General features: G+C 42.9%; 7 protein-coding genes across 21 annotated transcripts in view; 6 read left to right on the top strand and 1 right to left on the bottom strand.

Moving 5' to 3' along the window:
• Positions 1-37250: 37250 nt before the first annotated feature.
• On the top strand, positions 37251-84582 carry atp2a3 (ATPase sarcoplasmic/endoplasmic reticulum Ca2+ transporting 3). Of its 2 annotated transcripts, XM_030437361.1 has the most exons (22): positions 37251-37817; positions 51152-51169; positions 51707-51789; positions 58598-58702; positions 59262-59400; positions 65083-65163; positions 65436-65521; positions 65848-66312; positions 72913-73001; positions 73979-74081; positions 75001-75132; positions 77686-77802; positions 78026-78244; positions 78952-79287; positions 80239-80459; positions 80558-80760; positions 81210-81295; positions 81599-81732; positions 82430-82547; positions 83802-83919; positions 84042-84075; positions 84209-84582. In XM_030437361.1, the coding sequence occupies exons 1-21, from the start codon at positions 37700-37702 to the stop codon at positions 84044-84046; spliced, it is 2976 nt and encodes a 991-aa protein (XP_030293221.1). In that variant the 5' UTR covers positions 37251-37699; the 3' UTR covers positions 84047-84075; positions 84209-84582. The 2 variants fall into 2 exon arrangements, with proteins under 2 accessions (XP_030293221.1, XP_030293220.1); XM_030437360.1 differs by lacking the exon at positions 84042-84075.
• Positions 84583-95997: 11415 nt separating this feature from the next.
• Positions 95998-168052, top strand: camkk1a (calcium/calmodulin-dependent protein kinase kinase 1, alpha a). 6 transcript variants are annotated; one of them, XM_030438747.1, is made up of 17 exons: positions 95999-96470; positions 120604-121052; positions 130987-131034; positions 133290-133343; positions 139045-139096; positions 141641-141774; positions 147013-147049; positions 147453-147474; positions 148970-149058; positions 151731-151930; positions 153855-153908; positions 154178-154251; positions 156687-156774; positions 158433-158561; positions 159210-159313; positions 161155-161202; positions 161531-168052. In XM_030438747.1, exons 2-17 carry the CDS (start codon positions 120726-120728, stop codon positions 161598-161600), a joined length of 1530 nt encoding a protein of 509 aa, XP_030294607.1. In that variant the 5' UTR covers positions 95999-96470; positions 120604-120725; the 3' UTR covers positions 161601-168052. The 6 variants fall into 6 exon arrangements, with proteins under 6 accessions (XP_030294611.1, XP_030294607.1, XP_030294610.1 ...); XM_030438750.1 differs by lacking the exon at positions 95999-96470 and adding an exon at positions 104431-104504; XM_030438748.1 differs by lacking the exon at positions 95999-96470 and adding an exon at positions 104734-104805.
• A 57-nt stretch (positions 168053-168109) lies between these two features.
• On the bottom strand, positions 168110-184160 carry p2rx1 (purinergic receptor P2X, ligand-gated ion channel, 1). 5 transcript variants are annotated; one of them, XM_030438756.1, is made up of 14 exons: positions 183835-184156; positions 179454-179598; positions 174658-174729; positions 174227-174296; positions 172978-173065; positions 172727-172807; positions 171410-171551; positions 171129-171274; positions 170694-170784; positions 170539-170604; positions 169417-169512; positions 168896-168985; positions 168697-168741; positions 168110-168608 (listed from the first exon to the last, which is right to left on the bottom strand). In XM_030438756.1, the coding sequence occupies exons 1-14, from the start codon at positions 183969-183971 to the stop codon at positions 168603-168605; spliced, it is 1275 nt and encodes a 424-aa protein (XP_030294616.1). In that variant the 5' UTR covers positions 183972-184156; the 3' UTR covers positions 168110-168602. The 5 variants fall into 5 exon arrangements, with proteins under 5 accessions (XP_030294616.1, XP_030294614.1, XP_030294615.1 ...); XM_030438754.1 differs by having other exon boundaries at positions 168697-168985; positions 183835-184160; XM_030438755.1 differs by having other exon boundaries at positions 168697-168985; positions 174239-174296; positions 183835-184160.
• A 5932-nt stretch (positions 184161-190092) lies between these two features.
• Positions 190093-200420, top strand: dhx33 (DEAH (Asp-Glu-Ala-His) box polypeptide 33). The gene is made up of 12 exons (XM_030438746.1): positions 190093-190472; positions 190772-190932; positions 191988-192215; positions 192394-192564; positions 192877-193062; positions 193301-193412; positions 194511-194670; positions 194798-194886; positions 194970-195097; positions 195204-195407; positions 195509-195595; positions 198310-200420. Exons 1-12 carry the CDS (start codon positions 190262-190264, stop codon positions 198616-198618), a joined length of 2046 nt encoding a protein of 681 aa, XP_030294606.1. The 5' UTR covers positions 190093-190261; the 3' UTR covers positions 198619-200420.
• Positions 200421-201550: 1130 nt separating this feature from the next.
• Positions 201551-205599, top strand: c1qbp (complement component 1, q subcomponent binding protein). Its single transcript, XM_030439051.1, has 6 exons — positions 201551-201948; positions 202763-202913; positions 203017-203107; positions 203235-203330; positions 203441-203566; positions 204781-205599. Exons 1-6 carry the CDS (start codon positions 201696-201698, stop codon positions 204928-204930), a joined length of 867 nt encoding a protein of 288 aa, XP_030294911.1. The 5' UTR covers positions 201551-201695; the 3' UTR covers positions 204931-205599.
• Positions 205600-207972: 2373 nt separating this feature from the next.
• On the top strand, positions 207973-236111 carry mlxipl (MLX interacting protein like). Of its 3 annotated transcripts, none has more exons than XM_030439108.1 (17): positions 207973-208387; positions 211102-211208; positions 211482-211564; positions 212317-212406; positions 213326-213367; positions 217111-217285; positions 219438-219518; positions 225316-225467; positions 226335-226947; positions 227065-227138; positions 228176-228443; positions 229483-229598; positions 229815-229937; positions 231623-231750; positions 233199-233322; positions 235365-235494; positions 235613-235776. In XM_030439108.1, exons 1-17 carry the CDS (start codon positions 208038-208040, stop codon positions 235774-235776), a joined length of 2820 nt encoding a protein of 939 aa, XP_030294968.1. In that variant the 5' UTR covers positions 207973-208037. The 3 variants fall into 3 exon arrangements, with proteins under 3 accessions (XP_030294968.1, XP_030294969.1, XP_030294967.1); XM_030439107.1 differs by having other exon boundaries at positions 208038-208387; positions 228173-228443; positions 235613-236111; XM_030439109.1 differs by lacking the exon at positions 213326-213367 and having other exon boundaries at positions 207975-208387; positions 228173-228443; positions 235613-236111.
• Positions 236112-237724: 1613 nt separating this feature from the next.
• Positions 237725-260865, top strand: part of srrm3 (serine/arginine repetitive matrix 3) — an 83848-nt gene continuing 60707 nt past the window's right edge. Inside the window, exon 1 of one of the 3 annotated variants that reach the window (XM_030439111.1) lies at positions 237725-237984. The gene's annotated coding sequence lies outside the window, so the exon portion shown is untranslated. The remainder of the gene's footprint in view (positions 237985-260865) is intronic. The other 2 variants (XM_030439110.1, XM_030439112.1) reach the window with 2 other exon arrangements.

Raw genomic sequence — 260865 nt, 5'->3', positions numbered from 1 at the left:
AACGTTTGGGATAATGTCCGTACATGACTAAACTAAACAAATAACAAAGGTGCAGAAATGTTACATAATTATCTTTAAACAAACAAGATTTATCGTGTTAGCTGGCGATCTTCAGGGATGCTAGTAGGTTGTGTTACCTTTGGACGCAGCCAGGCTAGCCCACCCCCACCTTGTTTCCAGCCTTCGTGCTAATCTCCTGGTTAATGCCTGGACATGTTTGTGGTATCAAATCTTCTCATCTAACTCTCAGCAAGACAGAACATTTGCATACTTTTCATGTTATTTTTTTCCTTCTCCTATTCTTTTCCCATTTCAAGAGAAAAGTGTGTTCTTGATTCACATTTTTTTCCGCAGTCCAGCCAAATGTTATTTAACCAGCCTCACTCCTACAGCATGTTGATTCTTTCTCAAGCTACAGCATAAACACGGCTCCAGAAGAAAACCGGTGACTCTTAAAAACCTCAAGTGGGCCGTCACTGGCTTCGCCTTTTGTTTTCCAAACAAATGTCAGTTTGTGTATTATGCTTCCTCCTTTTCTGGTGGAAAAAAAACCTCTCAAGGCTTGTAACGAGCGTAGCAGAGATCAAGCGAGAGATATCCTCGGGATGCGGTGCCATCGGCAGCACAGCCTCTCTTCACCGCTCATCTGTGAAGCGGGAGGCCGGATTGCTATGATGCCACATCTTGTAGGAGGCTGTCAGGCGCTAAGAGACAGCTGAAAAGTTGGTCGAGAATCATAAAACCTCCATTAGTCCCCGTTGTGTGACTCGGCGCTGCATAGCCGCCTGCCCACGCCAGGTGAACCTACCCACCTGCACACCTGGAGGACAACGCTGTCTCTCCATCATCTCTCTCTCACTCTGCTTCCACTCCTCTGTTCTTTGCTCGTGCTGCCCTTTCTATTTGTCTACGTCTCCTCTTCTTTCATCCCTCGTTTGTTTTTTCTGTCATTCCTCTTCGGCTCTTCTGCAACAAACAAGTCCGGCTCCAGAGAAAACAGTCACCTCACTGCTTGGATCCTATTACTTGTCTTCCACACATGTCTCCAGTTGTTAACAATCAAGAAGGATCTGTTCAGGTTATCAAATACGTACTTAAAGGTGCACTGTGTAGTTTACGGGAGACATTTTCATCTTTATCGACTGCCTAAGCAAACAAAATTAAAAAGACGTCTTTGTTTTCACGACTGAATAAACTGAATAAACTGACCTTAAAGGACAACACAATTTCATACTGTTTTAGATTTGTTTATATGTGGCGGACCCTGCCACCCTTCTGCCAGCTTCATTGTTCTGAGGACCTTGTTTTCCTCCAAGAACAGCTTGTTTATCCGGTTATGGGAAGTATAAATATTTCTGTTTGTATCATTAACTCATTTATATTGTAAATGTTATAATTCTGAGTTTCTCCAAAACTACACAGTGCACCTTTAATCGGTGAGAAATGTACTTATGGGGATGGCATTTTCTTTTTCTTTTTTTTACTTATTCCAGGGGAATATTGTGCATTTCACTCCACTGCATTTGTCTGACAGTTGAAGTAACTTTTTGGAAATAAGTTTTCATTCATAACATGTTCTGTGAAATTGAAATGTTCTGTGAAAAGGGCTCCCTCTTTTCAGGTCATTTTAGACTAGAATTGAATCCTTCAAGTTTTATTTTTCTTGTTGTTAAAATGTCAAATGCTCAATCCAAGAAGAAATGCTTAAACTGTGCCTTCAAACGAGTGTCAGGACTTCTGTTACGTTGTGATGTCACAACTACACAGTCGCCGCCCTGAGCCACGCCCTCAGCACAGCCTTGGTCGCAAAAATACTCATAGCGCTAATGTATAAACGCGGAGGTGCTTGGTCAGGCCTGTTAGAGTTGACCAATCAGAGCAGACTAGGCTATTCAGGTGGGAGGGCCTTAAAGAAGAGCTAAAAAAGAATGTTGAGTCGGAGGGTTAATAGAGGTGCTGCAGCGACGGACAGTATGAGGAATATAATGTGTTTTTTAACATAAGAGCGTGTAAAAAAAACTCTAGGAGGGATTCAAAATAGAAGTATGAACCTGAAAATGAGCATGATATGGGACCTTTATTATTATTATCTGTAGTCGTAGTCAATTGTTACTATTGATACTTTGAGTACATTTTGCTGATAAAACGTACTTATTCTTACTTTAACTGCAGGTCTTTTGCTTGTAAAAAAAAATGTTTTGTCTCTGTTTTACTACTCAAATAACGGAATACTTTCCCCACCACTGCTTGTACAGCAAGTGTGTCCACACAGACGCGGCACACATGCACACTGTGAATCCAAAACAGATGCTTTTGGGAAAATATTGGGTGTTCAGTTAGGGATCTGCATCCTGTGGGGATAAAAGCTTGTTCAACTGAGCCCAGGGGAAAGGCAGGGTAGTCCTTTTTTTTCCCCCCCACGCAACACACTCTGGGGTTTATTAAGATGATAGATAAGACAGAGAGACAGGGAGAGGAAGGGATGGTGGGTAATACGAAACAGAGAAGACAAAGGATTACACAGTAGAGGAACCCTCTGCTCTGTAGGGTCAGAGCCCATACTGCTTCGGGATTTAGACCCACACATGTGCCCGCGTATGTAAAACACTCCAACATTTTAACACGCTGAACAGATACTTCCTTCTAGTGGGGGACACAATGATGTAAAAGCCTCTTGTGGTGATGGGAGCAGCAGAACTCAGTTATGTGGCCCGAGCCATTTGATTATCATTGCACAGTAGATATAGTGCAAGCCCTGATTAAAGTAAATAAGCTGTGCACATCATCATGACCTCGCCCTGGTCTCTCAAGTGTAGGTTTTATAGAAATGCCCCACGCGTGCGCAAGTCAGAGCCCACGCCAGAGTGTGAAGTGTGTCACTCGCTGCCTGCATCGACTTATTTTAGCTGCTCGTGGTCTAAACGGAAAGGTCAGGCGCGTGTGCAGGTTTTAAACGCACGGAACCTACATATCCAGCTCACACATGTATCCAACTTGTACTCTGATATGGAGCCCGGATCCTCACAAAATGCAACGGCGTGCTGCAACTCGTGCCTCACTTGTTCCACATCCACTCACCCCGGATTCAGGTCACACGCCGATGCACAGCAATGTGCTGCAGCAGTCTACTTGTAACTCTATCATTAACTCACAGCCCTGCCGCACAATGCGATCATCCTAAGTGTTCACTGTACTAGAACTCGCTCGTCCCATGTGGATGCTCCGGTGGAGTCATGGCTGCGAAAGATGATATTTTAATTTGCTAATTTTTATAGAGCTCTCCTGGCTTGATATCCTTTCTCTCCGAATGACCTTGACAGACAAAGAAGCCTCAGCATGCATGAATAGTAGCTGGTTAATAGTTAATGGCCATCTCCATTATTACCTGAACCTGGAGCAGCAGAGCAGATATGCCAGCATGTTATTTTTTCCCTGCTTGGTTATATGCATGTGAAAGACAAACATGGTTTGCTTCTTTGCTAGGAAGGAAACATTTTTGGTTGCAGATGAAAACAGGAAAAGGCCTAAAATGAATGTTACTTTAATAGCTGAAAATTATTGGAAATTACAGTTTTAAGCGGGAAGGACTCTGGAAAACAAATCATTAACAAGCTTGGAGGAAAAGTAATGCTTTCCTTGGGAGTTCCCTTCTCCAGATCGTAATTTTTTGCTGCTGAGAGCGCAAGGAAGACAGAGGGAGAGAGAGAGAGAGAGAGAGAGAGAGAGAGAGAGAGAGAGAGAGCGAGAGAGAGAGAGAGAGAGAGAGAGAGAGCGAGAGTAATGGAGTAAATGTACTCTGACTGTAACAGGCAGCTTTCTGGCTATCTGTCAGAAGCAGCTGGTTTGTCACTGCATTTAAGAGTCGGGTGTCTCAGCCACCTGTGTGTGTGAGCCGGCACATAAACGGAAAAATGTTCCATTACACATGCTGTAATGGGGTCCAGAAATAAGTCGTGTAGATGGTTAACTTCCTTTGAATGATGCATCTTTACACTGAACTTCCTTTTACACGTCTTTCAAAACCAGATGTAATGTGCCTCTGTCAAATCGAATGGGCTCCAGCCTGTTTAGGGATAGAGGATTTATGCCTGACTGCAAATATGGCTTTGTGCCAAGAATTCTGCCTCTGAGACAACTTCACATCAATGGCTGTGCCCCATCCGAGGACTGATCATAAGATGAAACCACTGCAGTTGCTCATTACCATCTAAATTAGAGTCTTAGAAGCCTGAAGTTTAAATTAGAGCCTAATATGTTTCTATACCTCTCCGTACAAGACTCTTATCTCATCTTCGAGAGCTGGCTGAAGACACACAAAAGCACAGCAGAATCCCAGAGGACTGTCACCCACAGGTGTCATTAAACCTTCTATAAGAAGAACAGCCTTTAGGTTTGTTTTTATCATCTGAAATACTGTTTGGATTCTGACACAATATTCTTAACAGATATTTTATCCTTTCTCAATGATGACAGCCCTCTTATAAAAATCTTCTTAAATAACAGCCATAATGCACACACTAGCAGTGTGTGTGACACACGGAAACCAGCACCAGTCCCTATTATCTCATCCTCGTTTGCATCCAGTGTCCAGTCCTGCTCACCATCATTTGTTAGGCAAATAATATACATGCTTCAGTCGACCAACCTTCACCCAATGTCCTACAGACTGTTCACAGGTTCTACAACAGTAAATAATCGCTCTTGTCATTGGTGCACTGAATAACTTGTTTAACGGTTTCTATCTTCCTCACAAACAGACACATCTTCAAGTGTTTAAAAAGGTGAGTAATCGTCAGTGTCCCAGAAAGTTGTGTTAGGGAAGGTATTTTAAAGGATGGTCGACACTGATGCAGTAGTGTTGCACCGGTGTTGACCCCCCTGCCTGGCTTCTCTCAATACAGAGTAAGCCAACATCGGACTGCATCCTCTGGAGTTTAAGCTTGGCAAGTTCAGCCCAGGATTCCAGCTCCAGAGGACACGAGGACGCCGTACACTCAATTTGCAAATGGGACAGCAGCAGTCTTACTGACATCAGCAGCTCAGCTGAGCTGTAGTGATGATATTTTAACAAAACTGCACAACTGTCCAAAATGATCTGAAAGCTTCTTCAGACAAGAGAAACAAGACAGAGAAGCGTTCAGTCACGCTGAATGTGACATGCAGCTATCTTCACTCTATTGGATGTTTACATAAAGCATTACAGATACCACACTGCCTCAGTCAGTTAATATTCACATATCTGATATGTTGGTTTTTTTTCTGAAAAGTGTCACGATCTGTACATAAGGAACCAATAAAAACACAGACCTCCTTCTCAACCTCTGACAAATCAATTTGGCGACACAAAATATTAGATCTCAAGAGTGAGACCCACTGAAGTGATGCAGAGACATCGGAGCCAATGGCAATTTACTAAAGGGGCTTTCAGTGATATGACTACTCTTCTCAGGTTGATGATGGATGCTGACCAGCTGGTCATCCTGGGAGCTGATCGGCTTGCTGCTGACATGACTGATCCCCACGTTTTCAAACATGCAAATATTCAAATATCAGTTTTGTCAACCACATATTCCAAAACATCTAAATGGTTACTTGTATAGGGAACATATCAGATAATATCAAAGTATAGTGACACAATAACATTTGTGTGATAAAAATTAAAGCAGTTTAAGACAGTTATGAGCCAGCTCAAATTCTCCTGATTGGCAATGAATTCTTAACCCTCTACCCCAACTCCTTAGAACTCAGCTCCACAGGGGCTTTAATAAAATGGACAAAGCAAAAAAAACAACTAATTTTAACTATATGTCCGGTCATTTGAACTTTATCCTCCATACTTTATACCTCTGGGTAACAATTGTGGTCCTGGACACACTTTTCTGTGAACTACCACGGAGGCAATTTTGAGTAGTTTGGCCAGGACAGATATCATCAACACGATAGCGTCACAACTGTGAAACATGCAGTCTGGAAATTCTACAGGCGCGCAGCTGAGATCAAAATGAAGGCCGAGTTTGAGGATGGGTGTGGACCAACCCATGAGTACTGAATACTCATGTAACTAGAATTACAGTCAGTAGAGCGCATACCTCCACCGAGACCCAACAGTCCCCTATCATACTCACTCACGGATACCAGCCAGCGAAACACGGCATTTAATGAAAATGTCGCGAAAAACACCTATCTTGCAATGTTAAAGAAAGTGGGAAATAAATCCTCAATCCATCCTTTTCATCTAAATCCACACGGAAAGTTGCTGGGGTCTATTCGAGACCCATCCTTTGTCCAAGTTTCATGAAATTTCGTGAAGTAGTTTTCCCGCTGACAACCAGCAAAGGAACTGGGGTGAAACCATAACCTCCATGCAAGGTAATAATGTAGTAATGACTACTGAATAATCATGGGTCAGGACGTCAGCATGCTGACTGGCGTCGTGGCTGCTGTGATTCCTTCACAGTACGATCTCAATGAATCAGAACAGCACTGATGATAATAAGATTTCTCAAGAAGACGGGAGCACAAGTTCAGACAAGAATGCAAGTTGAAAAGGGGCATCATGTTTCTCAATTTCCGAGTTTGTGATGAAGGCTTTTTTTTTTTATTTTTTTTTTTCATTTGTAGCCAAGGCTGAGATGTCATCTTAACAGGACATTTCCTCAGACTTGTCAAAGCAGAACCCCAGAAGACACAATGCGGGCTGAGGATTCCTTGCTATGACTCAGAGGAGTCCCCTTTTGGCACGTTTTGACTGAAATCAAGGTTTTTACTTGATTGAATACAGATTTGCCTCTTTTGCCTAAAACGCATAAAGTGGATTATTCACTTAATTCAGAGACTTTTCAAACTCCTCCCTGATTTGGGCTGGAAACAGTTGAAATCATCTCCCCTCTCCGCCAGAGTTTTGTAGTGTACGCGTGAGTCTTTGAGAACACGAGGCTCACCACGCTGTGATCTGACGACTCTCTTTTCCTATTCCAGTTTTTGGCGTGCTCTCCGTCCCGTCTTGTGTCGCGTTGTACTGCGCCATACTGTACTGAGCTGGGCTTTGCATCTAGGCCATGTGGGCACACTGCCTTCTGCCGCATGTGTCTGAAACCGAGCTCTGTGCGGGGAAGAGAGCAGTATAATCAGGGCAGTGTTTTATTTAAAGACTGTAACGTGGGCAGCAGCAATTCTCCGGGGCTTCGATGCTTCACAGCACAGCTCTCTCATAGAGGTGATCAGACCTCCTACTAACTTTTAACACCTCAGCCCTTTTTTCTCCCCCAACTTCGAAATCTGGTGCAATCTGGAGCCGGACAGCCGCTTTCTCCGGAGCGCATGATGGTTCCTATAAAACGTTAGAAGCGATAGAGAGGAGGGATCGAGATTGGCGAGAGACAGAGACATTTCAAAACTAAGAGAGGTTGGACATCTGTTTTGCATACAAGACCATTTGTCACACGTGCTTGTGCGCTCAAAGGCCAATGACTTTGTGTGTTTCATTAGCACTGTAAACATGTGGGCGGACAAGTGTATGTCATGTGCCTGTGAAAACATGACGAGACGGTTTGTTTATCATGTGCGGCTGGCTCTTTCTTCTGTGAGCGTGACCCTCTATGAAGATGGCAGCTCCGTCAGTCACCAGGCTCTTTGTGTGCGATGGAGGCCTGGGCGAGAACAACAATAATAACAACAACTATTATGACAACTATTACAATATCGGGATTTGCACAACAGCTGCAGCTCCACAAAGTACAAAACGGCCGTGGAAGCTCGCCGAAGGAAGATAAATTATGTAACGGCGAATTGTTTCGTCTTTAGAAAAATCGTGTGTGTGTGTGGCCAAGAAAGGGATTTTTAACCCACTAGTCACACAGCTTCCGAAAGACCTGTAACTGAAGATTTCCGTCAAGGATGCAGATCCGGAGGCAAAACATAGCTCAGTATCGCTCCACCACTTCTGAAAAAAGGGCCAGACTAGGACTGAAAGAGCGGTGAACGCATCAGTCCTGAAGTGCCTGACAAAAACTTGAGTAGAGTTTATGGTATTCTTCTAAAACAGTTAACATTCATGGCTTTAAAACCAAGGATAATAGTTATTTATTCACTGTTTAACTCAGCTAATCTGCTTCATCGGGACTTGCGTGGGTGTGGTTTCATCAGATCTGGCTGACATTAAAAAGAGCTCTCTGCTGAGTTAGCATTACACTCACAAACAGTGACTGTAGCGAGAATCTTTCACATTTTTAGGGGGCCGCCTCCAGATTGTTTTTTGCAATCTACAACCACACAGCTGGATGCTACTGAATCCCACACAATGGTCCTTTAAAGGTACAATTTGTAAGATAAGGCCAAGAACTCGAAGGTAGCTCCAAAACTACAGGGGGCAGCATATCGCCAGAGTGACCGACAACCGCATGTCTTTGCTGGAGCTAGCTTCCCTCAGCTGATTGGTTTGGTTAGAGGTGGAGCTAAGGGGCCGTCGTTGACAGGACTTTGCCTGGTACACAACCTAGGATCACAGGGGGAGTCGGATCAACCAGGTTCAGACACGGCAGGACACTGGACTGGGACTGGACTCAGCCTCCGAGACCAGCAGATGTAAGCTTGAAGACAGACTAGGACTGCAGGGATGACAAGACATGGCAGGTGGGGACCCAAAAAAAGTGGTATTAGGAGACGGGACAGGCCAGGACCAGCTGGCTAGCATGCTAACTTCAGTAGACACTGCTGCAACACGGTACACGGTCTTGGCAGTTATGCCCTGATGAAGACATGGATCGATTTAGGGCATGAGAGCATTGAACTTTTTTTCTTTTCTGAAATTGAAACTGATATTATCCAAATTCTCAAGAATCAGTGAGTTAATTTTTTTTTAACTTAAAATTCTGGTCATATCTTACAAATTACACCTTTAAGTGACATCAATTGAGGCAATGTACCTTCATCAAGCAGCTCCCCCTTGACCAACTTACTTTCATATGCAGGCCTCCTCCCCAACTACTGGGTACTTGAGTTTCAAAGGTTTGACTGACAACGTAAAGTTGATGTCAGATTTTGTTTGAAATATTGCTAAATCCTGGTTGGTGCACAGAAATACATGACATCACTTGAGGACCAGTGAGCAGAGCACAAGAAAACAGAACGCTTAATGTAAAATAACGAAACCTTGTTTTAAGAAAATAGTGTGTTCATGCAGCGTAACATCCGCCAGAGTAAGACAGTGATTGAGACAATAGGTTTTCAGGGCCTTTACGGTGTCCGTGCAGTGTGTGTAGATCCTCACACATGAACGACACCTACGCAGATTGCACCCCTGCCTGCATGCCAGATTGGTGAAAGTGTTGAAAGACACTGCAGAGGCTCTGGCTTCCAAAGAATATTTGAAAAGTGTTTTCTCCTCATGGCGTTACATAAGTTGTCACCTAGGACCTCTCTTGAGTTGACAACACCAATATAACTCAAAATGTAAGGTGGCCCGTAAATTTATCAAACTTCCATGGTTTGTCTGTTCAGCAATTTTCGAGTGGAGCGAACCTGCCTTCGACACCAAACGACTGTCAGGTCCGCCGGTGTGTCATTTCTCCCCTGCTCAGACACCACTACTGCTTCCTGAGCTACTTCCCATCTAGAGGAATAAACCTGCTGGTGTTCTGCTCATTAATGCTGTCATCAGTGATGACGGGCCTCTCTTTGCCGGGCTGTCCTCCGCACTCCAGCACGTCTGCGCTAGGACTTTTTGGAGCCGAGTTTACCTGTTAGCTGAGTGAGAGTGTCTAACACATCTCCTCCCCCTCTGCTTTTCTGTGCTTCTTTTACTCTCTGCAATATCTGTTTTCATTCGGTGTATGTCTTGCCATCCCCAGATGTGGTGAAACAAAGCTCTGTGCTTGTGCTCCGGTTAGGTTTAGGCACAGAATCTACTTGGCTAGGGTTAGGATTAGATCCTGTTTTCTCTTCTCACGGCAGGAAATTGTTTAGTGTTTGTTGAAAATATCACGTAGTTTCACTCTTACAAACGTTGAAACGCCATTTGAAAAGTGGTAATTGTGTCAGTAGAGCTCCATAATAGGAACATTTACTATTCCATTGCAGAAGAGTGCCTGAAGGGGCCCGAGTCCTGCACGGTGGTTCTGACTGAAATGAGCTAAAAAAACACTACGGTAACAGACGGCTGACTGACACATTGACATTGACTTTTTTCTTTTTTTTTTTTAACTGTTCTGATAGTTTCCATCTGATAGCGCTCAGAACAGACAGAGACAGCCTGAGCAAGCTTCTCTTCCTTTTTTTCTCGGTTACCAGGGTGACAGGTGACAAGCTGTGACAGTTGCCTGCACTTATATGTGATTGGTCGCCTGAAAAAGAGCGACGGTGACGACCCCGGCATTTCTTTCTGATAAGTTGATGGATTTTCGAGGAGAAGTGCTCGGAGCAGCTGCACAGAAAACCAGGTGCATGATGATACATATACATGTCAACACTAAACTTGCTTACTATGGATGTGCTGTGTTCTACCTACCTGTTTGAATTCTACACCACATATATGTCACTACTGGTTTAATTGTTCTTAACAACCGTCAGCCTGTTTTTCCAGGCTGTAAACTGCACGCTGTGTTTTATTTTGTTGTGCACTCTCGTTTGTTCTTTTTGTTTTAACACCTTTTATTTTTACCTTGGCCAGGCAACTGCAGATGAAAAATAGACTTCGGACTAAGTCTGGTGTTGTCACTTACGACGCCGTGTGTTTTATTAATTTGCCTTGTCCCCTCTTTGATGAACTAAATGCAAAACTAAACCCTCGACCTCCTGATGTGAAAATCATTCCACGCACATGTCATGCGATGCAATATGACAAACGTGAACATATCAGATGATTGCCAGAAACGTAAAATAGGCCAAAAATGTTATTCTGGTGTGTGTTGCTTAAAATTGGCTGTCCAAATTTGCTATTGGAGGTGTATATTGGTTGTTCTAACCACCACACGCTGACATTATTGTATTGTGTGAACAAAAATTCACATAGAATGTAAATATCCTTGTTTTCTTGGGTTCCAATGATATTATTTTGCACCTGTTGATAAGAATGAATGTAACAATGATCCCATAACAATGAACTTTACTTAAATTACCAGACTCCTCTGCAGCCCTGTTTTATTTGTGAAATCCATCCTCTCTTGCACGAGGCTCCTCCGATAATTATAAGAGCTCTGAGCTCTGTGTGGTGCTGATGCGTCTGCACACCAAAACGCAACAGAAGTAAATGTGTGCTTCCCATTTTGATTGCCTGTTTGTGCTGGTGGACATGGTTTTAGTTATAGGGAAAGCATTAGCATGCCTATTAAGCCTTTATTTCCTTCCATGACGTCATAAGTGCCATTTCTCCTCACATTTGGTAAACTGAACCTTCCCTGAACTCGCTCTGTTTTGCACATTTCCCTCTCCGCTGCAGCGAAAACAGTCGTTCTGCTTTAAACCTCGCCTCGAAAAAAAGAAAAAAAGAGAAGAAGCTCTGTTCATACAAAAACAAATGCAAAACTGCTGGGCGCTTTAGTAAAATCACTGAAGTGACGAGGCCTTGCGTTTAGGAAACCAGATCATTGTCAAGGCTTATCACAGGAGACCTTTGCTGTGAGACTACATACTTGTGCATGAGTGTGTGTGTGTGTGTGTGTGTGTGTGTGTTTGTGTGGCTTTATCTCTGCATCAGAGCCTTAGGAACTTCACTTCTTCCAGCAAAGGCGACAGGAAATGTTCTGTCCTGACATCTTTGAGCATCACCATGCAGGATGACGGATGCGTAGTTTGATATTAGGCGGCTGCTTTCTCATTTTTATCAGCCAAAGTGGGGAAAAGTCCGTCTGTGCTCACCTTACATCTGAGTTTGACACCAGGACACAAAAAAGCAGGACCTTATGACATCACCAGCTTGCAAGCCAGTCATGGTTTAGTATCTAACTTACAGAGTAGAAACCTGAAATGCCACATACTCTGAGGATGGACTTTACAGTCTACAAGAACAAGACAGACAAGTCAAGCTGTATCCTTGTTCTGACCTTTATCTGTCAGCACTGTTGACACAAAGAGAACAACGTGTTTATTGAGTCTTTTTCATCTGCTGCTTAAAGGAGAACTTCGGTCGATTTCAACATGCAGCTTTATCGCTCAAACTACCCTTGACTAGCCAGTACCGAAAACGCGAACACTTTTGGTCCACCTCTTACAGAGCTCCTTGAACGGAGAGTTAGCAGTGACAGCTAACAGCATGGGGTCAGAACTTTACACTGTGATTTAAGTGTCTAAACATGCTCCAAATCTCACCCCAAAAGGTATGCAACATCAGCAGACACCTAAGAACATAGCACTGTAGCGTTTATGACTCACAATTAATAAAAAAGTGGTTAAAACAGTGTGTTTGTGCAAGCAGCCACATACCGTTTGTTGACATCCGTGTCGTAGACCAAACTAGTCGATCCATCGAGCATGCGCTTACTCCCTCACTGGCAGCGACAGAAACTTGAATTTTGCAGACAGAAACGTATTCAAGCATTTTCGTTTTTCTGTTCATAACGTACATGTTCATGTTACAGCCTGTCATGAGCCATTAGCCTTACAATAGCCTGTTATGAGTCTATTCGCTCTGCACCGAGAGCTAGCTTGTTTGCTCATGCTAATGGTTCTTGCAGGGAGCAGAGCAGAGAGTCCGTGATGATCCTAGCTGTTTCCGAAATAGTCACGATGGAGAGCTTGTCTGATGTCGAAGTGGAAGACATCGATGACGAACCTTTTGAATTCGACGGTAGTCCATATTTGTTCGTACCGGAGTATACAGATGAGAAGTTACTAGCACTAGAGAACGAGAGAGCGGAGAGAGAGGCGCAGAGAGCGGAACAGGCAGAGGCAGCTTCACGGCCAAGGACATCGGCGACCTGGTGGTGCTCTTGTGGATGTTGTGTCCAAATGGATACAGAAGAGGAAAGCCTACACAGTGCGCAGTGTGTCAACCGCACAGAGTTCATAGGGAGTTTGCACGTCTATTTGAAGGACGACCAGCCACAACGGTGATGTTTCGGGGTCGTAGAGAGGCAAACGGTGGAAGCTTATATTCTTATATTTCTTCATTCTATTGCCACAATTGGGCATTGCACAAACTCGTACCATTTTCAGTAACTAGCGCTGCTTCGATCATCACGGACTCTCTGCTCTGCTCTCTGTAAGAACCATTAGCATGAGCAGACAAGCTAGCTCTCGGTGCAGAGCGAATAGACACATAACAGGCTATTGTAAGGCTCATGGATCATGGCAGGCTGTAACATGAACATGTACATTATGAACAGAAAAACGAAAATGCTGGAATACGTTTCTGTCTGCTAAATTCAAGTTTCCGTCGCTGCCAGTGAGGGAGTAAGCGCACGCTCGATGGATCGACTAGTTTGGTCTATGACATGGATGTCAACAAACGGTATGTGGCTGCTTGCACAAACACACTGTTTTAACCACTTTTTTATTCATTGTGAGTCATAAACGCTACAGTGCTGTGTTCTTAGGTGTCTGCTGATGTTGCATACCTTTTGGGGTGAGATTTGGAGCATGTTAAGACGCTTAAAACACAGTGTAAAGTTCTGACCCCATGCTGTTAGCTGTCACTGCTAACTCTCCGTTCAAGGAGCTCTGTAAGAGGTGGACTAAAAGTGTTCGCGTTTTCGGTACTGGCTAGTCAAGGGTAGTTTGAGCGATAAAGCTGCATGTTGAAATCGACCGAAGTTCTCCTTTAAGTGATGAGATGTTGGCAGTGTGACCTTTGGCGGCCATCAAGTTTTGCTTGTCAAAATGGACACTAGTCTAGCTAGGGCTTCGATAAAGTGAACTGGTAGAATATGTTAATGCAAAAATAACGGATTACCTTTAACTGCCCAAATTAGCTGGAAAACAGAATGGGTCTGCATCATGTAGTCTTACAGTCCAAATCCAACAATATCAGTGGCTCAGGAGAGAAGTGATGGAACAAGGAGTGGTGTCCTGACTATGAAATCACTCTTTGGGGGTTGCAGGTTATAAGGCAGGCAGAAGCACCTGACTGGTCATATTAGGTGTCAGTCAGTTCGCAATCACATACATTAGTGTCGGTATATGCTTTCGAAAAACAAACAGAAAAGACTCTGGCTCAATGTAGCTCCAGTTTGACAAGCACCAATGGAAAAATACAGCACTGTACATGAAAGAGATTTATTCCTCTGCAGTGGCAAACACGACCGACAGTCTCCCCACACACACACACACACACACACACCTGAGAGCCTCTTTTACTGGAGTCGCTAGTTGAACTCCAACACACGTACCCACACAGTGACTCTGTCAAAGGGCCGTAAATGTGAGTGTCAGAGCTCCACTAGACTACCCATCTTTCCAGTGGAGAAACAAGTGTAACAGTAACTTCGCTAGACAGCCAGTTCTACCTCGACCCCTGACCCCCTGCATCACACACTAAGCAGCATCAAGGCCACACCTCCCACAGTCGTTGCTCCCTCACTCCTCTGTTGCATTTTTTTTATTTTTTTTTTTTAAATATGCTGGTAGAAAGTTTTTAGCAGAGCTGGATGCTGCACTTCTCTTTCAAGAGCAGAGTTGTAATGTGCACCACTAATATATGAGTGTAATTCATGTGTAACTGCTTAATACTGAGGCCCCCTTGAAGAGGAGGTCTGAATCTAGTTTTAGAAATATTACAGTTCATATCATGTGTACAGTCTGCAAATTCTTCAGGGGTGCTCAGTGAATCAAAATATTAGCAAATTAAAGGTGCAATATGTAAGAGTTGGCCCCCTGTCGAATTCATACCCTAAACAAACAGGGGGCGGCATATCACAAGAATAACTGCCCTGCTGGAAACACCAGCATAGACCAGCACCAAAACCAGCACCACATATGCTGGTCTTGCTGGTGACCAGTCACCAGCAAGACCAGCATATGTTGTGTTTTCAGGTGCTAACTGCTGCTAACTTTAGCTGCTGTAGGCTAGTTAGCTCAGTTAGCCATGCAGCTATAGTGGTCCGGATTGGGAGCCCAGAGAACCAGTTTGGTGTTTGTGTTTACCAACCTGCTCTGTTAACACAGGAGGTTCGGACCGGGGCGGGAGAGGGCTAGGTGGTTAGCATGCTAACTTGCAAACACAGACATCACAACATAAGAGCTGTTAAACACCTTCAACAGTATGAACAAGTGCAATATCCAAACCACAGAAGCCACTTTTTTTTCTTTTTTTTTTTTTCATAAAAGTCAAATATGTGACACAACAGCGTTCGCATGAAGTACTGTAGTGTTGCAGAGCTGTTCTGGCCTACAGATCTTGTTCTCCAGATGTAGGAAAACATGTCGATGGGTTATGTTTGGTACAGACCCAGATAAATGCCGCATCATCATTATTTTAATTTTTCCAGTGAAAATGACATTTGGCCTGCAAAAATGATCGTTCACACCAATAATGAATCATGTGAATTATATCATAATCAAAACACGTGTCTTGTGACTTTCCACTTCCTGTCTTTGTCTTTTTTCCACCCTTTTCTCTGCTCACCTGATAACAGAAAAAAAAATAAGCAGTGACTCTCCAAGTGTTTATTTGGGCAGTCTGTTGACCTCCTGGTGTCGGTTTGTCTGCGTTTGCACCTCGCGTGTTCTCTGCGTTCCAGCTTTTGTTCCCCGTCACATTCCGGTCTGTTCTTAGTTTTTTTACTCTACAGTAAGTGTTTTCTCGGATTCTCTCTCACAGGCCTTTTTGTTGCCAGCCTTTTTTGTCGCCTGCTTTTTCACAGCCTTCGTTTTAATTTTGGGATTCGAGCTTTGTGAATAAAGAGAGCAATATGATTTCTTTTACCCTATTGTGCAGCTCCTAATATTCTTAAACAGGTTTGCATTCAATCAAATTATATTCAAAATAACTTGGGGGAATCCAGCAGGGCAATGGAGGATGGGGGTGGGTCTGATTAAGGGGCCCACAGCTCACTTTTGCTCCAGTCCCTGTTAATGGGTTAATCTGGCCCTGAATGAGGTGGTTTCATTTGATTGTTTTTGTTGTTGTTTTTTTTTCATCTTCAAAGCTAGCTACTAAAAAAAATCCATCAGATAAATGTAGTGGAATAAACAGTACAGTGCTCTCTCTGAAGTGTAGTGGAGTAAAAGTGAGTACAGGCACTTCAAAATTAAGTACAGTACTTGAATCTATGCACTTCTCCTTAATAATTTCTTGTATAGAAGGGCGTAAACAGACCAGAGGAAGGAGGACATCTAGAAAGGAGGACATGAAACCAACAAGAAGGACTAGACGCAGTGTGTACAGTTCATACTGTACAGGCCACTGGGGACGAGCAGTCGGGGGGCAAGTGTAGCTGACCAAAATGTTTGGACAAATGAGTGGAGGATGTCATTGGATCTGATGGAAGATGACTGTGGTTGTAGATACAATTCGTGCGCGACAGAGAACGAGATAGAGAAGCAGGAGGTGAGCTGTGTGTGCTTGTGTGTGTTTCCGCGCGGCCCTCCTCCTCCTCTTCCTCCTCTTCCTCCTCCTCCTCTGAGCCCATCCGGAGTTTAGAAGCTCCAGCTCAGCTCACAGCTTGTTAAGCTGGACTGTCTGCTCATGTTGTCCCACCCACAGACAAGATGCAGCCTCTCACTGTTCGCAGAGCTAGTGCAGCACTCTGCCTGTGTGTGTTTGAACAGTTTGCACGCGCGCGCCGCACACACACACACACACGCAGATCACATGGGTGCCTCTGTGTGTTTGCTTATTTTTTCTCACATTCCATTTGTGAATTTCTTTACATAAGCGTCGACTGCATTCCCCCTCTTAGAGACTCTCTCTGGATGTGTTCTTCGCTGCATAAATCTCAAGTGATGCGTCATGGATGCCATTTGTGTCTGATAACAGTGAAATAAGCAGTGACTCTCCCAGGCTGGCTCCTCCAGGGAGTCGAACAGCGAGCGAGAGTCGGTACATGTGTGGTGTTTATTTGAGCAGCCGGTTCCTGGCCACTATGAGGGGAAAGTCATGGGGAAAGCTCAGTGCCTCAAATACAAACACTGGAATTATGCTGGCTTTCGTTCGGAGGAAGAACGACAGATAGAGAAATGAGGTGTCAGGTGGACTGCATGGGATCTCAGCAGCTGACCACCGAGACTATAAAAAGAATGAGACTCTCCAGAGGACCAGCACTCCCCGAGGAATCAACATCCGCCGGCCTAATCTCTGACCTCCATCACTAGCACTCCCCTCTTCCTCTTTTTTCCCTCTTCTCCATCTCCCCTACCTGCAGTCAGGAGACACGCAGATCTACACGCACGTGTCAGCGGGAGAGAGGGGAGCACGAGCGCGCCAGTTCTCGGGGACCGCGGAGGAACCCTCCATCGATATTAGGACATGACAAATGATCAAGGTTAATTATCTGTCTGAGTCTGACGGCATGACAGCTCATTAAAACGTTACAAGGCTGCGTAATCTGCCCTGTCCCCCTCTTCCTCTGTTAGAATTCAGCCTGCGTTGTGAGGCCTCTGACGAAGGGTGGGGGGGGGACATCCCACGGGGAGGATGAGCTGAGCATGACCAGACAGGCACGAATGAGAAGCAGAGGCAGGTACAATCTCACATTCATGACTGAGCATGTACCGCTGGCTCTCAAAACAAGGCGAGAGAGGGAGGCCTTATTTTTTTCACCACTGAGCTGATGAAAAAGAGGCACAAAAGCTTTTTTTTTGTTCTGGTTTGGAAGGAGTACCAAAAGCACTAAAAGATAATGACTTTTTGATTTACAGATGAATTATCCGGGCTAGTGTTGATGAAGTAAATGTCCTGGACATTCAGAACGGAGGAGCTCCGGAGTGTACTAGATCGGTGTGCACTGAGAAAAAAATGTGTGATGTATTGTGACAGTAACATAGGGGACATTACAAAGTGAGGAAAACTTTCTTTCTGCAGATGCTGCTGACAGCTAAATAAACACAGGCCAGGCATTGTAAACCTGAGAGCCCTAATGTGTATATTTACTCATTATTTATCTATTTCTTATTGTTACTTGCTGCTAGCTGCCGTCGCCCATGCCAACCTGCAGTACTGACAGAGTGGATGCTGTATGTGTTGTTGTTGTTTCTATGTGACTTGAGGCTGCAAACTGAATTGCCCTGCGGGGATAAATAAAGTTGTTTGACTGACTGATTGATTAAACTAGGACAGTAAAAGCTGAATTGTAAACGAAGTAAAATGCCATTTCGGAGAAGATGCAGCTTAACAGGGTCGAAAAAGAAACCATCCGCAGAAGCCGGTAACCATTTATTTAAATTAGTTTACAAAAGTACAAATAAGAAGTACTGAATGAGAAAAAGTTTGAGCGAAGCAGGAATAATACATCCAAGATGCTGCTGATGAAATGAGACCATAGCTTATTTGCGTCTAGACTGCGAGAAGCAGTTAGTTTGACTCTCAAAGTGATTCACTTTGGATATTAGCTCGGATACAAACCGTCTCCCGAAATGTATTCTGCATTCATTATCGGCTGCAGCAATAAACGGCCTACCGCTGGCTTGCATTCGCCCCGAAGCAGCGAGGTTTCCTCTCTGTCAATCATTTAGGGCGGCATCAAGGGTATTCATGGTGATTTTCTCTGAGTGGTTGTATCTATGACAAGCAGATAAACCATTCTCCAGCCCGAGTCGAGTGGAAACTGGGGTGCTTTCGATAAAAATGACACTTCGAGGCACACTTACATTATTAAAGAGAAATCCATTCATGTCACAGCCACAGTTACTTTGTATTTATTCATAAGGAGGCTCATGGTTGTCTCTTATGCTTCGGCCCTCTTATGTTTCATTACACTTTCAAACTCTGACTTTAATTTTCTTCCCCTCGTGAAAGTAATCACTTTTCACTGCTATATTAATGTTTTGTTAAAGGAACAGTCCACCCAATCATCAAAATCCAAGTCAAAGTCCTCACCTACTCATCCCCGTGGTGATGGAAAGTCGGGTGAAGTCAGGGTCAATCAACAAAACGTTTCTGGGGGGGCTTCACATCGAAACAGCTCTGCAGCATGAAACAAGTCCCCATCTGCTCCAGTAGTTTAGGAGAATGCTACAACGCTGTTTCGCTGTGACACTCCAAGAATGTTTTGTGGACTACAAAACGGCATGGTGGTGAGTAAATAGTAAATGTTCCTTTAAAATAACACACACACACACACACACGCACTCACTCACTCACTCACTCACTCACTCACTCTCTCTCACACACACACACACACACATTGTTCCCTGTTTGTCAAGGTATGTTAACACGAGAGCTGCCTGTTGCCTGTTTCATTTGCATGTTTGTCCTGCGTCCATGATGGAGGGCGGATTTTTGTTTATGTGGTTGTTTTCGATGCTGCATTTACATTTGGCACCATTTTACACCCGGCACTGGTTTCATAAAGCGCAGCTTGAGGTCCAGATATCTGCAGCCGATTGTTACACGCTAGGTTGTTGCACGACTATTGTAAAACATGTTGTGATCTCACGGTGTGTCCATTGTTTCCACTATGTTTCCGTCACAGTTGACGGTCTAAATCTGTCATTAGTTGGTATTTTTCTCTCACTGCTCTTTACATGAGGAACAAGCTCGCTTCACTTCTGCATTTCTCCAGAGTCGAGAAAATCGTGCCTGTTCACAGCAGAGCGGTCTGTGCCGTCCACACCAAGGCTATTTTCATCCGCATTATGTGAGTGGAGCGCACAACGTTTTTTTTGACAGCATGTTGGACCCTCCTGCCTTCAGAGTCTCACTCCTCCCCTTCCTGTTATTCTTTCCTTTACTGAAACACTCTCTGGCCGTGACTGACAGAACACACACACACACACACACACACCCACACACACACACACACACACACACACACACACACACACACACACATATACACACACCTCACAAGTGTCGTTAAAAGTATTGTGAATGTAGAGGCTGACAGTGTCACAAACCTGGGATGTAGATAGTTTCTTCGGGGGGACTATGAGACATGTTTACTTTACATACATAACATCATATGTATTTTCTTATCCAATCATCCCCCCTCTGCCAAGCAATATGTTTGTCTTATTTTTTTTCTTGTCTGTATTTAAAATGTCCATAATTAATATATTTTAATAATATAGATAAATTGACAACCAACCTGGTTATATTTAGTTTGATTGTGTTGAGTTTATCCTCTGCTCAGGCAGCAGGTCATCTTAGGTTAGCATCCACAATAGTACCCAGCACCCACACTTAACCAGTGACTGCTGACTTCAAACACTTAAAGTTTGCTGTTTCTGAACAATCCGGGCATAACAGGGGGACAGGTGGAGCCCACCCACAGAGAATTATCACCCAACTCTGCAGTTCCCCTCAGCTCTATGACGTGTTTTACTTTATGGCCCCTTTATGGTTTGAGTTCACTCTCTCCACTCTTGTAGTGTTTTTCGCTTGCAGCAGGCAGCTCCTTTCAACTTCAAGTCTGTGTACACCACTTCCTCTGCACCAAGTGGCAGACAGACTCCTTCAGGCGCTGGTAGAGACCAAAAACAGAGCCAAAAGGAGGGTGATTTTTGGTCTTGGATTCATCAGGAGGTCATAAAAACGACCTTGAATTCATTCTAGTGTTGTTCCGTGTTTGTTGGATTTGCAAATAGGCCACAGCTTGCTAACATGCATGCCGATGTAAAAAGGTTGTGTCAGTCATGCTTTCGCAATTTCTCTCCACTGTGTTCAAGCAGCTGAAAAAAAAAAAAATCGGTTATTGCAGATTTTAAGTTGACCTTCACTCAAAAATGTGTGCTCATAATGTGCCTGTTATTGCTTCACTCGGATGCTCTTCCTTCAGCAGAATGGTGTGTGTGCAGAGAGGGCTGTTTTGACCTTCATCTGATACGGTGTGTGCAAGAGTGAGCTTGTGGCATTATAACTAATACACTGAGAACAGACCCAGTGAGGTAGGAGACACCTGGTGTGCAGTAGGTAAACCTTTCAAATGCTCAATAGTTGTTGTATTTTTCCATTGAAGAGAAGCCAGCCCACTCAATTCAATTGGCGTACAAATAACACAGATTTTCAACTTATTTTGCATGTGGGTGGAGTGCCTCTTCTTCCCATCAACTTCTCTGAGAACAGATGCATCCAAAATGGCATTCATACAAAAATGTGCTATGACGTTGTGTAAAGAGCAAGAAGGTCCAAGCAGGGTGGAGGTCCGGGGTTGATGGACGGGTCACACAAACACAGGACTTTCACCCAGGAGACTGCTGTTCATGTCCTGTGTGAAACCAAAAGTCAACGTTGACTTGCGCACGTCCGTGAGTTCACTGACGTATTCAGATAGCTGCAACCGCTACGTGTTTAATTCCATGACGACTATGGATCAAAATTTGAAGGATCGGTGGGTCACCTGCGTGCAAAATTTGCGTGCAGATTGTTGAGACAGGGCTAGAGAAGTAGTAAATATGATTTTTAGGACTCTTTTAAATGGGTGATTGCTATCGGCCAAACATTGTTATCTACAGCTGAAACATGGAAAGTACAGCATATCATGAAAATCTCGTTAAAGGATAAGCTCCCCCCCAAAAATGAAAATTCAGTCCTTATCTACACACACTCACGAACATCATAGTCGACAAAACACTTCTGGGGCTTCACTGAGCTTGACTGAAGTGGAGGGGGAAGTATTAAGGCGCACCGTGTCTGAAGTGAGCTCAACCGAACATCCAGGGTGCAACTGATGTCTTTTGAAATCAGTTTGCAACCTCTGGGCTCGAGGGACTTGAATTGTGTCGGACGAGCTGTATGTAGCCATTTTATGTGATTTTTGTGTAGCTCCCCCGGCCAATCTAATTTCTATTCATCTATTTCCTTTGTTAAGGAGAATGCGGCTAATGACTACATTAAGATCTTTAGATGTCCTATTCCTTTAATATGAAGTGCTCACATAGAAACATTGTCGGTAAAGGATTACCAAAATCAGTGATCAAATTATATTTAATTAACTGGCCTTTCCATTGATCTGCAGAACTCACAATTTTGAACCACACAAATTCTCAAATTGCTCCTTTTTTGCTAACTTGCTTTCCTCCTATACATTTTGGCAGGATTTTACACAGCATTGTCTCCTCCGGAAAGCTGAAGCACAGAGTGTTAGTTAACGTCCTTTGTCAAACTGCTGAGGTTTCGAGGAAATTAAATGTTCACTTTCCCCTCCTCCTCGGGGGCACAGCGCTTCCTCTGTGTCTGGTATTTCGCAGAGGTCAACAGGGTAAGCTGACGGGAGAAACTCGTTCTTCATACAGTGTCGCACACATGTAACCAGACCCATAGGAGCTCAATTGTGTAATCTGGTGTTGCTGCTGTTCGGCTGGAGTGAAACCTGTCCCACAGCGGCAACTGCTCTGTGACGGGGAGGCAGGACTCACACAGAGGAAGTGTGTCTCTCTCGGCTCATTTGAATAAGGTCACACGTTTATTCTAAAAGGGGAAGTGTTGATATTCAAACTGAAGCGCTGCCATCCTTGCCCGTCTGTTCCATCTTAACAGATCATCTGTTTGGTCGCGTTGTAAGCCCGACTCATCTCTGACAACAACCTAACCCCCCCCCCCCCCCCCCCCCCCCCCCCGTACCCTCACTGGGGATAGACGTCCCCATATGAACGGCCGTGCACTTTGCACCCAGAGCTTTTACCGCTGCCGCCGCTCTGCCTCTTTACGTCGCCACGCGGTAGACTGATGAAAGGATGATGAACAGAAGAGGTGATGACAGAGGGGGAGCCATCTGTCCCTCATTAAAAACTATCGGAGAGAGGGGAGAGCCAGGTCATCACTGGATGCAGCAGTCCTCATACATGCAGCCACACACACACACACACACCCACACACACAAGGACATACACACATACGCACATACTGAGAGAAAAATCTCTCCTGGGATGCCGGATCAAGGCTGTCTCCCTTTCTGCCATGGCAACTTTCAGTGTGGAAAGACTAATAACAGCTGCCTCCTTCTTAGAAAGCTCCAACATGAGGCTGTGGGTGAAAAGGCTCCTGGTTCAGCCTTATAGGGATGTGTGATTTGCATTCTGCATTGACTACATGCACCACCATCACCTTATTTAAGCACCTGTATGTCAGTTTTGTATGTTCATATCCAAATGACAGCCTACATGCATTTACCTCGCCAGGCTTCTGGATGGGTAAGATCATACTTTTGTGTGAACCTACCTGCCGGGCTGCAAAACAAGGATGGCGGCTCCTCAAGATGTTACTCAAGCATAGCTGCTATAGCATTAGTTCTATCAGAGCTGGAGAGTAAAGTTCACTGAAAGAAGGGCAAAGGACAGCACTAGAGGGGAGTCTGATTTACCAACTGGCCTTGTATGCGGTAATACACCATCCACTTAATGCAGTGGGGGTGATCAAAAGGAGCACCTTCAGTCAAAGACTGATCATGCCAAGGTGCAAATCATAGCACAGCGGGAGGTCTTTTCTCCCTGCTGCAATGAAACTTTTAATGAGCACCTGTGACCCTTGTAGGGGCAGGTTGAATGTTCTGGTTCTTAACTTTATTTATGTATGTATGCACGTGTGTCTAATAATGGCTGCAGCAATTAATTAATTTCCTGTCAAGGATTAATAAAGTACTCAATCAATCAATCTAATACTCTAGTCCCGGTGATCTGATTGGTTGAAGTTCGCCCAGGATTAACTGTTATAGATAGGCAGTTTGTCTATCTAGTATTTTTTGAAAGTGATTTTTTCAAACAGTTTCTGTCGGCGCCTGTGCCTGAAAGGAGCTCAGCCAAGTAAAATCAGTAAATCTTTCTGTTAAGAGCTGATACTGTACGTGTTGTTTTTTATTATCAAAAACGACCCGACCCAATCCTCAGAATTACTGTATGCTAAGTGTGCTTCTGCAAAACAACAGAGTAGCTGAAACTTAAATTTTTGGGCTGGAGATGTCCCACAGTCTAGTTAAAAAGAACCCTGTTTTGTCGCCATTAACAAGACATGCAGATGGTCTGATTATGATTTTTTTTGTTGCCACTAGCATAGCTGGAAAAAACGTGAGGTTTTTTCACACTTACAAATGTTGAAAGGCAGGGTCACTGGCTTGGCAGCCTTGCTGCCTGTAACGTCCACTCCACCTCCAGACCTGAAAGTCAGGCATTACGCATGTAAAGTGAATGGAAAATTTCAATATGGTACGTAGCCTGTGACTTGTACACATTCGAACGTAGCTGTGGTTTGGAGAAACTTCTAACTGCTCACATTTGATCCCAGTGACTGGGCTGTGAATGCCAGTTGAAGCCAATACTGTTAATGGGCTTCCTCTTCTCTAAACTCTCCCCTCTCCTCTTTTGAGCCTCAATGTTAAATCAGGTGCAAGGTGTCACATGCAGGGACAGCAAAAGCCTTTTTCTTACCTGCAGGGACAACAGGTGTAACGTGGTGCCATTAATTTAATTTGCACTGTCCCTGTTAATACAAAAATCGTAATTCTTTTAACTCCCGTTCAAAGGTCAATATTGTCAGCAGCTCCCGGCACCCCCCTCATTCAGATTTTATGTTATTGCTTTGTGCATCACCTGCCTCTCTCTGTCTCCTGCCCTCCTTCCTCCCTCAGCCATGCCGTCCATTTCCCAGGTCACTGATTGGTAATTGGAGCTGTCTGACAGGAAGTGACAGCCTCTGTTGCTGTTGTGCTTTGTCCGTTGTGATGTGGAGTAGCGTGTTTACATGAAAACCTTTAATGGCCTAGTCTGTCCTCGGTGATGATCAGTGGGGAGATATGATAAGAAGCAGAAGTGACTTTTGAGAAACAATCATTATTCAGTGGGGCGGAATTATTAAAAGTGTCCATTTTTAAATATTCCAGATACAGACAGCCACCAAAGCACACAGGCCGACCTGTGAACGTAATTCATCACTGCTCCGTCTGGATATTTATACCAGCAGCTCTAATGTCATGTCAAAGCCCAAGGTTCTGAAACCCCTGCACTTGTTGACTGCATTTCGTGCTGGAGTTAATTGGTGTAGATGACCTGTCAAACTGGCGCTGAGGAGCACAGGAGGAGATGGAAGGAGCCTTCAGTTCATCATCACTGCTATTAATAGCATTAGCCGGCCGGAGCCAAAGACTTAACTAAAAGAGCAAATTCAGAATGCAAAATTCAATCCATCAACTGGACAGGGGAATAGCACCGGCATTTATTATTCAACGTTGTCTTTTCTCTGACAGAGGACAGTACAACATTTTTGTATTGTGAACCCCTGTCTCCAACAGCCCATTTGCCCCGCTTCTTAATCTATGCTAATGCCGATTTACAGACAAACTGATTGAAAAGGTTACTGGAGATTTTTATTTTCCCTAGTGCAGCACAAGCACAAATCTTTCTCTTTTAGATTGGTAATTACTGCTATAAAAATCAAGTGCATTTCAATGTTAATGTATTTGTTCGCACAAAGTCAAGATGGTGAGATTTTAATAAGCAACATCTCTGCGGTGTCCGATGAAACCGTAGATTCTACATACGAAAAACACAAGACAAAGATGTAAATTAGCGTGTTGTGTTGTGTCAATAAATGTTAGGATTTTGAGGGAGATATTTTCCTCTAATATGTCGAATATATCAATTTTTTCTTGCTCTGGATCATTCAAATTCATGCAGCATCGACATTAACAAACCAGACAAAGTCTCTGAGGGCTGCTTGTGATTGTGGCACAGGCTGCTTTGGAGACCACTGATTTGATTGTGGGCCGACTGGACTGTGGGTTGAGCTCTGAGGCAGAGATACAGGAATGATGACACAGTAATATACTGTGGACATCTCCGCCACTGCCACGTTCGATGCCACGCTATGTTGGACACTGAGACCATTAAATACGAGTTCTGTTATGTCATGAAATCAAAACACGTAACTATCGGTGTGTGCAATGTTGATCAGATTGGAGGTCCAGGCAAAAGATGGGTGAGTTTTAGATTCTTCATTTCAACGTCATGAATCAACTAGTCCCCGTTCATGTCTCGCTCAAACAAGAGTGGAAGGAATGAGAGTAGCAACAGTGCATTCGGTACAAAATGGCGTGCCATGTCGCTTGTGGCCAGAAACAATGGCTCGCGTTTCCAACAGTTAGGACACGTGTTTTCCCTTAAAAAACTAAAACATTACAACATTTTTAAATATCTACAATAGCAAGGAGTGCTTCATTGGGCACAAAAGAAGAATGTGCACATGTATGTTTTATAAATTGCACAGTAAACCTAAATCAACTGACTTTTGGCCGCTTAGGAGCAGCAGAAATAACCTTTGAACAAAACATTATCATGTCGTCACCTTTTAAAGGAGACCTATTATGCTGTCTTGTTTTTTCCCCTTCCTTCAGTGTTTTAAATATGTTCTTGTGCATGTAAAACTTTAAGTGGTCAAAGCTGCACCAACAGAAGCTCCACTCTCCTACCGAAAACACTGCTCCTGACCTCCCGTTAGTAGACCCGCCATTGATTCCGTGACTTTGTGACATCAGCACTACATCACCATGTCACACATCTGCATAATTTATGCCTAGCGGCTAGTTTGGCACTTCAGAATTAATTTAGCACAGCTGCTCTGTTGTTGTTAATGGTGCTGATGAATGACAGGATAGTGTGAGAAAACTGATGTGTTTTGTGAGCACTCAAGCATGTAAACCTATTGTCGTAGAAACCCAGAATAAAATTATGAAGCTGAAAATGAGCATAAGATGTCTTTGAATTTATATGGAAAACTTATTAACAAACAGCTGGACATGTATGCAGTCCTACATTAAATGTCTTTAAGCTCTGTTTGGTCTCCACCAACTCTAGGTTATCTGGCTCTTCAGCTGCTCAGTGCCTCATGTTCACCAGCTAGTCACCCAGTTGTACAGTGGGTTTTAGAGCATTTTCACTGAAAACAACTGCCTGTGGTAAAAAGTAGCCACCCAAAGCAGTTTCTGCTAGCAGAGAACACTAACCAACATGAGGCATGATGCTAACTGTTAGTCATAATCATCTGTTCAGCAGTGAGACATTTAGCAATTATGCAATATAAAAACAAATATGCCACAATGTCTTCAAGCACCAGGTGGGACAAACTGAAATCTGTTCTATTGATATTAATGATGTCATGAGCATAGTTTCCATCTTGTCCTTTCATTCTAAGATCTGATCTGCTTGTGTGTGTGTGTGTGTGTGTGTGTGTCGTTGCACTGGGCTGCTTATTAAACACACATCATCAGTGACTTGGTTAATTGCTTCATACGCAGCGTTTGATTCCAATACTGACAGGCTGATTGACAGGGTGAGCCTCGTCATTGCACGGTGACTCATCCTGCCCAAAATGATTGAGTAGATCATCACCAGTGTGCTTGGATGTGGGGATGATGATGATGAAGATGATGATGTGTGTGTGTGTGTATGTGTGTGTGTGTGTGTGTGTGTGTGTGTGTGTGTGGTTGTCTTGGAGCCTCGCTAGCCTATTCAGAATCGGAAAGTGTTGGCTTAGGGAAAAAAGGAAAATGAATAGTGACACGTGTAGAAAGCAGGCTGACAAAAGGTTGTGGAGTTTAATCACCAACAAATATCAACACGATTCAATAGAGTAGCTCTGATTAATTCAAATGGCTTATTTAAGCCCTGCTGAAGGAAGAAGGAACGGCACCACGCGGGACCAAAAAAACCCCAAAAATATGTGAAAAAGGGGAAATTTAATCTCAATCAAATCTGATTTATTGGTTTCAAACAACATTCACAAACAAGTCAGAGAGAGATGTTGTCCACATTACCCTTGCAGTGGCAGCTAAAGTGAGAATTCTTTTTTTTTTTTTTTAAAGTAACACATCCATCAGAAAGAAGTGGTTTAAGTCAATAAGCAATAACAATACACCTGTGTTATATTCAGTACAATCAGGGGTTTTGCTACGACAGCCTTACTTGGTCTTGCCTTGGTACGACCCTTGTGGTGGCTAATCTCAGCTAATGTATTACTCTACAATATCCATTACTACCCATGTAGCCACAGTGGCCACTGCTCATCAAAAAAATGTTTGGGCTTGCTGTAATAAGGATGCAAAACCTGGGAACTACCTCAATATCTTCACTGTAAATGTATTCTGATGCGTTTGAATGGTTTGACTTGCAAATAGAAAATGAGCCTGTTTCGATAAGCAAACTTTTGCTCTTCCATCATGCACATGTCAGACTGTGTAAAAAAATAATGTCTGACAATCTCTTTCAGATTAAAACACATCTTCAGTGCAGCTGTTAGTAGCAGGGGCACAATGGTGTGTTCATAATTTTGGAAAAATCCAGCCTGGATGAAGATGAAGAAAAGGGAAACACAATTTCTTAAAGTGTGTTATAAAACATATTTGGTTATTCAAAATACAATATTTACTCACTTGATGGCATGGAAAACATTCCCATTATCATCATTTCACATTTCAAGAACAAATGAATGCAGCAGAGCTATGCAAGCAAACAATGCAGAATCTTAGGCAAGGGACCAGATTTTACAGAAGAGAAAATCTTGGCTTGGACATCTACTATCCAGATATCAACAGCTTATACTAGAAGCCCTGATACATTGGTCGTTGCCCTTAGAAGCTAAATTATATCAGACCCTTTAATTCAAGTCTTCTTCCTTGTCAAAACCTGGTACCTACATTATCCATAATGCAACACTACCACTGACAGGTCAGAGATTAAGGTATGTTATGCCAATAGCGGCTAATGTAGCTTTGAGCCGCTAGCCTCAAATAGTGACAATTCGGCTACAGAGCTCTTGTAAGATCACTTCTTTCTAACACCATACCAACACATTTTTTATATTTTAAAATTTGTAGTCTTCAGACCCAAGCATAGTTGACCCAAGTGACATCACTTGAGGACATTTGTCAGGTATCTTTGAAAGTGCCTCTGGACTCACCCTGACGTTATACAACTTTTTTCACATGTGCAAATGTTCTCTCCCCAACACTTGCAGTCAGACTTTGATGTGTAAAATCTGTGAGGATGCCCTTTAAACAAACTAGAAAAATCATTATCTACCACAAAGTGGACTGTAATCCTCAACACAAAGTGCACTGACCAATACGCACCCACCCTGATAGGAAACCAACCTCAAAATAGAGCCTTAAGCTAATTGACTGGCACAAAAAATTGGAAAAACTGACACCCACGACAGATCATGGAAAAGTCTAGTGCTGTAGCTGTGAATTTCAGAACTTTTGAAAGACTGACATCTCTTCTAAAAAAAATATGCTAACGTAAGTAATGAGATAACCTGTCTGGATAAATCACGTCTAATTAAAGGTGTAAAATCACATCAAAACGCTTTCACATCAAAGCCATTGATGTCTCTGTGTGACATTAACAGGATTAAAGCAGCTCTCTGGCTGCACAAACTGCTTTTATTGGCTTGTATAGCACACTGATGGTCACAAGGTCAGATTTTGGTTCATGTCTTTGATTTCTTTTACAGCATGAAACAGGCGGTGGGTGCCGCTTGTTCAGCTTTCTGCAACAGCAGATGGTATTAGGAATGGGTGACTGCATAATCTTTCATCCAGATTGAATGAGAAAATTACACAGACATACCTGACCAATGCGGTTTCTGCAAAACACAGAAACAGCCTTGTTTAAGTTCACCAACAACCTGACTCTTTGACCCCATGTCCCATCAGCTCCTCATTGACCGCCTGGCCTATATTGGAGTTAGCAGAACTGTGTATCAGTGGGTTGCCTGCTTTCTTGGAGAACGGACACATAGGCCATGTTCACACAGTGGCCATTTTCCCATGAAGTCACGCTCTGGGTGGAAGGTTTGACTGCAGGGGATGAGGTTGTGCTGCTGTTTTCTAGCTTGCAAGTTGTATAAATGTAAGGAATCTGACAAATTGTTATCGTTTCACCACCAAAGATTATGGATAGTGACAATTTAGGGCAAAATTAGGCCGTATTCATCTTATCTTATTATCTTGTTAACTTCTGTTGGACAAGAGCTAACTTTAGCATTGAACCATTTCCTAGCTAACTTCAGCCTACTGCCTACTTGACACATTTACTTGAGACTGGAAGTGAAATATAATGGATGTAATCAAATAGTAAAGTTAGCTTTGAAGTGGCTGAATGCTAACATTAGCTAATGGGTAATCAAACATGTTATTTGACCTTAAAATGAGGCCCGATGTTCCTCCAAATGTTCACTTTCTTTCGATGTAAGGTGAGTGTCATGGAAGGTGCCTTTTTAATATTATGTATTATTATTGTTGTTGTTTTGTTATCATTATTTGCATATCTCTAATTATTTTGTATGTTTAGAAATGTACCTGTTGCCTCTTTAATGCTAGACCTGCTAGAATGCCAGTGCTGTTTCAAACATCATGGCTATTGAGTTGCTATTAAGACAGCATAGAAGCGGACAGTTCTCCCTTGACCTGAAACATTTCCCATCTCTTTCCGGCACTGAAGGCTACATGGTATCCTGCTGCTCCAGATTGTGAAATGATGACTTTCTCACAGATGTGCAGAGCCCCCAGACAGGGAAGAGGGGACGGAGGATGGATGAAAGAGGGGAGAGGTATATTAATGGTGAGGCGGCTGGGTGGGGCTGTCTTCCCACTTGGGCTGCTTTGTCAGGTACAGCTGCTCCACAGTTTTTTTCTTGTGTTTGTTTAGTTTTTTTCTTTTTGACTCGAAACACATCTCCTTGAATCAAAGTCAGTGGCAGCAGCAGCTGCCTCTCCCCAACACCACAGCCTCTTGTGCAAGCAGCAAATAGGTTTCAAATAGACAACAGTGAGGGGGGTTCAAACTAATCAAAATAATCTTGTCTCCATATTGAATGTAAAAACCTGAATTATGCTTTGTTTTAGATGGAGGCACATCATGTGCAAGGTGGAGGGAAATATCTTTCTTGTTTTTATGCTTGAGAGGCAACTGCTCATTTCCCTCATGCAAATGAAAGCTGCAAGCAAAAGGGGGGGAGGCAAATGCTATTGGAAGGCTGACAGTGCTGTGTGGAAAATGTTGTGTGACTGGCGCTGAGGCTAGCACAGTCCCCCAGTGTGTGCCACTGAGGGGAGAGAGGGAGTGAGCTGAAGAGGGGGTCAGGGGTGGGGATTTCCTTTTTCACGAGAGCTTTGGCACAGAAGGGGTTTCTCTCGAAAACTTATGTCACCTCCAGGGCTGTAGCTCACACACACACACACACACACACACACACACACACACACACACACACACACACACAAGGTAGAACTTCAAAAAGTCGATGCTGATGATGACTAACACTAATCTCACTGACTGCATGTGAGTGGGCAGAATAAGTTGGAGCCTGTGGCTGTCTGCTGGGGATCTGCGGATAGTGAGGTCTGGTTTTTAAAATAGAAGTCTTTTGGATCCGAATATTGACGCAGAGGCAAAGGCAGAACCTCTAAAGCAAGTGAGAGGGCATTTGTAGGCACTCACCATCCAAGAACTTCATGTAGCCAGCTACCATCCTCCAGACAGCAGCTCTGGAAATTATGTAAGCTCCAGATATAAATACACTTTTTTTGCAGTGCGAGAGAAGAGGCCAGCTGTGAGCAGGGGACAGAATTGGAGCACCTTGTTCTCTTTTATACTTTGTGCCCAACAAGGTCCCAGTCCAGTGCCTATGATCTCCAACAGAAGGCCCATTTCAGTGTCTGCATACTGTGGGGAGATCGTGCTGCAGTAACCTTACACTCAGGATAAAGCGATGGAAGGAAATCTGGAGCGCCGGTTTCCCTACTTGCATTTAGTTGGCTGATTCTTCCCAAGTCAGTGATGAATGGAGAAATTCATTAAACTTCTACCACTACATGAATAAACTGCTGATTCCCATCCCCCTCCAAAGGCCAGCTGTACATGGGGCTCAACAGTCAAAAGCTGTAAAGCATTTTAAACGAGAATGCTCCTTTAATAAACAATGCAAATTGAGGTCAAAGCAGTCAAGGCAGACAATACACACTGAGGTGTCATTCAAAAGCAATCCAACAGGGTGTGTTTGTTCACAAATGTGTGATGATTTCATTGGCTGGAAGTTTACTGTAGGTTACACCTACTGCACATGTCGCATGAGGACACCTTTACTGTTTTCCAGGAAGTGGCAGTTTTCCAGGAAGTTCATGTCTCAATGGGGTCTTGGGTAAATGATATGCAAAAATAATGTTTTTGTGCACACCGAGGGCAGAATCAAGCTTGTTTCTGATGCTCCAAGGCACCAATTAAGCCAGAACGCGAGCAACCAGGGTGCTACAAGTCAGAAGGGAAAAGCATTTTGATGTGTTGCTCCTGTAATTTCGTGGATCTCTGCTGGAAACAGGATGTTGGAATGGGCCAAAGTGAGTGTGCTGGGCTGTGATAAACAAAGAAAGTGAATTTGTGCTTAAATGATCTGTCAATTGTGGCTGCACAAAGAATGAATTACTTCAGTCATCAGGATATAATTATGGAAAAGGAACATTTACTGGGAGGTTAACGTGTCAAATATCCACTGGTACTATATTGCCACCGGTGTCATTTTGAAACTTAGGAAATCATTTCCTCGTCCTCCAGGAGGGCAAAATAAGTCATTTTTAAAAGGAACACATTCCATCCACTCGAGGAGATGCCACAAAATAAAAATGCTTTAAACAAATATGAGTTTGTAGGTTATTATTACACAGTAACACATAAGCACACTTGCCAAAATGTGTTGTTTTATCATCCATTTGAGTGCACTAAATTGGATTTTTATGCCACACATGAGGGTAATATTTCCTTCTTCAGAGAACTATATTTATAGATATAAAATATCAATATGCAGTTTTGAAGTATTGCATGTGCATTATGCTACATTATCAACTTGACCACATTCCAGAGGTAAAATATTCTACGTTATACTCCAATACATATATTGGACAGTAGTACTGAGAAGAATTTACATTAAAAACACATGAATAACTCATAAAATACAATGTGAAATACCTGGTTGAGCCTCCTTGTGATGTTTCAGATGTGAGCAGTTCCACCAAGGAAATTTTTTGTTGACGTTATGTCAAAGACGTCTATATACTGTGTTGTAGAGATGTCTACTGAAGTTAGCATGTTAAACAGCTAGCTCAACCCGTCCTTTGTACCGGCAAGAAGCTAAAGCCTGATAGCCCTAACTGTCTCTCGCTCCTCTGCTGCTGCACGCTTCACATTACCCTGCCTGACATGTTTTGTCCCCGAAGTCATAGTCCTGTACAGAGCTGCTGTAAATCACCTCCATACTGTACCCTCAGGTGGTGATTGGAGGAGCACAGCCCTTTACATTGGGAACTACCGGACTGAACCACCTCACAGTTAAAACCACCTTGAGCAGATGCAACATTAAAATGCTACTTATGCACTGATTCATTAATATTGATAATCAAAGGATGTAATGTGTGATATTATATGACTTGCAGTCAGTTAGTCACTCATCTGTAGTCTTACTCACTATAAGTAACTTATAGTGACTTTTGAATTCTAAACTTTAAATTGCATGTGTTGTAATGGCACCTTAACTTAAATAAAATATCTGAGTACTTCTTCCCCTATTGCATGATAGTTATTGACAGACCATGAATCAATCACATTCCAATACGTGGTCACTTTGTGGGTGTTGTGAGAAGTTATAACTGTACAATTTTCTATATTTTTCATTTATAATAGTGATTTTTGATATGTGAGTACATTTCCTACGGATAACAATAACTTCCTGGGCCTTGATGTATTATTTGGAGTGGAAAACATGTTCCATGTTTCAATTTGAAGTGAAAATCATCCTCCTGAGTGCAGACCCTGAGCTGGCAAACATCCTTTGCAGCAGTGGTATTCATCCTTGGTCCTGAGGACTCAGAGGTGTTTTTCTCAATACCAGGACAGCTAAGAATGGACTTGAGAAGGATGTTCTTGCCAAGTCTCCTTGAGACAACAGTCTGGCAGGACTGCAAGGACAGAGAACACAGCTGTCAGAGTTTGTAACATTCTGTTTAGCTGTTATTGTGCAGCTCTGAATGTCCAGCTCATTTCACCAGTGACAAGACCACACAAGCCTCATGCTGGATTGTATTTGTTGGACATTTATTTTGCTGTCTTACATAGCACATTCTACTGATTTAGTTTTAATTCTTTATGTATGCTAAAAATGTTTTAACTGTATTATCCTAAAATAGATAAAATACAACCAGTGAAATCTTGAGTTGATCTTAAGTGTTTTGATGCCTCTGTTCTGTTCGAAATTTTAAAGGAACAGTTCACTAAACTTTCAGGAACCACCCACTCACCTGCATGCCAACACAATGTCAGGGGAAGTTTTGTAGTCCAATAAAAATATATATATATCATGAGCTTGACAGCAAAACATCATTGTAGCATTCTCCTTTAAAAACTGAAGTAGATGGGGACTTGTTTTAAAGGTACACTATGTAGTTTTGGAGAAGAAATTCAAACTCAATGTCAAAGATTTTCAATATTCACAATATTATAGATCTCAGAATTTTGTCCTGCAAATGGGGAAATTTCTTCAATAATAATGCAAACTCAGACATATTTCCATAACTGAATAAAGAAGCTGTTCTCAGAAGAAAATACGCTCCTAAGACACTGTTTGAAGCCAGAAAGGTGGCAGGGTCCGCCAAAAACATTAAAAAGAATAAAATAAATTTAAACACAGAAAATGGCTGCTGCAATTCAAGTCACTAGAGCCCAGAACCCAAAGTGATTAGAAAATATGTTTTTCAGACCCTTTCGAAATTGAAAATATGGCATAAATTACTTTGACTGATTACATAATAACAGAGCTATTAGTTGAAGCTGACCACCTCTCCCCTCTTGAACATAAGACACTGGAAGAACTGAACAGTTACAAAGAAAGTTTATGAGGAATGTTCAGTGATATTTCTTTGCCACAGAGTTCGAGTCATTTTTTTCCTTGTGCTTTATAAGAGCAATTTCACAGTGGCAAACAGCCTGGGGGTGTGTCTGGAAATTGGTCGTTTTATATTTGTATGACTCGAGGTAGTGGAGTCTCAGAGCAAAACAAAATCTGGCCTAATTGACCAGATTAACCTCATCTTTGTGCATCTGGCCACAGAAAACAGAAAATGACGGCTGCTCCACTGCACTCGACAGGTTGTTCAATGCATGTATGTGTGCTCGAAGTAACACAAATTGATTGATTCAAATGGAGCTGATGGAAATGTATTTGGACTGAAACAGAGGGGTAAAAATAGATGTGACCCTGCCACCTTTCTGGCTTCAAACAGTGTTCTAGGAACCTATGAGGATAGCTTGTTTTCTGTAGTCATGGAAAAGATAAATATTTCTGAGTTTGTATTATTACCTCACTAATTTAGCAAATATTAAAACTCTAAGTTTGGATATCTTCTCCTAAACTATATTGCGCCCCTTTAAAAAACAAGTCCACATCTACTTCAGTTGTTCAGGAGAATGCTGTGACACTGTTTAACTGTGAGGCTCCAGAAATCGGAAACTTCACCTGACTTTCCTTCAGCACTAGAGCGAGTATGTACAATGACTGAGTGTTCTACATAGGCAACTGGACGCGTTTCAGTTTCTCGAAGATGTCTCACCTCTTATCCAAGAGGCCTCTTCAGTTCTAACTAGCTGGGGGGGGGGGTGTCCACGAGTGAGCTCTGAGTTTCAGAGTCCTTAGGACCACTTGTGGGCTATTCAGTCCTTCCAGAAAAACACAGAGTTTTTTTGTGATTGTTGCGGGCAGAAATCCTTGATTATGCGGCACGTTTTCTTAAAAAATGCGATGGAATATGCTGGATATTTATGCAATTTTATGCAATGAAATTGCGGGAACTTGCAAAAATTGTGGGAACTTGCAAAAATTGTGGGAACTTGCAAAAATTGTGGGAACTTGCAAAAATTGCGGGAACTTGCAAAAACTGCGGTTTGATGAAAAAGAGAAAAAAAAGTGATTCCCCCAACACCCTGTTCTCACTATGCTACTACCTTAATGTAAAGAGTCATTTTTTATTACTTCCTATGATAAGCAGCATACTACATCACAGAAAGTGCTGGGAATATTTAAGTTCTCATCTTGTTTTATTTCAGACCTTAATAAACACATGGCTCAAACTTACAAAACATTGATGAGTCAGACAAGTTCTGTAGCTTTACAAAAGGAATATGCTACAACTTCTGTAAATATAAATAAATAAAATATAAAAAAAATAAAATGTGTGCTTCCTGTTTTACAGAGGTAGCTATACAAAACAGAAATCTTACATACTACTAATATAGCCTACTTTAAGGCCAACTGTAAGGTTTTTGAAACTAGTATGATTTTTTTGTTGGCAAATGAGACTGATTTGCGGGCTTCATCATGGCTTCATAGCGGGGTTTGCAGCTTTTCGATGATGTTCACGTCGCGTATTACTTCACTTCATAACGTTCCCATGGCAACAGGGGAAAAATGGCTGCTCTTATGTTAAGTAAACAACATTTTTCATCTTTCTGCTGAGATATATGTGACTTTTTTGCAAGGAAAATGCGGGGATTATGAAATCATGCAAGCCCCGCATATTTTGCGCGGAAATCGGCAATTTATGCAGCGAAAGTGCAGCCCGCATAAATATGCGACTTGGGCTGATTATGCATTGAATTATGCCATCGCATAATCGCGTTTTTCTGGAGGGAGTGGCTATTGACTTAACCGACCTTCATGTGGGTCGGTAGGGCTAGGTGAGCCCAGGTGTGAATGGTAGCTGCATTGTGGGATGTGGTTGTATGAGAGGTACATCTTAACGACACTGAAACACGTCCACTTGCCTACGCCCAGCACACGACCTGTATGACTGAGAACCTTAATATGATAATGACGGAGTTTTCATTTTTGGGTAATGTAACAAGAAAAAAAAAGTGATGAAAATGCTTTCAAATTCATTAACATGCAACTAGTACTGCCGCTCTGCACCGGCTCCACATATGACACAGTGGTTTGGGTGCTGATGGGCGTGAAAACCCACCGCGTTAACTGTGTCCTTGAGCAAGGCACCGTGTCTCCCCCAGCTGCAGGGGCGCTGATGCGCGGCTGCCAGCGCTGAACTCGAGACGATTCCCCTATATGGAGCATTAGAAAATGACGTCACGCGGCAGCATTTAACCATAACCTGGCTGAGAGTTAACAACCTGCCGCACTACAGACAAGGAGGGACTGACTGGGGAGCGTGCGCGTCCTGTTTTGGAAGGGGAAGGTGCCCGAGGCGGCTGAACCCTCCGCTCAGGTGCGCGCAGCCAATGGGAGCGCAGGAGGGGAGTAGCTCAGCGGCGGAGAGGCGGTCCGCCCCGGCACACACGCAGCACACCTTCAGATGAAGATGAAGTAACAGCGGCAGTCGATCAACAGAGCTACAGCAGCGTGCGTACCGCGGACCCGGAGGTTTTTTTATTCTTCAGGGGGGAACAGGTGACAGAGCACGCCGAGCGACACTCCGCAGTCCTCAGCGTCCATCGGTGGAAATTACTGCTGGTTCAACTCCCCCTCCTCTCCCTCCCGCGCTCCCACCCCGATTGCCACAATAGATGTATCTCAACTACATGCATTTCGACCTGATCATCTGAGCCCCCCCACCCCCTTCGCTCCGGCAAGATGGAAAATGCGCACACTAAATCTGCGACCGAAGTTTTAGACAACTTCGGTGTGAACGAGAACACTGGGCTGACTCTGGAGCAAGTCAAAGTCCATCTGGAGAAATATGGACCGAACGGTGAGTAGTTTTTTTGTTTGTTTGTTTGTTTTGTCTCCTGCATGCATATGTTTCTGCATCTTTGAATTGTTGAGCTCAGACCCGCTGCGCATTTACAGCCCGCATCGATTCATGTGCCAGGAAATCCCGACCGCTGCCGTTATATGTGGGGTCGGTGCGAATCGTGCGCGTAAAAAACAACCATATTCCCTGTGGCGCACCGTCAGTGGAAACGTTGGGGAAGCGTTCATTCATGCACATGCCTTGTATTGGAGTAATTCACTGCGTATCAGACTAGTTAAAGTTGAGTCGCTGGACAAGTGGTGCAAATAAACCTTAATCAAACTCTGGATTGATTGGAATTATTCACCTACAGCCACAGTTGTTTTTTTTGTTTTGGTTTGGTTTGGGTTTTTTTTGTATGTATGTCCAGGTTGATTCATGTCAGCTCTCCTTTCAAACAAGTTCTCCAAAGAAAGCTTTGGAAAACAAACCCTGCAGCCCTCCCTCACTAACTATTGACACAGTAATGTACTGCGCGCGCGTGTGTGTCTGTCTGTGTGTGTGTGTGTGTGTGTGTCTCTCTCTCTCTCTGTGTGTGTGTGTGTGTGCGTGTGTGTGTGTGTGTGTGTGTGTGTGTGTGAAGGCAGACATCCCAGGGCTGACATGCAGGGATCAGGAAGTGCAGTGGAGAGCAGGCAGGCTCGGGCTGCTGGAGTGGAAGAAGGAGATGAGTTGTTGAAGATAATGAAACAGAAAATCTTGAACAACCTGTTTTCACTTTCAACAGTTGTTCCACACGTGGCCCGTCCATTCTGCAGTTCAAATGACGAGATAAAAACAGGGGAAGGAGATGTGCGGAGTCGTTTGAAATCCAACTTGTGGCCTTGATAAAGATCATTAACCTGTATTTCTTTTTATTTTGGAAACGTTGTCAGTGCGAGTCATGTATCAGTTGATGAAGCCTCCAGCGTTTCTTACACCCGGCTGGCGGTCTGGCGGGTGTTTTTCGTGCCCAGCTCAGACCCGACACCACCAACACCACCTCACCACACCTTTACCTCCTGGCCTGTCATTTGCATGTGTGGCCGAGCTGTGTGTGGAGCAGAGCGGCGCATTGTGCCAGTCGAACAGTAGCCCTTTTGTTGCAGCCAGCCAACTCTACCCGGGGGCCTGTGATGACTTCATGGAAAAAAAAAAAAAAAGCAACGTCTTGCCACAGATAGCATCTCTTTCGTTTTTAGCTGTCAACTTCCTGCCTTGTGCGAGAGCGCGTTGCAGATGAACGCCGGAGGGGAGGGGATACCCTTTTTCTTTTATTTCTTTTGGGGATGAATATTTAGGGAACATCCACTCCCGATGAGCCAGAAAAAAGGTGAAAAACGGCATTAAATTGGCTCGGGTCTGTTCACTATTTGAGTACATGTCACTGCAGAGTAATGTACGGCTGCTAAACGCCTCCTTCCCCTCTGCTCACAGACCGCAGACTCTGTAGTTGACTGTGAGGACTGCGCTCAGTTTGAGTCGGGCTGTGTGTCTGTTCCAGGGAGCGTCCGTTGTTTGCGGGTGGTGCGCTCAAACCCCACATCACGCACGACTCGTCACTCTCAGGGCGTAGTTATGCTGGATCTCATTATAGGCAGGATTATTAACCCCTAAATGAACAACATCTCCGTGTGCGCTCGCACCTTTAGTGGAGGCAAAAAAAAAAAAAAGGAGATGGAATTGACATGATCTGCTGTCAGTTCACAGCCAACACGCTGCTCCGAGTGTCCGCAGGAGTAGGAGGAGGAGGTGTTGACATGCGATGGGGAAGGGGAGGGAGGGAGGGGGTGACATGTTTGACTCAGACATCACACTCCTCCACAGGATGCGGGGAGGTTAACATGCTCTATCGGCCTCTGGATCGGTGGGGATGGGATGGATGAGGTTTCATCACAACATCTCAGACACGTTCTCTTAAGAGTCATGCTTCCTTAAGACTTGGAAGTTAAAAAAAAAATGTGGTCAAACTGCATTGAGGTCAGATGTTCTAGCCTAGTTTCACTCTTACAGCATCATCCATTCAATCTTAAAGCCGAGCGGACTCATTAATTCGTGTTTTAGCCGCAGAATGGTGAGAAAGTGTTTCGTGCTTTTGTCTCATCAGGAAGCGATCTCATTGATTTGACCTTGTTCTCGGGATTCTTGCATTTTCACAGTGCTTCTAGACACAGGAAAGCACTCCAAATGTTGCCTTTCATCGCTACACAGTAAGTAAAGGCAGGTGAATGGTGTCAGAGCTTTGGCACTTTCATGTGCTGCGACAGTAAAAAAAACAAAAAAAAACCCTGCTGAGCAGCCTCACAGTTTCTCATCCCTCTCTGAGATGTTGTAAAATGAGCTTAGCCGCCACATCTGGACAGTCTTTCACAGCTGAACTTGTATTCACACCTTTCGTTCACGGTCCCCAAGCAGCGCCTTTTTTATTTGCAAAATTTGCACACAGACACACACACACACACACACACACACACACACACACACACACACACTCACGAAATCCAGCTAATTTACTGCTGAGTATATCAAGCACCTCAATTGACAAGACAGTTTATCACTTTCATTGTGAAGTAGTCAGTTCTGATGTAGTAGAGAAAGTCGCAGGCCTCTCTCACTCTCTCTTACACACACACTCTCTCTCTCTCTCTCTTACACACACTCTTACACACACACTCCTTCTGTTACACACACTCTTTCTGTGTGTGTGTGTGTGTGTGTGTGTGTGTGTGTGTGTGTGTGTGTGTGTGTGTGTGTGTGTGTTCATGGGTGCACCAAGAATGTCTGTGCTGTTACAGCTTGCGCCGTGTTTGATGATCGTGTCCTGTGCACTCACAACCCCGGATTCAAAGGCGTGGTGTGGGTTCAGTTTCAGAAAGTGTCAGTTAAAGGGCATGTTGTCGTCACGAGCAACCATCTTTTTCCTCTGGGGGGGGTTCAAAGGAGCTGAAGCACAGGTGAAGGAGTGTCACAGGGGCTGCTAATTTATTGATTCCTCTTCCTTTCTTTTACATTTAAGTGGATTTTTGTGCCTTTTTTTTTAAATCTCACAATCAAAGCTCAAGTCCCTGACACTTCAAGGAATTTTAAAGTAGTTTTATATGAGAGGGAGGCATTATTAATAAAAGAAGGTTAAAGCGAGTCCTGCCTGTGTCTGTCGACACTCCCCTCCAGGAGAGTACAATTGCACAACACTTTCAGGTTAAACAACCTCGCAATACATGTCATTGCACCGTCATGATACAGCGTCCAAAGTGAGATACACATGTTGACATTCAATTTTCATTTCATTGATTTCATAACTAGACACGTGATGTTGTTTTCCTGAAGTGGAAATGCAATAAGTCTCCGGTATCTAAAAAGGTGTTCTGTTTTCTGTCACTGATGCAGTCAGCGCCTGCGTCTGACGCTGCTGCTCGGGGTTATTAGATGAGGCCTTCCTTGGTAAATGATGCAATCTCGGTGAACGTTCTGCCACGAAATAATAATTACAACTTCCTCTAAGTGGAACCTCACTCCGTGGTGTTTCTCTTCCTGTTCTGCAACTTGACATAAAAGCAGCCTGACTTACTCGCTCTTGCGTTTGAAATACGAGAGAGCAGCTTCCTCCTCCTCCTCCACCTCCACCTCCTCCTCCTCCTCCTCCACCTTCATACCGTCACTATCTAGACTGAAACGTTTGCAGTACACTCCTCAATCAGCGGTGGTCGGCTCCCACTTAACTGTCACATGTGCTTAAAAAAAAAAAACGGTCCGGCCGGGAGTTATATTGTGGTAGCAGCGTTGGAGTTGTGTGGGCTGAGGAAGGAGAGTTGAAGTTGTAGAAAAAGTCATTTGAAGTCCTTGGGGTGTTGAGTCACTTCCCTCTTCTAGTGGGCTCTGTGTGTGCCTGCCTGCCTGCCCAGCTGCCTTCAGAGGAGCTGTGATCCTGTTCTAGCTTGTCACTCAGGCGCCTTCTTCCCCCTCCCACCTCCGCATCTGTCACTCTACATCATGCCCTTATGGCGAAGGTGGCGTTGAGTCACCGGACTCTTAACGCACACTGTCACCGCCGTCTGCTCCACCACAGCGCGACCCCGGGTCCACTCAGGAGGCGTGTAGTTAAAGTGTTTGTGTTTCGGTGAGGGGGCCGTGTGTACACAGAACATATGTCTTACTATATATCTGCCTTCGGGCCATACCAGAAAGTGAACACTGAGGGGATCTAAACAAATAGAAAGGGATGAGTTGTGTGCTCAATGTAATAAGCTGCACGTAAAGTAAGTGTAAAATAAGTAAATAGTATAAAAGTCACGTGGTTGGATGTGATGGACTAACCTGTTTGGAAAACAAGCGAAGACGCCACAGTGTCAAAACAGACATGAAGAGACATGACATGTATCCTCTACTTTCCGTTCTACGTATGTTGTTGTATTTATTACTTTGTTTTTATAATCTTAAAGTAAAAAAAATTAAAGTTTGAGGTGCTTGTTGAAAATGTTTTCCAACCAGTCACACATTTTCAGATGCCATGGCAGCATCCCGCTTGGTGCATTGTTCATTTTCGAAAAAGATACACCATTTTTTTAACACCCCAAGATGAGTTTTATTATCATCAGTTCCTCCTCATGGTTTTAAGATAACACTAGAATATTTGATCAAGCCTGACAAAAAAAAAGTGAACTTACCACTTTAAAGTCCTTGAAATGGCTCCTACATCTTCACCTTCATTAAACATTTCAGAATAAATGAATGTGCAAGTATTTTACGCTGGAGGCTGGAGTTTTCACATCACACTTGTGTGAGTTCGCTTCCAAACTGTTTGTGATATTAGAAATCCCAATTGTAGGCCCCCGCCACTAAACACTTTTTTAAGAAGATTCTAAATGAGCACAGACAAAATTGACATTTTCATCAGGTTATTGTGAACACAGTGAACTGCCAGTGAGCACAGTGAAGCTCAAATAGAACTGTAGGAACAAGAAGAAAAATACAGTTTTGACTGGTGGGGGACTTTAAAATAATGAATGCCACATAACGTTACCTTTCAAAAAGTTGTGATAACATTACAGAGTAATTCGACTTTTTAGGACAACATGGCGAAGTTAAGATATCAAGCTTTCAAAGCTTTGGGGATAAGACTGGGCTTATCTATTTTTGTTTTTGGATGGAAAAAAATGTGTTAGTCTGTCTCTCAGTACTTTTTGAATTTCTCCATAATGTATGGCAGACTCAGCCCCAAGGGCATCGACTGAAGATGTAAAGCTTTAAAAACTGGTCTTAAACATGTACTTACTAACTTTTTTCAAGGTTTAATCATTTCAGAAAAAAAGGCACTTGTTCTTGGCAATGGCTTTTAAAAACAAGACATAAATGGTGTATTAAATCCAGTATAGGGGATACTAAAAGTGCAGCATTTTTTCTTTTTAAGTCGCACCATATTTCACAGTCACATAAACGTCTCCTGTCAGTGGGTGTATGTGTAAATTTCTTCTAACCGTTTCCAAAATAGTCCCACTTTTTGAAATGTGTACTATTTTCACAGCGGCCTCCATTACTGCAGGCGTCAGATCAGTAAAGTTGTACTGAACCGGGCATTTGATTGGATAAAAGTGTCGCTCTGGTTCCTAAACCTAGAATGAACCCTATAAATAGCATGGTGGTAACACAGATATTTCAGTCCGCTGTTAGGGGGATTGCTGACTATTTTTCACAGCGTTAGGCTTCTGCCATTGGCTACTAGGCGGCTGGGTGCCGTCCTCCTTGCTAGCCTGTTGGGATGTTCAAAAAATGGCTCCTCGCACAGCTGTGACCTTAAAGAGGAAGCTCCCAGCCCTGACAAGATATCGGCTCTGTTCTAATCACCTCATGCATGTCCTGCTCAGTTGACAGGCCCTCTTCCTCTTCCTCTGTAGCTCGTCATAATGCTAGTGGCAAATGTGGAGCAAAGGCGCTTATTTGCTGTGTTTGTCAAAAGCTTGAATCTACGCAGATGTTTTGATAATTTGCTCAGAATCATCTGAAGTGTCACTGCCACAGCACAGATAATCTACGCTGTTTAATTTCATAATCAGACCAACCTAAATGTGTCGATTTCAACATTAAGAAGTTAAGAACAGGCTGTTCAGTGAGACGTGGTTTGGTATTTCTTCAGTAGATGTCTTAGATACTCACTCAGGGTGAATATGAGAGTGACGTAGTGGTTTGATTTCAGCATGCCCTGTCCTGTGCAACATCCTGAGGAAAAATCCAGTCTCTTTTTCCCTGACCACAGCTTGATGACGCCAGAAGCAGCCCAGCCAATAGGCGGCCACTGCAGCCATTGAGCCGAATCTCGTGTCATTTTCTGTCCTAATTGGCTCAAAGAGATAAAATGTCCGCTTTGAAACTAATCCTCCTTTCTCTGATACGGCGGCCTCACAAAAGAACTCGTCTCAGCGCGGCTCCGACAGTTGATGGCATTTCCTCTCGCGTGCCCAGCGTGGAGACAATCACAGGCCGGTCAGTTGATCATACAAAGCAGCGGAAATTATATCAATTATAATGAGTGGGACACCTCATCATTGCTCTGCGCTGGTGTCCCTCTCAGTCTCCCGTCGGAATTAAACTATTAATTCACTTCTCTGTCCACTATACCAAAGTCAAAGTCGTTTCAGCTTGGGAGTCTGGATGCGTCAGCAGGTTTTAAACATTTACCTTATGCTTGCTGGGAAAAAGTTTCTGCAGATTGTCACTTATCCCGTTGCACTGAATTGAGAGAAATCTACTGCATCAGATGTTTCCCCCGCTCCGACACACCTGAATCAAATGAACGGGTCGTTGTCGGGCCTCAGCAGAGCTTGATGACGAGCTGATCATCTGAATCAGGTGTGTCAGGAACCATCTACAACATGCAGGGCAGGACCCCGAGGATTGAAGAACCCTGGTTTGACCGATTGCCATCCCCTTTGACCCTGTTGTAAATAAATTAGGAGTAACAATCTTTTGTGACATTGTATTAATATTTTCCAAATAAATCTAGTGGCAGCTTAATTATATCTCCTAATAACCACTAGCTTGTTGTGCTGTCAAAACAATTGTAGTAGTTTTAAAGTAACTATTTTAAAGCTCTAGTAGTCTTGCATACCTAAAAATCCACAGTACTAGTATTAGTACAGTTGGTATTAAAATGGCTCAGTAGGCTACCTGCAAACAACAGGTAACAGCTGCTAGCCTGTTAGTGTTGGTAGGCTACTGTTAGCAACTAGTTAAGGGACCAGGTAACTTTGACTAAGCCATTTTTAGCGTGTATATCACTAGCTTGTCTGTTGCGGATTTAACCAGGTTCAAAATTAACAGGTTTTGTTTGTTTGTTTGGAATGTCATTATTTGGTCAAAAACAATCAGCCTCAGTTATACTTCAAATATAGTGCTCATTAGCAAATGTTAGCATGCTAGTAACTAAACTAAAATGAAGATATCTTATTCTTAGTTTTTACATAGCTCTGTGTGAAAAAAAAGCTCTGGGTGCGTGTGTGATACCGCGATAATAAAATTATAGCAGTTGTCCACTCACCGTCCCCGCAGCTGCAGTTCAGCCACTTTAACAGCCAACTTCAACAGTTGTCCATCTCCCTCTTCTTCCGTCTCATCTTTGGGCCGTTTCCTTTTTTCTTTGCAAAGTAGATCACCGAAGACGTTTGTTTTTCACTAATCTCAGCTAGCTTGATTTAGGGTAAAAACGGTGCGCCAAGAGGAAGAGACGGATGTTGTTAAACGAGAATCCGTTTTTCAAAATTAAACAACTTTCCTAGTATGATCGTCAATATAACGGAAATAAAATAACGTATTTATTCTTTCTCTGCAGCCCTGTACCAAACGACCCACGGATCCGTACCGGTCCGTGGCCCGGTGGTTGGGGACCACTGGTGTAAAACATTTAGAGTGCACACATAATGTTAGTGGTTTATAGATTGAGCAAAAAATCTAACAAAACTTGCTACATAAGTGGAAGGCATTTGTTTCCATGCATTATTGGACTGTTTGTGTCTAAATATCAAAATAGAAAATAAGCTCTATTATTAATAATTAATTTATTATTGTTAGTGGTGGCGTTTCTATCCAACTGGAAAGAAATGCATTTCCGTACTCCTAACTATGATTCATAGGCATGAAACAAAACTGTGTTAAAGTGCAGCAGCTGTAATCCAGCCTGAGACGTTCCAGGGCCGGTAACGACTGAGGAGTAGCTGCATGTCAGGGCTCCATGTCCTTGTTTCATTACGCTGCAGAGGAGCGATTAGTGACTTGGTACCACTTCCCCCTCTGATCCTGTTCTGATCTTCAAGCTGCTGTCCAGAGGTCGGCGTGGGCTCTTAAAGATGGCTGTTGACACCCATCCACTTGACATGGTTTGAGTATGACTTCCCCAAAAGGGAAGCCCTCCATCGACAGTTATGTAAATGAAGGAAACATGGGCTGTCAGACTGCAGACGTCTCCCCTGCGTTTACCTGCCATGTCTTCCTAGTAGCAGAGATAATAGGTTTAGGGAGGAGAATGGGCTGCATTTATAATTCGCTTTTGATACGCTTAATGCGTTCAGACCATTTTTTTTTCCGGTGGGGGGAAAATACATTAGCAGAGTGAGCGGATATAGGAAGCTATGGTAGATGTCATTAGGGGTTGCCTCATCATGGTATTTATAGCCTGTCTTACATCCTCATGGTTGGTGGATGGAGGGAGATCCTGGAGCTGCAGCTACTTACTGAAGTCTGACTACTGCACACCCACTCCACTGCTGCTCGCACTTAACCAGCTGTCTGCTAAGCTGTTTACTCGGAGGTGTGTCTGCCTGCATGCTAACTATGTATTAGCAGCCTGCGGAGGCTCAAAAATGAGCCTGTTCCCATCAGAATGTGTGGGGTTTTCTGGTGATGCCTGCAGTCAGAGCGTGCTGTATCAAGGCCCCGCTGATTGCATAACAGTTATTCTCGGTCAGTTTTGACAGACACTTGCACATTATCTTGCGAAACGCTTGTTTTTCGGGGAGCCTTCGCAGGCCAGGTCACCATGGCAACAGCGGAAAACTTTCCCAGGTTTGTAGTTTGCACAAGAAGGACCTGAACTCCAGCTCGTTAATGCGGTTTAACCACGCTCGGATGTGGGGGTTTGCTGGGGGTCCCAATAACCCAGGAGGTAATTCGTTAATGGACTCAGCCAGACGAGACAGAGGAGCTTTGCAGTCGGAGCTCCTTTTTGTCAACAGACCTCATGATGCGGTGCAGATGGATGGCCACTTTCCTGCTTTCCTTCCTGACTCTCTGGACAGAGAAAAACCAGCTCCTCGCTGTTGTTGGCAACTGTCTCCAGGAAGTGTCTCCCCTCCGCGAGACGCTGCTCGCCTTTTTTTTTCTGCTGCGACGCGTAAACAAGCTCTTTTATTCATTGTCTGGGCCGGGAGGGAGAAGGCGTGGGGGGTGCTGTGGGGACATGGAGAGAGAGAGGGAGAAAAAGAAGTGAAGTCAGTATTCAGGAATGTGCCTGGGCAAGCCTAGGGTTGACACAGCCCAGATGACTGCGAGGGAATCCTTGGCAGAGGAAAGCCGGGGAACCCCGTTCAACACCTCCAGCCCTTTTTCCCTCCCCCCCCTCCCTCCTCTCTCCGTCTCTCTCTCTTTCCCCTCTCGTCTGTCTTTTCAGTCAGTCCATCTTTGTCTCGAGCTCCGGAGTCCCAGCCAGCCTGTCTGCCATAAAAACATTATACAACCAGGGAGGCACTGTAATGGGGAAACAGGCTTATGTCAGACTGGTGGAGCATGGAAAACAGCAGAACCCACTTCTCCACATTTCTGCAGTCTGCAGTGCAGCCAAAAGTCCCCCGTGAGTTCAACCGTGTTCAGCCTGAACTCTGAAAAACCCTCCAGACAGCAAGTTTGGAAAGATACTCTCTCAGTGACTCATCGGCTATTATTAAACAGGCTGGCGACGAGGGACGACCTCTGGCCAACGGTCAGCTGCATCAAGAAGGTTGTTTTCCAATAATTCACGCAAAAACCAATGAAACTCAGCAGAGCTTGTGCAGGTTTGACCGGAGGCGTTTTCAAATCAAAGTGCTGGGTTTTAACGGCTAGTTAGAAACTCTAGTGTTCTTTTTAAATTTTGTTTGCACGGCAGCAATCCATTTTTCTTCCTCTGGTTTTATTATAAACCAAATTAAGAAAGTTATCAAAATGCCTTTATTTCGTCCCTGTAGGAAAAGTTTGTGGAAGTGAAATAATTCCTCTTTCTGCCAGTGGCATGTGTAAAGTGAGTGGCTGCAGTGCCTTTTTTTTGGTTTTGGAACGAGGCTACAGGTTCACGTCATGGCCCCTTTGCTCTTTTCCAGCCCCACTCTGTCTCTCTCTCTCTCTCCGCAGGGTCATGTTTGGTACTCATGTAGCACAGTCTGGTCAAAACATGCGAAGGAACACGAGGTTTCCACTTGCTTAAAAGGAGAAAAGCCACTTTTCCAGAGAGGAATCATGTCAAAACCAAGACTTCAGTGGCCGCCAAGTGCACAAAATCGAGCAGAAAATTTGCCGATCAGACGTGCACCACGATCAGCCATTCCGTTCATCCGTTATGGATGCGGTTTGTTTTTATTGGACCTGTTCGGCTGTGGCTCCGCGTCCGGACTCGACGAAGACCTGACAGTGACTAAGCACGCCTGTGTCTCATTGTGGTGACACTGATCAACAGTACTTGTCAATTGAAATGTTTTTGGAATATGACTGATGTGTTTTCTACTCAGACCAGTGACTCATACGTGTGGTGGGTGTGATGTTCTGGTGATAAAATCCGAGTGGAGAAGATGATCACGTTGCCTCAAAATGCCCCCCAAAAATACAGCTTCTCTTTTGAGACGACAGATGGAAAAATGACAGGATGATGCAAAAGATAAAAAAGCAATGCGTTTTCACTCTCTGGTTCATTTTGTGGGAGCTTATCCACATACTGATGCAAAGGGAGGAGGGGAGTTGGTGCACTCCAACAGTTTGGAGAGTGAGGCTGCGGCAGGAATATCAATGACATCACCACAGTTCTGATTCAGAAAAAAGTGTTGCCTGGACAGGCTGACAAATGCTGCTGTTATTCTGAAATTGCTGTCAGACAGGGCTTCGACTGTTGATTTATTTTCATTGTTTAATCTTTCGTTTGTTTTCCAGCTAATTAAAATTAGGCGACCAACCCAGGGACAGAAGTGACACCGGAAAATTGCTTGTTTTTGTCTGAGCAACAATCCAAACTAACTCAACAGGGCATGGTGCTATTTCTCAGTATTTTGAAAACCGCTCAAAATGCATTTCATAAAGGCTGGCACACTAGCATTTTCATTTTTGACAACAGTTTTGATTGTTGAAGAAAAACCGGGGGAGCAGTGGGCAGTGTGTATGCACCTGGGGGGCTAACTCCAGATCTTAGCTAGTGCTTCTGGTGACTGGAGAAACAACCTAATGTACATGTTTTAATGGTGGGGAACCCAGGACCGTCTTGCTGTGAGTCCACAGTGCTGACCACTGGACCACCGGGATTTTTGAGATTTTTAGTAAATAATCACCAGTAATGTGAATGTAATGACTAGGTGGGTATTGGCAAGTATTAGAACAGGTGGAGCGGTCTGGTAAGGTCAGAAAGTCTCATTACTGTAATAAAGCCTAGCGATTTACTTTAAAGTTTAACTGAGTAATATGTGGCCCTGGAAGAGGCTGAAGCTGATACAATAACGTGGTAACGTAGTTGATCAAACGAAATATTGCTACGTATTATTTGATGATTGACTGACAGTTACAGTCATTTCTGGTGCTGCTCTGCTCATCTGTGGTGCCTCCACTGCCTCAGTCTGGTGGTAAGCTAGCAGGTGATTCTGCAGAGTTCCACAGAAGTCGACAAACGGCCTTATTTTTGTACTTCCCCACACTGCTTCTCAGATGTTTTGGATGTTTTAACTTTTTCGGACAGGTTAATACAGCTCGAATATGAACTTTTCACCCCACGTCCTAGTGAATGTCCAAATTTCAAATATAAAGTGACAACCCTGGTAAGTGCCTTTTTTAATGTTGGTGAAGAAGAAGACGAAGGGCAGCCATACAGACAACAAATCTCATTAGAGGTATACAATATTAACTCTTCCATCTTTGCTCACTGCATCTTCACCATTCTCGCCCTCAGGTGCATAAAACCAAAGATTAATCCATATCCATATTGCGCATCCCTAGTTTCTTGATAGAAAAAACCCAGAAAGTCAAAACTTCCAAGCTCTCAAATGTGATTATTTTCCGGTTTTCTTAGTTTTCTATGACTGTGTTTTTCAACCCTTGTCCTATTCTGGGTCCCCTGTCCTGCCTGTTTTCAATGTTTCCTGCTCCGACACAAATGATTTTAGATGACCAGCTCGTCCTCAAGCTCTGCAGAAGTCTGATTAAGAGCCATTCATTTGAATCTTGTCTGTTCGGGCAGTGAGTCATCCAAAACATTTAGTGCAGGGTGTCAACAGGACCAGGATTGAAGAACAAAATAAGCCATTTCAATACGTGAGCAAAGCCTTTGGGTTATTATATGAAGCATATGATTAATCCAGGAAATTGTGGACAGATGAATCAATAATAAAAATCATCTGCAAGATTTATTAAAATTTACAAGATTAAGTGTGAATATGCATATAGAATAGAATTTGTCTTACAGAGAAATATGATCGGACACAGCTGAGATATTCAGACATTCATTATGCAAAGCAGCGCTCTATCCACTTCATCCGAGATATATCCAGTCCCGCTTCGCAGGTGTCTTGAAACCATTTTTGGGCTGACAGACCATCAGTGATTTCATAACCTTTTATAGGAGCTGGAGATGAGCAGTCAGATTGGTATCTAAGGCCTCAGTCGGGTCTTATGAAGCCGTTTGTTATTACAAAATGTTTGAGAGGGTCATTATGCAGCTGAGTTGATACTGTTGGCCTGAAGCTGCACACGAGGCACTGAAGGTTGGAATTTAAAACATCTTGAGTCCAGAATCCATAAAGGATCATTTGTCTCAGTGGCATTTTGTAGCCTTGGATCGGTAGTTATTCAAGTCGGTAACAATTCCACAGCAGATAAAAGTCAGCTTGAAAACCTGCCTGCACCGAGCATGTTATCGTCACAGGGAACAGGAACGATTCCGCAGAGCGCTTTGTGCGTGTGCATGCGTCTAAGAGTCGGCCTAATTAATCAAATGTATTAACGGCTCTTTGTCTTTCTCCTCCAACACCCCCCCCTCTCTCCACTCTCTCCGGCCTCGCCAATGCGATTCCTTTACAACCGCCATGGTGTGACATCCACAGAGCTCCCAGCTGAAGAAGGTAAATATTGATTTTTCCAGGGAGCTGCGATCCTCCTCCTTTTTATTACCTGATTAAGTATCTCGAGCCAGGATTTTTTCTTTTATGTAGACCAAGGACTAAACTTTGGGAGTGTACACACACAACTGCAGCTTTCCATCAATGGACACGCAAGCATACCTCTCTGTAAATACAGGGATTGTCTGTCTTTTCAACTGCTTATAGGTGCTATGAAAATAATGTCAATAGATCTTAGATATCCTCTGTACCTTTATAAGGACACACTTTTCTTGAAACAGTGCATGACTCAGACATTAAAGGATAGATTCAGCCAAAAATGGCAATTTAGCCATTATCCACTTACCCTCACGCAGATGGAAAGTTGAACCCTGTTTTGCCGTGAAGCTCTTGAAATAGTTTGTGGACTAGGAAACCTCATCCATCTTTCCATCTGCATGGGGCTGAGTAGATGACAGATTTGTTTTGTTTTGGGTGAACTTGACTTTTTAATTGAGTGTGATGCACACAGATGTGTAACATGTTTTTTGTCTATTTCAGGGAAGTCCCTGTGGGAGCTGGTGGTGGAGCAGTTCGAAGACCTCATGGTCAGGATCCTGCTGATAGCTGCCTGTGTCTCCTTTGTAAGTATGACCAGTTCATTAAAAGGCCACTGTCCTTCATCTTATTTATTCTCAAATGAGTTTTTGAGACCCAAATTGGGCACAGACTAGGAAATTGCAACTCAGTAGACTGCTCCATTAGCTGTAGGCAGCTTTACACCCCTGTCAGAACATCCCTCAGCCTAGTTAGTGGTCCCTTTTCATGTGGAAACATGTGAATTGCAGGCTTTTCCATCCAGTGATGATATGGTTTCAGTGAAGCGAACAGACAGAGCACAGCTGAAAACAAAACTATCAATCAAAGCTGTCTCTGCTGCAGCGCCTCAATCTGTGACCCTGGTTGCAGTCCGAGGGTGGTGAAGGTCGAAGAGGGGTGGAGTGGGGGAATCCTGACTGCATAATAACTTTTTTCCATCTATTACAGCACGTCCCCGGTGTCTCGGGGTGGAATTGTTGCTATTTCTGAAAGTAGGAAAATTGCTCTAAAAATGTATATGACACAACATATCTTCTCTAACTGTTGTTGGTGAGAGGCTCTTGGAGCAGGCGTGGGTTGTAACTGCAGGATGTTGCAGTGTGTACTCTCACTTTTCCTCATGTAAATCAGTCTTTCTTTACTTTAAAAAAGGTTGTTTATAGTGGAACACGGCCCCTGTTCCACTGCCGCACAGACCCTTGTACTTTACAATGTCATCGCTGCATGGAGTTGTTTCAGCTCAGCAGCTCAAGTAAAGTTCCTCGTGACCTGATCTGACTTAAAATACACACAAATACAGTATATGACACTCCAGAACAGCTTCTCTTAATCACACACATTTTTAGAGCTTGTCTACTGATGAATTACATCGCTTTAGTCCTCTATAGCCTTTTCTATTTGCTTAGTGTTTTGTATGTCATCAGTATACTCAGGGAGTGGCTGAAGTAGAGTCAACTGGAGTGAAAGTTAGACCTCAGCCTGGGACTCATTTGGCTGTTATTTTGAATATATTCAAACTGAGATGATTAGACTGTCCCGCCTGCTTTGCATAACACCAGGGTGAAGCTTTTTATGAGACAAAACAGAGCAGGTCAGTCTACTTTAGAATGTTTCTATGGCAACAAATTCACAGCAAAAAGGTAACACTTTGTTATAGTCATGATTAATCTGCAAATGTACTGTTAGTTATAGTTAATGCACTGTTAACAAGCAATAACATGCTTTATAAAACATTTATTAAGTAATTGTAAAGGTCTATAAACAGCAGATGCAACTTTGTAATGACATCCAAATAATGTGTATAGATGAAATACAGTTTTTACTAAACATTAACAATGTTTAATAAACATTAGTTTTCACTTTACAATAAACTGCTTAATAAATTGTTTATTAAGCATTTCATAGTTTAACAGTGAAATAACTGTTAACAAATGTTTACATAACTGTAAATGTACCATATTTTAAAGAAGACGTATGCTAATTTTCAGGTTCATATGATTTTTTTTAGGTTACTACTAGAATAAGTTTACATACTTCAATATTCAAAAACACGAGTGTTGTCATACTGTCCTGTGCTGCAGCACCATATTCCCCCTCTGTCTGAAACACTCCAGTTTAGCCCCTGTCTCTTTAAGACCCTCCTCCCAAATACACAGTCTCCTCTGATTGGTCAGCTCACACACGCCTGACCCAGCACCACAACAACAGAGCAGCTGTGCTAAATCAATTCTTAAATGCCAAACTAGCTTCTAGGCATACATTATGCAGTTGTGTGACATGGTGACGTAGTGTGATGTCACAAAGTCACCGAAACAACGGCGGGACTGCTGATGAGACGGTTCAGGAGCAGGGTTTTCTGTGGGAGAGAGGAGCTTCTGTTGCTGGGGACCTTGACCTTTTTTAAATTTCAAGATCTTTTACATGCACGAGAGCATATAGAAAACACTGATGGAAAGGAAAAAAATGAAGATGCATAATATGTCTCCTTTAATCACAGTTGTTATATAAAATGTTACCTCAAAGAAATGGGGAAATGAATACAAAAACAATTTAGAGAGGTATATCCTGAGCTGTATCTCAGTTTATCAATCATTTTATGTCCTTTTTGATAATGATCTATTTTGCTGAAGTTACAAGCTGATAGTCAGCCAATGCGCTGGTCGGGTTTGAATAGAGCAGAGCCACACGGAATGCCACACTCGCCACTTGAAACAATCAGTGCACTTCCTCCGTTTGAGTCCAAGGAAGAGAGGGGGCTGATCTGTTATTCGGTTTTCACGTCACTGCATAAAGTTGAGCTAATGTTGAAGAGGTCAGTGGAGAACAGGAAGGATGTTGAAAAGTCAAGTGACAGTCGAATTGATCGATTGACTTTTTGTTTGCTGCACATAATGGGCGACCTTTTAGTATGCGATTTTCTGATTAATTCGATATGATTAAAACGGGTTTTTCCATTTTTGCCGAGCACTGTGTGATGTTCCAAAACTCTGGAGACGTACAGTGGGCCATCTGTCGGCGTGTGTCTCAGCCTTTAGTTATGCATGCGGGGTGTGAGGAGTGCAATGTTTAAAGCCGTAGGGAGAGGTATATTTTGGATGAAGCCTTGGTTCTAAAACCTAATGTTGAATCTGAGCTTAATTTGGCCTAAGATTGCCAAATGCAAGCGGTTAAATTTCCTCCAGATTGTCTCCATTTAAACTCCTATTCAGCGTGAAAGTGGGAGTTAGGCATTCAAACCCCTCTCTGAATGTGTGCTGATTGTGTAAAGTGTCTTCTGAATCGTCCTCACTGAGAGGACTGCCATTGTTGCCCTCCAATCTCAGCTCAGTCAGAGGGGAGATTTACTGTCCCAAATGATGTGGAATGATGAGCTATCGACCAGGCTCAGGCTGCTGTGACGTACACGCCGGTGCTCAATACTTTGTGGAGAATATACTCTTTTATCATTTGATAAGCCCCCGTCAGATCATGGAAAAGTAGTTCCACTTTATCTCTCCTTCTCTCTATGCTGCTGTTGTTGTGCAGTAGTTTCTGTTTCTATACCTGTCACTGATAAAATGATGAAAATGTACGGTAGATTTGAATTTGAGGTCACTTCTCTGTTGAAGCGTAGAGCTCTTTCTGATCTCCTGAAGATAGGGGTGTAACTATTCATTTTGACAACGATTCGATTCGTATCACGATTCGTGGCATTTAGAACGATATGATCCGATACGATTCAGTGACTTGAAATCGATTCAGTAACTTTTTGGCCAAAAATTCAACCAGTGTTACTGTGAAATAAATACTTGGATACTGGATAGTACAGGTGAAGTTTCCTATATCCCTGTTGTTTCTTGTAAGGGAATCAGTTTTAAATTAATTATGGATATAAACAAGTAAACAACAATTAAAGGCAAATGTATTAACCTTTTATTTGAATGAAGAGCAACCAGGAGGTTAACCTTTTCTGCTCTCATTTTCAATATAAAAAGAGTACATTAAGTGCAACCAACATTTCTTTAGGTTGAATCAACAGGAGGTGTACCTGCAACTTCTGCTGTAGTTTACAACATAAAAAGAGTACAATAGTAATACCAAAAACGGAGTGCAATCGACATTCTGCAGAGCTGACGTTACCTTGCGCTGTAAGGGGTGCCTGGACGGTCGGCGTTGTGTGAAATTCCATGGCGCCTAAGTAGGTGGTTGGAGAGATTAGTCGTGTTGCCGTGTTTTTTTACTTGGCTTTTAGATATTCTACAAACAGCGAGCAACTTAATTAGAACATCTCCGTCTTTGCAAAAGCCAAAGTGTTTCCACACACACTCGCCGTATCCTCTGCCATCCGCCATGCTGCGTTTTGTTGTTGTTGTTCGAAGATTCGTGCTGCTGCCGGCACGTGTCGATGACGTCACAGACGCAGACTGAATCAAGTAACGTTTAACATGTCTATTGTTAAAAGTGCTTAAAAAACACACATCCTTAAAGTTTGCCGTGCTTAAAGCCAATGTGCAATTTCCTAGTATTGATAGAATCGATTCTTTGCCATTTCAAACGATTTTTAATTGATATATGTCGATCGATGTAGCTGGATCATAGGAATATAAATCAATTCATCAATGTAGTAGATGAATCGTTACACCCCTACCTGAATATGTCCTTCAGTGCTTATTGTAACATTTAACATTGAGTAATTGCCATCTCTGACACTTTGCAAGAATGTTGATTTCAAGGTCACGATTTGATTCCATTGGATTTTCGATTTAAACATTTTTTTTCCTGCCCTGACAGCGATGCCATTGTTAGAAGACCGCATCTGGATGTGTAAAGATTATTTGTTTTATCCCCTGATGTTTATAATTTATTCTTTAAAAAGCTGTTTTACAAGGACAGCGTCACTTTATCCTGGTGGCTTTTTGCAGCAAATGTTTTCAGAATGGAAAAAAACTGCTGTAGGCTACCTGCCAGAAAGGACAGAACGTTCAGAGCTAGCTAGTGAGCATCGTGGAGCATTCAAATGTAACTAAAAGGAGAGTGAATATTGGACACCATGTGGCCAGAAAGATGACTCAAAATGAGTGCTAATGTTGCTCTGCTTGATATGTAGGAGACATTTCGCTAGCAAACTCACTACATCAACTTAAAAGATGAAAATATGTCAGAGTTGTGTTAACAGAGTGTTTTTGCTGCACACTGCTGGACAAGGTATAATTTCAGTCATGTGGTCAATTTTTGCCATATATGTCATGACATTATTGAGTTAATATCACCGCTAGTTTGACATTTCTCTACAGACGGCAGAATAGGTATCAACACCTGAGCAGAGCATATTGTACTAAACTTAAATGTGTTTTTATGAATAAAAGGGACCAACCAACTCTATGTTAACTCAAGCCCCATGTTCTGGTACACGGTCGGACGAAAAAGACACTGCACCATAGAAAGAAGCAGTTCTTGCTAAATCCCTATGTAAATGTTCATTTGTATTTGATTTTCCTACCATCCAAAGGCTTTGGTGTACTAAATCTAAGCCGTGCTACAAAAACACTCCCTGCAAAACTAGGCTTTGTAACAATGACTATGTTTAAAGTTAGCACAGTTCATCCAGTCTAATACAAATGATTTTATTTCCCCAAAGATCTCATTTCCTGCAGGGTTTAATTTATTTTCATTGCCCTGTCATTTCAGGCATCGTACTGCTGCCCGAGGCTACCAAACTCATGAGTTTTCTCATTGCCTTTGCCTTGTTTTTTTTTATTCCAACTGTTCTATTAGATTTATATTTTTACTTATGATATTTTTGTAAAAAATTACATTGATCATGTTTTTTTAAATGTAGTTTGATCCTCAGTTTTTAATTCAAAAACTAAAATGAATGACATAATATACTGAGGGACAGAGAAATGCTTCCATATTACACCAATGAGAACTCTTACAACCTGCAGTATATTGCTCTGGCAGTTATTTCCATTCTGAAATGTCTGAAGTTTACTGCAGAGGTACAGGCCTGAACCCTCTGGCCATTTACCAGCCTTTCTGTTTCAAGTGTCAGGGTTGTGAAAAGAGCGGGCCATGAGTGGATCTCTCCTGATTTCAGTTGCACTTAATCACCTGCTCCTGGCTGTGGAGGTCAGAGGTTTACTGCATAGAGCAGCCATTCATAACCAGAGGCACTTGTACCTCAGCGAAAACAGTACTTCTGCACCAGCCACGGAGTGTGTAGAGAGACTGTAGAGCAGCTTCCACTGAACTAATAATAGAATAAATCAGTTCCAATTAGAATAATCAGCTTAAACACCTGATAATAGACATGGCAATTAAGAGTTCATGAGAAATTTAGCATGTGAGCAGAACAGTCTAAAGAGTCAGACAAAGGTAGTGGATGAACAAAAAAATGGCTAAAATAGTGGATAAACCATTAAAATGGGTTAAAGTCATGGATAAAAAGTTGAACTTAGACTGTTAGATCAAAGTAGGTTAATGGATAAATGGTTGAAACAATAAGATAATAAAAAGATAACAAGTTGAAATTGATAGCTCGCTAAAGGTAGTAGATGAATGGTTGAAATATGTATTGCAAGCTAAAAGTAGGCTAAGCTAATTTATAAATGGTTAAAGTAATAAGCTAAAAGTAGCCAGAGTTGATGTATTAATGGTTGAAGCTTAAAGCAGTGAATAATGAGTTGAAATAATTGTTAGCTAATTGTTAGTATACTAACAGTTAAGATAACCAGCTAACAGTAAGCTAATGGATACTCTGTTGAAAGGCTAAGCTAAAAGGAAGTTGCCAAATGTTATGGATAAATGGTTGAAATGACTAGCTTAAAGTAGTATATAACAAGTTGAAATGGACAGCTAAAAGTAGTGGATGAATGGGTGAAATAATTACAGCTAGCTAATAGTAGCCTAAGCAAATTATTAATCCAATGGATAAAGATTCAAGTAATTTGCTAAAAGTAGCCTAAACTAATAGATTAATGGTTGAAGTAATAACTTCAGCTAAATTTAGTAAGGAAGTGAAGTAGCAACAAGTAGCTTTACGCACAAGTGGTTCAAATAATTATTAGCTAAAAGTAATTCAATGGACAAAATAATTAGCTAATAGTGAGAGAATGGATAAATGATTAAAAAATGTAGTGGAAAAAAGTAATGTGTAAATGATTGAAATACTGGGGGTACATCAGACAACAACAGCTCCTCTGTCCAGGTATCATTGAAGTTGGTTTTCCTTCTCTACAGTTTCCTGCAACAATATTTTTCCTCCCAAACATGAGCAACTGTTCCTGAAAACGTATATAATTAAGCTACAGTGGGACTTCGGGAGTTGCAGTATAAAATGTCTGCTAAGGTAACGTGTCCTGTGTGTTCATGTAGGTGTTGGCTCTGTTTGAGGAGGGAGAGGAAACAACCACCGCCTTTGTTGAGCCTGTTGTTATTCTTCTCATCCTCATCGCCAATGCTGTGATCGGGGTCTGGCAGGTGAGATACACTCTTCCTTCCGTGACTCTGTGTAAAGTGGATGTAGCTACACATGATTAATATTTTCTCTCCACGAGGTGATCGCATGATAAATTGGGCTAATGATGCCTGAGAAGACAGTAAAAAACATTTGAATCCTGTCCTCCAGCTGTTACAGGATAACATGGTTTCCCCTTTAGCATTTTGTTCGTCAACATGTGCTAACATCTGTATGTCCAAACAGCACGTTTTGGATAGGATGAGGCTGTCAACACTGGAGAGTTTGAGTCTTGCCAACAAAGCAGGGAGCTCATGCAAGAGGACCACTTGGTTCATTTGAGTTGAAGAGGAAGAAGGAATTTTTTATGCATGTGTCAATGCGACCATCAAGGCTTTGGGGAAAAAGGGCATGTTGTAATCCTCTGTTATGACACCGTGTACCAAGTGAATTACTCAAAACGCTGTTGATGTTTGTTCAAAAGAGATGAACTTAATTTATTGTAAAACGTTAATTTTTACAAATTTTTACAATTTACAATTTACAAATTGCTGTTGACTTTTCCACGTCTCACTAAAACAGGAGCGCAATGCTGAGAACGCCATTGAGGCTCTGAAGGAGTACGAACCAGAGATGGGGAAGGTGTACCGTATGAATCGCAAGGCTGTCCAGAGGATCAAAGCCAGAGACATCGTCCCAGGAGACATAGTGGAGGTGGCAGGTAAGCCGCGGCTGCACCCAGCCAGACTCTTACTGCCGCTCACCGAGGCTAATTTATGCTTTGTCGACTTCCAGAGGCCTCTCGCTGCTGTCACCTCGCTGCCTGTTTTGTGCTCTCAACATGCACAGAAACACACTCTCACACAGCCTTTTGCCACCCATTCATGAGTCTGGAAACACTATTGGAATATCTCAACCTAGATTGCATAAGAGTTTTTTCTCTGGATGTGCAGGTGCCAGGGCTGCTACCCAGTTGTGTCTGTTTGTGTGTGTGTGTGAGGTTCTGTGTAAGTGGCTGTGGTCACCCCTTGTATTTAAGGCCCAGTTTAATTTTCCACAGCTTTCCCCCCGTTTCCCTTTGCTTTCCATGCTCTCAGTCTCGCCACCTGGACGCTGCTGGATGTTTGTCAGCTCCTCACTCACACTCCCCCACGTTACATGCACATACACACAATTCCCCCGCTGTAAACTCGCCCATGTGTGGGCAGCCTCATCTAAAAATAGTCTTGTTGTCACTCTGGTTCTAGAACATCTGTGTATGCCAGAGTTAGTGTGTGAGGACAAACATGCAACACCGAGGAGATCGCTTCACCTTCAACGTGACCGGTTTCAAGGGTGTAATCTTCGGCTTTGGCTAGTGATTCGTCTCAGGCGACTCGGAGTGATGTGTGTGTGAGAGGAGGGAGAACTCGGGATGTGTGAGAGATCACACTGTACATTCATAATCACAGCAAAGAGACGCAAGGAGAGATGCATGCTGCGTTGGTTACAGTGAAGCCCTGGCGCTGTTTCAGCAAGGTTTCAAAAAATGGAAATGAAATTATCCATCCAAGGAAGGCTCAACGAGTGCGTCTCAGATCGGCCCCCTTCAAAAGTTTTACAGCGAGCCGACTTTACATCACTTGAGTGGAAAAATATTGAATACACCGTCTGTACATACAGTTGTGTGTGTGTGTGTGTGTGTGTGTGTGTGTGTGTGTCTGTGTGTGTGTGTGTGTGTGTGTAAGAGTTTGTGTGTGTGTGTGTGACAGGTACCACTTCCTTGGAATTTGGGCTTGTTACAGCCGGTGTCCTCGATCACACATGCTTGCGCACACAGACGGGCGCAGGCAAGCCCACACAGGTAGCGAGAACCAAAACGACTCTCTTTTTCAACCTGCCACCTACCCTCGCTACCATGGCCATCACTGTCAACACCAACAGTGTCACCATGACAACGATCTGTGCTCAGTTCGGCTCGTCTCTGTGTTGCTCAAGTTCACAAGGGCCGGGGGTTTTAACGACACCTGATGACAGTGCGGGGCAGAGGCAGATATGACTTGAAATGAACCATCTGCTGTTTGAATAAGGGATGTGATATTATTACACAGCCAGCCAGCAGCTGCTGATGGATCCATGGTTGTTGTCCCATTGTTGCCAAATAGGGGGCATGCAGCAACACTGAATACTTTTTATATTTATTGTTGTTTTTTTTATGTTTTTTAGAGTTTCTTTAAAAAACTGGCCACAGACAGTGAATGGAAATTGGATTTCATGGTCGGTGTTGCACAGTGTTTGATCATATGCCAGCAGTGGGGTCAGCAGTAAAGTTGCAGCTCAGAGTAGCAAGGATTCACATTTCACTTGCAGTGCGACAGGATAAGGATGGTTATAGCTAGACAAAAGATGATGGCGGAGGATTTGTTGTCAAAGCTACAAACTAAGCACCTATTTGGCAATATTTGTGACTTAAACCCGGTGCTAATAGGGACCCTGGTAACATTAATGATGGAAAAGGCGTGGGTCACTTCAGCGAGAGGTGAACTCTTCATCGAACAGCTCCCTGACATATTTTAAACTGATCAGCTGTCAGCTGTCTGTAGACTGTATTTTGAAGAATGACAGTGGTGCTTGAGTCATTTACAGATTACTTTTATTGTGAAGCAGGCTAGTCACAGGAAATGCAAACAAGTCTTTCATCAGAAAAATTATTTTAATCTTAAGCAGCAGCTGTGGGAAAATAAGGTTCACATAATCAGTAGACCAAAACAGGGAGCAGATTTTCTTGTAAAGAGCCCATTGTTATCGTTAACAGCATTACAGTGTTACATTTATATAAGGTTTCTGATGATAGAGATGTATGTCTGCCCCGTTTTGGTTGTGTGCACTCAATTTTTAACATGCTTCATAACCATAGTTATGAAGCATGTTAAAAAATGAGTATATATGGCACAGAAGGTGAGGATATTTGCTTTGCAGCCAGCAGAGATGGCTGGATCTAGACATACGTGTCAAACTCTCTGTTTAAGCCCAGCAAAAAGTTGAAGCTTGAATTTAAGCTTGTTTGAGGTACAGAGTGCATTAACTGTCAAAGTTTACTTTCAGAGCAGTGGTGTTATGCACCCTGCTGCATTTTTGTAAAATAAACACAGTATATACATGTATTGAGCGCTTCGTTTCGTCTGACACAATCTTGTTGCTAAGCAGTTTTAAACAAGGGTAAACAGCTGAGGTAGGTGCTGCATCACACACACTTCTCCCTTAGAATATGTGTGTCAGGGATCCTCAAGCACACACCCCTCTGACTAAAATGGGGGGGTATGGTGACAAAGAAAACAAGCAAATATGTTTCCTTCCTCTGATGATTTCCCAGGCTTTACTGTACTTCAGATTAGCCGGTGGTTGTTCCATGGGAGCTTGATTCTAGGGGGTAAAATAAACTGTATGGCCAGAAGTGTCCTTTGAGGAGAGAACAGAACATAAATATATTTACTTGAGTTTCCACCACCGCTGCCCGCCTGCCTTCTTGTAGGTACATTGCCAGTGATGCCAGCCACGGTTACGACATAGTTGTGATTTGCGCCTCAACTGGAACTTTCCTGGGTTTTTAAATGAAGTGACTGTGGCGGTCAGGTTTTCAGGGACTCCTAGAGGGTTTCCACAGGACCTGAAGTGATGGAAACCTGCCCCGTGCCATTCCCACTAACAAGTCACAGTTATCCTGCATGTGAATTAAGACCTCTTTGCCAGTATGTTATGCAACACATTTAGGTTTTGTTGGGAGTCCAGCTTTACCAAATGGAAGGAGAACTCTTGACTGCCCAAACCAGCTCTTTCTCATTTATTCTGATCAAATATCCAGTTTGTTCGTGAATGCACTGAGAATAACAGTCAGACAAATTTCTGATCTTTCTGATTTTCAAAAGCCTGAATATCTGAACTCGCCATGGCTGTACAGCATTTAAATTTCTCTTCTAGCAGATGGAGAGTGTCTGTGGGAGGCCGTGGCAGAAAGTGGAGGTTCGATAGGGGAGCAGGAGTCTGTGGGTAGGCGTTTGAAAAGTCTCTCTTTCCTGCCCTCGGCCAGTCCTGCTGCGGTGAACCTGTAGCCCCCAGCCGTCTCCCACACATACACATCACACACTTCTCTCCCCCTCCACCTCTCCCACTCCTGTTCTCTCACAACCCATGGGCGTCAGACATAGAAATATGGACAAGGAAGCACTGGCTATTCAGCTACACACAGTGCAGCATCTCTCTCGCTCTCTCTCTCTCTCTCGCTCTCTCTCTCTCTCTCTCCCCCCCCCCCAATCTGGAAAGAGATACACTCCCCCTCCAGTCTCTGAACATTGACCAAATGTCAAGAGAAGATGATGGAACTCCGAGAGAAATGGAGGGAGATCAAGAAACTGAACACTCAACTCATCAGCATGAAAACCACTTTGAAAAGTTTTCACTGTGAAGTGCGCCACAGTAGACAAACTGCCTGTTAAGAAAGACGTCCAACCTCATTCATGTCTGAGAGGCCTTGTTTTTGTTGCGATTTACCATTGAGAAGAACCGATGGCTGATGACTGGGAATTGGCATTAATGAGGCGCTCATTACAAAAAGTAATGATCTGTTCTCTTTTTTTTTTTTTTTTCCCCTTCTCTGTCATGCTGGAAATAAACTAGAGAAAAAGAATATTACATCTGTCTGGAGCGCTTGGAGCAATTTCCCCCTCCTGTTCTGAGATCATCGTCTTTGATCACATCAAACAGTCCATTTTTCACGAGCTAGCTCTGTCCTGCTATTATGAAAATATTTCCATTAAATGTTCATTTTCAAACTCTGACAAAGGGGAAGCAATAACCATTTTGTTTTGGGGCACTAGAATCTTCAGTGCTCTGGCCATGAGATACGATTTTAATATGCAGGCTTAATAAGCACTGTGGTGGATAAGATGAAACGCATTGTGTCGACTTAATGCACGCTTCATCTGTAGTTTATGTCTGACATATTGTAAGGAAGTGGTGTATTGGAGAGGAGGAGAGAGCAAAAGGGAAGGGGGGCTAATCAATCATTTTAAAACTGCAACTTTACTCCATCAAGGTTACATTGAGCCGTTGTTTACCTGCGGCCGCAGCCTGAGCTCGGGCTAAACCGGCCAATGCTTCTTTGCTCAAGGATTTATTGTTTGAACACAGACATTCAATGAGATGTTAACTGAGTGTTCACCTGCAGCTACACCTCTGAGCACAACTGGACCCTCCCGAAGGTTTAAACACAAGCCTAACCTTTCTGAGGGGAGACTTGTTAAAAGTATCCTTGTTTTCTTCATACTGCTGTTAGGTCCTAGAGGATGGAATTCTTATCGTTTTTCACAATGTCAGTAGCGTGGCTCTAGAGATTACAGTGTTTGGCTGTCAGTTGCTCAGCCTGTCCAAAACTAAACAGATATCCAAGGTTGTGATCTCATGACAGTTCCCTTAGTGCCACCAGCTTATTAAATTCAATAGCTTGACATCTATGTAATGGATAGACACTAGATTTCGTACAGACATTTGACTCCCAGAAGGCTTTGCAAGCGACTTTTACTCTGAGTATGATGTCTCAACAACTGTTGGATGGATTGCTTTGAAATTGGCTACAGATGCAGGAGAGTCAAACAGTCTGAGACGGGTCAAACCGCTATTTTGCACTTGTTTGTGTGTAAAGCTATTTTCTTTCATTACAAAAAATAATATCTGCATAACGTTTTGGTGGATTATGGTGGACCCCAAACACACCTCAAAGCTTCACATAAACTACTTGAAGACCATAGAGTCCCAACTGTCATGGATGTTCCTCCACAGTCACCTAACCTCAACCCAACTGAACATTTATGGGGTCATTTCAGGGCTGAGGAAGTCAAGCATCCTATGACATCACAGGAAGCTTTAGGGAGCCCTGTCAAATCATGCTGGGATAACACGAGTCATCAGGTCTGCACAAACCTGGCGAGTCCGTGCCAGCTTAAGTACATATTGGCATTAAACGCACAAGGAATACCAAATACTAAGATATTCTGAAAATATGTTCCAAACTTGTGGAGTCCATGCCAGCTGAAGAAATTCCTAAATTCATTAAGTTTGTTCAACTTTTCACTGATATTATCATTTGTAATTTAATTTTAAATACAATTACATTACATACAAATGGAAAATACTTTCTGCTTTGTGCTAATTATCACGGTCATCATGCTAACGAGCTAATCTAAATTTGTGACCTTGGTTCACACGATACCAGCTAACCACCAGCATGGTAGCATGCGGCACTGATGTTAGCATTTAGCTCAAAGAACCACGGTGCCTTAGCCTCACAGATCTGCTAGTATGACTGTAGACCCTTTACACTATTTTGGTGATTCCACCTTGTTGAGGTTTGTTTGTTTTGTTTTTTCAGTTGGTGACAAGGTACCTGCTGACATCAGAGTGACCTCTATCAAGTCCACCACCCTGCGAGTGGACCAGTCCATTCTCACAGGTACTTATCTTTCCCCATCGAACGCCAAACAATCCTGCCTCAAGGCTCTGCACCCTTGCACCTTTTATTGCATGAACTTAGAAGACCTACAATTCTACCATTTTAGCCTCTGTGATATTATCTGTCATAGCAGTTTCTCTGCCCTTTGAGGCTTTAAGTGTTACTTTGTCCTGCTCCGTCACTGTTGAAATATGTGATGGTTGATCCAATAGTCACCTGTCGCACTTAAAGATCTAATTCTCTGCAATTTTCTCTTACAATCTTTTCTTTAGGGGAGTCTGTGTCCATCATCAAGCACACTGACCCCGTCCCTGACCCCAGAGCTGTCAACCAAGACAAAAAGAACATGCTGTTTTCTGTAAGCAACAACACCCCGCAGCCCTCTGAGTCATATTTATCTTCTGCCTTCATATCAGGAAGTGATGATGCCTTTTATAGATAAAACTTTACAGCCCTGACTTTTAGTCACATAGTTGAACGTATTTACTGCAGTTCTCAGAGAGGTTATCACTGTTTATGATTCACTGCACGCTTCGATGGAAATTCTCTTTTCCCATGTTCACCGAAATCTGTTAACTGATCTGGAGATTAAATTATCAGCTTTCTCAAACATTGAATTTGATTGGATTTTTTTTTTGTTGCTTCATTTCCCCACACTCATTGCTGTCTCTCTTCTTCCCTCAGGGCACAAACATCGCTGCAGGTCGTGCCATAGGTGTTGTCATCGCTACCGGCGTTACCACAGAGATCGGTAAGATCCGAAATCAGATGGCATCCACAGAACAGGAGAAGACGCCGCTGCAGCAGAAGCTGGATGAGTTCGGCCAGCAGCTCTCCAAGGTCATCTCCCTGATCTGCGTGGCTGTGTGGGTCATCAACATCGGCCACTTTGGAGACCCCGTCCACGGCGGCTCTTGGATCAGAGGGGCCATCTATTACTTTAAGATTGCTGTGGCCCTGGCTGTGGCCGCCATCCCTGAAGGCCTGCCTGCTGTCATCACCACCTGCCTGGCCCTCGGCACGCGTCGCATGGCCAAGAAGAATGCCATCATTCGCAGCCTGCCCTCAGTGGAGACCTTGGGCTGTACATCTGTTATCTGCTCCGACAAGACAGGCACCCTCACCACCAACCAGATGTCTGTCTGCAGAGTAAGTGTCATTAAGGAAACTATAAAATGCTCTTAACTGCTGGTCATACAGTTTAGCACGTGGACCAACACATAACTGCATCTTTTAACACAGCTGAATTGATTCAGAGCATAAAACGAATCCTAAGTATTTAATGTCCACGTCCTGTTGTTTGGTGGACGTTTCATAAAAAGCCTTTGGGAGTTTCCTTTGTAAAGGTGTTATGGCGGCGAATTCTACTAAATGAATTCTCTCTTTTTTTCTTCAGTGCAAGTAGGGCTTTAAGAGGAATGGAAAATCCTTGCGGTTTTGTAATGTTTACCTCCGTTTGGCAGGTTTGAGATAGCTGCTGGTGGAATAGCACAGGCTGGCATGACCCAGCAACACCCAGCGTGTTAGAGAATATCACTAGAGTAGCTCTCACATGCACAGCAAAGGTTCCCAAAATGTCACATTGCCTGAATAAACACAATACAGTGATCCATATCCTGAACTGTCTTTTAGGTTTCAATGTGTAAATGGACTATTTATGACCACATTAGACGGCCAACACCAAAAGATCTTATCCATAACTATTCACGGGTTGTTCTGCAGCACATGGCCTCACCCATGCCTTTGTCTATTTGTGTGTGTGTGTGTGTGTGTGTATATGCGTGTCTCTGTGTGTATGTGTGTGTGTGTGTGTGTGCGCGCGCTGCTAGCAAACAACACATAAGCACCAAGCAAATGCCAGGACTGCTGTTTGTCTTGGCTCCTGTTAAGGGCTATTCCAGATCTACACAGGCAGAGCGCGCTCACACACACACACACATACACACATACACACATAGTCTTAGCTAATGCCTCTTGTCCTGACATTCTCCACCTCACCTCTTACCTCATCTAATGACCTAGGAAGATGTACTTGGCAGTATAAGAAGGGCGGCGCAGAAGTTATATCCAGACAAGACTGGTATCACTAGACAGTGTTGGCAGCTCATTCAGTGATTTCCGACAAAAAATAGACATAAAAGGTTCTAGAATTTGACTTGTTTGCAAAAAGAAAAAGTCTATAGTTACTATACACATTTTGAAGTCTATAGTAAAAAGCCTTTATGGGTCTAAAATCTCTGAAACAACATCAGAAACTGACCAGCAGAAAAACCTTCCCCGATGTGCATATATTAATTTTCCTTAAAAGAGAGACCTGATTCGAAATACACCTAAGAATGATGAGACCTGATCCAATTTTGCAGTTGAACTGAACAGCCCCTAATAAGGAGAAAAACACAGCAACACTGGCAGCAGCTTGATGTGCTATCAGTTAACCAGCAGCCTTGGTCGATAAAGAACAGCAGTGCAATTATAATGTTCAAGAAATGAATGTGAGTTCATGGAATACTAATTCCAAAGAATGATTTGTTTATTTGATAAGTCTAAATAATAAAAATGGTTGAAAGTCCTTTTTTCACCCCCTGCACTATCAATGTAAGCGTTCTGTTTCCAACTTTTGAAGTAACAGATCCTTCTCTAACTATTTATCATCTTTGAATTAAAGTCCAAGACGAATTGTCACTTATTATTCGCATACTACTTTCCTAAATTCTTCTCCCCCATGATGATTATAACAAACCACGTGATCAGAGCTCAGGCTGTGAAGACTCGTATCAGTTTGGATCCACACAGGTATTAGGCATATTAACACGCAAACCTGAGACCCACAACAATAAAAAGAGGCCCGAGACAAACCAATTAGACTGAGCATAATTTCCTTTTCCAGACCTGGTCTCAGTTCCACAGGACCCATAACGATCTCCAGTCTGGAGCCGATATTACCTCTGAAGCTGGATGAAAAGCACAGCTGGGCAGAGATGTGTTGCCTTGATTGAGGTTATGAAGGCTCAGTAGCAGGCTGAGTGTGACAGCCTGAGACACATGTCGATCAGTTGAAACCTTAGCACACATTAAAGTGATCCTACAGTGTGATTCTGCTGAACAGTGTCCAGTGTGACGACAAATGATAACTGCAGGATAATGGTGATGTTTATCGCAGAAGTTAAAGGTTCAATATGTAAAAATGAGCATCTTGTGCAATTCATACTCGAGACAAATAAAGTATACAGTATGTTTCCAGAATAACTGGTTGGCTTCAGAGGTCGCACAGCAGACACTCGTCGTGCTCCTGCCATATGAGCGCTCTTCCCTCACCTTGCCCACCGAGATGACGTGGAGTATCTGTGTGATTAATGCGTAGCAGCAGGGAGTTCCCTCTTACAGGGAACCAACCCGGACAGAAGCGGAGCGAGGCAGGCCGTCGCGGGTAAATATTGACGCTTCTGGCTGCACCTGTACTCCCTGGCCTGCTGCTCTCGGCCCTCTGCTGGGAGATAAGGAGGCGCATACGCACGCCAGCTCTCACAAATACAAGTCAAACTTCCGCTTTACATTTTCTTTTTCATCATGGTGTTTCCTGGAGATAGCAATTTGGGTGCTTGCTTAACTCTTCATGCACACTGTGACAGCTCTGTTTTTATGGTTTTTGTGTGTCAAGGTTTGAATGCCCGCATGGCTGTTTGCTCAGGATTATCCATCTGTGCTTATTCTCTCACTGGTCTCCAGCCAGTGGCCCTGATAGCGCCATGTGTCTCCCTTGCCTCAGGGGCATCCCCATTTCCACAGGATTTCCAGGGATTCCCTTCTGTATCCTGACATTGAACTTCCCTTTTCCCTCCACACACACACACACACACACACACACACACACACACACACACACACACACACACACACACACACATACATAAGAAGGGCTACTCATCATTCATCCCCACAGCAGCTCAGAGGAAATGAGTAGCAGAACACAAACTTGTGCCACTTCTCAGTCACGTGGATCACACAGGGCCTTGTTTCCTTGGAGACTACAGCTGATCAGATAGAAAACTGACCACAGATGAAAGAGCAACCTTATTTTCTTCCTTAGACCCTGCTGTGTGCGTGTGGTGTGTGTTTATGTGGAGGTTATCGGGTCCCCGAGTAATCATCATTGTTGTTTTGTAGAATAGTGGAACAGAGAACCCTGGGGTCTAAAATGAATTGAAAATTTGGTTAACAAAAATATGGGAAATCAGTGGGGTATGGTGTATTTCAGTCATAATTTTAATGTTAATTTTGGGATATCTTTTAAACTTAGTTAATGTCCCGAGGCTTCCCTCGCTGCCCAAGGTTTAAGCTGATTATTAGAAGACAGAGATTCAGTCAATCAGCTGACTATTTAACGATCCTAACTGGCTTACCTTTTATAACCCTGGCTGATCCAGCGACACCTATGGTTAGTGCTGGTGACCTCAGGTGTGTTTTAATTATACTGCAAACAGTCCCTGAGCAACTACTGTGTCAGAAATGCAACAGAGGAGCAACTGGTGTGTCTGATTACAGTGCAGCCAAACGATATCGCAATGCTGTTATAAAGAGGTGCAGCAGTAATCGACCTTTTTCCATCTTGCTTGAAAATGAGACATTTTCCAGGTAAGAGCAGGGCACGGTAATGTAGTTTGTCTTACTGAGAAGGTAATGGAGCTATGCAGCCTGTCATCTAACAGATGACGGTAGTTGCTCCTGACTGTTGCACTGCTGCATTTTTAAAAAGTAATTCACTTTCAAAAATGCTCAAAATGACCAAGTCTTGTTGCCTGGATGCATTTTTGTGGGGTTTTTTGTATGTTAAACTCTAACCACTCCACTGAGCTTCATGGGCCTGCTTCACATCATGAGCCACCTTATGTTTCATCTGTTCATTTTTAGTGTGAACTTGCAGGGCTGAACTAACCCGGGCAAAACAAGGGTCCCAATGAGCATGAGCCCGCTGTGTTCCCAAATTTAATGCACATTTAGGAATATGCACCATGTAGGCAACAGATCAGCTAAATTATTTAAAGTATTCCACTTGGTATTGACACAGGGGCACAAGAATGCAGTAGGTACACATGCAGGAAATGTCTTACCAGTTTCAGTTTGGTTACTCAAAGCTAGGGTCCACAATCTTACCAACCCCAGTTTTTACACAGCTCTGATGCTGTGTTAAGATACCGAGCAGAAAACTGTGAGACCAATTTTAACGAGATGAACGATAGCACTGCGTTGTATATATCATTTCCTGCGTCCCTTGTGCATAGGTGGGTCATTTGAATATGCGTTGGAGTGGCCCTCACAGTGAAACTTGTACACTGTAAAAAGAGGTAATTACAGAATGTAAATCCATTTAATGGCTATTGCTAAAAAAAAAACAAAAAAAAAAACTGCATACCATAAAGAGTATATTCATGAATTAAAGTTTTTAACAGACTTGATTCTGATATGGTGAAAGTAACTAATGATATCTGTCCAAATAGTACCACTGTTCACCTGCGTAAGAAGGAAAATGTCAACATTGTCGGTGTCAAAAAATTACAAATGCAAAATTGCCTGTTCTGACAAAATCTATAATTTTACAGAGGCTATAAACATGATTCATTCTGACAGTTATTTATAACTGGCTTTCATCTTGTCCAGACTCGCATACATCAGTAGACCTAATGTAGTAACCCTCTTGCCGCAGTAATAATTACTCCTTTAAAGGGCTAAAGCAGGCCTTTTAAGCTCATGTGTGATGGGGACGACAGCGGCTAACCCTCAGTCGAAGTCTGTCATCGATTTTGTGTTCCATTTTAAATTGGTGGGTGCTGGTGAATCACACATGCACGCACGCACACACACACACACACACGCACACACACACACACAAACACACACACAGTGACGGAGGAACCAAATTTAAAGGAGTAGCTGCTTCATTAATTCTTCAATCAGTCGGTTTAATGGAGTCTCAGACAAGTTAAGTTAGGTCGTGGGGGTGTTTTCCGTGTGTGTGTGTGTGTGTGTGTGTTTACTGTTGGCTGAACGTAACAGTCAAGTTATTAAAACAGCTGAATATTAATAAAGCAATGAAGGTCAAGGGCAGTCTCGTGACCTATTCCCATTGACGCACAGAGAGGCCTTAGACTGTGAATGGCAGTGTATCTCATTCTCATAAACCACCAGACACAACACTTCCCCCTTGTTTTTATCCTTATATTAGTATTAGCGGTGCATCGTAGACCGCCCTTCCTGGGGGAATTTCAGGAAGAAGATTTGCCAACAAAGCAGCCAACAAAGCAAATCCTTGGACAGCTCTGGGACTCCAGAGCAGAGTCCCGACTTTTCTCCGCTTTGCTTTCCAACAGTTGACTGGAGCGTGTATGGCAGTGCGAGTGACTGATGAAGTTTTACATCAAGACATGTGAGTGGTGCAACTCCCATGTTGTCTGCGTGTTTAGAAATACTAAAGAGTCGGAAGAATAAGGCAACATTACAGCAACTGCTGCACAAACTGGCTCACACTGGATAAAAGCCCTCAGCCAACAGGGTTTCTTGACTCATGGTCACAGTTTGAACTCTCTTCTGTGACCCTTTTCCAGCCAGAGTACTTCCTGTTTACGTCCACTATTTGCTTTTCATAAAGCCATTTTAGTCTCTTTATTTTTCTGGAGCAAGTCAAGAAGCAAGGCTAGAATAATTGGTCTTTTGTTAGCTGCATCCTGTGTCTAAGGATTTACACGAGCTGCAGCCTTCACTGTTTATCTGAAGTGTGTTTTGACACCATGCCACCTTTCAATTCACACACAGTCCAATTGGAAGCTGATACACCACGGCAGTAAATGACTTCTGGCGTTTTGACTGCTCAAGATGTACTGAAATAACCACTACAGTTCCACGTTGGCATACTGTGACAACAGAGGTGTTATATCACCTCTGCAGGCACATTGAAGTCAAGGACAGGCCCACCTATTAGAGCTGCCCTTAAAGTCCAGTTTTCATTATATTAAACATTCAAAGATTAACTTCCCGAACCATGATTTTCATCTTAATCCCTGAGCATGGGACCAGGGGTCTCTGGATTTTCCGAATCCATGATTCTACTCAACTTTGATTTGAAGGTCACGATTGGATTCGATCAGCCATATTGTTTAATGTAGCACTTTAAGGGCAAATGTTCAAATTTGAATAATTTATTTAGAATTCGATAATGGTATCTTGTTTTATAAGTCAATTGGGGACAAACTGTTCAACACAAAAACAAAAATGAGAGTCACTTGGGAAGGATAATGTGATGTTTTTACGATACTGCATGTTTCTGTATTTGAGGTCGTTGCTGTAAGAGAGCGGGAGCTGTGATTGGAGTTCTGCCCTTTTGACACTGTGAGACCACGGGGGCACATTGTGTCGTTAGCAGCATATCATATCAAAAATATATAAATATACAAAATACATATTAGTATGTTTGTGTTTGTTTTTCTTACACTTGATTGAAGCTATAATGTACCTTGCTTATTGAATGCCATGATTTTATACTGTAGACGCACCATTACAAAATATGTATACATTCCACCTCCTGCACATTATTTTAAATGCGTTCCAATGTGTGGAGACCATGTAAATGAAGGCGGAATGGAGAAAAAGTGCTCTTCAAAATGCACTGTGGTCATTACTCTAACTATCTACTCTGCAGTTTTGCTCATTAAGCTAACCATATTGCCCCTGTTTGTGTTTGTCTTTTCTCCCCTCCAGATGTTCATCGCAGACAAGGTGGAAGATTCAAACTGCTCCCTTCATGAGTTCTCTATTACTGGCTCTACGTACGCCCCCGAGGGACAGATGTGAGTGTCACATTTTAAAGACATATTACTTTTATTGGGGATAATAAGCAGACCGTTTTGTGAGCTTTTCAAACTCAACCAAAGAATCTGCCTCTTTCCCCTCGTCATGGCTCTGATTAAACTCTGAGTAAAAACCAAAGTACAATATAAATAGCTGTAGTCGAGCAAACTGTGATTTGTCACATCAGTGCTAATGATTCCCCAAAAATGCTTCTGGCTTTGCTTTACATGTTTCTATGGCAATTTCTGTGAAAACCAAGGAAATAGTAATCCTGGAGGCTTCTGTTGCACATTATGTGTGCTTGTTACTTCCATTCATAGTAACCATCATATAAAGCCGCACCTCTAACTATTTCACTGCACCCCCTTTTGGTTTTAATAATGTTGAAGTGAAGCATTCACTTGGGCAGATGAACGGAAAAACAAAGTGTCAGATTTTCAGTTGTGTGGTCACTTTGGTTTGAGTAGGAATGTAGGTAGGTGGCGAGCTATTAGGTAGGAGAGAGCGTCTGCGGCTCATTGTGTGTGCGTGCCTGTTGTTTATTTGGCTGTTTGGTGAGTACAGCATTCTGACTCTGCATGGACCTGTCGATTTCATAACAGCAGAGTGTGGGTTATTGTGTGGGAGCCTCGCTAGCAACCGTTGCAGTCTCTTCTGGGAAGGGATCCATGGTTGTCATGCAATCAGCACTGCTTGTCAGGAACATGCACGCACACACAAGCGCGCACACGCACGCACGCGCGTACACACACACACACACACTGTTTACTACTGTACAGCCACTGTTTCTTGTCAACTTTGGAATGCTAAACAACTGAATGTGTTCCCCACTCATACATATTAATGAGGCTCCTGTTTTTGAGGTGTAGTGAACTGTGAAGTGTTTTTCCAAGTTGTTTTGCTTTTGTGAGTGACGATTGTGTGTGTGTGTGTGTGTGTGTGTGTGTGTTTGGGTGCGTGTGTGTTTTTCTCTCAGACTCAAAGGAGACAGGCCCATCCAGTGTGGAGACTATGATGGACTTCTGGAGTTGGCCACTGTGTGCTCTATGTGCAATGACTCTTCACTGGACTACAATGAGGTCATTAAAACACATACACACACACACATGCATACATATATTTGAATATTTGTATAGTTAGAATTTGCTTCTCTTCTATGCCTGACATCATGTTTCTATGCAAGATTAACCCATCTGTAAGAAATACAGGATTGTGTAGGTTAGGTGTCTTTACAATGTGCAATACACGTATACACACACTGCAATGCAAATGTAGAACAGGAGCGCAAACACACCACAGAAAACCCTCTGTTCTTTTCTTACTTGGCTGAGCTAATTTTACCCAGATTTATGATTTTTTTTTTTTCTCTCTGCTTTGGATTGCTTTTTCTCACCTCTTTGTCATCACTATGGTATCGTGGTAACTGTGATGAGGAGAGAGGCCAGGGAGAAGGCACTTCTCAACTCTCATATATCCTCCAAGGCTACCTATTTCTGTTCTTTTAAATGGATGTTTTGCCACCAATTTTGTACGTTTTTTTTTTTTTTTTTTTTAAGAAAGAGCCCAAGTGTGAGATCAAAACACACTCGCACGGGAGAGATGAGGGGGCCAAGGAGCCAAGTGTCGGAGCGGAGTGCAGTGTTTTATTGCCGTCTGCGCCCCCTCAAATGAACAAACAAATGATGTGTGGCATACCATTACTACGTCACCTCACCTGCTACACATCTCGGATAGGGCCTTGCTCAAAAACACTTTGCATGTATGACTCAGCGTTTGCGGAGGCAGAGCTGATTGACCCACAGAGTCATTCTCCTGTCAATTTCAAGAGAGTCGCTCACATGTAACAATGGAGACGGTTCAAGTCTGTTTCTGTTTAGACTTCTCTAAAACATGTCACTATAAAGGGTGGAATTTATGACTGTCACTCAGCTCCTGTAAAAATACTTTTCTGAATCCAGTCCAGCAGCATGTTTTTGATGTGTTTCTGTTCTCTCCCAGGCCAAAGGCGTTTATGAGAAGGTGGGTGAAGCCACAGAGACGGCTCTCACCACCTTGGTGGAGAAGATGAACGTCTTCAAGACTGATGTGTCCGGACTGAGCAAGGTGGAAAGGGCAGGCTCCTGCAACTCGGTAGGCTACATGTGGAGATGAGTTTGTGACCAAGAACTGTGATGTCATCAAAAGTTTTTATGAATTTTAAGCTCATAGCCAAAATGTTAAATAAGCGAACATTGATTAAATAGTTTACATATACCATAAACCCTCCTCAAAGGAGACCAAATAGACACCTGAAATGCCTTGTCAGTAGCTCCACCTTTTAATTCTGTGTCTTTGTACGTCACCATGTCACATATTTGCATAATGTATACCTAGCGGCTAGTTTGGCACCTAAGAATTGATTTGGTACAGCTGCCCTGTTGTTGCTAGCGATGCTGGGTCAGGCATGTGTGAGCTGACCAATCAGAGCAGACCGGGTTATTTGGCAGGCAGGCCTTAATGGGACAGGAGCTTAAAGAGAGTGTTACAGAGAGAGGGGGAATACAGTGCTGCAGCACTGGACAGTGTGAGAACACTGATTTGTTTTTGAGCACTGAAGCATGTAAACCTATTCTAGTAGTAACCCAGAATAAAATTAATAATCCTGAGAAACCTGAGAAAATGAGCATAATGTATCTTGCATTACAGAGACATGAGACAGTTTGAAACTGAGAGAGCGTAACAGATGGCTTACTCAACATGTCCTCAGGTTGGATATATTTTAGTCTCAAAAAACAGAAAAGAAAGACAGCAACTTGCATCAGTATCAGCAGATATTCAAATTCAGGTACTTGCATCAGCTAGCAACTTTAAAAAAGTGGGTCAGTGCATCTGTGATTGAAAAGGACCTCCACAGATTTTAAACATCTAGATTACAAAGAAGTGACCTTGCCTGACCTCCGTAGTGCGCTCCTGATCGCTGCTTGAGGCTTCATTGCCTGTTAGTAGCATAACACACATAAATCTCCAGTCAGGTTGTATTGTGGGTAATGCCAGGTTTTGACCTCCTAGGAGTGGGGGTGTGTGGAATAAAATAGAAAATATCTGTGGTTCTGCTGCAGTCCTGTAATGTTATCGGAGTGAGGCACTATTTTAATGTAATGTGATGTGTGTGATGTGATCAATAATGTATGAGGTATTCAAACCAAGTCTTGTGGGATCTGTAGTCCACATCTTAATTCATTAATTCATCTACAGTGAGCATATTGTTTGCTTTAACAGCTGGCGTGTCTGCTGCAGGCTCTGCACTTCTCAGCATGAATATGTCAACAAGACTGTAATTACTCTGCTCATTATGCTGTACAGTACACCGCCTGACTGTCGGGGTGACATCATGTGCCCCATGTCTGTGCCAGGTGATATTTTATTATTCGATTCATTGGTTTATTCGGAGTGACTTGTATTGAGTCAACAGGTTAGGATTTAGTGTCTTACTAAAGGTCTACTTCATAAGGGTTGTTGATACACACATCTGTATGACTTCAGGGTGTGACCTATGATTGTTTGCTTATGAGTTAAAAAAAAGGTCCTCAGCTTACCGTAATATAATACTTCATCTCCTGTGATAAGGTCAACGTGGACAGTGCTGATCCTGACCTGTGCATGTGAGAACGTCTTGATTAGATTACTAAGCTGTTGTTGGTGTTCCAGTGCCGAGGGGCCTGTCATCCGCCAAGCTGAAGTCTGTCACCTCTGGGCGCGAGCCTTTTCACTCCACTGTAGATAAAGGTCATTACAATCCCTGTTGGTATCGCTTCCAGGAAGAACAAAGCTCGTCAGTGATGAGCCTTGTAGTGACACAAGGCAGGGGCGGTGGAGAAGCAGAAGTCTGACTGAATATTTCCTGGATCGGCCCAGTTCACCTGTGTAATAGATACATGGATGAACTCTTAACAATAACATGCATCCTCAGCAGATTTTAGATGAGATGACCTTACCTTTTCCACATCTCTGCTGGGTGCACACCGCTTGAAAGGGGAAGCCAGAGGAAGAGAATATTTTTCCCTGCTTGTCATGCCAAGACAAACCTCCATGTCTCTCCCTGTTTGATGGAGAGGAGAAGTTTGTCACACTGACAGATTTCAGGACATCCGTCTCCAGTCCCCTGACAGGGTGTGTGAACATCACAACAGTGTGACTGGACAGAGAGCATGATCCCTGTTAATCTTTCATGTGTACTGGATAAGCACAGACTCTGAACGAGAGGGACACCTACTGGCAGGAGAAGACTTGACACCGACCGCAGATATTGCAGTATGTAATGAACAGGGAGGTTTTAATCTGATGAATTTTGTGTTCCTACAGTAAACCTGCAGTAATCTGGTCCGCCTCTCTGTTAGCATTTTGAACAGTTGTTATCGTTAACCGTCCACAGACAGATCTCCATTATCATGTGCTGCCGTGTGCAGGCATCTGAGGCCGCAGCCAGACATCCACACAAGGTGTTTGAGTGCTCAGTCTGAAGTGTCATCCTTCAGCTGTCAGTAGCTCAGCCAAGCCTCTCAGTCATCCACAGGCTGCCAGCCTGACAGCTGCCCACAAATACAGCTACTTAGTGCAGCCCCGAGGCTCTTTGTCACTTTTTTCCATTTCTTCTTATTCGCTGACATAATTTCTACTTTTCTCACCATCTTTTTCATCCATCAGGTGATCAGACAATTGATGAAGAAGGAGTTCACCCTGGAGTTCTCTCGTGACCGCAAGTCCATGTCGGTGTACTGCACCCCTGTCAAGCCGGGCTCTCAGAGCAAGATGTTCATCAAGGCATGAATGAATAATACAATCACAAATTGGTTGATTGATAATAACTCTAATAACACATGTTTTACAAATAAGGTGCATGGTATAGTGATTGATTAAGCAGATAGAATGCCAATGAAAGATGCAAATATATGGAAATACAGTTAAAAATACTAAAATGATGATACTCAAACATGTTCTGATGACGTTCTTGATGTTCCTCTCTTGTGTCAATTCTTCCTCACAGGGTGCTCCAGAGTCTGTGATCGAGCGCTGTCAGTACCTGCGGGTGGGAACAACGAAGGTGCCACTGACGCCCGTGCTGCGCGACCAGCTTATGGCTAAGATAAGGGACTGGGGGACGGGCAGGGACACCTTGCGCTGCCTAGCACTGGCCACTCATGACACCCCACCACGCAAAGAAGACATGGATTTGGAGAATTCCAGCAAGTTTGTGCAGTATGAGGTACAGTAGAGGACTGCCGCAAGATCTGATGTTTAGCTCAGAAATCCATGTTGTTTAAATCTGCCTTTTTCAAATGATAACTCATGACTCAATGACATTTTGGGTAATATGCTTTCGCTGTAGATTGTGTTGCCAGCTAGCCCAGGTCCATCCTGGTCCAAAGGTCCTGTCCCTTCAATGTCAAAACCAACACATCCTTGGTGCACTGAGCTCCAAGGTCCAGACTGCTAGCTGTATGGCTAAAAGAGCTAACTTGGCAGCTACATTAAGCAGCAGTTTACAGTTACTGTGGTGATATACTTCCCACTATTTGCTCTGAGTGTGAATTCAACAGGTGGCCAGCTTTTACATATTGCACCTTTTTAACAGACATATAGGACAGTGATATTGATCTTCTCATCTAACTTTGGAAAGAAAGCAAATGAGCTTAGTTCTGAAAATTTCAGACACTTCCTTTACTGTCATCTTTGCAGCGGTGTTTCTTTTGTTTAAACCACGGCGGTGATTAAATCTGTATCCAAGCTTTTACAATTGGTTCCTCTCCTCTGGAACCGTTCTTTTGTTGCATAGAAAGTAATCTGTCTGATGCAGCTAAAACGAGCTGAATCCTATTTCTGTGAAACTGAAGTGATATTCTGTTCACAGATAGTCCTGTGCGACTTTAATCCCCCCCTTTTCTCTTTCTTTTTCTCTCTGTTTCTATTCAGCTGGGTCTCACATTTGTCGGCTGCGTGGGCATGCTCGACCCACCCAGGAAGGAGGTGATCGGGTCAGTGAAACTGTGCAACGAGGCCGGTATACGTGTTATCATGATCACGGGAGACAACAAGGGCACAGCTGTAGCCATCTGCAGACGAATCGGTATCTTCAGCGAGGACGAGGATGTGACGGGAATGGCCTACACGGGCCGCGAGTTTGATGATCTCCCGCAGGAAGCCCAGAGAGAGGCCGTCAAGCGGGCACGATGCTTCGCCCGGGTCGAGCCAGCACACAAGTCTAAGATCGTGGGATACTTGCAGTCATTCGATGAGATCACTGCCATGGTGAGGAGAAGTGACGATGATTCTTTCTAGTATATTCAACTTTTACACTTTACTCTGCTTCCTACAAATCCACACATGGTATATCTTTTTTTCATATATTTCTGTATGGCTTTTGCAAGTAAAAAAACAGAAAAAAAACAAAACTTTTCTCTTTCCCTTCATCTGTGCATTATTGGAATGACTTGCGGAGAAGAGGCCAGTGAGGCATGACATGTTCCAGGTCTCTCTGAGGCTGCTCTCTCAGACACTGCTATCAAAAGCTGTCATCTCCGGCCCGCTCTGCTGCTTCCTATCTGACACGCGTCTCAGATGAGGGGTTGATCCGGGGGGGAAGACGGGTGGGAGGGAGACAACAATATCACCATTTGCCTGTCAGACTGGCTCCACCATTCTCCAGTGTCTGAAGCTGCTTTAGGCCCTGCCATGACGGATTAATACATTTCCCTCTTGTCTGGATCTGAAATGATAATGAGAGTTAAACGTAATGAGATAGCGGTTCATTTTCAATCATCGTTAGATTGTTGGACTCATCGCTTCTCTAATATACATGTAATGTGGGTATTTTAGGAATAAACGAGCAGAGAGAAGTGTAGGAAAATAGATTTGAATTAAATAAAATGTTCATAATTGTTTTACTTTGTTTATATGTGGCGGACCCTGCCACCTTTCTAGCTTCAAACAGCATTCTGGGAACCTTATTTTCCTCTGAGAACAGCTTGTTTATTCAGTTGTAGAAAACATTTATATTCTGCTAGTTCTTATTACTTCAATCAATAAAGTTTTTCCTGAGTTTGAATCTCTTCTCCAAAACTACATAGTGCCTTGTTCAGTTTTTTTATGCATATACACAGTCAGTCTAGTTCGGGGATTTCCCACATAATCAGAACTGCAAATACAGTCCTGTGAGTCTTCTGGGGCATTAATGACACAAGAAATCTTCTCTCCTCACAGACAGGAGATGGTGTGAACGACGCCCCGGCCCTGAAGAAAGCAGAGATAGGCATCGCCATGGGCTCCGGCACGGCTGTGGCTAAGTCGGCATCTGAGATGGTGCTGTCTGATGATAACTTCTCCACCATAGTGGCTGCTGTGGAGGAGGGCAGAGCCATCTACAACAACATGAAGCAGTTCATCAGATACCTCATCTCCTCCAACGTGGGAGAAGTCGTCTGGTGAGGAACGGAAACCCGCTCGGATACGGACATTGCTTCACCTTCGGCCTGATGTCCTCGGCTGACCTCTGTGTGTCCCCCTCACTGTCTTTCTCCAGCATCTTCCTGACAGCCATCCTGGGTCTCCCTGAGGCTCTGATTCCAGTCCAGCTGCTCTGGGTTAATCTGGTGACTGACGGCCTGCCTGCCACCGCCCTGGGCTTTAACCCTCCAGACCTGGATATCATGGACAAACCTCCCCGCAACCCGAAGGAGCCTCTCATCTCTGGCTGGCTCTTCTTCAGATATCTGGCCATAGGAGGTAGTATTAGCTCTGATCTGCAGATGTGTAATGTAATGTCACAGAATTGTCCAAATCACTATTAAATTCCTGCTTTAAATAGAACTGTGTCAATATAGGATTTGATAATGCATTTTATGCATCAGCCACACAAATATTATTTTCTTAATAATGTCATGCATTTTCCATCAAAAAATCCATGAGTCTGCCACCTCTATTAACTCTCACCAAGTGACGGTACATGACGATCTGAGGATGAGACTCAAAAATCAGCTGTCTTTCTCCAGGAAGATGCAGTTTGTTGCTTTAAATTGAAGGACCAGCTCACTTCACTCACATAGCAGAGTATGCACATCTCCAAATGACGGAGTTCTAAAACCAACTTCCTACCTAGGTCTAAACCCTTTCATCCTAACACACTGTCCGTGACATCTGCTGTAAACAAATGTATCTCGCTGTTTTTCCTGCAGGATATGTGGGTCTTGGAACAGTCGGTGCTGCCACATGGTGGTACCTGTTTGATGAAGAAGGCCCACAAGTGTCTTTCTATCAGCTGGTGAGTTGTGTTATTCTGCTCAGCCTCCTCTGCACATGTACCATCTCTCTGTCTTCCTTACGTTACCCGCTGTCAGAAACAGCAATGCGGGTGATCCGAGCAGTTTGCAGAAATAGAAAAGGAAGTTAGACCCATGTGGTTTGATTGCACACAGGGTGGGAACGAGGCCAAGGTTCTGCAGCTGTTCCCCCATCAGATCTAAGCTCCTTCGAACCAGGTCACAGAGGTCCCAGTGACATCCTGCTGACACACATGCACATGCAAACACAGACACGCACTAACTCCCCGTCTGTCTCTCTACAGAGACACTTCATGCAGTGTACTGAGGAGAACCCCATGTTCAAGGACATAGACTGTGAGGTGTTTGAATCACGCTACCCCACAACCATGGCCCTGTCCGTGCTGGTCACTATTGAAATGTTCAATGCACTCAACAGGTCAGTCATCTTCTGCTGTGATGTCGGGTGGGGGTGGACATTCCTTAAATGTCACGTCTGTCAGATATTTATCAAAAAGGAGACTCTGTAATCCAACGAGACAGGGCTGCCTTTGAAAAAGAATTACACAGGCGCGACAGGGAGAACACCACATCCATCACAAACATCAACTCTTTTCACTGCTGCCGGGCTCAACATTACTGTTTATAATGCCCATATCTTTTAGATTTTGCATTTGGTTAAAAGTGGCAAGGGAATCAAGCTTAGGCACACATCTTAAGAAATGGAATAATGCTTATTTGAGCGGGCAGGAAATAAAAGGAACAGTGGTATAAAGGGAAAACTCCTAGTGTTTTTGCCAGGATTGCTCATGGAGCAAGTCAGTCAGTAGCTCCCTATAGAAGCAAAAAGGCCAATGTCGCATCTAGGAAAGAATCTGAGAAAAGGAAGGTTTGAATAAAGAGCTGGACGACCAGTGAAAATGTTCTCCACAATGGAGACAGTCACATTAGGCAGACTTGTTATGATTAATATAGACATTAATGTGACATTTGATTAATTTTGATGACAGTCTGATTAAATTATGTGATCTTTGCAACATGAAAGAAAAACTTCCATGTAAGTCCTTCATGTCAAGTTGAGCATCTACATTGTCAACATGTTTTGATATGTTAACCCCCCCCCCCCCCCCCAACAGTTTGTCTGAGAACCAGTCCCTGGTCCGGATGCCTCCCTGGGTCAATATTTGGCTGCTGGGAGCCATCATCCTCTCCCTCTCCCTGCACTTCTTAATCCTCTACGTCGAGCCTCTGCCGGTCAGTATATTGAATTCTGACACTTGTAGACTCTGTCAGTGGGCCTGCTCTGTGTCTTTGGGGGAAGCTGTAAAAACATACTCATAATACTTATTCATATCACGGTCCAAATACATGACAGTCTATGACAATGTTAACATGAGGGTCGTTTCTAATGAAAAAAAAAAACAAAAGTGGCCCTGAGAGCCCAACGTACTGCAAACAGACAAACCACAAGCAAATGACTTAAACACCTCAATCTGATGGGCAACGTGTGTGGAGTTCTACAAGAACACAACCAAATACAGTAGCAACCCCTGCAAGTTGCACCGACTATGGGAAGTTTCCAGGGGGTCACTAAATGTAATGGGTCACATTCATCACTTTTTTATCGCCTCCTAGAAACCCGTGCTCTCTGTGCAACTGCAGCTTTTCTTTTTCTGATTGTGTTTTCGCACTCTGCAGCAATTTTGTGTATTTGCTGCACGTGTGTTGTCAAGCTGCTGAAGATGCTTTCTTTATTTGCTCACGTGTTGTCTTCTTTTGCTTGTGTTTGTTATCTTAAAGGAGAATTCAGGTATTTTTCAACCTTTTTCAACTATAGGGGTAGTTACATGTTTTGGTGTATAAATGATTCATACTTAGCAAAAGATTTGGAATTGTTACAGTAGGTTGCCTCAGCTGGCAGCTGCGACGCTGCTGCAGTAGCTGCAGTGTAATCCTTCGGGGCAACTGTGACTGTCAAAGTTGGACTGTCAAAATCATGTAGTCAACCATGACTTTGGAAATTTGTTGGCAATTCCTCTAGGTAAACTCCAAACTTCTCCAACTCTGACTGACATTTCCACTGTAATCATCCTGCTGCAACCCACCTCTCAAGAGATTTCAAAAAGGATCTTATTTTTTAACGAAACAGTCTAGTTATGAGGAATTTTTTCTTAAATGTTGTCAGACACTTGGAATAACAACCGCAGACTGTCCGTATCAAAAACAAGCACTTGTAGTGGACGTAACGTCAGTCGCAGTTGCCCTGAAGGATTACACTGCAGCCACTGCAGCCATGCTGTCCCTGTCAGCTGAGGTGACGCAGATTCCCAAACTTTTGGTAATTATCAATAAATTACACACCAAAACATGTTAATGTAGAGCCCCAGTTTAAAAATACCACAATTCCTATGCTTTGAGTCGTCAGGGCCACTCTGAAAAAGGCTTCATGGCATAATGTCTGATGCATTACTAGAAGTTTCTGACTTTGTGGTTTCCTTTGTCCTCCAGTTGATCTTCCAGGTGACCCCCCTGCGCTGGTCCCAGTGGATCGTGGTCCTGAAGATTTCCATCCCAGTCATCCTCCTGGATGAGGCACTGAAGTATATGTCCAGGAACCATCTAGAAGGTACGTTGAGCCTTTTGTCAGGCGTCTGAAATCAATGAATGTTCTTCTGATGCTGAAAATCAGATCTCACTGACACTGTCTCTTCTGCTCTTTTTTTTCTCTCTCCTGCATTTCTAATTCAGCCTAAATTCTTTTTGTCTCACCTTCTGTGAAAAGGTACTCTTATTTCTAGCCTCCTCATGCTTTTCTTCTCTCTCCTGTAGAAACTCGCAGCTATAGACTGATCTCATCGCTTAATGTTTTCTAAATGATGTCCTTTTTTTTTTTTTTTTTTGTCTTTCTCCTGCAGGTGACGAAGACAAGAAATATCGGAGGAGATGGCAGCGGAACTAAGACCTCTCCATCAACACACTCACACACTTAGACACACGCCTACCCTCTTCCCTTTATGAGCTAGGAACCTTTTCTCTACCCTGTCCTCGTTCCCCACTCCTGCATGTCCAACAGACCACCACTAGAAAATGAGCAGCGGCTTGCATGAGGGCGTGTGTGCGAGAGCGAGAGAGAGAGAGCATGCGTGTTCCCGCGAGCATGGCTTTGTTACGAGTGTGTGAGCGAATGAGCCAAGCGTGCGTGTTTACGGGCAGATATCAGCCTGTCTTTATAGCTGCGAGAAACAACCGCAGGAAAAAAGAAAAAAGATAAAACTCTGCTTTTTAAAGATTTCTGCTCATTGGTTTTTTTGACTGTACAGTACAAACATAGTGGTGCAGTAACTGGACTTTGGGGAGGGAAGGAGAGGGAGGACGGGGAGGGGAGTGGAGGTTGATAACACGGGGGTGGGAAGCGAGGGGAGGGGAGGGGATGGAAGGGGGGGTGGGTTTAAATTAGTACAGAGAACCAAAAGAGAGATTGAGAGGCCTGGCGCGGAGAAGAGACTGACGTACACACTGGTTTAAAAAGAACGGCATCAGCAAGAACGTGGAAGGTGAAAACAGCCGGCTCTGGAGGCGGCATGGCCAGCGCAGAGAGCCGTCGTACCTGTGCGTGTGTGTGTCTGTGTGCACGAGCGTGTGTGTGTGTGTGTGTGTGTGTGTGTGTGTGTTTGTGCGCGCACAAAAACATTATCTAGAGGTACGGCTTTGGCTCCTTCCACCCACACTACTGGCAGCCAGCTCTGCAAGAACACGACCTTGTCAGCACAACACAATGGTATCTCTGGCCAGTTTGTCACAGCGCTGCTCCTCCATCACTCTTTGTCCAACTTCTGGTTGATCGTGTTTTATGCAGAATTACTCTCTCTTCCTCCTGTCTGATCTCTCCGTCTCTCTTTTCTCGCTCTCTGTCGAGGAGGCAGCTGCGGGGCCCGGGCGTCGGGGATGTTTTTTTTTTCGGGGGCTCTCTTGTTTAGGGGTGTGGAGACATCGCTCCACCTAAAGGTGTGAATAGCTTTACGCTGCTTGGCCGCTTCCTTTCGGCTCTTAATTCGAGGAGCTGAGGCCAGCTCACGGATAGGTAAATTAATTAAAAAAAAGAATTTAAAATGTCAAACATCAACCAAACCAGCATATCAGTAGAGTAGTTGTCAGCCAGTTCATCCCAGCTGGTCCTGTTAAGCCTCACTTTAATGTCCACGTGCTGTGCTGCCAGTGGAGTTTTAGCTGTCAGATATCTAAACGTAGATCTGGACAACAAGATAATGCTCTGGAATGATAGTCTCGGAGCGTCATGTTGCCGATCTCCCTTTAATTCCTTCAGTTATTTCTAACCCTGCACCAGCGCTAAGGTGTGTGTGTGTGTGTGTACATAGAGCCTTACTTGAATTAATTTGTCTAATTTGACTCGATAGGACTTCAGTCGTTGAATCGCACAGATGATGTAGTTAAAGTAAGTTAAGGAATGGCATCTAAACTGCTTGACTGTCTCAGTGTCACTCGCTCATGAACCATTTATATATTAAGCACATTTCAACATCCATGCCTTATACAGCCCACTGCACCTCCACATGAAGTATGTGGTCGAAATGAATGTGTTCCTGCTAATCTTTAATTAGCCTTTTACCCGCCACCGCTCTCACTCATGCGCGTCCTATCTATCAGTGATGTTCATTGTGATCACTCGAGGTCTTTAGGACTCTGAATGTCCACCTGGACTGAAGCATGTTTGATAGGAGACCACGTTATGTTGTGCTTTTGTGCGCTGCTCCCTCAGCTCCTCCTGCTCTCTCAGTGCTTTAGCGACTAACTTGGGTATTGTTTTATAATGACTTAATAGTAATGTATTTGACTGAATGAACCCCCGGGGTTTGGATTGTGTCTTTAAGTCTTAATTATGGGTTTTGTGTTGGGCCCTGGTGCTCTGTGGACCGGGGGAGCGGTGTGTTTGGTCTCTTCCACATAGGAAAGAGGAGAGTGTGTACATTCAAGAAAAAAACTTAGTAAAGGTGCCAGAGCAGAAACAGGAAGACGGATCTGCAGTAATGAGTAAAATGAATTGTAATAAAATATTTGATGACCGAGATCTTTGAGGCAACTGTTGCCTGGGGGAGATATATGTGCGATTTTCTTTAAAGGATAAGTTCACCCATGACTGAAAATGTAATCATTATGTACTCACCCTCATGTTGATGGGAAGTTGGATGGAGTTTTAAGTTCACTAATAATTTCTAGAGCTTCACAGCAGCACACTGCTGCAGTATTCTCCTAAACAACTCAAGTAGATGGGGACTGGTTTTGTAAGGAATACCACATGAAAACAAAAAGAGCAGCTTGTTCTTCAAGTCTCTGGAAGCCCTGGGATCCCAAATTGACTTAAAAATACATTATTTACACTCTATTTTAAACTGAAAACTTCACTGTAGCTGCTCAGCTAAAAGCAAGAGCCTGCAGCCTGTCTAGGTAACTAACTAAATAAATAAAAAGATAAATTAAAAACATAAATGGCTCCATACAGCTCATCTGGCAGAAGCCCTTAGATTCCAAATTAATTAGAATTTGAACATCATTTACACCCTCGCTGCGCTGTCGGGCTTGGCACCTACTTCAATGCGTGCTAACACTTCTAGCTCAGGAGCTACAGTGAAGATTCCGTCTTTAAAAAAGGTGTAACTAGCATCTTTTGGAATCAGTTTGGGAAGTTTTATGTTTTGCTCTCAATTGTTTGTTTTTACATTTTTAAACAAGTCCCCATCTACTTCACTTGTTCAGGAAAACTCTGCAATGCTATTCTACTGGGAAGCTCCAGAAATGTTTTTTGGACTACACAATTTCACCCCCACTTTCCATCAGCATTTTGGGGCATGTAAAGGATGGCTGGACTGTCAGTTTTGGGTGAACTTATCCTTTAAATTAAATTAATTGTGAGTTAATGACAGAAATGTGCAGTTGTTCCTTACTTTACCTTCCTCTTCTTGCTTCCAGACCTGATATCAACACGCAGCACTGATTCCCACAGTTTGACATAGAGCCTGGTTTAAAATCTAAAGGAAAATCCATCCTTAAACACTTAAACTCTTCAGTGGTCCGTCTGCGGTTGCTTACAGGACTGTATGAAGTCATATTCATCTATTTTGTTGCTTGGTGATGTTTTTTTTTTTTCTTACTCCAGGGAATAACTAGTGACATTTAGATGGCATGACATCATCGAATCCAGATAATTTCCAGTTCCACGTGCTCTCTGGGCTCATTATTGGAAAAGTTCAGAAGGAAATCACCCATTGATGAAAAGTACATCACCAGGCACAAAAACATCTTAGCCTGATGACAATGTGAGAAGGCAAAAGGGTGGAATATTCCTTATTATTTTAGACCAGAGGCTGATTTTATCTTGAGTAAATAAGGATTTTGATTATACTTGACAGAAAAACGTATCTTCAGTGATTTCTTCAGTTCATTTATTAAGTTTTTATTTCACCACCATGAGAATGTGGCGCCTCTGTCCAGACCAGCTGTCCCTGTCCCAGGTCTCCATGGCTCTGTAACATGCTGGCACTCTGGCCACCAGGCACTATAGGTCTGTATAGCCTTGTTATTTACTACTGAATCCTCAACTATGTACAGAAGATGAGAATATGATCGCATGGAACCTTGTTACTGTAATAATAACCTATACAGTATATAATATTTAATTTTTTGATAACTTACATCAATGAAACTTACTTACCAACAACAGACAGACTTGCGAGAAACCTTTTTTTTTTTTTTCTTCGAGCACATGGTATCTAAGGATTTCATTTTTTTTGTTTTTTTTTGTTTTGTAGAATAGACAGGTTGTTTCTTCATTGTTTCCGTTTGGTTTTTACAGTCGCTGGGGTTTTGTGTCTTTTACTGTAGGGCAAAAGAATATGACGTTATCATGTTTAAGATAGACAAGAATCATGCTTACGCTAAATAATTATGATGACGCTGATCAGCTCAGCGATGGTTATGCGGTGTGAGAATGGTCAAAAATTCGTAAATGAACTGTGTCTGGTTTACACTGAGCGAAAAAGCAGTGATGAATCCTGGGATATGAAGTTTTATGACTGTACATTGAAGGGCTTGGCGTGGGTGCAGGCTCTAGAGACCCTGTGACAATCCCTTTGGGTCTGGCGGCTCTTCAAGCATGGAACGTGAAAGTCCTGTACCATCTGTCAACAGTAACCACCTTTACTAACAGTGAAGGAGTGATCAGGCTCATATCAATAACATCTGACTACTGGTTCCCCATTTTCTTGGTCTGCATAGACAAGTAAACAGTCTCTAGAGCCTGAGTTCCACCTCTGAGAAATTAAAGGATTCTCTGTATTGCCTTGTTAATATTAAATGTGGACACATAATTTTATAAATGACAAAGACGTGGAAATAAAGATAATTTATCTTGTTATTTATCCAGAGGTTGTGTTCTTTTTTTCATGTGCCATTTTTTTTTTTTTTTTTTTTTTTTTAAATGAGATTTGAATGACTTTTCTTCAGGCCCACGTTCTCCTGAAGGAACAGTCCCAGTGGAAGAACTGCTGACAGGGAAGTTTTGCAGATTATCATGAAAGACCAGGAGGGGCCTATATTTCTGTGAAGTTTTTATCCATATTTTCAAAGCTTTACAGACCTTGAACAAAACTCCACACCGGGGCACTCAAGATAAAAAAATAAAAAAAAACCTTCTGCAGGGCGAGATACCACTCGGGAAAGTGGGGGGGGAGCATTTTAAACAGGCCCTTTTTTCCAGAGCAAACGCACAAGTAGAAAGATCAGGGCAGTAAAGAATACACCTTTTAAGAACAGGCAACGAAGCCACCAGTACTGTCTCAATCTGACAAACAGGATCTGCATGAACTCCAGAACTATTCATGATGGAGTTCAGAGTGTTCATGAACAAATAACTTCTGCAGCTGCAGCTGCAGCATGGAAAAGAAAAAGAAGTGAAGGCTGAAAAACAACAAAAATCTAACAGAGCAGCATCTCAACCTGACTGAGATCTTCGTTAGGCGCAGAGCAGAATAAGTAATATATGAACACGAATGTATCACTCATCAGTCGGGCGGTTGTTACCTGCATGGCTGAGAGTCGATTCACTCTTGGACTGGACCAATCAGAGGAGAGGTGGATGATGCTGTCTGATACTGATATATGTGGGACGAAAAAACACTGAGAACGGTTTTACAAGAGCATATTCAATCTAATATGACAAAGGGTCAATAAAATATGATACACTGATTGCATATAGTACCATACAGTCATATGAACAGGACCAAAATCTAAAGGCTTCTACATAGAAAAACAGTGCATAAAAACATTACTTCTCCTAAAGGAATGGAGTACAAACATTTGTCTTCAAACACAACCATTCATATGATAAACTAAATCACATGCCATTGTTTTAAAAGGTAAACTGCAACATAAAAGTCGCAATGTTAGGATCGTACACAGCACAACGACGCTTCCAATCAAACCCTTCGACCTGTAAACCTTTAACGATGATAAAAAGAAGTGAAAGTCAAATAGAAATACTGAAGCAGTCTGTTAACAGCAGCTCTGTCGGTCTTCTGCCTGCTCAGAGGAGCTGTGTTGGGTTACATTTTTAGATTTTAACTTTAACTTTAGCGTTTGCCTCTGTGAGCTGACTCAGAGTGGCTCTGGGCAACATTCAACACACCATCACTTAAATCAGAATATATTAAAACACACAAAGTTCAAGATGAGCTGAAAACTGTTGGAGGGCTCTGAAGTCAGATAACCTCAAACCTGTTAAAATGCCACCGAAAAGCTCACAGTTGTGTGAAGGGAGACTGAAAGGAGAGGAGAGTATTCTTAGGTGCAGTCCTTACTATTTTCTCCCAAAGCATTTGTTTTAGCTTTGTTTAGGTGACCAAACCAAACTACGATAAATTACACTTAATGCAACTGATTTGTTTGACCGTAGTTTTCCTTCAAAGGGCAAAAAATACTTTCTCTGATGAGCCAAGTTTAAAATTCGGTTAACGGAATTTGAAGTGTTTGCAAAGACTGTAGTGCCGACACATTCAAACCGTCTCACATGCTCTTCATCTTTCAGTTTTTGGATGTTAAAATTTGAAGGTTATGAGCACATCACCTGCTAATAAGGTTTAACACCTCCATACTACATCCTTAGATATGCTATACTTCATACTGATTACACTGTCAGATGTGCTGTACCTTGTAATTGGACACGTTTTAACTTTGTTGGGAACAAGCTTTAGAATATTATAAGCACACAACATGCTTCCTCTGATGCTTTAAAAACAAGGTTTGCAGAAGTGTATTAAAATCAGTGGTGAAAAACTGTGAAAAACTGTAATGCCCATGTGTGCATTGAACCTTTGTAACCAGCAGGGGGAGATGTGACACCACTTTGCCTGTATGTAAAGAGCTGTCAGGTCCTGTCAGGGTGTTTTGTATGCAGTCTGTCTCGAGTAGAGGGAGTGGGACCTGGTTTTGTTGTGTATTTAAACCTGACAGACAGAGTGTCGACTTCTCCATGAGACAGGCAGCCACCTTTCTTTACACCCTGCACCCGGGCCTTTAGATCTTTAAACTGTCTGAACACAGTCACATGCACCTTACAGCCGCCCATCTCATTACCACACAGCTAGAAGTAGCTCGTCACGCTTCCTCCAGTTGCTTCCTCAGATCTCCCTTGTGAGAGTGACACACCGTCTCTGGGGGAAGCTCCTGGAGCGAAGGTGGGCTCCCAAGGGCTGCAGGGAAAATAGAAGAGGATCTCATTAGCGCCGGGCGGTTATTTCCACCCTGAGGCCTCAGAGGGATACAGGATAGGAAGAGTCAGCGGGCGGGCTGTCCCAGTAAAACACACAGCTGAGAAAAACTGCTTTCTTGAAATGATGAACTTTGATGGAAAGGTCAGATGGGGACAAAGGTGTCAGACAAGTATGGGCCAAGCGTGTAATGTAACTCCCTCAGATATGAAGCGGGTGCCCTGCTCGAGTCGCGGCAACACATCAGGGCAGCGGCACTTCAAAAGCCCAAACGTGTGAAAAGTGGCTGCGATGAGGATCACTGGGTTATTTAAGTCGTTTCTCTACACTTCTGCTGAAATGAAAGATGAAAATAAATGATGAAACACAAAAAAAAAAAGGCTTGATGCTGTGGACGTGCAGGTGAAATAACAAGAGCCCGGGGACACAACACTGAGTTGCAGAGGTTTGGAAATATCGGCTGTAGAAATGTCTGGCTTTTCAGAAAATAATGGAAATATAATAGCACTCAGCTCACGGTCCTCAAAGCACCCAAGAAAATAAATACATTTGAAAAACTCAAAACTATTTTCTCTCTTTTGGCTTGGGTCTATACATTAATGGTATTAATGGCCTCAGTGAAGTGTTTGCACGCTTCCTTTGTCTTCTTTCTGGACAGCAACATTTTTTTTAAAGAATTGTTTTGGAATGGTAGTTCTTTAGTATTACTTTATTATTGGTGGTTTTGAGAAACACAAGCCAATCTAGATCCAGTAGATTTGAGAGAAGGAAGACAGCACTATGTCCATTATCTCCAAAACTCAACACCTCACACCAGCACAGTCAAGATGGAAAAATAACACTACAGGTAAGGGGGAAAAAGAAAAGTTAAAAAAAAGTAAAAGTATGAATTTGACAGGTGGCCGATTCTTACATATTGTACCTTTAAAGACCATTCCGTATTTTGTTCTCTCTCTCTCTCTCTGATTCACACTCATCTTTACCTTTCTAAAACTGCTCCCGTTGTTGATGAGTTGAACCTTTGCAGCAGAGACTATAAAGAGAAAAACCTGTGCTTTCATCATAGACTCCCACTCAGGATATCATTAAAACATCACTACTGTGAAATCTGACACAGATCTTTGATAATGATCTGGTCATGCACCATGCCCATGGACTGGTATTACTATGCACATACAAGGCCGTGTGCTGGCTGATTTGCACTATGACTCATATGAGAATAAACAGAGGCTGCCTCTTGCTGTGCAGAGCGGCTCTCTGAGGACAAACGTCGGAAAAAAAAAAAAAAAACTGCCATGAGACAGAAAAGGCTTGAAAATATTTGAAATTTCGGGGTGACTGTGCTGTGAGGGAGGACATTCTGCCCCCTGTCCCTAAGTGTTGACCAGTGTTGCGCCGCGAGGCTGAAGCTGTTGCCAAGGAACTCACTGAACTTGTGATGAACTTCCCCTTCGGCTCAGACTGGGGAAGGAGAGCACTCTCAAGGGCTGCAGCACTCACAGAACCACTGTCTGTATGTAGCTGCTGATGAATAGTCTGATATACTGAACAATGTTCACCCTGACTGTATTACTGAGTATGTTTATTCAATTACTGTGTTTATATACAAAATGACGTACTTGTGTGACTATTTGCATCTAGTGCTACTTTATTCCTGGCAACGACAGTTACGAGTTACTCTACAGTTACCAAAGATTCTGCATACAAAACACATGGAGACTTTATACATTATGATGCTTTGTCCTATATTGGACCAGGCAACCCCACAGTGTATATAAGTAGAGGTCAAACACTTTGTCAATTAAAGGACCAGTGTGTAAGCTCTAGTGGCATATAGCAGTGAGGTTTAAGGTTGCAACCAACTGAACACCCCTCAACTCAGCACCCCTATGGAGGTGGCTAAAAACGCGACAAAATGAAAAAGCCCATCTCGCTGCTGTAGAGACATGGCGATGCAACATGGTGGACTCACTGGAAGAGAACCTGCTCCCTCTGTAGACAGAAGAGATAACAAAAAAAATTATTTTCAGGTGATTATACACTAATCAAATACAAATAATAAAATAATTGACAATTGTTTAATAATTTCACATGCAAAAAAAAAAGAAGTCAAACATTTGATGGTCCCAACTTGGGACGTAAGAATGGCCACCTGTCAAATTCATACTCTCAAGTGTAACCGCTAACTGCTTCTAACTGTAGCTGCCATTAGCCGGTTAGCTCAATTAGCCATGCAGCTAGCGGCCCAGACTGTGAGCTCAGAGCACCAAGTAAGTGCTGGCATCTAAACTTTTCTGTCAATAAATTCAGTAAATTTTTTAGAAACGTTTTCAAAATAAAATTCTTACATATTGCATTTTTTATATAAGAAATGGAAACATAATGTTCCATTTTGTTTTAAGATTCAAAACAGCATAAAAGGATCCATAAATAAAAATATGAAATAAACAAAATGCTCCCCTTCATCCAAGTATAGCAGTGCTACACAGCAGTGCTACACATGAAAGAACTAGTACTAATAATCTGATTACATTATGTGTACAAGAGTAACACATGTTATTTTTCTGATTATACATGAATATTTGTACATAAATCTACAACTATATTTTCAATTCAGGACTTTTACTTGTATTTGCGAATTTGTACAATGTGATATGGTACTTTTACTTAAGTGAAAGATCTAAATAATACTTCCTCCACCACTGGTGCATCTCTTTGTGCTCATGAACAGATTGCAGGAACAAGCGATGTTAGATTAATGGAAACAGTGGTGTCGGACGAAAAATGTCTCTCTGCAACATCAGTTTAATCAACACATGGTCGGAATTTTCAGAAGGGGCAACGGATGCCTCCTGGGATTGTGAATGATGTTGCATTACCGCATGAAACATGTTTTATTAAGACCGACTGCATCACGTTGACGTTAGTCTGCTGCTGACATCCAGTCCATCCTCACATCAGCTTTCTCCGAAGTGTGTATGTTTAAACATGTCATAATGATCAATTATATGCCGCACCGAAGATTATGGGCTCAATTATCACACAGTATGTTATCATGATTCTCCCCTCAGAAATCCATCGCTGCTCTCATATACACAGCAAAGAGATGTGCTGATTTGAATCCACATTAAAACACATTAAACAGCATACAGTCATTCATAAATACAAAGCACATCATTGTCAGCATGCACATACTGTATCAGATCATACAGCATACAGACACACATCTACCCTATGTACATTTCCACATCAGTCTGCAGTAATGTACCCATTTATACACGTATTCATCTACTTTGTGCACGTTAATATCACACCATGACATGAGTACCATGACTCCAGCATCTTCCTTTGCCTTGCAGCAAATATCATCATAGTTGTTGTTTTTTCTTTATCTACATTTAAATCTATTTCAGTACATCTGCTGACACGTCTCCAGTCATTTGGTAAATATTCCTGCCTCTTAGTTTGTGAATCTGCTCCTGCAGTTGTTGTTGTTGTGTCATCCACAAACATGTAGGCCTATGCATTTGACTAACGCTAAAGAAAGGTCATTTGTATATATGATACGCAATAATGGTTCCAGGCAACTTGCTTGTTGGTTGCTACGGGTATAGTTTTCTACCATTAAAATATGAGTTCAACCGTTTGATTGCGTTCTTGCTGAAGTCATAGTACTTGATCTTTTCAAGAAGAACAATGTGATCTATCACATCAAATGCAGCAAGTTACCCTTGGTCTGGGGAACTTAGCTGCTTATCCTTCATGTATTAAAGCAGATTCGGTCCACTGACTTCTAAGATACGCATGCTGAGCATGAGTTAGAAGATTGTTCATTTCCATATATTTCCAGATGTGATCATCACTCGCCACTTTTTCAAAAGCGAATGGGGCAATGAAATGTTTGCATATTTCCATTTGGTGGGAAACTTTCCTTGTTGCAAAGAAAACTCAGACAGACACTTCACAGGTCGTGAAATGTATGGAGCTGCAGATCATACCATACAGGATTATGATCCAGGAATTAAAATCAAAGTTTACATTCATAGTTAACAGACGCGGTCTCCTTCACTCTACACGGCACAAAACAGTGATGGTCTGAGGCACTTTGCAGCCTGTTCTTAGATGTCTGTCCAACAGGAATGATGAGTGGATGACGATGCGGAAATGTGAAACCTCCAGAGGGACTATGCGTGGATGTACATTTAAGATTTCTTTAAACATTTTGGAGGGGGGGGGAACAAATCTGACAAATTATGAATCCATGCTAAGTATTTCCATTCATTCTTTATCACCTATGACATAAAATGGGTATCGTATTCTCAGACAGAATCATGTCTCACCTAGCAAAGAGATTTTTTTATTATTATTATATCTCTCTGAATCCATTCTCAGTAACCCGTTGCTCCACTGGCTCTGCTCAGCTTCTACCAGTAGGAGACTACATTATGATTCATCTGGCAGCTCTGAGGTGTGAGTGTATCTCATTCTAAGGTGCACTATTGGACCACTTTGCAATAAAAAGAAAAAAGAAAAAAAAAAGAAGAAAAATGGGGAATAAAGGTTCAACTATTACCTACTGAGAATGTGATTGATTCTGATGGCTGCAGTTGATGGTGCCTGTCTCCTAATTACAGAAATTTCGAGTTTTGTCCATCGAGAAACGAGAGGGGAAATGGCCACTAGGGGCGCTGGCTGCACTTGTGCTCCGTAGATTCAACTGTTTATTTAATGTAATCTGCAATGGAGGAGACGTGGAGGAAATCCAACATGTGACACCTGTGCTTATGAAACGTGCAGTCGAAAACACCTGCACGTAACGGTGTGTGTTGGTCCAATGCCAGTCATCACCAGTGAGGCTGTGGCGTCCAGGCTCGCGGTGCAGGGGGGTGGGGGGGGCTTTTGAGAGGGAACAGGGCGGGTGTTAGGACCCGTGGGTTTGTTTCTTGCCGAACAATAAAAGTTGGGGCTGCCGACGCGCAAACAAAACCCCGAGTCAAAGTGTGCGTGAGCCGCCGCGGTGTGCAAGCTGCAGTGGGCGCGCAACAGCCAGCTGCAGCTGTGGGGCTGCGTGGACACGTCCAGCCGCTGGGTGTGTGTTCGGCGTGTGACAGCAGAGGGTCGGGGACGCTGCTCCGACCGTGTTTTCCCGGAAGAGAGGGTGTGAAACATGGGACACATCTCAGGTCAGCGGATGATCCCGACACACGTCTGACACACCGAAACACCGTGTGTGTGTGTTTGTGTGGACGTCTGTCTGTCGGTCCGTGTTGTTGACTGGCTGAGGAACCGGACTGAGACCAACAGGGCACCGCGCCTCCGAACGGGACTCCCTCCGGATCTCTGCGTCTGGACTCGCTGACAGGGAGCTCCAGCACGGCCGAGCCAGCACTCACTCTGGGTGAGTGAAACTTTTAACATCACCTCGTTTTAAGGCGGATTGGCAGCTGAGCCGTGCGTGTGTGTGCGTGCGTGTGTTTGTGGACATGGGGAAGTGAAGCAATGCAGATAGAGCACCCTGCACGTGTTTTCTCTCCGCCGTGTTTCACGGTTGTTCACGGGCGTACCGAATTCTCCGCAGTTGCTTTTTTGGTTTGGAAGCTGCGCTGTAAACGCACCGTGTCAGTAACGTGCCGCAGATCTGTGACATGCACCTGTCCGCAAAAACATTGTAGCCTCCAGCCCGACATGAGACTTCTGTTGAGGACTTTTTTTCACCCCCCTCTGCGTGTGTCTGATCTGCAGGTTTCCCCCCTCTGACCCTTAAAACATGATTAATTGTTTAGTCGATGGAAAGAAGATTAACACCTCTGGTTATAGATGACAGCCCGTCGATTTGTTGGAGCCAATGCCAATACCGATATCGGGGAGTAAAACATTCCAACATCAATATATCGACAGATCGACACACATTGTTTTTGCAGGCATCTCTCAAATGTGGGAATGAAGCATAAGATCTGAGTTTAACAACAGGTTTTATCGTCTTTTAGCGACTGAAACTGTTAACGTCGCTTGGAATTTAAAGCAACGCTATGTAGAAACTGGCGTTTTCGTTAAGTAAAGCTGCTTTAACAACACTCCTGGTTATAGATCAGAGGTCGGCTCAATTTATGGGGCCAAAGCCAATGCTGATATAAGAGTGTAAACAATGCCAGTGTGTATGTAACGATGGCGGGTATACACACATTTGCATATATGTATTGTATTGCATATGAAACAGTTAACTTCACTGTGAACGTAAAGCAACATTATGTAGAAATTAGCAGTTTGTGTGATTCCCCCCCCCCACCACACACACACACACACACACACAGTTTCTGAATACAAATCCCAAGTCTCTAACAACTTGTCAGGCGTAATGCAGGTGCCGACTACAAGCAAAACACATTACATCACAACAGTGTTACGTGTTGAAGTAAACACGTGTGTGACGCTGTGATCCTACCCTGTCACTGAACTTACACAGTGCAGAAACAAGTGATTGGGTGGGCGAAGTGGCTGAGACAGAGACACCATTCACTCTATTACAAGGCACTGTACCATCAGAATGATATAGAAGCTGTTCATTTAAGGTAGACAGTTAGATAATGTGGCTTTAACAACACTCGTGGTTATAGGCAAGTGCCCGTGGACTGTTAGGGCTCATGCCAATACTGATATTTGGGAGTAATTCAATTAATATACACACAGTTTTTGCCCTTATGTAAAATAGGCTATATATTTTCCATTAGATGCAGTTTAACAATAAATCGTATTGTTTCAAATGACAGCAGTGCAATGAGACGGTAAAAATAAACCAGGAATTGAATTAATATATATGACCCTAATCATCTTCTTCTGCACTTCAGTCTCTTAAAATATCAACACATATCGGACAACATACACACCAATACTGATGATATTGGGCTCTGGTTTAGATTAATCAATTGAGCCATTTATTGAGACAAAATCCCAAATATTTGGTGATTCCAGCCTCTCCGATATGAGCATTTAGAGCTTTTTTCTGTTTTTTAATGTAGTAAATGTATTTTATTTATTATTATTTTTTGGATGGTTGGACAACTAAAAGATGCCCCCTTGAGCTCTAGTTAAAATAAATGTCTTCTAACATTTTGTTGACAATCAGGCAGGAAGAGAATGTTTTTTTTTGCAGCGTTAATGTACAAGTGTATGTTTGACCTGTCATTATAGACAGTAGGATTGTAACTGTACAGTTGTCAGTTAATCTTATTCCGTGACCTCATTTAGCAGAGAGTTCCTCTGCGTTGTGTTAAGCCACAGAAGAGAAGACAGAAAACATGTTTTTAGTGTTTCAGCATCTAATTGAAGCGAGCGATGGGCTTCATGTCCGCCTCGAGTGGCGCCAATTTCACCCTTTTCATGGCTTATTTAATCCCTCATTCATGAGGCACGAGGCTGAATTGTTCCCTTTGAATTATACCGAATGATGACTTCAAAATGAACAGTCTCCAGAGCTGCACCTTGACAAACGGAGAGTACGAGAATGACGTGCACCGGATCACTGCGGCGGCGTCTCCACTTTTGTTCTGGGCTTTGACATAATGATGATTTGAATATTCACAGGCAGATACTGGATTTAAAACGAGGCCCACAGGCCGTACTGGTGTATTTATGAGTGTGGTTGCTGAGCAGTTCTACTTCCCCTTTTATGGGCTGATATTATCTTTTGTATGTGCAACTTTATGAGCCCCGAATGCCAGAAATGGAACTGTGACACATAGCTTGCCGGGGTTGTTTCATCGCTAAGAGCAAAAATATTATGGATTTTTTTTTTCTCTGTGGATTTTCCACAGACATATACAGTCTAAGGTGCATTTTTATGGAAAAGGTCTTTCATTTGCACATTTCACATTTGAGACAACCGGTCTGCTTGGTGTAAATCAGCATCGCCAGTATCACTTCTTTTTTTTCCTTTTTGTTGTTGCTGAATGTGCAGACTGCTGCGACCGCCTTAACACTATTCCACGTGGTAATCATACCAGTGCTCCGACCCGGCTGCTGAAAAAAAAGAGGACATGTCATCAGCTCCCGGCTCCCTCAGCACCTCTGGGAAATCACTTTAGTATAAGGCTTGGGGGGGGGGGGGGGGGGGGGGAGAAATCAGCATTATATTTGTGTGTGTGTGTGTGTGTGTGTGTGTGTGTAAATGCATGTGTGGGTTTGTGTGTGTGTGTGTGTGTGTGTGTGTGTATGCTACGAACGGTTTAAACAAACGTCATGAACAGTTTAACAAGGAGGCCTGGACGTCATCCGGCCAAATAATGTCGAGCTGAGCCTATAACTCTGAGGGCCGGAGTATAAACAGGGAGCGCCTCTGCTCCTCCACTGGCCACCGCCAACACCGTGGCTCCTCTCTTACTGCAATAGCTTTTTATTTTCTGTCATCGTACGAATTGACTGGGACTTGTTGGACATGTGATTACACTCAAACTGGATGAAAATTGAAATCTGCGCGTGACCTTGACCCAGATAAACAAAGATCAGTAGGGTTTAATGCTTTGATGTAAATCCAACAAATGTGAGAGTTATAATTTTCACATACGATGCACTTAAAGACAGCCCATAATTGGAATCCTAATGTCCTTTTTATATGAGGACCTTAATACTGATAAAACATATGCAGGAGAGCGGTATAAATACTTCCACAAAATAATTCCCCTTACTCTTAGCATACGGCTGAACTGTGTTTTTTCAGTCGGATGGTCATGATGCTGTGCCCCGTGGAATCTGCAGTGAAGCTCTTTAATTGATGTCTGACGGGCTTTTTATTTTGCTGTTGTGAGAAAGGAGTAGCAGCTGCACCTGCCGTGGTGTTTCTCTAACAAAGCCAGAACTGTTAGTACGGCATCCATCACCTCTTCTGTTGATCTGGCTTTATCAATTCCCGGAAGCTCTCAAGGTGTGTTCGCGGAGCTCCGCTGCCACGGAATCACTCCAGCGTGTGCTCGCACCATGTTTAAGGGCCTGATCGGCACGCAGAGTTAACGGCAGGCTTTCTGTCTCTGTTGAGATGTCAGATGGGAAGAAAATCTTTCTCTCTGTTGATGCACCACATGTTAGTTCTCTCCACCTGACAGATACAATTTCTGGTGGTTGGCACAAACTCTAAAACCAGCTAAAGCTCATAGAGCAGACCAGACCTGGCAAACAGGAAACATACCCAAACTTGAGGCACTTCAGAGCTATCTAGTGTGTGGCAATGTATTGCCCACAGTACCAAAGGGAAAATGGAAAAACACTTCATGCAAATATCCTCTCACGCAATGCAGGTGACAACCAGGTGAGAGCGGTTTGGTTCCACAAGAGTAGCTGGATTTTATTCCTGCACGGATGTTGGACCGCAGCGCCAATCAGTGTTGCCAGCTTGGGCATCATTGTTGTACTAAAAACTGTTTTAGCAACTCGTACTGCGAGGTAAAAAACACAGAGTCAAAAGCTTTTCTGTACTTTTGTAAATTATGCAAAATCATAAGAGAGGGAGAGTGATAGAAACCGAGGTAAAACAAAAGTGAATGAATGAGCATTCACTCAGTGGAAAGATTTTCGGTGTTGTGTCAAAGTCTGTTCCTTGGTTGATACGTGTACCCCCTTACCACTGGTACTTGAGGCAGTTCAAACACGGCTTTCTTTCTACTAGATCAGTAAGAAACCAAACCTTGCCAACTTACTAATACAACCAGGCGTTAACTCTTCCCCCCTTTTCATTGCACTGAGATCAGAGTTTCTAGGTCCAATCAGGTTTCTTATGGTTTTTTTCTGGCTTTGGGCAGTAACCAGGATGCTAGCTTTAGCCATGTGGCTTGTATGTAATCCTGTGGTTCTAATCATGACATGCAGCAACATACATGGTCGAGTGGAAAATACATAGAGTGCTGCAGTCACAGATGGAACTAAGCAGTAGCTAACAGTGTGAGTCCCCTGCTGGTTAACTGCCTGTCGGGCAATTGGCATTAAAGTATTATATAACTTTGTTTAGTATTATTTTCCTGCTCCGTGGTGAATGCCATTATTGGGGGCACTGTCAATTCAAAAATAACAAAACTAACATCTCAACATTTGTTTAGTCAACACTATGTAATTTTCCCTCAGGGGAAACAGCTGCTGACAAGCTGCAGAGGGTGAAGAGACTCAGTTGTTACAATATCTTATTTCTCTCAGTCATAGGAGCTGGAGAGATGCCAGTGGTAAGGACTGGCAAGACTGTGAGTGGCAGGGTTGAGTCCACAGTGTTCAGAGAAGATGACTCCTAATAACTCTGGTGATCCCATGACTTCTCCTCGGTCGCTTCCAGTTGGTTACTTAAACCTGTGAAATATCTTAACATGTACTGGATAGATTGGCACAAGATTATTTGAGAAATTGGTTCCCTTGACTTTTCATCTCGAGCCACCGGTAGGTCAGAATCTAATTTATCATATTCTTCGGTTTAGAATGCAGCAGAAATGACACTGAACCCTGTCCTCATTTATGCGCTTCCAGTTCCCTCGTCTCCAGGTCATTGGGGTTCTTGAATTGGTTTTTGGTTGAATGCCTTTCTTAAGGATATTTTCATGTTCTGTTCCATGTCACGGCATTTTTCAGTTAATACCACACATTTGAATTATAAAGTGTGTAAAGTCAGTGACTAAATGTGGCTAAATGACACTACAGAAGATGTTGGGTGCCCACTAAAGATGTTTGCTGCCTAACGTTAGCTTTTTACTTTCGGCGCATTCATTACTGGAAAAAAAACATATAAGTATCATATAATCATAGCCACGGGGCTTATGCTGCAATAATTTCAACTATCTGGTTTAAAAAAATCCTATTGGCTCTTTGTCCAGGGCATGCGGATGATGCTAACTTCTGGGGTGGCCTCCAAAAATAAGTTGTCCTTGACGCTCTCCTTACCTGCAAACAGTTGACTTTCACATCTGCCTCAGTTGTACTTAGTGCTTTTTGCTAATTGGCAAATGTTAGCAACTAAGATGGTAGATGCTATACCTTTTAAACATTGCCATGTTAACATTTCTATTGTGAGTATCATAGCAAGCTAACGTTAGCATTTACACATCGTCTTTGGACTCGCTATCTAGTCCTATTAAAAATCCGTACTGACGACTCAATGTTATGTTGCAACACATAGAGGACCTTGTTGCATCAAAAGCAAAGTCACTGGTACACAGACCTCCTGCTGCTGTTGAACTTTACCTTTCACTCTTACATTTTCGCATCAAATTCCAAATCCGACATGATCATGGAACTTAAAGTGAAACAAGTCATTTACAAATGTTTCCTGGGTTTATAGAGAGCAAATGCACAAAGACATGTCCAGGCCCTCATTAGTTTGTGCAGCAACAGGCACACAACCACATCTGCATATTAACCTTCATTATTCAAGGCACGACCGGTAAGGACTCCGGGGGGTCCTGAGCCAAAACCTCTTCCAAGTGCTAGCCTGCACTCCATCACCACTTTCACTTCGCCCATTAGCCTGTTGGACACCAGCAGAAATATATTCATTAATTTGATCCTTTTGCTTGATTGCGTTAAAAGAAAATGTCAGGCTTTTAATTTATCAGCAAAACACCACAGTAGTTTTGTGGTATTCTGTCAGCTCTAACAGATTATATACAGTACCAGTCTCTGCAATAAGTCAAGATAACGTTAAATCTCTTTAAATCTGATTTCTAAATGCCTTATCCGTGTCGCGTAAGCTCCAGATGTTGCTCTGCTGAGCGTCCCCCAGAGCGACGCTGTTATTTCCATATGGCTGGTGAGCTAACTGGAATAGTGGATGGCTGGTTGCGTTTGTGTCTCCGTGCTGTCCAAAACTCCTCAACAAAACCCTGACACCGGCTTCTCCCCCGTGGCCACTTGTCGCAGCGGACTCCACTGGGAAAGCCGTCGACAGCCAGGCCCCGCCTCCTCTCCAGGTTAGCCTCTCGTGTATGCTGGAGCGCTGTTTCATATTCTTTCCCGGAGGCGACGACAGCGTGCGGGAAGTTATTGATTTTAGTTCGAATAACAAGTGGTTAAAAATAGCGAATACTCCTCTGTGTTGGTTTTCAAGTGAATGCCCACACATTCACAGAGGCCCTTTGCAGTTTGCCACCCAGCCTACATGTGGCAACTATCTTATACATAACGTAGTAGTGCCGGCATGTGTGAGCAGATGGTATCTTCTCTGTTTACATCTGAGTCGGGGAATGTACGGGCGGTTTGTTCAATGTGCCTGCAGCTGATCGCATGTGTTGCGCAGGTTTAAAATCCCAAATAGTGCAATAACCTGGACATGAGCCGCTGAAACCTGTGTCATCGTCCATGTACTCTTTTGGGCCCAAAAGGTGCTGGCCTTGCACAGTTTATGATGATTATTCTACCACTGCAGGGTGAGGGAGGTAAGGTCTGCCATCTTTAATCCAGGAACTTAGAGGTCAGGTTTGGTTTGGGTCAACATCAACTTTTATTCAATGACATCCAAACTTGACATATTGGGGAAAAAACACAACCTTATAACCTCAGCATGAGCCTCAGAGGAGAGATCAGGCTTCCAGGACAGTCAGACGCTCCACCGTGGAAGGGGACAGACCATGCAAGATAATAAGCACAAAAAAACAAAAAAGCAATCAATGTAAAAAGACTTTAATTTTACAAAAGTACAAATATAAGGAGATATACAATTTATACAATAAGTAGGGGCATGTTAAGTGTATGTCTGGGAAACACTGCTGGGCCTGGCATACCTCGACCCGGACAGCCTGCATTTTAATTTTTTTTTATGTCAGGGTTCCTGACATAGGGTTCTGTCTAATATTGCATATTTTAACGTTATTTATTGGATACATTGAAGCACACACATGTTGCTTGTGAGTGACATAAGCAGTGGACCGCCAAACACAGTCATTCTTGATCAGTTTGTCAAACGAAACAGAGCCTGCGTTGGTTGTTTGATAAAACTTCACCCTCCTCAAAAAAAATCCCCACAGTCTTTCTAGAAAGATGAATTATTTCCAAATGTTCAAAATAGAGATTCAGGTTATCTGGTGACAGTTCTTCCTATCGCAGTGTGTATATATATCACAGAAAACCAAAATATCGCAATGTCAGTTTTTTCCAGTATTGTGCAGCCCCATTTACCGTTGACAGTCAACGGCACTCAATGTATAATGTGGCCTGTCAGTAGCTGGCAAGGCTTATCAATCATTTTGTAGCAGATGTAGCAACAAACGATTTCTCTAGCACTCCCTCTGTGCTGTGCCAACAGAAAAAAAATCGCTGGTTATGACATTTAAAAGAAAGTTTTCTCCTTCTCTGCTTCTATAAATGATGTGTGCAGAGGTGCTGGAGGAGGCTCTGGCAGATTGTCTCATAGCGTTTTTCGCTGTAACCACGTTGCTGTGGGAGGAATCGGCTCTCATGCCTCCAAAGACAGGTTAGTACTCTCAGCGCCAGCTAAAGAGGGCGAGCTTAAACCTCGGCTAAGATCTCCGCTGACAGACCTCTCTTCCTGGGCGTCTCTATATGACATGCTTGACTATTTCTGCTCAGGTCTCCTTGCAGCAGGCTGGTAGAAATATCCCTCTGTGTGAATGATGGAATTGCATGAAAGAGCAGAGCTGGAAGTGTTTTGTTTTTTTGTTTTTTTTTATGAAATCCTGGAGGAGTGAGAGGCAGAATCTGACCCTGGGCCAGCTGACACCGGCGCACTCCTGTTGAGAAAGCAACCTATTTCGGTGAGCAAACCGCCTGAGAATGGAGCTACTTCGGCTCCCCTCTCCTGGTTCCTGCATCTAGACTCCTCTTTGTAGCCTACACCGGAGCGGAGGAAGAGAGACTCCTCAGTGCTGCTGCTAACATTATTGATGCAGGGAGAAGGAGGCTCGCAGCTCGGGGGGGGTGAAATTTTTCCACTTCTCAGGAAGAATGTGACCCCCGCGCTGTCAGGAGATAAGCAGAGCTGATGCGTCAGATGAGGGCGAAAGAAAAAGCTGCTAACACAAGTCAGTAATCACTGTCAGTTAGAGTAAAGGGATAGCTTGGTAAATGGAAAAAATTGAGTGTTGTGTACTCAAAAAAAGTCCCATTTTACAGCCTCAAATATAGGGTTGCTTGATTGCCATTGGTTTATGTTCACAGGACAAAATAATGGCTCGGTAATAACAGGAGAATGTTCCACTGTCGTGTTTGCGATTTTTGAAAGGGACATCTCAAAAATAGCTTGTTACCAAAAGAAACCCCCCAAAAACAAAATGAAAGTCAAAGCAAATCATTTCAACCTGTTCTCTTTGGTGTTATGCAATCGTTTTAAAGGAAACTCCAACAATTCTTCTCACCATCAATTAATTTGCATAGTGTACTTCTTGACTAATTGTTTAAATCTGCCTAAAATCTGTCTGTTTTGCAGTAAGCAGCCCCCTACTGGGAGGACCTGCTCTCAGGGCCGCCTCTGTACGCCATTCTCTGCGCTGATTGGATAAAGTGGGCAGGGATACCAGAGGCCTAAAATCTTTGGAAATTATGTATTTTGTGTCATCTAGGTTTTTTTTCCCCAACAAACTAGTGGTGGACTTTGGATGCAGGCGATATGGAAACAGGTTGTCATTTGTTTGTTTGCCTGTATGACACTGCAGCGATACACAGCTGGTTAAAAAACTTTGGCTTTTGGGCGCCGTTTAGCTCAGTGGGTAGAGCGGGCGTCCCATGTACAGAGGCTACAGTAGGTCCCTTTGCTGCGTGTCACTCCCCCTCTCTAATCCTGTTTCCTGTCCGAGTCTTCAGCTGTCCTGTCAATAAAGCCAAAAGGCCAAAAAAATACTTAAAAAAAAACAAAAAAAAAACCTTGGCTTTGACTTAAAACTTTTGATGGTGCCGCACAAAGCGGCAAATATGCTCAGCTTCATCTTTAAGAAGTGTTGACGGAACTTTTTAATCAAATAAATCTCCTTATTATGTAAATAATGATCCTCTCTGTCTTCAGGGAGTCAGATTATTAGGAAGAGCCACCAAAGAGCCGCCGGGCTGAATGCTTGCTCCTGCGATACCGGCAGCTCGTTACCGACGGGGCCCTCCCTAACGACTCTGCCTATAACCTTTTTACCCCAAACCCAGACACAACCTCAGGTCCGATTTAGTTCCTGAGAGGGTTTAATTTTGTTCTGTTTTGAAATGAAACCACCAAAAGCACATTTAGGAAACCTGCTCCAAAGAGATAAGAGCTAAAAAAAAACAAAAAACAAATCAACATTTTGTTTTGATGCTTTAAACGGCGTGAGAGACAGATTAGCCCCGAGGAAAGTGCTTTTTCATCCGCTTTTTCAGCGATGATTCTCTGAAATACAGTTCAGGATTTAAGCTGGTACAAAAAAAAAAACCAAGCGGTGATTACATGAGACTGACACGAAGGGTCACACCGGGTCACAGAGGAAATTGCCATATTAAGTCTGATTACTATTGACTGCAGTCTTTGCTCATTCGCAAAATGACTAGCCATAACGCAGCCAGCGTAATTATGTGACTAATTGTGTTCATTACATCATTATCCCCAGTCAGAGGCCGTAAACATCCTCTTGTTAGTCATGCTGCCACTTTGGACACCTATGTCACATAATCTGCACCTACATGACTTTGCATACTCGCACAGTAAGCTTACACTCATTAAACCATCAGGGCACACACACACTGCAGGGTTTCCTCCAGGATTTTTTTAAACCGTGGGGGAGGTCTGCCCGAGTGGAAGAGGGGGGTTGACCACGACGACGACAATAACATAAATTTTGAAATGTGAAATTATGACTATTTCAAACTGAATGTTTTTCTAAATACATTATTTACTATAGGGTACATGAATTGAAAATAATAATTGAAAATAGGATCTTGCAGTATCATTAGGCCAAAACAACAAACACAACAACAACAAATTAAAGATTTAAGTTAAATAACTAAACTAGTCTATACTGAATACAGTCAAATAAACATCTCTTCCTGCATAGAATGTGTACAAAAGAAAAAGTCAAGAACATTGAGCCTCTCCTTTATGTAAGGTTACCTGACTCTCTTCCTCTGGAACCTTTCTCTTCTTTTGAAAATAGTTTAATATACTCATCTGAAAATGTAACCAGAAAAGAGTCATGGCAGAAAATTACCTGGGCATTACCTAAGCTAACGTTATGTCGTGCTGTTCAAAACGTGTATCTAAAACGTAACGGGTTTCCTCTATCAATAGAAAATTAAGTTTTACAGTTAAAAATTAATCTACAACAAAATAATATCTCTCTCTACTGTATAACCTCGACATAGATAGAAATAATGCGTATCCTGTATTAACTAATCAATAACACATTTATCCCGACTCAGGATTTTTTCTGTAGCCTAATCCATCTATGTACATATACATACATATACATACATACACATACATACACACATATACATACATACATACATACATACATACATACATACATACATACACTACACACACACACACACACACACACACACACACACACACACACACACACACACACACACACAGGAAAACCAGTCCACGGTATCATGTTATTTTATACAAGTCAAGTACTACTTTCTTATATTCAATGAAAATTAAGCAATAACACAATGACTTACAAGACTCCTTTAAAAAAAAACATTTAATTAAATGGCTAATATACAAGACAAAAAAAAAATACAAATTAGTATTCCTTCCGGGATTTCAACCCCAGTCACCTGTATGGCAAGCAACTGCGCTACCCCCTGTACTACCTTAGCACTTAATATACAAATATGACAACAGTGTCTTTGTTGCTGCTCTGTATTGTGTGCTCTGTAACTGTGTTGCTGTCCCGGTCGTGCCCCTAACGTTATGTCCTCCAGCAGGACGAACGAAAGAAACGAAAACTAGGAATTCCAATATCGCCGAAAACTCCATATTTCTTGTCCGTGCATGGCTGGCAGTGAAAGCTGTAAAATACATAGAAGTATTTTTTGTTTACGGTTGTATAAATGTGAGAATGAAATTTGGGAACTGTTATTGGACCAACCTGCTGTCTATTTTGTATTCTGGTTGCTGATTGGTAAGGGAGGACGTCCTCCCTTAGCGCGTCATTTTACGTGTCTTAGCCAATCATAGATCAGCATGAAAAAATCCTTAATGCATTGAGTGAATGGAAGGAGATCCCTCCCACGGAGGACAGAAGCCCTCCGTCCTCCTCTAGCCCCCACCTTCCTGCTCCCTGCTCCTCTCACAGACTGCTCTGTCTCCTCCGTCTGCAGCTGTCGCTGTTAAACAGTTTTAAGAGGATTTTCTTCCACAGAAGAAACTTTTTTTATGATATAATATATATATATATATATAATATTTTATAAATGATACTGAGATTTGGTAATGATTTATTTCAACCAGTTACTCTTTCTTAAAAAAAAAATTGATCTTCCTCTTCCCTCTCAAAAATAGAGGAGGACCAACCTCCTCTGCCTCTATGGACGAGCCTCCTCTGATATATTTATAGCAATAATTACAATTACATACACTAGTTAGCAAGTGTAAGCAAGTGTTAGCATTAGGGTTGTCGCTTTTTCATAAAAATCACATCAATCTTGAAATCAGAAAGAAAATCTTATCAACACCATCTCTATTTGTGCCTAACTTCAACATGTTAGCATGCTTGCGTTTATGCTAAAGTACAGTCCCACAGGGCTGGAGACCAGTGGTGCCCAAACTTCATCCCAAAAGTGAAGCTTCACGGTGGACCACAGGCCAAATGATACTATACAGAAGCCCCGAGAGGCAAATGAAAATCCATTTTCTGATCTAAATGTTTTTGTTCATGAGGAACATTAGGAACAGGTAAACAAACATTTTTGCAAGGAGTTCCTTAATTATTATTTTACTTGCCTCTCAGGGCTTCCGTATTACTTGTATGCCAAATTCCTCTAATTGAACTGACTTCCTTTGCAAACTTTGTCCCCGGTGCTCAAAATAGGAAAAAATAGATTAAAAAATGTTATTCTAATGATGGTATTAGTTAATAATCAGGGATCCTGCATATTTATATCCTGCTGTATACTTAAATGACTGTTACAGGTTTGATTTAAAACATATGTATTTATCTCCAAAACTGTTCCTTTAAAGGTCCCATATTATAAAAAACACATATCTCTGGTCTCTACATATATAAGCTGGTCCTCCCTAAGCCTGCCAACCCCCAGAATGAGGAAGGCAAACGATTCCTGCATGGTCTCTGCAGCCCACCCACTGGTAAAATGCCACTCCTACAGGCTGTTCATATTCTGCTCCTTTTGTTACATAACGAAAGGAGTCATTTTCATAGACCGACCTCCTCTGCGTGGTGATGGGAGATATCTGAGAGGGGGGCGTTCATCCCCGAGGTGAAATTCGGTGTGTCCAGCTGTAAGATAGCAATGTTTCGCAATGTTGTCACTCAGAGCTAGACACACAAATTGCTGTGTTGTTGGTTGTATAAATCAACATAAGTGCCAATATTCTGTCCCAGCTACAGAACAACAGAAGAGACAGTGGTTGTGTGTCATTTTTAATGACAACGTGCCGGCTTCGGTTCGTGTTAGTTTATATCTGTGTGCTAATCACTTCACATCGGACTGCTTCAGTACCAAGGGTCAGTACAAAGCTGGCTTTGCCTCGACACTGACTCTCGTAAAAGGTCAGTCCCAACCATACCGGACCCAGCAACGGCACCCAAGCCACAGGAAAGTGTTGCCACGTTACGATAGTATTTACAGTTGCCTACGAGTATGGTGAAGTCAGCTGGAAATTAGCTAACTAGTTAGCTCCGCTTCGGTCCGCTATGCAATGGCGTTTGAAGGGAGTTTAATGTTTATATTATTACGGGGGAGCTTGGTTGTCACAGTAAAAAGTCTGGAAACGTGCAGACTGGAGACAGAGACGATGCGAACAGTGTCCAAGAGTTTGGAGACTGTGTTGGAGACGAACACAGCTTTTGCTAGCTGTTAGCCATTAGCTACAAGGTAGTAACTATAACAACACATAGAACAAACTAACATTATTCAGACACACTAACCATTCTGAAACGTCCTGCTGCAGCCACAGAGTCTGTACTTCTTCAGGAGCCTCTCCTTCTGGGTCCGATTCTGGGTCAAACTGCTACGGTTGAACGACAGCATCTTGGCAAGCCATAGCGATAGATACATCCACTGTAAACATTAGCGCATGCTACCGCTAGCATAAGAGGCATCCTCTCCCTGAGAGGGGTGTGTAGCAGGCAAGGCAGGCGTTAACAGACGGAGCTTATTAGCATTTAAAGGTGCTGGCACAGAAACAGCCTGCTCTCAGTGGAGCTCACTTGAGCGACTTTTAGACAGCTGAAATTCAGGACCACAGATGGGTTTGGGGCAATGCATTTCGAATACAGTGTTGTTGGACCTCCGACAGCTGTGTGAAATTGTTGAAAAACAGTATAATATGGGACCTTTAATCGTGGTCGGCTAATGGACACACTGCTCTGTAGATGGAGCTTATGTCCTTCTAACTCCAGATGTAAAAACGTGCCTTGAAGACAAAATGAGACTACATGAATCCTGAAGGAAATTGTTGAATGAATCAGGTTCGGCACTTGATCACATAACATACATATTTCTTGTTGAGTCTGTAATGAGTACTGAAACCCTCCTTGTTTTCTTTCTCCATCTGTATCAGTCGGTTAGACGAGAGGAAGCTGCAGCCAGCTCCGTTCCCTGTGCATCAGCCTGGCAGCCTGCCTGCCACATGACCACAGGTTTCTGACAGCGACAAGTGGGGATAGAGATCACTGGGATACTCTGTCTCTCTGAGGGATTTAGAGGGCGCTGAGTATCATTCCCAGTGGAAAAGATGGATTGCTTCTCATTTTCAGTAGCAACAGATTAATCCTCCACAGGTGCACATCAGCGCAGAGTTCCAGCTGCACGGTATTGAAGGCTGTGAATCGGATTTCGACACTTGAACACTTTAAGCCGTTGTGGCTATCCCGTCCGGACTCGGTCCAGTGCTTCTAACCGTTTCTAAAATTAGACGAGCAGCTAGTAGCAGGTCAAGCTACCGAGCAGGGTCACAAGGACAGAGGGGTGGAGCCAGCATCAAGGCCGTCCCACATGAATATATAAATGTGCAGATGGGTTTTCATCTGTCTGCCGTCTGGAAGCGGGGGAAGGCTCCTGTCTTTGTTAGTGGGATCCTTTTCAGGCGACATACCCAGGATTCCAGGAAGGTCAGTCATGCTGGGAGATGCAGACTCATTGTCAGTGTGAGTAGGGGAGAAATAATTGGCTCATCCAACTTGCCAGTTTGCACTCTTATATCCTGTGTAATCCTGGGCTTATTATTGCCCGAGGCAGCCAACCTCAGAGAGGGTGGCCATGGATTTGGTCGGGATTGTATCAGAGTGTACTTTTTGTCCAGTCAGATTGATCACTGCTCATGGAGCCTGTTTCCAGTGTCTGGCCTCGGGAGAGGAGCTGCCCGTTTTCTCCATCACATCACATTGATTGGCTACACAAGAACGTGTCTAAGGGGTTCACGGATACGACTAGTTGTGTCTCATACAGTTGCCCATTAATCCTCCGGATTGAATTAAAGAGTTCCAGGGATTAGTCTGTGACAGGTGAACACACAGCAAAGTGTTTTCCCTGCAAAGTACTGCAATTATGGTGTTGGCCTCTGTGTGCTTAAAGCTAGAATTTGTGGAGGAGGTTCTGTTGACAGAGATGAACTTCCTATGCTGTCAGTTTTAATTGTTTATCATCAGCAATATGACAAGACGGGACCTGGACTGTAGGAGCAGCGTTTGTTGATATTCACATATTCTCATTATGCTCTTGTGTACATACTGAAGTCTTCCTTGAAGTCCTAAATAGGGAATTTATCGTCATTAAAGATATAATATGTAACAATTCTGCATTAAAATGCCTTAAAACGACTGGATATGTGTTGTTGTATGTATTGTTGAGTTGTGCACTTATTCCAAATGTTTCCAGCAATGGCCAAACCAAAAGTTAGCGCAATTTTATTCGAGGTAAAAGTGTGTTTCATTAAGTTGCCAGTCAGAGTCAAGAGAATAAGGAAGGAAGTCTGTGGATGTGACTAAAACTTGAATACATTCAACTCGTCCTTTAACATCTCTGCTTGAGTCACATCAGGTGGTGGTTGTTTAACATTAAAGACAATGACTCCCATGATCCCACGCTACTTACTCTTTTCTTTTGATTGACAGACGCCTAGCAGCAGAAATTACATGCTATCTGTTTAAGAGAACAGTAAATGTGTAAGTTGTTCTAAATGTATGTAGACATTTAAAAACACTTGCAGCATGTGTGTTTACTTATGGTAGTTTTCCCTGCAGTGTGGGGTTGGCTGCAGTATTTCAACAAGTATGTCAGACATCAACAAATGTCCTCCAAAACAAGAGACTGTTGTTTTAAAGATAACATAAAAACTAAAATGGTGGTGTGGAGTTTACCAAGAAGCGAGATCAGCAGATCTGTCGTCCTCTCCACATCTGTTCCTGAGGCTGGCACCTCAGGGCTACATTAGCCACCACTGGCATGAGACACTGAAAACATTATAGGAGTGCAATGCTGAATTGGTAGGGCGTTCATAAAGGTTAATGCAGGTTTTGGCATATGAACATCTAGGGTCGGGGAAAAATCATGGTTTGGTGTTAAAGGAACTACTTTTAAACCTGAATGACTATGATTGAGATTAAAAGACCAACCTGGGCTACAGGTCAGAAAACAGGATAATAATTTTCAAAAACCATCTTTTTTAGATTCAGTAGAATGGCACCCAGTAGAGCTCATAGATACAAGCCCCCTCACTACGCCTGATCCATGCTGTATTGCCTGAGAAATTCACAAAAATGGAAGAAAAACAACACCCTCTATCTCTCTTTGTTACAGAATGTGAGAAAACAATTATTTGGATCTTTAACTTTATCCACATCTGCAGCAAAACCCAATAGGGACTGTTCTGGGCCGAGACCCACCCTTTGTGAAAACCCATCCAGTCGTTTATGTGTAATCCCGTTGACCATCCAACCAGCAAACGAGATGTAATGTGTTATAAACCATTCATTGAGCAATTGTTGTGAAGTTTATAAACTTTTACAATCGCTTAATAAATGGTTTATAAAGCATTTTATTATTTGTTAATGGTGATGTAAGTATCAACTAAAATGCAATCAACTAAATGTTCCGTTCATAATTGATGGTCACTTTAACGTGAGGCTTGAAACAGGAAGTAAACAGTATTCAGCTCTGTCTCTCTATTATAGCATCACACCTCTTAAAAATGTGGGCGTTCGCCGAAACAACTGATGCTCATATTTCTCTTAGAGGACTGTCGACTGACACTTTTATTAAAACATTCATGCTGGCGCGGCAAAACCAATTATTTTAATTGGCGTAAATGTATTGTGTTTATCCACTTAGAACACGTCATTTACTTCCAGTTCTGACATGGCCTTTGACCTGAACCTCACCACAGTGGATTTTCTTTATCCAAAGTCTTAAATTCATATTAGGTCAGAAAGCACGTTGGGGATGAAGTGGGTTCTTTTGTTTCTTTTTTGCAAAATGATCCGCAGTCTGCTCTCTGCTGCTGCGACGCTCTGAATATCCGCGACCGTGATGAGGCACTTCAGATGCTGATGTGTCGTTGCACCTGTTGCCGCTTCGGAAAAGAAGTTGTCTTTGACGTTAAATATATTCATTTTGTAGTGCTGAGAGTTTTCCCTTGATCACAGCTGATGCCTGATTAATATGCTCTCTCGCTCGTTCCAAAGGCCCTTAAGACGCTGCGCTCTCTGCTCCATATGAATGAGGATCGCTCAGTCAAAGATGATGAGGCGTAATCACTGCCAACTGCTTTCAACCACAACAGGAGGAACACGGGGTGGGGGAGACGACGCTAATTTTACTGTGCATTTGTGTGTACGAGGGGATGAAATGTCTCCCTTAATCCTTTCTCTTTTTTTTTTCTTTTTTTTTTTTCAAAAAAACAAAAGTGTGTGGGTTTGTGTGAGTGGGCAGGTGCGTGAATGCATGCACACAAAAGCCATGCAAATCCGAAAGCTGTTCCCCAAAAGGCGATTTGCTCGGGAGCAGCCGGTTGACGTTCCTGCCGGTCTCTCCACCCTCTTCCCTCTCCTCCGCGGTTAATGTGACCTATTCTTCTCTTGAGTTGGATGAAACGTGACAGGGGAAGGCAACGGTGGAGGAGGCTTGATCAACCTGTGGGCTCAGGGAGAGTGAAGCAGCAGCAGCAGCAGCAGCAGCAGCAGCAGCAGGAGGAGGAAGGAATAAACCTCTTTAGTGTAAGAGCTCTGATTTAATATTCAGACAGTAGAGTTTTGTCTCGGGCTGATTGTGGCCTTTTAATAAGAGTCAGCAAGGATACCGTCTGCAGTGTGTAAAGCCCTGCCGCATAATTGTTTTCTTCTTTACCCAAGATGAACAAAATGCTCACTGCCTAAAAGGATTTTGTTAGCAGTGAGTTTTATTATCTCTCGATTGAGTAAAGGCTGCTTCCGCTCCAGCAAAGACTGCGAGTGGTGGACGGGGAGCACTGAATCCTTGTTATTTTGCAATCGGCTTGACATTAAAATGGTCATGAATAATTACATATGGGCAGATTAGTGACTTTGATTTGATAACATGTGCAGTGATGGTTTAAACCGTGGCACAGATTGTGTTTAAAGCAGATAAGTCTACAAATGAAGTTAATCTGATCACAGTGCCCTTTAATTAGAGACACAATTATTGCTGACATTTTTCCCCTTTACGAGGTTTTAATGTTTGTATTCCTTTTAATGCTGGGCATAGTGGAGATGGAGCCGTGTACAGCCACTGCAGTCCAACCGTTATCATGCCTCCTGGCCCTGAAATCTACTTTTGATCAGCGCCCGGGCTCAAACAGCACGCAGCGGGGCCGGTGTGAACGCACACGGGATCCAACAGTGTGACGTATGCACGCGGCCTCGGCGTGAGCGAGGCTGTAAATGTTTATAATTTGACCTTCTCTTTTGAGCGCGCGAGGAATCAAAGTTCAAAGAAGCGGCTCGTACTTTCAGCCGTGAGATAAGACGTTTCGTTTATTTTGATCAGCTGACATTTACTTAGCGTGCGCCGAGATCACCTTTGCCAGTGCCGTATGCTTTCCTGTAGGCCAGCAGTCTTCCTGTTCCACACACAGAGAACTAAAACACGCACAAGCTCGAGCACCCAAACCAAATTTGCAACCCTTATATTTTTGAGTGTAATTAGCTCTAATTGAGAGATTGAATACAACCGATGCATCCATCCTTGTTTCTTGTCGCAAGCTGCACTTGATGTGGAAGAGTAACAATATAATTATCTTTTTAAATTAGCTAATCCTGCACCTGCACACAACGCGGAGAAGATTACAGCCCACCAAATCGTCTTCAGCGACTTGTGTGTTTTTCTACACTGGTCTCCAGAGGAGGCTACGCAGGCGTGAATACTCTCCCACAGCTCTGAAGGAGTTTTGTGCACAAAAAGAAAATGCAGCGCACAATATCCAGATGATTAAAGTGTACTTATAGAGATGCTCAATGTGAATCTTCTTTTCCATGGTGTTGTACCACATGTAATCCCTGCTAAGGGTCTCGTTGTCAACGGATAAACACCGTAGGCAGTGTGTCCACATCCTCCATCACTGTGTGCTCCGTGACAGATCAGGGGTTCACAGTTTACCATCGTATGAGCACACGCCTCCGACCGCACGACATCACAGAAAACCTGACAAAACTGTGTTTTTTAATGTGTAATGCAAATTGGGGGGGGGAGTCTGGTCTGGTTTGAAGTCATAGCTATGCAGATGTCCTCCAGTCACTGCTTTTTGTAATCAGTGAACAATCAAAGTTGATTGTCTTAGATTCTGTTGAGCGAGGTGGTGCACCTCCTTTTTAACTCTTCAGTCTCAGCTGAAGAGGAGTTTGAATGAGAAAGACACCGTGTTTGTTCAGCGCTGCCTCCAATCAGCGAGAGAGAGAGAGACAAAGTAAAATGGAAGAGGACGTTGTTTTTCTGATAACACTAGTCACGGCACGACTGCAAGATTTGGCCATGACTTTAACTGAAAGTGTTTCATTGAATGTACACCGTACATAATGTACTCTTTGTGCACTTTCAAGGACTCGAGAGGAGGCAAAGAAAAACATCAGAATACGCACGACCAATATGACAACAACCACTTGATGAATGATTCTCTTTGGGTGCATCAGTATGTTTTGTTTTTTTTTCTACAGGTTTCTCTGCCTTTCTTGCCAGCAAATGAAGAATTTGATTTTCGTTTTGGCCTTGGATGTCTCTGTTTGCTGTTTGCTGTGCTCCACGAAATGATGACAGAGACGAATAGAAAGCCAGGTTAAGGGTGAAAGTGGTTCACTAATGGAGCCAAATGGATTCATTTGCTCACCCTCTCCGGCCCACTCTCTCCTCCTACTGTAATTGGCTCTGCTGAAGCTTCCTTCCATCTAAAACTAGTTGGAAGACGGAAGCTGCTGAAAAGACTGTGCTCAAGGTTCTCGCTGGTTTAAAGGGAGGATTCGATGTAAAAATCAAAAACACATTTTTTTCCTCGTACCTGAAGAGCTGTTAATCTGTCTAGAATGTTTTGGTGTGTGTATTGGAGATATTAGCCATAGAGATGTTTGCCTTCTTTGGAATATAATGGAACTAGAACTAGCACACGGCTTGAAAATACAGTTGAGAGGGGAAATGTCCGTCTTCTCAGTGGACAACAGGCTTGTGGCAACTTGGGATCTAAACATTATTGGCTGCAACGTTAGCTAGCTCAGTTAGCTTAGTCAGCTAGCTGCTAAGATAGAAACATCTTGAATTAAGGGGGTTTTATTGAAGTTATTCCACGTCTACTGTACACAGCTATTATTTTATTCCTTGTTCCCTCCAAATGGATGTATCGGTGTAGTCGAAGCAAAAAGCGTATAAGGAAACCTTTCTTGGATGTGGCGGTGATGTAACACATCACAGGTGTTTCTGATGGGCCAGAAAAGTCCCCAAGCGCCTAGAATGAATTCCCAAAACAGTCAAATGCACTGCTTCGTCAAGGTACAAAGGGGCTCTATCACGGTGGCCACATCAACACAACATTAGCAAAATGTAGCTATCCACTCACCTGTCTTACTCCTTCCTTGACCCATTGTCACTCCTTTAGCTACACCAGTAAAGGCAATGATCATGCACTAAAACAGCCCACAGGACAACAAGGCAGATAACTTCAGGTCCCCTTTTAATTTCATAATGGACATTTGTGTTGTGATATTTAAACAACCGTCCTTCGACAGGGAACTATGGGCTTTGTTTCCATAGGGTTAGAGGCTGGCTGTAGCTGCTGTGGCGCCAGTTTTTTGGAGCAGCTTAACAATGGACATGCTTTTCGTCACGTATTCACAATTGCACAGTTTCATTTATTTCCTCAAACATTGTCAAACAAAAAAGAAACTTACTATTGTTGGTCTATTTCTCTGCTGCCTTGGTGCTACAGCAGCACAAACATGACTGCCATGGCTGGAACCCTCTCCTCCCTGGCCTGTCGTAGTTCGCAGCACCAATTAGCGTCGTAGCTAGTCAAACGATGGCGTCAAGCTGACGCATGGAACGCCTGGAAGGTTACAGCCAATCAGGGGCAGAGTAGGGGCGGGTCATAATATTCCTCCCCACAAGTGATCTCGTCTTCTTGGCGCTCCTGATCTTTAAGGAAATTATGTGTAACAACTTCAAATAATATTTCACAACTTTTTGTAGGTAGACATTCAACAGGTTCAGAGTGTGTAAGTTGACAAATGTCGCAGCTGTGTGATATAGAGAGGGCACAAGTGTTTAATTTCATTTCGAACATTTCGCACAGCAAGATGGATGTATCCAGTGGAAATTAATAACGTCGATATGAAAGAAAATATTACTCCTAATGAGAAGCTGTCTCCCATTACCTGCCTCTGTAAACAAATCGAAGTCTCAGTGCCACTGAAACGAATAACCCCGACCCCCGGCTGCTGCTGCTCCGCCACCTCCCACCTCTACCAGGATATTGCTCACACATGCAGCGGAGAGAGCCACCCAATTCAAGAGATGGATAATCACTAGTTGTGATAAGAGAAAGCAAAATATGACAGTTCCTTTTTTGTTTTTGCTCAAATGAATCGGGAGTCAAACAGTATGTGCCCCCTCGCTGCTAACCGCTAAGGTCTTTTTTTTTCTGCACTCGGTCATTTACATGGAATGAATAACAGTCATCTGAAATATGCAAATGGTGGGCAAATGATGATGGGTAGTGTGTGTGCGCGCGTGCGTGTGTGTGTCCCGGCCTCATGACGAGCCATTGTACCCGTATGAATAGTGAATTCATGGATATTTCTGTGATCAGCCATGACAGTCGTTTTGCCACCGTGTGTGAGGTTACCACCTACTGTCGGTAGTTCCATCGATGACACGGCTGCGCTCCTTTTTTAATATTTGCGAATCACCTTATTGGCAATTTCAAGGGGTCACGAAGGGATCCTGTCCCAGAGGAGACCACGAATGGCTCTAAAAAGCTGTTGAGACATTTCACTTACAAAACTGCAAGTGTGAACCTTTCGATGGCAGTGGATCACCAAAATTGAATCGCACTAAATCGCTCCGTATTTAAAATGTATCGTCCCTGAATGATATCGTAATAATAATCGTTTCATGAGGGAGAGATGCACACCCCTAGTTGAGATATTTCAGTCTGGACCAAGCAGTAGGCCGACCGACCCAACGTCCCTAGAGCCATGCCGGCATGACGAAAACATGATTCACTGCAGTTGGTGTTGTGCCCGGCTATGCAAATGCATGAATGCGCGTGACCCACCTGGACAAAGTGGAACGGCGTGTTATTTTTGAATACGGAGCTCTACCTGTCTGGCACACTTCAGGAATAGCAAAACCTGGCCTATTTACTTGACCACCCCTTGTCTGATTACCCTCCAGAAGTCACTTTGTGTTTGGCTCCATTGTTTTCTACTGAGTCTGTGCAGATTCATGGCACATACACTGGACAGGCCACCACCGCGCTCTTTCCTCTTGATTTACGGCGTTGCGTAGATCGACGCTGTTTGAGTACTAGAGATTTAAGTGACCTTTTCCATGGAAGGCGCGCACAGGCTCACTTTGCATATCTGTGTTCCTCCATCTGCAGAACAAAACCTGAACCGGCTGTACAAGAGAGCTTTGATATTCCCTGTCTGTGGCAATCTGCCGCTAACTCGATTTTCATTAAAGATGAAAGGGGAAAAGCACAGTAAGCAAAACCCTCTAAATATCTGGGATTATACATACATATTGCGCCCACACACACACACACGCACACACACACACCGTACCTTCAGTCTTTTCCGTCCATGCATCTGTTGGCGCAGCAGCCCACCTACAAGCATTTGATGAGGATACAGGGAGCCGCGGCCAAAGGCTCTGAGCATAATTAGCTTTGCAGTATTTGCGTCTGGCTTCATCAGGGGGGTCATTCATTTCAATTTATGAGCACACGTCTACAGTAGGTAACTCGACCCACCCACCCACACACGCAGAGAGGGAGGACATTTTCTGTTTTGATCAGACTGCCTGATGAAACTCCAGTCTCGCAGTTTTGAGAGGTTTTAATTCACAGGCAACGACAATGTCATTTTTGTTCACATTGACGAACAAAATCAAATTCTGCAATATCTCATACATGGTAATTGCATTCAAGATTTTGTCGATGATGAGCTACCTGAAAAAAACTAAAAGCTACCCAATAAACTCAGAAATATGTCACTTAATTGTAGCAGAGATTAAACGCCCACAATAAGATAACATTTCAAGATTCAGTGGGTCAGGTTTAGGAGGGGCGGACGGAATTCAATAATGATAATTACAGTTGTATTAGTGTATTATAAGGAAACTAGGAATTCCTATGTTTTCGTGACCTTGAAATGCAACTTTTAGAGGTCCTCCTCCACTTTGTCCACCATGTTAGAGTTCAGTAGATCAAATAGCAGCCTAACCTAGTCAGCAAAATGATAAATGTTGAATAACAGTATGGAAAGAGCAGAAATGTTAGCTGAGCTAGTGCTTCAGCTTTAGGGTTGGCAGTGTCTGTCAGTCCAAATCTTTACCTTCTTAACTTTTGGATGGATTGCCATGAAATTTGGTGGAGGCGTTCCACCATATCTCCACGCATATCGGATTGTCTGGCATCAAATTTGATACAGATCTTTATGTCAGAAAATGTATATCTATAACTTTTGGTGTTTAATCTTTTGAATTTTGCAACATCATTGGGTCTTAATGTGTCCATTTGTTTAGTTAATGACCAAATAACCAAACCCATGTTGGCAAGCGGTCGAAACTAAGATGACCATTTGCAAATGATATCTCTCGATCCAAATGTGGACACACTGTGGCTCAGCTCTTTACACTGTAGCTGACTCAGCTCATAGCCTCTCTTTATGTCTTTCCAGCCTTGGTGAGAGCCTGAACGTTGTGACCACAGGCTCGCCCGGGTCACGTTGATGCTGGTGGGCAATCCCCGGTTCCCTCCCCGCCACCTGCTCCCGCGCCTCTCCCGTCTCCCCAGTCCACCATGGCTATGAGCAGTGACCCTGGCAGCGAGAGGCTGGACCCCGACGCCGACAAACAGGCCGGCAGTCTCACGGACACCATGGCTGCCATGACGACCAAAGACTCGGAGGGCTCCGCTGCCAACGGCGTGAGGAACGGCGGGGCTCAGACGGACAGGGCTCAGGCAAAGAGGACCCATCCGCCGCGGCCTCACCTCACTGGGAGGAAGTTGTCACTGCAGGAGAGAGGCACTTACTCGGGCTCTGGGGGAGGGTACACGCACATCTCCCCTCGTGTGGCTCGCAGGCCCACCGTGGAGTCTAAGCGGGTGTCAATATCAGACTCTCAGGTGAGGAGGTCATTTTGATTAATTGTAATAAATCATCCCAATCATTTCTGCACAGGAAATCATTTTTTGTTGCTTCGACATGAGCAAAAATGTAATCCTTTAACGCCCTTTAAAGCTCCCCTTCATCTGCAGTGCTCAGATTTGGGCATTACCTGGCATGAATCCCTGCAGTTGGGTGTGACAGGTGGCACCATGGCAGGGAGTGAAACTCAAACACAGCGAAAAGCACCTCCACTGCGCTTATGAGAGCAGTGGTCATAACAAGATACAAGCGCCATAGCTCGGTGTCTCTTCATGATCATCAAAGAAAGAGCAGGAGGCCGGTGGACAGCATGGCAGGATTAAGGCAGCGTGAGAAGGTCTGTACGCTTGTCTCCCATTAGCGCCCATCGTGGAAACATGCCCCTGTGCATTAGCTGCTTTATGTAGATGCGTCATTATCCCGGCTTCTGACAGCGTTGTGCAGCCTATGTAAACGCTCCACGCCCTGCACCGTGAGCAGATGTGTGTCGTTATGAGATGTGAGAGCGCTGTGTTCTGATGCAGGCTTTGACGAGAGCACTTTTGACTGTACCATTGGACACGCACGAGATGCACTCTGTCCGGCACTGTGCTGCTGGATCCAACATAAAAGAAGTGAGGGGGGCGGGAGCATCTAATTTTCTGCCGTGGTAATCATGTGGCGCCTGTGTACTTGTTTTCCCGTCTGTTTGTTTCACTGGTAAGATATTTGATGCAGCATCGGTGACGGCTAATACCTTTCCTTTTGTATTTTTACACGCTGTGGTTTGAGATGCAGGCTGTTCATGTTGTTATAGCCATTTCTCTTGAAATGCTTTTCATGCTGGCTGTTATGCTGGGAACTTGAATGCCCGTTGCATTTCTGACTGTTTTTTTTTTTTTTTTTTACTACATTCAGGAAATAAATTTATTGGAAAACCTTTTAAACTACCTTCTTCATCACGTGTTTGCAGGTTATCAGGAGGCGACCCACCACCCATATCACTTGTGGTATATAGCATATATTTTAAAGGGGCTCTATGTAGCAGTTTGTAGCAATTTACATATACGTATGAACAGTATTGGGTAACGAGTAGTGTAAGGCATTACTGTTCTGAAGCTCGTTACTTGCGTTACATTGCTAGGTTGATCAATTTTAACTGCATAGTCGCACGCATCACACACAACGGGCTGGGGGGAGGGGAGGGCGGTCCGGGGCTGGAGGCCGTCAACAATGGAACAGTGATTGGTTGGGGTTTGGCATGAGGTGTCTTTCACCATCACCGATTGGTTAGTCGCCACCCGCAAGGGGAGATGGTATAACAATGGCAGCTTCAACAACACAAGCAGAACATGCTGCTGCATACGACTTGCCCGAAGTCGCGTGACTTGCCCTACTATGTACGAGGCAACAAGCATATTCATCTCAGATTTCGATTTGTCAGTACCTTCTGGTTCCGTTGAAAAGAAGGTTTTGGCTGCTTGCTTGGCGTCTCATTCATGTTGCTCCATGGCAGTGGCGGTTCTATACCAGTTTTAATAGGGGGGCCAGGTTGGGGCCGGCTTTTTTGTTAGGGGGCACATACAACCCGGAAAAAAAGATAAATCCCTCATTCAGACAAAGCAGTGTTTACAATTTCAACAATTTTGATTGGGTAGTAAACTGCTGAGACACTTTATTTCTGCCTTTCCCTTCAGAACAAAATCATTGCAAGAAATCTGTCATTGTATTATTGATGCAAACTCCCTGTCAGGGGGGCCACAGGGGGGTCCAGACTCAGAGTTACGGGGGCACTGGCCCCTGTTGGCCCCCCCCCCTAGAACCGCCCCTGCTCCATGGTTCCTTAGCAACAAGCTTTGTGTGTGCGTGCTGTCTCTGTAGGTGCTTCGTTAAGTTTGAGGTAGTGCTGGCAGCGGTGGAGAGAAGTTTCCAACACGGGCAAAGTGTGCACCTTACAGTCAAGTTATTTTCCTTACGTTCAACAAATTCAAATTAATGTTTGTATCTCCAACCGTCACAAGTGGCTTTACGCAGCGGGGGGTCTTCAGGCAATTTCATAGAGCAAGTAGCAAGAATGTAACGAGTAATGTAACATTACTTTCTTCAGGGAGTAATCATGTAATGTAAGGCATTACTATTTTACTACATTACTACATTACTACTACTATAATGTGTAATATATTACTTTTTTGAGTAACAAGCCCCAACACTGCATATGAATCACTTTTTTAGTGGCCATTAGCGATTAGATGGTAACGTGAGGGGAAAAATTAGACCTTCCCTGTCTCCCTCGGTTGCCTATAGCAGCCGTGGACAAAGAGCAACAGTAGCTAACAGTAGCTTAGGAAAGCATTGTTCTGGGGTTAGTTTTTGGTTACTCATGCTTATAGAACTTGAAAGGCAATAGTTTCATAATTATGACAATGGAAATAAATACTTATTTGCCTTTCTGCCAAGAGTTAGACGAGAAGATCCCACTTTCATCTTGTTACACTAAATATTAAGGTAGAGCCAGGAGACATTTAGCTTAGCTTAGCTTAGCTTTGTAACAGTGAAAAAGCTATAGTCTTCCTCTGTCTAAAATGCCCCTGCAATGCTTACCAAATATCAACCTGACGGAGAAGGCTGGTGGACAACCAGCAGAGACGTGCTGAAGTCACAGCAGCCAGGAAATGGTCCCACAACCTCTTGTAAAACTGCAAAGAATTGTTTTTACTCTTGGGTTCAGGTATGGAATGAACAAGAAGTGAATGTGTTTACTAGCAAGCTTTGGAGAGGCTGTTCTATGCTCAGATCTTTTGACAAAGCCAACATAGTTTTGTGCTAAGCTAAGCTAACCAGCCACTGGCCTTGGCTTTATACCCAGCATGTAGAAATTTTCATTTTCAGATTGCTTATCAGTACTGATGAGCATCAGTATTTATATACAAGGAAAACGTGGGGCTGAAAACATGCATCATCTGTTTGTGCTAACCCATGAAGACCGAGTGGCTCAGGCTGCTTCCCAAATCTCCATTTTCGCTCTGACTTTTTTCCAATTTGGAGTGAGCATTAAAAATTCATGACATCTGCCAGGAGGTGGAACCCTCTCTGAATTTAACAGACTGCTGCATCAGACTTGCAGACCTGTCATTGTGTCCTTCCCTATCTAAAGTGGAGTTGAGGCACTCTCACTGAACCGTAAAAGAGACTTGTGTTGTGTACAGTTCCCTGCTCTCGCTGGAGCTACAGTACGACACAGCAGCAGGAGAGAGGAGCTTTTCCTGCTTGCACAAAAATCCCTCATGACTGACATTTTGAGTTTCTTCACCGTTGCCTAATGTAACAGTGTCACCGCAGTGGGAAAGAGACTATCTGACACATGCATGTTTTGATACTTAGCGTCAGCTTCCGTTATGTCCCCACCTTTTAGTATAGACAAACTACATGTGGGGAGTCCCAAACTAAGAAACTGAGCAGCGTGAGGAAGTACTGTGTGTTCAGCTTATTTGACGGTTTAACTTCTTACTCCTCTTGTTTTCCGTTTGTTGTCGGGATCTCTTCTTTCGGTTCTCACGCCCGACTTTCTCATCACATTTGTTGATGTCTTTCACTCTATTTAGTACACATAATGTGGAAGCTTTTTTCTCCCCTTGGGGACACATTCACTCCTCTGTTTTTGGTGAAAGTAAGCATTAAGATTATCCATCGAGAACCAAAACCAGTCATTTAGGCTTAACTGTTTGCCTTCTTACTTGGGAGCGTGATCATTTTTGTCAAAACCGTAAAAAAACAAGTGAAGTTTATTTATGAAAAAAATCACAGGATCTGCATTATCCTCAGTGTAGTGCTTTTACGCAACATTAATAGGGAATTTGGGTTGAATGTGGCTATCAATCATTATTAATGATTATCAAGGATAATTGTTTATTATGATAAATTATACGATCCAGTTTACATTAGCTCACCTTGGGAGCACAGCCCTTAAAGAAGGGACAAGATAGACGATTAAATAATTTAGTCTCATAAAAAGGTACTTAACTGTCAGTTTGTATCTCTGATTAATAATGAACTTAATAGCTATGACCATAACAGCTAGTAATGGTATCGCAAGTAACACTGTCTTCAGAAACACAAATGCAAGATTTCAAAATTTTGTCAAAAGTTTGGAATATTCTTTTCTTGATTGTCTAAAGCCTCATCTGGGCTCCGGCTCAACTTTAGACTTCATTTTTACACCGAACTACAGTACAGTACGATTTATTCCCTAGTCACTTACATTTACATCGCTGTGGAAAGGGATTTCTTCAGGGCTAGTATGGGCAGAAAGGTACTACCAAAGTAGTTTTAAAAATACAGTGCCTATAAAAAGTATCCCCCCCCCCCCCGGATGTTTTCCCCTTTTATCGCCCAAAAAAAACCTCTTATGTCAAAGTGAAGACAGATTTCTACAATAAGTTTAAAAAAGAAATACACTGCAAAACAAACAAACCAAATGTCCATCTAGTGCAGCAGTACTCTGAGTGGACTCTCAGGGTCATTTTGCAAAATAGATTTTGGCAGCTGCTCGCTGACGAGTCCCCTCTCTGCTCATATTGGTATTCATGGCCACTTTGTATTCAGAGCAACTTTGCACGCCAAAGTTGATTAAACTAAAATGAACCGAATTAAACTGAATTACTTTCCCCTGTTTTTCCGAGCAAGGACTAAAAATCAGCATGATAATGTTGTAAATTGATAGAGTGCTGACTATGACAACTGTGTCAACTGAGCCTCTTGTAGAAGTTTCTTGTGAAAGTATGTGTGTGTCTGTCATGTATGACTAACTGTATATTGAAATACATTGGCAGCAGAACACATTTGACGGATCTGTAACTTCGGCAGCCCCTTGAGCAAAGATGAATTTTAGCTGTCTGCTCGGCTTCACAGCACATCAGAACAGCAAATTATGCGCTCATCTCCGTCGTTGACAAGTACAGCGGCGACTGGACACACACGCAGAACTCAATCTGTGTGTGTGTTCGTTTAATATTTCATCTTCAGTGAATTGAGGCAGTCTTCTCTCCCATTTATGTTGATCCTCCTCCCTTGCACCGTAACTTAATTCTGCACATTTTTTCCATTTGCACCAGATCCAAGTACACATGACTGCAACTAGAATGGCACTCAGTAGAGCAAACACCTCCGCCAAGACCCAACAGTGCCCTTTAATTCAATCTAGCCTCGTCCAATATTAAACTCCATAGCCCTGTATCACTCTAAATTTCAAACCACCCACAACTGCTTAAAACATATTTAAAGAACATCCGTAACAGCCAGCCACTTGGACAACAGAACAATGAAGATTGAATCATAACGTCCATTCTGTTTTACAATAATAATTATAAGAAGAATAGTGATTTTTCAGAGACAAATTCAAAAAAAGCACTATTGTGGTAGTGTCCAGTTTCTTTTCCTATTTCTTACTGAATAGCAGCTGAAAAACAGGCTAACTTCTATGACAACATATTCAAATCGGCTGCATCCAGATTTTTGGGGGGGATCCTCATCAAGTGTAATCGATCACAGATACAGCCAACTGAATATGGCGTTTTTCCACATTCCTTTTCTTGCAGTGTTAAAGAAAGTGAGATACATTTCCTGGATCCAAAACAAAAGATAGTGGGCTCTATTCTGGACCCAGATCCGTCCTCCATCCAAGTTGAGGTGGATCCGTTTTGTCTACTCCTGCTGACAAACCAACCAACAAACAGACATGAGTGAAAACACACTGTAACCCCCTCGTCAGAGGTAACGCTGCATTCCAGTCAACGTTGGATGTTCGGAATTTCCTCGTAGAAATGTCCAGCTTCCAAGCATTCCAGGCACACGATGCCAAAAGTGAACAAAAAAGGTGTTTCTTTTGGGAAGTGGTGAACCCACACTATCGAACTGCTCAGCAGTGCAGCCTCCTCGTAGGGCTGGGCAATTATGCTAAAAATAATAATCAAGATTATTTTGATTGATATTGAAATCACGAATAATAAACACTCACTGATTCACTGATTTAAAAAAAAAAGTATTTATTGAGCCACCAAAACTCAACTTTAAATATAACTTTTAGAAAAACAACCAGATAGATTAGTAACAAGTAAAAAAGTAAATGATGATAATAAATGTATGTTTGCGGGATGGCAACACGTACCGCTTGTCCAAAGTGTTGACCAGTGTCTTGAAGCCTGGGTTGCTAACTGTACTGATAGGGCACATGTCCTCAGCTAGCATGAATGCCGCAGCCTCCGTTATCTCTCGCTGTTGCCGGGAGCCGAAGGGATATGGAGCGGCATTGTAAAGAGTGTCCTCAATGGAGGACTGTGTTGCGGTGGCTGTGGCTGAAGTTGGCGCTCTTGCACTTTTTTGGGTCTTTTGCTCCTTCAGTACTTTGTCATAGACCACTTTATGGTTAAATTAATGTGTCGTGTTGCCCTGGGGTGCAGACACGACAGTGTGACAAACTTTGCAAACAATTTCCTTCTGCTCCACGTCCGACGATTTGAAGCCAAAATGTCTCCAAAAGACCGAAGTTGTCCTACCTTTCTTTTCAACTAAAGGCTCAGGCTGCTTTTCTGCCATGTTGTCAGTCGCTCGTTCCACAATTGATCCACAAATTCAGTGTTGCCAGATCGGATTGACAGATTCCAGCCCAATCAGATCTTAGAACCTGCCCAATCCACTAAAAACCAGCCCAAATCACGACAGACACCCTTGTGTGTGTGTGTGGGGGGAGCCGCTTCTCGCTGTTAGCAGGGGGGGGGGGGGGGGGGGGGGGGCGGTGGGGGGAGAGAGGAGAAGAGAGAGAGAGATAATAATAATATATTTCTTATATTATTATTTTTTTTACATTTGATTCGCACCTTATTGAATTAATATATTCTTGTTAATTGTTTCTTTCCTTGTTGATTCTGAACAAATGTTAATTACTTCTATGCCATTTTGCCATTCTGCCATTTCTTTTTTCTTTTTATTTATCTATCTATGTTATTCTATTTAATGAATTGTGTCATCTTTGAAGCTTTGGCAATATTATTCACCAAACATTCATGCCAATAAAGCACACTGAAATTGAATTGAGAGAGAGAGAGAGAGAGAGAGAGAGAGAGAGAGAGAGAGAGAGAGAGAGAGAGAGAGAGAGAGAGAGAGAGAGAGAGAGAGAGAGAGAGAGAGAGAGAGAGAGAGAGAGAGAGAGAGATGAGAGAAGAGAGAGAGAGAGAGAGAGAGAGAGGAGAGGAGAGAGAGAGAGAGAGAGAGAGAGAGAGAGAGAGAGAGAGAGAGAGAGAGAGCCCTCACCGTTAGCTGGGGGTTGGCGCTTTTCTGTTCAACTGTATTTAACTTGGTCCTCCGGCGCTCGTGATGGGCTCCCGCAGTTCAGAGTGCTGTTTTCACAATATTAAAAAACCCGCCAAATGTGGACAAAAGCAGCCCAAATTTATTCACCCGCCCAATGTATTTTTTTCCTGCCAGGCGTCAACAAAAGTAGCCCAATTGGGCGGAAAACCGCCCAATCTGGCAACACTGCACACATTCGCAGCTGCAGGCGACACAGGTGCGTTCACTGTGCATTTACAGCGCAGTAATTTTCATACACGATGCGCGGCGGCAAGTTAATCGTATTTCTTCTATTACAGTGTTTTCATGATCGTGAGAAGCCAAAATCGAAATTGCGATCAAAATTCGATTAATCGCCCAGCCCTACCTCCTCGCATATATAAATGAAACGAAGGAGGGAATGTGACACATGAGGTGACGGAAGCCATTAGACATTTATATTTTATGGTACTTTTATTCCCAGAAGCGTATCCAATGTTCTATTTACCCGTGCAGTACAAATTCACTCATCTACAAATGCACCCTAAATCCTTCTCGTGGGTGCCGTCATTGTTTCGCGATGCCAGACAACTGATCTCATTGGAGGAAGTTGTGTCAGACGGATGAAGAGTTTAGGATATAGAATTCCAACTTGAAACGGTATTCCATTGTAGTTTTTTCTGGTGGACATTTGGTTTGTGTGTGTGTGTGTATATTTTTATTTAATTGTAGAAATCTGTTTTCACTTTGACATTAAAGAGGTTTTTTTTTGTAATTCTTGGCAAAGAAGGCAAATTATCTGGACCATGATTTGTTTTTGTAAGAGCAATAAAAGGGGAAAACATCCAAGGCGGCGTAGGAGGTCGGACATCATCGAGTTCCGAGCTGTCTGGAACGCAGTCAACAATTCAGAGTAAACCATGTGATTCTGCAGCAGCCTCGTTGTGCCGCAGCCTTTGCATCATTCTGTCAAAGTTTGACAGCTTGAGGAAATGATTGTACAGATTTTGCAGGATTTAAATACTCTCCAACACAAGTTCCCCCTTCATCGCAACATTCTTCCTGAGGCAGATGTGCTCGTTATTTATCATAACAGCAAAATGCTTGGTCATTGATTCTAGCTGTAGCTGTGGCAGTGATCTATTTGCCATGCGCTGGTATTGATCAGCTTTTTGCGCAGTGGACGTGGAGATGTGGCAAGTTCGATCCAGACCGGACACAAAGGAGTGAGATATGAAGGGAAACCGGGAGGGGAGAGGAGGAATGCAGCGGGGCTGCAGCATTGGCGGAAGCCTAACGTGACAGTCTGACCGTCAGAGCCCTCCAACGATTTATCGCGGCCCAGCAGAGCACTTGGTTCACGAGTGCATGCGTGTACACCTGTGGCAAGCATATTTAAAGCGTTTCTGCATCTTTATCCATTAGTGCTGTCAGAGCATTAACTGCAGCGCGGCGCCCACTGAGCATGTGCCGGAGAACTGTGAGCCCAGCGGAGGTCCTCTCAGACGATTCCCTCCTGCTGCTCTCTTCTTTGGATTCTCCTCATTTGCCTCTTCCCTTTATCCTCCACTGTCCTATTTTTTTTCTCCCTCTTTATCTCTCTCCAGCCAATCAAAAAGCAGCCCACCCTTTTGTCAAGTTCCACCGCTCGCCTCACCTTCCACAGCCTCATCTTCTGTTCCGTCTCCCACCCCTTTGTCGTAATCCCTGCCCACAGTACTTCACAGCATCATTCCCCACAGTGCATAACACAATCCTCACCTCTCAGGCAGCACAGTTCAGTACAGTGTTCCGTGCGAGCTGCATAACCATTGTATTATGTAACTCACTATTTAATGTCATATTCTCTAAAATACCTCGCCTGGTGGTGGGTGAAGTTCTGCCCCGCACCGGTGCAGCACTTTCTGTTTTTGTTCTCCTACCTCCTCTCATCCTGCAAACATGTTCCAGTATAAAGCCTCAGGCGCTTGGTCAGACTCTCTCTCTCACACACACACACACACACACACTGTAAGCCATCATCACCCCGCCTCGCTGTAATGAGAGAACTGCTCTCAATCCATTTTCTCTGAAGCTCCGTTTCCTCCTTTTTCAGACTTGCATCAGTGCTCAATTTCTGCTCAGTGACTTTGCTGTTTATGCCTCCCCTCCCTCCCCACATCACCCCCCCCCCCCACAACCACCACACCACCACCACCACCACCAAGCCCAGCACCTATAAATGCTCCCCACCCATCAACCCCCTCTCCATCCCACTCCCCCCCTTGCACTCTCTGTCCTGCGGTGGTCTGCTCTCTTCTGCCGTGCCCCCGGCTGACTCGCCGATGTGGCGGCGGTTGCTATGGAACTGCAAATCAGCCATTTAAGCAGTGGCACTCTAATGGATTTGCAGACAGTAAACAGAAACTACAGACTGCATCGTTGCCTACATCTCAGGCATAAATGACTCTCCACACATGTACACACACAATGGGGGGCGATTTGTCTCTTTATCGGACACTCTGTTTTGTCCTCGATGAAATAATTCTCTGTGCTGCTGATCAGGTTTATTTTTGATGATTTAGTTCCTCATGCTTCCTCATTTTTTTTTTTCTCTCCCCCATCTCGCAGGACTGCATCCAGTTGAACCAGTATAAGCTGAAGAGTGAGATCGGAAAGGTGAGTTTTGTCGGTCTTCTCTCTTCTGCCACTTTCCATTCAAGTTCATGTTGTTTGGGAAAACAGCAGCAGCTTGAAAAGGACAGACCCATTTGCTCAGTGAGAGCATGACTACCAGAATCATTCACAGCACGGCCACACTAAAAGTTGTGAGTTGTCTTTATTATATGGTTTACAGATACATATGCACAAAAATGAATTTGATATTATTCAGGCAAACACCACCTGTCCATCATCCTCTGTGGCCTTTAAAGGCCTTATTGCGTAAAACAAATTTGACTACATTGTACTAGTCAATGAGGAGAGTCCGTCAAATGTGGGATCCTGTCTGAATTGTCCCATGAATCTCACACATGCTGTTTGTAATGTAAAACAGTTCCAGTTCGTATTGTGCGAAACAGTGGAATACATCGCTCAATATACGGCATCAACACCAACCTGGCTTTAACTCTCACAGAAAATGTTCTGAAAAAGGTGTAAATCACAATAAATCTGGCCCTACTGACGGCTAAAGTTACGGGAAATGATGGTGAGTCAGTTTTGTTAGCAAGCTAATATACAGGGCCGGCTATATGAGGTTTAATTTCTGGCTTTTGGTGAGTGTTAAACAAGTGTGTAGTCTTTCTAATGATGTCTTTTCAAAGTCTTCATGCTTCAATCTGAAAATCTGTGACTTTCTTGAGTTGAAAATGTTTACTTTTGTCTCGACAGACATCGTATGTGTAATTCAATATTTGTCTCTCTCTCAATCTACTACTGTACAACCTTTGAGAAAGCGGGTCCTATGGTGGTCCACTGGAAGAGAAGGGACAGGGATAACACTTGACTTCTACATGTAGCTATTTCAAAACTGTCCAGTAATGGGTTTTTTTCTGATATTATGGCCCACAAGCTTCTACATTGTTGACTACATCTGACTTTGTACCTGCTCAAGTTCTTGGACCTAAATGATAACATGCTCACAGTTGCAATGCTAACATTTAGCAAGTGATGTTTACAGTTTCCATAATCTTAGTTTAACACGTTAGCATTGTAACATTTGCTAATGTGCCATCACCAGAGCAGCACCGCTAGCTTAGCTAACAAAATAGAAACAAACACGAGGGATGAATATCGTGAGGAGGAGGAGGGAAGAGAAAGCAAAATGGCAACATTTCAAAGCGTTCATTGTCAGTGTTGTGAAGGACAGAACTGGTATTATAAGCTCCGACGTTTGAAACTGTACAGAGGGACACACTGAACTGCAACATGTCTCGTTTCTGACAGCACACCAGTTCCACTCAAGTTTTTGCATTTCAAAAAGTGACGCTCTGAGAATAAACACTTCTGTTGTTAACACATGAGGGAATTGATTGTGGCGGCAGCGGAGAAGAAAATTGAGAAACTGGCAGATCGAAAAGAATGAAGCGCACATCATTCATGTGACGAGTCTAAGCAAATGAGAATAAAAGACGATACACAGGAAGAAAATTGAATTGAATTTTGTGATCAGCGCTGAAAAATGGCACGAAACCACCTCTATTAGAAAACATAACGATTGTTAGGTGTTCACATCAAACACTGGAGAATGATCTTCCAAAGCGGCCCTCGTTGTTATAGTTGTTAAACTTTGTTCCATGCATTTGGAAGAATTCACTCTCTTACGAGTATGGACTGAAGCCACAGATGGATTCCTCTCCTCTGTCCATACGACCAATTTCTTGTGAATACATTTTTCTGGAATAAATCCCGAGTCACTTATGATCTGCCGGCTGGCAAATCTGGACATCAAAGGTGATGTGATTTAAGATTTATGTAATTTATGATTGATCGGATTTTCACACAGTATCGTTGCTCATCAGAGAAGAAACCGTGCGGGGAAAGAAGATCTGTGGTGGAAAACACACATCCTAGGGCTTTGTGTGTGTGTGTGTGTGTGCGTGTGTGTGTGCGTGTGCGTGTGCGCGTGTGTGTGTGCGTGTGTGTGTGTGTTTGGGGGGGGGTGAAGAACCACTCCACGCTGCCAAAGAATAAAAATGTTGTTTTTTATAGTAGAAGCGGTGCTGCCTTCAAAAGCACTCTGCCAGTGTGGTGCTGCCGTCTGTTGTCAGAGCGATGCTTTAGGAATATTAACAGCATCCCTCGCTGGTTTTGTTGATGACCCACTTTGTTTTAACCCGGAGCTGAACAACAGACATTGAGTTATCCTTGAACAAGCTGTGAAATCCCTAGAATTTGCACATGAACGTGAATCTCTTGTGTCTGTTGCATTGCAGGGCTCCTACGGTGTAGTCAAGCTGGCCTACAATGAGGATGACGACAAACATTACGTAAGTCTGTGCAATCGTTTTTGGGGTTTTTTTTCAGAAAATTTCAGAAAACTTCTCCCTGATTAAAACCTCCAGATCAGTCCCTTGAGGCCACAGACGAGCTTTACAGGATCTCACCAGTGCTATTGATTTTTTTATTTTTTATTTTTTATTTTTTTTCAAGCTGTGAGCTCAATCCCCTCAAATTGCATCAGTTGCCTCAGAGGAAACGAGAGTGGCGTCGAAAGTGCACCCAAGACTGTATTATCCACCTTCAAAGCAGAGCCTGTTTGTGCAGCTTTGAGGTCACCTCATAAGGGAGATTGTTGGATACGAGGCGGCACGCTGACATTAAGTCTTTCTGGTTGTTTTCATCGAGGTGATTTGTTCCTGTTAGAGCTCTGTAAACTTAGCCCCTCTAAATGTAAGCCACTTCATGTTCGAACATAACTAAGCCCGCCTGTACAGTCACAACAATGAAAGTGTGTTGGATGAGTCACGTTGACCTAATCTGCCAACACTGTATGGGTCTAAGATGTCCTTTTGAATCGGAGCCAGAGTCGGGGTTGGAGCTAAATACAACCTGATATCAAAACAGCAGCCTTTGGATGGGGCTGGTGCAGAACAGTTAAACAGCACTAGTTTATGTAAGGAAACAGGCGAAGCCTGTAAAATGAGTGAGATAGGGTAGTGCAAATATAAACAGTCGCTGGAGTGGAATAATGACACGCAGCTTTAAATAATGCCGACCTGCAGAGCCTCTCAGACAAGCTGCAGAATACAACCCTGTCTCCTAGAGACGACACGACAAACCGGCAAGCGCGTTCTACAAGAAAGTTGACAGCGATTCATAGCATGAGACACAACATGTTTGCTTTATAAACATTTAAAGGGACACTATGTAGTTTTTGGATGATAAATTCAAACTCAGAACTGTGATATTTACACTATGAATGAGGTAATAATGCAAACTCAGAGAAATGTTTTTTTTTTTTTCAATAAGCGATTAAACAAGCTGTTCTCAGAGGAAAATAAGGCCCAGAACATTGTTTGAAGCTAGAAAGGTGGCAGGGTCCGCCACATATAAACAAAGTAAACAGTGTGAAATGTTGTTGTTCTTGTTTATTCAGTCATGACAACAAAAAGAGTTTGGTTATTTAGTTTGTTTAAGCATAAAATAATATTTCTCTTCTTCACTTCGCTTGTGCACAATCGTTCAGTAGCCTTTAAGGGCCACTCCTTCAGTTTTACACGTCAGGTTCACTTTGTTCTCGATGAAGCTCTATTTAGATTCAACAACATGTACCACATTGAAGTTCTCATGAAACATCTAGTGGAACGCTATCAACATATATTAACATGTTTCCCTTCAAAACAGGCTGTTAAAGAGGGGGTTGTCTGGGATATTGATTGGCGCTCACAGTCACGATCAGCGCAGAATGTGTGCCATGGAGCTATTGGTCCTCCAACTCTGCCTCCGAGAGGATGGAGCCCAGTTTTCTGTCAAAAGGAAATCCAATTCAGAGGTGGAGTTCTTGCTGTGTTTGGCTCCTGGTGCCCCTGAGGCTGACCCAGGAAATAGGTCTGCTAACTGAGCAAACCAAGCTAACAGCAGCTACATTTAGCAGCAGTTAGCAGCTACTTCATAAATCACCTTGTTACTGTGACGGGGTTCATTGAGAAGCTGCTGGTAAGCAGTAGGTATGAACTTACTTTAGCACCAAGTAAACCTGTCTGTCCAGAGTTGAGCAGCTGGAGGACAGTAGAGGGAAAACTATAAAATGTTTTTTCTCCATACAGTATGATCCAGTTTTACTCAGATTATATGTACAGTAATCCGTGAGGCCAGGCCCCCAGAAACCCTCCTGATCTGGTGGCGTCCTTCTTATTATACATCCATGGCGGCAGCATAAAAATAAGGTGAGCTCTTGTTGGACGCAACGTAGGTACCCATCCGGTGTTGTGTGCAGGATGATTCATCAGCACATTTTTTTTTACATCCGGTGTAAGTTTAATCCATGGTCTAACACACCGTGAAACTGTGTTAGACTCCCTCTCGAGAGAAAAAGTTTGCAGACCGCTAGCTAACGTAGTTTTAGCATCCTCAGAAACAACTGCACGACAACAATACATTGCAGTAAATGGGTCCAAATATAAAACCTCCATCAAAAAGCTACAAATAATGCTCAGAACAGCACCAAACTTCAGCAACATTAGAAACAGGGTCCCAGCACATATTTTGTGGCATCAGACATTTTATATCATTGCTGGATTTGTCGGAATAGATAAACAAACTCACCACCTGAGAAGCCTTCCTTGTTGTAGGGAAGCCCTGTGAGTCGATTACCGAGTGCAGTAGAGTTCCGCAGCTCAATGATGATCATTACTGCTTCTGTTTTCTGTTTTATGCATTATTAGAGACAAAAATGTCAGATCCTTTTGGACTGATAAGTGCGTTGTAACTGTCCTCACATTACTACGTCAAACAAATGTTCCCGTCACATGACATCATCTCATTGTGCACTCAACTGTCCAAGTTTTGGTTATTCTAGGTGATGTATTGTAGGCAACTGGACTTGTTTCAGTTTCCTGAGGACTTCTCGTTTTTTTTTTTGGTTTTCTTTAATTATATTTAGATGTTTCACCATACAATACACAGTGCACTTCCACATCTACAAAGCAAAGACTCTTCCCACACTGCCACTCCAAAACATTTCCCTTTACAAACAGGATCAGCTAAACTTATCAGTAGTATAAACACATATTTTTGTAGGAGGCTGTTTTTCTTGGTGAGAGAATCCAAATGCAAATGTAGCCTCAGAGGTTTTCTTTTTTGGCAGAATCATCTCTGAAACCACATATTCCCCTAAAAATGACAAATGTAAGATCCTGTCCAATGAAACTCATTTTTCCTTCCTCCTCAATCTGTCCTTTTTCCGCCTCCACTCTTCCTCTGCATGTGTGAGCATGTTTTGCGCTGCATGTGTCTGCATTTAGTTTTTTCCTCTTTGTTTTCTGCTTTTTCGTGGAAGCGTTCGTCATATCGGATGGTGATTGTTGACGCTGATAGAAAATGTTACCTTCCGGTACAGACTTCGGGTTATTGCAGGCCGGCCGGAATGACAGACACATCTGCGGTAACAAAGCCAGGAGTCAGGAGAGACGAGCAGATGAGTAATGGCGGCATGGGAGGCTGAGTCTGTTTCCTGGCAATCTGAGTTGGTTTCACACAAAACTGATTGGATTTTTGTATGCGGAGCATCTGCAGTATGAGCCCACGGACAGTATGCACAGATATAATTGCACATGCGCGCACAGTGATTCATGCACAGGAAAGATCATGTATAAAGAAAAACCATCCTTTCTGCTGTGCTAGTTCACCTGTATTCACCGAATTAAATGAGCTTTTTGAATATTATTGATTTGATTATTGATCATTTTTGTTTTTTTAAGAGTAGCACTTAACTGAGCTCTCAGCCTTGACATTGACATCCTAAGGAAGGCGCCGATGAATATTTATGTTGAATGAGCACCAGTGTTCAATTGAAAGACGAATAAATTGACTTCATAACCCCATGAAAAATAATACGATGGCAATATTTTACCAATGTTTTCTTGTCCAGGTGAGAGCTGGAAACCAGGTTTATTTTCCAACATAGCAGCATATTACTGAAGGTTCTTATTTTGATGTCCTGTGATGTGTAATTACTGTGCTCGTGACGTTATCAGCAGGCATCCTAATGTGAAAACTGGACTCCTCCATTTATAAGGAGAAATCTTGTTGCTCTCTACTTATACTTCTGACAAAAAAGCTGCTGGAGGATCTGAGGTTCGTTGTGTGAAACTGAACAAGTGCTTTTAGTAAACCAGTTCCGCTGCTCTGTGCGAGAACTGCGACTCAATCTGTCCAGAAAACGCGGATTTATGTTGCTGCTGTGCTTTACACAATTCTCCTCTCAGAGATGAGCTGCACACACAATCAAATCAAACACAGCACGCATCAGAATCCCCCTCCCCCATCATCCATGGTCATTTTTAACTTCATTGTTGCAGAAGAAGCAACATCCTTATTATAAAACGGCAGATGAGCAGAACCAAACATTTCATTGTCACTACAAGGCTGAAATGTCAAGGATCCCCACATGAAGGTAGTGCCGGCATTTTTTCCTTTCAATGCATTTTGTGATTTTGACCTGATATTGAGGGCCTGTTTTGTACTGGTTCACGGTAACACGGAGATATCAGTCAATATTGCTCGTACACGGTGAATAACTCAAATTACAGCAAACTAACTGATATACAGGTTGGTGGGGGGTCCAAATCTGGTGCACACAATGAAAGTGCCGACACTCGGCGAATGTTAGCTCACTCAGCCTTTATTGCTTGCACGCAACATTTCTGGTTTTCCTCTCTTAGTGAACACAAGGCTCACTGCAGAAGTATTTTCTATTTGCAAAGACTTGTTTGTCTGCAGAAGAGGCTCTGTGGCACAGTGATGGAGCAATATGCTATACTGACTGAAATCATATGGTAACCTCACCATGTTCCACCTCCTAGAAAATGCTTTATCGTACATTAGCTGTTATTTAGGTCGTTTTCTTAAGTTATTGCCATTATTTTTGTGGGGTTTTTTTGGAGCAAAATTTTTCCAAATTTCACATTCAGTAAAACACTGCGAGTGAAACTGCGATGAGGCACGACACCTGCCTACACACTCAGAATGTTGCTTTCAAGTGGGAAGCCATTAAGCGGAGCTCCACCATCAACACCGGAGCGTGCAATGAACTCTGATACCGCCGAGGCTAATTTAATTGTCCGAGAGCCTGCGTTGCAACGTGAACTTTGCGACTTGAAAGCAGCAATGATTCTAAATGTTGCATGACTATTTTTTTTTTTTTTACCGTTTGATGACTCTGGCTGAGTCATTAAACACCCACCCACAAGTCTACAGACACACACACTCAAAGCAAAGCAAAGCAAAGTGAAGGCAGCACACAATGGAAACTGTGAACAGGAGAAGGATCTGCTTTGTTGCCAAACTTGGTTTGTGCACAGTCACAGCCGTGACAACACGACCGCAGCTCGACAAGAAACTGCTGAACTGTGCAGCGCTGGAACTTTTCGCTGTTGTGAAGTAACAGGGAATGTTTCACCTTAACAAGAATAAGTTGGTCTGACAGCGTAGCAGCGTCTGATATTTTGGAGAAATGTCTGAAATGCAGTGAATATTAAATTCTCTCTTCTCCCTTTGCATAACTTATTCCTTGTAACAAGGCGTCACAATGACTTTGAGTTTGTCCTCTCTCTCTCTCGAACGTACACACACACGCATACATAGTTGTCCTTAAATATCTATTAGATGCTTTTTTCAACTAGAACTTCAGTTGCCTCAGACTTGTCTCTTCAGCTCCTCTGCTGACCTTTTTACGAAGCATAATAGCAAAGACGACACATCCGCTGACGCTAAGACTTCCTCATTCTGATGAAGGGACATGTGAGGACACTACAGTGATCATGTTTCTAGTTAATTTTGAGGGTATTTCGTTGCATTGTGTGTCGTCATGCACATTCGTATTACATCTAAGGGTTTGTTTTATTCTTTGAATAAAGCCTGCAGGGTTTTTCCTTTTATTTGATGGATGGTTCTTCAGGCTTCACTTCACTGTGCATGGCTGAATGTGAGCATGCTGTATGACCAACATCATTTTTTCCACTCTCCTAGGCCATGAAGGTGGTGTCCAAGAAGAAGTTAATGAAGCAGTGTGGTTTCCCACGTGAGTAACATTTTTTTTATCCAGTGCAAGTCTGTTGAAACAAGAAATGAGTCTACCTAGAAATTAACTAATCGCTGTCAGGTTTCACACAAAGGGACTCAAATGTCAGACAAACAGGCGAGCAAGCTCAAACGATGAAAGCAGTCTAAATCCCTAAAAATCCTAAAAAAAACTTTAGTCCAGAAAGCAAGCTACAAAAACAGATGAACCAACAAATAGAGAGGGAACAACACAGGCTGGAAAACAACAAGACGAACGAGGGGATGAGGTGCAGGTGGAGAGACACCGGGAGCAGGGCGGTGCTAATGAGACTGATGGGAGACAGGTTTGAAGGGGGGGGATCAGACTGGGAAGGAGCACAGGAACATGGGGCGGGGGAACAGAACACCGGAGTCTGATTTTTCTAATGTTTCGTTTCTTCGCTCCTCGCTTGAACCGGAAGTCGTTCCTGTTTGCCACCTTGCAGGCCGTCCCAGAGCTCTTGTTTGTGCTTCGAAGAATGAGGATCTGAGGATCGAAGAGCAAGGACACACGAAAGCAGCTTTCACAGAATTCTTCCCACCGGCTGAAACGCCCCCCTCATTGGATTTAGTTAATGGATGGACCCGGCAACGGATCAGACTGATCTGATATATTACAACACCACAAGCACTTTTCAGATTCACCATCAGTTGAAGTGGATCGGTCTGATTGTTGGTGAACAAAAGCACCACAAACAACTTTCTTCATTTACTGGAAACATTTTTATTTTCAGTCTATTTTAAACAAGTGAGGAAGATCATTCCTGTGCATCGGGTTTGATACGTTACATTATTTCAGTTTTCTCTGAAAAATTTTGTTTAAAAATAGTTCCAGTGTCCGGAAGACACCATCATCACATTCTGGGATCTTAAAAGATGTTTTCGCGATCAAGGGTATCGCTGGACACAGAGGCAAATGATGAATAAATATACAAACACATACTACAAGTTGAAATGGTTCCTGTGCCTTTGAGCAGATACAGTACACAGTGTAAATACAGTATAATTACTCAGTACACAGTATAAATACAAAGTACACAGTATGAATAAACTGTACGCGGTATAAATACACAGTATAAATACAGTTTAATTACTCAGTATACAGTATAAATACAAAGTACACAGTATAAATAAACAGTACACAGTATAAATACAGACTGCAGCTTGTTCTTCAAGTGCAGCTGTCAATAATCAGGATATCGGCAGGACCATCATTCCGACATGTCCAGTGAGTGATTAAAACTGTGAGAATGAAACCGGAACTGACCTCGCAACAAACCACAAAACCAGACAGCAAGGCAGATGCAGATGCAGATCCAGCTGTTAGAGTTTCTCGAGAGATGAGCATTTGGAAAAAAAAAAAAGAAAAAAGCATCATCCAGCAAAAACTTGCCGTCCGCAAGACATTTACACTTGTAAAAAGCACAGGATTGGTTCTTATGTGGGGCAGAGACAGCAGACGAAATCATGCAGGAAAAATAGGAAATCTGATTGAATCTTTTATTCTAAGCCGTCCGTGAATCGTGTTCATCACAGTCTCATTTCCAAGTGTAGACCTCAAACTCTATTCCCCCAAACTTTAATCACATAAATGTCTTTACTGATTACACATAAACTGCAAAGACACATTTGTTTTGAGAGTGATGCCCAGATCACAGGTGTGTCCATGGACACTCTGGGAAATCCCTTGATTGCGACGTCCAGGTCATAAAAACAAGCAGTGTGATTTGTTGGATGAGCTCCTGGTGGGTGAAATAATACATCTCATTACCTGCACTATAATAAACGCTTCTCTGTTAAATTCTCTGTGATTATTAAAAAAGATGGATGGATGGATGGATGGATGGATGGATGGATGGATGGATGGATAATGGCGTTTTTGGCACAAATATATCAAAAGTCTTGAGTTCTTAAAGTCGGCAGACAGCTGATCCAGCTGTGATCAGCCGCACCCATCACAAGAAACGGACGTCACTTCATGTGATGCTGCAGAGGAAAATGATGTCTCCTTTCTCTGAAAACATACTTCTCTTCTCCTCTCCCCTGGCATCACACCTCTCCACGATTCCTCAGTGGGGAGGGACTAAGATGCAAGGAAAAGACACAGGTAGAGAGAGGCAAACGTGGATGCAATTTAAGGGATTTGGGATGTGCCCTGGGAACAAAGATGAGCAGAAAGTGGAAAATGACAACAAGACACATGAGGATATAGCTAGAAATTAAAACGGGATGTACCTTGACCAAAATACCCACTTGGGCTGTGCTATGTTACACTGAATGTTGCATGTGTCCGCCACAAGCGATCATCTCCAGCGGATCGCAGGTCTTCACCTCTCAGCTATGTTTGATTTTGCAATCCCCTAATCAGCGTGCAGATAACATTTGCAGCAGTGTTGATCATCGTCCTTTTGTCTGAAGTTTCAAGATTGCGTTGTGTTTTCATCGTGATAATCTTTTTGTCAAGTATGAGAATCTGTATATCTGACTCATTCCCAAGACTGACGTTGTGTGTGCTGGTTTGCAGGTCGCCCTCCCCCGAGAGGACCAAAGGCAGCCCTAGGAGAGCAGCCCAAAATCCTTGGGCCCCTGGAGAGGGTCTACCAAGAGATCGCCATCCTTAAGAAACTGGACCATCTTAATATCGTCAAGCTGGTGGAGGTGAGAGCGTCTCTGTCTTTTGGTTGTTATCGAGGACAAAACATTAAAGAGTTGCCCAGTTTCCATTCATTAAACCAGCCCGCGCATATGTCGGCGTGGTACTATTTTCTTATTTTGCTTGCTTAAACTGACTCACTTAATGACAGTTCAAAACAGGCTCACTGAATGAGCATCTTACATTCAAAAAGTTCAAGCATGAACAAAACATGGAAACATGAAACAAGAACTTAGGCCATCGTCATTCCCACTCCATCAATAGGAGAAACCTGAAGAAAGTGTCCGGACGCCCCTCCTCAGCGCTGCGTGTAGTGAGATTATATGTCTTGAATGTAGTTTTCTCATACATGGATTGCCATGAAAGTTCTTGCAGGTATTCGTTTCCCCCGGGGGATGAACCCTATAGATATTGGTGGTCTCCTGTTTTATTTCATTTAGTTACATCATTGGGTTTATACTCTCTTCTTCCAATGCCTTGGTATAGATGTGACTTGGTATTTAGTTCTGATAATCAAATGTGAGCGTATGCCATTGCTAAACTGAGATGGTGAACTTTACGCCTGCTAATCCTCACAATGAGGGACCAGGGTTGACCATTACTACAGTCGATAAGTTTGTGAATGTATAAGGCATGTCGCTCTATTGCTTGATTTGCATACAGTCACACTGTCTGCTAACGGATTTGCTAAAGTTGTGTGAAGTAAAAAATTAAGTCATTGAGGGACCATATCCTCCTGAAAGGGAACAAATTAAAATGAAAGTTAAAGTGTGTGTTGCTACTGCCAAAGATCATGTAGCTGCTTACAGAAGTGATCACACTTCTGGTGGAGGGCGATTCCTTTAAAGAGCTAGTCGGTAACATTACACGGAGCCCAAAATCGTTGGGCCATCGACTAAGCTGCTGCGATTAAACACACGAGCGCACTTTGACAAGTTGAGCTGTGAGCCAGAGCAGACGAACTAACGTTGGCTCTGACAGGTGACTGCTGGACGGCACCGGACTAAAAGGAAAGCACCTTCGTTTAATATCATTAACCAGTTAGTTACCTGATAAAGGTTGTCGGGCTCTTAAAAGAAAAATTGAAACGTAACTGGCATCCCTAATCAGAATGCTGGCATTAGCATTAGCATGGTGACTTTTACATTAAGCTCAAATCACCTTTGTGCCTAAGTACAGCCTTCACGGAGCTGCAGGTGATCCTGTTACATAAATTTTCAGCGCGAATTGTGAAGATACGCACACCTCTTCATCAGTGAATCATGTTCCATGCGCTGAAATGTGGCATTTCATAACTGATTCTCTGATAATAGCATGTGGACAACCACAGCGGGTTTAAGATGCTCTGACTCACGGCTGGTGCTTATGTCATATCATTTACATTGACACAAAAAGGTGGATAAAAAACCCTGCTGCCAGGGAACATGTGGGAAGATTGAGACAACACATGCTCTCCAGCACATGCATCCCACTTCTGTCACTTGGGCCTTTATGACGTGTAGGTGATATCTTCTGGGAAAAAAAAACAAAAAAAAACAACAAATCTTCCACCCTGTAAATGGATTGTCAGCCCACGTTCTCAAAGCGAGCCGGGGGGAAGTTCGAAGGTGAGGAGATTGAGAGGCGGCTGTTTATGAAAAATGCAATTTTTAAAAAAAAAGACGCGACTCAAGATGCCCGCCGCTCCCTCGTGATGTTATCAGAGTGTTTTTCAATCTCGGGCCAGATGGCGGGGGCACTGGCGGCTTGGTCGGGAGTTAAGCTCAGGGAGTCAGTCGGTAGGAAAGCTGTCTGGCTTGCTCGGGCGGAGAGTGTGCCAGAAATATGAAAGAGTTTTTAAGCGAAAGCCGAGTACTTCTACTCCTCTGATCACTCCCGCAGTGGATACACACACACACACACACGCACACACACACAAACACGCATCTCTCCCTTTATCTGTCCGCCCTCACTTTCTCTCTCATAATGGGCATATGTGGGCAAGGGGAAAACCTGCTTTTCCAGCTCTCTCTCTCTCTCTCTCTCTCTCTCTCTCTCTCTCTCTCTCTCTCTCCCCCTCCTCATCCGTTTATACGGGCTGTGCTTGGGTCGGGATCACACTCATTATTGGGCGTCCGACTGATTCCTGTGAGACTGCAGTCCAGTCCATCCAATTATGAAAAGACTTCTTCTCTCGTTTTGAAACATTAAAGCGGACGCAGAGTGGAACAGATTAAAACTGATGAAAGTGATACGGTCATTTGTCACAGATGGTTGGGAAGAGAGAGTGAAGACCGGCCCCGTGCTCGTCGGGGCATGCGATTGTTATGAGAGCAGACACTTGATGATGATAATAATAATAATAATGAAATGAAGCTGAGAAAATGAGAAATGCTGCTCACCCAGGCTGCACTACAAAGAAAGGACATGCACAGCAGTGTTACAAACTCCTTATGTAAAAAGACATGGACTGAGCACAATGAATGTCAAAAACTTTTTTTTAAGCATTTTTAATAAAGCTTTGAGGGTTTTATTAGGAAAACCATAGCTAGTTAAGTGTCATTGATAACATTCAGCCATTGATGTTCCATAGTCCTTCAATTGCATTCACGTTACAACACCGCTGTTATATGTAAGCATTCTGCACTGAAATCCCAAAGGTTGACGGTGCATTACAATAGCTCACCCCCGCTGCTTCAGTGATAGGAAAGTCAGCGAACAAGAACTAAACTCAAGCTCAAACACAACCTTGTTCCGCCACGCACACATGCTGCGCATGCAGGCGGGGTGTTCAGCCCGCTACACTTCATCAACACCCAAAAACGGAGTTCAGTTTCAGTTTCCCTACAATCATCTTTTGTTGTCATACAGAGCCCCCTAGCAGCACAATGTACATTTTGTACGTTTATTGCCAGTTTGTTGCGCTACCTAATGTTACAAAGGGTGCCAACTAGCATAGGGCAGTACAGTATTCTCCGCGCATACTGTAGAAGTCAGCCATTTTTACCGGCAACTACCAATACTGTTAATGTTGACAGAACACAGATGCCACAGGACTACAAACGACGTTACACCATTGGCTCAGAACCTTGTTAGAGGCAGGAACCGACTGTCAGAATTCTTACACAGATATAAACAAAACAATAATTTTGGACCCGCCAAATGATCATTTGTCTAAATATGAAATATTGTGACCTTTTTAAGGCTAAAGTAAGGAGATACAGACATCTTTAGCTTTTCTTTTAAAAGCATTAAGCTAGCTGATATCTACAGATGTGTTTTTTCGTTGCCTTGAAAGTGCAACCGTCAACGGCTGCACCCCGTTTGTCTTCGGCCTGTCTCTGGGATTCTCTAGTTGAACCTCCAACAGATGATCGCAGTGGTGTCGAAAGTCAAACAGCGAACAGGAGCGTTAGCAATGTGGCTTGTTCTCAGCTTATTAAGAGCTGTGAATGTTAGGAGGTGAACCTGGAATATTACAGGAAGGCAGTGGGGAGCATCGTTAAAAAAAAAAACCCAGAAGCTCATTTCCCCATAAGCCAAGATACAATTCATCTTAGTCACTACATAGGTCAACAGCTACAAATAGATTACTAGCATACTAATGGTCTGCACGCAAAAGCTGTTACTTAATTTAAAGCAGACATGAATAAGATGGTATGAGCAAACATTTACCTATCACCCGTTTCCACCACCTGTTAAAACTAACGTGAGTAAAGAGTGTTCCTGTTGCTTTAGAGGCGATTTCCTGCCCCTTGTTTTTCCAGTACTGTGTGTACTCACCGTGGCAATTTGAATTAACTAGGATGTTGTATTTGGACGGATGCTCCAGATGGTCAGAGCGTCCCATGGTTTTTTTTCTGAAAAGCTGCGAGCCATTGCCTTGAACAAGCAAAGCGTCGACCATGTAGTCCGGTGGGAGCACCTGTTTTCATGAACCCTTCCACAGCTGCTCGTCAACCAGCAGTAGTGACGCCACAGAACGAGAGAGAACCAGTTTATTTTCTGCTTTGGCACCCGCATTACCCACAATGCAGCTTGACCTCAGACACATTATGGTTGGAGATTTGAGTGTGTTATGCCAGTAGCAGCTGATGCATCCTGGTGCCTCGGGCCTCAAGCAGAGTTGAGGAATGGGCTACAGAGTTAACTTTGTCAGTTGTTTTTTATTAAGTTCTCAGTCCTGTGTCAAACGAGTTGTTAGTTTTTATTATATTAAGTCAACCTTGTCCTTTTTTTTTTTTTATGAAGCCAAATGTTATTTGAGTCAGTTTATCATTTTCAGTCTCATTTTAGTCTAGTTACAGTCAATGAAAAATGTTTCAAGGCTTTTCTGGTCCATTTAGTATTTTTTTCGTCATGCAATTATATTAAATATTTCACTAAATCTAGCCTAGTCAAAACCATTAATGTTATTATCATCTGATTGGTTGAATTATTCTAATTTGCGTGTCTGCAAAAGCTCTTGAGAAAATCTAAATGTATCTTTTATTTCTTATATATTTCATATCTGTGTGTATTTGATTGTGGTAAACTTTGCATGTTTAAAAAGTTGAAATAGATGAGTAAATAAGATCCTCAAGTAAGATTTTTTGAGGTTTCATCTATGAAGGTGTCTTGATATATTTGGTGTCATTGTCAAATGTATGTAAACCTCTTTTTAGAATGATATGCTCCCATAGATTATAATCTAGTCCCTGTCTTATTTGACAGTGTAGTAATTCCATTTACTGCGGTCTGCCTTAGGTTTTCTGTACTTTTTGTAGTTACTGTTATTGTTGCATTTCTTTATCTCTGAGATGGAGTTTAGAAATGTCACAAGATAATACAGACATAGCTCAATGGGGGCTAAAGGGGCTGCTAAAGATCACCCAGTCCCTAAGGCCCCAGTAGAAGGTTAATCCAGCCATGGACCCGCCAGACTGCTGACTGTTGGTTTGTGAATGTGCACAAATCATACAAAGCCAGTGTTTCTTTTGACTCACAGCTCCCATCAGCGTCCTTTCTGATGAGGATTACAAGTGGCTTTCATGCAAGGACAAAGTTACGGCCAAAACGGGGCCTTTTTACAGTATCAAAGCTGCTGCCATCACAATCCCCCTCTTATAACTCTGCTCAGTCCTTTTGCAAGAAAGAAAAGACTCGGTCCTGAATGCATGACATCATCTTTCTAAAGGTTTGGTTTTTATATGGTTCTCACTGGCCTGTACCTGCAATACTGGACCACAAGGTTTTTATTCACCATGATTGTGTCAATGTTGCAGGTTCTGGATGATCCAGCGGAGGACAACCTTCACATGGGTGAGCGGACCACATTTTCTCTGTCAAAAATCTTTCACTCTATTCCCCCCCCCCCGTCAGCCTTTGGCACTCGGCACATATGCCACCAACAAGTGTTCCTATAACTTATTCATAATTAAGATCGTCCCCCCACTTCCTTCCACACCACCTCAGGGTGGATACATTATGCAGAAATCCCTCCATCAGCAGTGCCAGGTCACAGTTAGGACGCCCGTTAGTGTAAAAACCTCAAAGCCTTTTATGTGCTTATTCAGCTAATTCAATGTTACGGTGACTGAATAATGTGATGCTGGGGTGTTGCCTCAGTGGTCAACCCCAGCCGAATGAATGAAGGAGTGGATGAATAAATGGTTTGGTCTTACGTGTTCCTTTCTTCCCTCTGCCCTACTTTTTTTTCTGACAGTGTTTGAGCTGATGCGTAAGGGGTGAGTACAGGACATGTCCTTTTTTTTTCATAAATAATTCACGGCTCACCCCCTCTTTTCCACTACCTTCACCTCCTCATTTCTTCCATCCCTCCGCCCCTGCCCTCTGCATCCGCAGTGTTCTCCTTCACGACTCTGAGCCGGCGCGGCGCGGGTGTTTGTTCCGTCCCAGACTACAAAGGGATTCGTAATGTTCTTAGGTTTTTCACAGTTATTACCGGCAGCAGTCAGCCGCGTAAACGCTTCATGTCCCGATGCATGAGCTGTTTGCTTCCCACACCGCGAATTACTTGCGGTGATCTAATGATATGAGAAATGTTGTTATTTTAAGCGAACGGAGGTGGGAGAGAGCAGTCGGTGTCATTTCACATATGTGATTTAATAAGTCATGTTCTCCTCTTAATGGGATCTGCTCCGTTTGTTAGCTTTTTTTTTATCATGAGAAAAGGTGTTTTCTGTCTTGATGCCACTGGCAGAAACATGATAGACAGCTAAACTGATTAATACAGCTGCTATAACGCGGCTTCCGACACTCATCAAACTTTTTATGCCTCAGCTTCTACTGCTACAGCTGCTGCTACTAATGTTGTTTGCACTACAGCTCGTTCTACCACTTCTACCTTCAATCCTTATATCCGCACCACTAACTACTAGTGCTGGCACTATGACCACTTTTGATGCTACATGTATCGCATGTATTACTAATGTACAGCAAACATTTATATAAGGTAACAGGTTTTGACTTTAAGCCTATGAAAGTGCTGAAACATGCGCTCAGACTTTATTGCCAACCATTTTTATCATGAATTAAGGGATGTATTTAACAAAATGTTTATTTTTTGGGATGATACAAGAAGTTAATGTTTCTGCAGGACCATCATTGCAGCTGACCATGTTGCTATCGAAAAGAAAAGCCTGGAAAAACTTGCACGTGGGAGAACTTATCCTTCCAAACATGTTTTCAGCGTTGTGAAAGGATCTTCTTTAAACCTACACCATATTTTCCTAAACCTAACCAAGTACTACAGTTGCCTAAACCTGACCAATTAAGTAAATAACTATCCATATCCATCTTAAATGTTTAAGTCCTGCTTAGAAATGGTAAATGGGGCTGAGGGTAAAATTCACTGTTACAAAAAGATAATCAAGACCTGTGATGAACTACATGATGGAAATGGTCATTAACTGGCAGTCTCGTCTTTCCAGAAGGCGTTTGGAATAATGCAATAGTGGTTTATTTATGTCTGTACACTCAGCTTCACTGATACTAAGCTTGTTGTTGGTGCTGTCGTGTTCTGGATCTACATTTAGGGAAGACAAAATGGTCTTTATCACAGATTTTGAGCATCAGTGCTGTTTGATCAGGATGTGTACGTCTGCGTAGATTCCTGTGCTAATAAGGAAACAGCTAATCTGTGGATTTGTCCTCCTCACTCTGTGTGTGTGTGTGTCTGTGTGTCTGTGTGTCTGCTCTTACGCCTGCGTGGATTTGCAGCCCGGTGATGGAAGTGCCCTCAGACAGTCCTTTGTCGGAAGAGCAGGCGAGGTTGTACTTCAGAGACGTCATCCTGGGCATAGAGTACCGTACGTATCTCTGTCTTTGAGTCTATGACACATTTCTATGAAGGGAAACTGATGATGCATTTTTTCAGTGATTCAAATCTCTGGTGCCCCAACACCCACTCAAAGAGCTACGCGCAGTTTTAGCGTTTTTTTTTTCCTAGCGGCCAGAAAAGCACGAGCTATCCCATTTCTAAAGATATCCCTCTTTATCATACCCGTAATGATGCTCACAGTGTAAAAACAGAAACATTTGGGCCACAGTGTCATATGGTGGAATTTTCCGTTTTCATGTAAAATTGAACAATGTGTTCTCAACCCTTTTATTTCCATGGCCCTCGGGTCTGGCTGCTGATCAGTATTGAGCCCGAGTTCAGTGAAACAGATTTTTCTCAACTGTGTCCTCATTTGCTGCACTGGCTCCATTTCACCGGGCTGCGAGCCTAATGATTAAGGGATCAATGCCGCTTCTCTCCGAGCTTTGAGGTCCATCTTGAAAATGAGGCTGCAGAAACTTAGAGAAACAACTACAGTACGTGCCGTTTACACACTTCTTTCCACAGAATGACATGTGACAGAATGTCATCCGTTGAAACAAATATATACACAGTAAAAACGGTAAACAGCGATGTCAGAAAGTACAGGTGAAAGCATGTCATTTTTCAACATTACTGTTTTTGAGTGCTTACGCCTCATGAGTCACAGGTCACAGTGAGGCTTGGCTGTATTCGGTGCTCGGGGGTACTTCAGCAGGGCGGATGAGCCAGGTTGCTCTGATTGAAAAGCTGAGTCTTTGTATTGCTGGCCCTCTTGAAAAATAAAACTGTGGACTACTTGTGTAGCTGAAGAGGTTTGACAGCAAGGCCAAACAAAAGCCATGGCATCTAACTTGACAGGGACGGATTGTCTCTAAAACGAAGCACATAAAAAGGCATTTTGAACAAATTATCATGAATCCCGTGGTGTCGAATATATAAAATAACCATCATTTGGTGAAATAAGTCAACTATTTATGAAATGTGTAACATATGCCCCCTTTCAAACATCCGTTTTTGTTGTTTTGTATACTTTTGACATTTTAACCGTGACCTGTTCACTGTGGTCATGGTTAAGAAGTCATAATTGACAAAACGGTGAGCTAGAGCTAGAACGATGTTCAAATTATTCTCATTCCAACGAACTGAAAGCTGCTGTAGATAAACAGAGGGAGTAACTAAACCTCTTTGACTTCATATTGAAGAGATATCGTTAGCGGCGTTGGCTAGCTCCTGTTGGCCTGAGCAACTCCCCAGTCTTTTTTTGCTTTTCACATGTTTCTCTGGGGAATCATAATGTGCCAACTTTGAATGAAGCTGCTTTTTTAAGGCAAAATACATAAAAGGACATTCTGTGGTTCTGTGTCTGTATTACTGTGTTTATTTACAGCAGAAGCTACGGACCGTGGTTGATTCAGAATGACTGTGACACTGCTGTCGCTCTGGCTAACAGGAGCCAACAGGCTAAATGTTACAGCGGTTGTTGGGCTTGCTGGCTTAATATGCATGTGGGTGGTGATTTGCCGGGAGATTAGAGAGCGTTACATTGCCACTGTCATGTAAAGAGTGACAACATAATCGGTGTTATTATCAAAATGTGACCTTATGAAATAAAAGATTTACGGGAGAAAAAGACATTTTGAAGTGAAAGTGTCAAAAATGAAATAAGAATGAACTCCTTGAAGATGGTAAACAGAAGCATTTTTGTAGCACATTTGTAGTCTATTGACTGTTCAAAGCACTTTACTGCACCTGTCGCATTCACCCATTCACATTCATAGACTGAAGCAGCACCTGCTCATCAGGAGCAACACAGCACTTCCTATCCGATATTTCTTCGCGCGGAAGGAAAAACCATCAGGAGCAATTTGGAGTTCCGGATCTTGGCCAAGGACACTTCAACATGCAGCTGAAATTAGGACTTTTTTTTCTGATTAGGTGCTGAGTTTCAATAATTCCCTGATTTATTTGCCAGATTATTGTTTCATTCATACATTTTACACAAGTTATCCATACCACGTTTTATGTTATAATTACAGATAGTTATTTAATATTGAACATGGCTCCATAACAGACCTCCAAGTTGTCAATGTCTGTTCATCTTTAATTTGGTCAGCTCATAATGAGGCAATTGTGTCACGGTGTAAGTGACAAAGCGTGTCTTCTAATGCCTAAACCTTAATGATGGAGTTCACTTGTCATTCTGTGTGTGTCTTAAACTTGACTATTATTGGTGCTAATCATGTTTGATTACCAAGACCTCTATAAAGTCAAGTGCTGCATGTTTTAATAAGACCTCCTCAGACGAGAAGGCATCACTTATCCAATCAGTGAAGTGTCCAGACGGCTGTTAAATCTTAAGGCTCAGAGAAGCACTTCACTCTCAGTCTTTGAGGAACTTAAGTTGACAGTATTCATATCGTTCTTAAGGTCAAAGCAACGATTTTATTGATCGTCATAATCATGATCTTTGCTAAATACATATTTTTATTAAGAAAAATGCACTCTTAAAGACAAAGAGCAAGTGGCCTGCAAAAATGCTTCTCTACTGGTGAGAATCCAAGGATGACAGAATCATCATGATTGCTTCTGTTAGCGGCAGCTTCGAGGTCGCCTTAGTTCTAAAAATCTGACGGTTTACTTCCTCTCTCTCGTCCTCAGTGCACTACCAGAAAATTGTCCACCGGGACATCAAGCCCTCGAACTTGTTACTCGGCGACGACGGCCATGTGAAGATAGCCGACTTTGGGGTGAGCAACCAGTTTGAGGGCAACGATGCTTTGCTGTCCAGCACTGCTGGCACTCCTGCGTTTATGGCACCAGAGACCCTCTCTGACACCCGGAAGAGCTTCAGTGGAAAAGTGAGTCAGCTCTTCATTCATACATTAAAAAAATTGAAGTGCTTTTATATCTGTGCAAGTCAGTGAGTGTGCCTGGGTTTAAACTCCTGTGGTTACAGCAGCTGCAGGCCTGAGCCTTAAAGTCACGATTTTGAAAAAGAGAACCATTAAGCCAAGATGAGTTTTCAGACCTTCGCCGCCCCGTTAATCCAAGGAACAAATTGTCATTGTCAGTCTTTTCCCCCTGTGTGTTAGCTGGGACTAATAACCAGGGAGCCAGTAATGCAGCTAAAAAAAACAGGCCCATTACCAGAGTCAAGAAATGGAACGAGGCTATTGGTTTTACATGCCTGGTATTGATTTGGTAAAGTTTCACATCATGACACTGTTCCCGGAGTTTCCGCAGGTAACGATCCGTCATGTTTATCAAGGATAGCCCACCAATCGTCCATGATATACCCATTCACACTGCCCTTTCAATGTGGGAATCATGTGTCAATTCTCCGCCTCGCCGTCTGTGTGAAAGTTTTCGATGTGGAGCGCGGGGGGCAGATTCCCCACGGCTCTGATCCGCCTCCGGAGATGGTATCAGAGCCGCGGCAGAGTCGAGGCGGCATCTGTGTTAACATAGAAGCCTGAGGAGCGGAACATGGGTGTGTCGGTGTGACAGCGTTCGCGGTCTGACGGCTAAACAGATCCTTCACTGGTCAAATAAAAGAGAAATTTCCCACAATTCAGCCCACAGAGCAACATTACAGGCGCAAACCACAGTAATGTGGTAACTTAGTTCAGTGTGACCAAACAAAGGCAGAGAAAAGGCGAGCCTTGGTTACGGCAATAATGCGGAGTCTCGCAAAGCAGAAAAACTAGAATTACTCTCTGCGTGTGCCTTGCTCAGCCCTGCCCGCGGTCAAAGAGCCGCACAGACCTGCAGCTCTTTATACATCCATTGGAGAGACAGCAGTATAACCTAGTCGCTACATTCCTGTAGTGTCCCCACCTCACGCCCTGCGAGCTGCGATTGGCGAGGGACACCGGCAGACACCACCACCCTTTCATTGGGTTGTAAGTGATGCTTGAGAGCGATTACTTTTTGGAGTGTTTTAGGAAAATCCTGCACAGTATAACTGTCATTACCAAGAATTCCCCCCCCTCCCTCCGAGCTCAACCCTGACATCCTGTTCTTGCTCACTATCCATTATAGTGTCAGGTCATGTTCCTTCCTCCAGTGGTTATCACAACTGGCAGACGGATGGATTTGCTCGAGGAAGGACCTTGAGTCTCTCAAAAAAAAAAAGGGGGCTAGAGCAGAATATTAGATAGCAGACAGAAGGGATGCAAGAGACGTTTAAAGAAATATTTTGCAGTCACACTGGCCCCCTTTCTCTTTGATGAGTCTTGTTTTCTACCCGTTGATGTTTTAGCCGCGTACCCAGAGAGCTCCACGTCTATCACGCACCACCATTCGTGCATTTGTTGTAAGTCAGCAGTGACATATTTCATATCCGAAACTCATATGTCGCTTTAACCCCCCTCAGCTCTCGGTCCCAGTATTGCATCAAGGCCGTTGCGGTCATACAGCTCAGTGCCTGATAAGGAATGTCTGCGACGTTCAGATAGATTACACGGGTGACGAGGGCAAGTTTCATCATCTCGCATCTATCAAGCAATAGAAATGGATTTCTCAGAGAGCTGTTCGCACAGGAAGGGAGGGGCTGATGGGAAGACAACGAGCCTCCACCTGATCGCACTCATCCATCTCTGGCGTATCAGACGGCCCCAACAAACAAGCCTTAAAAAAAAAAGTCCCATAAATCACTGGGGGGGGGCCATCTGCGCCGACTCCGGTCAACGTTGTTTGTTTTCGGATCTCTGCGATGTATGTTTTTTCAGCCCCTTTGCCACCATGTCACATTAAATGTTCCTTGTGGCAACTCTCTTGAAGGCGCTGGACGTGTGGGCCATGGGAGTGACTCTCTACTGTTTCATCTTCGGGAAGGCAAGTGTGCAAATTTTTTTTCCCTGTCTCTCTGTCACTTTATAACATCTGGTTCCACAAAAGGTAACAGCGAAGTGTTTATTTCACAGACGGCCATGCTTGTTGGTCACAGCGCCGAGCAGAAAAGCAATCTATCAGGATTTTTTGTTGTTGTTTTTCTTGGTTGTCTTTTCGAGATAAATATTTCTCTCAGGCGCAGCAGTAATTCAATGTGCCCTCCTTGTGTTTTTTTTTTTTGTTCACCGTCTTTCTTTCTGCTTCACCTGCAGTGCCCATTTATTGACGAGTACATATTGGCTTTGCACAATAAGATAAGGACCAGGCCTGTGGAGTTCCCAGAAACGTAAGTCAATCTCCCGTGTCCTTCCATCTCATCCGCTTTATTAAACGAGACAGCATCGATGTTCCAGCCACCTGCTGCCCACAGCTGTTGTCCTCGCCGTTTGTTATCTTCTGCATCTCAGTCGCCAAAAGCAACCCCCCCCCGAAAAAAAAACTTTTTTCTTTTTCTCTTTTGCAAATTGCAAATTATACCTATAAGAATATGAATATGTTGTCGCAGCAGCCAGCGCCAGCACACAGTAAATGTCCCCTGTATGTGACCAAAACAAGCAATGGGGGAAAAAGCAAACAGGGGCATCGGTGGCTTGGATATGTGCCTCCTATCCTATCTTCCCTCTGAAAACATGGAAGAGAAGAGAGAAAGAGAGAACAAACAGAGACAGGAAGCCAGGAAGAGGCTGACAGTGGGGATAGGCTGAGGGAAACGCACAGTGATCGAGTATAAACACGGAAAATGTGATGGGGCTGCGAGTGGCAGTTGGAGCATGTGTCATGTTGTTCGCGGTAAGCGTTTTCCGCCCAGAGACGGCGGCCGAAGACGAAAGCTTTTTGTTCATTAAACACGGCCCTCGTCCCGAACAGAATATCACATCACCTAATGGACTCATCTCTACACTGAGCCAATCAATGACAGTTAGCTGCTCCGTGTTGTCAGCGCTGATAGAGCCATTATCCTATAGGTTGGTTCGGGCTGCCACTGTCACTGTGCTCAATGAGTGAGCTCACATAAACTTATTTTACTTATCATACATTCATTCACTTCATTTTTTTATCTTTTAGGCACATCTCACCCAGATGCATCGTTAATACGCATGGGAAACTGTGATTGTTTTGATGAGGTTTTAGATATTACCATATCAAACATTTCAGAGCAGTCCCAACAAAATGTCCTCTGAATCACTGGCTCCCAACCTTTTTCTGTCAGACATGCCCCTCACAACCCCGGAGCCTATTGGAATCCACCATTACATCCCCAACTATTTCAAATGTTTCGCCGTTCATTTTTATGAATTATTTGACAATTTCTACTTTATTTATCCATTACTAATATACCCATTTATCTCTTTTAATTAACTATTTTAAGCATTTATCACAGGAAGCCTACCATTTTAACCATTTATCACATGAAGCTTACCATTTTAACCATTTATCACTTTTAGCTAACTATAGTAACCATCTATCACATGAAGCTTACATTTAACCATTTATCACATGAAGCTAACCATTTTAACCATGTATCACATTGAGTTAACTATATTAACCATCTATCACATGAAACTAACTATTTTAACCATTTATCACATTGAGTTAACTATTTTAACTGTTTATCCCATTAAGCTAACTATTTAACCATTCATCATATTAAGCAAACTATTTTAACCATTTATCACTTTTTGCTAGCTAACTGTTTTTAACTGCTTACACATTAGTTTTAGTCCAATATATTAACTGTTTAGCCATTAATTTATCTACTTCACATTTATCTATTCTTTAAGCTATTTCTCCATTTTGTCTGTCTCTTTTAGCTAACCGGCAATCCATTCAAACCGTTTAGCCATTATTTTTGGCTACCTTTCACAATCTCTTAGCTGAGGTGCTAACTGCTTTTCTCACCATCTCAGTCACAACATGTAGTGCTTTTAATTGGATTCTTTTTTTTTTTTATTTATTAGTTGAGCTACTTAGCATGGGCACAGGCAGCCCTGGTTGGGAATTACTGCTTTAATTTGGATTATTTTTATTATATTATCTTCATCATCTTTGTAATCACATTACATCATTCATACTGCTGCTCAGTTGAGCATACATTCAACTGCATCCCGAGTGAAAGTGACAAGTGACAAGCTTTCTCTCAGAGGTTAGAAAGTTAGACTGTCTGTGTACTCTCTTTCTGCCTGGCACTCGACAGAATGTGCGATCACTTTCTTCCTGTGTATAATGAACACAGTGGCTAACTGCACAGGAGATTAATGTCCTGCTGCGTGCTTTAGTATGAATATTTAATACAGTAAATGTCACTCTTTTGTATTTGATTTATTGTTATTAACAGCCTTCATTAAAAGGTAGTTTATATAAGAAGATCAGTCTTACCTTAATCTCCTGCCATCTCTCAATCTGGCACATAGTGAAATGGTACCTTGAGGCACTGAAAAAAGCTTTAAAGGGTCCATTTTCTCTCTCCTTGATTCTACTCTGACATTTGTATTTGACATTGAGATGTTTGTACGATTAGCCCAAATTCTAGTGTACATAAAACCAAATAAACTGGTCTGAAAAATTGTCCCATGCTTTGACTTATGAGTGAAATACAATTATAGTAGACCGTAGCATTGAAAAGCTTTGCGTGCACTAGCTAATGGGGCCATGGATGACTTTGGTGTCCATGTAACACATGTATGCAAACAATCCCGTCTCATTATCCTGTGTGTTGTGCAGGCCAAAGATCAGCGAAGAGCTGCGGACACTGATCTTGCGGATGCTGGACAAGAACCCTGACAACAGGATCACCATCCCTGAGATAAAGGTAACATGGAGAACGGAACAGATGTCTAATGAGACCATGGGGTTTGACGCAGCTAGCCTGGGAGTGATCATAATGAGGATTTCATTGTAAATGTTTTAACGCAACATGACTAGGCTTTCCTCTGATGTGATTGGCTACGAAGACTGTGACCTCACTGCGGTGTATACAATGGGGTTCATTAGGAGTGCTGCATAGCTGCAGGGCATGATGAGACATGTCTGTCTCTATGGAGGGCTGCGCTTGACTCGGCAAGGTGCGGGCAGGTCCAGGGCCAGCCATGGACACATGTCGGTCTCCACTCCCCACCGTGTTTCCATCACAGAGTCTAACCATGTGTCAGTGAGTCACCAGAGACTCTGTTTGTGTTTATGGAGCGAGAGATAATTAGGCTGTCAGACATCATGAATGCCCAAGATGGCGCTTTGTTAAACCCTTAGTCAGTGGGGATAACAAATAATTCACTGAGAAGTTGAACTACACCAATTTTTTAATTCCAGTTATGGTACAAAAATCAATTCGCAAGTTCTTGGACTTCATTTAATGTCAGGATACTTTTGAAAGCAGGAACACAAGGAACAATTGTAATAGGTAAATAATGAACGTATATTGTCACATGCAAGCGTAGATGAACCAACAGCAGTATGCCATTGGCTGACAAACCTTGGTAGAAGCTGGAATCAAATGCCATAATTCTTACACAGAGATGAACAAAACAATCATTTAGGACCTGACAAAACAAAAACAAATATTGATTGACAATCATAATAATGTTAACAATAAGGAATAGATATGAATTTATTCTGCACCTTTGTACAGGCTCTATAGATGTGTTATTTAAATTTTCTTTCATCAATATGAGCTTTTGATAATGAAACATGTGCATAGACATACATACAAACATTCTTACACCTACAAAATATCTGCTCTATCAAGTATAATATAATATAATAATATATATAATAATTTCCCAGTCTGGGATCATTAAAGTAATTCTATTCTATTCTATTCTATAAACACGGATTACAAGGAATGACATGTTTGTGGAAATTCAGGAAACGCCTCCTGCCAGGACAACAAATCTCAGATTGATAGTGCCCAATGAACGCAGTCCTCTCTCCTATTTGAGTAGCATTTGAAGAAAAAACTACTGTGCACAGCTGTTTCAGGACATTACTGAGCCTTTTCTCTGGCAATTGAAGTTGATCTGTTCTTTAAAGATCCTCAGTAGGGATGAATGGGCTTCAGCTGAGAGCCGCAGATGAGCTGGGGAAGTCGGCACAGGGAGACTGAGTACCACATTGTTGTTATTGGCCATTTTGTGAGATTTGTTGACGATAACAAACAAATTGTGATGGATTGTCAGTCTCAAGCTACTGCCGGTCTCTGCAGTTGGAGCATAAAAATCAAAATCGAAACAGATGGCTGCCTATCTGGTAGAAGATGCTCAAGTATGACTCTAAACAGTACTCCTGTCTTTAGAGAAAGATCAGTTATATCCTAAAATATTCATGCACAGCCGAACATTAAGAGCCAGTGGTCCTATACCTAAGATATACATGTGCGATTCTCATTGTTTTACCAACTATGGATTTTGGCTGCATTGTATTACAGCGGGTCTCCATGTTATGACACTGTTGTATGTCTGTGTGTGTGTTCAGATGGACCAATGGGTGACCCAGGGAGGCAGCGACCCCTTGCCTCTGGAGGAGGAGCACTGCTCGGTGGTGGAGGTGACCGAGGAGGACATCCAGAACTCGGTCAAGTTTGTTCCCAGCCTCTCTGCAGTGGTAAGAGAACCCTGACTGCCTCTTTTCACCAAGCACTTTGTGGCAAAATCAAATATTTACGCTCATCATTTCCAGGAGATGAAGCCCTGAGAGGCACTGCAGCCCTCTTTTCAGCTGTAATTGTGACAAAATGCAGCCACACAGAGTGATTTCACAATTTTTGGAAGGCAGCCTGGTTCACCTTCTTAGCTGGCAGGGGTGCCTCGTAATCACTGAAATCTAAAAGTGAAAAGACAAAGACAAAAACATACTTTCAGTCCCCTTTTGCAGAAGAGGTATCAATTGTGATGTATTCTAAATTAAAATAGGCTATGTGGAACCTTTGTGTTAAGCCAGTCGTTAGTTTACTCTAACATATCTTCACATCAGACTGATCGCCAAAGTATTGATTACAGAGCCCCATACACTTTTTTGTACCATTCGGTAATACACACTGAATAGTCTTATTCTCACCTGTTTCTGTGCAAAAGCATCCTCCGTGTGTGCCTTTCATTATTTGTGCAGTTGACGGCATGTTGATCTCCTGCACGTGACACGGCTCTTAAATCTATCGACTGTATTCTCTGTGCAGAATTGTAACCTTGAGAGAGAAGGAGACCTTTTTATAGCACATCTTTATAGCCAATCCTGTGTTTGTGAATGTTTCAGATCTTGGTCAGAGCCATGCTGAGGAAGCGCTCCTTCAGCAACCCCTTTGAGTGTCCGAGCAGGAGAGAGGAGCGGTCCATGTCTGCGCCCGGCAGCCTGCTCATGTAAGCACACAGTCCAGCCGCCTGACAGTCATCTCCATGCCCCGACCACCCTCATACACTTAAAATCGAGCAGGTCTCACCCATGAGGATAAAAACGTCAAAACCCCACAGGCTCATTCTCATCGCAGAGATTGCCAGAGATGTGCACACACGGTTGATCAGCACTTCACACCTGTCTCGTCTTTCTTCTGTATCAGGTTAACTTACGTTCATCGCTGCAGCAGCTGCTGCTGCTGCTTCGGGTTGCCATAGCACCATAATTCATTCTTTCATTGTATTCAGTTGAGCTTACAGCTTTTATAAGTGTCTCTTTGTGTGTTGCTTTCAGCTTTAAAGGGTATAAAGGAGAATGATAGATTCACCAGGGCCTTGAGCTGACCTTGGACTCTCTCTCACATGATTTGAAAGCATCACAGAGGAAATGGCCAATCGCCTTATCCCGTTGTATTACAAGTACAGTACAGTACAGCCAAGGGCAAATTGGAGCAACTATAGCTGTTCCCGGCTGTAGTGCGTGTGCCCTTGGACAGTAATCTGTGTTATGTGTCCAGCAGACTTTGCCATGAAGACGGGCCACAGTAGGCCAGACTCTAATCTCCTATTGTGAGGGTTTTATGAGATGATTTTTCCTCTATCTAGGCCGAGGTTTCCCCTGTTGCACTGCAGGCAGGCACAGAGCTGCAGTCTAAAGGTGAACGTGTTTTTTCCGAGGATGTGGAGGGGGTGTAAAACAACACTGCCCCCTGCTGGATGATAGAACACAAGAGGCATTGTACGACTAAGGCTCACAGTAGCATGAAGCCCTGAAATGTAACATTCACTGTGTTCATTAGCGTGTGTTTTTTTTTTTTTCTTTCTGATTCATGAGCTTCTTGCAGTTGTGAGTAATAACCCCTGTTGATTAATGGGAGAGCTATGTAAAGAAAAAGCCCCTGAAACAACAACCTTATGGCTTACATGGAGAATTTTACCATCTGTGTCACTGCGAGACATTAGTAATGCACACATATGGGTCCATCGACCACAACAAACATGGGCAGCCGCAGGAGATGATCTACTTCCAAAAACCCAGCTGCTGCTGAAGCTTTCAACATTTGGCTAAATGGCAGGTGCAAGAGGTGGATGTCTGATAGTGGTTCCTATCACCCTGACTGTGATGTCATCTTTATACAAATAAAAAGATAATAATCTGATTAGTGTAGCTACTATAGTATTATCTTTATGATTTACTGTAGTATTGCGTCCTGCAGAGAAGAGTTTGTAAGGCTCTGAAAAGAACCATAAAGAACGCAAAACGTCTTTTGGTAGATATTACTTTACTTAAGTACCCGTTCTCAGTTTGTGACTTTGTGTCAAAGATTTGAAGTTTTACAGTCCAAGCTGAGGTATCCATGATGACATCACCACAGTCTTTTTCTAAGCACCCGCCTAAACCCCAATCTCAGCCGCAGAAGATGTTATGAAATAGGACAGAACAGAACATAACAAAACCGTTGAAATGTATATTGTTACGTGTTCTCACGAACGATAACCCTGTTTCCCTGGCAACACCTGGTGGTTTGACTAATACCTGGATCGATCATTAAGGTTCCAGTGAGGTGGAAACACTGTTTCACTGCTCCAGTAAATAGGATGCGCCTTAGATACGACTTGGCTGATCAAGAGAACAAAAAACCTCGTTCTCTCGGCTCAAAGGAGCCTCGATCGTTACAATCCCGTACCATTACATGTTCTACAGGCAGAGGTCATCTCCACCACCACCACCCACATGTCTTTAACCCGCTCAGGTGACATTTTTCCCCGTCTGTGACTTTTCCATCTTTTCTCCCACTTTGTTGCAGGGACTCGTGGCCCTTCCGGCCCTCTTTTAAACTCCACCCCTCACTCAGGTAACACTTTGTGCAATAATACAGTCTGCCAAACGCCGCTGTCTGTCCAACATCTTACCAGCCGCTGCGCTCATATCATCGTCTTTAGACCGCTCAACTCTTGCTTACCCCTCCGTCACGAAAAGTGACGGAGCAGCCATCCCCTCAGCTGTCCTACCACCCCCCACCCCCCACCCCGCTGCTGTCATTCAACGCTTTGTCACATTGATAAGACTTTCTTTGTTTTGTCTTGTAACATTCATCTCCCAGCAGTCGTCCAGGTTGAAATCAGAGCTGCTCGTACTGACTGCTCTCTGCCTCTTTCTCTCTCTCTTTTTTTTTTTCCCAGAAAGAGCAGCACAGGAGAGGGACCCAGAGAGGGAGAGCTGGAGGACCTGCACGAAGACGAGCCCTCTTGAGTTTTGTCGCGTCGGCAGAGCTTTGTCTTCGTCCTCTTTTCTCCGACCATTTTCGCGCTCAACCCCTTCTCCCCCTCCACACATTTCCTTTCGAATCTGTGAAACACTATAGGCGTACCATTCCAACACACCGGAGAGACTCAACATTTTAAATCCGGTAAATCGCTTGTGTTAGCATTCAGACTTGTGTATGCTCAAGCTTCCTTTTTCTCACCCCAGTTTCCCACCCGTTGTCCTTCACCAATGTGGAGTCTCCGGGCACCAAGTTTTGGTCGACACTCATCGTGACCGCTCAACCACTTACTGTTTTGTCTGGCATCGGTGGACCGATAAGAAGGGGAACTCTGCTGAATTTCTGGATCATTAACAGCTGAAATTACTGTTGTGGGAGAAATGTGAGAACATGTTTGGCAGGTTTTTTTTTTTTTTTTCCCACATTGGAGTGTAATGCCAGCTGACAAACTCAGATTTTTTTTTTTTTTTTTTTTAAGAACCAGTCTGCATGATTAATAGTCAAGCGTCATCGTCAGACTGTCAGCGACCACCTGTCACAGTCATTGCCAGCCTGGTCAAGAGAAAAAAAAACCCTCTTCTATAATCAGCATGTAAATGACACCACATTGTCTCTTCAGCGACCTACAGGGCTTTTTATTTATGCTGGAAGAACGGTCGTTTTGATATTGTACATAGATGTCTCGAGGTGTCCTCAGTGTTATCGTCTCCCAGCCCCGTTCCCTGTACATGTGCCATTGGTAGCTTTTTTTACTCGTGAGTTCGTTGATAAAGGTCTGAGTCCTCCCCGTGCTGCCTTCACTGTTCTCGGGCCTGACCGGTTGGACTTCTCCGACAGGAAGTAAAGGCAGTCAGCTGTCTGAGGATGATCACACACAAAGGACAGCATTGCGTTTCAAGTTTTGACGCTGTGTGATGTGTCATCATTTTTGTGTCTGGGCTCACATCACACCTCTTCTTCTACTGCGTTCCATGTGTGTTCGTCCGTCAACTTCTCCCCATAACACTGTCTCTTTTCTATATAATGTGACAAAACTGGCACATTCTGCAGCGTATGTGACGTCACGTTGAGTGTGAATATACTGAAAGAAGGATGTAAATTACTCCTATTGCCTGTCATTTGAATTACTCCCCTTCCAATTTAGCATTTATTGTTAACCGATATTCTTAGATGCAGAGCTGATTTAAAGGCGTGAATAATCCCATTGTCCTCTTCTAGAAGAAAATGAATCTGCTCCTCCAGAGTTGTCCAGGCTAAGGGACTGTACGCAAATTACTGGGGGAGAGGGAGTTCTAAAGGGGGGAGGGAATTTGTGCGTTTCTTTTTTCGCTGAGGAGAGGGTAGTCGGCATTGAAGATTCTTTTAAGTGGACTTGTATTTCTTTAGCGCTTATAGTCGCCAAGCAGCTGTCTCTTGGGCTGAAAAATGAAGCCAACACAGAAGTGCCAGTAGCAGTTCCTTGAATGGCCACTCGAGGCTGGCTCCCAAAGCGAATCAATTCCCACAAGAGCGCCGTGAAAGGACCACGTTCAAATGGCCGACTTTACAGCAGAAATAAACATGTTCACAGCCTGGTACAAGACATTAGATAGCCAGTTTCACCGTTCGTGACAACTGTTTCAAACAATTGCGTTTGAATTTCACTCGAGGATTAATGCAAAGTTAGGGCGCGTCCTCTTCGAGTGACGGCTAGTCGTGAATCGTCTGCTCGGCATCGCCTCGGCTGATTCCGCTCACCGATCTCAACCTTTTTGACCGTGTTTGCGGCATCCATTTGGATACTTTTAATGCAAATATTGGACAAGTACTTTCTGTGCAGTTAATTGTACATTGTAATTGAAGCGGTTTCTTCTGCATCATAACAAAAATTTTTTTTTTTTTAGTCAGTAAAGTAAAGTGAATATAATAGTTGGCCAATTCTGTTATTCAGTTTCAGCCTTTTGCTTTGTTAACCATTGGTGGCAATTGGGAATTTCATTACTCCATTAATGTGTATTTGATAGATATAGAACAATATGTTAATAAGATATGAATCAGATGTAATTTCTGTTTGATTAGAAACAGATTACAACACCCCAAATTCTTTGTGCTTTGCCTCTTCTGGTTATTAAAGGTTGACTGTGTTGTACCAGCTCATAATAATATAGAAACATATAAGGGGGATGTTGTTGCAGTTGTTTTCATTTTTACTTATTTATTACCTTTTGTAAGGGTTCAAATAAAACATTAATAATGCAATGGGGTTGCGCAATTGGGCAATTTTAAAAGATTTGACCACCTCTCCCAGTAACTTTCATACAGTCCCTAACTACACTGATTTGTCCTGGCTGACCTTTTGAACATCCAGGTAGCCTTTGCAAGTTTGTAGCGCTAGCTGCAGTGGCTGGTCAGTTAAGATGCTAATCCTGTTGGATCACAATGGAAAAAGAAAAAGCAATTTATTTGCGACTTGAGTGCTTTGTTTGCTTTCCAGGTGGTCGGCCAACTTTAAAAAAAGCCTCGCGTGTGGGCTGTTTTGTCTCCGCCGACTCAAATCAATGGGAACATTTCTGCCTCCGCTGCAGCTCTGTCCTCAGATAATGTTTACATAACTCCATTTGACTCCCTCCTCCTCCTAGGCCTGGTGCATTGCTCTGTAAAAAGGAAGCGTGTTTGGCCCATCCGAGTGCTCCGACCACTCGAACCGCGGTGAAAAAGGAGCATTTCAATGTCGTGATTGGGGCCCGGCTGCCAACAGCAACAACACTTCCACATCCACTCGAGTGCTGGCCCCATTGTGGCTGATTAGAGACGTGGAGTGCAGCGTTTTGCATTTCCTCCATTAATCTCGGCCCTCGGTATCCTCCGGTGAGGGCTGCTAATTCAGGTTCAGCAAGGAGAGGGATTGGTCGAAGCTGAATAGGAGTGCATTTCACGTACTGCTACTGAGCCTCTGTGTTCGGGGGATTAATGTTCACAGAGGCGGCGGCTTTATGCATAAACACCACGAATGCTGTTGACAGACAAGTGTCAACTTAAATATTATGTGAGTGATGGAGAATGTAAAGCTTTCTATCTTTTTTATTTTTTATTTTATGGACCAGTAAAAGATCTATTTGTAGATGTTAAATGTATACCTTAATGTCTGATTGCCTGAGATGTCATATATGTGTAATGAGGGCTTATTGTCGTTGATTTAATTAGTTTTGTTCCGTTCTCTCTGCTGATGATGATGATGGAAGTGAAAGAAGCCCGAGGTCTGTTTGCAGAGTAACCTTCAATGAAGGGCTGTTTGAACCAAAAAAGTGTAAAATGTTGTGTGATATTTTTACGGTTTAACACTCGTTACATTCATATGAGACTTATTTTATTTTTTGGAATGTTTCCAGCTTTACATTTGTGTGTATGTACATTTTTTTTCAGTGTCAGAGGTGCAATATCATTATCATCAGTGCATTATCGGCTCATTCCCCTGCTGTCTAAACACTGCTTAAACACTGCTTCTATTTAAGTATTTGCACTTTGCCACTTACAGACAACATATTAAAGTTATTGTGATTACAGTGCGTAGAACACTTCTGGTACCTGTCGACCATTTAACATTGTACAGTTCACGATCGAGGTTCATCTGTAAAAGACCATAGCTGCTGTGTATCAGTGTGTTGTCACAGTCTCTTTGATATCAATCTGCATGTCACAGCATTGCGATTACGGTCTAGACTTCTTCTTTTATTCGTTTTTTTTCTCTTGCATATACATAAAATAACAGAATTGTGAATGATGTACAGTATAACTGGAGCAAGGGACTTCTGAGTTTTTACTGCAGAGATTATGTAAACCCCGTTACATGAGCAGGAGCAGCTTGGAATAGCAGCGTTGTGTTTGACATCTTCACTGGCGAGACGGTAATGAATGATGAAACACCCTGTTAATAGTATTTAATTTCATCTTTACCTCTACAGTGGTCGTGTTTTCTGCCCCACTTTCCTTTTCCTTACTTTAAAGGAGGTCATATTATGCTTTTTTGGGGTTTTTGCCTTTACTTTATTGTGTTATGTGGCATTTTTTTGCACGTAAAAGGTCCACAGAAAACGATGCTCCTGCACTGCCTGAAACGCCTGCTTTAGAGTCAAGAATTTACTTCCATTAACTACATAAATCACTATGTAACATGAATATATATTTATACATTTATATATTTATTATAGAATATATACACTCCAGTCAATAAGCAGACATACAGTTGCTACTGCTGTGGCGGTGTTATTTTAGATCACACTACCTTGCTTGGCAGAACCCGCCCTACTCTGCCTCTGATTGGCTATATCTTGCCCACTAAGTAATGCGCATGTGCAAAGATCGAACAGAGGCGAGATGTCTTACTCCATAGGCGTAACGGAGCATTCAAGACACTGCGTGAAAAGGGACGCTGCAGCAGTGCACCATTTGAGAAAAATGTGTTTTTGGAAAATTAAAGCATGTAAACCTTTTCTACTAGGACCCCCAAATAAAAGTATGACCCTGAAAATTTGCACAATATGACCTCTTTAAACATATCCACATTTTCTAAACAGATTTCATTTACATTTGGTAGAAAATGAGACAATGGGCTGAGGGAGAGATGTTTTTGTTGCAGATAACATTACTGTGTGGCCATTTTGAAAACCTTTTATACGCAAGTTTTAATATTGTAATTCCTGAGCTGATCCTTTTTTCAGTCAATTCATACAGGATCTGTTCACCTCTGCAGACATTTCAGCAATGTTTTCTGGTTTTGCAAAGCCACTTCTACAAATTGATGCCAATCTTTGCTGAATTTGAGACATTAAAAACCTAAACTGCAGTCACATCAGTCATAACTCAAAGGCCATGTGCAGTTGCATCTTCGTTTAAAGAGGCAATTTGTAAGATGGCCAGAACAGTGTTGACATTAATGCACTGTGTTGCAGAGATGTCTGCTGAAGTTAGCATGCTAACAAGCTAGCCCCGGCCTGTCCTGTCTCCTAATACCACTGTGTGTCAGCAAGAGGCTGGGAGATGTAAGAAAAGTCCAGTCTCAACCTGTCCAATAATGATACTCAAGGTTTCCCAACTTGAGTTTGGAATGAGACTCAAAAGATGAGACACTTATCTAACAAATGGCACCTGCAGTGCCAGGAATAAGTAACATGTCAAGACAAGAGATGTTTTACACCAATTTGCCACAAACTGAAAAAAAATAAAATAAAATGACTTCCTCTCTTTTTGCCAAAGAAATTGCCTTGTTAAATCTTTCAAACTTTACATAAATGGAAAAAACCCACCAAAACAGTCTGAGTTTGTCTTTTCACAATCACCACCAGTTCGGTCAAAATAAATCCTCAATTCACACAGTATGATGTCGTCTTCTGCTGATTTACCGACTCTCCCTCACTCCTCTCCGCCTGCCTTGTCATCTCATCCCTGTAGTCATAGTCAGAGCTGCTTTATATCAGCTCCCGACTGTATCCCCTGTCTTCAAACTGGCGGCTGGTGGTCTCTGAGGCTGTGTTCAGTCCCAGTCTGGTGTCCTGCAGGAGGCCAGCGTTGACTGGCTCCCCTGTCATCGAGGCAGGCTCCTGTCAGCTAATCTGACTCAGTGGATGTAGACTGTTGTTATGAGTCTGCCGCCACTGGGTGCCCATTTCAGGTCGGGTTCTCGTCCCTTCGGCTATCTGCGTGTACTGTTTTCACAGTACACAGTACACAGTGTCACAGTGTCAAATGGTAATGCTGCCCCTCCAGAGTTTTGTAGCCACCTCCAAGTTCTGGCCATTTCTCACAGATTAGACCTTTAAATGCCATCTGCACATACTGCATTGATTGCATTTGATTGAATTTTGCCTAAAGGTTGGAACTTGGTGATAACCTGTCCAATTTTACAATTTGAAGCCTAGACTTAAAATATTCTCCAAAGATAAACGCATAAAACACTGTCTTGATGCACATATTGGGCGCTATTTTGAAGATAGCCAAAAGTCTTGCCTCGGCAGAGGTTTTGCTCAGTGTAAATGGATTCTTGCTCAGCAACTGGAGTGAAATGGTAGAAAAATCAATGGCTACAGATGCCACGGTTGCAGCACGGGAAGTGAGCAACAGCGACTGATTCCTCATGATTTCAGGTCATTATTGTACCCAAAGGGAGGAGGACTGAGGGAGTGAGCTTGTGCATACTGTCAGGTCAGGGACGACAGTGTGACATCTGTCCCGATGTGTGTGTTTTGAAGGTGCCTGCTGCCTTTGTGTTTCTGTCTCGTGTCGTCCCGTGCATGTCTCTGAATGTACTCACTTCCCTGACGCCCATACAAAAAACAGAAGCATGGCACACCCCTATGGAATGCAGTTGTTGCGATGTAAATATGTACCAATATATATAAAGAAGCTATTTTTTGCATGCTTTTTGTACACCTAGACTTAAAGACAATAAAAATTCAAACTGAAACCCCTTTTTTGATTTCTCATGTTTTCCTGTGAGACAAAAGAGGAAAAAAAGGCCAGGTATGGTACTGTACATCATTTATTGAATTCAGCTGTCGATCACAAAGTGCACACAGGGATGAATCACTCCGACAGTGGCACGTCATCCACCCTTTATTTGTGTATATCTTGCTTTGACAAAGACAGTGACAGAGGTAATGGACGACTTGTTTTCAGAGACGCACACACGCGAGCGCTGATGTGCCAGAATCTTTCACCGGCACAGATGTGGAGACAGTTTGGGAGTGACACCTAAAGTAGGGACAAAAGTAAAAACCGAACCACACCCAAAGAAAGCACACAGCTTAGCTACGCTAGGGCTACGACAGTGAGAGTCACAGTCTCTCGGAGGGGAGGAATGCCGCTGGAGGTCGAGAAGAGAAGAGTGGAATGTGGAGCAATGTCATTTGACTGTGCCCTCTCCAGTCCAAAGTCCATTTGTGTAAGTGTGTGTGTGTGTGTGTTGTCTTGCAGGGTTCCAGTGCAGCACACGTTTGAATCTTTTTTCTCCCAAGTCACTTCTAGACAGAAACAGATAAATGACACATCAGACATCACAGAAATGAAAGCAGAGGCCTCTTACTCTTAAAAAAAAAAACAACCTCTTACTTTAGATGCCTCAGTCTCTGAGCTCCCGGCCTCTGAATCAGGGTCCTGTAGGGTCAAAGTCAAAATCCACAGAACAGGAGACATTTAGACCTCTCAGGGGGGAAAAGACCAGAAGGATTCTCCTCATCATCACATGATCGTGTATACATTTAAAATAAGAAACATCTACTCTGGAGTCTAGACTTCTGTACACACTCACGTTGGACCGGTCAGTGTCTTGGGCTTGTCTTGCATTTGCTTCAAGGGTGTAATAGACGCTTGTGTCTAAACCAAGCGACTCGCTGTCATGCTGCAAATACAAAACGTCCTGCCTGTTTCAGTAAAAGACGGAAACTGTCTGGGGGAAGGGGGTAAGGAGATTTCATCTTCTATCAGATTAAAAGGCTGTACTGTACCGAGCATAGATGGTCCTGCACTGGCTATGAATGTTATGGGAATAAACACAGCATTAATCTGATGGTGGCTGAAGGTTGCAGCTAGTCCTGTGTGCGTGTGGGGGTGTCTAGATCTGATGTATGAGGCATTCTTTCACAAGAAACTGATATGCATCCGCAAGATAAAGAATGACACCGCTAAATACTGTGGAGGTCTGTTCTGTGTCTGTCTGCACTGTGGATGACTGTTAAATGCGTCTGTGCTGCCACCTTGTGTTCAAACTAATGTCACGTCACAACAGAATCTACATCAGGTACGCAGTTCATACGCAATCGTAGAGCTTACCTGTGCTTGTGTGTCTGTGTATTTGAATTTCATGTTCTTGTAAAATTCTCTTTTTGGTAACAAATAGAGCAGCACCAAGTCACACACTACGGTTGCCTGAGAAAAGAATCAGAAATGTTTCAGTTTGTGAATAATGATGTAACATTTTATTTTTTATACATCTGGAAAGTTTGTGGTAATTCGATGGTGATTACCAAGCTACATGTTTGATTTTCTTTTCTTAAAATTTTTTTTTTCTTTTTTTTTTTACCCCCCAAATTACCACAATAATGACCTCAAATTGTCTTTCATACATTTCCAGGAAACATCCAGGTGATTTCTGCTTAGCTTACGCTGGTCATGCCAGCTGTCTATTTTCCATCTAGTTTATGTCCAATTTCCCCTCAGCAGGCTAAAAAAATTGAAGTGAGTTTTTGCAGTTGAACCTCAAAATAGTTTCTGTCCAACTTCCTCTCAACAGGCCGTTCAATCAAAGTAAGCTTCTGCAGCTCAACTTCTTGTTAGTTTATGTCCAACTTCCCCTCAGCAGGCCACTAAACTGAAGTAAGTTGTGGCATCTTAGTTTCCAACCTGTTAGTCTAGCTTCTGCAGGTCACTACATCGTAGTACATTAAAGTCGATTATGAAGTTGTATCGGTCTGTCATTAGCAATTTATGGTAGCTATCTATAGAAAAATTGCCATTTAGGAAAAAAAAAATCAAAGTTGGACTGATCTGCTGAAGTGTTTGAAATTGAAAAAACAACTGACTGACCTTCAGAGTTTGGGTGGAGACTAATTTAAAAATGAAGCTGCAACAACTCACATCAGTTTAGTGGCCTGCTGAGGGGAGGTTAGACAGTAACTAGTAGGAAAGATAAGATGGAGTGACTGGGAGAAGTGAAGCAGAACTTTCCTGGAAACATAACAAATAAATGACATGTACACCTGTGTATGAACTTATTATTGGACAATAGCAGATAAACCATCTTTAATACATTTTGAGGTGTATTGTGGTAATTGGAGGATAATTTCCAATAAGTCAGCATGTAATTATCACCTGCTTACCATGAAATGTGCAGATCTGTGAAATTGTTATAGTGTTCTAATTATTTTCAGTATTAGGTATTTATGTATTTCATACCACTCCAAAAATGCCCACTCCGGAGCCTATGGCCGTCAGTGTTGGGATTATATCAAACTTTCTTGCCTGTGAAGGACAGAGAGCCAAGTGTTTAAAATTCCCTTTGTCTATCTCTCAAGTCAGAAATTATAATAAATCAAAAATGTATCGCTTACCAGTGACTGCACAATGATATCAATCCTGATCCCAAACACTTTGAGAAGGGTTCTCTTCTGAACGCTGCCGTCCAGATAATGCTTTGCATACCTACGAACAGCCAAGGGATGCGTCACAGGAAGTCACATCAAATGCGTTTGCCAAAAGCATTTGGTAAACATTTATATTTCCCACATGGGGTGTTATATGCAAGCCACAGAACAGAGCCAGACAGGCTGGCTTCCTGTTTCCAGTCTTGTGCTAAGCTAAGCTAACCTCCTGCTAGGCTCCAGCTTCATGCATAATGCACACACATGAGAGTAGTGTCATTCTTCTCATCTCACTCTCAGCGTGAAAACAAATACGCATATATTCCCGAAATCTCAACAGCAGGGCTTAGAATAAAGAGGTAAATCTGCAGGGTAAAAACAACACAGTATACAGTATCTACACACCTGAAATTGTAGCCCACTGAAGCTCTGGCTTTGTCTGTCTCACCGGGGTTTCCATATAGACCATGGAAGTTGTACTTTGGTTTACAGTGTTTTATATCCACGTCAAGGTTACACGTCCAGTCGACTACAATACCTATGGCCCCTCCCTGTCAGGACACAAGCACATCATACGTGACATTATTATGTGCAGCTGTGATCAATGGAATATAAATCCGCCTCTCCACCTGTAGAACACTCCTTTCCATTCAGTGTTGAGTGTTGATCCGGTGCAGCTGACTTACCTCTTTAGCTATTGTTTCGAAGTTGAAGCCGGACAGTTTGACGATGTCTCCCAGTTTGAATATGGGACACAGCGGGGCCTTCTCTGGATCATGAAGGCATTTCCTGATGTAAGAACTATCGATACCCTCCACCAGGTTACTCCTGAAAGCACAAGAGGTCGTTATGAAAACCAAGTGATCCTCTACACAGAGCTATGTCAGTGTGTTAAGTTTTGCAAACATTAAATAGCGTTTGTTTGTTTGCATATAACAGATGAAGGGGCCATTCTTAAATATGGTCTGCTCAGGTTGCATGCATGATTTTGTTTTTAGGATTTCTTTCATCTTGGTGCAATTAACACTAAACTGAGTCCAATAATATAGTTAACTGACCATCTTAGAATTACTTCTTTGAGCAATTAAAAGAACAAAGTCCTCTCTTATTCTCTAGCTTCATTTACAGCATCGCTGAAATGGATGCTAGAGGTGGTTTTGGTAATTAAGTATTTAACAGATTTGTTTTGTCTTTAAGCATTTAAAGACAGTGTGAGACATTTTACATGCATACTTTTACCAATAACATGAGTTTAAACACCTGGACTTTTAAGGAAATGGAGTGCCATTTTTGTAATTATGTTTTCAATTGTGTTTAATCGCCTGGAACTAAGAATCATTGTGCTTATGTTACCTTTGAATGAGCCTTTTACATCAACGGAGGGAGCTGATCATCTTTTCAGAGAGTCTGACGTGTTTCTACAATAGCCCAGAATGGACAAACCAACGTGCTCTTTCACATTTTCTTGCTTTTTTTTTTTGTATTCACCACTGGGAAGGGTGAGACGAGGTGTATTCAGTTGGTTGCAGTCTGCAACCTAAATGCTAGATGCTACTAAATCCTACACAATCCTGCATAATCGTAACCTGACAGGGACACTCCGGTTACTTTGTGTCACACTTTGAGAGACGGATTACAGAAGGAAAAATCTAAATTAGTGCAGTAGAAGCTTGAAAGCTGGATGACATTTTGTAGTTCGCAAAACATTTTCTGGATCTACACAATGAAACGTTGTTGCAGAATTCTCCTAAACAGCTGAAGGATCAGGGGACTTGTTTTAGAAAATGTTAAAACGGCTAAGTTTAGCTATTATGTCATTGTTAAACCTTCACTAAGCTTTTCTGTTGTTTTATTAAGATTCATACATATGTTATTATACATTTGTTTGCAGTTAACTAGGCACATTTAAGTGTGATCTTTCCTACTACACCTGCACCTTTTTATTCATTTATCACAAGTTCTTGCTGTGCTAAATGTAATTTAATATGACTAAGGTCCATCACCTTGTGACCTGAAACAAGGGGAAAGTCACAGAGTTTTTGATGAACAGTGTGTAGTTCTCTGCAGACATCAGCAGAGGGGGGCTGGATGGGAATGAACAAAAGAGAGAGGGTTGTGTCAAAATCCAGTATGCTAACGATCACAGGTGATATTTTTGTGAAATGTGTCTCATCCATTCAACAGCACAGAATTACTACAAAGGCAAGCATCACAAGTCAGTATCAGTTTGCGTTCGGAATAATGTTCCACATACTCTGGTATGTTGTGATCATTCTCAACAGGACACCAAGCCAACACCTCACAGGTCTTATTGGCAGGGACACACACTCCTGTCAATTGTCCTTGAAACAGAAACATATCTCATCAGTGGAGACGAAACTTAAAACTGGAGCAAGCATTTGGCAGAAGTAGAACATGTGTTTCGAGCAGCAGAGAAAAGAAAGAAAGGCGTGGGCTTTCATCATCTTATCTTGAACTAGCATCAAATGCAGTGAGCGAGATATAAAAAGTGAAGCAAAGCGAGCACAGCGAACTAGCCGTTCCCCTTATCTGCCCCCCCCCCCCCCCCGACATGTCATTTCTTTCCATGTTGCTTCGTTCGCTATCAGTCTCTCTGATCATGTGCCACATGAGTTCACAGACAGTTCTCCAGCAGGCGTTTTTGGTCCCTCGTCCTCAGTCTCCCGAAGCCCACCAGTCTGTTTGGCTACGGGGGCGCCCCTCGTGTTTACTTGTCTACAAGCATCGAGACAGCACGCCGCATGTAAAGAGATACCAGCACCTCAAGGTGAATTTGACTGGTCGGAAACAGACAGATCTAAAGCCTCGGCCAACATTGGTCTTTATTGAAGTTGATGTGAGTCACAGAGGACTTGAAAGGCTCTGGATTCAACCCTGGGACAGATGGAGGACAATAAATTTATATAACTGCTCTTTGAACTGGCAATACTGTACATGTTTGGACCTATTAAAGCAGCTCCTGTCCCAGTGGTTATTTGTTTTTAATGTCTCTGTGAGCTTATGATCTGTGTCAGCTCCTATGCACAGGGGTTATTGTGACGTCTCTGCTTATATATGTACATGCGTGTGTCTACTTGCTCAAGGCTGAGTTTCGCTCGAAGGCACGCAGTAATACCAAACACACACACTGTGTAATTGGTTGCTACGACATGCTGGACGTGATGTCTAAATGTTTACCTTAGCGGAGACACCGGTGTGTGTTTTAGTTTCTACCTTGTGATCCCGTCCTACAGCAGTTCTCAAGAGCCACAACCCATTTTGCAAATACACCGCTCTACAACCTGAAACCGCCCCCCAGTGCATCATCGACCTGCCCCCGACTTTAGGAGGTTTGAGCGTATGCATTTAAAGAGCCCCGTCTCTGGCCAAAACAAAGCAAGACAACAAAAAAGCGAGAAGGTTCGGACAGATGCAAGCGTGGCCACAGACGGAGAGAGTGAGGACTGCTAAAGGTCGCACACTGTCAGGCCGTCGGGATTTACCATGTCCCGTACGTTTGAAACTCCCTCCTTCACAGTCGGCATCTTTGGTACAGTTGGCCTTGCCCTGGAGCTGTTACACACAAGAGATCGGGGTCAGTGTGTGTACACATCCGTTAAAATGTAGATGTGAGGAAGCCAGCACATTTCACACATGAAAACAACAAGCGAAAGAAAGGTTTTGCATTCACTGTGATATTTGGCAGCGTACAGCAGCTGCTCATGAGGCATAAAAGAGTTGAAAAAAGTCTTTTTCTGCCTTTCCACACTCAAACAATTACCCAATTACAGAAACAGTCTTGGAATGAGACCCAATTTCCGTTTTGTTTTACTATTTATGGAAGTGCACAAGTTGGAGGGAGAAGGGGAAAAACAGAGTGGGCGAAGGAGTCAGAGAGAAGGGGAGAGGGAAAGCAAGAACAAATTTCACCGACCTCTGGACATGTTCCCATTTTCTGACCTTCAGTTATGATGTAGTTTGTCATCACCACAAAAGACGAGTCTCCCTGAGGGTTTGAGACAAAAAGAAGGGAGGCGTGAATTTTTTTCGAAACAATCTCATTTATGATGCATTTCATTGAAGCGATGCGATGAGCGACGAGCTGTTATCCAACACATGTTAACTTTATTGTAGGCAGCCTGTTAAACATTAATCAGTTGTAACCCGAGACTGACCCTGCTGATAACCCAAATACCTTCAAAACAAAGCATCTTACATCCCAAAAAAGTCACATAAAGCCATGTTTAGTGTGTAATATGTCAGGTTATCCATTAAGCATTTTACTTTGTTTGTTTTTACCCACAATGATGTGTTTCAAATCTCTGGCAGAGAAAACATTTAAACTTAAAGGTGTATTCTAGCAGGACTTAAAAAAAAAAAAGTTGTGGGGATTTCAAGAAACACATTTTACAAAATCAGAGACAAATTCAGTGCTGTAGCAGCTGGGATATCTTGACTTGTCGTTCATGAATTTAGTCAAGCTCCAAAAAACATTGGATTGCACTACTGTTCCCATAATGCAATTCAGTGGAGTCTTTCAATGGTTCTTACCTGCCTCGCATGTTTCCACCATCTTTTAGACTCAGTGCCCAGGGCAAGTAAGTTTTCTGTCGAATCATTTAAGTCTCAGGCCTAACTTGAGGTGACGTGAACAGAATTATCCTCAAACTTTAGACCGCTTCTCCAGAGTCATAGAAGAAATTATACAACTGTTTTTTAACTTAAAGGAACAGTTCAACTCATTGGTAAAAAAATAAATTGTTTTGCTTTCTTGCTGACCGTTTCATGAGAGGATTGATACCACTCTTGTAATTGTATTGCAGGTATTAAGCTAGAGCCAGGAAACTGTTAAAGGAGACATATTATGCTCATTTTCAGGTTCACCATAATATATTGTGTTACTACTTGATGGTTTGCCTTAGTGCCCAAAGACGTGTTTTCTCATACTGTCCACTGCTGCAGCGCCGTACACTTCCTCTGAAACACTCTATTTTAGCTCCTGTCTCTTTAAAACCACCACCCCCTCCTGCATACCTGGTCTCCTCTGATTGGTCAGCTCACACATGCCTGACCCAGCACCGCTAACAACAACAGAGCAACACACTAGCAGCTTTGCATAAATAATGCAAATATCTGACATGGTGACTTCATAGCATGATGTCACAAAGTCACATTTTTTTAAGGTGGGACTACTGATGAGGCGATTCAGGAGCCTTGTTTTATGTGGGAGAGAGGAGCTTCAGTTGGTGCAAACTTTGGGCTTTTTAAATTTCAATGTGTACAAGAACATATAAAACACCGAAGGAAACCCTTTAACATATTATCATGTTTCCCCTGATTTAAGCTAAGCTAACTAGGTGGCTTGCACTTCATACTTGCGCACAGACATTGTAATGAGGAATTGTTCTTGCTAGATCATGTAACTGCAAAAAGCACAGCTAACTGCTAATACATGTATGAATATGATAATATATTCATAAAATATGAATTAATCTTAATTAAGAAACAGAAAATCTTAGCAAAGGTTTTTTTGACACAAAAGGTAAATAAGTCAATAAATGTGTTTTTTAATGCCATTAAAAACAATTATAAGAAACTTTAAAGGCTCATTTATCATATCAGTCCATAAATTCTTATCACGTTTCCTATTAGTGCTTAGAATGTCTAATAATAAGCGATATAGTAAGAATAATTATACATATAATAATGCACATCACTACTGTTAATATGTATTTTACAAGGATTTATAAGGGCCTTGCGACCAACTAACTGACACTTATTAGAAATAGCTGCCATCACTTTTAAAAGCTCACCTATTAAAGGAAAAATGTTGTGCTTTTTTAGTTTCTTTCCTTTCCTTCAGTGTGTTATATATATATATATATATATATATATATATATATATATATGAAACACTTTGTCAGTAGCTCCACCTTTAATTCCATGACTTGGAAGAGACAAAAGAGACAGGAGCTAAAGCAGAGTGATTCAGTCAGTCCTGCAGCAATGGACAGTATGAGAAAGCTGATGTTTCTTGAGCTTAGGAAGCATGTAAACATGTTGTAGTAGTCACCCGAAACAAAATGATGAGCCTGAATATGAGCACAATATTTCTCCTTTAACAAACAACACTCTATGAAGTGTGACGCGCTGTAACAGCTCCACTGTTTGATCGGTTCAACATGTGTAACAATGCAAAAACAACATGTCTTGGTTCACAGGAGGTTTTACTTTCACGTAGCCAGAGCTGTAACAGGGTTATGTCATGCACTATGTCTTGGCAGCGAGCGAGAACTTTCTGGATGAAATGACTTGAGAACCAGTGAGCTTTGAGCTGTTTTTCAGACAGAGAGCGCGAAGCGAATTTCTGCCTCACGTCACTCTAACAAATTTGACTGCTGGACTGTTTGTGCCGTCCTTGCTGATACGCCCCGAAAGGCCAGTGTACCGACTGTACGGACATTAGCCGTAAGTCCGCTAGTGATGGAAGCAGCGGCCGTGTCTATGGCGGCGTGTGTTTGTGCATGTTTGTGTGATGGCTCAGCAGCTCTTGAACTCAGAACTACGAGAGAAACTCAAGTTCTCTATTCTCTGCTTTATCCTTTCCCTCTCATGTCTTTGCATCAATTTCACGCTCCCCACGGGCAAATCCGCAGCAAGTCCTTCCATTGACTTTGCGTGCACTCTCACTGCCTTTAAAATTTGCTTTGCATCGTGTCACAGTTAGAGGTGCTGGTGGGAAGATTTTGTACGGAGCCAGGCACGCAGCTTCACCCAGTTTCGCCTAAACCTTCTGGCTGTATTTAGCAGACAAATGTAGGGGTTGTAACGACCTTCTCATCTAGCAAGAAAGTCGATAATCGTATTTGCTAAAACATGGTACCATCATTTTTAATTAATCTATATATGTATTAAAAGTTCGACCAGAAATGAAATTCAGTTGATTTTCCGATCACCCCCAAAGTAGTGCAAAGTTGTAGTCCACAAAACATATCTGGAGCTTCACAGCAAGGGGTTCCTATGAAAGGTTGTAGGACGATTTTTTCCCCCCCCCCTAAGTTTTGTTAGTGCTTCTGGTAATAATCTACAGAGTTTGAACACACTGAATAATATATATATATTTTTTTTCTCGCCTACATTTTCTAATGCAAAAATAAGCCTGCAGATGACCGGTAGCTACAATTAGCTCAAAAACACAGTGGGTCCACATCTCCTATAGTATTACATGGTTCAAGTTCAAATTAGATAACAACACCGCTGCAAATGAACAAATGATTTTCTAAGTTATATTTAGGCGCCTGGCATAAACATCAAAGTACCCCTGCTTGCTATAGCTCTTTATATCCTTATTTATACTAACTTTATGAATGTAAAACAGTAAAAAAAAAAAAAAAAAAAAAAGTTCTTCGGCGGCATGAAACTACATGAACTTCCATTAATTATTTGAATTGTTTATGGCTTTAAAAACTAATATAAACTATATATCGCAGGATGTGAAATTTAACAGGCTACATGATGCCCCAATCATCTGGAGGCTGGCGTGGAAGTGGCTCAGGAGAGAGGAGAAAAAAGAGAGAGTGGGTCAACTTGTCTACATGATCACTCATTAGCTGTTGTAGGTTCTAGAGCGGGCGTAGAGACTCATATCTGCTCAAATGGGCTTTCAATCAAATCGTAATTTATTTGTTTGGGTTGGTTTTTTTTTTTTTTTTTACATTTTGTTTCGACTAAATATGTAACTGAAATGGATCTACTGGACATTTTGGAATAAGAGAAGACAGTTTTTGTTGGAGTTTGATGCATTGGTGAAATAGCCTGAACCAGCTAGCTTAACAGGTTAGGAGTGGTGTGGAGCTCCAAGGATATTTCGTGGACTACATTCACCCGACTTTCCATCGTCATTGGGGTGAGTAAATCATTTTTGGGTGAATTCATCCTTCAGGCTTTTTTATGTTCATGGGAATTTTATTCATGTGGCACGGTATCATCGATAACGTCGCAACTGAGACAAGATGCCGGATGCATCAATATGCAACTTCTTAGCCGTGAGAGATCTAAGTTTATCGTAACAGACGGGATGACATACTCCAGGTGGTTCTCTCAAACTGAAACCTCACTCTGCTGAAAACAGCCAAAGTAAAACAATGGGCGTCTGGGGATTACTCACAGACAGAGAAGTGGATTTCAGAACAAAGAGGAACTGGCAGTTGATCAAAGCACACGACCAAAGGCACCTTTTTATCCTGTGGGTTGGGTTTAATATACCGAACCAGGTTGAGAACCGGCTCTGAATTCTAAAGAGGCCCACACCCAGACCTCAAAGCAAACATGACAGTCTTCACCGTGTCTCTTTCCCAACAACACTTTAGGTAAATATATTTGAGTGTTCCTTTTGACAGCTTGTTTTCTCTGCTCTTTTATAGGATGCACGCAACGACTCTGGTTAAGTAAGATAACGTGATGTTGACAGAGATAGGTTATCACTGTGTCGTCATCGAATGGATGTGGCATAAAATCTAGCCAACGCGGATGCAGAGGAGGCATGACCAAACCTTGATATGCATCACGATCTGACCACGAATTTAACGTTTCTCATGTGACTCAGCTTGATGGTCATTCGCTCTGACAGTCTGATACATGGACTGCACATGTTGCCTTCATGACATCTGAGAGTGACCCAGATTTACCATGATCCCTACGATGGTCAGTGACTTGCCCTGGGCTCCTCACCTGCGGCGGGAAGACGTAGTCGGCCACGTCCCACACCCTCTCGGCTCCGTTCACATTGGTGTAGCCCACTCCCTTCATTTTGCTGAAGACGGAGCTCACCGCAGTGTCCGAGGACTGGTAGCCTTTCTCGTAGATGAACACCCACCTGTGTGAGACACAGAAAGCATCCTGTCAGACCCATCAGCACCTCAGAGCCTCCCTCAACCCCGGCCGACCACCCAGTGAACCCCAAAGGCAAGGTCATGCAGGGCGTGCACAGCAGTCGCACATGACAGCAGTATATCTCCCAGGGACACATGTGCAACTGACTGTAGTTGTGTAATGTAAAGTGACGGCGGTCGTACTCAACACTATGATAAATCAAATATATGGAATCTCAGTGTACAGACTTTTACTAATATTTACGTCTAAGTGGCAACACGCCAGTTTCAGACTGTGTTACACATCTGTTGATTTAAAGTGGAAGTGGCTCCAGTAGAAAGTACACACAGTAATATGCTGTATTGTGCTTTTTGCCTCTGAGTAATAATGAAACTTTCCTACAGAACAGATCCACCTACTGTTACTCTCGGAATCTGAATCTCACTCTCATGCCATTGAAAAGACGGGTTTCCACTTGTGGCTCCTTGTCATGTTTCCGATAAAGATGCGAGATACAAGCAGATATGAGTTGTGCGGTGTGTAGGAGACTATGAGCGCGCAGTTACACTTAAGTCACGTTTCCCCTTTCGATGCCTCCAATGGTTTCAATTACATAACTGTAATTGGCCTGATGAGGTAAACCTATTCAGTGTTTTTACATACAGAGCAAAGATTAGAGAAGTGTCCCTCAAACAAACAAGATATTCGAATGATTGTAGAATCATTTTTTGCCTCGCTCGTCAACCATCTCACGACCCCCTTACACTTATCTGGTGACACTTTGGAGGAGCCTGACCATGAGGTTGGACGACAAACTCCACCTCGAGCAGCTACAACAATTACATGTTCACACATCACGCGTTAACAATCTAATTACGATAATATATAGGGCTGCATGATACATACGGGACTGAAAGATGATCGGCCCGATATAGTAGGTGGCAGAAGAAGGAGAAGCAGATCGGCATCAGCTGAACAAGAAATCTATATATCTATAAACTATATCATGTAGCCCTCGTAATATAGCGAGCACGTTGACCATTCATACCTTACTTTTCCAACAACGATTCTGTACTTTTACTTAAAGGCATTCTACGCCGGATCTGTCACTTGACGTGTTCGAGTGGAGTCAACACTTCCAGGGGATTAACACAGACGCTTTGGCTTGGCGCGCCACCAACTCAAGGAGTCGGTATCGACAGCTTTGGGACGAAACTCAACAGATCAACGGTCTTTCCCCAGACTCGCTGATGCCCGGAAAAATAAAATAACACAGATACAGACACCACCACACACCTTTAGTGGGTCATAAGTGATGACTGAGAGGGATTGCTTAAGTATGAGTCTATACATGTAAAGAACACCTTTAAGTTTTGATTTTCAAGGACTTTTACTTGCAAGCAGTATTCATTTTTCCTTAAAGGATCTGAGTACTTCTGCACCACTGGATGTTCACTTCATAGGCCGAATGTTAAATGTTCCTATCCAGGTTTGTTCAGGTTATTCTGAACCGCGGAAAGACTGCAGTTATGTTGAGGTGACTCCAGAAGGGCAAGTCCCTGAAGTGAACCCTCTGTCACATTAAAGGCTTCCCACCAGGCAAAACTGCAGCTTCACCCTCACAACTCTCTGACAGTGCGTCTTGCCAGGAAGTATGGGTAACAGCTGGCATGCGCTGAGGAAGATACCGTATGTACACACACACACACGTACACCCAAAGCTATTTTATATAGGGTGTGAAAAGCAATTACCCCCTGGCAGGAAGCCTACAGGACAAACATCCATTGCAGCACACGTTTGTTTCTGTCAGAACGAAAAGCGACTCGGGGCAACTCGGCGAACGGAGACATCTCTTTTAAACGGCGCTGAAATCAAGTATGCATGGCAGGCTAAGAGCCACAACTTCTATCGGTTTGGCAAATCAAATTATGCACGTCGGAGCTTACATTCAGGGGGACTGGGGGGGAGGGGAAAAAAAATAGAGCACATTAATGGAATAAAAAGGAATCCGTGAGCGTGAAATAATGGAAGGATCCTCCAAAAACAGCAGCCTAAGTGAGATCTGTATCTGCTCCGACAGAAGGAGGCACGGAGGAGGCTGCCGCTTGATGTGCAGGGGGGCTTTTTTCTTCTTCTGCTCTACCACAACTGCAACTCGCAGATTAGAGTTCCTTCTGCACCCCCGACGACAAATGAAACGTGAAAGCGCAAACAATGGATCGGCTTTTCTTTTTTTTGGTTAAAGTGACGAGGAGGGGAATTGATAATGGAAATCGTAATGATGGTTGCCGTCCTCTATTGAATGGGTCTCTGCTTTTATGAGGAGATTTTGTTTTCAATTCACACATCAAATGTTTTCTGGACCAATCACGTGGTTTGTGCGGAGCGCCATCTGGTACGTGTACTCCCAAACCGTAGCGGGCCGGCGATGCAGCATCTTTCATTTATGAGGGCGGTGGGAGAAAAAGTTGTCAGGTGAGGTCATGGAAGCACTAAAAGATACACGTACCGTACTCATCGCCAAGGACCACGACGTGTGATTTGTTGTAAAAAAAGGAATAAATGAAAAAGCGAGACAGCAGCGGCAGTATTTGTGGCGAGGCTGGGGTTAAAACTGAAGTCTAATATTCCTGACAGGGTAATCAGTGGTTCACCGGTTCACTGCCAGTGCCTGAGAGACACGCGCTAACCTCTCCTCCGACCTGACAGCCGGCTGCTCGGATCTTGAAGGGGAAGATGTAGACAGCGTCATAATCACATCTCCTTCCATGCCCATCACAGGCCCTAATGTGGGCTGATAGCTACAAAAGGCAGGTGGCAGGACGGAGCTTACGACCAAAACCAAGCCTGTGAAAGAAAACCCTGGCTGTTCTCTTTTTTTTTTGTTTGTTTGTCTTTATTTCAGCTACCTCAGCTTAAAGGGGCACTGCGTAGTTTTGAGAAAAGATCTTCACTGACTTTTTTTTTTGTTCTTTTGCCTAAACAAACTGAGAAAACAAACACTGTTTGTTTTCGTGACTGAATAAACCGAAAGGACCTTAAAGGACAACACAGCTTCATACTGCTTTACTTCGTTTATATGTGGCGGACCCTGCCACCTTTCTAGCTTCAAACATCGTTCCAGGGGAACTTGTTTTCCTCTGAGAACAGCTCGTTTAATCAGTTATGCATAAAGATAACTATTTCTGAGTTCATTAACGAATTTGAGTTTCTTCTCCAAAACTACATAGTGCCCCTTTAAGATTAGTCGACGTTTGCAATACAACAAAAAAAAAACGTGTCATTTCCTTTGGCCTGACACTGAAAGCTTGCCAAGATTCAAGGACCAGAAAGAGAAACCAACAGTGTGCAGCAGCTCCACGTCAGCCCCTTCTGTTTCACTTTTGTTGTGAGGCAACCTTGCCATTAGCAGATGAAGACCCCCCCCGCCCCCAATCCATCTTTTTCTGTCACGTTACTGGTCAAACGTCACCAGAAACAAAGGTAACACGTCTCCGTCCGCACCGCGTGGCAGCGAATTGGCCAGCGGTTGATCGTTATCTGTGTGAGCATATGCCTCGGCGTGTTCATCACACGCAGCTCCTCAGGTTCTGGTGCTCAGAGGTGCACACACACACACACACACACACGGAGCACATACACAAACAACACATGCGTAATTTCATACTAACAAAATACCCAGATGCAGTGCACTAAAGTGAGATTTTTGACTGAATTTCCAGGGAACGACTCCAACGTGCCAGAGCAAGTGTTTTGCTGATAGCGTGCGTAAGTTAAGAAGCATGCTGCTTCCTTGTCTCGACTTGAGATGGCCAGATAATAAAAGCTGATTGTGCCATCACTCAATCGGTCATTGCTCTTCTCTTGTTTGGTTTACACAGTACAGTGCCTGTGTCAACAACACTGACTGGAAAGTAGCAGCCTTCCAGAAGTCAAATGAAAAAAGGAAGTCGTCCTTCTGAAAATGATCTTTTTCTTAATAATTTAATCAGTGTGTGATGCTTTTTCTTTTTTCATGCAATGCAAATTAAGGCAACAAAAGATTGCGTCACTGGAACTGTTGGAATTTCTAGAGTCACTTTTTTGCAGCAGGCTGTGTCATTACATGCAAGCTGAAACATGCAGAACAATGCAAAGCCTCTCTCTTCATTAAGCCTGCCTTTTGCCTCTCCAAACACCAAGCACATTTTTATATATTTTTTTTCAAAAATGAAAAAGGACCAACGATGTGGGTCTTACCCAATGATGTAAGCCAGGACCCCCAGCTGGATCAGGCGACACACCACTCCCACCCTCCTGTTCCTCACCAGCACCTGGCGCGGGGTCTCATACTCGAAGAAGAAGTCGGAGAGGGCGCTGGAGATTTGGCTCTTCATCGTCTCTCGGTCTCGGCTGACCCACGGAGGGGAGAGGAGGGGTCTCTCTCTTCACCCCACTGGCATGCAGCTCCACGTCCTTCTCCTCCTGCCTCCTTCCCTCACTGGTGGCGAAAAGTCCGCCGCCTCCTCTCATAAGGAGCGTCTGACGCGCTTCACCAGAAAGTCCTCAAGTGTAGGACTTCCTCCCTCCCACGCTGCTCAACCCCCTCTCTCTCCCTCTCTCTCTCTCTCTCTCTCTCTCTCTCTCTCTCCCTCTCTCTCTCTCCCTGTCTCTCCCTCAGGGTCACTCTCCTTCCAGTCCATCCCATTTGTCCATCTAACCATTCTCCCCACTGCACCCCCTGGCTTTTCACTGCATCTCTCCTCTCTGTCTTTTTTTTAAAAATTATTTCTTATGATTAAGAGACAAAACATTTTCTTGACCTGTTTGGAAGTTCAAATAGCTCAACAGAAACACTCCTTCTCCTGTGTGTGTGTGTGTGTGTGTGTGTGTGTTTGCAATCGAACCTTATCGTCTCTCTCACTGACACTCTCTTCCTGCTCGCCAGCTGGGGACAGAAACCACATAAGCTCAGCAGAAAAAACACACAAAGTGCGTTCGCCACAGTTCAGCCTGTTTTGCCGACTCTTGTGTCACCGTTTTGCAGACGTTAAGCCGTCTTATGTTTTATCATCAGTTTGTGTGGGGGCACTCGCTGAGAAAAATATTCTTGGTTTCTCTCACCCCCAACTCAACAATCCACCCCCCCACACCCCTTTCATATACCGAGAGGTGCTTTGCATTTCTAATCTCCACTCTCAGAGGAGAGAGAGAGGCAAACACACAATTATAAAAGAAGGGAGTCGCTTCGTTTGGGTGTGAATAAGGTGAAATATGAAGAATATTGCATAAAAGGGCCTCCCAATCCGAAATGTGTTTCTCTCACTGGTGTGCGGAGCTTTCTAATCCCCGGAGATTAGCAAAAGGGAACATCTTATTTTGGAATCATGTTAATAATCTAAATCTAAATCTGGTTAAAGCCTATTTCAAATGACATACCAATAAACTGTACATCAGAAATCGCCGCAAAATGGCCATGCCTTGACTCTGGTAGGACTGCAAGGATTTGGAAGGATTTGGGAGGAATTTGGAAGGATTGCAAAAAAAAAAAAAAAAAAAAAAAGGTCATACGGCAATCTAGATATGAACCTAAAAAAACACAGCAGACACAATATAATGTGTGCCAAGTGGCACGACGTGCTTTTTTCATTATACAGTTTATTATGTGGATTCTCCTCTGCAATGGACTGGTTCTGTAAAAATATTTTTTTACAACATGTACAGATGCACTATGTAGTTTTGAGGAAGAAAAAGAGAGAAGAGAAAAATCTTCACTTATTGATTTTCATGACTGATTAAACTGAAAAAAACAAACTGTACTCAAAGGACACAAGATCTTACCGCTTAACTTTGTTTGTGTTAGCAGGACCTTTCTAAGATGCCACCATTCCGGTATCAAACGGTCACCTGGGGACCTTTTAACAACTTGTTTTTCTGGAAATTTGTCAAATAACTCTTTCTGAATTTGCATAACGACCTTTTTATAATTTAAATAGTAAATATGAACTTTTTTTAACATTTTTTCCCCCCAAAATTACACAATGCCCATTTAAAGGAGACCAATTCTGTTTGTCTTTGTTTTTTTCCTTTCCTTCAGTGTTTCCTGTGTTCCTGTTCATGTTAAAGATCCTGAAAGTTGCCTGCAGCTACAGAAGTCAAGGCTTAAAGAGAAACGGAGCGTTTCAGACAGAGGGTGAATGCAGTGCTGCAGCACTGGACAGTATGTAAGGACAGAGGTTTTGGAGACATACATGTCCAACCCCGTACAAATAGATGACATTACATGTCAAAGATAATCTGCTTGGATAGATGCCACTAGATGCAAATATTCATATAGCATCGGTAATTTGGGTGAACCAGCCTTCTAAATAAACAGTGGGCAGCGTTAGAGGCTGCATGAGAAAGTGAGTGTTGGCAGCGCGGCTCATCGTGACATGATGGTGTTCAGCAGGTGTGTTGTTTGCCAAGCTCACCTTCTTATTTTAACTTGATATGCTCTGCCAGTTAGCACTTAATAATAATAACAAGTGCAGGTGTGGCTGGGGTATCTGGTTCTTAAATAAAAGTACTGGATGAACCAAAGAAGTGAAGTGATCACCTCAGTTATTTGGATCTTCTTTGGGGACAATGAATATCTGCACAGCTTGTAATGGCAATCCATCCCTCAGTCTGGACCAAATGAGTGTCCTGACCGAGAGATCAGACCCCAACACTGCTATGGGACTTTCCTAAACAAACTGCAGTTATATCAGAGGGGACGGAGAAGCCACCAATCCTGACGTTCCCGATAAAAAAAAAAGTGGGAGGGGGATGTCAAAAGATGTTATGAGCGCAGCGATGAAGTGTATGGCCTCATCGTCGCAGTCAAACCAAAATCGATGCGGCCAATTAACGACCTCATTCTGGTCCTTTGATCATTTTATTAGTGAGCTAATTAGCCCCGTTCATTATGTCTGGTGCCACGGGCGGAAATGCTCTTCTTTTCATTAACAGCTTTTAACCCAGGCTTTTTAAGCAAGGACAGAAAAAGGAGGGAGTTGAAACAAAAACCCAGAGTTAAAAAAGCAACAGTGGATCAAAAAAAAAAAATTCCAACACTAACACTTCTTTACATAGAAGCGTTGCATAGATGACATAGAGTCTCAGCACACAAGCGACAGGCAAATAGCTTACAGACAAACGTTCTGGACAATATTTGAACAGCCCCTGCCTCGGGTGATCGTGATGGTGTTTGGGACGGCAGTAACGCAGACTTCCAACGCTGGGCAGCTGAGCGTTGTCAAGTCAAGTCAGGACATACACTCCCTTTCAAAAGAAATACCAAAGAAACGTTTAATGCCTCACCCCTTTGGGACTGACCCAACAACATCTCACTTTGCTGCAATCCTTTTTGCAATCAAACACTCTCCGTTGCACGTTCACGCCAAATCACAAACCACTAGTTGCATAATTTCCCGTGTTATTGCTAAACAACCTGTCCATCTACCACCGACGCCGACGTGCTGCTACTTGAGTGTTTCCTTCAATGTGACCCAGAAAAAATGATAGTGAGGCTTTTTAGATGTCACGCCACTTGCTTGTACACAGGACCGCGCTGTACTTTTTTATTTTTTTACTGTGCTATTTCAGGACACTTTATTACCCCCCCCCCCCCCCCCCTTGGCTCTGGATGTAAATGCTGGTGCTGGAAAATCAGACCTGTTGACACACTGACCAGGGGCAGCAGAGAGTGATAGTAACATGTCTAATGGCTGTTAATCAAAGCAGAACATGAGAGCACTGTTTTACTTTCAGGCTGTGGAGCTAAATATTAAGAACATATGGTAAAATAAATACTTTAATAGCAGCAATAAATGCCACTGATGCTCCTTATTGTGCACATTCTCCTTAATAATACAGTAACCTTAAATAATGCTGCTTCTTTCCGGTTACAAATAGTGTTTCCTGAAAACATCTCCAAGGTTTTTAAAGTTGTTTGTCTCATGCGCTAGGTGTTTGTACCAACAGACTATGGTCAAAAACTCTTATGCTGTTATTACATGTTAAATTGGATGTGTTACATGTAATATTATTGATTGCAAGACTGGCGAATCATCCAAAATTGTAGTTCAGTGATTCTTTTTATGGGAATCGTGCAGTGACAATATGATCACGACGTGTCCATCAAACATCTGCGGTCTCCCTCGGCCAGATTAGAGCAGGCTGAATCTATTATCAGAAGGCTTATCGGGATCTGATGTAAATGGTAAACAGTGCATATGAAGCAGACACACAGGCAAACTGCAACTGGCTTCCATAGTTGATTTAAGGTCTTGTCTGTGTGTGAAGTAAAGCCACCTGGTGGCTGCATCCAAGATCAACACAGCCGTGACCTGTTCTTTCAGAGGTCGAAATATATGGAAGATTTAAAACGCCCTAAAAACAAACCAAACAACAAGAATAAAGAGACACGCAATACACATAACGACATGTATTTCACTGATATGTTTACATTTAGTTCCGTGACAATGTGGGATCGCACTTATGTATACAAGTCTATTTCTATTTCTTACCTTTTTAACTTATTGTTGTTGTTGTTTTTTGTCGATTGTAATATTACTGTCCTTTGGCTGCTGTGACGCACAAATTTCCAGGACTAATTCTGAATTTTGAATCAGAGTGTGATTCTGATCATTGGAGCAGTGAATGAATTTAAGTTTTATTCCCGATATGTTCTTCTTCGCTGACTTCCTTCCTCACTGTCTGACGTATCATCTGAAGTTACGGAGACAAGCAACTAAATAAAGCACACCGTTACCATGAGTAATACTAGGACTTTTCTCCGTGTTTGTACATTGTTGGAAATGATTGGGATAGTTTATGTACACAACTCAACAATATACACAACAAAGGTAGTCAGTTCTAGACATTTCACGCAAGCAATCGAGAGGAACTGTAATACATAAATGTTACATATATCTTTAAAAGGACAAGTCATTGAATTTACTTAAATAAAATGAAATAAGTGAATTAATCATTTTGATATGAATTTTCCTTGTCACAACAATGTGATGATAGAAGCTGAGGTACAATATCAAGATCTTCTTGGCAGGTTTCTTGAAAAGGGCTGACAGCTTTAGTGCTACTTAGCTAGTGTTGCCTTCAAATAAACACTGACTGGTTTAATGGTACGGGATTAGGTAATGCTAGAAGTCCGCCAGAACTACCATCAGGGGACTGTCACTGTGCAGCTTCCTGCAGCACAACCCATCACTTCATTCTGCAGACGGCCAGCGGAACTAAAAGCACTGTGCATATTAGTGTCCCTGCAGCTGATAGCGCACAGGAAACTGTTGTAATGTGAAAGGCTGTCTGTCATGACTGCAATCGGTTTGTGTCAGTAGAGAGCATGCAAGACCAAGACTTTTTTGTTTGTTTGTTGTTGTTGGATTAAATAATTTCATCACACAGTTTCTCTTGAATTTTACATATGTTATTGGACAGAATGGATCAAATTCCAGGTGCTGTTTTCCTGGGGGGGGGGGGGGGGGGGGGTCCACATTTAATCCTGCGATGTACTTTATGCGACCACACTCAAAATCACTCCAGTTCTGAGGGCTTGCTTGCACCTCCTCTTTAAAATGACTGACAACAAAACATGTTGACCTGCCACATTTGCACTGGCAGGTCAACATGTGACACACAGTGCACCTTTTCCCTTTGGTTTCAGTGTTGTGGTTGGATTTTAATGTGGCATGTAAAACTCATATTATAGCTTGAATAACCCTCAATTTAACATATGATTTTAATTTACGCAGTAAATTCAATTTCAATTATTTTGTGCCTTGGCATTTTACATCTTCTATAGGGGATGGTTTAGATGCATTAAAAATAATTCATATTTCATAAACTATGAAATAGTTAATAAAAATATCATATAGTATTGTGCATTGCAGTCAAATAGTGAAAATGGACTTCCATTTTCCAGTCTACACACCGCTCAAAGCATCACATTCCACTCACTTGTTTGCTTTCTGTAAGTATCTTATTGGTTTTTGGTTTTTTTTGTAAATATGTTATTGTTATATGTGAATATATTAATATATATATTAAGATATTTTTCGATTTATTTTCTTTTAACTTGACACATATTTGTCCAGTTATTTTTCCTGTACTTGTGCATGTTAATCAAGGACACTTCCAGCAGCTGCGGGAGCCAGGGATTCAAACCAGCAACCTTACAATTGTACCCATGTAAGCCCTTGCTCTATTTGCATCTACCTTTTATTTCCTTTTTTCTATTTTAATGATCATTTTGTTCTACCTTTACGCCCTTTGGTTTTACTTGTATTTCTATTTTGTCTTATCTTATGTGTTAAGAAGTGTCTGTTCACTCTAAAAACGACTGCGTAATTGCCTTGCAGTTTGTACATTTGAATCTTCTGAATGAATAAATACAAAGTTGTGAACCTACCTGACAGGCTGTACACGGGTTAAATTACACATGCGGCGCGTGACGTCAAACGTCTGCGCCGATTTTACACCACGTGGGGACGTTTTTTGCAGAGGTAGCAAAACATCCGCAGTGACGCTCACCTGTCTGTCAGTGAGCATGATAAAAACTTTTTGGTTTCTTTATAGGTCGTTAAAATACTCCCAAGAAAGAGCCGCGAAGCTCTTTTGTTCCCAGAGCCACTTTTTCTAGACCATGCCCCACGACCCCGACCCTCCTCCGGCTAAAAGGTTTAAGCCGGGGTCTGTTTTTTTCCGCCTCGATAAGAATAAGCCTGGAATGCTGCTGCCTAGAAAGGGAAATGCAACCACTCCGATAGAAGTCCAGAGGAAACAGCTTCCCATCTACCAGGCGAAACCTCAGCTGCTGAACCAACTGAGACAGCTTCACAATGCTATTCTGATAGGTGAGCTTCTCTGTGCTGCTGTTAGCTAACAGTTAGCTCCAGCGTTAGCCTCTGTTGTGCTGCTCAGTTAAAGGGAGAATCCACCCTGAAACACACTCACGTTGTCAGCTCTGTGGTGCTACACAGCTCAAATTTGTTTCTGAAAATGTCAACATGTGTCTTTTTCTGAATCACAACAGCGAACAGTGTAAACCTTAAGTATTTTCCATCTGACTTAGAAAAGCTCATCTCTGCTCCATAGATCCATAGTGTAGCACCTGCACTGTTTTTAACCTGACCCACTTTCTCTCACACATCAGGGGAGACTGGCTCTGGGAAGACCACTCAGATCCCCCAGTACCTGTATGAGGCCGGCATCGGACGACAGGGCATCATCGCCATCACTCAGCCCCGGCGAGTGGCAGCGATCTCCCTGGCAGGAAGGGTGGCAGAGGAGAAGAGGACTCAGCTTGGCAAGCTGGTACGGACAGTAGACAGGCTCTCCACTTGCCTGATGAATCTCTTCTTTCAAATATGGGTTAAAGGGGCCCTGTACGTACATCAGGATACAAACAGTGAGATTACATTCACTGCTATCCTTCCGAACCTCGTTGTGTGTATCCTGGAGGACAAACAAACCTGATGAATGCTTTTCCTTCCTCATGAAATATTTGCAAAACTTCCTGCCACATTTTCCTTAGTGCCACGACTAGATATTAATTTCATTATCAGTTATTCTGCTGATTATTTTCACTAATGGTCAGTTACTTGTTTTGTCTTTAAAATGTAAAAATAGATTTTAAAAAAAAGACTTAATTTACTGTCACAAATGAAGAAGAAAAGCAGCAAATGTTGACATTTAAGCAGCTCGAACTAGAAAATGTTTTGACATTTTAAAAAAAGAAATGTAATGACTAATTTAATTTCCAAAATAGTTATAGCTAGAAAGGTGGCAGGGTCCGCCACATATAAACAAAGTAAAAAAGTATGAAATGTTGTTGTTTAAGGTCAGATTGTTTTGTTTATTCAGTCATGAAAACAGTTTGTTCAAGAAGTGAGAGTTCCATAAAAGTGTCTCCAATGCCCGATGACTATACTTGTCTTGTGTTTTAAATTTTTCGCAATGGATAGGATAGGTAACGCATCGGACTCTGTGTGTAATGTTTTTTTTTGAATGATGGATTTAAGAAATGCACATGAACAGAAACTATTTGGTGTTTAAAGGCCTTTAATAACCACTGTCTGTAGATCAGTGGGATAGTTTGAAACAATTGGCAGCAGTGCGTTCTGAGTCACCTTAATGTGCGCAGACAAAAACAAAATGGGGACCCACTATTAAGAAGAGTCAATGATGCTTGTCTTCATTGCAAAGTACGTTAATGCAAAGGTAATACAACAACATACTGTATGTACATGTATGTATGTATGTTGATGTAATAAACTTAGTGCAGTTGTGATGGATATTTGACTAGATAAAGTTATATCAGCTGAAATCTTCCTTGGCTGGTTAGAATAAATCTACATGCTTCTTCTCAGGTCGGTTACACGGTGCGTTTTGAGGATGTCACCTCCTCTGAGACGAAGCTGAAGTTCATGACAGACGGCATGCTCCTGCGCGAGGCCATCGGAGACCCCTTACTGCTGCGCTACACCGTGGTGGTCCTGGATGAAGCTCACGAGCGCACTGTGCACACAGACGTGCTGTTCGGCGTGGTGAAGACCGCTCAGCGCAGGCGCAGAGAGCTGAATAAGATTCCCCTGAAGGTAGGAGGACTGTTCCAGGTGTCCTGGCTTACATAAGATATTCACTTTCATAGAAAACGCCGGGCTAATCCCCCTCACTGCATGAGATAAACAGCCTGCTCCTCATTCATTTCTTTAAGCTCATTTCTTCTCCTGATATTCACCCTAATCCCATCTTTATTTCGTGTAACCCACACAGGTCGTAGTGATGTCAGCCACCATGGATGTGGATTTGTTCTCTGAGTACTTCAACAAGTCACCTGTTCTGTACCTGGAGGGCCGGCAGCATCCCATTCAGATCTACTACACCAAGCAGGCCCAGTCAGACTACCTGCAGGCTGCACTCGTCTCAGTCTTCCAGATCCATCAGGTACTCCTTAACAGGCCCTCAAGCAGAGAAAAAAATTCTTGTTTCATTGTTGTAGTGGCTTACCGACGTCTTAGTTCATCCTTTTGTGTAGTGTTTTTATTGTGAAAGACTAATTTTTTTTACTTGATTTCACACGTGGAATCAGCTGTATTTTTCAATTTAAATCAACTCTAAACCAAATAGACTCCCTTTCCCTCAGCATTACAGGAAACGTAAACCTGTGAGCAAACAGTTTTCGTCCGTGGGTGTCCGCGCTCTGTGGTGATTCTTCCTGACACTGAAACGGAACACTGTCTTGTTGTCTGTGCACAGGAGGCCCCTCCGTCCCACGACATCTTAGTGTTCATGACGGGTCAGGAGGAGATCGAGGCTCTGGCGAGAACGTGCCGGGACATCGCTAAGCATCTGCCTGACGGCTGTGGTCCCATGGTAGTTATCCCTTTGTACGCGTCTCTGCCTCCAGCTCAGCAGCTCAGGGTCTTCCAGCCAGCTCCCAAGGTAAACACGCGGGAGACAGAAACAGTTCAAAAGTGCACGAATGTGAAGAAATAGCTACAGTCTCTTTATCTGTGGACTGTTTTCTGCCATTGTTTTAGATTTACTGCCATATAAGTGACAGAAGTGTCATATATAACGGTGCCTTATTTTCATATAATAAGCTTTGTGTATCATAGTCTGACTAATTTTACAGTATTGTACACCTCACACAGATTTTTGTCTTTTCTACCTTTTGCAGGGATCTAGGAAGGTTATCCTGTCAACCAACATTGCCGAGACGTCAGTTACAATATCTGGGATCAAATACGTCATAGACACGGGGATGGTGAAGGCCAAGCGTTTCAATCCAGGTTAGATCCAGTCATCACACACATTCTGAGGAAACCAGCCTTTTCTTAAATGTTTTTGTCACAGACGGGCTGTTATTTTTTCTTTAAAGTAATTGGGTACATTTACTCAAGTACTGTAGTCTGGTACAGCTTAAGTAAGTCCATTTAATTAAAATAACTGTTTAAGACCCGAAGAGTGAAAAGCGTCTAATGTATCACACCAAAGAAAAGATGAAGAAAGGTGAAAAAAAAAGTTTTATATCAGAGGTTTGTTTCTTCTTCTTTCCTCTCGCATTAATCATCACTCAACTCCTCAGATTTGTCTGGTGACCTTTTGAAGGGGCACGACCCGTAGTTTGGGAACCACAGGACTAAACTAGCTAACAAATTTACAAAATGAAATCTATCTCCACCTCAAGCAGCAACATCAGAAAAATGCTGTATAAACATTAATGGATCAGTCACAGTACTTTTACTGTTGATGCTTTAAGGTCCAGTGTGTAAGGTTATAGATCTATTGGCAATTATGGAATATGATATTGATATTTATGTTTTCATCAGTGTATAATCAACTGAAAGGAAGAACTGTTGTGTTTTTGTTACCTTAGATTGAGCCTTTTATATCTACAGAGGGAGCAGGTCCTATTCCAGGGTCATTCATGTTGCACTGCCATGTTTCTACAGTAACAATAGCTCTAGAGAGGTTCTTCAGCTTGCTTTTGCATTTTTAGTGGCCGCCGTAGCGGAGGGTGAGGCGAGGGGTGTTCAGTTGGTCGCGATCTGCCAAACTTTATTTATCAGATAAAACGTTTTATTTGTTATCGTGTGGTACTTTTATTCAAGTAAAGGAACTGAGTACTTCCTCCACCCCTGACAGAAGCAACCATTTAAAGTCTTTAAAGAAATGAGCTGCTCAACTGTACACGATTACATGTTTATACCAACACTGTACTTGATAATTGACTTTATTCATGATTTGACCACTATGATCCCTCCTCTCACCGTAACAAATAGTTACATCCTCCAAACCATGACGTCAGAAGTAAATTATATTTCTAACACAAACAGTATGCTGCGTTTAGCTCTCCTCTCATGGTACATGTGTTGTGTGACTCTCAGACAGCGGGCTGGAGGTGCTGGCGGTGCAGCGGGTGTCTAAAGCCCAGGCGTGGCAGCGAGCGGGCCGGGCAGGCAGAGAAGACTCTGGCTCCTGCTATCGCCTCTACACCGAGCAGGAGTTTGACAGCCTCATCCCAATGACCGTGCCTGAGATCCAGAGGTACTGTCGGACTCCTTTACATTCACACACATCATGAAGCTCAGTGTTTTGCGCTGAGTCCCTCCCATGTGTTGATTTATTTAGGTCAGTGTGATTGAACGGTCTGTTGTTTTTGTGTGCGATGCAGGTGTAACTTGGCCGGTGTGATGCTTCAGCTCATGGCTCTGGGGATTCCTGATGTGATGAATTTTGATTTCATGTCCAAACCTTCTCCAGGTACAATGCTGTTGTACATGAGTCATGCTGCACCTCCATTCATCCAGCAGGGTTGTAGGTTTACCTGTGTGTGTTTATCCTAGAGGCCGTCCGTTCTGCTGTTGAGCATTTAGAGCTGCTGGGAGCTGTGGAGAGGAAGGAGGGGCAGGTCTTCCTCACCGCTCTGGGAAAGAAGATGGCGAGCTTCCCTCTGGAGCCCAGATACGCCAAGGTGAAAAGTTTTAACAAATGCATTACACAAACACATACTGATACTGTCGTATCACCCAGGTAGAATTTGCTGTAACACTTCCATGCCTTGTTCGCTCCGTCTCCAGACCATCCTGTTGTCCCCCGACTACTCCTGTTCCGAGGAGATTTTGACCATTGTGTCCCTGCTGTCAGTGGACACTGTACTGTACAACCCTCCTGCCCGGCGTGAGGAGGTGCTTGCTGCACGCAAGAAGTTCACTTCCAGTGAGGGCGACCATATTACACTGCTCAACATTTACAGAGCGTTCAAGAAAGTCAGCGGTAATAAGGTGAGTGAAGCTGGATGAGTAGGGGAGGAAAAGTGAAATCCAGAAGTAAAATTGTTTTGCTGAGCTACCTTTTCTAATCCTGTGTTTGTCTGTTGTTAAAGGAGTGGTGTCGGGAGAACTTTGTCAACAGCAGGAACATGGGTCTGGTCAAAGATGTCCAGGCCCAACTCAAAGATATCTGCCTTAAGGTACCCGTCTGAAAATCCTTATGAATACAGTGTATGTGATTGTTCTGTGTGGTGTTGGGCAACATCACCTGAAATCAATATCACAACTCATTGTCACATTCATTCAACTCACACACCATTCATGAATCCATCGTCTTATTTGCTACACCAGTGCGCAAGATTTTACATCCTTAAAGGGATAGTTTGGGTTTTTTGAAGTGGGGTCATATAAAGTACATATCTATAGTCGATCTGTTTCCTACCGTAATCACCGATCAGCGCAGCCTCAGTTTGGAGAAGTAGAGAGCCGCTCCAGCCCAGAGGCTCAGCTTTGTACTGCAGTGAACGGGGTCCAGCAAAAAAGCGAAATTAACTACCTAAAACAAGGCTCACCTAAAAAATTTTACATCAGTTCAAGTGTACGTTGTATAGGTAAAATTCACACCGCTTTACATCGCAGTCAGACTGCACTTTCTTTTGGCACTACATTTTCTCAACTGCAGAACAGGGGCGGTTCTAGGGGGGGGGCCAACAGGGGCCAGTGCCCCCGTAACTCTGAGTCTGGACCCCCCTGTGGCCCCCCCGACAGGGAGTCTGCATCAATAATACAATGACAGATTTCTTGCAATGATTTTGTTTTGAGGGGAAAGGCAAATATAAAGTGTCTCAGCAGTTTACTACCCAATCAAAAATGCTGAAATTGTAAACACTGTTTTGTTAGAATGAGGGATTTACCTTTTTTTCCGGGTTGTATGTGCCCCCTAACAAAAAAGCCGGCCCCAACCTGGCCCCCCTATTAAAACTGGTCTAGAACCGCCACTGCCGCAGAACCTCCGTATCCCTACGCACTAGCGTAACTGGGCAACAGCTGATCTGCGAGCGGCGGAATACAGCGCGAGGCCCAGCTGCTGGACGAGAGGTTTACTTTCGATAAAAACGAAACTTAACTCTCGGTATCGTTCCGCATTAGCACTCATGCGTAGGGATACGGGGGTTCTGCGGTTGAGAAAATGTAGTGCCAAAAGAAAGCGCCGTCTGACGGCGATGTAAAGCGGTGTTCGAATTTTACCTATACAAGGTACACTTGAACTGATGTAAATTTTTTTAGGTGAGTCTTGTTTTAGGTGGTTAATTTCGCTTTTGTGCTGGACCTCGTTCACTGCAGTACAAAGCTGAGCCTCTGGGCTGGAGCTGCTCTCTACTTCTCCAAACTAAGGCTGCGCTGATCGGTGATTACGGTAGGGAACAGATCGACTATAGATATGTACTTTATATGACCCCACTTAAAAAAAAAACGAACTATCCCTTTAAAGGAGCAAAATGTAAGAAGTTTTGGCAGTATGTCAAAGACATATTGCGCTGAAGAGATATCTAAAGGAGTTAACATGCCATCCCCTGAAAACGTTTCTCTCCCAGTGGTCCAAAGTGTCGTGCCAGCAGTGTAAACACAAACCCCAACCAGCTCCGTTAGCCGTGCAGCTATTGGTCTGGACTGGGAGTTAAGGGAACCAGAGAACTGTTGGTGTTTACAACAAGGAACGTTAGCAAAGAACCTGGGGACCGGGATGAGCTGGGGCAATTTTGCTAGCATGCTAACTTAAGTAGACATCTCTGGAAACAGTACACAGACTTGATTACATCAGAACTGTAATTCCTTCAGATCCTGTTGATTCTTACATACTGCATCTTTACAACAACATGTAGAAACTCATATGTTGTGTGATTTGGCGCCCCCACTGTTTCTCAGTGTGACACTCAACTCTCATAAATACAAATCCCAGGTTTCTGTAAGAGTGGTGAGAGGTAATGTACAGTTTCAACGTCCTGAAACTTACTCTATGTTTTAAAGTGCACAAACATGCACGTTCAGGCATTTTTGCCAGTGGTTCAAAGTTGCTGTGATCGCAGCACAAACCCCAACACCTCCTGGGTGTTTCTGGGTGCACAGTCAGTTAGAAGAGCTAACTTGTAGCTACAGCACACAGCAGTTAGTGGTTGCTTTCAGGAAACTCCATAAACCAAAGAGAGTTTAGGCCGAGCAGCAGAGTGGAGGACATCAGACTGAAAACCACCAAAATCCCTGATAGTTGGCACTCTGTGTGATATACTGACGTAAAGCATTACGCATTGGGTTCTACCCTCTCACTGAAAGGGGCAGGGGTTAATGCACAGTCAAAATGATTTTGAAGCTTCTATTTTAAGATACAGTGGTTGCATAATGTTGTGACTGTTTGCTAAAACAACAACAATGCAATATAAATATATATTTTCACATAATTTTAATAATAACGATTGGGTAATAGACTGCTGCATCTGAAATATCCTGCGTCATCCTCCAGTGTGTGTGTGTGGTCAGGGAGCACAGGGGAGACGTCACTGCTCCAGGCTGAAATTTAGAAAACAAAACTCAGGGACTTGCTTGCTTCATTCAGAGTGCCAGCATGTTTTTTTATCCGACAAACTGTACGGCTTACTGCTTACCCGACTTCAGCCCTCACTGTTTATTTATTACTTACATCACTCCAAACTGCCAGGGGTACAATGCCAACTCAACCTTCTAAATCAAGCCACACAGCAAACACTGAAAACTAGATAACAAGGTGTAGCTTGTTGCAGGAGCTGTTGTCCTTATATCAAGTCTCACAGTTGTTAAATAGCAGCCTATTTGAACATATTAATAACTAAGTGGTAAATCAACATTTGAACAAACATATCCTGTTCTGTTGTTTTACCAGCTGAATCTGAAGCTGGAGTCATGTGGGCCGGACACGGGGAACGTTCGCCACTGCCTCGCCCACGGGATGTTCGTAAACGCTGCGGAGCTCCAACCTGACGGCAGCTACTTGGCTCTGGACACACACCAGCCCGTGGCCATCCACCCCTCCTCCGTCCTTTTCCAGGCCAAGCCAGCATACGTGGTGTTCAACGAGCTGCTGCACACGTCCCGCTGCTACATGCGAGACCTGTGTTTGGTGGACGCCGACTGGCTGCTCGAGGCGGCGCCGGAGTACTTTGGCCGCAAACTCCGACCGACCAAGAGCTAACGACGGAGAAACAGAGACTGAAGTTGATCTCTGCGAGGACACCTCCCCTCAAATCACCCAGTGGCTGTAAAACTGGAAAATGTATCCTCTGAATTTGGATGAAGACACTTCATACCAGTACAAATCAGAACAGAACATTTCCTGTGCAGTAAAACTTCTCTGGATCACTACCTCCCAGTTGACAAGCATTTGGCATGTGTCACTGCAGCAGAACTCTGCATACTGAGGCCTCACAACTCTGAATTCCTCTAAGACTGTCATTCAGATTTTTAAACTGTCATTCTTCTGCCTGATAGTATTACATCTTGCCATTTGGCCACCTATTTCACACCTAAAAAAAGAAAACAGTCTTTTTAAAGGTGTCGTGCATCAGTTCTTTCCACATATGCATGCATTTTGTCAGCACAGATAATCTCACAGGAGCACCATTTCCTCAAATTAGTAATGTCAGTAATGTTTCACTTCATTCTTTCTTCAAAATCTGATCTAATCAGATGTATTACTTTCACAAAATATGATACTACATTCATATGCAAGACCAGCCAGCAGTTGTTCTTTTCAATGCAACATTGAATAATAGAGCTGCACCAATTAACAGATTTGTTGTCAGCCACTCCAATTAATCGCCAACTGTTTTGATAATCGATTAATCCATTTGAGTCATTTTTGAAGAGCAAAAGAAAAAGCAACATTCTCTGATTCCAGCTTCTTGAATGTGAAAGTTGTCCGGTTTCTTCCCTCTTCTATGTCAGTAAACTTAAGATATTTGGGTTTTGAGCAAAACGCGACATTTGAGGATTTCTTCTTAGGATTTGGGAAACACTCACCAACATTTTTCTGACATTTTACAGACAAAACAACTCATCTAATTATTGAGAAAAAAAAATAAACAGATGAATTGACAATGTTAGTTGCGGCCCTATTGAATAGAAGTGAAGGGTAAGCTGACATGTCACATTTTGTTTGCCTGTTCTCAGAAGCTTGACATGAGCTCTGCCACCATGCACTTTTTAGGTTTATACAAAGTGTCTTACAGTTTTATATATGCAAGGACAGTACATTTGTCTAAATCTATGCGATTATAAGATTATATAAAAAAAGTTAAAATAAGCGTTTTTCTACATGTCACAGAGACATGATTTCACTTTGATAATTATTCTCCACGCCGCGCTCGTCTTGTTATCTCATGCATGCCTTTTTTCACTCTATGATTGTATCACCGGTTCCTCCAGTCCATGCACATCAGGAGAAGCAGCATGCCTTATTCTCCAGGTTCTACTCTTTGCTGTTGTATTTGACTCAGCCTCTGCACAGACTAACCACGGCTGTATGCTGACAACAAATGTATGCAATGCATGGAGATTATAGTTAACGATCTGACCACTCAGGTCTTTCATACTTTGTAGAGTCGTCACCATGTGGAGGAATAGGATGGATGCTCCTCTTGTCTTTTTTTCACACTGGACTCAGGATTGTACAATATACATGATAATCTGAATAAATGACATAAATGGTTTTCTCACTTTTAAAAATGCCAAATGCATCCGGGGTTGCTGTAGAGAGTCATCGGACCGTGTAACACAGAGGTTGTACGTTCATCTTATTCTTTATAAGGTTTCTTTTTGTTTTCATCCACAAAGGAAAAGTAGGCCATTTAAGATCTGCATGTTATGAAGTTTGTAAGATCAAATGCACGCCTTTGATGAGTTTATTAAGAGAATATTTAATATGATTTGTTAAAGTCTTACCTAACAACTATTGGTATAATTTCTAATAAAAAATACAGTCACTGTCTCACAGAACAAGTGTATATGTGAAGAGTATTGTCAGTATGTCATGTTAGGTTTTGACATGTTTCTGAATTATGCCAAATCGTCAAAGCTGGCCGACCATAAGGTCTGATTTGTCCATCCAGATGTTCGCAGCAACAAAAACAAAAAAAAAAGAATTTGAATAGTAATAATTAAAATTGTTGTAATTTTTTGTGAGGTTAAAATGCTCCTTAAACATGTGGGATCCCTAAATAGGAATTGTTATTCTGAATCTGAGCATGGTGGGCTGTGGGACACTGATCCCAGTACCATTTTGTATAAATAACACAAGTGTTTGTGTTTGGCCCGTGGCCCACCGTTATGTTCCAATTTTGGCCTTCCAAGGAAAAATGTTTGGTTACTCTAGAATTAAACAGAGCAGTGAAATGCATCTTCAGTCAGCCACAACTTGGTTACAGGAGCTGATGACCAATAATACATTTATTTCTCTGATTTGTTGTTAAAAAAAATTAGTAGTGTTTGAGAGAGAAATCCCAAATAAAGTCAGCATCCTGAGTTAGATGTTTGAAAACAGCTCCATCTTCTGGCCGCAGGGCCTCATGTCTAGATGATGCAAATGACTCACCCTATTACAGTGAAACATACTGCACTTGAAATGATGCGCAACCTTTCCCAACATGATGCCCATGTCCACTAGAGCCAGAAACAGATTTTATGAAATGGATCTTGGCTTTGCTGGTGCAGCTTTTCCTCTCCGGAAGCACTCTTGATTTTACGGGAGACAGCTTATTAGATTAATTTATTTACATTTACGTTTTCTCTGGTCTCTTTTGGATAGATGCTGACATTTACTGTCTATCAGAAGGGATTCCGGAAGTTGTGGTGTTGAGGCAAAAGGAAGAAAAACACATTCATGACAGATAGACATTGAACCTGTAACCCTGTTTCTTTATTCAGCCACAGGGGGCGCTGTTGGGTAAGGTTGAAAAAATTCCTTACCTAAACCTTTTTTTAAAATATATATATAATTTACTTTATTAGATTAGATAACATTAGATTGGACAGGATACTCATACAATGTGTCTACTGTATCTTTTTTAATGTTTTAATTTAAATAAACACTAATTTTCGCGTTTGAAGTATCACTTCCGGTTCAGAGGTGGTAGTTATGATAGGTCAATGTGTCCTTCCACACGTGTGTTCAGTAATCTTCCAGAAGCAGCAGTAACGGGGTGCTAGCCGGTGTTTCGGAGCTGTCAGACTAATTTATTCTGTAGTCACACGTCTTTATTTTTCGTTACAGTTATGTTAAAGTCGGTGGTCCGCGCGGTGGGAGCCGCTGTCCGCGTCTCTTCAGCCACCACGTCCACAGCCCGAGCCCTGCCGCTCAGCTGCCCGACGCTGCTTTCACCTAGTTCGGCAACAACTCGGCCCTTCACCCGGTCTCTCTGGATGCTGAACAGCAACGGAGCCTCGTCAGGATACAGAACCAAACTGTTTAGCTCAAAAGTGTTGAATCCCTCGGTATCGTGTGGATGTGGAGGACTGCACACAGAAGGTAACGTTTGAGTTTGAAGTATGTATATTAGCTAGCTAATGTTAGCTTGCCTCGTATCAGGCGATATGACACGGAGAGAGAGAGAGAAACGTGCTAGCCGTAGTTCAACGAAGACCTCCATTAAAATGTTGCCTTCTTTTTTAAAGACATTGAGCCGTTAAACACAACCCATTTCGGGTCTTTTGCCTGTCAGGAATGAGGTCGGCACTCACATTTGCGACCCACTAAATAACGTTCGGATCCACTCACTGTGAGCAGCTAGTTAGCATTCACCTTGAAACATATCTGTAGGTGTCACCAGAATCAGTAACATATTAAAAACTGAAGTAAATCAAGTTATAAACAACCAGTTGTTTGAGAAAGATCTTATTGTATGTGTGAGTCGTGTGCCCCCATGTGAGGTAGCTGGATGAGTATCCAGGTTGAGGTTTAAAGGTCAGTCAGTGGAGGACTGATGAGGAGTGATGTGAAGAACATGTGATATCCCGTTATGTTATATTAACACACTTTAACATCAACCTGTGTGTATTATGTTGATGACAATTGCATATCTTTTTTCTTTTTTGCCTAAAACTGAAATATTGTGATTTTTAAAAAAGGCATCGTGTCATTGTGTGACACCCCATGATGAGACTTGAGTGCTCTTTTGATAAACTTGTCAAACCGCCAGGACCAAATAGAAAACTGTCACTGTGAAAGGGAAAGTTATCAATTAAAGCTGAGCTAACGAAGGATGTCTTTCATTTGCTGCGGGATAAGAAAGATTGAACTTCCCGTTACACAGACTATAATTCTGTATACTCTTTTTCCACAGGTGACAAAGCATTTGGCGATTTCCTGTCTGATGAAATCAAAGAGGAGAGGAAAATCCAGAAAAACAAAAGCCTTCCTAAAATGTCCGGAGGATGGGAACTGGAGATGAACGGCACAGAGGCTAAACTCATAAGAAATGTTTCTGGAGAGAAGTAAGGCTGGTTGCAGGTGGTAGCTGTCCAATCTTTACTGACACTTAAGCAAACTCGTAAGCTATTAATCCGCTTTACTCATTTACTTTTTTTTCTTTCACAGGGTCACAGTCACATTCAACGTCAATAACAGCATTCCTCCTAACTTTGAGGACGAGGCGGAACAAGGACAGCAGAAGTCAGGAGAAGAAGAGGTGAGTTACAACAAGAATGATGGTTATGGAATAAAAGAAATGTGCTTAAAATAGAAAATGACTCACTGAAGCTGTTAACATTAGAATGTGAATATATTAATGATTATAATCCTGTTTTTCTTCTCAGCCAGAAATTGTGTCGACGCCCAACTTTGTTGTTGAAGTAACAAAACAGGGTGCAAAACATTCCCTAGTGTTTGACTGCCATTTCCCTGAAGATGAGGTAAGCATAGACAGTAGATAGTATTTATTTACAACGAAATTAACAAATCAGATGTCTTTGACAGTTCAGTTTTAAAGTTAAATTTTAATCCGATAATTGTCTTTTTGTAGGTGAGTCATGGTGAAGGAGAAGAGGAGAGTGACATCTTTGCCATCCGTGAGGTCAGTTTCCAGCCTGAGGGAGACACTGAGTGGAAGGAGACGAGCTACACACTCAACACAGACTCTCTGGACTGGGTAAGATTTGAGTAAACAGTAGATAATAATAACCTTACACACACACACACGGCCAGAATTTTTGTTTAAAACATGCTGACTGAACTAACTAACTGAAATATCAGCAGAATCTGAAGAAACAGTGTCAAGGACTCTATGCTGTGTTGCAGAGAAGTCTACTGAAGTTAGCATGCTAACCAGCTCGCTCCAGCCTGTTCCACCAAAAGACGATAGTTTGATAGCTTCCACTCCACCAGCAGATATATGCCACCTGTTTGCAAATGGATAATTTAGGCTCACCAAATGTCAAGAAATAAAATCTTTTTATGTCTATTTTCCTTGGTAAATGGAAAAATACAACCATACACTGTCTGAACTGAAGTTTCTTCCTTTTACTGAACAAAGATGAACCTAATTGCCTCATTAACTTTGTAAAACACACTTCATTCAAACTCGACATATAGGAGACAAAACTCACCGACACAGTCTTTGAAAATTAAAAAACACATTCAGTGCGTTTACATGCACAGCTTAGTTGGATTACAGCCATATTTCGACTATGCTACTCAATCAGACAACTGAAATTGTCCGAGTATACATGCCGGTGAGAAAATCGAATTATTGGCTGGAGCATGTCATAACCCGGTACGATAGGTGGCGCTGTACCCATTTCAACTAGTGGTAACAGAGACACCTCCGGCTGACCTCTTTACGTCACCAGCTGCCTCGGCATTCGAGAAAGATGGCGTACGAAGAGCGAGACGAAGCTACATCTTTGTACATTTCGTATGTGGTCTACATGATAATTACACAAACTAGATGCACAATGGTGCTCTTGCTTGCGGTGATTTCGGAGGAAAGACGCCGCCACTGCCCTTCTACTTCCGGCTCACGGTCCCGGGAAAAAAATCTCATGCCTGCGCAGAATGCAGAAATCCGATCCGATCTGATGGACCGTATACATGCACGAGTAATGCGACTATTAATCGAATAATCTAGGTGTTTTAATTCAACTATGAGAAATCCAATCCGGTCCGATTTTAGTCAGACTAAGGTGTATACATCTTAAAAATCCGATCATAGTCGGACTAACCCAATAATTCGGTTTTCTTGAGTGTCATGTAAACGCACTGACTGTTTTCACGCGCTTATTATGTCTGACTCTCAGGCGCTCTGACCATCCCCACCCAACCCCCGTAAATGAAGCTGACTCATTTTAATTGTGTTGGTTTCAGGCCCTGTATGACCACCTCATGGACTTCCTGGCTGACCGGGGGGTTGACAACACGTTTGCTGATGAGCTGATGGAGCTGAGCACTGCTGTCGAGCATCAAGAGTACATCAAGTTCCTGGAAAACCTGCAAGGATTTGTCAAATGTAACTAATGTTACATATAACCAACATTTTACCTTTATTCAATACACCTCCTGGCAAAGTTGGACTCAATAATTATCCAGTAATACTAAAGCAGGTGTTGCAGCACTGATTGATTGATAGCTCTGGCACTCTAAAGAGACTGATTGTTACTTGCTTTACTGTCTGTGATCAGTGAACCATGTTGCCAGAAGTTGTCACAAGTGTGTTTTCTATGTTAAAGTGTGACTTTATTTTTCTGTAAGTTAAAAGGAGCTTTAGTTTAAATTAAATATATGAATGCCATAATTCATGACTATGTTCAGAAATCATCTTCATAAGAAATGGCTCTCAATTTTAGTCTTAACTGAAGTGGTTTACTTTGAATCATTCAGTATCTGTGAATGTTCAACTATCCTCAAGCCAATAAAGGGAGATTTGTCGAGATGGGAAATCCAAACGAAAACTTCACAAAAAGAAAAATCAGTTCTCACTCATGTATGTGACAGCTTCTGGCTTTACAGCTTGACAGTCCTGCTTTGAGTCTTACTTCTGGCTGGATTTGCGAGGGAGTTGTTGTCGACTAATATTGAAATGACTCCTAGACGTAATATGTGAAGGCTAACTTTGAATTGCATAAGTCAGTGCGTCTTCAGAGAATGGAAGATAAGTGTCCAATAAAACAGTTTGATATTAATGGATTATTTTATGGTGTTTTTGTTTTTGTGCCAAGTATATCAGACCATTACTGACTGTGTTTGGAAAGCAGAAGTGGCCATACTGCACTCAGTAGCAGGCATGGACTGGCCATTTGGCGTACCGGGCAATGCCCGGTGGGCCGACGCACATTTTTGGGCCGGGCTCTCATAATTTAATCAAAAAAGTATGTTATAAATCATTTTTATCGACCGCGACGGCCTATTGGTTGATTTTCTTGAAGGACATTGGGCTAATCCAATGAAATCTCTCAGCCCTCCTCTTCTTTTTTTTTCTAAGTACACAGTTTAGAGGGGGCGGCCCATTGGTCCATCTTCAATATAGACAGTGGACTGAGCCAATCAGGATGTAGTACGACAGCGGCCCTACCCCTCCCTGCGCTGTCTCCTGTATCTTCTGCTAGTTTCCAAGTGTTAAGCGCGAAGAGTGACAACATGGAGCAACCAAAGAGAAAGAAATTGGGTGCGGAGAAGTTGCGTGCTAAGAAATGAATCTCACTGTAGATGCAAAATGTGCTAAAATCACAGGCTGTAGCCTCCACGTCCTCTGTGACAGCAATGATCCAGCAGCAGTGGGCAGGAGAGGAGCAGCAGAGATGCAGGCTGACTGACAGGGACAGTGTACAACCGGTAAGCAGGTAACGTTAGTATAATACAGGGACTGTGAGGTGATGGAGGTAAAGTTAGCTCTATTACATGTAGAGTTACAAAACCCAACAAACCCGACCGGACCCGCGTGCTCTGGCCGAGTTTGGGGGGGGGGGGGGGGGGGGGGGGCAGACAATTCATGCGGGTGTGTCGTGCTGCGTCGGGTTTCGGGCTTAAAAACCCGCGGGCCGCATCAGGTTGTAACTTTCAGGCCCGTTGAGAACTCATTACATGAGAATGATGAGCAGTGGCGATTGATTAGTATCAATATTAATTGCTGTTGCATACTTCCCAAAATCTGGCAGCCACGGCACCTTATTCTGATGAAACAGCAAACAGTCAATGCTGAGAAGTGTTGGATGAAGCAGCAAGTGTCCATTTTAGACTCCATCATAGCATTTTAGATATTTAGGTTAAAGGTGTGTTGAAAGGCTGCATAGTAGTTTGAATGTGTAGCAACCCTCTATGCTGTGGTTAAACATGTTTTAAAAAAACAGATTTTAAAACTGCTAAATGAGAAGTAAAAGCTTTGTAATTTAAACATTACTAAAAAAAGTGTAAAAAAAAAAAATCATCAGTTCATAAAGCAGCCCTGTCTTTAGCCTGATATAACAATGTTCTAGCTTTTTAAAGGAGGGAGCACCTTTTAACCTGAAGAATTAGAATTGAGCTGCTATATCAGGGCAATTGAGAAAATACATATTAGAGATGATTTCAATAAAAAGGATAAAAGAATCAATTGAACTACACAGAGCAGAGAGAGGTGGTGGAGTTAACAATAGATGCTAAACTTCTGAGACTTATGATGTTGTTGACATTATGCTTGAAATAGAATATATCTAAGGAGGTAGAACTATGTGTTGAGTAAATTTACTTATTTGCTTTCCACAATGGTTTTTTGATAGACTTCTAAAGTAATGATAAACTGTAAATTTCTAATAAGCCTAAAGGCAAAAAGTTACGGGTTTTTTTTTCGGTTGTGCTCCGCTAATTATGAGGGGCCGGTCTAAGCGAAAAATGCCAGGGCCGATTTTTTGTCCCAGTCCAGCCCTGCTCAGTAGAAATGCCAAGCAATAAAAGCAATACGAATATTTCATCAGGTGTTCAAATAGGCTAACCTTGCATATTAATATTTTAGAAATAAATATATTTACACTATTAATGAGGTAATAATACAAACTCAGAAGTAATTATTTGTTCCATAACAGAATAAACAAGCTTTTCTCAGAGAAAAACAAGGTCCCCAGAACACTGTTTGAAGCTAGAAAGGTGGCGGGGTCTGCCACATATAAACAAAGTGAAGCCGTGTAAATTGTGTTGTCAGTGTCAGTGTGTTTATTTAGTTTATAAAAGTCAATAAAGATCTCTCTGATTACATTTCTCCACAGTTTACATTTAAGTGTAAAGCCACTGTAATATTGTCCCACTAATTATGTTAATAATGATAAAATAATATCATTTAGAAGAGTAGTGGTCTATCAATAATTAGCGTCGGTGGTGGGAAGGACTTTACCACCACAGGCAGTTGACATAATGATAGTAGCTGTTACTTCACACACACGCGCGCGCGCGCGCGCACACGGAGGGACAGTCATTTGGCTCAGCTGACAGATGAGAGGCCTCTCCGCTGTGAGTGAGCCACACTTGTTGGGAGGAAATATTGGACTGCCTGGAAACAACGGGGGAGGAGGAGGGGGGGGAGGGGGAGGAAGGGGAGTCAGTTAAGGAGAAAGTTCACCGTTGGACGGTCAGTCAACCCTGAGTGAAAGCGCACCATGGCGGGCGAAGGCAGAGTTTGTTCAGCCGGACGCAGCGAGCTCCACGACTCCTCGGACTCGGACTCGGAGGCGGAGGTGGAGCCCGCTCGGGCGGTCGGCGCCGGGCCGTCCTCCTCCGGCGCCTTCCCCGGCACACAGGTCATCCACAGCGGACACTTCATGGTGTCGTCGCCCCACAGCGACTCCGCGCCGCGCCGGAGGAGAAGCGGAGGCTCCCACAGATACGACTTCGACACGGTGAACAGGACGTGGTGCCAGACGTACCGGTACGGGCCGCTCAGCTCCGGGAGCCTGAGCATCGACCCCACTCTGACCCGCCTGTTCGACTGCATGTCCCTGGCCTACAGGTGGGTCATATGATCCAAACACCACCTCTCATCATTTTTGTACTGACTGACATGACTCCAGAGACAAGGTTTAATTTTCACTTCTGTTTCCCCGCACTTCTGCACACTCAGCTTTTTTTTTTCTCCTTAACCTGCAGGAGTGGATGTTTAAAGTTAGGAGCTCTCATGCACCATGATGAGTGGAGATCATATATCAGTTTTCAGATGAAATAGCCCCAAGGATTAATAAAAAAAAAAAAAAAGAAAGTATACATAAATTGAAAAAAAATGATCAAGCAGGCTATAACTGGTATCTCCCCCTCTGCAGTGATCTCCCTCTGTAGTGCAGAGATGTGTTCATGTATCTCTATACATGAAGAAGCTCCACAGAAAAATGTCTGTGTTTCAGCAGGTTTCTCTTCTCAAACCGATAGTCAGGGTGCTGGGTTGTAAAATGCTCGTTGGATGTGTTGGGAGAGGGGCTTCGCAGTCGGTTGTGAAACAGCTTTGGAAAATCTTGACTGGAGAGTGGACTTTGGTTCTAGTTGGCAGCGGTGGAGAGATTACAGTGTAACTGAGGGAAAGGAGAGAGGATCCTGAAATGATGCCTCTGATTGGTTTGTCCAAAAAAAAAAAGAAAGATGGAGTGTTACTGTGACTTCACACAGCATGCTTTGTTTTACACACATACATTGTATATTTGGAGATCCAACATTAGGATTTGTATTTTAGTTTTATTCCCTGTGTTTTTTGAAAGTGACTTTTCAGCTCCCCCTGTTTCTCCGAGTGACACATGGCCGTGAAAAGGAAGCACCTGTTGTTGCATGCAGGGATGTCTTTCTCTTCAAAAGCGTACTTGACACCGATCTGCCACAGTTATTATCATTATTGATCAATCTGCAAACGATTAATCTTTCAGTCTAAGGCTGCTTTTCCCTTTGGGATCCAAAACTGAAATTTAAAGGTGGGCAAGAGGCCATGACCTTTGTATTGTATTGAACAGTGTCATATTTTTAAAATGGTAACAGGATCCCACTTTCCGTCAAAGCAACGTTATGTAGAAATTTTTATTATGTGTGATTTGGTGGTCCCCATAAAGTCTGACTGCTGTCGTACATATGAATCTCAGAGTTTGTCAGCTGTAATGAAACGTTGCGTAGGCTACAGTCTACGAACGAACCTCGGCACGTCACAACAATGCTTTGGAAACTTAGTAGACGTGACTGCTCGTTGCATTTTTGTCGTGCGCCAGTCAAAGTTTGCACATAACTCAGAAAAGCAGCAGCCTGCCAAGCTAAGGCACCCCAAAACAAAGACATTGACACTAGGCTGTAAAATGCTATCGACTAAACCTCTGTACGGCTGATCAGAAAATATAAATGTATGTATGTGTATATATATATATATATATATATATATATATATATATATATATATATATATATATATATGTATATATATATATATATATATATATATATATATATATATATATATATATATATATATATGTGTATATATACATACATACATACATACATACATATATATATATATATATATATATATATATATATATATATATATATATATATATATATATACATACATTTATATTTTTTTTAACTTAGCATGCCAGCTAATGGTGCTCACTAATCCAACAGCAGTCCAAAAAGAACAGCGTAAAAAGGCAATTTGAATGATAATTGTATTGCTTTTTCACTTGAAACATCCATGGGCTAACTGTGGCTCACATCAGGCAGACCTGGTTTAGTCTGTAAAATGTCGGAAAACGGTGGAACATGCACGGCAAAATGTCAGCAAAAAAAAATAAAAAATCCACACATTTTGGAAGCTGGAACCAGCATAACGTTTGGCAGTTGAGTATCCAAATACTCAGCCATTCATTTTCTTTCAATGAATCCATTAAATAATCAACCGACGTCACAGCTCTACATAAGGAAATGTAACTTTAGTGCTGCTCTGGTTGTTTATAAGAGCTGCCATCAGCCCATTGGCCCTAAAAAAACATTTATCTTACGGGTGACTTTGTGCCGATTTTATATTCTTTTTATAGTGCGATGATAATAAACCCTGAGCCAGGAGTGGTAACCAGAACAACAGACCACAAACACTCTCATGAAGGGATTAACAATAAGGACATGAAGAATGTTCTTTTCTTTAAACTGTGTAGCAGATGGCCTGTGTCCGTGCGATCTGCTGCACAGTGTTTTACATTAACCAGCCCGGTGTTAATCAGTTCTTCTCCTAATAGATGTTTTTTTGGGTTTTTTTTTTTAGTAACGTGCTGTCTCTGCTGTTTTGGAGCGCGTGACACGGAGCGCCGTCGCTCCATTAAAAGCCTGTTGAAAATGCTTCCTAGCAACTCCCCGAGCACCTCACATTAGGGGGGCTCTTCTCAGCACTCAGCAGGCCGAGAGAAACTGGGGGAAAAGAGGGCTAACAGCCTGACAAGTGTGCTGGTGACGAAGCTGATTGGGGACCATTAGTCAAAATCAGGACAGGTTTCTAACAGGGGTGAGCCGGTGAGGCTGCTCATCATCATTTTTCCACTGTGTGCCTTCTCTAAAGAGGGTTCTACTCAATTCTAGTCTGTCCCTTTTCCATTTCAGCGTAGAAAAACAACAACATTTTCCATTAATAAGTGGCCTATTTTTATTTTAGAATTTTCCAAAACAGCCACAAAACCCTGATTGTGTGTTTTCTTTTTGCAGCAGTAAGATAGTCTCCCCTAAGTGGAAGTCTTTCAAGGGGCTGCGGCTGCTGTGGAGGGATAAGATCCGTCTGAACAATGCGATCTGGAGAGCTTGGTTCATTCAATGTGAGTCCACCGCTCTTCACCTCCTCCCCCTCTCTGCTGCCCACACACACTTCAACATCTTCCCAATAATAATGAACAAGGACGTCGCTGCCGAATGCAACAGAAATTGTCGGACAAGGAATCCAAAGAGAAGAACATCTCAGTGACTAGTTTTAACACGCACGGGGAGTACCGTTTTCACGAGCTGTATTCGTTGAGACGCCACTGTGATTTAAGTGTATGTTTTCTGCTCCAACGGCTGGAACAATGTGTTGATTTTGTTGCTGTGTTTAGATGTGGAGAAGAGGAAGAGCCCTGCATGTGGGTTCGTCACACCGCTGGAGGGTTCGGAGGCGGATTCACATCGAAAGCCGGAAGTGAGTGAAATCAAAGCTGGCGTCTTTTTCAACTACACAAGCGATCAATAAAAAACATTAGAGGAAATTTCACCCCCAAAAATGTTTTAAATGTATTCGCTGCTCACCCCCATGCTGGTGGTAAGTCAGTTTCGTAGTCCACAAAAACATGTCTGGAGCTTCACGACAAAACAGTTTTGCAGCATTCTACTTAACGAATTAAGTCGTTTTAAAATTTAAAAAGAAACAACCAGAAAAAGAGCATATAAATGGCTCTATGCAGCTCATCCAGAGCAATCCAAGTCGGTCGAGCTCTTGCTCTTGCACCTACAAGGTGAGGGCTAATGCAGTTAGCTTAGCAGCTAAAGTGAAAATTTGGGCTTTAAAAGGGTGTAAACATCATCTTTCCGAATCAATTTGTGATCTTGGGACCTCTGGAGACTCGTATAGACCAAATTAGCTTTAGGGAGCCAGTTTATGTTGTTTTCCCTTTCTTTCAGTAGTTTTTTTTGTCCCCACCACATCGGTTGTTTAGGAGGATGCTGCACAGTGTTTTGCCGTGAATCTCAGATATTTTTTGTGAACTGCGAATCTTTCTCTGACTTTCCATCACCATGAGGTTAAGTAAAAAATGACCAAGTTTTCATTTTTGGGTGAACTTATCCTTTAATATTTATATTGCTGAGCTTTGATGCACTGATGAGATTAGGCATTTGTATAATCTGCGTAGTACTGAACATAAAATGCCTGGTATTTCTGCCTCATGTCAACAGGCGATCGTGTTAGAGGGATGCTACTGGAAGCGAAGGATAGAGGTGGTGATCAAGGAGTATCACAAATGGAGGATTTACTATAAGAAGAGGGTGAGCACACCTCTTTTTAAATTTGTATTTTACAAAACACCAATTAATCTCTTGATGATTTTCAGCCAAACTAGCGACAAAGCTCTGTTGATTGGTCCACACTGACAAAATCTCAACGACCATTGGCCACAATGTTGTGACATTTTCAAGAGACGTTCATGGTCCCCAGAGGACGTATCTTACTGACTTTCCTGAGATCTCCTCGAGGGCCCAGAGCAGGTTGACATGTTTGATTCAGAGTGACAAACTTTTCACTTTTCCTAACCAAAATCATTTCACCTCTCTGATGGATAAGCACCAAATTCTCTACAGATGTCCATGGTTCCCAGATAACATATCCTAATGACTTCACCAATCCCCATACTCGTCTTCACACACCCAGGGGTGCCCTGACTTTTCCCTTGCAGGGCCAAAACTGAAACCTCAGGCTGGGTCACCAGCCAAAAGCAAACACCTATTATATGGTTAGGTGCAAAATGGTAATAGGATCCCAATTTCACAAATAGACAAGAAATCATATTATGGGGTACTAAAAAGCGTTTTTACCTCACAAAAACATCTGGCAGACAAAATCTAACCTTATGGTGGGCCAACTTGGAAAGCCCTGCTCTTCCACCTCCATGAGGTTCACATTTGTGGTCTTAAGTCAGCTGTCTCGACCAGTATCAGATGGATTGCTATGAAATTGATGCAGACATTTATCTTCCCTTCAAGGTGGCTTGTTATATTTTTGGTGATTTGAACCACCAAAGTCACGTCCAAGGTATGATTTAGTGCCAATGGTCCAATATTAGCAGGCACGGTTGCTAAACCTGGCTGGGGAGCATGATAAACATTACACCTGCTGCTAGCATGACTGTAGAGTCTTAGTCCATTTTCAAAATCAAACAACACACTTTTCTATTTTTGTCTTTTGCAGCTTCAGAAAAAGAAGGATGATATTCTATCAATGCTACAAGAGGTATGACAAAAGTCCTGCTTCAATATTATTCTATTGTCTCCACATAAGTTTTGGGATAACACTAATGTAGACCAATATTGACCTTTGAAGTTGGCCGATTGACTCAGGCTTCAGTGTGAGTGTCGGCGACCCTGCTTGTTTACGCTTGAATGCAGTTGGAGCTCGACGTATGAACATCAAAGTCCCCCCCAAGCGGCTATTTTTAGCACGTGGGTTTAGTCCCCTTGGTTAACTAGAATGGAAAACAGAGCACGAAGAAAAATAGAAAACAGAAACGTGCAAAACAACTTGCGTCACGGCCCGGCATTTGTAGGCAACTGACACATATGGATTGCCGACAGCGACAATACCTCGAACTTTTCATTGACAGGGAAATGGCTGCAGAATTTAATTTCATTTAATCAAATCTGACCCACTTCTGCTTTGTGAAAGTTGAGCAGCGGAGGGGCAGCGAGTACGACGGTGACGTCACGGTGGCAGAGTCGAACAAAAGGCGAGGATAAAGGCAAAGAGAGGGAGGGACCCTGGGGAAGCACCTCATTCATGATAGTATTCACATGAGATTGTGACATGTGCCCCTCGCGAGGCAGAGCAAACTGTGCCACCGTTTCATCCCACTATTCCCCCATTCACCTTTGACATATGTTTTTAATTCATAATTAGATTGGGGTCAAATAAATGGCCGTGAGCTGAGAGGAGAGTGAGGAAGGTAGCCCATGCCACCATGCACAAGCACAGACAAAGAGCGATGGGTAGGGGAACAATTGGAACGTTGAGAAATGTAGGAAAACACTGGAAAATCTGTCACTGCGGATATCTGTCTGTCTGTTTGTAGCCCGACCTGCCCATTTATTGTCCGGCCCTTCAAAGAGGCACATATCAGCGTGTAGTAGACAGGTAGGTCAAAGATCACTAAACCAGGTTTTTTAATCTTTGCGTAACCCAAGCCTTATCTCGACTTTCTCTGAAGAGATTAATCCAGTGCCAAGTAAAAAACACCACAGTAAAACCAAGAGGTTGTTTTTGTAACGTTAGTGCTTATGTCATATACTTTATAACCGCTTACAGTAAACAGAGCTTTATTCTTAAACAGAAAAGGCCATATCATTTTAACTTCATCCCCATAATCAAAACGCCATGGTCGGTCATCCTCTCTTGTCCTAACTGAAATATCTCAACAACCACCGAAAGAATTGGCATGAGATTTTGTGCAGACGTTCATGCATGATCCACTGACTTTAGTTCCACCTTGATGTTTGTGGTTCAGACTGAAATATCTTGACGACTATAAGATGGATTGCCATGAAATCTCCTTCAGATGTTCATTGTCCCCAGAGGATCATTTCATATGACTGAGGTAATCCACTGTCTGTTCCTCTACAGGGTTTAACATGAATGTGTTTGCCAGACCGTGCAAGTCGTTTAGAAATCTATCTGCCTGAAAGCCGTTTTTACTTTCCCTTATACAAATACTTTGACTTAAAAGTGGGTATCGAATAACATCAACAACTAAATTCAATTGTCCTTTTTAGTCATATCTGGTTTGCTTTAAGAGTTGTGGCAAACTGTGCAGTACAGTACATAGTTGGAGTGCGGGTAACATCCTCTAATGTACTCAACTAAACCAAACCACCCAACTTGTGAAATGTTCTTCAGCTCATTAAAATCTTGCTGCCATTTTTAAAAAATGTGGTCAGTGAGCATGTACTTGCAAAACTCATGACATTCCCTTTAACCTCTGCTGTACTCGTGTTTGGTTCTAAATAAGGAAATGTTAGCATGCTAACATGCTAAACTAAGCATGTTGACTATGTTAAATATTACCTGGAAACCATCAGCACGTTAGCAAAGTCATTGCTAGACTATTAGCATGCTGATGTTACCATTTTGCTCAAAACACCCAAGGGTCACTAGTACATCTGTAGAGTCTTGATGTGTGTCTGTCCTTATCCTTCATATTTCTCTCTAAATGAAACACAAAACACCAAAGCAGTCAGGTAGAAGACAGGTGTTATTGGTGAAGTCCAGCCACTTAATGTGGCATTCCATCTCAAGTCACAGATGACACAAATCATCTGACCCCTCAAGTGTTTACTAGCTGTTTTTGCTAGCTAATGTTGCTAACGCTAGCTAGCAAAGCTATCTAATGTTATGGTTGCTAGTGCTAGCCAGCTACTGTTAACATTGTCAATGCAAATCTGTTATAAATGTTGCTAACGCTAGTTAACATTGACATTGCTAACACTAGCTAGCTAACATTAGGGCAACACAGTAAGCTTAGTGCATACCGTAACTCAGAAGCAGAGATGAACAAAACAATCATTTAGGGTGCGACCAAACACGCACACAGGTGTTCACAGAAAAAGGGTGGGAAAGAGACAAAGACAGGAAGCAAACTGTTTATTCTGGCACATGGATGTTTCGGGCTTTCTTCAGTGTGTATTTTGGCAAAATCACGATAAAATACACAGGTGTGCTTATTAAAGGTTATCCAAAACTACACAACAGATATACCCCAAAAGAAGAAGCTGTATCATTTTGAAGGATATCTCACTACAAAAAAGCACCAAACTGTATCACAGAAACAACATGTCTGTATCACAGGAAACAATTGAAAGTTTCCGTAATGCAAGGATAAAATCTACAAATTAAAACAGGAAATTACCAAATAAGAAAACCCAAATAATGTAATGTACCACCTGGTTGCAGGAAACCCCTCAAAAGATGTAAAAAAACACCCATCGGAAGTGAGAACTTGTGAGGCGCTGATATGCATGTTCTTTCTTTTTCCTCTCTGCCGAGACATCAGCGGTTTTTGTTGGCAGGGGCCTCAGATTTGCCTGTTTGCCTGGCCGCACGTGAGTGTGACTGCCAGAATTAGGTCAGGGACAAAAGGCAGCAGCACTTATTGAAATGGTGAGACATCAAAATAAAGAAATGAACAAAGCAGGCATAATGATAAACCTGCAAGGGGCTAGTGTTTTTGAACAATGTGTCAAAACTGCTTTGGCACACACACACTCACACTAACACATACATGCATGAGCGCACGGCAATCTTACCTCATTTCTACTTGCACAGTTTCCCCCCTCAAAGAAAACAAATCGAGAGGTAAATGAATAAATTATCAGAGGGGATGTCGTTTGCTTGGACGTAATCAAAACAGTTTCCGGCTCAGTCAGGGCTTCCCTATAAATATGGCTTCAGACTTAGAAGTGGAGGGTAAAGACAAGGAGATCAGACTGGGGCAAAGCATCTCAAACCGAGGGAAGAGACCGGTCTGGAGCTTCATTTTCTGTGAGTTATATTTTATTGGATAAGAAGAGGGAAATAGGCACTTGGAGAAATGTTTTATTGCATGTTTCCGGTTGGCTGAAGGTGATCGTGGAGCAACTGAAACTGCTGTGTCTTTGTCATTTTGTTTTCGCTCATTTGGAAGTAAACTGTGTTTTTCTGAGCTTGCATTCTCATATTTTTGAGAGACACTGGGCCCACTATTTTTTTCATATTACCTAAAACCTACTGCTTAAGGAACATGTAATCATATAATCCTGGTCTTTGGATTTTTACATGCATTTCTCAGGTAGCCGTTCCCTTTTTGACACTTTCCACACCAAATGCCATCAATGCATCACTTTGCCTTTTCAGTCTTTTTTTTGTAGGGAGCCCTCTAATGGATAGATCAGATATTGACTAAGAATTTGCTTTGAGTTGTTTTTTAAACTCTGACAAATGTGCTCCAGGGTCAGATCTGCCAGGCTAAGCTGGAGAAATGGTCTAATCAGATGTACCAGGAGCCCGAGGCCGCGCCGGTGGAGGCCCACATGTTTGACCTGGACTGCCTTCTCTCCGACATCTCCGACACCCTGTTCACTATGACGCAAAAGCCATGTCCCTGGGCCGGTGACCATCAAGACAGTGAGTAGTCAGCACCCTGAATGTTCAGGGTGACTTTCAGCCATGACTTTGCAGCGATTTCAGATCAGTCTCAATAGCGGCATCCGATGATTGGAAGTGTTTTAAAAATAAAGTCGGATAGCTAGTGGCCCGAGAGCTGCACGACAAGATTACATCTAGCATTTGCGGGTATTTATCATGTGAATTCTGACGTGCACTTTCTTTTCTTTTCTTTTTTTTTTTTTTTTAATCAAATCTGTCAAAACTCAATCATCTAGCTTAATGCCATTTCTGCCATGAACATCAGCCCAGAGGACAGAATTAATGATAAAACAACTGTGTACAATTTAATATAGTGAGTGAGATATGACATACCAGATTCAGGAAATCTGCCATAGTCAATGTTTTAAAGGGCCCCGGAAGCCTATTTTCTAACTTAGTGTCTTACTATGTTTGAACAGAACTGTATGCTTGTATTTTGGGTTTTTGGCTGTGCCTGACTGGTTTGACGTCAACATGTACTCCATCTCACTTCAGTCAATTCTGATGAAACCACACCTATGCGATCATGTGGTTTCAACTGTTGAACTTAAATCGAAACATTTACTGATTATATGTATAGTAATTTAAACAAAAAACAACTTTATATTTGGTTGTTTAGTCTGGACTATTTAAAAGAAAGGATTGACTTTGTGGAAATTTGCATTTTTGCATAACTACTTTCTTACTTTCTTCCTCTTGAGTTAGATTAGAAGCTCTACATCCATTGCATGTTTTTTCGTTTTATACACCACGGCCGGTGTACACCTAGCTTAGCGTAGCATAACAATTGGGCCATCAGACAATGATAGATTTGAGAAAGTAGTTATTTTAAGCAAAATAATCATCTTTTTATCAACCAAACCATGTTCTTTGATGCCTAAACCTAACCAAGTATTTTTGGTGCTTTTATTTTGGTTTTAAGGTTAAAGGTGTTATTGATAACATTCAACCACTAGATGTGGCATTCGCTCTCCTTCAATCCATTCACGTCGCAACAGCGCTGTTGTCAAACCATCTGCCCCTTCAAGTGGTTGCCAATTTGTTTTTCACTCCCTAATGTTGCTAATGCTAGTTAGCTAACGTGAGGGCAATACAGTATGCTGGGCACATCCTGTAGAACTCAGACTCATGTTTTTTTGCACAAACTGGCAACCACCAAGAAACACAGATACCAACAGCGTTATGGCATTAGCTCAACAAACCTTTCGTGACACTTGAACCAACTGTCATAATTCTCACACCGACACAAACAAAACAATCTTTTTGGAAATGTTTACAACTACTAATTCACATTCAATTATGTTTTGAAGGAAAGATACTTTTAATCTGCATCTTTCTGCAAGCGCTGTATATGTATTATTTTTGAAAAATGATTTTCCTACATAGAAATGTTATCAATATGACATCTAACTAGATGCGCATTGATACACAGATTTCATCGTGATTGACTACAAAACTTTGAACTGAACAAAATGATTCCAATCAGCAGTTATTTGTACGTCTAAAAAACACGTAGTGTGTTAATGACTCTTTATGGTTTTACAGTGCTTTATGTGCAGGACTATTTCTTGGCCAGGTGCAGTGACCTCCTGAAAAACACGCAAAATTATAATTTTTGTACTTTTAAATTCAACAAATGGGGTATAATGTGTTAACTAGTGAGCTTTAGAGTTGCTGTAAGGTGGATTTATCAGACAAAGCAAGGCTGCCTGTCCTTTTTCAGACTAAGCTAATTAGCTGCTGGTGGTAGCCTTGTGTTGTATGAACAGATATCGGAGTGGTGATCATCTTCTCCTCAGCCAATAATTGCATTTTCCTAAACTGTTGAATTTCTTTATTTTGAGAGGGGAATAGTTTTTCAGGAGCTGTAATGTTTTGTCCCAACGCCACAGTTTTGTCACTTGGTGTGTGGTGGATGGGTCACATCGGTCAGCAAGCACACCCTACAAATAAGGAAATTCCTTATGCCGAAAGATAACCTTTTAAAAAATAAAACACACACACACACAATAAGACAGACACATTGACACTCACACACATTCCTCCCTCTCTCTCTCTCTCTCCCTCTCTCTCTCATTCTCTCTATGTCTCTCTCTCTTTCTCTCTGATATTACTGTCTCTTCCTCCCCAGCATACACAAGCAATGCTGATATAATCCAGCCAGGCCTGACTCCACTGCAGCCCAACCTGGATGATTTCATGGATATACCAGGTACCTCTCCACACGTCCCAATGTCTGTCTTTCTGACTGTCTGTCTGTTCATCTGACATGTGGATCAGTTTCCTACCCAGGTTTTGCTTCATCTGATTATCCATAAAACTGTTGATTTTTGTCCAGGATAGTTTATAATAATGCATGCTTGATTTTGTGTCCTCGGGCCACGTAAGAGGTATCAGAGTTTTAGAGTCATGTCAAATGTCAAAGTTTCAGCCTGACAGTGTGTAAGACGAGACACAATTCCAGGCGTTTGTCAAGATTAGCGTTTCCCCTCTCAGATACACTACAAAAAAAGGTATTGTGTTGTAGTATTAAGTCTGAATTTAAGAAAAATAAGTAATTTGGTTATTTTTACATGGCATTTCTGATCATTCTAGATGGCTGTTGCTTAAAAACGAATCTGCTCTCAAGTGACACTCCTTTGCTTATGTGCTGTGTCTGCAGTATATTATTTGGTTCTCAGAGGTGAAAGAGGGGTCAAAGCTAGGGTTGAACCAGGAGAATGGGGAAGTGGAAGAGGATGTATTTAACCACGACCCCTGGCTCTGGCACCGCTGGGAAAATAAAGGGATGGGCTGGGAGATGGTGGAACTTCCTTCTCCAAACACGAGCTCTTGATGACCTCTGTTCAAAGTCCTGAATATTTGAAGCTTGACAATGTCTGTCTGAAGCATTGGGTTTAACATGACAATCAATACTTTCAGAGTAACAAGTGAACAGTAGTAATCTGAAAGGGATGTGATGAACCCGCAGAGAATTACCGCCTAACTCCATGAGGCTTTTTTAGTGTCTTTCAGCCCACAATATTGCAGATTTTGGTTCGCTCTGACCGCTCTCAACAGTATTGTTTTCGGCCAAAGCAGGCAGCTTTTTTCAGCAAAAAGCACTAATAAACCAACGGTTCACTTTCCACTAAGCTATAAATGTCAGAAAAACAAAGTTATCAACTAGATATTGAACATAGTGAAACATTTAGCAGCTAATGAGCCAGGTATTACCTTCAGGACGTGGAGGTGGAAATCATAAACAGAGCTAAAAGGACAGTGAGTTTTGGACTTAAAGGTGCTGTAGGTAAGAATTTTTGTTTTAAACATTCAGAAATTGGGTATATTATCAACAGAATGACACGTGTTTGACATGTTGGGGATTTCTGTATTGTGCTTCAGGAATATCTACTGAAGTTGGCATGCTAACCAGCTAGCCTCTGGCCTGAAAACCTTTTTCTCTCAGCGGTCCAAACCTCCAGTGTAGTGGTGTAAACACCAACACTGCCCTGGTAGTCTGGCTAGCTGCAGGGCTAACTAAGCTTACTCACAAGTTAGCTAAAGTCAGCAGGTGCTCTGGTGATACGCTGCCCCTATTTGTTGGGACTATGAATTCAAGGTGGCCAATTGTTACGTGTTGCACCTTTAAATTCATCACATTTGCTGTATCTCAATTCAGGGTCTACATCAGGGGTACTCAAATACAAATCTCAAAGGGCCACAAAGATTTTTTTGAATGACTCAGAGGTCCATGTATTGAGGTCGGTCAGGCCACATGCAATAATACTGTAATATTCAAACCAAAATGTCCTTTTCATTCTAAACAACAAAATACGAACTAAAATAAAATGTAATTTCCATTTTAACATAAATTAAAATACGTAGTTGAATATTTCCTCTTTTGGTTTGCCTTCAAACATTGTGACCATCACTTCAGTCATGCATTATTTTATTTCATTGTGACATAGATGTGACAAGAATCCTGCTTGCAGCTTGATATGACGATTTCAGTGCATTTATTTGTGTTTTGCTTATCTCTGAATTTTGAGGAAATGTCTCTTCAAAATTCCTATGCTTCGTCTCATAAAGCCGTTTCAAATTGGAAATCTTCATCACAGCTTCTCCTGGCATATTGTAACGCCACTTGTGGACTGTGGCGCAATGGATCTTGGGTATTCTGTTGTTGTTGGTGTAATTATGGTTCGTGAATGTGTTTGTGAATAAGATGATATGTAAGATGGTTGTGGGTTATTTCACGTCATTTGTTCTGTGATTAAATGGTGTTTTAACAAGGATGATACAAATTTTGGCACCGTGAGTGAAAGGGTGTTTGCCGAGAGAAACTCCCCGTCCGTTACACTCGTTCCAACATTGAATATACATGAGGTCGCTAACGTTAGCTAAAATTTGTCAAACTGCGCAAGGTGGTAAGTAAGACGAAGGATTTAAACCCGCTGCACTGTCAGATACGCGGAGATTGTCCCGGTTGGAGGCAGAATAAATGCAACTTTGAAGATCCTATTTCTGCGAGTTGTCGATTATCACTGTTACTTGGAAACACGCCATATTCAATCTCTTACCACCAACAAAATGTGAATACGCGAAGTGCTCCGAAAACGAAAGTGAAAGTTAAAAGTTGCGCTCTGTCTGTGTATCGTTGGCATGGAGACAAGTCCCGGTATACACGTGCTGACCCAACCAAAACACATAGTGAAGGAATAATAGTTCGGGGGCCACAAACAGGAGGCCGGTGGGCTGGATGCGGCCCGGGGGCCGCCTATTGAGGACCGCTGGTCTACATCCTTCGAAGGACCCAGCCTTTAAGGTCTTCGAAGGCGAGTCCTTAGGAGAGTCCTTGTTAACCGTGTCAACCGTTGTTAAATGGGACAGTCTAGCCTTTGGAGCCTTTCCTGGTTAGGTCACTAGATGTTTTGCCCTTACACCCCGATTTCTGCCGCCCAGGCCTGTGAAAGTGACGATCTACGTCACGTGATGTTGCCATTTTCTCTCTTTCTTATTTCTTTTTTTGGCGCGCAAAGAATCTTGGGATATGTAAGGCCACGAAGGATAGTAGCCATGCATCCTGCAAAAACAGGGAAAAGAAGGCTGCATTTGTGGGCTGCATTTGGAGGAGCCTTCGGATTGGGACAGCCTTCGTGCAGCGTAGCGACGTAATTGGCCTTCAAATGCGGCCTCCGAAGGATGCAGACCATTAATTGAGACACAGCAATTGACAGCGAGACAACTGCTAATGGATGCTAATGCAGTTATTCACACTCATCAACTTAAAGGGGCCCTGAGTTTCTCATTAGAAGCACAAGAGTTCAGTGTGACTCACCAAAGTGCATTGTTCTTACCTTCCTCATCCAACAAATGCGTTGAGTGCACTTTCTTCCTCCTGCTTTCCCCTCCAAAGCTGGTTTGTATTTTAAATCCAGAATTCTTTCGATGCGTAAGAGCTAGCTTGCAGTCTGTTGGCACGTTGCAGCATATTTTGGTGCATTACTGCCACACATAGATAGAGGGATGTGTATTCTGTCACCTCTGTCCTCATGTAAACAGTACTCAGATAAAAATAGCTCCATTGCACTACTGGAGGTCACTGAACCTTTAAAGGTACAATATGTAAAAACTGGCCACTTCTAGAATATCCCACTCCAAACAAATAGAGGGCACCATGTCTCTGGAGTTACCGCTACGCTGCTAGCTGTAGCTGCCAATAGCTACTCAATCCAGTTAACCATGCAGCTAGTGGTCCAAACTGGGAGAGCAGTTTTTGTATTACGGGACAGAAAGGGCTGAGGCAAGCTGGTTAGCATGCTAACGTTAGTAATTATCTCTGACGCACAATACATGGACGTCTTTGACATAACGTCATGACTCTTATTTGCCCACAACTTCAAAACTGCAGTTCCTTGAATGACCACTTGACGGCCCCAAAACGAAGTCAGTGCTGTTCGGATCTCATGTTAAAATGCACAATTTTACAACAGAAATAAGCATGTCTACAGCCTGGTACAAACAATGGTTTTGGTCTCAATAGCTTATTTCCTTGCTCATGACAACTGTTCGGGGATGAAACTCACTATCAATATTTTACGGCTTAAAGTTATACATGATTATGGACATGGCTACTTTCAGTGACAGTTGTCAGCTACGCACACAAGACTTTATTCGGGCTGTTTCAGCTCCTCCCATTTTTGGATTAGCCAGGATTTAGGCGGAGTCAGGCAACGCCAAGATAGTGGCCAGACTGAGCTTCCATAATTTATAGGTGACATCATAGAGACTAGGTCTGTGTTTTATACAGTCTGTGTGCATCCTTCAGAGTGTGAGAGGCAGGAAATGTTATAACCTCAGGGCTGCTTGCCTCTTCAGAGCAAACAGCTAGCCTGCAGGGAGACACAGAGAGCTGGAGAGCTTCAGACAGGAGGGAGTTTAGGTCCTTGCTCAGGGGCACAACGGCTGTGGTTGTTTTGGCCTTTGTGTTACGTTCAGCCAAGCAATCCAGCAGCCCTGTGGCTACAAATCAGCCTTTGTAACCCAGAGACAAGCTGCTGCCCACTGCTGTAATGTGTGTGTGTGTGTGTGTGTGTGTGTGTGTGTGTGTGTGTGTGTGTGTGTTTGTGTGTAGCTGTTTGTTCTCACAGCACTGGCATGGTCTTTAGGGATCAGCTGTCTGCCTTTCTCTCGGTCACAAGGTCCAGAGAGCTAGCGAGTGTCTGTCAGAGCGACACGGCCATGAGTTTAATTTATATACAGTCCTCCACCGTGCTTCTCTAAAATGGAAATACACATGACTTTGTTTGTGGCGGGATGTTAATCCAGTAGTTTCTCCTTGCCGAGATGAAAACGCAAACATACCGGTATGTATTATCAGATTGTGCTGCACTAGTTGCTTTTGCTTGACAGAGCTTGTATCGCTTGTACTGACATCTGTTCCTCAACTGATTAAAACTTGGTTTGAATTTCGGTGAGGTCGGATGGGAAGAAGCTGTTGTAAGCCACTGATGGCAGCCCGCCACAGTCGGTGGCTCCAAAAATATGTGACCTGGCAGATGTGAAGCAAATACCTTTCAAGATCACGTCACACAGAGAGCTTCGCAACATTTTGGGTGATATTTCATACTTGCTGTTTTTGAATTTATGAAATGAAATGAACCCACGGCTTAAACGTCAATCTACAGACCGATGGTAAGGATTTCAAGGCTTACGTTACTTTAAAAGCTGAAGCTGTTGATTGGATTAAGTATGATACCGATACAAAGTATTAGTAGCTTTTGGATCAAATATTCAAGCATCCTTTTCGCAGTTCTGTATTTAAATCAGAACTCAGCTGTGCAAACACCATGTTTACCTTGAAGTTTTATGCAACTATGGACTCAAACTGTCATCACTGGTCACATGCTTCTGGAGGTGACCATGCACCTGTTTGCTGTCTGTTCCAAGTGCACAGACTGAAACGACAAAGAAAGCTTTAAGAGCTCTGCTCCCCTCAGCAGGAATAGCCTTCAGGAAGATTGGAAACTGACTTCCTCTACCTGATTTAGAGCTCTTAGAAGCACTATGTTGAATGAATCAGTTGGTATTTGTCCATAGGTATATTAAGTAACTCTATATCCTAGTGTGCATTGTCTGTGTTCTTTGTTTCCTTGTTGTGCTGCCTCGCGCTGCAACAATTAATCAAATAATTGGTCGATGTCATATTCGATTTATGCCAATTGCAGTATTTTAAAAAATGAAAATAATGGTCATTTGCAGCCCCGGGATTGTCCTCAACTGTTTTAGGTTCTGTCCTGAAGAGATTATTGATCATTTTTAACCAGGTTGGAAGCGAAAAGAAAGGAGTAGACTGAGGTCACAGCATATGTCGTGTTGTCAAAACCTAACTTTGTAATTAATGCTTCAAGTAATTTGAAGTTTGGAGAGTTTTTTAAGGATAATTCTCTCATACCAGTTTCTATCATTCCAGCTGTATCAGTACTCAGAGTTTCATGATACCCGATATTTTGTGTGTTTTTTTTCAGATATCTTTATGAACTGCCGGGGTCAGCCCACTGAGCAGACTGGTTTTGCTGACTGTGGTTATTTTGAGTGCACATCCAGCGCAGAGTTTGCTCCAGTCCCCTCCCCTGTGGTCACAGCTCCTCAGCTACTCATCGACCCCCAGCTGGCTCAGGTACTGCTGCTGTAAAAACAGCTCCTCCTGCTTGTAAGATGTGTTGCTGCAGAAATTATTGTTGGAGCCCGACCAATCATGATTTTTGGTGGCAATACCGATATTAACTATGAAAGGAAAAGTTCCAGTATTGATATATTGGCTAATATACTTTTTTTTTTTTTTTTTTTTTTTGCAATAATCCCTCAAACGTGGACAAAGGTGTATAACAGAGGCAGGATATATTACAGTTAAACAATAACTTCACATGGATTTTTTATAATTATTAATCATTCAGAGCGTCCTTTTCTGCATTAAAATCTCTGAAAAACAGTTTTGATATCATACAAAATGTACACTAATGTGGATGAATCCAGTGGTAGAAATGGTTTCCTTCTGCTGGGGGAACCATACTTTTCAACTATCTATTATCCAGTTTGAGTTTACCAGTTTCCCCCTTTTTTAATTAGATTGCTGCACATTTTCAAATTTGCATTTTACGTTTTAATTAATTAGCAATTAATTAATTTTCTCAGTTTAATTAGGATCTAATTTATTCCTCTCACTGTGATAACATAATAAAATATCTTTTAATTTTCTTTTTTTAACTTTTATTGTCCAGCCATTGAATTTATCAATGCACCCATATTTATAGCTAAAACATCAGCAGGCTAATTTGCTTTTAATCAGTAACCCATGTTTGTATTTTTGTTTGTAAACAAGAGATGGATTATGAGCTCAGCAATATCTGCCAGTAGAGTATCTATGATGGCTAATATCGGCCAACCAATACATTGGCCAGTGATATCGGCCAACCAATACATTGGCCAGGCTCTGAATAACACCATTGTTATATCAGTAAATAGACTGAATCTTCCTTTTTTCCAGCCCAATCTCTCATCTGACAATTTGTCTCAGCCCTCTTCATCCAATACCCGGCCAGACCAGACTAGGCCGCACCAGGGATGCGGTGAATACCAAACATCAGGCATCCTATCAGGTGCCATGCCATATGGACCCCAGTCGTACTCTGATCCGCCTGTTTCTATAGCATACACCAGCAACATCGAGCAGCTGGCCTCTTCAAGCGTTCCTTTTTTGTACCCACTTCCATGCCACAAATTCGGTTACTACACCACGACCAGCGTGACCCCCACTGTCATCACCCACACCGCCTCCACCATGGGGGCCCAGGGCTCTGTGCACCAGGCTCACGGCTACACTCACACAGGGGACACGTACCCCCTGACTCCCTGCCACTCTCTCAGTTACCCGGCCGCTGTGTCCGACCCTGTCCACGCGGTGCTGCCCTCTGTCACCGCGGCCCACTGCTTCTCTGTCCCGGAGCAGGTGGCTGTTACAGGGGTCAGGGGAAAGCACAAGCAGAAGACAGGAGGAGTGAGGACAGCCGGTCCCCCTCTGGCTCCGTCTGGCCCCCCGTCCACTGCACCCACATCCACTAGCTGCCTGGCTAAGCTGCTCTCATCCGGCGCAGGGGAACGTGAGTCGGTTCTGTCAGTTCTGTTCATCTTAACATCTTTTTACTCATCTGAAAAAATTAGTCGGCTCAACTTCCTGTCAGAAGAAATGAACTAACTTTTTGGTTTTCTGCTTTCAGGGAAGCCATCACTAGGATTTGATACTACTCTGGTGGCAGCCAAAGGTCAGAGGTCATCATCTCCCAGCTCCTCGGTGAGCCTGTCCTTTTAATATCACAAGAGCCGTGTTCATTTGTGTTGATGACTAGCTTAGCACAGCAACCAAACAACACATAATGCAAAAGGAATGGAAATAGTTGAACATTTACAGAAAAATAGGCTAATTCACTTACTTGCAAAGAAGATTGCTAGTGAAAGGTTTGACCGAACCCAAGCTTTTGTTAGACTGCTGTTAACTGAAGCTAGCATGCTAACCAGCTTGCCTCGACCTGTCCTGTCTTATAATACCATTAAGTACTTAAAGAGGCATTAATCAGATGGAAAACAATAAAAACACCACATCGGTGCTCCAAGCTCCAAGTCCAGCCAGAGTCAGCTAAAAGGACCTCTTGCCGCACTGCTAACCGAGCCAACTGGGTAACAGCAGCTACAGACAGCAGCAGACATCAGTTACTCTGGTGATGTACTGCCCTCTATTTGTTCAGAGGATGAATCTGTCAGGTAGCCAAAGGCTGTTGGTTCTGCACCTTCTTTTATTAAGGCAGTTGGTTTTACTAAGCAGCACCAGTATAGATAATAATAAAACCTTACCCATCGTAGTTTTGAACCTACAGAGGTTCATAGCTATGCTAGCTGTGATATTGTTATTATGAGCTTCTTCTAACTTTTTTAAGTAATTGTTGAGGTAACTAGCGCAATGGAGTCTTGGGAAAAAAATGAAAATAATTGACTGGATTTGCAATTATTGTTACTATTTTTACAGGTAGCAGTGTACTTGTACAGTGGAGTCTGTGAAACCTCAAACAATGAGCAAGTGAAGACAATCTCAACAACAGACATCAGTTATTTGTTGGGTCCTATATCTGATAAAACTCTTTAAATTTGTAAATACTTTGTTCAACATGTCAAAATTCAAACGCAGTATCAGTTCAACAACCCAGTTCATAGTATGTGCATTAGAGGTTCATATTTATATGAAGTTGTCTCAGGGTTGCTGTTGCTTGTTAAACATTGTCTTTGGGGGAGAAAAAACATTTCTGGAAAGTAAAGTTTATGTCTTTTTTTTAGCAGTCAAGGAGCAGCACGCATGTTGGAGGAGCTTCATCACAGCAGCACCATGGAGCTGGATGGCCCGCGGGGATCCCGGTGTTGACGCCTCTGCACAGCCAGAGCGCCACCCTGGGTCACAGTGGACCACACGCCAGCACCTCCAGAGGCTCGGCGGTGTCCGCCCTACTCACCCACGGCTCCACGCATACCGGCAACACCCTCCTCGTTCCCAAGACGGAGAAACTGTCTCCAGTCCAGCTCTACAGCACAGACAGGAGCAGCTTAACAGGTAAGTCCTCAGTGCCCCAAAACACTCAAGCGTTGGGCTCTCTAGCTTTTTTTTTTTCAAATACCAGTGTGCAGGCTTTATTTTTGTCCATCACACAGTGTTTAATGCACTTGGATGTGCTCACTTTTAAAAACTTTATGCTGAGAAGAAGAACTTTTTTGTGGGGTGCAGTGGTGAAATATTTATGTATCATGTGACGAAGCTGTCGAAGCTTGTAGTTAGCACCTACATTACGCCTGGCAAGTTGTTACAGACCAGTGATTTGTATTTACGACAGTGGCGGCGCACTCAGAAACTGTGGGGGGGGGTGCCATCACAAGAAATGCCGATTTCTAAACAATTATGCTTTAAAAAGAAGAACTGATTCAGTGAATAGTAGCGCACCACTGGTTTAATCTTAACATATAGCGTTTTTTGACATATAATGCATGGATCTGAAATATATCAGGCGTATTTAGTTGGCTGGTATCTACTTGTGATAACAAAAGGGGGCTGATGGGCCTTGACAGAAGTATGTGGTCTAGTGGATGCCAGTCTAATGCTACATCTTAATCTTAAAATTAACTAGTAATCAAATAATTGTTGTTGAGTGAACATTTACATATTAACCTCTGGAATATAGTAAAGTAACAGAAAAACAGAATATTTTTGACTTGATCTCATCTGATAAATGTTTACTTTTTCTTATCAGACTTGGGGCTTCTTAATTATCACACAGCATAGTGAGTATGCTTAAGTGTTGGCATCTTCCATAAACACATGGATGATTTTGGTTTCTCTGATTCTGGTGAATCGAGCAAAAAGGCCGGTTAAAAGAGAAATATAACTCAAACCCAAGTACTATAGAGCCGACAGCTGTTGTGTGCTGTTTACAGACAATGTAAATTTATCATTTTCGCCACACTGTTGACATCCACTTTGTTTGCACTGGATGCAATTGGTGCATGGCACATGTACACATAAAGGACATCTAATATCCCTGCAAATATGATGATTATACATATATATATGTATATATATCTATTTTTCTTTCTTTTAGTCCATTTTCCAGGACATCCAGGCCAAACGTCACCACCAAACCCAATAGATAAGGTCTCCAACCTTGAGTCCTCACACTCAGGCTTCTCAGTTCTCGGAAAGATAGAATCAAGTAAGGTAGGACACGCTGTCTTATTTCATTTCTCATTTTATGTACGGTATATCTATGTTTTCATAAAGGACAGCATGCCGCTTTTATGAATATAGATAAAATCAAATCGCTCTGGAGTGCTAAATGAAGTGGAAAGTGACTATTACCTGAAACTGATTGTTTGTGAATCTGGGTGTGACCTGTGATGTACAGTACATGTTTCCATGCTGTGTTATCTGCAGCAAACAGAGACCAGGAGAATAACTCACATCTCTGCAGAGCAGAAGAGGCGTTTCAACATCAAACTGGGTTTTGACACTTTACATAATCTTGTGACAACACTCAGCTCTCAGCCGAGCATAAAGGTACTGTGAAAAGATGTGCAGCTGCAGTAGAGATATATGTGCTGAAAAGTGGGGGCGGGGAGCGTCAGCAAAGAGCAGTAGAGGTCAAGCACAGTTTAACTGTTTAAAGATACTAGTGCAGTGCCCGTAATAAAAGTGTATTCCTATAAAAAAGTGGGAAGTTAAGGAGCTTTTTCATGGATGGCCAAATGAGAATGTGTTTGAAGGTGGGACGTCAGGGATATTTAGGTTTGTTGTGAAATCCGATGTTCAGGGTATAATTGGCTGTTTTTGACTATTTTTGATTTTGCCATTATATTTCACCTTAAAAACTATTTACTTGGTGTCATTATTTTTAGCACAACCTCACATGTGTGACTGTACAGTTATTTTTTTTATTTTGACAAACTGTATTCACACAATGGACCTAAAATCACAAAAAACGCATAAAATCCGAGTAGAAAAAGTTTGTTTTTTTTACTGTGAAAACCACAAATAAACAGATTTACAACAAACCATTTTTTCACTTATAATGCAAATATAAATTGTTGTTTGCTAAATTTGTGCATACATTTAAAAAATTTAAAAAAAAAGTTATATGTAACTATTTACATTTACATGCAGGCAATGCTCAGGTCTGCCTGTGCTCATTGAGAGCTGCACTGCCTGCTCCACATTCAGCATCTTCTCATTGTTCTGACTCATTAAACGAAAAACCGACTCCACTACACACTAAACACACTACACCAAACACTACATAACACACTAACTACACACTCCAAACACGCTAAATGTAACAAATCTCTCAACTCTCAATATCGCTGTCCGACCGTCGTTGCCTGTCAATCATCCGCCTAGGTCCCTCCCACAACTTCCTGTTCCTCAACAACCAAACTTGCTGCTTGGACACTTTCGTGACAAAAGCCCGTTTTTACCGTTTCTTCCTGCACCAGACACAAAGCAAACGTGACGGCAATGTTCGCGAAAAAGCGTGGCGGACATTATTTACCCTAGGTCCGGTTTTGGACGTGCCGATGCGGCCGGTCCGTCGCCTCGGGAGGTGGGCCGTGTAGCTACACATGAACATCCACAGATTCCGATTCCACTTTGTTGTCTGCACGGATCCGGATCTCCTCAGACCCGAACAGACTCGGTCCGGACTCATTTAATCTCATTAATCCACAACAGTCAGTTTAGATGCACAGAACAGAACGGACCGAACCGCCGGCAAAATCCCAGTCCAGCTCGCGCCGCTTAAGGTATAAATCCGCTTGTTTCTTCAGGTACGTCGTGGGCTTGAGCTCTGCAGTGATTGGCTCTGGTGCGCACGTGGCCATGGTGTGCAGTGATTGGCTCTGGTGTGCACGTGACTGGTGGCTGTGGTGGACTATGCTCGGCGGAATTTGTAAAGCATTTATGAAATAATTTATTCACGGTATCATTGCAGTCCAAACAAATGCTTAGATGCACACCACCGAACCATGCAGCAGCCATGTTGAAAGTCTCGTGTGATCCTTATCCGCAGAGATATTTGACCAACATACACACACACACACACACACACAGACAGACAGACAGAGATTCCGTGAATTTATAGATAGATGAGGTGGAGCTCAAGACATCTCTTAAAAACTGTATTATTGAATATTTGTGAAAAATTTTAATGTATTTGTGACATTTGGTAATCCCTCTGTCCGCTGGCACAGATCAGTAAAGCCACCACGCTGCAGAAGACAGCTGAGTACATCAGCAAGATGCAGCAGGAGCGAGCTCAGCTGCACGACGAGGCTCAGAGGCTCAGAGAGGAGATCCAGCTCCTCAACTCTGCCATCAAGTGAGACCTTTAGCTTGGCTTGACCTCTGTGTGTAGGTGTGTGTAAAGGTGTAAGGTAGATTGGATGTTTTGGTTTGATATTATATAATATGATGTGATATGTGGTCCCATTTCAAAGGTCCCATATTATACTTGTTTGTAGGTTCATGCTTTTATTTTTGGTGTCTATTAATAAATGTTTTAACGGTTTGATATTCAAAAAACAAATTGTTTTCCTTACCTTCTGTTGCTGCAGCACATCTATTCATCCTGTCTGAACGCTCAGTTATTTGTGCGTGTCTATTATAAGGCTCCTGTCCCGAAAAGTCCAGCCTGCTCTGATTGGTCCATTCTCACAGGCCTGAGCCTAAGCAGGCACTACCCACTGTGTTTCCACATCAGCTCTTTGCTGTTTTTTTTTTTTTTATCAATGTATTATTAAGATCTGGATTTCAGCAGTGAAAAATTCTCTGTGGCCCAAGAAGCGTTTTCCCCATTATAAGAGAGATGCTTGTAAAACTGTTAATGCAAACAGTCAGTAGGTCAGTTATGAACCTGTTACTATATTTTTTGTATTCATTAGGTCTATATTTGTATGACTTTCCTCAGTCTGAGAAAAGTGTTTTAAAAATCTGTGATGTGGTCACATGATAAGGTCTTAGGTCAGAGTGGGGACTTCTAGCGGGAGAAACTCTTCTGCGTATATTCAGCTTCTAGGTAACTAAACCTGGAAGCTAGAAAACCTTTTTGCCATATGCACCAGGCGAGCAATTCTCACTGGCACCATTATGTGTTCACTGTCTAGTTCTATTTAAAATCGGTGGTGATTGCACCTAGGGCTGTGCTGGGGGTGTGGCTGAGGGAGTGTAGTTGTGGGTGTGTACTTGTGACATCACAACCTTGCAGATGCAGTTTGTGGCTGTGCGCATTTCTCTGTGGATCGAGCGTTTTAATACATTCACGGTATTTATATGGTAATTCGACCTGCTTTATTATTAAATCAAACTCTTTACATTATTCGACCTTTAATTTAAAGGATAAATTCACATATTTTGGATTGTGGATTTTGTCCCTCATCATTTCCAGTGGAAGCAGAATAGGATTAAAAGAGACAAGACCCCAAAAATGAAAGACACCTTGCAGTTCAAAGCCTTTAAATTGTGAATGCTGGTTGCACAATGTAATGGATACAGAATAATGAAACCATCTGTGTTTACACAGGTTACCTATAAACCCCTCTTCAATGATACAATTTTGTCAACGAGCATGCTGTCACCAGGAAAAATGGGAGCTTAACTGACGATCCACCTCTGTTGAATTACTACATGATTGGATAACCTAATGTTCTGTCCTGTGTTGCTGTCATTTGTCACTTTGAGGAAACAGGAGGGAAGCTGTTTGTTGCCACTTTAATGTCACAGATAAGTTTTCCCCTGCTTTGTTGACTCTTCCTGTGGCTCTTCCTGCAGTGTGTGCCAGCAGCAGCTACCAGCCACCGGTGTGCCCATCACACGCCAGCGCTTCGACCACATGAGGCAGAAGTTCAGAGAGTACGTCCAGGCGCAGACGCTGCAGAACTGGAAGTTCTGGATCGTATCCTAATGAATGTAAATCTGGTTAATGAAGACATCACAATGCCACAAACACAACTTAAAAACCTTATTTACCCTGCATAGAACATTAGAATCCAGCATACCCATCTATTCCTGCGTGAGGCTCCTCTGTTCCACCACTTTGCAGCAGTTGGCTGGAGCATCTTCAGACTTTGGAGGAATATCAAATTTTATTTTGGTCCCCAAACTGGTTTCTTGAATCCAAATGAACTAATTTAACCGAACATCATGCCAATCTGGAAGGACACACAGTTACAGTGTTTTATAAGTGTAGCAGGGAAAAAAAATATCCCATGAAATCTTTTACTTTGATATAGTACATATCGAATGTATAATAACATAATTTAATGCATTATTATTCATCTGGGGTGTGTTGGTGTCATCAGGCAGATAGGATACATGTCTTTGTGTTGCAACTGCCAGGTGCATAAAAACTCTCTTTCCTTAATGATCACCATATCTTTTACTGCTGCCTGTATCTCACAGGCAAGATAAGAAAATCAGATTAGGATTTTATCCTCAGAGTGCGTTGCGCAAAAACAACCAAAGGGTGTTTTCTTTCCATGAATATTAAGGAATTTTCTCTGGTTCCTCAGGGGATTGTGCGTTTATCTGACTGCTGATATTGTAAATTAGAAACATACAGCTCTCTATTTTCTCATTACATAGTCAAGATAGCTGCGTTGGATCGGATGTTTGACTGCTAATTTTCTAGCCTCTCCATAGAGAGAGGTGTTCAACACTGAGAGCTGACTCATTTAGTTTTTGTGGACCATTAGTTCATGGGTGCTTGCAAAACAGTGAAGCAATCACTTGCAGTGTTATGACTGGAATAACTATCAAGGAACTGATGATATGTTTTTTTTCTTATTGTGAACAAATCCCATGAAAAGTCCAAAACCAGCAGTGAATTGATCCCACTAATAGTTCTTATTCCTGTGTGCCATAAGGCTTCATTATTGTCTATCAAAAACACATTTAGTGAGCCACACTGTGGCACTAGATGACAAATATTAAGTTGCAGTTATTTTTATTTTTTGTCAGTCACACACAGCTGCTGCAAATAACTAATTAGCAGACCTAATGCGAGTCAATCCGCATCTGAAAATAAATCCCAACTACATACCCGCTTTTCTCTTATTTTAGAAACGTTTGCTAAAAGCTACGCTGTCCAGTTGTTGTAGGAAAGTAAAGAACATTTTTAAAAAATGAAACTTGTAAGGATGTGAGTAAGGGTGCTTTCTATTGCTCTTCCTATTCCTTGCTATTCCTCTGCAAGATTGTTGATTTCCTCCTAATATGAACTCTCATATTCTTTATAATGCAGTCGATGATGGTGTTGTGATCCGCACATTTCACCATTATATTGATGCCCGGGAGTGCAGTCGGGTGTACACTGAGAGCGGGAGGGTGCTGAGCTCCCAGCCCTGGGGGGCTCCATTAATGAGCTTTAAAGTAAAGGAGGTGTGACTGCCACTCTCAACTGTCTGGGGTCTGCTTGTGAGAAAGTCCAATATGCAATGCTTAAAGCAGCTTTGAGGGTCTTTCATATAAAACAATACATAGATATACATAGATGATACATCAATAATATGTAGAGAGAAACAGCCAATATTGACGTCGATGGTCTTGTTTGTTTATGTGGGTCATATAGAGGCATCATTATTCAAATGTGATTGTGACATAACCAGTTAAAAGTTCCGTTCGATATCAATTCAGTAACGGTGACTGTATTTTTCTGTCTTGGTCCTGTGGGCCTCCTGCCCTGCGTGTTTAAGATGTTTCCCGCTCCAACGCACCTGAGTCAAATGAACGGGTCGTTATCAGGCTTCAGCAGAGCTTCATGACGAGCTGATCATCTGAATCGGGTGTGTCGGAGCAGGTACTTATCTAGAACATGCAGGGCAGAGGGCCAGCAGGAACAGGATTGAAAAACTGCAGAAGGAAAAGAAGGCATCTGAAGAATATTCATGGTCTCTGGTGCTTGAATGAGCCACACTTCTATCCTCAACTCAGTGTCAGTTCAGTATCATCATCGAGCCGCTGTTTGAGTCCTATAATGGGATGGTGTCCACTGCCAGTATGGAGGACCTGTGTCGATCCACTCTGTCCTGGCTGGACCAACACTGCTCCCTGCCTGCGCTCAGACCCAGTGAGTCCAGTACAGCCGGTTCCTCAGCTCACATCCAAACCTAGATTCCTACAACAGCAACGCTATCATTCCTCGTCCTTTCGACATTATATGTATCTGTGTCTGTCATTTCCCTCAGTGGTTCTGAGTTCACTCCGTCTCCTGAGTACCACCACAGCCATCCTGACGGACCCCAGCGTACTGCCGGAGCAGGCCACCCTCGCCGTCACCCAGGGCAACCCTACTGCTGTCCTGGACCAATCCTTACAGCCCGCCACTCGGGACAACACACACCCCATGTGACCCTGAAGAGCAGACTCAGTGGACACTTGAACAGGAGACAACAAGTCAGAGGAGAGCATGTGGACTGATTAATAAAGAACCAACCCTCAGCTCAGAGACTTTTTCATAATGCATAATCACATTCCAATAAAACCCACCAGCTGCAAAAAAAAATGTGTTCCACTACACCCAAGAATCAGAGGAGCTATATGCGATCTGTGTGTAAATTTGGTTGAAGGTTTACCACACTTGTAACATACATTTGTAAGTATTTCTCTGCCTTAAAATAATTTTCTTGGAGGGCGTTACAAGTCACTGTGACTGTCAATAAAAAGCTTAATTTACTGTTTAAATAATTTGGGGACATGACTGTGTTTATTCTCAGTGCATTTCACATCTCAGGTTTTCTCATCTATGTATAATATATCACTTCAGTTACTGTTATTTAGTCACATTTATTTTGTGCTGTAATGGGTATCTCACACTGGTGGAAGTAAGAAAAGCTTGAGTTGGCAGGGGTTGTCGAAGTAGATACTGCAGACCACCAGGGCTTCTTGAAAGGGGTCCAGAGGGTCCCAGTTATACTTTTACCTGCTCATTATATCTGAGTGTGAACGGAGGGCTGCTTTGATGTGAGATTTCAGCCTTTCACTTTTGCAGTTTTATGCCGAATCCTAACAAAAGTATTTTTATTTGAAATAGGACAAAGGCTCACTGAACACAGAGGTGGGACTACGTCAAAAGCCCATGCAGATAGAATAATAAAACAGCGTGCAGTTTATAGAAGAGCATTTCTACTGAATGAACTACAGGTGTTTTCGCCGCTGACAGTTTGAGCAGTCGTTGTAGGGAAGGCACAGGTGTTACCAATAATCTTAATGATGGCTCTGTTCTGTTCAAGTGTCCCAGGAGCAGAGATGTGGACTCAAGTCACTGCCTTGATGACTTGTAACTTGATTTAACAGAAAATGCGTAACTTGAGACTCTACTTGGACTTGTAAGTCAAAGACTGGTTATTTTACTTGAGATATGATGACTTAAATGACTGAAATGTGTTCAGGTTAGAGCCTGACTCGCATGCAGTTTCTGGTGTTGATGCCAATACCGTTTTTTTGGGAGTAAACAATTCCCATATCAATATAACGGCTGATGCACGCATACTTTTTGCATTGATTCCTCAAATATGGGTATCGAAGACAAGAATATGTAGCGCAGGCAGGATATTTTACAGTCAATCAATAAATTGTATTTTTTTTTCAGTTAATCAAACTATTTTTTTTTTTTTTTTTTAAAAGTATTTTCTGGGCCTTTTTATGGCTTTATTGACAGTACAGCTGAAGAGGGTGACAGGAAACAGGGAAAGAGAGAGGGGGAGTGACGAGCAGCAAAGGGACCCAGGCCGGGAGTCGAACCCAGGTTCGCTGCAGAGCCTCAGCATATGGGATGTCCACTCTACCAACTGAGCTAAATGGTGCCCCTCAATAAACTTCATTGTTAGTTTGATTACATTAATTCAATGTATAACATATGTTATCAGTAATTATATAACATAAAGTCAGACTTCATGAACAGGTTAGATAATTGCCAAATAATATCGTTATTAGACATATACTAATAACTAAAAGTATTTTCTCTTTATAGGTATACTTCAGGTAGGAATAAAACTAGACTCGGAAACTGGAGCAGCAACATGGAGGCGGCCATCATGAATTAGAGCATACATGTCTGTGCTTTCATTGCTGTAGCATGTTCAAATACCTATTTTAGGGAAATACCCTCCAAATAATGATAATAAGACACTGGACTGCTCCACTATTGCCCATACTCATATCAGGTCAGTTTCACCCACAGACACACTGAAACGTCCCCCCGCTAGGTGGCGCCCTCCCAGTTCTCTTCGACTCCCGTGTCTCTCCGGGGGGGCTACGGTCCGCCGCTCCTCCGGCCCGACAGAGGGCGCTGCGCCGCGGGCGGGGCCGCAGAAGCGCAGTGTGGGGGTTTTTTGTTTCCCAGCTCTCGTCGGTGCGCTGTCCACTTCAGCACCACAAGGCGAGCAGAGGCAGCGGGGCTAGCTAGCGCTGAAGAGGAGGGGACTGAAGACGGCGGCTCAGCATCAGCACCAGCGACCAGCGACCAGCGCCGACCCAAGTCCCGAGCAGCAGAAGAACTACTCGCCGTTGTCCGCCTGAAAACGCCGACGACCGCGAGGCGACGGGACCCGCAGAGAAGGTAAGAGTATGTGCGGAGGCTTAAATCGGATCAAGTTGAAAACAACGAGCATCACTGGGGGGAGCAACACGCTCCCTTCCCTTCCTGGTTCAGAAATACCGCACGCCCGTATTCAGGCGGTGTTTACGTTAGCTCCTCATACACTCCTGTGGTCAGCCCGTGAGAGATAAAGACAGGCTCTTCGGTGATAAAGGGCTGGACGTGTGCCGTGTGTGTGTGTGTGTGTGTGTGTGTATGTGCTTGCTGGGCAGCCTGTGCTCGCTCTGCAGATGGTGGTGGTTTTATAACTCGTCGATTTCCGTCGCTCCACTGTGGCCAGCTGCTGCTTCTTCTTCATCCCCCTCCTCACCCCCTCCACCTCCACCACCACCCACCCGTCCTCCGTCCTGCTGGCCCCGGGACGCTTAACCTCCCCGGCACTGTTTTCATATTGTTGCCGTTCTTGTGTGTGTGTGTGTGTGTGTGTGTGTGTGTGTGTGGTTACACCGCCTCTACTCCAGTTTACACGCCGTGTTAATTCGCGGTGTTGCCCCAGCATTTGAGGGGATGACACACACAGCTAGAATATATATGTGTGTGTGTGTGTGTGTGTGTATGCGTGTTAGTCACATTATTTTGTAAAAGATAAAAAGATACAGAAATGTGAACTGACTTTTGTTCAACAAAGTGGTTCTAAATATCATGATCTTGGTAGTTTTCTTCCCCTGCAGCACAGACTGATGACTTATTTGTCCACACACTGTATTTTTTGCACTGTTAGTTCACCCTGTTTTGTAAATTCTTTAACATCAGACCACACCAAACACTTACAGTGGCTGTTTTTGAATGAATTGCAAAGAGCTGGGTTTAACATTGCCTGTGCTGATGCTGTAATGGAGGCAGCTGACAGCCTTCACTCAGTGTCATTTCACTAACAACGTGTGAATCCTCTCATCCAGCGCTGCCGGGCTGAAAAGAGTCAGGTCTCATGAGCAGCCAAGCTGTAAATTGTTCGTAAACATATCAGATGCACCAAAGCTGTGCACCGACCCGGGGAGCGTTGTTGTTTCGTCACGGCTTCTGGTCCATTTGAAACTTTGACCTCTGCAGAAGCGGATTGAGTGTATAGTTTAGAGATTAAGGACGTTTATTTAAAAAAGAAAAAGGTAAAACCGTTAGTTTGTAGATTAAATTTGACAGATTTAATGATCACGATCTCAAGCTGATCTTAAGTCTTTCTGCAGTTTTTGCAAGATTCCATCGTCATCCTGGTATGTGATATCATGAATGTCTGAGCTAAGTATGACATTCTATCTGAATAATACAGATAGAAAGAAACATCTTAAGAGTTCATAATATACAGTAAAGCCACATAGAGAGGATCTCAGTGCTTGTGAGTCGCTCGGAGGTGCTTCCTAATACATGGACTGTTGTATCGTGACACAAAATATTGATACTAAAGCTGAAACAATTAGTCATAGTCAATTTGTCGATCCATGAGTCGATTTACAGAGGATTAATCTGTGTGTGAGTCATTTTTCCAATAAAAATGTAGACGTTTCCTGCTTCTCAAATGCAAGATATGCGGCTTTTTTCCGTTTGACATCATCATGAAATTTATATTTTTTGTATGCAGACAAAAAAAAAATGAACGAAATGCCCCAGTGAAAGACTCTGAGTCAAAACACGTAGGTGTATCCATTAGCTTAATAAAACATTTTGAGCCATATCAGAGTGCCACAGATTCGCAGACAGACTGCCCACCCACATATACAGTGGACCTCCTTTGCAAGTGAGTCGGACAGTATTTTAAGGAAGTCGCTGTTTTTTTTTTTTTTATATATGTTTTATTTTTACTTAGGACTCGATGTTTCTGTGCAATGTCCTCATCCTTGAAGAACACTAGATTCTTCACATCCGCATCACTCGCCTTTGTATTGCAGTGGTTTTTGTGTTTTCAGGCGGCTGCTATCTTTATGTGAATACTATTGGATGTGGATCCATAATGAAATCTGTTATTCTTCTCCAACACCACAATGGCGATCATGATTCCTTCTGTGTTGTGCTGTTGTCCTAGTGGCTGGCTGGTCTCAGAAGAAGTTATGGGACAGTGATACAGGGCTATCAAGTTTGATATTGGATCAGGCTTGATTGAATTAAAGCGGACTGTTAGGGCCTGGGTGGAGGTATGCAGCTTTACCGAGTGGCATTTTAGTTGATAACGAAATGAATCTTCAGTCGCAGCCCCTAACTGAGGACACACACTCACAATCCATCCTGCTGCTGCAAATTACGCCACGATATACAGCTGTGTGACCAAATTCTCAAATGCCCACCATGTCGACGGAGCGAATGAGCGAGCAATCAGCACTCGGTGTGCGACGCCGCAGCTCGGTCAGCAGGAGCTGTGTGAGTGACAGGACAGCGGCGGCGCCGACCAAAGACTCATGGGGACGTGAGCGCCGCAGCGCTGAAATACCGAGTGTATCTCCGGAAGCAGTCTTCCATTTTGTCGGAGGCGAGATAGGCCCAGGTGAGGTAAGAGGCTGATAGAGGGATTAGCTTGTATTAGGATGTGGCTGCTCATAGAGGTGTGAGGGGAATGTCACTCACTCCGGCTCTATCTCCCTCCGCCGTCTGTCTCTCAGCCTCCTTCCTCCACAAAGCATCTGTCTCCTGCCTGCTCCACACTCACATTGTTCCTAGATGAGCATCGATACCCGCCCACCACCACCACCACCACCTCCACCACTCTGCAGCATCTCAGTGTTTCTTTTCGCTGTCCCTCCTCGCCACATGCAGCCTCTGTCAATGCGTGCTTTCCTGTCCTCTCATCCCCGCTGGCAGACACACACCGCTCCTCCTCCTGTCCTACTTCCCCTCTTCTTCAGCTCTCCTGAAGGCCGAAGCTGCTGTCGGTGGAGCCTCGGGGGGGGGGGGGGGGGGAGTGAGCGGGACAGTGGCAGAGGAAGGCTGGGAAGGTAGCTTTTATCTGGTCGAAGTGTTTCCGGCAATTTACCAAGCGTCAGAGCACAACAGGCAGACATCGTCTCATGATGTGGTCTGATGGTGTGATTTAAAACACACACACACACACACACACACACACACACACACACACACACACACATTGCTGCCTTCTGAGAGCAAATAAAGGGTGTATCTGCTTATTCATAGAAAGCCAAATAGACTCAAAGCCTGAAACATTACTTCCTGATTCTCCTTGAAACTGTACTTCAGTCGGCATGGCAAGGACTGTAGCGTAGCCGGGCTGTGTGGTTGCTCTGCAGGTGGTGTCTCCTTCATGTTTTATTTAAAAAGCTTGTCAGTCTGCGTTCCTGTCTCAAATACAAATCCACTCATGGAGGACTTCTAGCTAGAGATTTATGTTTTTCTTTTGTCTTTTTGGTAGATTGCGGGTGAAGCATCCTTTTAAGAATGTTCTTTTTTTAGCAAGATTGAAGAAGACCTTTCGCCAACAGTGGGAACTTAAACCCCCTCAACAAATATGACAGAGATATTTGAGACAATTTGTACTAAAAAGAAGCTGAAAGTTAAATTACACAATTTTTTTTATTGTATTATGTAGGAATGCACAGATGTATTGCCTGAACTTTGGCATCGGCAGGTAATCTCCTTGTAGACTGCTGTCATCCTATCGGCAAATAAGATGACACTCCCTGATGACAGTGGCCGATGTTTATCTAATGTGTCACATCAGTTTTGCGCTGGCACATTCGTGAGCTACTGGCTCGTGACAATGCTGACATCACTTTGTAAGTCCATGTAAGCACTGAAAAGTTCCTCTTATTGAGTAGGCAGTAGTAGAGCAGGCTGAAAAGGCTTCTGGAGAAGGTCACTTTAAAAAAAGAATCTTTAAGAAAGTAGGTGATATGACAGGTTGTGTCATACATTTGTATGACTGACTTGGTGCACATTCAAAGATAAGTCTAATGAAGGGCGGAATAACTTAAAAACAGTTAGTTTAGGTTTTGTTTTGTTTACCTGGTTGTTTTTTTCCGACATCACTTCCCGTCCATTGAAAGTGCATTAGAAAGGGATCTCTTAATGGCGACCAACATGAATATGACCAGGAGGAATAATTACAGCAAGCAAAACCTATTTCAATGTACACAGAGTATTGCATACCGTATGCACATGTTTCACAGACCTGATTCTCCTCGATGATAACATCTCTGGGGACATCAGAACATTACATGTAAACAGGCTGAAACAATCATTTTAACATTTTCACCCGACAGACATAACTGGAGATATCCTGATGCTGCAGCCTCCAACCATCCACGGCTTGAAGAAATATGAGCTGCTGCTGTAACACCCTGGTCTGATATAGACTGATACTCAGCACACTCTACCCTGGCTGCGGTCCTTGAGAGGCTGTTATGAGCTATATGCTGTTGTTGTGGGCATCAGGGCCTGCCGCAGCCCACTCACAGGCAGAATGCAGCGCCTTCCCACCTTCCATTAAGGTTACCTGAGATAAATTATCCCCGTAAGAAACCCCCCCCCCCAACCCCCAACCCTGCCGGTTCTGCAGCAGGGCCTGTGTCACTGCGCTCAGGCTGACAAAATAGCACACCACTCTTCCCATGTTAGAGCGCATCCATTTTTAATCCTCCGCCTTTTGAGTACACACAAACACAGACAGGTACACTCTCTTTCTGGTGGAATCTTCTCAGAGTTAGCTTTTGATGTTTTATCCCATTTCCTCAATCTGGCAGTGGAGCAAATGTGTGGCTTTTTGGGGGGCATTTTCAATGCTTTGTGAACCACTACTCATAGTACAGTTTTGCTATGAAGTCATTGACTTAGCCGTGGGCTACAATATGAGCCCTGTTTTTTTTTTAACCTGCATCACGTTTTAGTATGCCCAATTAGCTTTTAGTAGATGCTGTTTGCAGTGTACTCATGGAGTACTGGAGTTTCACTCGAGTTAGTGTCTTCATCCTATGATTTCTAGCTGGATTTATGGATGATGTGCCATAAAGAACGCTGTTGCGGTAGTCCATTCTGGATGAAATGAAGGCCTGGATCAGTGTTTCAGCAGCAGAGAGTGATGGGTGGAGACGAGCAACGTTTTTTAGGTCAATGAAGGCAGTTCTGATGTGATTGACGTGTTTTTCGAAGGAGAGGTTGCTGTTGAAAATGGAAACGAGGTTTCAGAGTGGACTTGTCGAAGTTGTCCATGGTTTTGGTGAGGTATGTGGGGCAGATGATAATCATGTCTGATTTATTACAGTGTAGTTGGAGGAAATTGACCTGCATCCATGATTTCATTTCGTTGAGGCAGCTGGTCAGAGTGGACTGAGTTGCAGGGATGATGAATTTGGCAAAAACTGCACAATTTGACGTCAGCGGCGTAACAGTGGAAGCAGAGATCATGATGATGGTACCAAGGGCACGTAGAGGATGGATAGAGTAGGACCTAGCACTGAACCCTGAGGGATGCCTTGGGGAAAAAGGAGCGATGGAGAATGTGCAGTTGTTGCAGTTTGTGTGGTATAACCGGGGGAAATGTGGCAGTTGAACATTTCAAATTAGGCAATTAAGAAATCAGTGAATAGATTTGGGGATATCTGTCTGATTCTGAGGAAGTCAGATGAGAGTTAGCTGACAGTCACCCTCTCAGGTAACCTTAAAGGGCCATTGTTCTGAGAAAGGCATGATCAATACTGGAATGTGTAACTGATTGACCCAGCCTTCTCATTAGCTATGTAACCACTGTCCTGTTCTAACCTGACACTATCTATCTGAAAGACTGCAGAGAATACTGTGGGGCTTCCCTCCGTGCCACGTGTATTAAAGAGATCTAATTCATCTCACCGAGTCTGTAATTCATCCAGACAGTGAGCAACTCTCAAACCTAAACAAAGGAGAATTTCCCTTACATAACCTTCTACTTGATGGACATCAAAACAAAATGATATACTCAAAACTGTAGTCTCACTGAATCTAGAAATCTGTGAATCTCTGTGTTAGGATTTGACAGAGTTATTACTCCGGGAACAAGTGCCATTTTTTTTAAAACACAAGTTGTAGAGAACAGGCACTAGTTACTTAGTTTTTAACTTTGCGTCACAGCTGCTGCTGTTGCATCTGCTGACCATGATGGCAAGGGTGCCAAATCAACGGACCAACAGCATCAACTTGATATTTATAGAGCACCAACATGCCCCTCGTCCTTTTTTCACCTCACAGAGTGTCTAACCTCTTCCTCAGCACCAGTCTTCAAACTGCACCACCCTTGGGAGGTGCATCACACTGTTAACAAAAAAACCTGCTAGAGAGTATGACTCATCTTGATACCCAAATCAGACTGTGAAACTCTTTTATTGGGAGAAAGATGCCAAGGCAGCCTCAGCTCGTCTGTTTAGGGTCTGTCCTCCTCTCAAGGCCTCTTGAAATCACACTTGACAGTCTGTCAGTGGTTTGCATTCGGATTCTATATGTCAGTAATGTAACTTTAGGTTTGAGGTCAGCCTCCCACTGTGGAAAGCATTTAAGCAACTTGGAAGATCAAGAGAACGCCTGCTTGATCTCCCGATCAAAGGGAGCTTAGCCCCAGATTCATCCTCATCAAGAAGCAGAAAAACATTAGATAAAATTTAGATCAAGGACCGAAAACTGAATAATTCAGCCCAACTTTTCTTCCTCTTTTTTTTATGGGGTTGGGGGCTGTTTTGTAATGAACTTTGTCCTCTGCAGCTGATAATTGTTAAATAAGACAATGTTTTATTCATTAGTTTCTTCAGATCTATTATTACTAAATTAAATATTGGCCTTCTTATCCTTTTTCAAATCTGTGCAAGCTTTTCTACCAGACGGATGTCTTTTCTGTGGAGCTTGAGTGCACAGGCGCGTGCATTTTGCAATGTGTTTGTGTGTGTGTGTGTGTTTTGGCAAGAGATGTGTGATAAAACAGGCACATGAAACTGCATTATTGAAGTCAATACAGTCATGAGAAGCGGCCGTGCTCTTTCGAGTCAAGGCCCGTTTGAAGCTGTCACCCAGTTACTGCTCAAAGGGCAGTGTTTGACTGCTTGTTAGCCATCTTTGGGCTGTGTGTGTGTGTGCGTGTGCGTGTGCGCGCATACGGGTGTTTGTGTGTGTGTGTGTGTGTGTTTGTGTGTGTGTGTGTGTGTGGTACTGTCCCCTAGGGATCCCCTTCCTCTATCCCACCGACTTCAGAGCTGCTTTGAAGTTCTTCCTCAGAGAAGAGGTGAAGGGGAGGGAAGAGAGAGAGGGAAGCCTGAGACAAAGAGGGGTGGGGGGGAGGGAGAACAGTGAAAATGCTTCATTCCTTATTCCTGCACTCACTCGGCTCATCGGCGAGCTGTTTCCCTCATAATTTGAGGATGATGTCACGGGCCACACGGTGTTTTCTCAGCATGACATAGTGTAGCCGGGCTGTCGGGGTCGGGTGCAGAATCACAGGAGGGCTCAGAGAGAGGGAGAGTGGTCGACGCCGGCAGAGCGCCGCGTTCAGAATTGAGAGCTTATTAGGGTGGTCATGTAGCCGCTCTTCGGTCAAGCTCGTGAATAATGGAGGGGATCAGTGTCTGGTTCCATCAGGTGATCCCGGTGTACTTTTTCAGGAGCTCCTTTGTGTGTGTGTGTGTGTGTGTGTGTGTTTATGTGTGTGTGGGCGTGAGGGTGAGAAGAATGGAGAGAGGCGCAATGAGAGCAGCTGCTCTGGCCAACACACCCTCAACACATAACCATCTGCCACACTGACTCCAGAGAACTAACACACACGCACAAACGCTATTCTCTCTTCAGCAAACATCTATCTCTCTGTCTGTCTACGAGTGGTGGGCGATATGACCTAAATTTTATATCACAGTGTTTTGTTTTTTTTGTTGTGATGCTATTATAACATCAGAAAAAGAAAAAGTAGTAAACACGCATGCTCAGCACTTCAAGCTAACTGACCCACAGTCAATAACGTATGGCTGGAACATGCTAACAGCTAAATCTCTGTCAAAAACTAGTGAGTCAACAACTTTGCTAACACAGGTGTACGTCAAGCAAGTACAACACACACGATATGTGACTTAGCGAGACAGCTAATACTCGGCTCTCACTCATTCAGCAGACTTTGCTCGATCACTGTCTCTGTTTTTTTTGTTTTTTTTGTCTTAGCTTCCTAAGACGTTCTCTTTGGCCAGTTTCCATAGCCAACACTTCCGGCACCGGTTGTGGCGCACATTCTGACCCTGAACTTGAAAACATCCTTACTCTCAAAGCTGCTGTTACAGAGGTGAAACACATTCACCCAGCTAGCAGAGCTAACGCAGCAGTTTCAGGTTGCTTTCAGGGAAACTCTGTAAATCACAGAGAGTTGAGGCAGAGCAGCCAGAGGATATCAGAGGGAAACCCAAAAAACATATTCTCCATATTACGGTGATATTTGGCACCGTCTGCGATGTGTTGCTATAAAGCGTTAAACACTGTGATGCTGCTCTATTCAGCAAACTTACATCGCAAACAATGGCAAAACTCACGGGTTCCAAGTTTGAACTCCCTATAATACGTCTTATATTCGATCTTTTTTCTCTAAAAATTGGGCTGGTGTAAAGAAAATCCAATTTGAGCCACTTTGTAATAGCAGTACCATGTTTTCTACACTGGGTCAGGGCTCTCACTTGTGCAATATTGCAGAAGCAAAAGAAAGACAAGACAATTTACCTCCGCTGTGTGAAAAACTGGAGAAATTAACAACTCAACTATGTTTTAATTAGGACGTTTTACTTTATCCAAAATCCACAAATGACACGAAACTTAAATCAGCACCCCGAAGCCAAACTTGAGCTCTTCAGCTCTGCCGCTAGAGATTTACACACACACAATCACCAAACACACATAAATGCTTTATTAATGACAGCTTTAACGCGCTTTATTGCACACACACACACCCAGGTGTTTGTCGAGCAGGAAATGATTGTTTTCGCGTCTTAGTGTTCCTCGGGAAGCCTCCTGCGGCGATAGATACTGTTGATAAAGCAGAAGAGTGAGTGGGAGAAATGATCCTCTCAGCAGCCCATCCAGAGCTGTCATAATCCTGAGTGGGTGAGGTGCTGGAGAGGATCGAACAGAGATAAGATGATGACTCAGGGAGCAGCTCTCACATGAGGAAATGAGACCGAGACTCAATAATGGCTTGTTTGGTAAATTACCATCCTCCCTCTCTCACCCATTAAAAAACAGTATTTACAAGGGTAAACTAATGTAATCCCCTGCTAGCCTCAGCTTGCAGTTTTATGATCTATGTAAATGATGTTGGATCGTAACAACATTTATTTGGATCACGCACAGTCTTTTAAATAAACAGCATTTTAATTGCTCCGGATAAACAGTATTGTCGGTGGGCGCGTGTAATGAGTGACAATGGTTCGTCGCGAGCGAAAAAACCAGCAGACAAAATGTCATCAGCGCCGAGCCGCACTGCGTGGCAGAATTCCATTTATTTACCCCGGAGAGATGGGAAGAAGGCCAAGGACGCGGAGAAATAAAAGCAGGATGAGGTGATGCTGCGAGCAAAAACTGTGCCGAAAAGATGAATGCAGGCTCTGACCTTTTCCATCTTTTTCTTTTGCCGAGCACACTGGGAATTCATATCAGCCGTGCCTGCTGCAGTCATCGCGCCGCCTTCCCCCATTCAGAGCAGGCCAGACCTAAAATAACAGTTTGTTCCCTTTATCGTCGGCTCAGAGCCGGTGTACTGGAGGATGCTTCTAGCAGATTGACTCCAGTGTGTAAAGTCTATACCTGAGCTCAGTTTGGAGATACGCTGGTATTTCTGTCTTTGCGTGTTATCGGGAGGATGGTGTGTGTGTGTGTGTGTGTGTGTGTGTGCGCTCGGCGCACTCCTCCCTGTCAGAGAGTCGTACAGTCTGTATGGGGGAGGGGTGAATCAATCGTGCTCTCTTTCTATGATTATGTAAAATTGTAAGTGTGTTTGTGCGCGTGTGCTGACTGATGATTGTCTCTCTCTCTCTCTCTGCTGCTCGGTATATGCTGTGTGTGTTTACTGAATAAGCATCCATCTGAAGCCTCCACAGTTAGATGATTATGAGCATTATGACCAAATGGCTCTCGGTAAATAATGAATATCCTCAGAAAGACCTGTGTGCCAGCGTGCGTATTATTCACAAGCTACTTCTCCAGCAGCTCGAGTTTTACTTCACCCTTTGATTGCCCTAATAATGTGGATTATTGGCCACTTAACACCACCTGGGTGCTATTTTGCTTTTGCTGCTGTAATTATTGTAAATGATAGGTAATGTGGCAAGAAAACACTGGGACAACACTGACGGGCAATATGAAATCAATATGATCATACATTTGACTGAAAAGGTCACCCACAATGCAGTGTGTTTTCGATTAAAAAGTCAAGGCTTATTTTTAGTCTGGCTGTCGAGAGTGAAATCTAAGAACAGGGATTGAGGGCAGGATTAGTAACCAGTGCCTGGTTCACATATCCATCAATTACACCTACAAAAAGGGAAAGTAAAACAAGTAATTGCCGAGTATGACGAGTAAGATATGTGTTAATACTGTACTTGTAAAAGTAAGAGCTCACCCCACATCTGCCCTGGATGTTCAGTCATTAATAGATCGCACAATTTTGAACAGTTTAAATGTTTATCAACCATTCACGGACAATTTAGAGTAACCGATTCACCTAGCTTTTATTTGCATGTCTTTGGATTTTGGGAACAAGCCGGTGTACCCAGAGAGAACCAACGCAGGCATTCAGGAGAACATGCAAACTTCACACACAATTTGACTAATTTATGTGAAATTCTTAACATTTCCAGCAGGACTGAGTATGTGACTGTACGGTTAGATGAAAAAAGAAAAGAGAAGCAACAAAGTGAAATGATCCATCGTCTCCGTATGAGATCCTTCAAACATCTGCACTGCTCCGAGTTTAAACACATGCTTGGTCGGGTTTCTTTTTTTTCCTTTTTTTTCAAAAGCAACATTCGGTTCCTCCAAATAACAAGGCTCCCCACTGTGTGTGGGTATTCGCAAAGGACCGACTTTGCAACCAACACTCTCACAAACACATCGGCGGCAGGCACGAGTTTAAATTGGGCAAAACAAGTCAGTCACGTTAGATTCATGCGTAGAGGAAGCAGGACAGAAAAGCCTAGAGGAGAACATTCCTTAACAAATCCACGATATGTTCTTTGAGTCTGTAAAAGGCAGGCGGTGCGAGAACCTAACATGGCTGTACTCCACAAACAGCGTGGAAGCCTGTGTGTGTGTGCCTATGGTAACTCCTCTCTTCTGTGAGAGAGTATACAGATATGTGGACACGGACAGTGGGTAGTGAATTATTTAGATGCTCCATCAGACAGTGTCTGCCAGACGGTGGATTCAAGCTCCCTCCTTGGTTACTGGACTGCGAGGAGGGAGATATTAAGTGGCAGTAGTCTTTGATTTGTACATTTTTAACAGTGAAGGGAGGGCCCAAACCCTAACCCTTAACGTAATATTAACCCGTAGTAAAAGCCATATCTGTAGTCATTTCCCTTTCAAAATGTTCTCTTACTAATGTGGCTTGGTCTTAGGGTGTATTTCTAAATGATCATAGAAATATTCTAGGAATATCATGTGGATAATACAGGCAGCAGTGTGTCTCTGTGATCCTCTCGCTCTTATGTGACTTTTATGTTGCTACTTCTCACCTTGATCATGAAGGTGACACTACTCCATAAGCTACAATATGGTATAGAATTTACAGAGAGCTTACAGTATATACTACAGATTAGCGATTCTTATAGATCAGAAGACAAAATTGACAGAAGAAAAAGACATATTTACAAATCCACTTGCCACTTCAGCACCACAGACAGTCACACGGGTTTATCAATACTCAGTTAAGCTACTGAAATTTCAAAGCCGCGCTCAGGCCACAGATTCTGACTCGCCTCAAATCTCAGTCAGATAAAGGATCAATGAATCAGGCAGACTTTACTATCAACTGAATAGCCCCTCTGCCCATGCTCTCTCTCAGCTACCAGGGGATGGCGAGGGGTGGCAAGCTGAACAGTGTTGCAGTATTCTCCTGGGGACTTGTTTTAAAATGTTTACAACAACAGAAAAAAATTAATGTAATCACAGCGCTTGTGTAGTGTAATCCAAGTCTCCAGAAGGCCTCTGAATCCCAAACTGATATGAAAAGATGTTCTTTTTTACACCCTTTTAAAAGCCAAAATCTAACTTATTTTTTAATCTGTTTGGGGTCTTCCTGGGTTCTGGATTTTGTCGGGCAAATATGGGGCCATTTTGTTTTTCATTTTTGGTGAACTTGTCCTTTATCAAGAGGGATGTATTTCAGTATTTTTGCCAACAAAGGGGATGGCATTCCCCCTCACCCCACGTCAGATCACCTACTGGGTGGCAGCCTCCATCTAGCCCCTTATCTCCTGCTAGACAGTTTATTTACTTATTTTTTTGGACTAAGAAATGAAAAAAAAAAAAAAAATGGAGCCAATTTGCCTGCAGTGTTTTACTCGAAATCTTGTAAATATGGTAAGCTAACATTTGCTGTCATTTGGAGCCAGTTTTACTCAGCATTGTGTTTAAATGTTTCTATTCCAAGAACCTCTCAGTGGCATGAATGCAAAGCATGGATGTCTCATTGGAGAACTGACTTTATTGTTTCCTGTAAATGGAGAGTGTGAGAGTGCAGTCTGTGTGTATTCAAGTGCAGTCTGGTCCGTCCAGGGCTAATAATGTCCGATGTGTTGTGGGTACTCTGTGGACATGTCTCCTCTGCCGAGTGGTGCATTAGGCATGGTGAAGTAACACGTTACTTCTGTCAATAGAGGACATCCTCTTAACATCTTATACTGTCACCTCCTTTTATGTCTCCTATCCGCTGTCACCACTTTAATCAAGCAACCACAAGCAATTACTCACAGTAATTGTAAGCAGTCTAAAGGATGAAAGCAGAGGCAGCGCGGGAGGCCTCTTCATCAAGACCTCTGAAAAGAAAAACTGGTGCCAACATCCGCAAAATTGTCCAGATTACATTTCTGGCAGTGTTGGCATTGCACATATTTGATCAGGTTGAATTAAGAATATGTGCCAGCAAATACCAGAGGTGGGAACATGAGTTACAACATGAGTACTTTTGATTGAGTACTAAAGTACAATTCTGTACTCTACTTGAATATTTCCAATTCAAGTTATTTTATACTTTTTACTCCATTACAGTCATTGACACCTATAGTTACTAGTTAAGGATACATAAAATCATATTGTATATAATGTGATTATCATCACTAAACCACTCCTAAACTGTTTAGCTTTTGACCTCTTACATAAAATCCAGAGCTTAGTTGGGGCTTCATGTCTGGGTTGTTACAGTCAAAACACCAAACAGACCCCTCCCCTTCTCTTATGATTTCATTTCAATAATTGTCAAATTATTTAGTATTCCACAATAAAAGTAAAAAAAAGTGTAGAGAAAGGTAAACGAAATGAAAGGAAGTTACAAATTACCCCAAGGTGGGTTACCTTTGTTGTTTTGAAGTTTGTTATAAAGTACTTTAAAGTTGCAATATGTGCAAATTTTGGTTTAAAACATCAAAAGAATTCATTAAAATTAACACTCGAATGTGATAACGTTTTGTCAAAGACATCTATGTTTTGAGTTGCAAGGATATCTATTGAAGGTAGCATGCTAACCCGCTAGGCGCAGCCTGTCCTGGTTGTAAAAACCAACCCGAGCTCGAGCTCCCAGTCTGGACTGTTAGCTGTCTGTAACACTAGCTGTGCTTTTACTTATGATAAAAATCTGAATACTTCTTCCACCCGAGGCAAATACTGGCCCAGGAATACTACCAGGAAAAACGAAGGCATATTTAAATATGAAGAGAAGTGAGTTGCCTCCTCCCTTCTTCCTCAGCATTAAATTATGCGGTGGTTGTAATAACCACTATGCACAATTTGTCTTTTACACTGTCAAATCTTAAATTGAACCAGAACTTCTTTTTAATCTTGGCAAGTGCTGCTGGAAGTGAATTCTCAGCTTGTGTGTCGTTATTCTGTTTGTTTCTTTTCTGCTTTCCCAAAGTTTCAAAGAGCCTTCCAATGTGTGCACGCTCATGAATAAAGAAATTGCGTTCTTTCAACTCAGCACTTGTAGTGGTGGTTATCAGAAACAAACAACAGCAGGCCTCTTATTTTCAGACTAAATCCATCTATTGTGGATTCGTTATACCAATAGGAAATCATAGAATAAAACAATTGCATTTTCTTTCCATCCCCAGTTACTACCTGCCTGAAGTATTTATAGTCATCGTTTAGGGAGCTGGTGGAGGTTCTCCCTGTGGGAATTCATTAATGTATTATTCATGTTGTAATGTTATTATTCAGTCTTTACTAGCAGATTCATCAAGACTTTCAAAATGTTGAAGAGACTTTTAGTGGCACTGAGTTCACTCATGTTCTTTTTTAAAACTAAAAATAGGAAGTACAGTAGCTCAGTAACTTTTGAGTTTCATAGTCAGTCAGTTGTAAAACAGATGGCATTAATGTCATTTGCAGTTGTGATTCAAAAGTTATATGTCATTGAATTCTCAAATCATCCAACTACAAAGCAAGGAATTTCTGTCTGTCTGAATGTATATTATTCACTAATCTTGAGAATAGTTTGGCTGATCTACTTCACACTCAGCAGGTCGAATTTGGTGCAGTTTGGACATGCGACATTTAATATTTCATAGATATTTCAGAAACAGTGAACAACGCTCCATGCATCAATCTGTATACCTGAGTTTGTAAAAGTCTTATAACTACACTGCATTTTTTACTCTATTATACACAAATGCTCTCACTAGCAGCTCCTTTTATAGTGATTTTTTTTTGGTGCCATGCCACTATCAGACTTTCGGAACCTTGATTTAGTAAGCAATTTAAACTTCTGCAATCAGTAAAATTTGCACTTTAGTCATAAGTGAAATTATTCCACTTCCAATGCCTTATGCTAATAAGGCTGATTAAACAAGATGAAATCAGTTTCCAGTTGAGGCTGCGGCTGCAGAAGAAAGAAATTCTGTTTGCCGAAAGCAGAACTTTAAAATCAGAGTTTTGCTTGATCTACATGCATAAGAACACAAGACTTGAGAATACAATGCAAAAACAATAGCGCTCATATTAAGCAAGGCAACTAGAGACAATAATACAAAGAGCCTGCAGTTCAAATAAAGAGGAGAAACACACGCGCAGTGAAACAAAGCTGTTCTGGGAGCTCAGCGAGGCCAAACACCAGCAGCGGGCTGCAGCAATTCACACAGCAGAGAGCTGCCGAACATTTATGGACCCTAGCTGCCAATTTCTTTTTGGGGGAGTGTTTGGCTTCATTGCTCTCCTTGGACCTTTAGTGGAAGAATTAGAAAATGGGTGTGTTGTCTGAGGCAGACACAGAGGTGTGAGGTGAGAGGATGTTTGAGGCGCTGCGCTCTCCGGAGGCTGCCACTTCGCCCTTGTTACGCTACAACGGCTGTGATAGCGGGCAGGGGCTTTAGCGAGAAGATGGAGATAAAGTGGGACATTTTACTATTGCTATTGTGTTTGAGTCAAGGCATTTGTCGCCAGCAATACAGCGCCGCCATTTACCACAGGGACCCACTTATATTAACCAATCTGATAAAAGAGACTCACTGACAGCCCTCCTATCTCTGAGGCTCCCATAAAAGAGCTCTTGTTGACTCGCATTTTCGGTGGGTGTTACTGTGAAAACTGGCTTTCTCAGCAATAGGAAGTCACAGGTATTATAGCCTTCATACATCAGCAGCATATACCTTAAAGTCCTTTGATACTCTGCAGTACTGTTACAGGTTGATAATTGTTTTGTGGCATCTCCTCAGAAGACTCTGAGTTCGAGGTTTTACAAGAAAAGTCAGACGGATATAGAGATGCATCTCCCAGAGTTGATAACGTATTAGCTAGTTAGATAGATCTCTATTGGTTTTATGTCAGCACCAGTCTTTCTGGCAGAAAAGGATTTGGTGTAAATGAATGTCAGCTCTTTTCAAACATGAGATCAGCTCAACCAGCACGAAATGTTAGAGAGCACTTTAACTTTTTGTACCTCCTAAAGGTTAAAAACAAACAAACTCCGGCATGTTTTTTAAAGGATAAACTTCAACAGCAAATGCGGCTGTGTGCTTCACATACTGTTCTATTGTGTAAGCTCTCTTTTAGCGGAGAACAGTAGACCGTGTTTTTCATGCGACCCTGGCCTCCTCCAGAGTCGTGCTATGGGAAAAAGAGTCTGACCTTTACTCACGCGGTAAAGGCAAGTGGCCCATAGGTGAATGTCATCGGCAAAATGATAGGCTCCCTGGCAATGTTTTTGTCCCCTTTCCACAATAGAGGTGTCCATGTGCAAGGCCCGGAGATCTAGCATGAATATGTCGCGGCCTGGAAAAGCATGCATGTGGCATGCAAATTTGAACATTTTAGATTCTCCAGCTGCAGATGGAGAGAGCTGTGCCTGATGATGTGCCCTCTTCAGCACATCTGAATCCGACTCTCATCTGTATTCCATCCTCAAACCTCCAACCCCATTGATTAACCCCACAATGTAGGGTGTAAAGGAGTGAGCTGTCAGGGGAAATTTCATGCCCAATGCCTTTTCCATTAGGGAGAAACAGGAGAATCTACCTCCTCAGGGGGGCGCGCGGCTAAAAGTCCATGAATCCTATAGGTTCTTTTAAAAGCTCGTGAATCGGATAGTGTGTGAGGTCATCCAGCTCACTAGAGACACATCGAAATCAATGGAAAATTCTATATTCAACCCATCTGCCACTCAGTAATGAATATAGAGTTCAAGGAGTTCAGGCAATCGAGGCATCGGACGCTGGGCTTCTGGCTTTGGCAGCTGTGCAGTTGTTTAAAGGGGAAGGGTTTTGTGAGGATGTCAGCCATTTATTCAGTGGCAACAAATATGATTAGCAACAGAAAGTTGGGAATGTGGGAGATGGACAGGATTAGAGTGAGTAAGTAAGGATAGAAATGGATCTGTGATCTAGTTACAGTCGGGGGTAAGTGTGTTAGAATCTGACACTGAAGTTCTATTTATGCTGCGGGACGACTGAGATGGGGGAAACTGAGCCACCGCTGTGATTGGCCAGCGAGGCGCCTGTCTTCTTGCATCACTACCAGTCTCTTACCAGCCCTCTGCTTTCTTGCAGAGGTTTGAGAAGAAGATCGATACCACTGTCATGTCTGCGCTATGAATGTGAAGCTAGAGCCTAGTTGCCAACCTTGAGACCTCAAAAATAGGGAGTATTTCAAAACCAGTGATGGGGGTCTGGAAGTCCTACCCCCCAATAATGTCAGAGACATGCATTTTGGTGACTTAAAACTGTAAACTGTAACAGCATTTTTATTTTAAATACTTTTCATTTTACTTTTAAAACGGTAACTGTACACGTTATGGTGCCCAGAAAGAAGGTTGTGACGACTAAAAGGGTAAAATTGTGTGAAACTTTGTCATACACTGGGGAAAAAAGTGAGGAATTGCCACTCCTAAAGGAAAATGGGGGAGGGTAATGATCTCCCAGGAGAATCTTGGGTTGGCATGTATGATCTGGAGCAAGCAACTGGTTAGCTTAGCCTAGCACAAAGACTGGAAATAGAGGGAAAAACCTAGCCAGGCTCTGTCCAACAGTGACAATATCTAACGCCGCTGAAGCTCTCTTATTAACATGCTATATTATTTCTTTATTCCAATCCAAAAAAAACTTAAGTGTAAAGATGACTTATCGCTGTTTTACTAGGGGTAACGGTAAAGCGTCACACTATTTCACAGCCAAAAGTCGTTGCCAGGAAACTAGCGGAGATTCCAGGACGTTTCATTCCCCCAGCCAAGAAATAGTCTGGCAGATAAAAGGTCAGACTGTGTTTTTTACACTTTATTGTTTCTTGGTGGGATTGACCAAAGAAAGATTAATTTTACTGGTGGCAGGTTTATTACCATTCAACAGAGCTTAGTTAGTCATCTCCAGATTTTTGCCAAATTAAGCTAACTGGCTGTAGCCATGTATCTTGTGTACAAATATAAGAGTGGTACCAACCTGCAAGAAAGTGCAGGGTATTTTCGCCAAGTTACTTTTATTTCCCACCTCAGTCTATAAGGTTAAGGCAGACACAGCACACATGAGGTCAAAGTTTTATTTATAATCATTTTTGGACTAACACCACAAAAACTATAGCGTGCGTCTCTGTCACAGGTGTGCCACCATTTAGAGCATGAGTAATTAAAGTAAAATTGAAGTCATCTGCATTTCCATTCACTCAAATACAAATACAAATACAAAAAAGAAAACTGTTGTTCTAAACCACAAATGTCACAGGTTGGAGAATAGATAATCATTCATTCAGACATGGGCTTCATTGCAGTGCTGAGAGAATATCTTGAGTTGAGATGAGAGGATCTGCAGCATGCTAGCTTCACAGTCGGGGAGCAGACCCCCCGCGGTGCCGGATTGGAAATGGGGCCCCAGGAAACATATGAGGAGAGAGAAACGATTTGTATTTAAACTGCAGAGTAGGTGTACACTGTACAGCGGGCCCCATTTTCTCTTTGTACAACATGCACGCAAACTTACTGACAGCTGTAGAAAGCAGCTGTAATCGTCTACTCTTAGTTCAGATGTTTCTGTCTTGAATTTTTCAATCCGGAAATTCCACAAAATTGAGAAAATGAATGTGGAATCTTACCCTGATGATGTGATGAACAAAGAATAATAGTTCGGAAACTGATAAATGTTAGACTTTAAGACCTCTCGCTGCTGACACAGAAATCCCTCTGATCCACCGTTGGAGTCTACTTTACATTCCAACCTGAAGATCACACATTAATAGCCTCTCTGTAGTGTTTGAGAGGTTGTTACGGCTGATTGGGGCAATTTTTCTTAGCGAGCCAGAAGAGGAGAGACCGAGGCTCAGCAGGGACTTAAGCCAGAGAGCTGGGCAGGAAACAGATGGCGCTGGTGGAGGGAGCGGGGGCGGGTCGGTGCACACATAGACGCAGTGCCTGGCCAGAGGATATTACAGCGAGCCTGGACACACTCATCCTCTGTCCCCCTGCCTCCCAGGGGATTAATAAGCCCATCATGGCCGCTGCCCATATGGGGAGCCACAGAAGGGACGTGACAGTGAGGGGGTTATGCTGCAACTGGTTAGCCGTTTTGTCTTTTAATGCCTCACTTTGCCTCTGTAATGGTCAGGGACCATGTTATTGTTGCAGATGTTACAGCATAGCCAGCCTCACTTTGTATTGCAAAGGAGGGCAAAGGGAGAGAGTCAGACAAAGGTGAGGACTACTGGGACTGCAGATGTTCATTTAGGTTATGTTTACACCAGCATAGTCAAACAGGTGGCCAGATAATGACTGGCATCAAACCAAAGGGGGAGAACCCCCTATCTGGTGCATTCCTCTGACCCAGCCTCCACAAAAAAGGACACTTCATGCACCACCTTGATTGAAATGGCTTTTCATACAAAGCAGTCTCTGTAGCAGCTGCTGTGTCAGTATCGACTTTGTCTGGAGCTATATTGGTGTTTGTGACATTTCTTATATTCTCACATCACCTCCGGAGTGGCCAAAGGCTCTGTCTAACCTTTGAGGCGCCGAGTGGTCGCCCACTGGAAGAGCAGCAGCCAGCTCACCTAACCTTTATGAGTGCTTTCAAAGAGCAGCCCCCCCCGACACCCAACACACATACACACACACACACACCCCAACACTCTCTCCAGCATACTGAGAGCTGGCTCCTCTAGACCCGGTGTCTGGTGCTGACACGCTGGATCTGCTGCTGTCCTCGGCTCCCCAGAGAGCTGGCTGGCTTCTGCAGCCTGTCTCTATGTATATTCTTGCAGACTAGGATGGCAAAGGAGAGCAGACAGTGCAACCTGACTTCCAGACAGTGGAGATAGATAGTTTTACTGCAGATAGGTCAGGGACTCCTCTCGGTCGGGATATGCCCCGTATCACTGTTACTCTGAGTGAGAGAACAAAATCCTCTCAAACTTCTGAAAAGAAGTTTCTTCCCTGTTACAGCCACCGCTGTAGTCACATGAATTGGAATAACAAAAACACTGAGGATCATCTTTTTTGTCATTTATTTCCACATGAATCACAGTTTCTGTATCCTCACAGTAAAGCCAGGCCACTGAAAAATATCCTGCCTCTATAAAATATATTTGTGTGTTTGATAACCACATTTATAGGATCACATATGATGCTGCTATATCAATATTTCAGTTTTTTTTACTCAGCGTCGTCTGAGGGATATTTTTACATTTCCTTACTGATTGGCTCAGTTCATGCGCAGAAGTGATCCACAACGGCTCCACTTCCCAATCTGTGTATGAATATACAAACTGTTGTTTGTACAGAGGCTGGGGATTAAAGCCGGATGCCTCTTCTGAAAGGTGCCTTAATCCTGCTCCCAGCTTGCAGATTAGAAGCCCCCGCTTTTTTTGAAGATTTTTTAGTCAATATCGGCTCCTTCCCCAGGCATGTAAACACATTTCAACACTGATTAGCTCCGAAACATTGCTTTGGACCCCCCAAAAATACAGCCCTCGCGAAATATCAAAGGCATTACCGCGTCCATGTGTGCGTGCGTGTGTCGTCTCTCAGGGCGGTGAGCCTGCGTTAATGCTGGAATGTCTGCCGCTTCATAGCTTACTAGCACGTAGTCGCCTATGACAGATGGCCAGAGGGGAAGTGAAATCTGAGCAGGCAGAGAGGGGTATGATGTCCGTTGTGGCATCACGGTTTGTCTCATGTTATCTCCCTTTTGCCGTGACCCGGGCGCTTCACGCATGGAGCACCGCAGATTGAGATGTAAAAGCACGGGGAGCAACACAGCGGAGGAGGGAGGAGTCACCAGCCTCACCTTGACAGTTTAGCGGAAGCTGCTAAAATACATATTTTTGCAATTCATCTCCCCAGCCGCACGGTCGATGGGTGTGTATGCACGTGTGCGCCCGGCTGCGTGCCACTCTGCAGGGCAGCGAGGTGTGTGAGGAGCTGATGACAGATGGTCATCATCACTGTCAGCGACATATCTGTCAGCGTGTCCTCGTCCCCACCTCTCTCATCCTGATGAAAGGAGGCCTGTTTTTCTCCCCGTGATCTTTTTTTTTTTTTCTTAAGATATATGGGGATGGACTTGAGGTCACAGAAGATCAGACATGATAAGGGCGACCTGTCTTGTCTCAGCCCTCCATCAATCAATCAACCAATTGGCCAACCAGTTTCTCTTTCACAGTCCCCTCTGCTTGACATTCTCGCCAAGTCTTTCTATCACTTAGTCTGCTACAATTTCTGCTCTCAGTCAGTCAATATCTGTGCCAGACTAATCTTGTCCTCATCTGTTTGGCCTGTAGTTTTTGTCTGCACATGCAGCTCCAATATTATGTTTTTGCATTTTTCAGTGGAAGCCATTACTGAGAAAATCCTGTGAAAACAGGGCTTTCTGTGGCTTGACCTTGATTCACTGGAAGCTGTCCGTCCTCCAGCATTAGTGAGTGGCTGCGTGTGTCGTCAATATGAAGAGAATGTCGCCTTATCCTGACAGGCAGCGGACCTGTCAGTGATTGTGGGGAGAAAAAAAAATCAACAGAGAGGCCTGAAAATATTGTGAAAAAAAATGACAAAACCTTCCCATAATCACTCTCCTGTTGTGCGGCATCAGAAAAGCATTCCTGATCCGTCAGCAATCTGCGGTGTGGTCCCAGCGGACTCCTCCTCCTCCTCCTCCTCCTCCTCCTCCTCCATCCCCCATCTCCAGAGTAGAAATAAAAAGTATGTTCCCATTAGGAATGCAGGGAGGGAAGAAGGCGCAGTGCACAATCCTGTTTCTTTGCTGTGAATGAACTGCACGTATGAGGGCTGAGAGAGCAGAATGTGAGCAGAGAAGTGTATGTCTGGATGTGTGTGTGTGTGTGTGTGTGTTATCGTGGCAAGGAGAGGGGTAGTGTGTGACAGGCGACACAGTGTACTACCTCCGTGCAGCCTCCCCCAGTGACACTTGTTCTCTCATATCTGTGTCTGGTCTATTATTGTCATCATCCAGCTGCAGGGCCCAAGTCTAGATATCACCAGCCGACATCTCTAATTGGGGCACGCATGCAAATTACACCCGTGTTTATTCTTATAGACGATTACATCCACGAGCACCCAGCCGCGAAATAGAAAGCTCTACGCTTCAAGGTCAAGCTTTCTGACTCCAGAGGGATTTCAATTGACATCACAAACACTTGACCACTGCACATTATTATGCCCCGAGGGGCCACTTCTACAAACATACCCACATGCACCGGACAAACGTTTTTACCATCACAATCAAACAAATGATAGCTGCAGCTACATTCATGCCGCGGCCTCCTGATTTCGAGAGTCACGAGGTGCAGAACAGACTTTAATGGACTGACATTTTGCCCTGTGTTCTTTTTTTTCTCTTCTGAAAGATGAATTGAAGCCTCCGCTGTGCGCTCGATTTATAAAAGCGCTACTGTCCAAATTAATTTGAAATGGAATGTCGGGGTTGCCTTGGAGACACGCTGAGTCGGAAGCCCGTCATTGTAACTCACCTGAGCCGTCGCAGGAAAGGCCGTCTCTGCATGTTGTGAAATGAAATAGTCTTTCCTTTGTGGGCTGCAGCGAAGAGGGGAATGATAAAGTGAAGTAGTTAGAATTTGTCTTTGCGATTGATTCGTCAAGGCCTAGGCCATGTGTATTAACGCCCCCCTGCTGCATTTTTACAAACAGAGCAGAAGTGCTTTTTTAATGTGGGATCCTACGTCCACACAGTCTTCAGAAGTTAGATGAGTTTGAGTTGT

Source organism: Sparus aurata, chromosome 13 (assembly GCF_900880675.1).
Source record: "Sparus aurata chromosome 13, fSpaAur1.1, whole genome shotgun sequence".
Classification (NCBI taxonomy): domain Eukaryota; kingdom Metazoa; phylum Chordata; class Actinopteri; order Spariformes; family Sparidae; genus Sparus; species Sparus aurata.
Note: the sequence above shows the minus strand (reverse complement) of the source record. Positions and strands in the feature narration are given on the sequence as shown.

Bases quoted from the DNA above. Each gene is read 5' to 3' on its own strand.
- atp2a3 (XM_030437360.1), top strand. From the start codon at position 37,700: ATGGAAAATGCGCACACTAAATCTGCGACCGAAGTTTTAGACAACTTC. The intron at 65,164-65,435 runs GTACTTATCTTT...TCTTTTCTTTAG, and splicing joins GGACCAGTCCATTCTCACAG to GGGAGTCTGTGTCCATCATC. The intron at 77,803-78,025 runs GCATGAATGAAT...TCTTCCTCACAG, and splicing joins AGAGCAAGATGTTCATCAAG to GGTGCTCCAGAGTCTGTGAT.
- camkk1a (XM_030438747.1), top strand. From the start codon at position 120,726: ATGGCTATGAGCAGTGACCCTGGCAGCGAGAGGCTGGACCCCGACGCC. The intron at 153,909-154,177 runs GCAAGTGTGCAA...CTTCACCTGCAG, and splicing joins ACTGTTTCATCTTCGGGAAG to TGCCCATTTATTGACGAGTA. The intron at 154,252-156,686 runs GTAAGTCAATCT...TGTGTTGTGCAG, and splicing joins CCTGTGGAGTTCCCAGAAAC to GCCAAAGATCAGCGAAGAGC.
- p2rx1 (XM_030438754.1), bottom strand. From the start codon at position 183,971: ATGAAGAGCCAAATCTCCAGCGCCCTCTCCGACTTCTTCTTCGAGTAT. The intron at 171,552-172,726 runs GTGATGGACCTT...TTGTGCTTTCAG, and splicing joins CCCTTGTTTCAGGTCACAAG to GAGTAACCTGGTGGAGGGTA. The intron at 169,513-170,538 runs GTATGAAATACA...TTCTTTTCTCAG, and splicing joins GAGTGGGCATTTTTGGAGTG to GCAACCGTAGTGTGTGACTT.
- dhx33 (XM_030438746.1), top strand. From the start codon at position 190,262: ATGCCCCACGACCCCGACCCTCCTCCGGCTAAAAGGTTTAAGCCGGGG. The intron at 190,933-191,987 runs GTACGGACAGTA...GCTTCTTCTCAG, and splicing joins GGACTCAGCTTGGCAAGCTG to GTCGGTTACACGGTGCGTTT. The intron at 195,596-198,309 runs GTACCCGTCTGA...TTGTTTTACCAG, and splicing joins TCAAAGATATCTGCCTTAAG to CTGAATCTGAAGCTGGAGTC.
- c1qbp (XM_030439051.1), top strand. From the start codon at position 201,696: ATGTTAAAGTCGGTGGTCCGCGCGGTGGGAGCCGCTGTCCGCGTCTCT. The intron at 203,331-203,440 runs GTAAGCATAGAC...GTCTTTTTGTAG, and splicing joins GCCATTTCCCTGAAGATGAG to GTGAGTCATGGTGAAGGAGA. The intron at 203,567-204,780 runs GTAAGATTTGAG...TGTTGGTTTCAG, and splicing joins ACACAGACTCTCTGGACTGG to GCCCTGTATGACCACCTCAT.
- mlxipl (XM_030439107.1), top strand. From the start codon at position 208,038: ATGGCGGGCGAAGGCAGAGTTTGTTCAGCCGGACGCAGCGAGCTCCAC. The intron at 211,565-212,316 runs GTGAGTGAAATC...TCATGTCAACAG, and splicing joins ATTCACATCGAAAGCCGGAA to GCGATCGTGTTAGAGGGATG. The intron at 227,139-228,172 runs GTGAGCCTGTCC...TCTTTTTTTTAG, and splicing joins CATCATCTCCCAGCTCCTCG to CAGTCAAGGAGCAGCACGCA.